Source organism: Oncorhynchus mykiss, chromosome 1, assembly GCF_013265735.2.
Source record: "Oncorhynchus mykiss isolate Arlee chromosome 1, USDA_OmykA_1.1, whole genome shotgun sequence".
Classification (NCBI taxonomy): domain Eukaryota; kingdom Metazoa; phylum Chordata; class Actinopteri; order Salmoniformes; family Salmonidae; genus Oncorhynchus; species Oncorhynchus mykiss.
In genome coordinates, this window is record NC_048565.1 from 68,484,320 (window position 1) to 68,756,330 (window position 272,011).

Sequence of the window (272,011 nt, forward strand, 5' to 3'; positions counted from 1 at the left end):
GCCTCCAGTGCTCCTCCCTTAGTCCAGTACGTCCTGTGCCTGCTCCCCGCACTCGCCCTGAGGTGCATGTCACCAGCCCGGTACCACCAGTGCCGGCACCACGCATCAGGCCTCCAGTCCGCCTCCTCAGTCCAGAGCTTCCGGCGACAGTTTTCTATATACTTTGGTTAGGTCATGGTGTGACTAGGGTGGGTACTCTAGTGTTGTTTGTCTAGGGTTTTGTATGTCTACGGTTGTTGTAGGTCTAGGGGTTTTTGTATTTCTATGTTGGCCTGATATATTTCCCAATCAGAGACAGTTGTTTATCATTGTCTCTGATTGGGGATCATATTTAGACAGCCCTGTTTCCCACTTTCTGGTGTGGGATCTTGTCTATGTGTAGTTGCCTGTCAGCACTATTTTGTATAGCTTCACGTTTCGTTATTTTGTTGGTTTATTCGGTGTTCATTCAGTTAATAAAAAGAATGTACGCATACCACGCTGCGCCTTGGTCCGATCCTTATAATGAACGTGACACATTGAATCGTGTTGGAAATCTGGAGAAATCCAGAATAGGATTCTGGGTTTGAATGGGAGTGTAGGTTTTTCTTCAAACCCTTATCTAGCACACCTAACTAACTGGTTGATCAGATGAATCACGTTAGCCTCCTGAGTGGTGCAGTGGTCTAAGGCACTGCAGTGCTAGCTGTGCCACTAGAGATTCTGGGTTTGAGTCCAGGCTCTGTCGCGGCCGACCAGGAGACCCATGGGGCGGTGCACAATTGGCCCAGCGCTGTCCGGGTTAGGGGAGAGTTTGGCTGGCAGGGATGACCTTGTCCCATCCTGCACTAGTGACTCCTGTGGTGGGCAGGGCACAATGCACGCTGACACGGTGCCAGGTGTATGGAGTTTCCTCTGATGCATTGGTGGGCTGGCTTCTGGGTTAAGTGGGCCACGACCGGGAAACCCATGGAGCGGCACACAAGTTGTCCAGGTTAGGAGGGTTTGAGAGGATTTGGCCGGCAGGGATGTTCTTGCACCTGGCTTCCGGGTTAAGCGGGCATTGTGTCAAGAAGCAGTGCGGCTCGGCTGAGTATTTACGGGAGTTGCAGCGATGAGACAAGACTGTAACTACCAATTGGATACCACAAAATTGGGGAGAGAAACAGGGTACGCATTTTTTTAAATAAAGATGAATCACGTTAGTTACTTGGAGTGGAAAAACCTACAGGATGGTAGCACTCCAGGAACAGAGGTGGTCAGCCCTCCAATAATGATTTGGGATTTGTAAAAATAAAAATAAATAAAAGTAGAGGCCAATAAATAATCAAATAATCTGAACCAATTATGCTAATCGGTTATGTTAACTATCCAAACATTGTAAGAAACCCATAAATTAAGAAGCAAAAAAGTTCACCTGGAACTAGGGCTAGCAATGTAAATCAAGCTAGCCATCAGCCAGCTGGGCCACGGGTTGCTGGAGGTCGCAGTCAAGCTAGCAAGCAGCCAGCTGGGCCAGGAGTTGCTGGAGCTCGTTCAGAGTTGACTTTTAAAACTATGTTTGAAATGTTTTTATTAATTACGGAGCTTTAAATGCAATGCTCACTTATTATTTATTAATGCACGTTACCATTTTGCTTCCTGTGGCGGGCACGAGAGGTCTGGTTGTCGCCCATGCTGTAAATGTGATCTCGTTATGTCATTGTCAATACAGTACATCAACACTATTAGAATTGCGTAAATTCGAATCTGGTATCAGGATAAATATAACAATGAGTTACCGATTGTATACTATGTATTTTTTATTAGCTAAGTAATAAATGGCAAATGCAACTTTCGTATATACGGGCTCACTGTAATACCACGCAGGGCAGAACAGAGAACTGACAAGATGTATGTAAACAGTGTTCTTATACTGTGATAGACATTGTCCCAACCCGTCTGTTGGCCTATCACAGTAGAGGCTGGGCGTGGTTTAAACTTGCCCAGCCTATCGCAGGCTCTCAGGCGGGTCCCCGCCTCTTTGCGCTTCTTGGAGTCCTCCCCCCGTCGATGTATAGATTCCTACTGTTCTGGTATCACCCCCTAGTTATAACAGTTGCTCAGTTCCTGCTATTGTGTGGTTCAGTATTTTTCCATCTCAGTTAAACCTCGTGATGACCACCCCTTCCTATCACAACTTTGTAAGATACAGCAAGTCACACCATGTGCTCAATATTGTTACATACAAACACAAGGACAAAGCATCTCCTGGGCTGTTATCTACAGTTTTGCAACATGCAGGTCACACCATGTTACTCAGTTCTTGTCACACACAAACAGGCAAGTAGCAAGCACTTGTTTAATCTCATAATGATGCTCCAGTGCACAAATGCAGACACCTTACACAACCAAACATCAGATAATATTTAATCATATATATATGGTAAGGACTATAATGTAAAATCCAGAATCCCACAACACCACGATATGAAACACTGATTTGAACCTTCTGACCAACTAGTGGAACAGGCGGCGCCCCACTGTCTGATTCATATCGCTTGATTTCTGATTATATCGACTGATTGCTGTTATGTACAGGGTGCACCATTCTACTCATGAGCACGAAAAAAATTCCGGTTAGGCTACGTTTCAAAGATAATGAAAGTGAAAGAGTATTGTCTAACGTAGGCTAGATAGGTTAACCTACACGACATATTGTTCTGCAGTCCCTATACGTTTTCTTCAAGGTAAGACCCCCTAACATTTCTCCAATAGGCCAACATCTAATCCAATATAGCATAATACATTTCTCGGCAGTGTTGTAGTACTCCTTGAGTCCGGTCTCAAGGTGTCGGATTACATTTTTACTTGGCTTTAGTGAGGATTTGTAATTTCTACCAGAGACCAGCAGAGTAAAAAAGGCTATAGGCTATACTCCGTTCTTGAAACATTTAGGGATTATCCTCTATTGAGACATGGGATTCCAACTTTAGTCATAACATTATTGTCCTTTATTTTCATTGAAAAATATCCTTAAACTTTCTCCCAGTTTCATTGACTTGCTGGCAGGGAAGTGTGGGGGGAATTGTTGGAAAGTTGCATGCTCACTATTAGTAAAGGAAAATTGTAGGGGAAATTGTAACAGTCTTTATATCTGTTGTAGACATGTTTGCGCAGTGGCGAACCTATTGTACCTAGGCCTTCAGTATGTGACAGGCTTGTGATGCTGAAAGGACAGCGACTGTAATAACAGTGCACTCATTCATGGAGGAGAGTTTTGTGAAACACAAAGGGCCGGTGGTGTAGTGTATGCCCTATGCCCACTTTTTTGTCAGCATTCCCTATACTCACTTCTTAATAATCCCTTCTGTTGTGTATCAAGTGCAGTATATGACATGTTAATTGTGTAGTACAACAGAGAAAGTACCCTACACAATTGCAAAGCATGTGAAATGTATTCACAATGCAAGGATACAGCCTAGTTTCAGTGGAATGTCATCTGCAGGCAGCAAGAGGGCGCAGCTCTATCCAACCTATCCAACCAGGAAGCTTCAGATGAAACACCGTGCACCTGGCAACCTTGGTTAGTGCGCACTGCACCCGGCCTGCCACAGGAGTCGCACGCTGGTGCGCAATGAGACAAGGATTTCCCTACCGGCCAAACCCTCCCTAACCCGGACAACGCTAGGCCAATTGTGCATCGCCCCACGGACCTCCTGGTCGGTTATGACAGAGCCTGGGTGCGAACCCAGAGTCTCTGGTGGCACAGCTGGCGCTGCAGTACAGCGCCCTTAACCACTGCGCCACCCGGGAGGCCCTATGATTTTGTTGTTATGGATGACTGATTGGGCTCATTGATTCGAGTTTTAAATAAATGCTGAGCTCATGGAATGGCATGCTTTGATCAATAATAAGTGATATCCGTATTGCCGTAGATATCACTGCTGTCATCCTTACCTCCAAGCGATTATTCATGTTGGATAATCTTTGGATAACGACAGCAGTCACACGATTGGAAGCCATAGCTTGAAAGGTAGCCTACAAAAGCCTATTCCTGTTATTTTTCCACAATCCATCAAACACATTTGGTGTGTCATCATAGTGACAGTCATAGTGGTCAGATTCGCTCAGGTGGAACAAACTTAAACTTGTGCCTTTTTTCAATGCTGATGTGAATGTCATTGAGAAAACATAGAAGTGTCAAATATTTTTTTCGCTAACATCCTTTCTGAATTTAAAAGTTATCCACAAAGTAATCAAATTAAACTTTATTTGCCACATGCGCCGAATACAACAGTGTAGACCTTACTGTGAAATGCTTACTTTTCAACATTATTTTGCCTCTTTTTCATGGTATCCAATTGGTAGTTACAGTCTTGTCCCATCGCTGCAACTCCCGTACAGACTCGGGAGAGGCAAAGGTCAAGAGCCATGCACCCCCCGAAACACAACTCAGCCAAGCCACACTGCAAGAACATCTTTGCTGGCCAAATCCCTCCCAAACCCTCCTAACCTGGACGACGCTGGGCCATTTGTGTGCCGCTCCATGGGTTTCCCGGTCTCGGCCGTCTGCGACAGAGCCAAGACTCGAACCAGGATCTCTAGTGGCATAGTTAGCACTGTGATGCAGTGCCTTAGACCACCGCACCACTCTGTAGGCCTGTGAAATGCTTACTTACAAGCCCTTAACCAACAGTGCAGTTCAAGAAAGAGTTAAGAAAATATTTACCAAATAAACAAAAGTAAAAAATTATAAAAAGTAACACAATAAAATAACAATAATGAGGCTATATACAAGGGGTACCAGTACCGAGTCAATGTGTGGGGGTACAGGTTAGTCGAGGTAAATTGTACATTAGGTAGGGGTGAAGTGACTATGCATAGATAATAAACAGCGAGTAGCAGCAGTGTACAAAACAAATGGATGGGGGGTGTCTCCTTTGGCGTTTTTCCTATTTTGTTGCATTACAATCTTTAATTTAAATAGATTTATATTTGGATTTCATGTAATAAACAGACTCCAAATTGGTGAAGTGAAATGAAAAAAAAAACGTAAAAAAAAAAAAGAAATAAACTGAAAGTGGTGCGTGCATATGTATTCACCCCCTTTGCTATGAAGCCCCTTAATCTGGCGCAAACAATTGCCTTCAGAAGTCACATAATTAGTTAAATAAAGTCCACCTGTGTGCAATCTAAGTGTCACATGATCTGTACCTTCAGAAGTCACATAATTAGTTAAATAAAGTCCACCTGTGTGCAATCTAAGTGTCACATGATCTATCTGTCACATGATCTCAGTATACAGTACATACACCTGTTCTGAAAGGCCCCAGAGTCTGCAACACCACTAAGCAAGGGGCACCATGAAGACCAAGGAGCTCTCCAAACAGGTCAGGGACAAAGTTGTGGAGAAGTACAGATCAGGTTTGGATTATAAAACAATATGAGAAACTTTGAACATCCCACTGAGCACCATTAAATCCATTATTAAAAAATTTAAAGAATATGGCACCACAACAAACCTGCCAAGAGAGTCCACCAAAACTCACGGACCAGGCAAGGAGGGCATTAATCAGAGATACAACAAAAAGACCAAAGATAACCCTGAAGGAGCTGCAAAGCTCCACAGCAGAGATTGGAGTATCTGTCCATAGGACACTCCACAGAGCTGGGCTTTACGGGAAGAGTGGCCAGAAAAAAATCCATTGCTTTCAGAGAAAAATAAGAAAACACGTTTGGTGTTCGCCAAAGGGCATGTGGGAGACTCCCCAAACATATGGAAGAAGGTACTCTGGTTTGATGAGACAAAAATGTAGCTTTTTTGCCATCAAGGGAAACGCTATGTCTGGCGCAAACCCAACACCTTTCATCACCCCGAGAACACTACACCGACAGTGAAGCATGGTGGTGACAGCATCATGCTGTGGGGATGTCTTTCATCGGCAGGGACTGGGAAACTGGTCAGAATTGAAGGAATAATGGATGGCGCTAAATACAGGGAAATTCTATTGGGAAACCTGTTAGTCTTCCAGAGATTTGAGACTGGGACAGAGGTTCACCTTCCAGCAAGACAATGACCCTAATCATACTGCTAAAGCAACACTCGAGTGGTTTAAGGGGAAACATCTAAATGTCTTGGAAAGGCCTAGTCAAAGTCCAGACTTCAATCCAATTGAGAATCTGTGGTATGACTTAGAGATTGCTGTACACCAGCGGAACACCATCCAACTTGAAGGAGCTGGAGCAGTTTTGCCTTGAAGAATGGGCAAAAATCCCAGTGGCTAGATGTGCTAAGCTTATAGAGACATGCCCCAAGAGACTTGCAGCTATTATTGCTGCAAAAGGTGCCCCCAGAAAGTATTGAATAGTGGGGGTTGAATAGTTATGTATGCTCATGTTTTCTGTTTTTTTGTCTTATTTCTTGTTTGTTTCAAAATAAAAATGATTTAACATCTCTAAAGTGGTTTTGGGCTTTCCTCTGACACCGCCTAGTATATACAGTGGGGCAAAAAAGTATTTAGTCAGCCACCAATTGTGCGTGTTCTCCCACTTAAGCAGCTTGGTTTGAAGAAATCAACTGTGGGAGCAATTATTAGGAAATAGAAGAAATGGGGGGACCTAGTGAATAACCTGCAGAGAGCTGGGACCAAAGTAACAAAGCCTACCATCAGTAACACACTACGCCGCCAGGGACTCAAATCCTGCAGTGCCAGACGTGTCCCCCTGCTTAAGCCAGTACATGTCCAGGCCCGTATGAAGTTTGCTAGAGAGCATTTGGATGATCCAGAAGAAGATTGGGAGAATGTCATATGGTCAGATGAAACCAAAATAGAACTTCTTGGTAAAAACTCAACTCGTCGTGTTTGGAGGACAAAGAATGCTGAGTTGCATCCAAAGAACACCATACCTACTGTGAAACATGGGGGTGGAAACTGTTTTTCTGCAAAGGGACCAGGACGACTGATCCGTGTAAAGGAAAGAATGAATGGGGCCATGTATCGTGAGATTTTGAGTGAAAACCTCCTTCCATCAGCAAGGGCATTGAAGATGAAACGTGGCTGGGTCTTTCAGCATGACAATGATCCCAAACACACTGCCCAGGCAACGAAGGAGTGGCTTCGTAAGAAGCATTTCAAGGTCCTGGAGTGGCCTAGCCAGTCTCCAGATCTCAACCCCATAGAAAATCTTTGGAGGGAGTTGAATGTTTGTGTTGCCCAGCAACAGCCCCAAAACATCATTGCTCTAGAGGAGATCTGCATGGAGGAATGGGCCAAAATACCAGCAACAGTGTGTGAAGACCTTGTGAAGACTTATAGAAAACGTTTGACCTCTGTCATTGCCAACAAAGGGTATATAACAAAGTATTGAGATAAACTTTTGTTATTGACCAAATACTTATTTTCCACCATAATTTGCAAATAAATTCATAAAAAATCCTACAATGTGATAGTTGAAGTGTACCTATGATGGAAATTACAGGCCTCTCTCGTCTTTTTAAGTGGGAGAACTTGCACTATTGGTGGCTGACTAAATACTTTTTTGCCCCACTGTAGGTGCTGGATGGCAGGAAGCTTGGCCCCAGTGAAGTACTGGGCCATACGCACTGCCTTCTGTAGCGCCTTACGGTCAGATGCCGAGCAGTTGCCATACCAGGTGGTGATGCAACCGGTCAGGATGCTCTTAATGGTGATGCTCTCATCTAGTTTTTCAAAAGTATCTGTAATCTGATTACAATATTATTTTGCTGGTAATGTAACATATTACAGTTCCGTTTTTTTTCGAATCAATTATATCTAATGGATTAAATTGAATCCGTTACTCCCCAACCCTGCCTACTTGTACAAATGACCTCAACTAACCTGTTGAAAAAATACAACCATTAGGCTAAGCGTTTCCCAATCAAAATGTACAACTATTATTTCCCATTGCAAAAAAACATTTCACATTTAGCACACAAAGTAACCGGTGATCTAAAGTTTAAATGCAACTTTATTTCACACACAAGTTATTTTCGAAGAGATGGCTAACAACTGCGCGTGAGTTGTAATAAAAAATCAAATACAATCACATTTTATTTGTCATATGCTCCGAATACAACAGTTCCACCTTACAGTAGAATGCTTACTTACAAGCCCTTAGCCAACAATGCTTTAAAAAAAGTTGAAAAGTGTTAAGTAAAAAATTGATAAGTAGAAAGTAAAAGTAACAAATAATTCAACAGTAGCAGTAAAATAACAAGCAAAGCTATATACAGGGGGTACCGGTACAGAGACTGTGCGGGGGGCACCGGTTAGTTGAGGTAATTGAGGTAATATGTACATGTAGGCAGAGTTAAAGTGACTATGCATAGATTATAAACAGAGAGAAGCAGCAGCGTAAAAAAGGGGTCTGATTAGCCCTTTGATTAGCTGTTCAGGAGTCTTATGGCTTGGGGGTAGAAGCTGTTAAGAAGCCTTTTGGACCTCGCCGGTAGCAGAGAGAACAGTCTATGATTTGGGTAGCTGTAGTCTTCGACAATTTGTAGGGCATTCCTCTGCCACCGCCTGATATAGAGGTCCTGGATGGCAGGAAGCTTGGCCCCAGTGATGTACTGGGCCATACGCACTACCCTATGTAGTGCCATGCGGTTGGAGGCCGAGCATTTGCCATACCAGGCAGTGATGCAACCAGTCAAGATGCTCTCGATGGTGCAGCTGTAGTACCTTTTAAGTATCTGAGGACCAATGCCAAATCTTTTCAGTCTCCTGAGGGGGAATAGGCTTTGTTGTGCCCTCTTCACGACTGTCTTGTCTTAGTGTGCTTGGACCATGATAGTTTGTTGATGATGTGGACACCAAGGAACTTGAGCCCTGGTGTTCCTTTTGTCCAGGTGAGAAAGGGCAGTGTGGTGTGCAATAGAGATTGCATCATCTGTGGATCTGTTTGGGCGGTATGCAAATTGGGTTTCTTGGATAATGGTGTTGTGAACCATGACCATCATTTCAAAACACTTCATGGCTACAGACGTGAGTGCTACAGGTCAGTAGTCATTTAGGCAGGTTACTTTAGGGCTCTTGGGCACAGGGACTATGGTGGTCTGCTTGAAACATGTTGGTATTGCAGACTCAGTCAGGGACAGATTCCAATCATATAGCAAATGTTGGTTTTATTAAGTTACATTTTTCAATTTAGTTTCTTCCCATTTCATTGACTAAACAGGAGATTCTAAAACAAACTCTCTCTCTCTCTCTCTCGTCCAGCATGGATAAATTGAGAAAGATAAGGATAGTTCTGACAGAAATATTGTCAGCGGACGCCAGTTACATCCTTCAGCATGTACACCAGGAGGACCTGGTGACTCCACGCGAATACAGGAACCTGCACAATGACAGTAAATTACATCCAGAAGGTTCCATCGTCGATCTGCTGGATTCACTCCTAACGAAAGGAGGAGATGAGAAATGCACTAGATTCTTGACCCTGTTGCAGCAGCCAGTCATCAGATCAACCTACTACAAACTGGGAGAAATCAAACACATGTATTATGCACAATATTATGCACAAATTAAGCACATTTTTATATAATGTAGCCCTGTTTTTTGTATGTAAGATGATTGGGATCTCCTAGTTAAAGCATAATAATGTTTGCTAATCTAATCTAATGACAACAGCGACATAGCTCCGGCACCCAGTAGCCCAGCACCCCCAGACGCTGTCCCAACCTCTGCCTCCTCCACAGTCCACACCCATCGCCCAACCACATCAGGTAGAACCATTTTAAAGCATACATTTCCATTATTTTTGCACAGATCGATTGAATCATGGTGTATGTATTCTATGAATGAATCCTATCTAATGATCTATATATTCACTCGTGTTCCTGGTCCAACCCCACCACCATTAGTGGAATTGTAGTTCAAATGACTGACACCAATATTCTGCGCTTGGAAGCCCCAAGATGGATACACACACCTCTAGCTTCCCATTTGAATTTGTAAAGGGTTACAGATCACCTCATTTCAGACAACCAAAACTATAAATATCACGTAATTGCATCAGATGCTTGATTAAGTTCTATTCAGTATCAGAACAAAGTTGCTTGTTAGTCGTCGCATCCCAGTCTGTCAACCTTTTATGTTATGGGCATCTGTCCACCAGAAGAGAATACACAACAAGTAAAGAATAGCCTAATGTAAACTAGAGGACTCAATGTCCCATTTAAAGTGAACCTAATATGCAGAAAAGAAACAAAAACTTTGAGGCAAAACATGCCATTTAAAACTGCTATGAGTGGAATGGAGCTAAATCATAAACTGATATGGCATCTGGGAAAAATGACATGTGTTGTTGTTTTTATTAGGTTCAAAAATTCCAACTACTCCTGTGAAAAAGAATAACCGGAGAAGGACCACTGCGTGTGGAACCATCACAGACGTTTCTGAAGTGAAGATGGGGAAGGCGGGGGGGAAATACTACCAAGCTGTTCTAAACCAAGAGGATGGGCCCATGGTCATTCTCATTTTGGATCTAGAGAAACGAAATATCTTTCTAGGAGCAGAGAAGAGAAGGTAAGTCAAACAAAGTATGCTAAGCTTGATAAGATCTGGTTTATAGTGCAGGTGTAATATTGAGTATCTCTTTGTGCGTTTTTTTTCCAGGTCTTCTGTAAAGTTGAAGAGAATCTCATTCGAGAAACTTGGAATGAACAAGTACCAAGAGGGGATAAAGTTCACAAACAAATCCGAATTGACTTACACAAGAGCCAAAAACACTATAAAGATGGAACCCACTGCTGATGAAAAAGAATAAACACATTTTTTTTTAACTAGAATGACATTTTAAGGGTGACCTACTGACCAGACCAGAGGCAATTCATTAACTACCTAAGCCTACATTATGTAAATACAGTGCCTTCAGAAAGTATTCACATTGCTTAACTTTTTCCACATTTAGTTGTATTACAAGGTGGGATTAAAATTTATTTGTCATTTTTTGTCAGTGACCTACACACAATCCTCTGTAGTGTCAAAGTGGAAGAAAAATTTGAACCTTTGTAAAAAAAAACGTGAAAAATACAACATTAATATATCTTGATTGCATAAGTATTCAACCCCCTGAATCAATACATGTTAATAACTTCTGGCAACAATTACAGCTGTGAGTTTCTGGGTAAATCTCTTAAGAGCTTTGCACACCTGGATTATACAATATTTGCACGTTATTCTTATTTTAATTCTTTAAGCTCTGTCAAGTTGGTTGTTGATCGTTGCTAGACAGCCATTTTCATGTCTGCCATAGGTTTTAAGCCAATGTAAGTCAAAACTATAACTAGGCCACTCAGGAACATTCAAGGTCGTCTTGGTAAGCAACTCCAGTGTATATTTTGCATTGTGTTTTAAGTTAGTGTCCTGCTGAAAGGTGAATTTGTCTCTGAGTCTTATGGAAAGCAGCTTTTCCTCTAGTATTTTGCCTGTGCTTAGCTCTATTCCGTTTCTTTTTATCCCAAAAAAAAACTCCTTAGTCCTTGCCCAATGACAAGCATACCCACAACATGATGCAGCCACCACCATGATTGAAAATATTGAGACTGGTACTCAATGATGTGCTGTGTTAGATTTGCTGTGAACATAACACTTTATATTTAGGACATAAAGTTAATTTATTTTCCACATTTTTTGCAGTTTTACTTTAGTGCTTTATTGCAAACAGGATGCATGTTTTAGCTTGTACAAAATAAAATATTCTTTCTTCTTTTCACTCTGTAATTTAGGTTATTATTGTGGAGTAACTACAATGTTGTTGATCCATCCTCAGTTTTCGCCTATCACGGTCATTAAACTCTGTAACTGTTTCAAAGTCACCATTGGCCTCATGGTGAAATCCCTGAGTGGTTTCCTTCCTCTCCGGCAACTGAGTTAGGAAGGATGCCTGTATCTTTGTAGTGACTGGGTGTATTGATTCACCATCCAAACTGTAATGAATAACTTTACAATACACAAAGGTATATTCAATATCTGTCTTTAGGGATATTCAATATCTGTCTTTCACATTTTTACCAATCTACCAATAGGTGTCTTTCTTTGGAAAACCTCCAACTTATTATGTGACTTGTTTACTTCTGAACTTATTTAGGCTTGCCATAACAAATACTTATTGACTCAAGACATTTCAGCTTTTCCTTTTTTATTAATTTGCAAAAATGTTGAACATTTTGAGAGAAAAAATTATTCCACTTTGACATTATGGGGTATTATGTGTCGACCAATGATACAACATCTCAATTTAATCAATTTTAAAGGCTGTAGCACAACAAAATATAGAAAAAGTCAAGGGGTGTGAATACTTTTTGAAGGCACTGTATATATTTGTGTATTTCAAGTAGCCATTAGAGTTCCACACTTCCCTTAGGGCTTAGAACTCTACAATGATGATACCAATCACCATATCAAACCACTTGCCTAATAATGTGTAGCCCACTGCAGCTCAAAGAAAATTGAGTAGTAACAGGTCAACTGTGTATTAGCATATTGTTTGTGAAATAATTGTCACAACACAGAATAACTATTCCAACACAGTAGTAGCTTACTGTTTTTACAAAATCACTATTGGACTTGTGCTGAATGCTCATAGGCAGTTTTTGAAAATGTAATTTCTTCTCTTTACCACAAGATGGTACCACAAGATGGGTGTTGAAAGTTACATTTAATGGCTGAACCACTTCACCTGCTGTGGACACTGTTCAATATTTGTTTTACTGTAACACCAGTTGGTTCAGCATTCATCTAATTTACCATTCTGAGGTACTATGAGGAGTTCTAAGTCTCTCTTTTTGTTATGGATCCTTTTTTTTACGCATTGTATTTTCTCTATGTAATGCACATTTCTGTGAACAACAGACCATAAAGTAATATATAATCTAAAGAGCTTTGTGGAGTGCATTCTGTATAAAAAATTCCCGATCTCCTGAGGTGCAGTATATACAAGGAAAATATATTAGGTTGTTGGTTATTATTGTAAATATTCCATAGTAAATGTTCATCATAGGCTATGTTCATGATACTATAACCTATTAGTAACTGAAGACATCTGAATGTAATTAATGTGTACTTTGCTTGGACAAGACATATGACCCAGTGGTTAGGACATTTGTCATTGGTGCTGGTGTCCTGGTTTTGAGACCCACTAGCGCAGTCACCATACTATCACAGTCTGAGCAAAATATGTTAATTTAATTATTTGGCAACAGTTACAACACACCTATCAGATATAATTCAAATCAGTTTCTCATTGAAAGATGGGAATATGAAGGATTTTCCCCTGAGCACGAATTATGACCACATATCCAATACCTACTTAATTATTAATATTATTATTAGTTATTAGTTCTATATAGCTGAGCATCTCAAAGATAAGTCTATTGTCTTTTTTTAAATCTATACCATAGTAGGCCGTCATTGTAAGTGTCACGGCCGTCATGGGAAGAAGGGGACCAAAGCGTGCATTTTTATTTTATGCAAAATGTCGCCAAAAAAACCCAAGAAACAACTAAAACAACCGTGAAGCTTACAAGGGCTATAGTGCCCCTAACAAAGACATATACCCACACTGAAAGGAGGGAAAAAGGACTACCTACAGTGGGGCAAAAAAGTATTTAGTCAGCCACCAATTGTGCAAGTTCTCCCACTTAAAAAGATGAGAGAGGCCTGTAATTTTCATCATAGGTACACTTCAACTATGACCGACAATGAGAGAAAAAAATCCAGAAAATCACATTGTAGGATTTTTTATGAATTTATTTGCAAATTATGGTGGAAAATAAGTATTTGGTCAATAACAAAAGTTTATGCACAGTGCGACGTCATCTCCACAGTGACCGTACATACAAACCCCAACCAGAAGCCATGGATTACAGGCAGCATCTGGACTGAGCTAAAGGCTAGAGCTGCCGCTTTAAAGGAGTGGGACTCTAACCCAGAAGCTTTTAAGAAATCCCGCTATGCCCTCTGATGAACCATCAAATAGGCAAAGCGTCAACACAGGACTAAGATCAAATCGTACTACACCGGCTCTGACGCTATTTGGATGTGGCTGGGCTTGCAAACCATTACAGACTACAAGGGGAAACACAGACAAGAGCTGCCCGGTGACACGAGCCTACCAGACGAGCTAAGCTACTTCTATGCTCGCTTTGAGGCAAATAACACTGAAACATGCAAAGCACCAGCTGTTCCGGAAGACTGTGTAATCACGCTCTCCGCAGCCGATGTGAGTAGGAACTTTAAACAGGTCAACATTCACAAGGCCGCAGGGCCAGACAGATTACCAGGACGTGTACTGCAAGCATGCGCTGACCAACTGGCAAGTGTCTTCACTGACATTTTCAAACTGTCCCTGTCCGAGTCTGTAATACTAACATGTATTAAGCAGACCACCATAGTCCCTGTGCCCAAGAACACTAAGGTAACTTGTCTAAACGACTACCGACCCATAGCACTCCCGTCTGTAGCCATGAAGTGCTTTGAAAGGCTAGTCATGGCTCACATCAACACCATCATCCCAGAAATCCTAGACCCACTTCAATTTGCATACCGCCGCAACAGATCCACAGATGACCCAATCTCCATTGCACTCCACACGGCCCTTTCCCACCTGGACAAAAGAAACACCTATGTGAGAATGCTATTCATTGACTACAGCTCAGCGTTCAACACCATAGAGCCCTCAAATCACTAAGCTAAGGACCCTGAGACTAAACACCTCCCTCTGCAACTGGATCCTGGACTTCCTGATGGGCCGCCCCTAGGTGGTAAGGATAGGTAAAAACACATCCGCCACGTTGATCCTCAACACAGGGGCCCCTCGGGGGTGCGCGCTCAGTCCCCTCCTGTACTCCCTGTTCACTCATGACTGCACAGCCAGGCATGACTCCAACATCATTATTAAACTTGCTGATGACATAACAGTGGTAGGCCTGATCACCAACAACGACAAAACAGCCTATAGGGAGGAGGTCAGAGACCTGGCCGTGTGGTGCCAGGACAACAACCTCTCCCTCAATGTGATCAAGACAAAGGAGATGATTGTGGACTACAGGAAAAAGGAGGACTGAGCACGCCCCCATTCTCATCGACCGGGCTGCAGCAGAGCAGGTTGAGAGTTTCAAGTTCCTTGGTGTCCACATCACCAACAAACTAACATAGTCCAATCACACCAAGACAGTCGTGAAGAGGGCATGACAAACATATTCCCCTCAGGAGACTGAAAAGATTTGGCATGGGTCCTGAGATCCTCAAAAGGTTCTACAGCTGCACCATTGAGAGCAACACTGGTTGCATCATTGCCTGGTATGGCAACTGCTCGTCCTCCGATGTCAAGGCACTACAGAGGGTAGTGCCAAGTTCCTGCCATCCAGGAACTCAAAACCAGGCAGTGTCAGAGGATGGCCCTAAAAATGGTCAATCTCCAGACACCCTAGTCATAGACTGTTCTCTCTGCTATCGCACGGTAATCGGTACCGGAGCACCAAGTCGAGGTCCAAGAGGTTTCTAAACAGCTTCTACCCCCAAGCCAAAAGACACCTGAACATCTAGTCAAATGGCTACCCAGACTATTTGCAGTCCCCCCCTTCACCCCCTCTTTACACCACTGCTACTCTCTGTTGTCATCTATGCATAGTCACTTTAATAACTCTACCTACATGTACATACTACCTCAAATAACCGGTGCCCCCGCACATTGACTCTGTATGTTGTGCCTTCTTCACCACACTATGGTGTGGGTGGACCATTTCAGTTTGTCAGTGATGTGTATGCCGAGGAACTTGAAGCTTTCCACCTTCTCCACTGCGGTTCCGTCGACGTGGATGGGGTGCTCCCTCTGCTTTTTCCTGAAGTCCACAATCAGCTACTTTGTTTTGTTGACGTTGGGTGAGAGGTTATTTTCCTGGCACAACACTCACAGGGCCCTCACCTCCTCCCTGTAGGCTGTCTTGTCTTTGTTGGTAATCTGGCCTACTACTGTTGTGCCATCTGCGAACTTGATGATCGAGTTGGAGGCATGCGTGGCCACGCAGTCAAGGGGGAACAGGGAGTACAGGCGGGGACTGCACACACACTTGTGGGTCCCCAATGTTGAGGATTAGCGAAGTGGAGGTGTTGTTTCCTACCTTCATCACCTGGGGGCGACCCGTCAGGAAGTCCAGGACCCAGTTGCACAGGGTGGGGTTCAGACCCAGGTCCTCAATCTTAATGATGAGCTTGGAGGGTACTATGGTGTTGAATGCTGAGCTATAGTGAATGAACAGCATTTTTCCATACATATTCCTCTTGTCCAGATGGGATAGGGCAGTGTGCGGTGCGATGGCGATTGCATTGTCTGTGGATCTATTTGGGCGGTAAGCAAATTGAAGTGGATCTAGGTGATGATCCTTGACTAGTCTCTCAAAGCACTTCATGATGACAGAAGCGAGTGCTACGGGGCAATAGTTATTTAGTTAAGTTACCTTTGCTTTCTTGGGTACAGGAACAGTGGTGGACATCTTGAAGCATGTGGGGACAACAGACTGGGATAGGAAGAGATTGAATGCTCTGTGGACGCAGCTAGGGATGCCGTCTGGGCCGGCAGCCTTGTGAGGGTTAACATGCTTAAATGTCTTACTCACGTGGCCACGGAGAAGGAGAGCCCACAGTTTTTGGTAGAGGGTCGCGTTCGTGGCACTGTGTTATCCTCAAATTGGGCGAAGAAGGTGTTTAGCTGGTCCGGAAGCAAAACGTTGGTGTACGCGATGTGGCTAGTTTTTCCTTTGTAGTCCGTGATTGTCTGTAGACCCTGCCACATATGTCTCATGTCTGAGCTGTTGATGTGCAACTCCAGTTTGTCTCTATACTGATGTTTGCCTGTTTAATTGCCTTACGGAGGGAATAACTACACTGTTTGTATTCAGTAATATTCCCAGTCACATTGCCATGGTTTAATGCGAAGGTTCATGCTTTCAGTTTTGCGGGAATGCTGCCATCTATCCAATGTTTCTGGTTAGGGTAGGTTTTAATAGTTACATTGGGTACAACATCTATATACACTTCCTTATAAACTCAATCACCGTATCAGTTTATTCGTCTTTGTTGTTCTCGGAGGCTACTTGGAACATATCCCAGGCCGCGTGACCAAAAATATCTTGAAGCATGGATTCCGATTGGTCAGACCTGCGTTGAATAGTCCTTAGCATGGGTACTTCCTATTTGAGTTTCTGCCTATAGGAAGGGAGGCTAAAAATGGAGTCGTGATCAGATTTACCAAAGGGAGGACCTTGTAGGCATCCCGGAATTTGGAGTAGGAGTGGTCGAGTGTTTTAGCAGTGCGAGTACTACAGTCAATGTGTTGATAGAACTTCGGTAACATTTTCCTCAAATTTGCTTTTGTTAGAATCCCCAGCTACAATAAATGCAGCCTCAGGATATGTCGTTTCCAGTTTGCATAAAGTCCAGTGAAGTTCTTTGAGGGCCGTCATGGTATCGGTTTGAGGGGGAATATACACGGAAGGGAATTCTCTTGGGAGGTAATACGGTCAGCATTTGTGAGGTATTCTAGTTTGGGTGATCAAAAGGACTTGATATATTATCACAATCACACCCTAATCATGAAACATACAACACCGCCCTGCTTCTTCCCAGAGAGAGATTTGTATTTTTGCATTTTTATTTTTTTTACCCCCTTTTCACCCCAATTTCGTGGTATCCAAATGTTAGTAGTTACTATCTTGTCCATCGCTACAACTCCCGTACGGGCTTGGGAGAGATGAAGGTCGAAAGCCATGCATCCTCCGAAACACAACCCAACCAAGCCACACTGCTTCTTAACACAGCGCGCATCCAACCCGGAAGCCAGCCGCACCAATGTGTCGGAGGAAACACTGTGCACCTGTCTACCTGGTTAGCGTGCACTGCGCCCGGCCCGCCACAGGAGTCGCTAGTGCGCGATGAGACAAGGATATCCCAACCTGCCAAACCCTCCCTAACGACACTAGGTCAATTATGCATCGCCCCATGGACCTCCCGGTCACAGCCGGCTGCAACAGAGCCTGGGCTAGAACCCAGAGCCTCTGGTGGCACAGCTAGCACTGCGATGCAATGCCCTAGACCACTGAGCCACCCGGGAGCCGGAGGGAGATTTATTCCTGTCTGTGCGATGAACTGAGAACCCAACTGGCTGAACGGACTCAGTAGTATTTCCCGAGAGCCATGTTTTCATGAAACAGACTATATTACAATCCCTCTCTGGAAGGAAATCCTTGCTCTGAGCTCGTCAACTTTATTATCCAGAGCATTAGCGAGTAATATACTCGGAAGCGATGGGTGGTGTGCGCGCCTCCTGAGTCGGACTAGAAGTCCACTCCGAGTACCTCTTTCCGCCGATGTGTTTTGGAACAGCCTTTGGAATCAGTTCAATTGGCCTGGAGGTGTACGAATAAAGTATTAGATTTGGTAAAGTTGTATTCCTGGTCGTAAGGCTGGTAATGCTGGTGAGTTACCGCTGCTCTGATATCCAGAAGTTCTTCTCTGCTGTATTTCCTGGGCTAATAATGTAAGAAATAACACATAAAAAAATACTGCAAAGTTTCCTAAGAGCTAGAAGCATGGAGGCCCTGTCCGTCGGCGCTATTTTCTTCTGTGGCACCATTTTCTTCTGGTGTGTTGTCAGATAGGTATGTTGTAACTGTTGCCAAATAAAGAAATAAACATATATTGCTAAGAATGTAAGTGTATTGTTATTCCACTAGTAGGTCTTGAACCCAGGATACCAGCAACAATGACAAACACTCTAACCACTCTCCCAATAAGGGATACCTCTAGGGAGTGTGATTTTGGGGCCATAAGAAACCCTAACCCCTCCTCCTAGATGTAAGTAAAAGGGTAAATGCACTTTGAAGTAAATCTCACCAATTTTAAAAGTACACTCAAGAAAAACTAATGTATTAACTGACACCTGAGACAGAGATGGTGGCGTAGCGGGAAGATTGGAGTACCGTGAACCACGAGGTTGTACAAATCCCAGGTGAGAACATGTGGAACAATGAACATGCTCAATGTAATCATGTGTGTCAAATATGTAATTTTCTTCGTTTTTGGAGAACGTTAGACAACGTTGAGTTCCTCTGTCCAGTGTCTGTGTTCTTTTGCCCATCTTAATCTTTTCTTTGCATTGGCCAGTCTGAGATATGGATTTTTCTTTGCAACTCTGCCTAGAAGGCCAGCATCCCGGAGTCACCTCTTCACTGTTGACGTTGAGACTGGTGTTTTGCAGGTACTATTTAATGAAGCTGTCAGTTGAGGACCTGTGAGGCGTCTGTTTCTCAAACTATACACTCTAATGTACTTGTCCTCTTGCTCAGTTGTGCACCGGGGACTCCCACTCCTCTTTATATTCTGGTTTTAGACAGTTTGTGCTGTTCTGTGAAGGGAGTAGTACACAGCGTTGTAAGAGATCTTCAGTTTCTTGGCAATTTCTCGCATGGAACAGCCTTCATTTCTCAGAACAAGAATAGACTGACGAGTTTCAGAAGAAAGTTATTTGTTTCTAGCCATTTTGAGCCTGTAATCGAACCCACAAATGCTGATGCTCCAGATACTCAACTAGTCTAAAGAAGGCCAGTTTTATTGCTTATTTAATCAGAACAACCGTTTTCAGCTGTGCTAACATAATTGCAAAAGGGTTTTCTAATGATCAATTAGCCTTTTAAAATGATAAACTTGGATTAGCTAACACAACGTGCCATTGGAACACAGGAGTGATGGTTGCTGATAATGGGCCTCTGTACGCCTATGTAGATATTCCATTAAAAATCAGCTTTTTCCCGCTACAATAGTCATTTACAACATTAACAATGTCTACACTGTATTTCTGATCAATTTTATGTTATTATAATGGACAAAAAATGTGCTTTCAAAAACAAGGACATTTCTAAGTGACCCCAAACTTTTGAACGGTAGTGTACATTTGCTCTTTTGCAGGTTTTACTCATTTATTCTATCCTAGCCAAATTTCCCCATCTGCCTGCATGCGCCTCCCATATATCAAGGTGTTTTGGTACATCCCTTGTGAACTATGCTTTTCCACGTGCTAACTTTTACTATACCAGAGGTCAGTTATAGTCTACCAGTCTAATGGACTATTCTGCCCTGCATCCACCATTCATAGTGACAATAGTGGTAGGTTGATTATTTTTCCAGTTCTGCAATAGGCTAACTAGCAATCATACCAAACATAAAAACATTCAAAGCTGCATCATTTTTTAAATATGAATCAACAAGAACAAATTGGAATAGCTGACAGGCAGCAGAGAGGCCAGGTGCATCATTGTGCATAAAAGAACAGTGAAGACATGAGACATACAACTCAAAAATCTCCCCTATTGATCGTGTTATCGTACAATACAATGATCCCACCGAGAATAACCTACAACACCACAATGCAATTGTTTTCAAGTGAGTACAACATTCTAGCCTACTAGGCTGCGGTGAAAATGTCATTTGAATAACGACGCAAAAGCCCTGTGATTTGAATGTTTCATTCGATTTTGATCAGTTGTGGGTTTACTCCCAACAGTTTAGAAGGCCTAAAAAGGCTGTATTTTACTTCTGATACTGAATGCACTGTCTGTTGCAGATCATCATTCTCCCAAGTCGTCCTATAATAATGTGGCCACATGTGCTCCAGGCAGGCCCAGTTATTCAGGAAAGCTTAACAGATGCCGAGTTTTCCTTAGCTAGTAATTGCCTACATTTGGACGAAAAAAATAAATTAAAAGCCAATAACTAAAATTGCAGCAGGCCAAATTGTCCAGGAGAGGCTGTCTATCATAACCTACAACCTGAATTCTTGCATCAGCACCATTCTGTCATGCCTTGCGCTCACGTGCGCCTGCTGCTGACGACAGAGAGAGCAACAGAGGAGCCTTGGCCTTGGCTACTGCCGATTGAGAAGATGGAGGCCTTTTTCATTGAAGTAAAACAAAAGTTAGAGGAAAAAGAGTATGCCTAAAGTGAAAAGCCTACAAGGGGAATTTAATATAAGTTTTAATATTGTAGTGGACTAAGATGAGAAGAATGCAGGCTACTGTGCTACTCCATATTCAGGTAGGATGCAATTTTGGATCTTACATTTATAGTCATTTGTTTTATCATTATTGTTATTATTTTATATCATTGTTATTATTGTAAGCCTACTTATTAGTCAAAACCAGTTCTTTAAATATGCAAAACCTGTTTTGTTTAATTCTGTTAAGGCATTTTCATTGGCAAAATGTATTTGTGTGCTACTTATTTATATACATGTATACAGTAAGTAGGTCTGTTATAAAATAAATAACATTATCCTACTTCTGTCATTTGTTTGGAATGGTAGGCCATTTCTGCAATATAGGCTGTTCAAAACCTTTGTGAAGATTTGAACCAGTTCGCTAGTTGTTTTGTTCAATTCTGTTGAGCCATTTTTCTTTGGCCATGTTAAGTTCCAAATGTAATGTTGCGTTTGCCACAATATAATAGTCTGCTCCTATTTTCACTATAAACAACTTACTTCTGATATTACCCTAATAAAGTTTAGAAACCTTTGTGAAGGTTTGGTGTGGCTATTATTAAGCTTTAGCCTATGATATGAAGGTAGTGTGCCCCAGCGCTCCAACTGACTCAGAAGGTATAAAAAAACATATTCATGTCTGGATTTGATTAGAGCCTTGAACGGCATGAAAATTCAAGTCTGATGCTACCTGAGCCTGATGCATTAAATACATTTTATGAGCCCTACATCAAAGACATTTTATGAGCCCAAGCCCAAAAAAGTCCAAATGATTGTGCAGTTATTCAATGCATAGCCTATGATATAAGCTACAATACATTATGCACAACAGAAAAACATAAAAGCCCATAGATGTTCAAAATGTAGCTATGTTCAAAAATAAGGTAACCCCCGAAACCAGATGGAGATGTGTAAATTAGATGTGCATTCAGTCCTTACATTACTGTAGCATATGCTGCAGCAAATGTAGGGACCAAAAAGTCCCCCGACTGTCACACCCTAATCACCTGCCTTTGTGATTGTCTCTACCCCCCTCCAGGTGTCGCCCATCTTCCCCATTATCACCTGTGTATTCATACCTGTGTTCTCTGTTTGTCTGTTGCCAGTTTGTCTTGTTTGTCAAGTCAACCAGCGTTTTTGTCTCTGCTTCTGCTTTTCCCAGTCTCTCTTTTTCTCGCCCTCCTGGTTTTGACCCTTGCCTGTCCTGACTGAGCCCGCCTGCCTGACCACTCTGCCTGACCCTGAGCCTGCCTGCCATCCGGTACCGTTGCCCCACCTCTGGTTTACTGACCCCTGCCTGCCTTGTCCTGTCTTTTGCCTGCCCCTTTTGGATTATTAAACCATTGTTAATTCAACGTTGTCTGCATCTGGGTCTTACCTTCATACCTGATACCGACTTTATTGTGCAATCCGGTTCACTTTAAAAATGATGTGTATAGTATTTTCTTAACTGACAAATAAAATCAATCAAGCAAAACAGTGCAGATGCACATTTGATGAATGGAAAGAGACATCTGTTACAAAACACCAGTTTCGTGACATTCAGAGAATGTCAAGCCAAGCCTTCAATACTGGGTAAGTCTACAAGGTAGGGAGGTATGTATTTTCTGTTTGTCGAGATTGACAGTCTATTTATTGTGGTGTTAAAAACACAAACCATGTCGGTATGTTTTGTTTATTAGTTGTGTGGTGCATTGGCACAGATACCTGTTGGTGGAAAACTCATTGCATATATTTTATATCATTGTCACTTTCGTTGGAATGAATATCGGACCAAGGCGCAGCAGCGTATGTTGAGTTCCACATAATTTTAATGAATAAAGTGAAACTTAGCAATGACCAAAAACAAATAAACAATAAACTAACAACGAACCGTGACAAACAGAGATGCTATGTGCACTAACTCAAAACACATACATTCAAACAATATCCCATAACCCACAGGTGGAAAAATGCAAGTTAAGTATGATCCCCAATTAGAGACAACGATTACCAGCTGCCTCTAATTGGGAATCATACACAAACACCAACATAGAAAATTAAACCTAGAACCCCAAATAGAAATAATAAACTAGAATAAAACCCATAGTCATGCCCTGACCTACTCTACCATAGAAACTACAGGCTTTCTATGGTCAGGACGTGACAAACATTATAAATATGGCATTAAAATGTTGAAAATCTGATTTCCCCCTAACTGATCATTGTCTGCAACCGGCTTTGATCAGTGAACTAACGAAACAGGCAAGTGGTGGTCAATGAACCCTCAGCCTTCTGGCCTATAGCCCTGTGTGGCACCGGCTCTGCCACAAAAGCAAAGTAAATATTCACGTTTATAAACACTGGGTCGCTACAGTTATTGTTATTTCTGGTCTTAACCTTATCAGTTGATTGTTCAATCACTGACCATTAGACTTCAGGTGATAGGCTACTTGACAGGGAGAACGTTTGTGGAAACTTGTAAATGGTGTAAACTAGCTGCTACTGTGTTCCTGGGTGTTGTGCCTAGGGCTTAGCTAACAATGTTGTGAAAATCTGTGGTGAAGAGGTCCTCAAGAGCAAAACTGTTTTTGTTTGAGTTTGGTATGCTGATGTTTGTACATCAGTTTCAAATGTTTCAAATGTGAAAAAGCATAGATTATCTGATATCCAAGGGAAAGAAAAGAGCATAAGGAATGGTATATTTAGTAATGTTATACAGGCTCTGCATTATTAACTGTGGTCACATTGGCCACCCCATTCAACCACAAATAGACCTTTGGTAAGATATCAGAAATGGGGTGAGTTATGCCAGTGTGGGATACGGATAAGAAATCAACTGTGAAACAATACTATAACCCCAGGATGACTTGGCAGCTTTAGACTACAATCCCCGAGCTAAAGAGCAGACCTTGGGTCAGCACGTGTAGGCTTCAAGCCCACACAAATATGCCTGGGTTATCTGTGAGGTTATCAATGAGACTCTGCTAGCTGTAAACATATGGAAACTACCCATTAACCCCATTTCCTCCATTTCATCTCCCCATCTGCTAGTTTAGCAAAAGGCTCCTCAACTATGTTTTCTTTTTGATCCTTAGTGTGGGAAGTTTTGTGCTTTATAAAGAAAAAACCTGTACATGTTCCTATACCCTTTGAGACTTTATAGAGCTACTGTTTCTCCGCTTTACTGTTAAAAATATAACCAAATGTCGTGAACACCAAGTTTCCTACAATCCGCCATGTTGCAATGACTTTCATCAAAGGCTCATTGTGCATTCATTTTGACATTGTTTTTCTCGCTGTACACTCAACCAAGAGAGCAACATGCAAGAAACGACTTGTCTGGGTCTTTGTTGTGGACACATCAAGGCCATCCCTCCTCATCATAAATCTAGAGGCTAAGAAGCAAGACTCCTCCATCACGTCAACCACAGTAAGTATAGACTTACGCACTGTCTGAGAGTCGAGCAGGCTCAAATTACAGGGGAGAGTGTTCATGTGGCGATGTGGTATTCAAGGTGTGAGGAGTAAAAACGCTGTAATCTATACATGGCAGTATTACATAGGACTCCTTGCCAGTGGCTCACTGTGTGAATCATGGGGGTTGACCTTGGTGTACCCTGGCGAATTATTACAATTGCTTCCTCAGTCACTGTTTGTTTCTCGGATGGGATATCTGCTGAAATATGTCATGTTGAAGGATTTCTCAGGTCATATCGTTCATGTCTCACAAAATCTGAATAAAACAATAGATGTATCGAAGACAGTGCTAGCTGTTAAAGCATTAAAAGCATCAAATTATTTATGCTTCTAAAGACTATAAAACCTCTTAGATGTTATGTTCCCTGTTTGGGAGACATTGAGCGGTTCTGGACCGGTTCCCGACTGACGTTCTGGTACAAAGCGCTCTGTGAACATCGTAGGGTCCCGTGTCTTATAGCACAAGAAAGCCCCATCTCGCTGCTCTCCACTCCCACTCTCCCAGCTGGGCTGACTTGAAGTGTCAAGTTTCAGAGCCCACATTTGCATAGGGAATGACAGGTCACATTTTCTGGCTTATCTAGACAAAGAAACAATTTCCTGTGTCTGTGAAACTCATGAAATGGCAGTATGTAACGGATGCAGCGATACTAGTTTCATCTCGATTTCATATTCTAGAGCTCTCAACATGACAAAATACTAATACTACATTTCATAGAATTGAACTAAGACCCACGTTCTCTTGGTCACAGACGGCCAGAGATCAAAATGTTGCCCCATCATTCATTGATAAAGCTGAGGACTTTCGTTTTTTTTGATGTGTCAGACCACCAATTATTTCCCAGTGATAATGATAATGGTAGTGACAATGATGAATTCCAACTGTCCACGTACTACATGTGGAAAACACTGCACTCTAAGTACTTTGAAAGACACAGCACAAGTCACATACGCCTTAACAAGTACAGCCATTTTCTTTGTTGACATTTGTAATCGTTATCATGTGTGCATAACCTAATCTCATAAAGGCCACGTGCAGTTCAAAATGCTGTGTAAAGTTCAAGACAAAACAGGGCTGGATCAGAACTTGAACTGGTATTTGGGCCAAATCAACACACACTTTTATCAGCGGGTATTAAATACAAAACTGTGTCCAATTCCAAGTGTGCTGTCAAAAAGAGAGACCTATTTCATTTCCACTAAAGAATATGTGGGCGCTATTAGGACCATTTCTCATTTTGTTCACATAAAATCATGAATCAAACAACACACAGTGTATTATCTGATTAAGGTTGTTGCCTTGATTGACATATGAGTCATACCACTTTAGTGATGATTTACCAATACCATTGCCCTCACAATGAATTGTCACATATTAGACTATCCTATTGCTTCAGGTTAAAGGTGCGTCACTGTCCAACAATGCACCCCAGTGCTTTTAGCCTCTAACTTTACTAGAGTTCAGGCACACCTAATACGTTTGTTTAGCTGCAAAGCCATTGCAGGCACGCAGTCAGAGTTATTAAAAGTAGTTGGAATGCCTTATGATAACAGAGACAATAATCAGATTACTGAGGTCATCCCCCCTACTCAAGAGAGCGTGATCTGGAATAAAACCAACCCTCCCTCTCCCCCAAACCCCCCCTCTTTGACCCAGTTCCGGTAAGTTTCTGCCAAACATAGTAAGTTAAGTCAACACCCCAAAAAAAGGACATCCAAGAAGGTAATCAGGGATTGACAGTAAATTCAAATAAACAGAGTTTATGTGGAAATGTTGATGGGGTGGGGGCTCGTTAAAACAACTCAATGGCCCTTCTCTTTGATCCTCTGACCACCAGAAGCAAATTACCCTAAAATGGGTCATTCTTAGGTTAGTCAGCATTCAGATCCTTTTATGTCCATCCAGTAATTGTCCAAAAGCTCTCCCAAGAAAATCAGTCTGACTCTAACAAGCAGATATGATCACAGATGATGTCTCTCCCTCGTCCTCCAAACACGAGGGTGGGAAAAACAAAATGTTAGTGACAAAGCGAAAGGCTTAGATGTGTGTGGTGAAGGCCATGTCATTGGCACACTGCAGGAGTGGAGGTAGATGAGTGTGCCCTTATGCTTTCACTTGGTGTCTGTCCCATTGATGTCTTTGTCAAAGTCTCTCAATCAAAGGAAATATAGACAAAAGCTGTGGATCAGGTGGGAGGACGGCTCTCTGCTCGTGATGAAAAGGGCAGCCGGGGAGTCTGGAACAGTGAACGTGCTGTCCACCATACGTTTCCGCAGTAGCTGTCGCTCTGACCTCATGTAGGAAAGATCTGAGGAAGAAGGGAAATTATACAATAAGAGCAACACAGTGAAACAATGGCAGGGTCTTGTGGGACTAAATGTGTACACGTTTCAACCATGCCACCTGTGAATACTCCGTATCCTCTTCATGGTGTGTGCTTCAGAGTCCTACACCAAACTCAGGGATAACACAGCAACAGATAGATTGGAAAAAAAGGTGGAGACAGGTCTAATTGAATAAATCATCCTTTTTTGATCCGACCCAGATGGGCCTGTATTATTTCATCAGCTAAAGAAGTATTAATTCAAAAGAACAGGGCACATTTAGAGACCCATGTGGTTTTATTTATCCAAGAATCTTCTCCGACTGTAATCATTTTTATAGAAACGCCAAGATATACAGCTTCCAAGTCATTTCTAAACCTTAGTGTCTCTAGAGTTTTCTCAGAAGTAGGATTCTCAGAAGTACGGATTAACTTATATTACAGAATTTGTACTACAGATATTACAGAAACTTTGCCCTGTCGTCCTCTCACGCCAACCTTAATGAAAACTATTTATTCGTGGGCTAGTGTTACCAGAGGACAGACTGTTAAAGCTGACTAGTTGGAGGAAAACAGCAAAATAAGGATAGAGATCGACAGTTTAGAGATGTCACCATTTTTGGTGGCTCATTATGAAGATCAGCACAATGGCAACATTTCTGAGAATGTGATTCGTCAAAACCCAACATTTCTTCTCCTCTTTCATTTAGATCCTCTTTCCTGGAATCACATCTCTGTTGGAACCCCTCAGATATCTGGCATCCTCTAAGACATTTCACATCCCCTCAGACATCTTCAGTTCCCGGGGATCAACACCTAATTATAGAATACCTGGCCAGACAAGCTCATGCAATTCGAAAGTAGAATGTTGTCTTCACCTTTGTACCTTGTTGCCCATCAATTCCCTGTGCCAATATAGTGAAGGAACAGATTTTCCCCTGTAAAGTCAACTCCCTTATAGCAGGTCTTTCTTCAATAGACTCTCAGTATCTACAATGTTACTCCAACTTCCATTGACCGTCAGTGTAGTTTATCAGTGGCCCACATTGTAGCTCTGACAAGCCCTTCAGATAAGTCATGTCTGGAGAGTGGCGTGCTCAATGGCTCCAACTGAGTCTGCCCAATTTGGGAAACATGTGTTTGTATTCTAATTGTATATTATTCTTCCTTACTTTCTCATGTTATTGTTTTAAAAACAGCACCAGGAATCATTTGGAAGTGTGAATCTGACAATTCTTCCCCCTTACATTTTTTAAGCAGGCCATTTCATACCGTAAAGCAAGTGTCTTGAACTTTACATAACAGTAACGGTGATAACCAAACCCACATGGTACAACATTTTGCCAAAAGTAACAGAGAGACCTGTCTGAGCTCTTCAGGATAGAACAGTCTGAGGGAATGGAGTGAGTTATATGTTTTAATGCTTGAGTCAACCTGATCCGTGTGATGTCATGGTTGGAACGAAACTGGCAGGAAGAAACAACAGTTGAATGTGTCACTGCTGAAACCTGAATATTATTGACCTCTGCTTTGGAGAATTAGTCTTCATTTCCTTTACCATGTGCCATCAGAATTCGACACGTGACTAATATAGTAACTGTAGGCTATCAAAACAATAACATGCCATGTGATTGCCTACAGATGGAGTTATTATGTGTATTATAATTGATTAACATTTTTGTAGGGGTTGATACATTTTTCATAAGGGGAAATGAAGTCTGAAATGTCAAAGTGGAAATGACAAACTTCAGAAACCTTTTGAAATCTCAAATACACTACAAGTTCTCCTGCAACAGGGTGATCAAATTAAGATCCTACATCTGTAGTAGCACACGTATCAACAGTGGTGAAATAAAAAAACAAGGTATAATATACTGTAGGTGGACTGAACATGGCCCTTGGTCTGTACTTGGCTCTGAGGTGTTAATGAGGCCCCAGATTGATGTTGTTTGTATTTTTCTTCATCTGCTGACTGAAAAGGAACCCCTGTTATGATATTTCAAAATAATGCATAAGATTGTCCAAAACAGCATGCGGTGAGCCTGTGCAAATTCTTAAAAGTCTATATTATATAACACATGGAAAGGATCAGTATCGAGCCTGCAGAGAAAGTTCCCATTCAGATCCAAGACCAACAAGACCGTTCGCAAAAGCCCAGTCGAAAAAAATCCCAAGCAAACATTTTTTTTGCTAACTCCGCATCAGTATGCATAAATAGTTTTATCTTGTGGACACCATGAACAAAATCTTATTTGTATTGGCTCCAACACTCGCTTGTACATCTCATTATCTCACTTGTGACAATGTCCCCAACAGTGAGTGGAGCGCTTTTGTTTTTCCACGTGTTAAAAAATATCACAGAGGATAGATGAGGACATGGGAAAGATGGGTATTTCCCATCACAATAATGTATGTGGGAAAGTATTCCTGTTTAGGCGCTACCAATTACACTATTACCCTGTTGCTAACAAAAAACACACAAATACAACTAAATTCCACAAATCCTATATCACACAAATACACAAATAGAATAACACACGTATAAAGAAGAGAACCTAATTATTACACCATTGCACTTCAAACAAGAAACACACAAACTAAATTGCACAACTGCCATCTAAACCCTGACCTTTCTGCCTTCCTTGATGCAAAGTCATCAATTACATCATCATAAGAAATCTGCCCAGCAACTACATGGTTTATACTGATGACAGTGTGACTTCAGAAGTTATGTAGGTGACCCCAGTGTGTAAATGCTATAAGGTCAATGAGTACTTAGCCTACTATAGGATATAGATTGCATTGCATCCCCTTCCTTAAAATCGGATGCAAATCACAGCTTCTGAGAAGGTATGCTAAAAGGTGGAAAAGGATGGGCTATCCTTATCCAGTAATACAAGCTTTATCAGTACTCACCCACTCATTTCCATCCACACCCTGGAGGGATTTCACCCCTGTGTTGTCTCTCCTCTAACCTCTCCACCTGTCCCTTACCAAAACACTGTTAATGGCCAGCACTGGAGCAAAAATGTCAAAACACAAAGGCCTAATCTGTCTCAAAAAGGAATTTGGTATATTTAGAATCTACTCAACATTTCCCTCCCAACAATCACTCAAACGCTTGGCTTATTTATCCCAACAACTACAAGGCTTTAGTTTGTTCAACCCAGAACAAAGAAAAGCTTCATGGTAAGTATCATTAGTGTCTCAACAGACAAAAAGCTAATCCACCCCCTCATCCCTCTGCAGAGAGTGAAAGAGAGAGAAAAGTTTAAAGGATAAGTCTTGTATTGTGGCCTAGCTGACTGCAGCAAGTGTATGGGTGTGTCTGAATTCCATCACCTTGTTTTGTTTTCCCGATAGAAGAAAAACAGGATAAGACTTGTTTTAATAAGGGGAGACTGGATGGTATCCAATTATGTGTCAATAATATTTCTAAGTAATATGATCATCTAATAATATCAGGAAAGGAGCAACAAACAACAAGACTGGAAATCCATCCATATATTTCTGGAATGTTTTGAAATGTCTCACTTCGGCTATCATTGATTAACAGTAGTACAGTAGCAGGCTTGAAGTGTAGTAAAATATTTACAGATCCATTGTTTTGTTGAGATGTTATATGTTAGCGGATGTTAATACAGTCTGGCTTTAACATTAACCAGCTTTCCATTCAACCTTCTTATGTGAGTAAAGTACATGTTGGATAAAAAAATGTCATGACAGGCCTGATGGAAACAGAAAACTTGTCGGTAAACCTTCCAAATGTTGATTGAACAAAATAGGATTGACAAGAGGGGGGGGGGGGGGGGGGGGGTCTTTTTGTGTCTGTAAAATTAATTATGCAATAAATGTCAGTGGAAATGCTTTTATGCCTAAATATTGATATAATAACCATCATATCAAAGTAAACTTGGAGTCACATGATGAGATGCTGTGTGGTCCTCCCACTATGACTCGTCGGGAAAGCATGCAGTTTCCCATTAGGCACACACTGCTTGAATCAACGTTGTTTCCACGTAATTTCAACGAAAGTACATCGAACCAACGTGGGATAGACATTGGGTTATTAGGCTACAAATGAAATTAATTATGATGAACTTCACAGGGAGGTGAACGTGCAAGGTGATGCTCCTTTCTAGAATTGCTGCCATTGTGCTATTTTGGGTGTTTTTTCAAATTGTTTCTAACTTCTTTTGTACATAATGTTGATGCTACCGTCTCTTATGACCAAAAAGAGCTTCTGGATAACAGAACAGTGATTACTCATCTTGAACTGGACGAAGATTTTTTCTTTAATGAGTCTGACGCGAAGGATATAATGTTGCTCCCGGACAAGGACCAAATCCCCGTCATTCGCATGAAGAAAAGAAGGAACTACAGGGGCCAAAGATCAGATTGCCTTGTGAGAATTTTTCAGCGAGTGGGTAACCCACCTCTACCATCCGTTCTATTGGTCAACGAGCAATCACTGGAAAATAATCTGGATGAGCTATGTTCGAGACTATCCTATCATTAAAAACTGGAATATCTTGTTTCACCGAGTCGTGGCTGAACGACATCACAGATAATATACAGTTGGCTGGGTTTTTTCGTGCATTGACAAGACAGAATAGCTACGTCCGATAAGATGAGGGGTGGGGGTGTGTTCCTATTTGTCAACAACAGCTAGTGCGCAATGTCTAATATTAAGGTAGTCTTGAGGACGGTGAGCAATACGTTATGATAAGCTGTAGACCACACTATCTACCAAGATCATTTTTCATAGCCCTCTATTTACCACCACAAACCGACGCTTTAAAGGCCACCTTTACTCCACACACAGAGACACGTACAAAGCTCTCACTCACCCTCCATTTGAAGTATCTGACCATAATTCTATCCTCCTGATTCCTGCTTACAAGCAAAAACTAAAGCAGGAAGTACCCGTGACTCGCTCAATACAGAAGTGGTCGGATGACGCGGATGCTACGCTACAGGACTGTTTTGCTGTCACAGACTGGAATATGTTCTGGAATTCATCCAATGGCACCTCAGTCACCTGCTTCATCAATAAGTGCATCAGTGACATCATCCACGTAGTTACCATACGTACATATCCCAAACAGAAGCCATAGGTTACAGGCAACATCCGCACCGAGCTAAAGCTTACAGCTGCCGCTTTCAAGTAGCAGGACACTGATCCCTATGCTTATACGAAATCCTGCTTTGCTCTCAGATGAACCATCAAACAGGCAAAGCATCAATACAGGACTAAGATCGAATCCTACTTCACCGGCTTTGAAGCTCGTCGGATATGGCAGGGCTTGCAAACTATTATGGACTACAAAGGGAAACAAAGCCGTGAGCTGCCCAGTGACGCAAGCTTACCAGACGGGCTAAATGCCTTTTATGCTCGCATCAATACAAGCAACACTGAAGCATGCATGAGAGCACCAGTTGTTCCAGACGACTGTGTGATCACACTCTCCTCTGATGTGAGCAAGACCTTTAAACAGGTCAACATTCACAAGACCTTTCCCTGAGCGAGTCTGTAATAACTAGATGTTTCAAGCAGACCACCATAGTCCATGTGCCCAAGAAAGTGAAGGTAACCTGCCTAAATGACTACCGCCCCGTAGCGCTCACGTCGGTAGCCATGAAGTGCTTTGAAAGGCTGGTCATGGCTCACATCAACACCATTATCCCGGAAACCCTAGACCCACTCCAATTCGCATACCACCCCAACAGATCCACAGATGACTCAATTTAAATTGCTCTCAACACTGCCTGGACAAAAGGAACATGAGACAAAAGGAACATGAGAATGCTGTTCATTGACTACAGCTCAGTGTTCAACACCATAGTGCCCACAAAGCTTATCACTAAACCTAGGACCCTGGGACTAAACACTTCCCTCTGCAACTGGATCCTGGACTTCCTGCCCCAGGTGGTAATGATAGGTAACAACACATCTGCCACGTTGATCCTCAACTCAAAGGTCCTCAGGGGGGCGTGCTTACTCGCCTCCTGTACTCCCTGTTCACCCACGATTGTGTGGCCAAGCACAACTCCAACACCATCATTAAGTTTGCTGGCGACACAACGGTGGTAGGCCTGATCACCAACAACGATGAGACAGGGAGTCTACAGTCTACAGGGAGGAGGTCAGGGACCTCTCAGTATGGTGCCATGACAAGAACCTCTCCCTCAACGTGAGCAAGACAAAGGAGATGATCGTGGACTACAGGAAAAGGAGGGCCGAACAGGCCCCCATTCACATCAATGGGGCTGTAGTGGAGCGTGTCAATAGTTTCAAGTTCCTTGGTGTCCACATCTCCAACAAATGATCATGTTCCAAACACACCAATAAAGTCGTGAAAAGGGCACAACAACGCCTTCTCCCCCTCAGGAGACTGACAAGATTTGGCATGGGTCCCCAGATCCTCAAAAACTTCTACAGCTGCACAATTGAGAGCATCCTGACCGGTTGCATCCACGCAGGTATGGCAACTTCTCGCCATCTGACCGTAAGGCGCTACAGAGGGTAGTGCGTACAGCCCAGTACATAACTATGATCAAGGTTCCTGCCATCCAGGACTTATATACTAGGCAGTGTCAGAGAAAGGTACAAAAAATTGTCAAAGACTCCATACACCCAAGTCATAGACTGTTCTCTCTGCTACTGCACAGCAAGCGGTACCGGACTGTCAAGTCTAGGTCCAACAGGCCCCTTAACAGCTTCTACCCCCAAGCCATAAGACTGCTGAACAATGAATCAAATGGCCACCTGGACTATTTGTAGTGACATTCCCCCGCCCCCCCCCCCCCCCCCCCCCCCCCCCCCCCTTTGTTTTTACACTGCTGCTACTCGCTGTTTATTATTTATGCATAGTCACTTTACCCCTACCTACAGTTCATGCACAAATTACTTCGACTAACTTGTACCCCCTCACATTGACTCGGTACCGGTACCTCCTGTATATAGCCTCCTTATTGTTATTTTATTGTGTTAATTGTTATATTTTTTATATTTATTTCTTCAGTTTACTTAGTAAATATTTTCTTAACTCTATTTTCTTAAAAACTGCATTGTTGGTTAAGGGCTTGTAAGTAAGCATTTCTATCAGGAATCAAGGTAAGACCTAGATGCAGACATGTCGAATTGACAATAGTTTAATACTCCAACAGGGGCAGGCAATAGACAGATCAAGGCAGGCAGGGGTCAGTAAACCAGAGGTGGGGCAATGGTACCAGACGGTAAGCAGGCTCAAGGTCAGGGTAGGCAAAGATCAACATTCCAGAGGAGGGGCAAAGGTGCAGGTCGGCAGGCAGGCAGGCTCAGGGTCAGGGTCAGGCAGAGTGGTCATGCAGGTGGGATCAGAGTCAGGACAGGCAAGGGTCAAAACCAGGAGGGCGAGAAAAAAAGAGACTGGTAAAAGCAGGAGCTGAGACACAAAAACGCTGATTGACAAGACAAGCAAGACGGACAAACAGAGAACACAGGTATAAATACACAAGGGATAATGGGGAAGATGGGCGACACCTGGAGGGGGGTGGATACAATCACAAGGACAGGTGAAACAGATCAGGATGTGACAATTTCATGGGAAGGTTGTATTCGGCGCATGTGACAAATACACTTGGATTTTATTTTATTACCAATAATTATCGAGGGTCTTTTTCTGGTGACATGATCATCGATGCTTGGCTGCCATTTGACAAATAAAAATGAGCTTGTTCTTTTGTCCATACTAATCTCATCATGTAGGCTATATCTGCACTGTATCTGCGAGCTGTTGTCTAAAGCACACATGCCAATACCAGAGTGGGCACACTCTCTATATAATGCAAACATTTTTGTGAGAAAACCATCAGTAAAGTTGAAAATGTGATGGAAACCCATTTAACTTGTGTTGTTTATTCGGTACATGGGAATTTAACCGCAAAATGTACTTTTATCTGCACTATGTCATCACGCACAGCCTTTCATCCGCAACAAGTCTGTCGCCAATTGGATGGAAACGTAGCTTGTGGGATAAAATGAAGAATCTTTTAGCAGATATTATTTTGCTGTCAAAGAAGGTTAGGAACTCTACTGTGAGGCAGACTGGATCATCCAATCTATATTAATTTGCTTTGGTATTTCCTGGACCATGTGAGAGTTAACAATGAAAGACAGAAAAGCACATTCTCCATTCTGTCTCTTTACCGAGAGTCAAAAGTGAAACAGACCTGTTTTATGATAAGCATAATTGACACATGATGCAGATCCCCCCCCTCCTCACTTTTCCTATGACAAAGTGGTGACAATTTTAATTGAAAACAATCACCGTAAGTTACTTAATTGTTACTCAGAAATGATTTGATATTGAGATAAAAATGGCTGCATTGGACATTTAAGAAAATCTCCATCCTTCTATATATTTCAGTGAATAATACTACATCTGCCAATCGATCTCCTCTATCCCCTCACCCTCAGGATGAATTGGAGTTCCTGGCTTCTCCATAGTCTTTTCCCATCCTCTTCCTTCTCCCATCTTCCCTCCCTTCCCCCATCCTCTTCTCTTTCTTCCCCCCTCCTCCCTCTCTTCTCTCCATCCTCTCTCTCTCCCCCCTCCTCCTACCACTCTTCCCTCCCTCCTCCCTCTGGCTGGCTGCCACTCCTCCCAGCGACTCTGTGCGTGTTGTCTGTTGAGGCCGGCCCCTCTCTCTCCTCTGATGGAGGAGTGAAGCTCACTGACACACACTCACAGACGCAACACGCCACAGGCAGGCTACCAGACAGACTGGCAGACAGGTAGGCAGCAGTCAGGCAACATGACCCAAACAGGGAACAGCCTCAGCTCTGTGACCTGTGACAACAGATGCCAACCACAGAACTGAACACTGAAGTTTACTTTGAGAGCCTCAGAGGAGCTGGAGTAAGCAGAAAATAAGACAAATAACAAGACGGGATGAGGAGTGCTTGACTGCTGTTTTTTTAGGCTGAGGAGGAGGGAGTATTTTACTAACTTTTTCTGCACTTTCTGAACCTGTGGAATTCCATTCATGAGCCAGAGGACTAAAGCCAGCATGGTATTCAGCTGGCAGAAGTCCTTTGCCATTCTGACCCCCTGGAGGAAAGGTATAGTACACTTCATGTAACCTGTCTCTATCTCTTATGCCATCATGACGTCTCATCCTACCAGCTGTCTATAGCAGCTGGATTTGCTAGCACAATTTGTAATTTGAGTGTCTGCTGGATGTGTTTTTGTGGTTGGAGACAGAGGTGTAATTTCAGCATGAAGGTAGAGGGTGTCTTTAGTTAACAGCAGTGGGCTTTTATGGTGTCTGGATTTTAGGAGACTAATTGTCTCATCACATGAACAACTCCTCATATCCAAAAGCAAACATATATTGTCTCACATCCACACAGACTTTTCTCAGTAAACTGAGGAGAGTAAAGTGGCCGTGTTACCTCTTTGGCAGTTCTATTAAGGACTAAGGATGCATGTTGTGGTAGACTTAAAAGGTTTGTGGTAGACTTAAAAGGTTGCTGACGGAAGAGAACTGGACTTGATACAGTATAAATGGTCTCTTGATTAGAATAAGCCAGAGTATGCTCTTTTATTACACAGCCTAGCATGGTTCTATTTTGAAGCCCAGACAAAACAATTACTTTGCTTTCCAATGTCAATAAATGTAATTGCTACCATTGGGGAGTGACATAAAAAAAAAAAATCCTAATTTGTGTACCATCTGTTTGTTATATACGCCCCAAGCTAAAGCGAGGCATCTTGTACAGACGTGCCATGAACAAGTAGGTTGACTTTTCAAAACTCGAGCAGTGTCATGAAATAACAAAACCTAACGGAAAAGGGACATTAAAAGTCTGTGCTGTGGATCTGTTCTAAACAGAACTGTGAAACACATTCAATCCTCATCCTCATGTCTGGAGAATATTAGATTACATATGGTAATCAGCAGACTAAAAGCTTTATGTAGTGTGTTTCAGGAAAAAAAACGTTTCAAATACCCTGACACAAAAACAAAGTGATGTTGTTTTTAGGACCTGTTGATAGTCACAGAATCTATGGGGCCCTTGTGATACAGTGTAACTCCTCATTTTTCTTCCGCTTCTCATTTCTCTGCATTCCAAGAATCCGCCTCTATCAGATAACGATCTCAGCTTATGTACAGTATGTCCTCCACACCTGTTGGGAAGGATTGTTCCCCCCCAGATCCTCAATTTGTTTTGTCCTGAGACAGAAAATTCCCAGCATTGTTGTAGATGTGAAAGAGCTTAGACCCTCCTTGGCAGGAATCACGTTGTTTGTCATGATCCTTGGATTGGAAGAAAAGGCCCATTGTAAAGATAACGCTCACATTGTGAACAGTACATAAAGACAAGGCATTTATTGGTCTATTCTTGTGATGTCCTATTGTTGTCATTTGATCACTGTTTAGTTCACAGCAAGAGGATTGTCTCAAAAACTGTTTGTGAATTACAATGACATTGTATTTCTTCTCGGGAAAAAGGAGCTAACATTGAGAAAACGTCCTTGGCTCTATCTTTGTGCATAGTTTCCCTGAGCAAATACTTAGTAATGTTTGACATTTTTTTTAACATTGTAGCATTCCACAAATGAATTGTCCCTTCTTCCTCTCCCCATATTCATCACCCTGACTCAGAGCCAGGCAGAACGGCACGTAGTGGAATTCACGGCTATATGGAATCATCCTGTTTGGAAAGGGTGACAGGAATCTTTCAGATCCTGAGTTATTTGAGAACCTGAAGGGAGTGAGAGAGTACTCTACACATTTTCTTCAACTATGTATGAACTGTGTCTTGATGCCCTATTTTTTCCAGTGTGATCCTGCCACAATAATGAATGATGATCACAACAGTGACAACACATTTATGCCTGTTAGTGGTTGGATGAAATGCCATTTCATAGGGTTATCGGTCATAAAAATCTGCATTTCGTGGATTACTTTTGAGGATGTAATGGTCAGCAAAATCATCCTTTTCTTTTTCAAGAGGTTAAAAAGCCAATGGCTGTGTCAATATAGGATTCACTCATCCAACATCCAACAAAATTGGGAATTACCTATTAAAACATATTCATGTTGATTTGCGTTCAATTAAGAGGTAAACTGAGTTGGTTGGTGAGGGGGATTGTGGGAGGATTCAAACACCAGACCTCCTGTCGGAGGAAACTGGCCCCAAGGAGACTTTACTTGCGTTAGCTCTCCTGCACATTCTTGTCTTATCCTGAGGGCGTCCGATAGTGGGGAGTGGGGAGCGGGGCCCCTGCACCTCCTAGCTCACGTTGATAAAGGGAGTCTGGGATCCCTCCTCAGGGTCGACGCCACGTCCAAGGAAGAGGTGGAAAGGGAGAAAAGATACCAGGCCTGTGTGTTGAGAGACATGCAGCTGAAAAGATACCTGGTTGGCTTCCTTGGGTTTAGGATGGGCAAGAGATGGGGGGAAGGAGTGAGATGGAAGTTGTGTGGCGGTATTTCACACCTCACCAGATAGGACATATGGCTTCTGTCACCTGAACTGCAGTGGAAATTATGTTGGAAAATGTTGTTTTCCATGGGTCAATTGAATTATAATTGTGTTGTCCTAGAATTATAAATGTGGCTCTTGAGGATTCACCTCCAGTTACCATTACTTCATAAACAACTTAAGGGTGAACCTTGCAAAAAAAGAAAATGATGATAGTGACTTAATGACTAGTAGTGGGAATGAAGGTCTATCAGCAGGCTTGTGACCACCCAAAGTGCTAACAGAGAATGGACATTCTGCTAAACCCCCCGGCTGTAAAAATTGCAGGCTTGTCACAGCCTGTTTATGACCTTTCCACTTAGAATCCAAGAAACTTACGGAATGAACAGTTTAGCCCAGGGCTTACACATGCCATCGCCCAGAGCCTGACCCACTGGGTTAATTCAACATCTATTCCACGTTGGTTTAACGTAATTTCATTGAAATGTGGTGGATAAAACGTTGATTCAACCAGTGTGTTGCCAGTGGGGAGCTCATGTGCCATGCCCTTCCATTATGAAGAGCACACTTGCTTGGGTAGATAAAGTTGTTGAGGAATACGCACTTTTCAGTGAGTGGAAAAAAAACTTCAGTTGTAGCTCTTCTTGGCCTAGTTGAAGCAATGGGAGACTTTCAGTTCAAATGTATATGCTCAGCTTAACAACAATCTGTCATGCTCTAGTAATAAATCATCTGTTTGTTGGGATTCCAGCTTCTACCCTTGAGGGAGAGAGCAGTAGTAGAATGTTGAGTCTGCACGTACACAGGTCAACACACCTCAGGGAGGAGCCGTGATATCTAATGGAGGAAACAATCACACACGCACACCCACACCGCAGAGAAGAGGGACGGATGTCACCTCTCCTTACAGCACATATTTTAGCCACTCCCAATCCCACCAGCCTCTGGCAACACAGTGGTGCTGGCTGGATGTGTTTTCCCTCTGTGAGGGAGTGACAGCCACCCAGGAGCTTAAACCTTTGTTCTCACAGCAGAGTGGAGGCTCCAGGCATTTGGGAGGGCAGCAGGGCAATCCATCTGCTTTATCGAAACTCTCCTTTAGTGAGATCATTGTAAAGTTGATTTTCAAATGACTTTTTTTGGTTGGCCAACCTGAACGACAATATTATACTACACGTCTGGAATGTTAAATTAATGTTGCGGCAAAACGTCTGACTCTGTCATTTCTGACAGAAAGGAGGCTAAATACGAGTCTAGAGGGGCGGACAGTGTGTAGCCTAATTACATGTGTGGGGTTACTCAGCCTTGCTGGAAACGGGCTGACTCCACTGAGCCTGTTCAATTACAGTGTAGGATTTCAGATCTGCTTTGTCTTTCCTATGATGACACCTGGGAGATGTTGACACCTGCTTGGGTGTAAGACCTGGTGATTTGTGGGATCAAACCAAGCAGATTGTGTCACAATGGCAGTAGTAGGATTAAGTGGTTGAATAAGCAAGGTGACTTCAGTGTGTAATTAAAGTCACTCTGGTCCCATGTTTTTGTCTGCTGCTAATTCAGAGGAACTGGCAATTACTGCATTTATAAAAAATGTATGACAACAAGGCATAGACCGAGCAGAAAACAGAAAAAAAGTTTATTCTCAAAGAAAGATTGTTATTCTCATTTCTTGAACAAAATTCTCTATTTACTTTAATCCATTACAGAATGTTTTTTATTCATCTCCATCTTTTATTAATTTCCACAGTCTTGGTTTTGAAAATAAATTCCTGGTGTGTTCAGTCACAGAAAAATGGATCCGTTTTCTCTTAATGTTGTTGATTGAGAAAAGATGGCTTGGATAAAGGGACTTCACAAATGGTTTACTCTAAGCTTATTCTGTGTAGGCAACCTGAAGCATAGCAACCTTTGCATGATTGATGTTACATTTGAGTCATTTAGCAGACGCCCTTATCCAGAGCGACTTACAGGAGCAATTCAGACCATCGCTCTTAACCACTACACTACCACTTCGGTTGGCTATTGAGTGAAAACCTATAGCCAAAACCAGTTGACCAAAACCTGGTAAACTTCTCCAACTCAGTCATTCCAACACTTCTTCTGAAAGATAAGTTCTTGAATAAAGAGTTTGTGGTCGAGGTTAAGGAAGAAAACGGAATGGAAAATAGGGTCTCTACACAACAGTATCTTGTTTGTATTTGACAAAACACATAACTCCACTATGTTCATACTCCTGGTTACTTACAATATATTGCATTATTCACATTCCAAGCTGCCTGGAGCTGGGCGAGGTGCTGTTTGATCTCTCTGAACAGAGAGCCAGGTCTCTAGGTCGTTAATTGAAAATCCAGGGGGATTTGGATGCAGATTGTTTTCTCCTCATGGCCAACAGCAAACATGTCCCTTCTTCAGCAAACCCCTGTGCTCAATTACAAGCCCAGCACTGCTTTAAAAGACTAGTGGATATCAATACCTGGGTTGTTTCACCAATTAGGTGCCTTTTGAGGTTTTATTTCACCTACATTTAATATACTATCATAAAGAGCATATGTTCACTTAATAAGAATAAGTTACATTTAAAAATGACTATAATAAGTGCCAAACAAAGTAACAGGGTTGACTTTATCTTAAATCAGCCATAAATCCCCTTGTGACAGGGAGAATGGAAGCCGTTTGTGTGCAACAGGGAGAGGCAATTGAATACAAACTTCACAAAAACATTTTTTAGCCTGTCGTTCTATTCGTAACAGGGTTAATGTGTTATGCTCGACAAAATACCAGAAAGTGGCCAAAAAGAGTAGAACCAGCTCACCTGCTTTAACTCACAACAAAATACCTAGGGCTTTACAATGGTGGTGAAAACATGGAGAAATGTTGGGGGTTAAGTGGGTTATAATCCTCCTAGAATTCACATACAGTAGGATGTACAGAGGGACATATCAAAATGCAGGATTTTGGCACGTTAGCAAGTCTTAATTCATATTCAAAATCTGATTTATTGAATTTTCCATGTGGTCTATATTAAAGGGCACTTCATTTAATATAACAGGCTTTTAAAATGTAATACTTGTGCACAACTTCTACATAAAATATCAGAAGGACGCAAAAGGCACATATTTCGTGGAACGACCCACCTAGGAGGTCAGGGAACTTTTAAGTATGACTGCTTGTGGGAGTAATATATTGGCTGCTAAACATTAAGGAAATGTGGGGGGGGGGGGGGGGGGGGGGGGGGGGCAGTTGGGGAGCTTTGTTTACAGTATAGTAAATACAAAAATGTTGTAACTTTCAACCCAAAATACAACAGCCTACATATTGTGCAGTATGTCTGTCTACAGTCTTAGAAAAAAAGGGTTCCGAAAGGGTTCTACAGCTGTCCCCATAGGAAACCCCTTTTCGGTTCCAGGTAGAACTCTTTTGGTTTCCATGTTACATGGAACTCAAGAGGGTTCTACCTGGAACCAGAAAGGGTTCTTCAAAGGATTCTCCTACTGGGACAGCCGGAGAACCCTTTAAGGTTCTACACAGCACCTTTTTTTCTGAGAGTATATAAGATGAAGTGCAGCACAGTAGTCGTTATGCAGGAGATCATTAGTGTTGCTCTTTAACTATCTACTCCTTCTTATCTCTGTTACCACTGTGTGAGATACACCAGTTCCCATTACACTCCTGTTGATAACACGACTGACTGTAGACTGACTTGATAAAGCCAATTAAGAGATAGTCAGGGCTGTGCTGCTGGAGTTACACATGGACTGCAGTCTCTCGTATCTCCCCCAAGGGACCACCACCGCCTTATCAAGGCTTAGGGAGCTGCTGTAAACGGGTATACATGTGCTATTTCTTAGTTGTTTTACAGTACAGTCATACCTTGAGGACCATCCTAGACAAACATTTACATACTTCTGATTGGACTGCTGAGGTTTCAGGAGTGGGAGCGACAGGGCTTGGTTAAATGTGTCTTTCAGTTTGTTTTTAAATTTGTTATTACTTTATTTATTTTATTCAGGGAAGCACCATATGATCCTATATGAGCTTGGTTTGGGACTTAGTGTACATGCTGGATCAAAGGCTGTATACTCCAGGGACATGTTCAAGAACGACTTACCTCAGAAATAACCCACACTGATACTAGTCTTTTATCTGATGTTGTTTGATCATCTCGGGCACAATAGGGCCTGAACAGTGTCTAAGTAGTTGTACTTTTTCTCTGACCACGGTGGAAAAAGTAATGTGCTACATTTGACGGAAACAGGAAATACGTTTCCTTGCCTACTCTGCAAGAATTTGTTTTGGGAATACGAAGTCTTGAGTTGAGCTAGTGCAATTCTTTCCACATGTAACAGTAGCACTATGGGAGTGGCATGAAGAAAATACACATCTCATTCTAATCAGGTGAGACATACCAAATGACGCATGTACAACACATGCAATTATGGGGATTAATAGGAATTCATGATATGTAGCTAAATAAACATTGGGATTTTGACTGAATGTACTTTAGTTGAGCACATAAAACTGGGGATTCGAATGAGACGACACATGTAGGCTACGCTTTACTGTATATGCAAGTATTGTCTTCTGATACTAATCTTAAAGTTAATGCCCACCTTGACAGCACTGAGCAACAGTATCATTTATGAATCTGATCTGGAAAACCCCACATAACTTTTCCACAATACCTTGATCCACTAGCTTTGGCCAATTTCGGTACATGTAAAATAATTGGGAAAACACAGACATTTTGAATGGGAAGAGACCTGAGGCAGAACCAAGTCTGATAGCATTTCAATCTTATTTGGTCCTATCATTGTTTTGGCAGAGCCACTATCCATTGCCAAAACAATATTATCACAACAGATTTATTTTTCTCATGAAAAACATGGGTGCACTTTGATTTTTGTGGATGTTATTCACAGTGAAATAAAAAAACTACGGGCTTTGTTTTGTGAGAAAAAGCTGCAAACAAACATGGTAGAGGTATCTCCACCTCATATACCCGTCTGAAATTCAAACTTAATTCCATACTAAAATCATTAAATAAAGCAATAACTCATTCATTTAACTTCTAAAGGAGGGAAACCGTATCACTGTCATGATTTATTACAATGTAATGGACTGGCTGCTTTTAAATCTGACACATCACCGTTTCCAAATAGTTTGGCAGTTGATGTTTTAATAAATCGTGGTGGTTACACCTACTTCCAATCAGTTTTGTGTACTCAGCTCAATGACTCATTTCCTGCCAAATAGGTTTCGGGTATATAACGCAGCCTGAGCTCCTGTGAATTTCATTATTTATCATCCTACCCATGTCTCTTCCCCTCCAATCACAATGTCCGCCTGCCTCATTTCCTAACAACCAGAGATGCAATTACCCTATTAGTGTTTATACTTAAATGACGCACCACAACTCCTTAAGTAGGCATCATGTTAGAAGGTTTTGTTTTGTTTCTGTGAGCGGTACTGGGATTCAACTTATATTGATACTCAAAATACTTTAGTTTTACTAGTCTTTTAGTTTTCACAAACGTGTCCTCCAACCCCCACCCCCTTAATAAAGTTCCCTCTAAAGTGGATGAAATCACTGGATTTATAACTTTTTTATTCTCAAATTTCAATGGGACAGATATTCAATTTAAACAGTGGCGATTCCCCAAACCTTCTTTATTGTTGAAGTTTGATCTAACAATCTACTATTATGTTATACCAGAAAGGTTTATGGGTTAGATTTGCAGCACAGGACTAAACCTTTTTAATTGAGTAATACTAATATTTAATTAAAACCTCTTCGCTGCTCAAGGATATGGTGGTATGTACGTTTGTTGTTCTGGAATTCAAGGTAAGTGAAAAAAATAACGTTTGATTGACAGCGATGAGTATCAGATTGCACGTGGCGAGAAAGCGGAGATGTCACATACGAGTGCCCCATAATGGTATTAACTGGACCTTAAGATCAAAGCTGGACAGCCCAGTGTGGGGCACTGACAAATAATGTGCCCTAGGGTATTTGTGTACCTCCGAGTTGAAGAATGCTGGATGGTATAAAACCAGTCCTCAGGTTTCACAGGAAGATCCTCAAAAATCTCTTGGATCTATGTTTTGACAGTACATCTGTGTCATTCATGGTCACAGGAATTGGACATGCAACTGTGAGTCTTTTGGAATAAAAACACCATAATCCCGCATACACAAGAAGAGAGATTTTTTTTCAAATGCTTGAGTCTAACCTCTCAACTTCTGTGTCTTACATTTTACTCTTTGACATCCACTCTCCTTAGGAAAGAGATATTGTAATTAGGTGTTAGGGATGTTCACAGATATTCTATGTCGTCAATAAAAGGACATTTTTTTTATCTGAAAGAGTTAACTTTGAAAGAGTTAGCATTCTGACAATGGTATTTCCGAAGCCCTTAGGGTACTGCTATGCAACACTTGAAAACTGGCATTCACTCAAGTATTTATTTTGCATTTTATTTCATTTCATTGGGGTTAACGGAGTGAAATTGAAGTGACTTGTGGGAACATTCGAAATAGGCAACTCTGGTAATGCACAAAAAAAGGCTGTTTTACTAATAATGCTTCTCATTATTCACAGGAAAGGGGGACAATGTGCTGGAAAATGAGGTTATCCTGACCAAGATGAAGCTCTTCAACAACTTCCATGAGAAGCTCCTCAACAACGCTGTTGATTCTTCATCCACTATCGCCATGTCAGTTTCTGAGCAGGACATCTCAGAGCCTGTCAAAGGCTTGGAGAGAAATGCTGACTTGGATAACATGCCTGGACAGTCCCTGATGGAGTCAAGCTCAGACTACCTGTCAAACATTTTCTCAAACTCTCAGCTTTCCAGGCTGTACAAGTTTGAGTCAGAGGACTCTGGGGTGGAACTGCCCAGTGGAACCAACTCTCCCTCCACACCCACCGGTTCGGAGCAGAGCTTCGTGGTCCACAGCCGGGAACCCTCCTATGACTCCTGTAACCTCAACACTCCTGTCCCTACCCCAGAACCACTCCTCACATTTGACCAGTGCTCTGACACCAAACAAACAGAGGATATGAGAGACACACCATGTATGACTGCAGACAGTGCTGTGCAGGAGTGTGATATGGTGGAGTCGGGGGCTGAACTCAACACAGAAGTTGAGAGGGTAGACCTTCATATAACTGAGAAGGACATAGACATGGAGAGGGCCCAGCACACAGCCTTGAGGGACCCCACTGAGGACGGTAAAGGGGGTTCAGAGCAGCTGGGTGAAAACAAGGCTGTAACTGAGGGGGTCAATTCAGAGAACACAAAGCCCAGGAGACAGTGCTCTACAGGGGCCTGTGACGATATGACAGGGGTTGACTTTGAGCAGCGGCCTCTGAGGAAAGGCACGACGAGTGACAGCCTGGAGGAGTATATGGAGGAATGCTGCAGACTGAGTGAGGTAAAGATATTCCCTGCCCACTTGTTATTTACTCACAACCTCTTGGCTTCTCCCAGGGCTGCATGTAAGCCCACAGATATTTCTAATGTTTTATATTCTGTTTTATGTGGTAACCATAAAGTGTTATTTATGGGGAAACTATTCCTGACACAGAGCGATGCCTTAGTGCTGTTGTAGCTATGCCATCTGTGTACTTTCATCTGCAACATCAGGTCTGTTGAACAGAAGCAGGTACCTTGTGCTTCCTTTTATTTATATTTAACACATTTCCTGCTGTCTTTGTGCTTACAAAGTCAGTGAGCGACGGCAATTAGCAGGGCTTGTTTTGACTTCCTCCAAATCGGCAGGGACTTGAGGAAAGGCCCCTTTTGGGTGGTGGACAACAAACATCTTTACACTCCCTGTCATTATCCCTAATTACCAACCCTTCCCAGCCTCTATGTCACCAGCTAATCACAGAACCTCTAACGACAACAAGTCTCCAGGAAGCTCTCTCTATGGGCAGGAAATTGGGGGAAATTGTGTGTATTTTTGAGAGAAATTATCAACATTGTCTTTGAGATTTCAAGAGCGTGCTAGATTAAAACTAAGGTGAATCAAACCTCTAACAGACACTAAATTAGGCAATAAAGGTGTAGACCACGTCACATTATTGCAATATGAAAATGTCATACTGTTATAAGATTAAAAGGGAACAGTAGCTCATCTTAAACCCCTCTTTATGGGTAAAAAAAAGAAATACAGTATTCTCATACTGAACCTCCATGGGGCTATGACCTCCTTAGTGAGATAGCTGAGCAACAACACGCTACTTGACCCATTCATAATGGCCAGTAGAGGCACGTTCCCATAACGAAAGCTTGCCAATGAGAGCGGTGTTTTCATTCATGTCTGGGGGAAGAAAAAAAAATAAATCTAATTTTTCATGTTCCAAATGAGAAAACAGTGTCCTCTTACGGTGCTGCACCCGACAGCTGTGGAGCTTTGCCAACCAATACTAACCTGTGTGATGTGCTGCTCAACTCATCACTATCAGCTCTCAGCACCGGCTTTCATACGGCGTCAACATGCACCTTCATCTGAATGTCTTGCTGATTTTGGTTTAGAGTGGAAATGAGAATCATGAGAGTGAAACGGTTCATCTGACTGAAACACTGATGCTGTTCCAAAAAAAAAGTGTTATTCATTTTTGAATGTTTGCATAACATTTATATTACTGTAAGAAGGCCAGTCATGGATTTAATGAGGCAATAAGTGATACTATGTGCAACAAAAGTTAACATTTTTGTTGGCTTGAGTAAGCCTGGGACAGTTTGGTGTGCCGTCTCAAGCAAGCCAAGGTGAAAGTGATGCCCATGACATCTATGACCTTTTGACAATTTCCCAGGACATAGATGGCTCTCTCTTCAGATGATATCATGGATGACACCAGAGCTAGTAGTTGATCTCAAATCCTTTACATGAAACATACCATTTTCAACAATCCAATATTAATTAATGAGCCAACTAATCAGTTACACAATTTGAGGTGGCCAAACTAGAAAAACTAGGCCCGACTTCAAACCCCACATCTCTTAACAGATACTTCCCCATCTCTCCCTCAAAGACCTTTCACAACAATGTCACGTTCAAAAGACCCAGTCAAGACAAGGTTGTATTATGGCATACAGTAGGGGAATCTAAACACAGGGCCCGGTTGCATACAGGCTGAAAGGAATAGGTGGAGAGAGCATGTGTTACAGTGCGGGGGCTTTATTCATGCTGCCACATGTCACACAGCACCTGTTCATCTGGCTGTGGGGATATTGTCCTGGATAAGCAGCCAGCTCCCCCCCATTTCTCTCTCATCTGGTTCCTGCTGCTCCCTGGAACCAGGGCCGGACGTCCTACCTAGACGCATCACACAGGTGGCAAATTGCTCCAATTACTCACATATTTACCCAGATAAAACCCTTTGATAGCCATCAGGGCCCCTTTAACGGACCAGTCGACTGGCCGGCGGGTGGCGATTATTTTGGGGGGCCCCTCCGTGCTCTACTTTAGGGGTGCATTGCTGACAGGCAGTCCGGTGGTTAAACTATTCATCATCATGGAATTTGTTAAACGCCATTGGCACTTGGATTGGAACCAGTGCTATGGTCAGATTATATGAAAGTATAACTATTTGAGCATGCACACCAGAGGTGGGTTTCGCTTCGAAGGAGGAAGGCATATGAGGAAATAACTCCGTGCCTACTGTAAAATATGATGATGGATCTTTGATGTTATGGGGCTATTTTGCGTCCACTGGTCCTGGAGCCCTTGTTAAGGTCAACAGCATCATGAACCTTAGCAAGTACCAGGGGATTTTAGCCAAAACCCTGGTTGCCTCTGACAGGAGGCTGAAACTTGGCCGCAAGTGGATCTTCCAGCAAGACAATAACTCCAAGCACACATCAACATCCACAAAGACTTGAACCTTATTGAAAACCTGCCCTTCAAATTGAGAGGGCCGTCCATAAGTGCAGACAAAGGATATCAAGGATCTCTAAAGATTCTGTGGAATGGTCTAAGATTCCTCCCTATATGCTCTCCAATCTCATAAAACGTCTTATAGAAAGGCTCAGTGCCGTTATCCTTGCAAGGTGAGGTATTGAATTGTATTGAACAAAATCTTTCTCTGAACAACTGTATTAGTATAACACAATATAATCCTATTTTTTTGCATAGAATATAGGGCAGTATTTGTAATATTTACAACTTTATCAACGGTGCCAATCATTTTGGAACTGACTGTATTTCACCATAAAGAGAAAACGTTTATCATATGTTTGTGTTTAGCTATCCGTCTGATCTCATGCGTGCAGCAGGCCTCTATCCTTAGGGGGAACCACATGACATTCAAAGCATATTTCCCCTTGCTTGGCTACCCAAACTCCTTCCTTTGACCAAACTCTATGCCACGCCCATTCGTTTATTCTCAATTTCTTCTCCGCACTGAGTTGCTTGGCTACCCAGACTCCTCCCTCCGGCCAAACTCTATGCCACGCCCATGGACGTTAGTTTATTCTCCATTTCTTCTCCGCACTGAGTCTGGATCTGAGTACTTCTCTGACCCTTCACTGAATGCGAACACATTCAGGGCTGTCTGATTGGTCCAGAAACCGATGGGTTGGGCCAGAGCCAGAACACGGAGGTTTTGAAATTCATTATTGGCTTTGATACTCTGATTGGTTAGAGACGATCCACAGCTGATGACTTTATTTTGTACAACCCCCCTAGTGCCCCTCGTCACCACAAATTACTTCAATGATGGCAGTCTCAGACCAGGGCCGGCCTGCCCAGTAGGCAGGATTAGGCAGCCGTCTATGGCGGCAGATTGACGGGGGCGGCATTTTCCGAGCTAAACTGACCAAGACACACCTTCAACAACACATAAAACCTCACATAATTCTGCCCCAAAACAATGACAATTTCTCTCAACATGTGCCATATGGGTTTTTTGAAGAGCGCTGATTCCGCCCTGTGATAAGCAGTGCCTACTTTGTCAAAGGCAGGGGCATAAATGTTTTGGCTTGTCCATTCCCAGCGTGTCTCTCCAGGATGCTGTTGGAGAGTTGCATCGCTGCAAATCAGGAATAATAAAGCCAATGCAACTGCCTGGTTTACAAAATGGTAGGCCAACTACATGGATGGACATTCATACAATTCCATTGCGGGCTGACACTGTAGGCTACACCCCAATAAGCACAGACAGATGCCAACATCTTTTGGATGTCTTTTTCTTTCATCCTGTCCGGACATCTTTTTTTTATGTGCGTTCAGGACCAGCCTCAAACCAATCATAGACATCGATGTTTGGCTCAGATTTGGTCCGGTCTGGACAGGCCTTGATTTGGTCCAAAAGTGGACGTCTATAAATGACGTCCTTCAACTTTCATTCAGAACTGAAAATGAACCTGATTTCAACATCCGGAAAATTCATATTTTAAATGTCCGGAAAATATGTATTTTCAACTTTAATTCAGAACCTAAAATGTCTGGAAAGTACTTGTTTTAGATGTCTTTTCAACAACATTTTGCTTACTGTGAATATTCTAGATATGTGGGGAATACGAGGGCAGAAAATGTCTCCCTCTCCCTTAGGGGTGGCAGAACAGCCAGGCGTTATGTTGCGAACAACAGAGCAGCGGAAATAATTTTGTTTGAGTCGTCAGGCTATATTTCCCCCCCTCTGTTGAAGGATGTGTGGAACACTGTGAAATATGATGTCATAAAAGAATGAAGACGAGGGGAAAGATGGCAAGCCCTGCTAATTGAAATGGTGGTCCTGTCGAATTCCACAGCTGCAGCAGCCCATAAGCATGCACATGATATACAGTACTAAACACACGTTCTAGGGGTTTCACATTCATTCCACTGATTCATCTATTTATGATGAACTGACCTGTGTTGATCGTGGTGCTCAAGACATCTGTAGAGTATGTGATAGGTGCTGTAAATAATATTTAAGTCCAATGTCAGGGATTGCAATGGGCCATACATGACTAATGTAGCTGCTGAATTTATGGTAGACACCCAAGTACTTCCATGGGTTATTGTTGGCAGGTAGTAAGACAAACTTAGGTAGACCAGAGTCTTAGTGAGGTGTTGTTGGTGGCTAACAGAGAGAGGTAGCTAGCATCATTGGGGTAGTTAATCTCACCACTGACCCATAATGGCACTATGCCATACATTCTGTCTCTGTAAATCCTCAAGACCCCCTTTTCCTGTCAGCACAGACACACAGTGTGTTCCCCATAGAGTGCCAATGGAGATATACAACTCTCTCCCTAGATTGTGTGTGCTGAAAACAAATGGGTCTTCTGGACAGAAAAGCAGTATACGTGTACAACACGTATCTTTCTCCCTATCTCTGTGTGCACCTCACATCTGGCACCACATTCCTTTCCAACACTGTCATGTTTAGGAAAGTATTTTTTGATGCGGCAGACACAGTGGAAATCTCCAGAACCAAGGCCTGAGGAGAGCCTCAGTTCTTCACCACAGTCTTTGATATCAGCATATCATGCTCACGTTTTCTATGTTTCGCTAGAATAATATTCAAATCCTTAAACTCAAATTGTTGTCATTGTCAAGGCAACGGTTGGTCTTGTGTATTGGCTTCGGAAAAGACCTCCCCATAGGTCTCATTTGAACAAATACACCTCTCCTATATCTCTATTTCACACTTTCACAACTTTGAAGGAAAGAGCTAAGTGAGAACTCATTCTCTAACTAGGCCAAAGCCTGGCATTTTATCTGCTAGCCAGCGATTCCCACGTTTGAAACATTGTTACCCCCTCACAACCTATGGGGCCAGAAGAAGCTCTGAAAAAGGGTGGGGGCATTCCCGGGACCCTGAGCGGTGATAAAATCAGTCCCACCCTGCGTCCATCACCGCCGTAGCCGATCTGAGTAAGACCTTTAAAAAAGGCTACGGGGCCAGATGGAATACCAGGACGCTTACTCAGAGCATGCGTTGACCAGCTGGCAAGTGTCTTCACTGACATTTTCAAACTATCCCTGACCCGGTCTGTAATACCAACTTGTTTCAAGCAGATCATCATATTACCCATGCCCAAGAATGCCAAGGTAACCTGCCTAAATGACTATCGCCCGTAGCACTCATATCTATAGCCATGAAATGCTTTGAAAGGCTCACATTTACACCATCATCCCAGACACCCTGGACCCACTCCAATTCACATACCACCACAACAGATCCACAGATGACGCAATCCCTATTGCACTCCACACTGCCCTCATCCACCTGGACGGAATATGTTGGAATGCTGTTCATTGACTACAGCTCAGCATTCAACACCATAGTCCCCTCCAAGCTCATTACCAAGCTGGGGAACCTGGGACTTAATATCTCCATCTGCAACTGGATCCTGGACTTCCTGACGGTCCGCCCCCAGGCGGAGCGTAGACAACAATCCATCTGCCATGCTGACCATCAACACCGGGGCCCCTCAGGGGTGTGTGCTCATGTCCACATCACTAAGGAATTAACATGGTCCACACACACCCATACAGTTGTAAAGAGGGCACGACAGCGCCTCCTCCCCCTCAGGAGGCTGAAAAGATTTAGCATGGGCCCACAGATCCTCCAAAAGTTCTACGGCTGCACCATTGAGAGCATCTTGACTGGCTGCATCGCTGCTTGGTACGGCAACTGCTTTGCATCAGACGTCAAGGCACTATAGAGGGTAGTGAGTACAGCTCCCTGCCATCCAGGACTTCTACCAGGCAGTGTCAGAGGAAGGCCCACAAAATTGGACCAAGTCTGGAACCAACAGGACCCTGAACAGATTCTACCCCCAAGCCATAAGACTGCTAAACAAGACTCCTAAATAGCTAATCAAATCTCTACCCGCTGGTGCTACTGTCTATTATCTATCCTGTTGCCTAGTCACTTTAACCCTACCTATATATACACATAGCTACCTCAATTACCTTGTAACCCTGCACATCGACCTGGTACTGGTACTCCCTGTATATAGCCATGTTACTTTCACTCATCATTGTTTTTCATTATTCACTGTGTATTTATTCCTCACGCCACTATTTCAATTATTTATTTTTAATCTTTAACTCTGCATTGTTAAAAAAGGACCTGTAAGTAAGCAATTCACTGTTATTCTACACCTATTGTTGACAAAGCATGTGACAAATAAAAATGGATTTGAAGACTGCTACCGGTCTCATATCCTTGGCCCATGACTTACTGTGTGTGAGGAGGAATCTCCTCCTTATCTTAATGAGCCCCCGTAAAACAGAGCTGGGAAGGCCAGGCTACAGGCTAGACTAAAGGAACAGGCACCTGATCACTGTCCACCCGACTGATCATCGCTGAGGCCCTGGTCAGACACCTGCATGTCTGGGGAGATAAGGGGAGAGCCAGGACAGTACTGGACTTCTCCATGAGTCATTGACAAATGTTTCAAAACCACTGTCTGGGAAATGAGTAGCCGGTCAAGACTGTGTGTAATGGGCAGAAGGTTCCTTTTTCTGTCAGTGGAAAGGAGTGATTTCAGTCCTGCTGACTGTTATGAATTTGTGTCCCATTATTTGGCCTGCATTTCCATTAGTGGACAGGTTCCTTACTGGAGTTTCACAGAAGTTGCACGGAAAAGCCTTCTGGGGGGGGGGGGAGAAAGGCTTCGAACTGAGCTTACTTCCTGCTTTTGTTGGGACACTGTGTGAAATGTGGACGATTGTATAAATATTTGCTCAAATTGTCCTTTTCATATTTCTGCAAATGTGAACATCTGCGCCTCTCGGGCTAACGGTCACACCATAAAACAAACATACAAACAATGGCACACAGCCATGTCTTTGTGTTCCCACACCAGTGCGGTCATAAGTTTGAACAAAATCGTCAATCACTGAACTTCTGCTCCAACCCTCTTAAAAAGGCACTACGTCTGTTTTCCCAGGCCTTTTACTTACCTATTTCCATCTGGCCTCATAAGCAATATGTTGACATCACCATGTTTAAGATGAACATCCAGCCACCACTGCCATCAATCAAACGACTACAAACGTATGCAGTGCCACTATGGTATGACGAGAGATTATGCAATACATTCAGGATGAGGCTAGACCCTAACATAAATTCATATGAGTCGCATAATCCCTTCCAGAGTCGACTCCTCCTGGTCAATGTTGACATGAAGCTAGGGAAAGACTTAGTGGCCCACGGCAGCAGGGGAATGCATTTAGTAGTAAAAAACTCAACCGATATGGTTAACATGTAACAGGTCGTAAAATATCCCATAGGAACATTCCTGTTTAGATAAAAATGTAATGAAATAAAACGTGTTGAATACCAGAGAGGATGGATACCCTCCCCAGCAGGTTACATCATCTAACATCACCCTCTTGTTAAATCCACGGATCCTTTTAGGCATGTGATGCAGCACCTTTAAGGTGATGTTATGACTGGACCCAAGAATTTCAGAGGACCTAATGTTTTTTTTAATCACACATTAACTTTTTGGTGGATTAGGGACCAGTCAATGGTTTAGCCTTTTATCAGGCATGACAAAGGAATGACAGAGCGATATAAACCACTGAAATCATTTGACCGTTTACCTCAACAATAGATTACAGCTCTCTCTCTCTCTTCCCCTCATAAAAACACTCAGTTGAATTACCTACAAGCAGTAGCCCAGTAAATCCCATTGCTTACTGGTTACCCATTGTAAAGATAAGGAACTATACAAACAACACATTCTTACAACCTTTCCTCAGAGAACATGTGGTAGTGTCTTGAAACAAAATCTGTACATTTCACATCTAGTTCTCAACCGCAAAAGTTAAATTAGCAGCCCTACAGAGACCTATGACCTCACTAAGCTCACCAAACCCTCCTCTCTTTGATTCCTCAGGTCCACCAGGCCAGCTCCAACCCCCTGGGCTCCGGACTGGGCTACCTGGAGCACATCTGTCAGCTCATCGAGAAGATTGGTCAGCTCCAGGAGCACAACCTCAGGCTGCAGAAGCAGATCTGTGGTCTGCAGAAGGATGGAAAGATGGCCAAGAACAAAGAGGTGAGTCACATACTGTACAGACAGTACTATAAACTATCATCATCAGCATACTCACACAGTCCTGTCTTTGGAGTCGAATCTCCGTTAGGTTAAAGCATCTGGATTGGGTGTATTGTCTTATTAAAAAAAAAAAAGGCTTCTTATCAAAAATAGGCTTCCGCCATATAGCTTTTACATAACATATCCAGTCTTGTCAGATCAGGGAGGGCGAAGAGAGGAAGCACTGAGATAAAGCTGGTTTATGGCCAAACCATCGCTCTCAATGAGTTAACAACGTGAATGTTCTTAACGTTAGGGTATTATGATTTATCCCATTTACGAAGCTCCTAAAACTGTTAGAAAAACGTTGTAAAAGGCCGCTGTAGGTAGTGTAGGACAGACCCACGAACATCGATCTTTGATTTGCAGTTGACTGCTGTCCAGGTGGTGCAGAGATAGCTATACATGCTTTGAAGTGAGCGATTACGACCCACAGGGACGGACTGGCCAAATTTGGTCCGTCTTTCGCCCAGCGGGCCTGTTTAAATTGGGATTTTAGTGCAGAATGATAATTATTGGGCCTATAATGGGGGCATCAAGGAAAATTAATTGGCCGACGTGGGGGCCTCGAGACAAAAATAATGGTCCGGTATGGGGGACTCAAGGGGAGAAAAAAAATTGCGGTGTGTTAGACATGCCACGGACGATTTCTGGTCTCAGTACATCCTTGCTCACTCATGCTGTCCCAGTGTACACTTAGCGGTTTCCAGAATGGCAGTAGGATGAACGTGGATGAAAGTGTATTTAATGAATAGAACAGCTTGGCCCAGCAGTCTTTAAACGTGTGAGGCACACATTTAGGAAAGTCCTTATAGCATGGCAAAGAGACACCTTTATGTTTATATCAAAGGAATTAATAACAAGCACCAGGGGCTTTTCCTGACACCTGTTTAAAGAGAGCAGAGGAGTTAGGGTCTGTGGCTGGGACAATGGTGCATCATTCCTGATGATAACTAGACTACCTGAAAAATCAACATCTGAACCCCAGCAACATCATACAAACAAGATGATTTACCGGAATTGAAAAATAAATAAGAATCATCAGTTTATATCTGAAATTATGTCCATGTTAGCTAATCATATTATGTAGCTGTAATATCACTGTCTCACAGCTATTCAAAATTAGATATAGGTAAAGGTTCAAACAAATGTGACTATGAAAATGCACAAAGGCAAGGCCAACGTCAGCATTAAAATAGGGCAATTTACGTTTTTTGTTTCTCTGTAGTAAGCACCAGTTAGAGTGGCATTCCAGTAAACTCTCATAAAATAGCTAACAATCTTCTCAGTTAACAATGTATAACCTATAAAATCCCAAGGCCAGCTCTCCTCACTCTTGCTTTCCGTTCCCACACAAGATGAATAAATTGGCTCTGAATGTAATCTTACCAACGCCAGAGAGAGAAAATACCATTGGTTATTTATGGATTTAAAAAAAAAGTTGTGCCGTTGTTTAAAAAAATCGGTATGGTAATAACATGGGAACATGGGTGAAAATGAATAAAACATGAATTAATAGAAAATTAGGAATGTATAGTTTAGAGTCCTAACACTACCTCAAGTTTATGTTTCAGTATCGGTTGAACCCAACTCAACAAGTGCTCATAGTTAGTCTTTCGGAATCAGCTCAACACAAGAAAAAAAAAACTCAACTTGGATTTGAAAAACAACAACCCAGGCACTAGATTTGGGTGACACCTTATTGCATTGTATTCAACTTTGCCCCCTCTCTTGTGACATTTGCCTGTGCTTCTAAAGAAAAGTACTTTGGCATTGTGTGGATGTCTCGCTTTCCTTTTGAGACTTTGGCACAATACCGGAGCTGCTATGTTCAGGGGGTTTCAGAGAGCTTGTTCCAAACTAGCTCTGTCAGTTTGGGCCTGGGGGCCGGAAAAGCTTTCCACTGAAGCAAAGGGTGAGCCCAGCAGGAGCCTACACTTCAAAGTCTTCAAAGAGAGCTAGAGAGACAGTGAGAGAGGGACAGTGAGAGGGACAGTGAGAAAGGGGCATTGAGAGAGGGACAGTGAGAGAGATCCCAAAAAGTGCTCTTTCAAAAACAACCACATGCTCTCTAACTAAAAACCCTCTTCAACAATCTTAGCAGGACTTACAATTCTTTAAGGTCACCAAATTCAGATATGATTTTACCTCGATAATTCTAACTTTCCATTCAAATGTAAGATACACAGACATAATGTGGGTGTCATTCTCTCTGGGCCCAATCCGGTCTTGAAAGATGTGCACACGATTTTCAGATGGTTTTGAGGACCACACCAGCTGTCCTCCCAAGCGTTTAGTAATAATTTCCCCTGCTGTGAGTGTTTCTATGTTTAGGCCACAACCTGAAACATGTAGATGACACATCAAAATGATGAGCAAGTTAGCTGGGGCACATCTAAGCCCCATGAATGGTGGTGCTGACACTTATGGTTCCCTGTACCTAGGCCCATCTACCCCACCTTTCACATCAGCACCAGGGTCACTGCTGGGCTCATTATAAACACAGAGACCCAGAAAATTGCATTAGAGCCAACCTACCACGACCAGGGTGGTTTGGGGTTTCTTTATGATCAGTCAGATGAACTGAGACGCACAAAAATATCTAGAATCAATACTAGAATGGAAGAAAACTTTAATCAAGTTTCTAATGTGAGCAATGAATGTGAGCTCACTTGTCAGGCCTCAAGCTCCCCTTTTCCTTATTCTAAAATAAGTACTACCTCAGACAAAGGAGCCGTCCGAAGGCTGTCCCTGGGTTATTGAGAAACGGGATGTGATGAAGGGAACATTCCAGAGCCGGAGTGTTCTGGACCTTCCCTTTTCCCCTGAGTGCACAGAGACATAATGCCTCCAACAGTTTAATCCTCTTCTTTTGGTCAGAGGTCAAATGCCTGGTGTGGGCGGCCCTCTGAGTCCCCAAAGGTGGGAGCTGCCTCCTTCTAAGGGCTAAGTACACACAGATGGGGTGGTCCTTGGAGAGGGCAAAGACCACCCCTTCTCAGTAGAGAGGGTGTCTTCACAGAGGGGAGAGTGTGGTTGTGGGTCCAGCGGGGATATCAGACTGTGGTCAAAGTTCAGTAAAAACCAAAACAAAGCAGTGGAGCAGGACTTCAGTAGTCATTCATCATGCCATGCTTACCCATGTTTCGGTATAAACGTCTAGTGGTTGCATAACAGGCCATTCAGAGTTCAAATAAGGATTTCCGGGAGAGAGCACTGTCCAGAGATGGTTATTTTAGTGTAGAGTTTGCACCATGTGTCCAGGATAGAGTTAACTTCAGTGCGGAGAATGAAATTATTTTGCACAAGATTAGGAAATGACTTCACCTAAATGAGTCACTTGGGTTACAGCTCTGGGTTCTGAAGTTGTGCAGGTGGCGAGTGTGTAACATTCACGTGATGAAAAATCCCCCTACTGTAAAAGTGACACTGCAAGTTTGATTGTTAACAATGAAGCAGGAAAAAATAACTCTCGTCTCCGGGCTTTCATCTTATTCAATTTATGCTACTGCTGGGCATCTGCGTGGTTTGAACTTCAACAGGGTTTTACGTTAGCGTGGATGTGACGTCCAGAGTTTCCTCAGCTGGGATAAACAGATGGGAACTTTTTCCAACTCTAAACAATGACTCGGAAAGTCTCTCTGATTTTTCTATGAACTACCACACGTGACTGCATAGCGCATATGTTGTAGGCTTATGAGAAGAAAATAGCTAGGCCTACTATGGATAAGTGGATGTAGAGTTTTGAAGTACATTTTGTTTAGGTTAGGCGGTCATAAATCCAAATCAATCTTGAAAAGAAATAAGAAAATACACACTCTATGCATGAAAACAACAAATCAGGTTATTACATTAAAGTAAGTCAAACAAACTCAGATATCACCTAACATTTTGGCAGCAGAGAAGGCCTAAAAATGCAAGATTGTGATGGCCAAAGCACATTTTCACTCCTTGTAACAGGTGGTTGCTGTCTGAGTCAAGTAAGTACTGTTGGAGGACCCTTGACCCCACGGGCGAGAAAAACAGTAAAACTAGATTCTGATTGCAAATACATTTAATATGCAGTGTTTTCTCATTGTTTTGATGCGGTGGTTTGTCCCTCCTACTCACAGTCCTGTACCCTCTCTTCCTGTCTGTCCCCCAGGACTTCTTCCTGCAGCACTGTAGCTGTGGAACGGCCGGCCTGACCTTTCAGGAACAGAAAAGACACTCCAGGAGTGAGTTCCTGACCACATCCATGAGTGGCACCCTCTCTGACCTCTCCACCATCCCTGAGGTCACACGTCACACAGGACTCACAGCCATGAGAGGTCAGTTAACTGCTTAATAACATGATAACAACCCATAATCAACATCCAGTCAACTCTCCTCACTTAAAATCCAATGAACATGCCATACATTCTCAAAAAGTGTTTTTGGCGCAGTTTGACAGTCATTTCATCAGATGTTTTCTATGCAACCTTTTCGTTTCCCTCAGAAAACCAGTGTATTATTTCATTGGCAGGTAGATTATCAGTTAATAACCTGCTCCTGCGGGCCTCATTCAGTCACACACAACGACATAAGACCGAATTAAAATACATGTTTCCCCAACGTTTTCCTGAAACAGATCTAATGGGTTTATTAGAACATTATGAGTGAATCTTAGGTTTCAAAACGTGACCGGGTGACACCCAAGGTGTGTTTTCGCCTTATCATCTCACATAACATTCCAAGGAATGCTAGTCACCCAGCAACAGAGTCATTTCGCCAAATGTTTTTACCCTCCTGTTTTCGTGCAGGTCACATTCCCGCAGGTGGGCGGGTGACAGTAACGTGGTCCAGAGGAGATCGCTAAATTTTTACTTGAGCAGGAGAGGGAAATTCCTGGCATTCTGCATATAGAAGGAACATATAACGTACCATGGATTTAGGAATTTCTTGCTCCTCCAATAGGCAGGATTCTGGAAACTGGAACTGGGAAGTAGGGGGATGGCAAATGGTCCTCCCTGTACTGCGATAACAGATTGAGGGGGTGGGGAGGTTGAGTAGGAAGTGGTGGCAGGGCGAAAACAGGGGGTCCTCTGGGACAGCTGATTCACATCACCATGTGTCATAATAGTTTCCCCCCACTATGAGTAGTGAGTGGTTCCAGCCCTCATGACACTAATTCATATCATATCTCTCTCTCCTTCACTCTATAGAGAGTGACCAAGGTAATAACCAGCCCCTGGTGCCCCTTTGTAGGAGGGGCCTGAATCGGAGGAGCTACACAGAGGGAGAGACACGCTCCTATCTCTTTGACAGTACAGAGGGTCTCTCTGCCCCACACAGACGGGTGAGTCACAAACATTCCTCCTCTGACTCACTGGGCTGTGCACAACAGCCTCAACCCCTGTTTGCGGTCCAAATATGTACATCTGCACAACACAATGTTACAGTAGATTTAAAAACACACTGTCCTGATCAAACAGTGGGGAAAGAACCTATTTGTTCATGCTGAGATATGTGTGTTTGGTTGTGTAGCTGAGTGAGAACTACACATGGGGCAGAGTGAAGGATCTGGTGAAGAAGACCAAGCTGAGAAACCAGAGCAGACTGGGACAGACATCCACCTCCCTGAAGAGATCCTGTCCACAGCTCTACTGGTGAGGACCTCTCAAAAAACTCTATACTCCAAAGTCTTTTCTAAAAAATACTGTATTTCTTACTACAGTATTTACAGTACAGTATTTCTTAATAAACACACAAAGAAAAATTATGAATACCACATTGGAAATGTCCACAAAACATAACAATCAGGACTTGGCTGTTGTCTCAACTTGTCAGCCATTTGAGATTGTCTGTTCTAGCTGAAGAAACTAAAAAAAGGTCACTAAAGATAACAGTTGGAGCTTGTTGGTCCTGCAAAGTTGTGTGAACATCTTGAACGGATCATGATACAAGAACAGAGAGGTCAAGTTGTAATTAATCACAGCTCTCTTTAGTTTCATCATCTTTTGTGGGTGTGTGCACCTACTAACTTTTAAATCCTTTAGTCTTTGTAGAAAGAGGAGTTCAGACTGTCATTGGCAGTAGGTCATAGGTTGTGTTTATAGAATGACTCAACTCCTGCTTTCTAGAAAGAAAAACACTGAAAATACTGAAAATGTCCGACCAACTGATATCATCTTACCATTTAGAGATCATTACTTAAAGCTACAATATGGGCAAAATTTGCATCGAACGTGAGGTATACAGTACCAGTCAAAAGTTTAGACACACCTACTCATTCCAGGGTTTCTTTATTTTTACTATTTTCTACATTGTAGAATAATAGTGAAGACATCAAAACTATGAAACCAAAATAAGTGCTAAACAAATCTAAATATATTTTATATTTGAGATTCTTCTAAGTAGCCACCCTTTGCCTTGATGACAGCTTTGCACACTCTTGGCATTCTCTCAACCAACTTCATGAGGTAGTCACCTGAAATGCATTTTAACTAACAGGTGTGCCTTGTTAAAAGTAAACATTTGGAATTTCTTTCCTTTTTAATTTGTTTGAGCCAATCAGTTGTGTGGTGACAAGGTACGACGGTTGGTATACAGGAGATAGCCCTATTTGGTAAAAGACCAAGTCCATATTATGGCAATAACAGCTCAAATAAGCAAAGAGAAATGACAGTCCATCATTACTTTAAGACATGAAGGTCAGTCAATACGGAAAATTTAAAGGAGTTTGAAAGTTTCTTCAAGTGCCGTCGCAAAAAACATCAAGCACTGTGATGAAACTGGCTCTCATGAGGACCGCCACAGAAAAGGAAGACCAAGAGTTACCTGCAGAGGATAAGTTCATTAGAGTTGCCAGCCTCAGAAATTGCAGCCCAAATAAATGCTTCACAGAGTTCAAGTAACAGACACATCTCAACATCAACTGTTCAGAGGAGACTGTGTGAATCAGGCCTTCATGGTCGAATTGCTGCAAAGAAACCACTACTAAAGGACACCAATATGAATAAGAGAATCTATCTAACACACAGGAATCTACGTCAACATAATGGGAGTAGATATATAAAAAAAGATGTGGATATTTTGGGTTAGAAAATGTTGGAAGCACCAACACTATATGACAGGTTCTTGGCAAATCATTTCAGATATCTTTTTTCTTTTATTAATGCGAGTCAGTGGAAGAATTGTGGTATTCTGTTGTTTGAAGGTTGTAGAACACAGGAATTTGGTGGGAGTTGCAGGGCTTGAGGAAAGAACAGCTATTTCCTTGGCCCTTCAACCTATTCCACATGCTGGATGGGGCACTCCTCAGACAGAGGGTGGGAGCTTGGCACGGACACAGACGATTAGCGGAGGGGTTGCCGTGTCAGGTTTGAGGTATGCTGGGAGGAGTTGGAGAATTCCCAATGTATTTCACAGTGGTCCAATGAGATATAGAGATGCTTTGCATAATGTATCTAAAGGGAGACCCTCTCTTGGAAATAAATGCATGTGGAAAAAAACATCCTGGTCTCAAGCATTGTGCATAGCTCATTGTAACAGCATTGGCGCACACCAATAACAATGCCCAATTTCCATACAGCCCTGACCTGGGACCAGTGGAACTGCCAGGAAGAAACAGGAACTCCATGGTCGCCTTGGGCCATTAGAACAAACTGGACTTCCAGTGGCCCCAATAACAAAGAAGGTACACAAAGTTCTGAAACAATCAACATATTGCTAACGTGTAGTGAAACATGTTGGAAGCATGCTGTGAATGTACAAGCACAACTCATTTAGCAGCTATCATATGATTAATGGCCAGCGTATCTTAAAGCTATCCATAGAGGTGAAGAGGCAACACTTTCTAAACACTGAACGTCTTTGTTTTCTACCTAGATACGAAACAGATGGCCCAAAGTGGGAAGAGACAGCCCTGAAGAGGAGGACAAAGTGAAGTTGAACAGATTCTTGACTGGACTGGGATATGATGAGTGTGAAAGGAGGGATGAGAGAAAGAACACTTGTGATGGATGACAAAATTTGAGTGAGGAGTAAAAAGAAAACAAAAAGATGGATGGTCAGAGACATCTCTCTCTCTTGCGATACAATTCTAAAATAAGGGATTTTATTGTTTCAAATAAGGGAACATTGGTATGTATATGAGAATAGAGATGCATTTACTCCACAACGTACATGAAAACGATATCAATGATTTAATCTTGTACTATACTCGTTTTCTATACAATTCATATGGTAGCTTAATGTCTTCTCTAAATGTATTTTATTCATTCAGACTGACATTTCAATACTGTGTGTTGATGGAGCAAACAATAACTCTTTGATATGGTAGTTTCATCGAAGAAATAGACAATATTCTGGGGTGGAAATAAAGACTTGGATTATGATTGACAGTGATTAGATAGAGTACATTAGAAAAGGCTGCTTGTTGAATCTTGCTTTCGTCTATGGTAAAGTCTGCTCCCAATTGAACATGGCTGCTGCATAATAACATTATTTACAAATGTCTCGTGATCCATTATGTGAGAGAGAAGTCTACAGTAAGACAAGTCATGCTCCCATGAACAAATGTGAAACATACACATATCGTACACATATCGTACATATTTCAGAATTGTACTTTCAGAATCTATACAAACATATTTAGTGTGATTTATCTTCTTGTTTTGAGTGTAGGCCTATATAGGCTAGGTGTTTGCAATATGGACCATACATGGATGACAGATTGTGGTATATATGTTGTGTGATTGTGCTGTACATAACACATGTTCATGTAGTGTGTGTACAGTCAGTATGATTGTACAGGAAGGGAGTTATGTCTGTAAATTCCTACGTCTATATGATGGAAAGTTATCATTATTGGAGAGAGAGAGGTTCAAGATCCCTAAAGATAAAAAATGAATTTAAAAAAACTGCTGTCAGATGTTACGATGACATTTGTGATGCATTTCCCTAAGGTATTTTAATGTTCCTGTCAAACATTTATTAAAAAAACAGTCAATATATACATATTTTTTTATATCAATTGATATGATTTACCAGAGTCTGCTGTTGCTTGTTCATCTTCAAGATATATATTGTTTTTGGTCGGGATATATATTGTTTTTGGTCTGGTTTGACTAGCTAACAGTGATTTAGCTTTTCTACACCACTGTTACATCACTATGAGGTTATTTGATAACAGACAGGCAAAACAAGTGCCACGGTGCTTTGGAAATCTCACTGGGCAACTAGAGAAGGTAAGTTTCACACAAAAACTTTGGAAAGGATTATTAAATTGGCTTTAAAGCCTTGACACCTACCTGAAAAACAGCAGCAGCTAATTTCAACTGCTCAAAACTGTCCATTGTGTAAATGACAGGAATGGAGTTAATCCAATTTTACAAGACACTAATCCCACAGAAAGAACACAAACAATAGTTAGTTATCCAGTATGTACTTCAGCAACGTGAACTAGATTGTAGTACAACACTAATGAGTTCTACATAATGCCATCGTGTAGTCCTATTAAAATAATAATGTACTCATTCTCTAACTGTATCATACTGAATTCATGTACCTCTAAATACTCTAATCAAGTAGAATATAAATGTGTTGCAACTGAGAGGCAGTAAAGGCTGTCAATATGTATGATACATTTGTCGGGCTGGTAACTAAAGACAAAAGATAGTGATATCTGTATATTGTATATTGTACAATTTACTGCAATGGATGAAAAATCTCAATATGCATATTGCATCATTATTCAAAGTTATTTTTCAGAATAAAGTTGACATTTCCTAAGACATGAAATGTATGCTGTGCTTCTGTGCTTTAAGTTCATTTTAAATCACTCACTGACCCCTCACAGGATATGAAGCAAATCATGTTTCTTATAGAGAGAAGGACGTAAAGAGCACCACCTCAGTAGAAACTAGCTGATCTTGCAAATAAGTGGAAAGATACACTCAACTGTGTGTGCTTAGACAGAGATTCCCCTCTCTTTATGATTCATACTAATAAGTAATGAATACTTATTCTCATCCAGGAAGAACTGCAGGAAGCGGACCAGCCTTTTCCAATTAGAGAGGACCTTCACAGCCAGTGACTCGGGAGATTCATACTTCTTTCTGTCCAGGCTGAACATTTGTTGGATAAAAGACAGAATCCGACCCTGGAAACACAGAAGGGTATCTGTCACTATGGCGAAGATGAAGGGAAACTCATTGATCGCCACATCATGGTAAAGTAGGTCTGTATCAAAGGATACTGTACACTATTAAATGACTACAACATACAGAGCAAAGCAAGCTAACTCACTCACAGCTGAGAGAAGGACAACAACAAACAGGCCTATACCAGGTATTCCCAAACTGGGGTACGCCAAATAAAAATGTGATTCACATTTTTGTTAATAAAAATTCCTTCACATTTTCACGGGGCTATACATTTGGGTGAGGTTTTTTCCCCCGCCCGAGTAGCCTCGTTTCACTGACAAAAATAAAATTAAACCATCTAGTGTTCAGCGAAATAACAACACAATGTGAAATACAGATAGTCTAATCAAATAATTAACATCCAATCACATTAAGCGTTACTGTCTCACGAGAATTCCACTGATGGTCCGTATGTAGCCAAACGTAGCTGCTGCTCATGTTGGTATCTGTACTGATGGCGCAAAAGCCATGACAGGGAGACATAGTGGAGTGGTAACGCACATGCAAGCAGTTGCTCATGATGCCACTTGGGTACACTGCAGTATCCACCGAAAGGCTTGCATGCGCCTGACCGCAAGAAAGACGTTTTGGAAACTACAGTGAAAATGGTTAACTTTGTTAAAGCAAGGCCCCTGAACGCTCGTGTATTTTCTGCACTATGCAATGATATGGACATCGACCATGTAACGCTTTTACAACATTTGCCCCTTGATAACCAGCACACATAACCAGTGCGCTGGTTATCAAGGGGCAAAGTATTTACACGTTTTTTAAATTGAGAGACGAGCTTAAAGATTTCTTTACTGACCATAATTATGACTTGTCTGACCGCGTGCATGATGACGAGTTTCTCACACGACTGGCCTATCTGGATGATGTTTTTTCTCGCCTGAATGTCTGAATCTAGGATTACAGGGACTATATTCAGTGTGCGGGACAAAATTGAGGCTATGATTAAGAAGTTGGAGCTCTTCTCTGTCTGCATTAACAAGGACAACACACAGGTCTTTCCATCATTGTATGATTTTGTGTGTGCAAATGATCTCAAGCTTACGAACAATGAAAAGTGAGACATAGCGAAGCACCTGAGTGAGTTGGGTGCACAATTACACAGGTACTTTCCCGAAACAGATGACACAAACAACGGGATTTGTTATCCCTTTCATGCCCTGCCTCCAGTCCACTTACCGATATCTGAACAAGAGAGCCTCATCGAAATTGCAACAAGCAGTTTTGTGAAAATTTTACTTAATCAGAAGCCACTGCCAGATTTCTGGATTGGGCTGCGCTCAGAGTATCTGCCTTGGAAAATCGCGCTGTTAAGACACTGATGCCCTTTGCAACCACGTATCTATGTGAGAGTGGATTCTCGGCCATCACTAGCATGAAAACTAAATACAGGCACAGACTATGTGGAAAATTATTTAAGACTGAGACTCTTTCCAATACAACCCAACATTGCAAAGTTATGTGCATCCTTTCAAGCACCCCCTTCTCATTAACCTGTGGTGAGTTAATCACAATTTTCGATGAACATATAAGGTTTTACATGTAAGATGGTTAAAAAAGAGCAAAATTATTGATTGTTATTATATTATTATTTGTGCCCTGGTCCTATAAGAGCTCTTTGTCACTTCAGATTAGCAGGGTTGTGACAAAAACTCACACTCATTCTTATGTTTAATAAATGTATCGTATAGTGTGTGTGTGGCAGGCTTACAATGATGGCAAAAAACAACATTTGAGAGTGAGCTGACCCTGGTGCTAGGGTATGCAGCTGGAGGTTGAATGTTTGAAGGGGTACGGGACTATAAAAAGTTTGGGAACCACTGTCCAATAGGGTCTCTCGGTCTTCTCAGTATTTTGTCAGTACAGGACCTTTTTTTATTCCTATACTCTTATTTTAAATGTATGTAGTTCTGTCCTTGAGCTGTTCTGATCTGTTACTGTTCTGTATTATGTCTTGTTCTGTGTGGACTCCATAGTAGCTGCTGCTTTCGCAATAGCTAATGGGGATCCTAATAAAATACCAAATGACATACCCTAAGAAGGATGTAAAATTCTTTGGTCTTGCTCTGTGGTCCATAGGCTGCCCACAGGATCACTGGGTCTGTGTAGTCAAACACCTCATACAGATGGTGGTACAGCGCATCAGGCCTCTACGGACACACATGGATACATTACATCAGAACCAAGATGACATCTCCTGGTAATATGTGGTAATGCATGTACGATAAATGAAAAATATTAATACTTGAATTTATTTTTGCCCACACCTTTCCGGTGTTGATAATAAAAATACAGACAACAGCCATACAACAGTTTTTTTTCATCCTACCATTAAACACTCCCTCTTCTTCTTAATTTGTGACCAGGCATAGAACATCACAGTCTGTGAAGACATTTTAAAACAGACAGTGACAGTAGGGGTGGGTTCACCTTATTGCATGTTGAACGTGAACATAAAGCTTTCACCTTCACACATACGGTATATCATTGTGATAGGATGTTCAAATCGTCTTTAGTAATCTCATTATAAATCAATGCTGAGTGCACGTATCATTTACAACATTTATTTGCTATTGATTGTGAGAATAAAAAAAGCGTACTGTTTTCTTAGTGCCCTCTGAGATCCACGGGGTGCGTAGAGTTGGCTTTAAGATGGCTGGAATGTACTCCTGGCATTCCAGCACCTTCAGCACAATGGACTCGTAAAATATGTCATAAAAGCCAACGGTGTGCATCTAGAGATAGCAAGCAGGGAGCAGAGCCATTGTTCAGTGAAATATGGAGGCACATTTTCTCTGGTATGGATGATGTACAGCAGGGAAAATTGTACTGTTCCCTTCACGTCTAAATCAGGTTTCCACAGACTCAACAGTACAAGTAGGTCTAATAACTTTAGTATTAGTTCACATGGTGCTGTGATGAACAATATTTAACAGAGATATACAGCCAGATGTATTGCTATGTGGGGGATGGACAACAAAATAGAACTTAACAGTAATATTAAAAAGAGAAGAATTGAAAGTGGGTATTCATGTTATAACATGATTACAATAGCATATGGTCCTATAAAAGTGAGAGCTTGGATGGTACTGATATAATGCGTCTCCATGGCAGCAGCTCACCCCTGCCTCCTGGCACTCGTCAACGATGTCTGGCCAGTTTGTTGGATTTTCAGTGAATGCCATGAGCTTTTCCCATACCAGACCAAAGCCCTCCGAGCTCTACAGAGATCAACACACAACCAAACAAACAAACACTCAGAGGCTTCTAATGGCATGATTCCAACATGGGACAGATCTGATATTCACTGTGTGGGGTTTCTGAGGAAAATAGGCTGTTTTCCAATGTCCACCTCCAGAAGAATTCAGGAACAAATGTGCGATGCATAGAGAATTATGAACAAACCCACTGAGAGACATACAGGCCTATTAAACCCACAAGGTCACATAGCTGGGAGAGTTACAACTACTGTTCAAACACTGCAGGGCTTGTCTCGATAAATGCCAAGCTCTTACAGTAGATGGCAGCTAATATAATGGATGCAAGTATTGAATACCTACTGAAGCATTTATTCTCGCGGAACATCTATACTGAACAAAAATATAAACTCCACATGTAAACACAACAAGTGTTTGTTTCATGAGCTGAAATAAAATATCCCATACATTTTAGATATTCACAAAAAGCTTCTCTCTAAACGATTGTGCACAAATGAGTTTATTTCCCTATTGGTGAGCATTTCTCCTTTGCCAAGATAATCCATCCACCTGACAGGTGTGGCATATCAAGAAGCTGATTAAACAGCATGAACATTACATAGGTGCCCCTTGTGCTAGGGACAATAAAAGGCCACTCTAAAATGTGCTGTTTTGTCACACAACACAATGACACAGATGGGTTAAGTTTTGAGGTAGCGCACAATTGGCATGCTGACTGCAGGAATGTCCACCAGAGCTGTTGCCAGAGAATTTAATGTTAATTTCTCTACCATAAACCGCCTCCAACGTCATTTTAGAGAATTTGGCAGTACGTCCAACAGGCCTCACAACCACAGACCATGTGTAACCACACTAGCCCAGGACCTCCACATCCGGCTTCTTCACCAGCGGGATCGTCTGAGACCAGTCACCCAGACAACTGATGAAACTGAGGAGTACTTCTGTCTGTAATAAAGCCTGTTTGTGGGGAAAAACTTACTCTGACTGGTTAGGCCTGGCTCCAAAGTGGGTGGGCCTATGCCCTCCCAGGCTTACCCATAGCTGCGCCCCTGCCCAGTCATGTGAAATCCAGAGATTAGGGCCCATTGAATTTATTTCAATTAACTGATTTCCTTATATGAACTGTAACTCGTTGAAATTGTTGCATTTATATTTTTGTTCAGTAAATTTCCAGAGGGTGTGGTGGATATATTACAAGCTACATACCTTCCCTGCTAAAGATAGTAGCCCTCCTATCAGGCTCTTTCCTGTCTCCTTCAGGAAGTGTTTGGCCTCCGGGTCTCTGAGAATGAGCTTGGTACAGGAAACAGACATGGATGAGCGACGCTCTGTTCAGCTCTATGTGTCTCTGGCTGACAAATGACTAGTCAGGGGATTGCTTACTTCAAATGCTTGACGGATCGCACTGAGCTTGATGTTGATGAAGGCATCCTCCTCACTTTCTGAAAGGTAGGGTCTGTGATAAAGAGTACAACGGGACGTTTCACCAAGTGTAAATGTTCTTGAGTCATGCTTGGCTTGTCAGCTTGGTTGTCAAAGAGACAAGGTAGTATATCATCTTTGGACATATTGAGCACTATTGATTCAATTCTTGGCAGAACACTCACCTCCAGGAGTTTGGGTACATTCTCACATCTGTGTCGCCCAAAGAGAAGCTTCTCTCCAAGCACCCACTGCTCTGGAGGTACAGTCGTTTAACAAGGTCACAACAGTACATCCCCTGAATAAATGCAGTATAACGTGTCTTTGGGCCAACTCTGACTCCTCGTACCTCATAGCAAGGGAAATACATCTCCTCTGAGATTGAGTCTTGCTGGGGCATCCCCTCATCTGAACCTGTATGTATTGGGAAGGACCACACTACCTGAGAATTCACATCTTCCTTACATTCCTAAAGGTATTAGGACTTGCCTTGTATACAATACCTTCTCTTTCTGAGCCAGTCAGAGTCTTGCAGAGAGCCTCAGCTCCCCTCCGGGCCATGTGCCATAGAGCTTGCACCACAGGCCTGTCTCTGGGACCCTCCAAAGCAACACAAAACAACATCAATCACGGGTCACCGTTTTTTATTTGTGGATCCCTGATTTCTCTTGCATTGTAGATGTTACAATTTTACACAGATATCTTTTCTCCCAAAGAAAGGTTGAAATCTTTATTTTTGAGTACCTGTTTAGAGGCATTGTTCTCTTGGCTCTGGACCTCTGATGGCTGCGATTCATGAAGCTGGTCAGATGAGGGTGTCATTGCTTCCCTTAAATCTTTGTAAAGTACAATTTCAGTGGTTTACAAAACAACAGATATTTCTTCAAAGCCACATTTTCAAACAATGGCAATTCAATGACGAAATTACAAGTAGTTTCCCCACCCCAAAATGACATGCAATGATATTGCTGTAAAAGGTCGTCAGTCTGTCATGCATCTGAAATATTTGTTGTTTTTTCAATTGATTATGATGTCATCGCCATGGCTATGTGACTACATCCAAGAGCAACAACAACCTGGTCAAATGTAAAGAGGTATCAGGTATTGAAAATATGTTTTATTATAAACAGAATAAATATTGGGTTCATTTTGGTAACATCTACAAAACCATATACTGCAATAGAGCTTTGCTCAATAAGTTAAGAGTGCACATTAGTTTAGGAGTTATGTAAAATACAGTCATGGCTGCATTAGTACCAACAACTGTTTAGCATGAATGGAAGGGAAATATATCCTTCCTCAGAAATTTCCTGTACATTCAATGCAATGTGACCCTAATTATTGTCTCGGTTAAATATAGGGCCCATCTTTCTGTTTTGTATCTACAGTACAATGCATTTTCATTTACAGATAATTTACAACCATAATGACTTCCATCAGTTAGTGATACAATTGTACACATGACATACTGTATTTTGTGAAATTTTACTCAACTAATTCCCTAAACTGGCCCCACCAAGCTGGATCAAACCTATTATATAACAACATAATAATGGCTGTCCTGAGGATTAGTGAGAAAAATTATATTACATCTTTTGATAAGACCACACCGGGCAGATAAGGTATGATCGAAGGACAAAGCATGTGTAGAGGTCTGATTATACATTTGATCAACATTTAGAGCACAATTTCAAAAATTAAATATAAACATACACTGCATGGACAAAAGTATGTGGACACCCCTTCAAATTAGAGGATTCAGCTAATTCGGTCACACCAGCTGCTGACGTGTATAAAAATCGAGCACACAGCCATTAAATCTCCATAAACAAACATTGGCAGTAGAATGGCCTTACTGAAAAGCTCAGTGACTTTCAATGTGGCACCATCACTTTTCCAAGTCAGTTCGTCAAATTCTGCCCTGCTAGAGCTGCCCCGGGCAACTGTAAGTGCTGTTATTGTGAAGTGGAAACATCTAGGAGCAACAACGGTTCAGCCGTGAAGTGGTAGGCCACACAAGCTCACAGAACAGGACCGACGAGTGCTGAAGCGCGTAGTGCATAAAAAAACATCTGTCCTCGGTTGCATCACTCACTATCGAGTTCCAAATTGCCTCTGGAAGCAACGTCAGCAGAAGAACTGTTCGTCGGGAGCTTCATGAAATGGGTTTCCATGGCTGAGCAGCCGCACAAAAGCCTAAGATCAGCATGCGCAATGCAAAGCGTCGGCTGGAGTGGTGTAAAGCTCGCCGCCATTGGACTCTGGAGTAGTGGAAACCCGTTCTCTGGAGTGATGAATCACGCTTCACCATCTGGCAGTCCGACGTGTGAATCTGGGTTTGGCTGATGGCAGGAGAACATTACCTGCCCCAATGCATAGTGGTCTGGGGCTGTTTTTCATTGAGTTTATTTTACTTTTACAGGAAAAGGGACAGTGCACATTAATCAATGTTTCAGTAAGTGCCAGTTTTAGCCAGCCGGCTAATTTTCAACCGCAGTCCCTGGGCAGGTTCGGGCTAGGCCCCTTAGTTCCAGTGAAGGGAACGTAGACAATTCTGTGCTTCCAACTTTGTGGCAACAGTTTGGGGAAGGCCCTTTCCGGTTTCAGCAGGACAAAGCCCCTGTGCACAAAGCGAGGTCCATACAGAAATGGTATGTTGAGATCGGAGTGGAAGAACTTGCCTGGCCTGCACAGAGACTTGACCTCAACCTCTTTGAACACCTTTGCGATGAACTGGAACACCACCTGCGAGCCAGGCTTAATCGCCCAAAATCAGTGCCCGACCTCACGAATGCTCTTGTGGCTGAATGGAAGCAAGTTCCTGCAGTAATGTTTCAACATCTAGTGGAAAGTCTTCCAAAAAGGGTGGAGGATGTTATAGCAGCAACGGAGGGACCAACTCCATATTAATGCCAATGATTTTGGAATGAGATGTTTCGATGAACAGGTGTCCACATACATTTGGCCATGTAGTGTATCTACATTTTGGAAGGCTGAGAACATCCTCGAAGGTTGTCGTTATTGTTTAGGACACAAATTAGGCACATCACTCTGTCTGAGGGAAAGAAGGGAAGGGAAGACTGCCGCTACTTCGCTCGCCAACTAAGGTGAATGAATTGAGGTGCAAACTGAAGTTGAAAGGAGATTCAGCAACTCTTGGTTGATGAAGTAAATAAAAAAGCTTTTTTATTGTCAAACCAACGTGTTTTGCCTTTTGGCCTGCTTCAGGGTTTTTTCAGAAGTATTGTGTGTGGTATGTATTGAGTGTGATATGGCAAGGACAATTGGTCTGATTTCTGCTACTCATTTAATCACATCATATTTTGTTTAGCTTTTCTCATTGTGATTGGTCCCCGAGTCCATAAGAGGCTTTTTTGAAATGTATAAAATCTCATTTTGGTTCACTTCTTTAAAAACCTTGAAGAAAGCCAAAAGCAAAAACAGAACATTAGTTTTAATTGTAACAACAAATAAGCTTTTCTATTTATTTCCATTGTCCTCCATCAGTTGCTGTCTGAGGGAAATAACCCAATGGACTGAGATGAGGGTTTTTGGCACTCAGTCTTTCAATCACTTGATGAATGTCCTTGTTGTCTCATGAGAGTTTCATGTGGCACTTCACACACACTGCTCTTCCGGCCAAAAACCTAAAACGCAATTCTTAAGGAGGCAATGTTCTCCGTCTGCAGGCAAGAAAGGCAGTAACAGGCAGGCAGTCATGATGTCAAATGTATGGCAAGTACGGCAACCACGGGGAAGAGATGGGATTACAGTATTCAGTCATGGCTGCTTCTGTGGAGTTGATTGTTTTTAAGGCAGATAGCACAGTTCACTGCACTAGCGGAACACTAGCGTCAGGTACTAGAGGTACACCACCTATATAGACAAAAGGCTTTAGGGTGTAGAGGCTCCAGGGGCACCTCAGAAGTCCTTGTCCCAGCCTGACAGCTCGTCTGGTGTCTCCTCCAGCTCTGGGGGAAAGATGTCAAAGTGGCTGTGGTCCATCGGCCCCTTCAGCTGGGAAGAGGAACATCAAAGAAAACCAGTCAGATAGTCACATCCAAGCACTTCTTTAGCAGCCATGTAGTCTTTTTTTGTGTGGTAAATGTAATATTACACATCACCTCTCTCTTCAGTGGCGATATGAGCTTCTGGCGTCTCAGCCCCTCCCAGTTAAAGCCCTGGAACCACCTGCAGGATGTCACAAAGAGGCAGCTGATCATTTTCAGAACTACAGATCCCATCATCCCCCAGTGCCCACACACTACACCAGAACCAATACAATACAGCACAGTCTGTATACTGTAGATATAGCATACATGCACAAGTTACTCCACAAAGACAGCTCTCACCCTACAGGACCCTGTTTCAAGCTGTGGGGAAAAAATACAATTCTTCTACAGGAAGCCACACACACACGAGAATGCAATCATAGCAACACCAAAAACAGAATGGCGTCAATCTGCTAATAGGGTCACTAATGTTTTCATACCATTTCTAACAAACATCATTCGCCTACACAGAACATATGTCCAAACACCAAACATAAGTCATAATGGCACTCGCTATTTTAATCATTTGCTCAGTGAGTTGAAAACAAAACCATATTCCTCCTGCTTCAAACATTAGTGCCCTGATGACTTGAGAAGAAGCCAGCTCTGCCAGTCCTATGGTCTATTAAGGCTCTACTCTGCTGAGTAGGGGGACAACTGCACCCCCCATTCTCACAGCTAATTGCTCCCAGGTTTGTTATGCAATACTGCCTGTTGTGACATGATACCGAAGAGGCGGGAGGGAAAGGTGCTCATCACACAATTATTTGCACAATGCAGAGACAATTTGACACCAATGGAAGTTTTAATACGGTTCTGATATATTTAGCCCAATGTCTCTAAGTGACTGCTAGCACATACCATTCTGAGAACCATATATGTTTCTTAGAGAGTGTGGTTGTCCTATGGTTATTTGCATACAACATTCCCACAACGTTCTGGGTATGGTGCAGGACAGTTGCTTGGCTTTGGAACATTCTCAGCAAATTCAAGGAACTTTACAACAACAAAAAAGTAATTTTCTTGGTATTTCATTAATTTATCAGAACGTTTCTAAAAGTTCAAACATGGTTACATTTAAATTAATATTTGGTAATGTTCTAGGAACGTTCTCCAACTAGTTTGACATTGGGAATGTTCTCAAATAGTTCGGAAAATGTTATTAAGAAACAACATTCTTCCTTGGGAATTTCAGTACCGAAGCATAACATTTCCTACAGGTTTCCTCCCAGTTCTATATAAAGTCATGTTCTCAAATTGTTCAAAGAACGTTTCAGTGCATCATACATTTTTAGGGATACCTGGATATTCGAAATACACTTGTTTTTTGAAACTTTGTTTTTAACCTGAGTACTGCTGCGCGCAGGAGAGGCTGGAGCTCTAGTGCCGGTAAAATGGGAGCGAGCAGACAGCGGCAGAGAGAGAGAGAGAGACGCTACTCAGCAACATCCAAGACTAGATAAAAAAAATGACAAAAAACAGTGTGGCTGCTACAAGTTATCATCCCATAGAATAGTGCCTGTATTGACTGGAGTAGCCTAGCCAGACTGGTTGATTAAGGCTACATTTTGCACTCTCTCACCAACCCCATTCATATAAAACAACAGCTAACCAGTTGGTTGCTCGTTGTAGCCTACTCCTCATTTCGCTAACTTTTAATTACGTTATTTTATTCCATCTTGCATTGCATTAGTGAACTCCGACTACATTTGCTATGCTTTGATTGGCCAACATAAACAACTAGCTACACACGTGTATGCTACCGGATGGCTACCGGTCTTTTTTATGGGGCGCATGTCATAAAAACTACATTGAAAAGTTTGTTGTTTTATTAAATTGATTATTTGAAATGTCATGATATATCCTTGTATGTAACAACGTCACATGCATATATTAATTTTCAGTGTTAAAATAGGCCTATACATGTTTGGGCCCAAAAATAAATGCTCACATGAGTATTTTATTATTCAAATAACCGTGCACATCTCTAGTTCAGAGAACATTCTAAGAATGTTATTTAAAAACAGTAATTGCGTTCTCAGAACTTTATGTAAACTTTTAATAAAAAACCACAAGAAAACAGTAACGTTCTAAAAAATTATAAGAATGCTAAAAACATATACATTCCCCTCTGGGCAAAACTCTTTATCCTCACTCTTGTTAAGGGTGTTCAGGTGTGTTGGCTGCGCCCCTAATTGGCCACAGCTGATCTTAATGAGTGCTCGTTTCCTTTGAAATGGGGTCTGTTTGAATAGACTAAAATGAACAGCTTTTAAAAAAAACATTGTATGTTAGCTCCATCCTGGTGGCACAGTGGACTCATTCCATGGATAGAAAACAGAAAATCATATGTTTGAATCTCACTGACGCTGTGTCACAATACAAAAATAAGTGTTTGCATTACAAATTAATTTCTCTCTCTGCTTGGAGTTCAAAACAGCTAAACTAAGATAGCAGTGTAATTGAAACATTCAGTGAACATATTTAAACATTTTGTTCAAAACATTCACAAAATTTTGAGAATATTCTTAAAATGTTATTTACTTACCTTCAAATAACCTACTTTTTCTGGTCTCAGAAGGTTAATAAAACATAATATCTCCCAGGAAAACTTTCAGGGAACCATAGTAAAATGTTCTCAGAACCTCCCTGCAACCTAAAACTTTTGTTCCCAGGACAAGCAACATTTTCTTCCATTCTTATAATTTTTTTTTATTGTTATTTTTTTTAACCGGTCAGGAAACACATGACTTCGTTCCGAGAACCAACAAAAACATACGTTCCCACAACTTCCAAGGAACCAAATCTGCTAGCTGGGTAGCCAACTGGTTATGAAGGCACCACTGAGCAAGCTGTTAAACCTGAGCTGGATTCGAATTGCATTGGACCAGAAATCCATCAATGGATTAATCTGTTAAAGAACACCAATGACAAATGATATATTTCAATAGTGCTTGTATCCTTGTATGGTGCATAATTAGTATCACAATAGCTGATGAGTGTCTAGGATATTGGATCTGTCTAGGTGTGGAGTGGTGTTGATGATGCTTCATTAATAAGAAGTGGACCAACTTGTGTTTCTTAATGTCGATGATGCCGTTCTTCTTATTACCAAGCCTGTCCACAGGGTTAAGCCTAGGAGAAGGAAATTATGCGCGGGTCAGTTATTGTTGACAACCATCTGGACAAACAGAATGCTGATAATGTGATTGCAGCTAATACCCTATACACATGAAAGCAGATTGATATTGTACAGTAGATATGACGCAGACTGTTTGATTCAGAGCTGGTCTGGTTTGACATGTGATTTCCTGATGACATCAATGCAGGCCACTCATGGACCAATTACTAGCAATGGTTTTTGTCTGGTCAATTACTACAGGCCCAATTGCTGTGTGACTGAGCTGGCCAAAGGGTTTGAAACATGGTGCTCACTAGCATTATCCAGTAGCCTATCGGTACAATATAAACATGTTATTTTGTCATCTGAAATGGTGATGCAAATAAGGGTTGCACTACATAGTATTGTTTTTTTGTGTTGGCTTTACCTCAAACAATGTAGACAGACAGATACACTGCTTAGTTCATTCAACTACAGCCTCTTATCATCAGAGGCACAATCCCCTACTGGGTTAATAGGCATAGCCTAAAATCTAAAATTCCCCATCTCCCCAAAAAGTGTGTGTTTGTATGTGTGTGATTAATAAAAATGACTAATAGTAAGCTGTCCCTGACAACACTTCTATTGGCAAGCAAAGCAGCAGTTTGTAATGCTACAACCACATACTTGCAGAGTCTCCTGATAAGGTCATCGGGGCGCTTGCTGATCCTCTTGGGGAAGTCAACCTTTTCAATCCCATGGAGGACCATGGTGTAGATCTTAATGGGGTCAGTTCCGGAAAAGGGTGGACTAAAATACGTACAAAACAGAAACTTAGGGTTCCTGTTAATGGTGACTATTTAAAAAAAATCATGGTTTCATGGACATGCTGGAAACACTTAGACAGCCCAATGCAGCCCAAAAAGCTATCTCAAATAATCTCTCATACACTCAACCTCGCCATGTCAAGCTGGTTACCATGGTTGCCGAATGGGGCCCTAATGCCTAATGGTTCCTCTCAAAGTGAAGTGTTCGTAGAGACAAATTCAAGAGCAGCACCATTTTTACTAGTACTGTGAGCCACATGTCAGACTGTCATAGTGACTCACCTGCCAGTCAGTAGCTCAAAGATGAGGATCCCCAGAGACCAACAGTCAGCTCCAAAGTCATGGCCCTTGTTCATGATGACCTCTGGAGCCACATACTCTGGGGTCCCACAGAACGTCCATGTCTTCTTCCCCAGGCCTATCCTCTTAGCAAAACCAAAGTCTGCCTAAGGAAACAGACAGATACTGTAACATGAACATACTGTATATGACTATGTACAAACAACTGAAAATGAGCAGTGATCAAATGAAGGTCTGTTACCATTTTGACATAGCCTTCTGCATCCAGTAGTAGGTTCTCAGGTTTCAGGTCTCTGTAGATGATTCCTCTGGCGTGGAGGTAGTCAAAGGCTTCCAGGACACAGGAAATGCAGAAGCGGGCTGTCTGCTCCTCAAAGGAACCCCTGTATCATAGTCAAGACCAACATTCAGACACATACTAGGACTTAATACTGATGATTGATTGGCATCATTGATTCCAGGCTTTTGGGTGTTTTTCGCAGATGTAAAACAACCTACACTCACATGTCCCGTAGTACACTCCACAGCTCCCCACCCAGGCAGACCTCCAGTAGCATGTACACATATTTGTCATCTCGGAATGTCCGAAACAACCTAGAACACAAAGTGACATTTAAGAGGACTTAGTGCACAAGGACCATCTGAACAATACTAACGTTACTGTTCTGGAGTTCTTAAAGACATGAGTTATTGACAGAGGTCTTCTGCTCTGCAGTATATTCCTTTGGATGATGTACTTTTAAGCAGTTAAGCTGCAATTTGTTTCGCATTGGATCTGTTTGTCAATTGAGGCCCAAAGAACAACTCTAGGAAAGCAGATGAGAGAAAGGACCATTTTGAGAGAGGGAAAAGAGAGACGTGTGAGGATGGTGATGGCCATCAAACGGAACTTTCCTTTTTTGGGTGGCAGTTGGAAGCTGTGTTTGCCCAGGACTTTTGTCCTTGAATGTCAGAGGGCAAATAAATCAAACCTCAGTCTACACTCAACGTTGAGACCCCAAACAAACTGACATTGTTTAAAGGGACTCCTTAGCAACTCCTCCCGGACCACAGAACATGCAGAGGGGCATCTCTCTCTCTCTTAAGAGGAAAAAGTTCAAACTTTTCTTTCATGAACCACTTCTTGTCTCAAGGTCAACACCCTTCACTTCCACAGTCCCCTATCAATCTGAGCGCTGACCTAAGATACAAAGGCTTGTCTGTATAGGCTATTCAGTGAAATGAGACCTTTCACTTTCAAGTCTTGGGAGTCATGGCAATGGAACCATATCGCTTGGGAAAAAATAAACGTCCCTTTGTCGAAAACTCAAGATCATGTGCATAATATTTGTAAAAAATCGTACAAATCTTAAAAATCATCAAAAGTATGTAGGGAAGACTACTGCCTCATTTATAATACACATTTGACTTTCTGTTTGAAACCGCACTCTAAACATGCATTATTCATATACTAGATGAATACAATACATGCTTTATTAATTTCCATTGTGACTAAAAACAATCACTCTCTTCTCTGTTTCATAGATCTGAACGACAATGAATTTGTCCTTCACTCAACTGTTCATTTATGCATTCAGCGGACACACGAGGTCCTCCTTTGCATAAATCGACCTACTGCGATTGCATGATATTGTATGTCCTTTTTCCTCAAACAGTACAAGAGCATCTTTCAAAAAGCAATTGGTGATAGAAAATAGAGTGCAAAACCTATGAGATGTTTTACATGGGAGGCCTTGTAAACATCAATATGGCTTGTCTCCCTCTTGCTCTTGGGGTGAACGTGATTGTCATAAGGTCCATTTCACTGTTTCATTCCAGGTGACAGCTGTCTGGATGATTGGGTATATTGGAGATCCTTCACACTGCTACAAACAGGTATCATGTAAAGTACACTGGGAAAACCATGTCAAAGCTTGAAGAAAAGCATGAGTAAAACGCTTTGAATGTTTACAATGCTTTGGGGACTCTGTAATGGGCATTGTTGTCTCAGGAGAAACCTTGAGGATCAGAGAGCAGCATGAGCACATGACGCTGACCTGACTATGAAGTGTGAGTTGGTCTGCTGAAGGATGTTCTTCTCAGAGTAGATGTGCTCCTGTTGTCTTGTGTCCACAATGTGCTTCTTTTTAATACACTTCAGAGCAAATGTGGTATCTTCATCTCTCAGTTTCACCTGCAATAAAACAATGACTCATTGTTTACATATACACTGAGTATACCAAACATTAGGAAAACCTTCCTAATATTGAGTTGCACCCCCTTTTTGCTCTCAGAACAGCCTCAATTCGTTGGGGCAAGGCCTCTAGAAGGTGTCGAAAGCGTTCCACAGGGATGCTGGCCCATGTTGGCTCCAATGCTTCCCACTGTTGTGTCAAGTTGACTGGATGTCCTTTGGGTGGTGGACCATTCTTTATACAGACGGGAAACTGTTGAGTGTGAAAAAGCCAGCAGCGTATATATATATATATATATATATCACCTTTATTTAACCAGGTAGGCCAGTTGAGAACAAGTTCTCATTTAGAACTGCGACCTGGTCAAGATAGAGAAAAGCAGTGCGACACAGACAGCAGAGTTACACATGGGATAAACAAACGTACAGTCAATAACACAAAAGAAAACTCTATATACAGTTTGTGCAAATGTAGTAAGATTAGGGAGGTAAGGCAATAAATAGGCTATAGTGCCGAAATAATTGCAATTTAGCAATTAAACACTGGAGTGAAAGATGTGCAGAAGATGAATGTGTAAGTAGGGATACTGGGGTGCAAAGGAGCAAAAAAAAATAACAACATTGGGATGAGGTAGTTGGGTGGGCTATTTACAGATGGGCTATGTACAGGTGCAATGATCGGTAAGCTGCTTTGACAGCTGATGCTTAAAGTTAGTTAGGGAGATATGAGTCTCCAGCTTCAGTGATTTTTGCAATTCGTTCCAGTCATTGGCAGCAGAGAACTGGAAGGAAAGGCAGCCAAAGGAGGAGTTGGCTTTGCAGGTGACCAGTGAAATATACCTGCTACGGGTGGGGGCTGCTATGGTGACCAGTGAGTTGAGATAAGGCTGGGCTTTACCTAGCAAAGACTTCTAGATGACCTGGAGCCAGTGGGTTTGGCGACAAATATGTAGAGAGGGCCAGCCAACGAGAGCATACAGGTCGCAGTGGTGGGTAGTATATGGGGCTTTGGTGACAAAATGGATGGCACTGTGATAGACTACATCCAATTTGCTGAGTAGAGTGTTGGAGGCTATTTTGTAAATGACATCGTCGAAGTCAAGGATTGGTAGGATAGTCAGTTTTACGAGGGTATGTTTGGCAGCATGAGTGAAGGATGCTTTGTTGCGAAATAGGAAGCCAATTCTAGATTTAATTTTGGATTGGAGATGCTTAATGTGAGTCTGGAAGGAGAGTTTACAGTCTAGCCAGACACCTAGGTATTTATAGTTGTCCACTTATTCTAAGTCAGAACCGTCCAGAGTAGTGATGCTAGACGGGTGGGCGGGTACGGGCAGCGATCGGTTGAAGAGCATGCATTTAGTTTTGCTTGCAATTTAGAGCAGTTGGAGGCCACGGAAGTAGTGCTGACTGGCACTTAAACTCGTCTAGAGGTTTGTTAACATAGTGTCTAAAGATGGGCCAGAAGTATACAGAATGGTGTCGTCTGCGTAGAGGTGGATCAGAGAATCACCAGCAGCAAGAGCGACATCATTGATGTATACAGAGAAAAGAGTCGGCCTGAGAATTGAACCCTGCTCAAAGACACTTAAATCTTTGTCTTGTCAATTCACACTCAGAATGGCACCCATACACAATCCATGTCTCAACTGTCTCAAGGCTTTAAAATCCTTCTTTAACCTGTCTCCTCCACTTTATCTACACTGATTGAAGTAGATTTAACAAGTGACATCAATAAGGGATCATTGCTTTCATGGAAAAAACAGGTGTTCTAAATGTTTTGTGTTAAATTGTTTTTATAGCAACTGAATAGCAACTGAAGGCCTATGCCCTATGCTGTCGTTTTCGACATTGCTTCGGGTGGTGCGACCCAAACATCCGGCCACTCACCAGCTCCACTCGGCCGAAGCCGCCCATGCCCAGTGTTGCTATGACCTCCAAGTCCTGGAAGGGGTCATGCGTAGGGATGACGGCGATTCTCTCCCTGAGCCGACACACCTCCTGGGCCTCTGGGGACGAGTCGATAAGGGGGGAAAGGGGCCTGTGGAAGGAAGGGGAGAAGGCAGGGGGAATCATTTGGGTTTAATGGTGCACTCCTAAATATCTGTTTCTGCACACAGTGAGGCCCCTGGGGTGGGTGGGTATTTGTAAATGTTGCTGCCATTTGTTATTTGAATTATGTATGGTAACAGTAATTTTGTGGCCTCCACTACTCACAGTGCATTTCTTCTCTCGTCGCATCGGGAGAGCTCTTCAACGTATTCCTTCAGGTACGCCTGCAGTTCCTCATAAGTGCCCACCATCTGGTTAAAGTTGCTGGAGGGGAAGCATAGTTTTTTTTCCCTCCAAATTGCTTTGGTGCAATTTTCACAAATAATGTGGTACTTTTTCACAACTCCTAGTACAAAACTCAAAATAGATCATCAAAAAAGCAGTTCTGTCAAAACTCTAAAAACATTATCAATTGACTGAGTACAACACACAAAAATCATAGTCACTTTTTCACCAAACTTAATCAGTGTTTCATCTAGAAATACATGTTTCGCATTGCAACACATGTTCATATAAAGTACTTGCCTCTCACAATTGAATTATCATATCACTTTTGCTATGACTGTCTTCTCATTTCTTAAAATAGCTTTTACTATTACTTAATCCAACTGCTCTTAATTGAGAATCACTTAACCGTTGGGTAAACCTATAGATTTTAAACTGGTTTGTCTACTATATACATATTTTAAGAACTACATAATTAAAATGTATGTTTGCAAAGTATAAACATATAAATTATGATATATACTGTAATGTACAATTATGATCATGACTAATATGATTTGACTCTACACTCATTTTAAACAAAATCTGATATTGACAAGAACAGAGATGTACTGTATGTAACAAATACATCCCCTATACAGTATACATTAAGTTGCTGGGGTCTTCTGCGGAGGTTTTTTTACACTGATTTGGTCAAATTGCATTGGCCAACAGAGTACTGTAATACATGCCATTTACACAGCAGATGCTTTTGTCCAAAGTGACAGCAGTAAGTCCCTACATTTTTGTATTTAACCCCAGTATGAATTTAACCCACAACCCTGGTGTTGCTAGTGCCATGCTCTAACCAACTAAGCCACACAGGATCCCTACAATAGATAAGTACAATACAATTCTGTAAAATGCAATACATGATTATAATAGATAATGACTACTTGTACCGTTCAAGTGCCTGGACTACGTGGGGGAAACATCTCCATTTGTGCAGCCATATCTGGAGATGGTATGGTAGGGCATGGTATGGTAGGGCATGGTATGGTAGGGCATGGTATGGTAGGCCTCTACTTGGGTCTTACAATGCTGCACACCTCATTGAGTTCCTCAATGAGATTGAGCAGGCCTGTCAAGGTGAAAGGGTCATGTATGTCATGGTGTGTGACAATGTCAGGTTCCACCATGCATAGGTGGTTCAGGCATGGTTTTGGGCCCATCCTCGACTCCTGACCCTTTACCTGCTTCCGTTTTCTCCTTTCCTCAACCCAATCGAGAAATTATGATCATAATGGAGGTGGAAACTGTATGATTGTCAGCCACATGAGCCTGCCACCCTCCTTCAGGCCATGGATGACATCAACCCTGATCAATGTCAGACTTGGATTCGCCATGCCAAAAGGTTTTTCCCCAGGTGCATGAACAATGAGGACATACACTGCAATGTGGATGAGAACCGTTGGACAAATGCTTAAGACAGGCTTGATGCAAACCAGTGCCTGCTAAACATTATGTTTCTTTCATTTGATTACATTGTTAAAGGTGTCTTCAATTATCAAACCTTTGATCACACATGGGATAGAAATTATTCAGTCAATTTGAATGGGTAGTGCAAGTATATTGCCTAATGTGAAAACAGTGTAATGTACAGCAATTTACAGTACTATAGCATATTACTTTCAGCCCTTCAAAGGGCAATTTTGAAACATGTATCTTGTATTTTTGTCCTATTGGATATAATGGTTGTTAAAACAGCTAAATTGAGACGATATCATTATGTTGTTTTGGTGATTAAACCAATGTACTGATTGTATTTCACAGTAAACAGATATTTTGGATCAGTGCTTATGTGGTGAAAGATGTCTCCAAACAAAATGAATGCACAGTGAAATGTTTTGAAAGACTGGCTGCCTTGCAAGTGTTACCAGTTTGGAGTTTTGTACTAAGAGTTTTGAAAATTCACCACGTTCTTGTGAAAATAGTACCAAAGCGATACAAATGTTTTCAACACATGACTGTTGTTTCATGTTAGTATTTGTGTATGAATGTTTGTGTGTGTGTGTGTGCATGTGTGTGTGTGTGTGTGTGTGTGTGTGTGTGTGCAATGAAGCTACTCACTCTCTGTCCACCACCAAGCACTGTGTGTCATTCTCAGTGGAGATGATGTTTGCTGAACGCACATCCTCACTGGAAAGAGACAGACACATTTAAATCAGCAGAACTACACAGAACTGAAACCAATTGAAATTCACTACAGAATCATACAATAGCTGTTTGATAATGCATGTCTTTGTCACCAGACTAACATTCCACGACCCACTACTCTACAATATTGTGAAAGAATTTGATTGAAACTGCGGTGGTAAAATGTGTGGGTTGTCAGTCAGGGGGCTAGCCTTAAGAATTGATTGATATACTGCAGAACAAATACATTTTAACATGGGAGAAAGAGGGAACCCAAAGTACTATGTTACAAGTGTTGTTTGAACTTGGTGCTCAAGACAAACCAGGCCAGAGCGATTTTTTCCCATTGAACATTTTGAGATGGTTAAAGAGATCAGCAAACAGATCATACCTTATGAGTGCTTTTTCTCCAAAGTAGTCGCCCACACCCAGAGTCTTTATCTCCTGTGGCTCAGTACAGCCCTCTGTGGTCTGGGTGACACACACCTGGGCAGAAAACACAGCATGTTAAGTGCTATCTTTTTTTTCCCCTTGATCCAAAATGGCTGACCTGTCTGCAATAAGATTGCATGATCTATCATGGTTTGATAACAGCTTTAACTTCTCTGTAATGGCAGAGAGGAATGTAACTCTTTTCAGCAACAAAGATGAACAATGACATTTGGGTCCTTTCTCTTACCTCTCCTTTAGCTATAATGAAGAAAGTGTTCCCTTCCTCGCCCTCCCGAATGATATACTCTCCTTTATCAAAATAGTCCTAGGAATGAGACAGAATATTAACTTTATACGTCAACAAATCTTCCCAAATCACCAGTTATGAAAAAGTCTGGTTAGAAAAACAGTAAAGGCTCACAATTTCCAGACAGTCAACGATTTTGGCAAGCTTCTCTTCTGGCAGGTCTCTCAGCAGAGATACACTGTACAAGATAAGTACACAGAGATAGTTATTGGGAAAAACATGCGGCTAATAATGTGGATTTAGCATTGTGACATAGTGCCAACAGCTTCAAAGATAACCTTGATAATAGGATACAGTCAGGTGGAAAACGATTGGCACCCTTGATAAAGATGAGCAAAAAATACTGAAGAAAACAAATATTACATATACTGAGCTATATCGTATACTCCCCAAAATTGGGAAACTAGATTATTTTATCCTAATACAATTGCTCAGAGAAAGAGATTTTTTTCTCAAAAAGATAGGGGTCAAAATAATTGGCACTCCTGTTATCAATGCTTTACAAAACCCACCACTGGTGTGCATGGCCAACGAGCTCTATTTTCATGTCATCCAACGAATGTAAATGCCTGGAGTTTTCTAAACGTCATTGGCACTTGGATTGGAACCAGTGCTATGGTCAGATTATATGAGAGTATAACTCTTTGGCCATGCACACCAATGGGGTTCGCTTCGAAAGAAGGATGCATACGAGGAAAGAACCCCATACCTACTGTAAAATATGGTGGTGGATCTTTGATGTTATGGGGCTATTTTGCTCCCACTGGTCCTGGGGCCCTTTTTAAGGTTAACGGTACAATGAACATTACCCAGTAAGAGGACATTTTAGCTAAAAACCTAGTTCCCTCTGCCAGGAGGCTGACACTTGGCAGCAAGTGGATCTTCCAGAAAGACAATAACCCCAAGCACACATCAAAATGTGGGTGGCAGGTAGCCTAGTGGTTAGAGCGTTGGGCCAGTAACTGAAAGGTTGCTAGATCAAATCTCTAAGCTGACAAGGTAAAAAATCTGTAGTTCTGAACAAGGCAGTTAAACCCACTGTTCCTAGGCCGTCATTGTAAATATGAATTTGTTCTTAACTGACTTGCCGAGTTAAATAAAGGTCAAATAAAAAAATCAATGGCCAACTCAGTCTTTGGACTGTGGTTTGAATTGAATAGGGCAGACAAAGGATATCAAGGTTCTGGAAATATTCTGTATGGAGGGATGGTCGAAGATCCCTTTCAATGTTTTTTCTCTAATCTCATAGAACATTTCAGAAAGAAGTGCAAATATGATGAGATATTGAAAGGTTTCGAAAACAGGGGGGCAATAACTTGTTTAACAAAATCTCTTTCTCTGAGAAATTTGATTAGAATAAAATAATATCATTTTCCAATTTCTGTGAGGACACAATATAGGTTACTATTTGCATTATTTATTTTATACAGTATGTTTTGCTCATCTTTATCAAGGGGTGCAAAAAAATGTGTTCGCAACTCAAACTGTCCCTCAAACTTCCATTTACATCAATGCCCGTTTCAGGCTTGAAGACCAAGCTCCCACATGTACCTGCGTAGGAAGCTGAAGTACTCTTCTTGCGTAGCCTGTGTAGATTTCATCATAATACTCTGGAAGGTCTGGCGGTCCAGAGCCCAGATATGAGCCTGGGATACAGCTGGGCATTGGAAATTACAAGTCCAATCAACACACCATATAAGATCAAACATTCACAGGGCCGGATACTCTTATAATGTTATAGGAGTTGGCCAAACATTCCATGAACATTTACTCATTTTAATGTCTGAAACAATTATGGTGACTAAACTGCTTGGAGCAACCCTGGATTGTAAACGTATACATCTCTCATGGCTCGAAGTGGAGGAGAGATTGACATCATCAATACTTGTTTTTGTAATAAGTGTTGACAAGCTGAATGCACCGAGGTGTCTGTTTAAACTACTAACACACAGCTCGGACACCCATTCATACCCCACAAGACATGCCACCAAAGGTCTCTTCACAATCCTCAAGTCCAGAACAGACTATGGGAGGTGCACAGTATTACGCACGCGTACACATGGATATTGTGTTGTAAATATGTGATAGTGGAGTAGTGGCCTGAGAGAACCCACTCATGTACTGGGTAAAGTGTTATGAAACATAACGTCATGTAATATTTTAAATTGTATAACTGCCTCAACGTTGATGGACCCCAGGAAGAGTAGCTGCTGCCTTGGCAACAGGCTAATGGGGATCCTTAATAAACACACAAATACTATTCTATGCAAGATTAGAGGAAGCAGCTGTTGACTAAGAGACTGTGTGATATATGGTTTGCATATTCTAAATGAGGATGCAATAGTCTCTTGGTGACTTCTCAGAAAATCATGCTGCTTTGTGTCATACATGGATACTTTTGTATGTCATATGCATGGTTTGTTGCATGATTGCACTGGAGTATGAACACTTGGTTTATGATATGTGTGGAGAAGTATTGTATCTCAAAGGGGACTCAAATCAAACCCACCTTTCACTGTTGCAGTTCTCTTACAGTTGTACAATATAGCCAACTCTCCAAAGGCGGTCCTGGGACGCATCTCTCCGAGCAATTTGCCGTTCTGCATGACCTCTAGCAGGCCATCTGAAGACAAAAAACCTAGCATGAGTGTTGACAAACAGCTAAATACGGTATGTGCTGTGTTTGTGCTACAACCCACAAACAACCCCGTTGTGAAAGAAGTTACTAAAGCTGTAATCTCCTATGGGAAGATTCTGCATGTAGACCGAAGATTCTGCCGGGACTGAATGGGATGCATGAGATAATGAGCAGCATTAGTTCCGGTTTGCGGGTTTTCGTCACGTTATTTGGAAAAGATTGGGCGAAGGAGGTTCTTAAACTGCTTTGCCTCAAAAACTTTGCATAGATCAGAAGGTGTTTTTGGGGAGGCTGAGAGTTCCCCTTTACAAGGGTGGAGACTTTTTTGCAGGAACTTTCCATTTCAAACGCACATGGACACAGAAGTCAATCATGCAGCAGACCAAATTACGCAATATTTTACTTCTGGGTTAACAGAGATTAATAAAGTTGATATGACCTGCCAGCACATAGAGGAAGTTCCCTGGTTCTCCCTCCTGGATGACCAGTTGGCCCTCAGTGTAGATCCTCTCATACATGCAGTCCACCATCTCCCTCATGTGCTGCGGATCCAACTTCTTCAGGAAGTCATTGTTCATGATGGCATCATTGATCAGCTTCTTGGTGCTGGGAGCAAGAGGAGCACAGATAAGAGGTAGAGAGAAACACCTCCAAGTAGACACTGTACTTTTAGAGGTCAAAGGTTTACTTCACCTACAAATCAATATTCATCCAACGTTTAAGTTGTACGCCAAATATCAGATATCAAATATCAGAATTGTATTTTGAATAATGTCGTTTTATTGTCTCTGGCTAACTTTTCTGAACTAAATGAGTCAATATATTGCACATGTACAGTAACAATGCATGCAGTGTCCTGGAAAACACCCTCAAAAGCAGATTTCACATTATTTCACCTTAAACAGCCCCCTAAACCGAACATACAGTAGGGGATGCTAACTGGTGGTTGAGTTTGCACCACCATGAGTAAGAGCTTAAGTTAATCACAAGAGACTTTCAATCAGGACATTACTACTGTATTTTTACTACCGCATTCATGTTTGATTTTCATAGATGGACAAAGCACTATATTTTCCCTAGTCTCTAAACCAGTCACATAGAAGGAGACAAACGGTTGATGTAGTACCATTAGGCGTGTCAGTTTCCCCCTGCATCCCTCTTAACTATAAGGCCTCTAATTATTACATCAGACAGCCGAGGGCCAGTCCATTAACCTAAAATGGACCTGGTGAATGGACTAAAGCAGGAGAGTAGGGGGCAGGCAACCGAGGTCTGCTTAATTAAAGCCATAATGACCCAGCCCATGCATATTGCATATAGATGCTCAGGCCTTTGTTTCCCCGTGTGCCTTCCTATTATCCCCAATGCTAATACAGGCTTTCAAATCTCCTTGGAGTGGCAGACACTACAAAGGCTTGGACAGAGCTCCATACCGTCTTATCCTTTCAAGAGGAGGATTGGGCCGGGATTCAATCCGATTCAATCCGATTTGGACAATGTGCCGTTTAAAGGTCATTTACGATTAAGCCGGCAGTGTTTACCCTGAATGTGTTCTCCGCAAACGCGGGGACATTGCTTTTAAAACGTGCATTGGGGACAAAGCGTGATCGGATTGAAAACTGTGCATGCACAGTAGCCTACACCAGACTCCGCTGAGCACAAATAATGATTCAAGGTAGGCTTTATTATCACAGATCCAGCTGATTGCTTTTAAACTTTGGCGAACATTTCTGCTTGCATGTCATGACATGTGTCTAATTATCACATACGTTACAATGCAACTGGGTTTATATGTGTAAAGAACAGGCCTTTGTGGGAAAACAAGAGAATAGGAACAAGTAGTCGGGGCTGTCCACCACTACATGGAACTGTTTTGGAGTTATTAACCCTCCAATAACCTCAACAACATTGTGTGGTTCTGTTGATCTCTGACACCCACCTGGAGTCCTTGCGAACACGTGCCCTCTCTATGGACACATGGTGGACTCTGAAACCCCCGCAGAAGTGCCCTGAGGTGGGCTCGGCCGACACGCCCTCCTTGGCCTTGAGCCTACGGTGGACCTCCACAGCCACCCTGTGGAAGCGGGTGGGACCCTGGTTGATGACACTGAGCAGGCGGTGGCAGTTGGGAGTCAGAGGAGAGCGTCCTAGGCTGTTGTAGCCGATGGCATCCTGAAGCTTTTCTATCTGGGAAACTTTAGCCTCCAGCTCTCTCTGTAGGCTCTGCAGCTGCAGCTCCTGGGATTTTAACTCCTGGTCCCTCTGGGCCAGCTCTCCTTCCAGGTGGGCTATCCTGAGCCTCAAGGGCTCCGTGTCACACACCTTGAGGCTGGAGGCCAGGAAGCTGTCCTCTGGCCGTGGGGCTTTGATTGAACCGTTGCCCATGGCCAGCTGTTGGCTGGCCACCATAGGAAAGCTCTTGGTCACCCTCGTCTAGTCACTGATATGTCTCCGTCTGGTGAAAAGTATTTTCTCACTGAGGAGGAATTTATGTTATGCTTTCTGCTATAATGCCTTTAGGAATACAAAGAGATGTGATGTGCAACAGAGAATCTTGAATCCACAGGAGACACATCCCTATGATCATATTTCAACAACTAAGAAGATAACAGCATAAATGGAATTCGGTTTAACCTCCAATGAATGAAACTTGGAAAAAATTGGGTACATGACTGTGAAAATAAGGGAGCCTAGATTTCTGCATTCATTGCACAGAACTGATACATTATCCTATAACATACATGCTGCCATAACTGAGATACAATGTATCAATATCGCTTGAGCATGTTATTCTATTTCTATGATATTGAAACACTGACATGCATATGCTGCAGCAACACAACAATAATGCTGAATAAAAATGACACGTGTCAATTGTTTTTGTCATTTAGCAAATGCTCTTATCCTCCAGAGCGATTTACAGTTAGTGCATTCATCTGAAGATAGCTAGGTGAGACAACCACATCACAGTCATCATATATGTAAGCCATTAGATAAGTTCACCTCACACAGTCACATCATGTTTCCTATCATAGGCTAAATGTAATTTCACCACAATATTCCAAAACAACACCATATCTATCGATTTTTAGAGAGCAAGCTGCTATTTTACTTACAATATCGTGGAATTACGTACCCGATTTCTCGAAATGTAATGCCGTAGACTTTTTCATAAAAGCTATGAACGAGCCTCTTCAGGTATTCAAACGCCTGCATAAACGAAGGTCCTCTCCTTTGAATGGACTGGAATCTGTGACATCCTCCTCAAAAGCTTTTTCTCGTCATGTTGAGTACTGACGTGGTAATAGTAGTACTTCTCTCACTCAGTCTAATGACGGCAAAAAAGCGAACATCTGTTTTGAATTTGGCTACTCCTGGTGGCTACCCCTGGTGGTTGCATGGTGTTAATCAACGTAGAACCTGTTATTAAATACTGGCCATATTCGCACTTTGCATTGATACTGTAAATTTAAATATAAGCGAATGTCTTGATTACTTCTCTCAAACTCAGTTTATTAGCCTACCTTTGACCAGGTTTATCAGAATAAATGCTTTATACCAAAAAAAAGTCTGTCTACTGGAGATTATTTCCACAAGGTTTAATTGAGAGATGCTTCTAGCGACAAGGGTTAAAATGATAATTCACTTTTTTTTTTAAATTTATTTTTATTGACAATGTTCTCAAAATGTATTGAACAGGGAAATAATGATTGGCAATCAGTGACAAAAGCTGCCATTTATGGTTTATAAAAACAGTTTCTGGAAGAAAGAAACAGCACCTTAGACAGCATAACTCTGTATTACATTTTTTTTACTGACGACTCACATTGACTCTCAAGAAACAAAATGTTGACACCTCAATTCAATGTTCAAATGTTACATTTCATTCATTTTCAAGAGTCTGTAACAGCAGAGGAAATTACAAAAGGTCACTTAACTGACATAATTCCTAATTTTGTGCAGAAAATGGCATATCAAATAAATTCCCATAAGTATTTTGCTGAAACAGAACATAAGTTTGTAAAATGTCAAGGTTGCTGTCAAATAGTAAATAACACTTACAAACAAAAATATCAGCATGCAGATGGTTTTTACATCAAATGCATTGAAATAAATGCCCTCATATCCGTTCTCAGTTAGCTACTGAAACTGATTATCACACAAACTGGTTTTATAATATTATACATCTTGATTTCTACCTAGCACACTACATAGTAGATAGTTAAGAAAACAACTCAATGAATGTCAACGGCAGGTTAACTATAACGCAGTACTATATAACGGTCTTCTAAAATGGTTTCTATGACCATAACTATCTCTCTCCTAAACTGCTTTAAATACACATAATGGTGATGACATCAAGAAGTGATACATCCACTTAATACAAAACAGAATGCATTGATCATAGACTGGCATAAACATATCTGTAATGTCGACTAAAGTGATGAATCCAATAACGTTACAGTGGATACAACACCATTCCTCAAACAAATCTGTGTACTCTTCACATGAGAAGGCATTAACTGTAAATTGGCTTTGACTAAAATCAAGAATGAATTGAAGACATAATTGAAGGGTTTTTGTGAAGTGTTTTTCAGTAGAAACACACATATTCACAAAGGACCACATGTCGTGCTCAGGTCCAGAAATAACTTCACATGACCTATCATCAGTTACGTGTTTTTTCATGAGTGACATGTTCTAAGATATTATGTGTTAAATAGTTATATTTGAAGTATGCATAATTACATGAAGAGTACACTTCATATATAAATACAGTAAAAGATGAAGACAAAGTCAACTGGGAAATGTATACCAAGAAATATAATACAAACATGTAATAATTATGTCCAGAGAAGATATTGTAAAACTAAAGAGTACTGCCATTGTGCAAAATATCAGTGAGAAAAAGCAGAAATTAAATTCACACAAACTTTCAAAGATGACCGACCCTACAGTAAATGAACTAAGGTGAAATAGTGTTTTGAATACATTCTTACAAGAGAATGAATGATTCTTTGAATATAGCTACTATCTTCATAGGAGTACTCAGCTTAATAAAGGACTGTGGGCGGTAGTGTGACACATTTACTGGGGACGATGGTTTGAAAGATTTGAGGTGAACCAAATAATCTTATAATCAAATGAAAACCTTCAAAATGGCCTAATTGCACATCCATTATGTGTCATTGCACGAAAGCGCTCCACTAAATAAACATGTTTCCAGAATGATTTACATCCTTGGGAGGAAGGCTGCTTGTTTTAGCACCTTTGTTAAAGAAAACAATAAGGCAACACTTTACATTAATTTGAATTTACAGTAATTACTTTAATACAGTAACAGCACTTGACTTGATCCACTTTTATATAAAGGTCGTGTTATAGGAGCTGTTCGTGTGTAATTACATGTTAATTCAAATTCATAATCAATAGGGGCAGTGTAAAGCCTAATTCTCAGGCAAACATTCCAAACAAATTAACTATCAAAATGGTTTTTTTTATCAGAATGTTATCTAAAATGGTTAGATCCTTTTGCCTTTAGACTACATTTCTGTTACCAATTCGTGTCAGTAATGCTAGAGTGGTCTCAATCGTCCACCCCCACTGCCTGCCTAGGTCAATGTGGCCTTTATCAAATCTAAAGAACAACCACAATAACTGACCCTGGTTTGCAACACACAATTTTGGATATGAATATGGACTTGTGTTGTATTCACCACTTTGAATATTCAAATTATTATCGTATGTGCATTTTGATTTGAGGTGTGAGGAGGGTTAGAAGACAGTTGTCAATATGACATAAGGAATGCTTCTGTTGCGTTAAAACATAGTAAAAGGCACAAGATATCGTAGTCGTTGACAAGATGGACATATTGTCAGTTCAGTCTTCGGACTTCGTTTTCACACAAGAATGCTATGAAATTGTTGCTACATTTTTGGAAGAGAAAGTAATAAAATACCTTTACCTCAACTGCTCAAATCAAAATGAGTTTCACAAGGTCAAAATGTCATAGGCGACCTAAATAAGCAATTCATTGGATTTAAAATGGTTCTAAACGTCGGTTACCAGCTGTCCAATAGCTTCAAAACTGGTCTTGTGCCTCCAGCCATGACACGTCACACAATCCTAAACAAAAGACCTTCAAAAACAGGGGTTTTCTTTCGTCAGTATGAAAGCATCATTTTTCATGACACAACATGTTTAGAGTAGCTGTATAATGTCAAAATTTGACATAAATATTTGCCCACGATAAAAATCTGCCTTCTTTATGGTTCATATTTTACTTCAAAGGTGACAAACAGTTACACCGAAGCCCACCGATTCATACAGACAGGATAAAGGTGTTGAACTTATTCCTGCTGAAATTAGCTGCCCAATTTGATTCATGATGACTTGCATTTAGTGTGGCATTCCTCAGGAATCTTATTTTAGGGTAAATTAGATTATGGTACTCTGGCTCTTACAAACTGATATGAATCAGGTTATTCCAGATTATAAACTGGGTGGTTTGAAAGCTGATTGGCTGAAAGCTGTGGTATATCAGACCGTATACCATGGGTATGACAAAACATGTATTTTTACTTCTCTAATTACATTGGTAACCATTTTATAATAGCAATAAGGCACCTTGGGGGTTTGTGGTATATGGCCAATATACCATAGCTAAGGGCTATGTCCAGGCGCTCCGCGTTGCGTGTGTGTGTGTGAGAACAGTCCTTAGCCATGGTATATTGGTCAAATACCACACCTCATCGGGCCTTATTGCTTAAATACTCATTAAAAGTTATCAGTATGACTGCAGACATGTATTATCTAAGACAGTCTAAAACAATAGAGTATCTATGTTGAGTAAAAACATTTTGGGATAAAATGAGAGGCTCCCATGTCACATCAATATAATATATATACAAGAACATGGAGTGAGCGCTTTAAAAAAATTGTGTGAACCCTCTCCTACTGTACACTACTTACTCTTACAGCATTGATATATGGTGAGTTTTACATCTCGGTACAATAATGTGAATAAATGTAATATACGTCTATTAGACATGTATAAATGTATACCAACAAAATGCTGGTAATAAAGTTCTTCCTTGGGAACAGGTCAGGCCACATAGCTACATAAACAGTATGTTATATGCCTGCAACACCCAGGATATTAGAGAAGGCAGTGAGTTTGATATCAGGAATCATCAAAAGCATTTCCCTTTGTTTTTTGGTTTGTCTTGGAAACACATGAACACAGAGAGACTACATCTGTCTGTTCTGCGAGCTGCTCTGAATTCTTGAATCACAGTTGTTGGTGTCAAATAAAAAACAGGAAATTGTACACTATAAAAAGTGAATGTCTCACTTTCACACAGTGAATAAAGATCTACATCTCAAAGAAAAGCACATATCTCAAATAAATGCGTCTCTATCGCTTTGTGGCTTTGATGGCTTGTCCAACCCGAGGAGCCTTCAGCAAAGAACTGCAAAGGAAACTGAAATCCTTTTGTTTCGGAGTCTTATTGAAGTCAGTCTGCTCACTGCTGCGACTGGAGCCCCCCCCCCCCCCAATATTACTGCCTCTGTGTTCAGCCGGCTGGAAAATCTGTGAGTAAAATGACAACCCCAGGTGGGGTCAAAACTCAACGATATCTCCAAATGCCTTCAAGTTTCCATCCTGCAGCTTTGAGCGAAACGTTGTTGAGCAGATCTCTTGAACCTCTACTACTTGGCCAGTTGGAAAGGATTTTGACCCTTTCAAAGAAAAAGAGGTTTGTGTCAAGGGATAACTCTTTCCATACTAGCAATCTATAGTATATGCTTTTTACCATTCCTGTGTCGTTTATTGTATATGCCAGTTCAAAGAACTCACCTCAAACAGCACAATTCATGCTTTTTGGCACACACACACATTCAGGTTACTACAAACCATGGCAGAGCAATGGAAATAGCAGACTTCAATGCACACTTAACACAATTCATGTGAAATGAAACATTGGCATGATACAACACTCCTAAAATGCATCCCCAGATCCCAAACTCTGCATGGTCTTCAATGAAAGGGATGCCATAAAAAAAGGTATATGTTATTTTTAAAGCACACAACTGTACTGTATGTACTATAAAAAAAATAGGTTTATTTCTGATTGTCATTTTGAACATATAAAAGTCAACAAACATTTAAATGTCAATTTGAACAGATTCTCAATGATTTCTCATGAACTTTGGGTGGAACCTATAACAAGGAGAGCAAGGCAGGGGAACATGGCACACGTTAGCATGAGGTATAATAACCTGATGAAGACTTTATTAACAGGTGGTAATCTCTTAATCTAGCTATACATTTCCAGGCAGATCAGAACACAAAGAGAGCTTCTTTTTTTTAAAAGTTTTACAATGAGCAGTGGCAATGGACCAACTCTACTCCAGTCCCCTTCATCCATCTCTTCAATACTGATTCATAAACACAGTTAGCAAGGGGGACGTAGGTCACTCCCTCTTAAAGTACAGCTGCAAATAACTAGTCTGGTATTTCTTAACAAGATCTTCATTGTCCATTAATAGCTTTCTTCATATAAATAGATGGATGCGTTACACTGGGCGTAGAGGCAATGTGGCAGCAGGATGCCTTAAAGGTCAGCAGCAATATTTCAGTCATCCAAGAGAAAGCTTGTTACATGGGTTTGTATCAATTTGATAAAGTTCTAACAAAAAAAGGCAAACAACTACAGTTAAATAGAGCCTGATAGTCAAAAAGCAGGATGATGTGGCCCCTTAGAGTTGGTTAAAAATATATATTTACAGATGACTTGGAGAAATTGAGGCCAGGTTATACGTGAAGCTATACCGTAGCTTAGAATGGTTGGCCATTCTGGCTGTGAAACTACTCAGCCAGTGAAAGAGCAGCAAATGCTAAGTATTTGTTCTCTGTTTCAAAATTGCTGTTTTGCTTAGGGGGAAACAACTAAAGCTTCAATTGGTCAGGCAATCTCAGTTGAAACCCCTTCATGAGATAAAATGTTTCCCTTTTAGAGACAACGACAAAATGTGCTAGTGTGGCATGCTGGATATTCAGGATACGTTATGGGTTTATGATAGCAGAACCCTAAACGGTTAAAAGAGGATGCGCCGAGAACCATGGGCATCTGTGCACCAGTGATTAAAATGGCTATACTGCACAGTGCAGACTAAATACAGTGCTGTCTGTCACCATGACGTGAGTTGTGTACATATTTAGACAGGAACATTTGCGGGGCTGTAGGTTTTCATCATTTTGATCTCTACAAAGAGGGTTCAACTAAGATATTTTAAAAAGCCAACACTTCATCTTTCCAGCCCCACAACTCAGTGCAGCATGGTCACAACAAAACAAAACAACAGGATACAATAAGTTAATAGGCAATATCTGTTCACATTATGCACAAATATCATGCATATGTAGCCACATTATAATTTCTTCCTTATCCAAACATGTTGACATAATGCATAGCTATTAAATCCAATACATAAACATTATTACAAGTAATACAAATAAACACTCTGTACAAAGAACCTGGCATATTTTTATGATTTTCTTTTTTTTCTCGTCAGTATAAGAGAGCACATAAAAAGTACAAAAATAAATATTCTATGTACAATCACACATGCCACCCCGAAGTTATCGTTACTGCAAAGAGAAGGCAAAAAAAAAACACACATTAGTTCATGCAACGTTCATTGAGGATACAATGAACATGAATACAACTAAGCACTTTTCTACAGTATTAATGAAGTAATGACAGATGATGTTGATTATACTGGCACGGGGATAATACAAAAGGCAGAACTACCAAGCACTTAATCAGCCCAAGATGCAGATAGTGTACATTCACAGCAGGATATCAACTCTTTCACTTACTTTATTCCAACACCCTGATACTGGTAAGCCATCATCCCCCTAAGGAAAGAAAGAGAGGGAGTGAGTCATAAACACTCTGAGGTAATGCTTTACATGAAAGGGATAGTTCACCCAAATGACAAAATTACATTTTATAGACAAAGTATGACAGCAATCCATGCTTTGGTTTAGTTTCTCCTCACACTCTTTCCACATGCTAACATGTTAGCATTTGTGGCACAAATCTCCCTTAAATCATGGGACCGATATTACAATTTTTCACACATCATATTCAAAATCTATAAGTGACTCTGTTGAGTTTCACAATCATTTTTAGATACTTTCGGAGGATTTGGACAAGATGCGCGGAAAATTACAATATTGGTCCCATGAGTTGAATGAGATTTGTGCCACAAATGCTAAAACGTTAGCATGTGGGAAGTGCCAACGCATGGATATACCAACGCATGGATTGCTGTCATACCTTCTCCATAGACCGCTGACAGGTTAAGGAAACCAATGTGTAATTTGGTCATTTGTGTGAATTATTCGTTTAAGTTGTTCTGACACAGACTAACTTAATATAAAGTGTTACTCAAACTGCTAAAACTGTAGAATGTGACTTTCTGTACAGTATAACCATGCAAACACGCAAACATGTACACAAAACACAATGCAATTTACTGTTGAATAAATACTATTGTGTGTGTATAATATTTATGCAATGTACTATGCATATTGTGTTAAAAAGCATCAACAACCAGCCAAACAACTAGTGGTACAGTAGTAGATGTGTATTTGTAAAAACATGACTCCATCGTCTGAATTAATTCAAAACTTTAGCAATAGGGTTTAAACACAGCCACTGGGCTGTTATTTTCTTTCATCTGGCATCTTCTATGAATGAATCAAACCGTCAACCTCTTTTTTTCTCTCCTTTTCAATACATAAACAAAACAGCGTAGAACTAAAATCATTGAGGAGGCCCTGTTTTTTTCCCCAAGAGAATATTTCTCAATACAGTTCTGTTGCCCAAAATGGTAAAGGATAAGGTGGAGGGAAAAGGAGCCATGCGAGTGGTAGTGGAGAAGACAGGGATACAAATAAGAAAAGTATGGCTATTAACTTTCAAAAAGTATTTAAAGTCACTTAATGGGTCCTGGGTTACTATGATCAAGAACATTTATTCTGTCGCACACCACTAATTACTGTTGGTGTTCTGCTGCCCTTGCAAGAAAAAATACAATTTTCAGCAAATAAATGATTAGTTAGTTTAGTTTATCTAAACAGTAGTACATTTGTAGTTAACAGCTTGATCAACAGCTCCAAGTGTGTGCATGTCTACTCTGTAAATAAAGGCATTGCTCTTCTCAAATCAAATCAAATATTTGTCACATGCTTTGTAAACAACAGGTGTGGACTAACAGTGAAATGCTTAATTACGGGGCCTTTCCCAACAATGCAGAGAAAGACAATAGAGAAATAAAGGAAAGTAAAACACGTAATTATATACAGTATACCAGTACTGAGTCGATGAGCAGTGAGTGGTATGAGGTAATTGAGGTAGATATGTACATATAACTACGAATAAAGTAGCAGATAGTAAACAGTATTAGTAGCAGCAAATCAAAATCAAATTACATTTAATTTTATTGGTCGTGTACACATATTTTGTAGATGTTATTGCAGGTGCAGTGAAATGCTTATGTTTCTAGCTCCAACAGTGCAGTAATACCTAACAATACACACAAATCCAACACATTAAAAGAAAGGAATTAAGAAATATCTGAATGAGCAATGTCCGAGTCCGGAATATAAATATGTATATGATGCTGTGTATAGACAGTATATGAATATAAAAGGTGTGTACAGCAGTAGTTATATAGGATGAGCCTTGACTAGAATACAGTATATACATATGAAGTGGGTAAAACAGTATGTAAACATTATTAAAGTTACCCGTGTTCAATCACTATGTACCAGAGGTCGACCGATTAATCGGAATGGCCGATTAATTAGGGCCGATTTCAAGTTTTCATAACAATCGGAAATCGGTCATTTTGGACGCCGTTTTTGCAGTTTTTTAATTATTATGTTTTTACACCTTTATTTCATCTTTACTTAACTAGGCAAGTCAGTTAAGAACGGCCTAGGAACGGTGGGTTAACTGCCTTGTTCAGGGGCAGAATGACAGATTTTTATCTTGTCAGCTCAGGGATTCAATCTTGCAACCTTACGGTTAACTAGTTCAACGCTCTAACCACCTGCCTCTCATTGCACTCCACGAGGAGCCTGCCTGTTACGCAAATGCAGTAAGAAGCCAAGGTAAGTTGCCAAGGTAAGTTGCTAGCTAGCATTAAACTTAATCAATCATAATCACTAGTTATAACTACACATGGTTGATGATATTACTAGTTTATCTAGCGTGTCCTGCGTTGCATATAATTGATGCAGTGCACATTCGCGAAAAAGGACTGTCGTTGCTCCAACGTGTACCTAACCATAAACACCAATGCCTTTCTTAAAATCAATACACAGAAGTATATATTTTTAAACCTGCATATTTAGCTTAAAGAAATCCAAGTTAGCAGGCAATATTAACCAGGTGAAATTGTGTCACTTCTCTTGCGTTCATTGCACGCAGAGTCAGGGTATATGCAACAGTTTGGGCCGCCTGGCTCATTGCGAACTAATTTGCCAGAATTTTACGTAATTATGACATCGAAGGTTGTGCAATGTAACAGGAATATTTAGACTGATGGATGCCACCCGTTAGATAAAATACGGAACGGTTCCGTATTTCACTGAAAGAATAAACGTCTTGTTTTCGAGATAATAGTTTCCAGAATCGACCATTTTAATGACCTAAGGCTCGTATTTCTGTGTGTTTTTATGTTATAATTAAGTCTATGATTTGATAGAGCAGTCTGACTGAGCGATGGTAGGCACCAGCAGGCTCATAAGCATTCATTCAAACAGCACTTAAGTAAGTTTTGCCAGCAGCTCTGCTGTTTATGACTTCAAGCCTATCAACTCCCGAGATTAGGCTGGTGTAATCAATGTTAAATGGCTTGCTAGTTAGCGGGGTGCGCGCTAATAGCGTTTCAAACGTCACTCGCTCTGAGACTTGGAGTAGTTGTTCCCCTTGCTCTGCATGGGTAATGCTGCTTTGAGGGTGGCTGTTGTCGATGTGTTCCTGGTTCGAGCCCAGGTAGGAGCGAGGAGAGGTACGGAAGCTATACTGTTACACTGGCAATACTAAAGTGCCTATAAGAACATCCAATAGTCAAAGGTTAATGAAATACAAATGGTATAGAGAGAAATAGTCCTACAATTCCTATAATAACTACAACCTAAATCTTCTTACCTGGGAATATTGAAGACTTATGTTAAAAGGAACCACCAGCTTTCATATGTTATCATGTTCTGAGCAAGGAACTTAAATGTTAGCTTTCTTACATGGCACATATTGCACTTTTACTTTCTTCTCCAACACTTTGTTTTTGCATTATTTAAACCAAATTGAACGTTTCATTATTTATTTGAGGCTAAATTGATTTATTGATGTATTATTTTAAGTTAAAATAAGTGTACATTCAGTATTGTTGTAATTGTCATTATTACAAATACATTTTAAAAAATCGGCATCTGCTTTTTTTGTCCTCCAATAATCGGCATCGGTATCGGCGTTGAAAAATCATAATCTACATAGGGCAGCAGTCTCTAAGGTGTAGGGTTGAGTACCGGGTGGTAGCCGGCTAGTAACAGTGACTAAGTTTAGGGCAGGGCGGAGGCCGGGTAGTGGTGACTATTTAACAGTCTGATGGCTTGAAGATAGAAACTGTTTTTCAGTCTCTTGGATCCAATTTTGATGCACGTGCACTGTTTCCGCCTTCTAGATGGTAACGTGGTGAACAGGCCGTGGCTAGGGTGTCTGAGGTTCTTGATGATCTTCTTGGCCTTCCTGTGACACAGGGTGCTGTAGATGTCGTGGAGGGCAGGCAGTGTGCCCCCGGTGATGCATTGGGCTGACCACCTTCTGGAGAGCCCTGCGGTTTTGGACAGTGCAATTGCTGTATCAGGCAGTGATACAGCCCGACAGGATGCTCTCAACGTTGCATCTGTAGAAGTTTGTGAGGGTCTTTAGGGGCCAAGACGAATTTCTTCAGCCTCCTGTTGTTGAAGAGGCGCTAATGGCGGCCACGGTGAAGACAGCTCACAGTCGGTGGCGGTACTGGGTTTTCCTCGAAGCAACGAAGAAGGTGTTTAGGTTGACCGGGAGCATGGCAATAGTCTCCGCTACATGGCTGGCTTTGTTTGAGTATGTGAAAAATCTAAAAAGTTTGTGCAAAAACGGTCATGCAGATAGCCCGGGTAGCTATTTGGTTAACTATTTAACTGACTATTTAGCAGTCTTATGTCTTGGGGGTAGAAGCTGTTCAAGGTTCTACCAGGATTGGTTCCAGACTTGATGCATCGGTACCGCTTGCCGTGCAGTAGGAGAGAGAACAGTCTATGGCGTGCTGGGAGTCTTTGACAATTTTTAGGGCCTTCCTCTAACAAAGCCTGGTATAGAGGTTCTGGATGTCAGGGAGCTCAGCCCCAGTGATGTACTGGGCAGTACGCACTACCCTCTGTAGCACCTTGCGGTCGGATGCCAAGCAGTTGCCATACCAAGAGGTGATGCAGCCAGTCAAGAAGCTCTCAATGGTGCAGCTGTATAACTTTTTGACGATCGGAGGACCCATGCCAACTCTTTTCAGAGTCCTAATGGGGAAGAAGCATTGTTGTGCCCTCTTTACGACTATGTCAGTGTTTTTGGACCATAATAGATCCTTAGTGATGTGGACAACGAGGAACTTGAAGCTCTCAACCCACTCCATTACAGCCCTGTCGATGTGAATGCGGCGTGCGCAGCTCTCCGTTTCACTCTCTGACGTCAACCCTATAGGCGAGGGGGTGGGCAACTCCAATCCTCGGGGGCCTGATTGGTGTCACACTTTTTCTCCATCCCTAGCAAACACAGCTGATTAATCAAATTGCATTCTAAACTGAAGATCATGATTATGTTATTATTGGAGTCAGGTGTGTTAGCTGGGGCAAAACTGTGACACCAATCAGGGCCCTGAGGACTGGAATTGCCCACCCCAGCTATAGGCTGTCTCATCGTCGTTTGTGATCAGGCCTACCACCGTGGTCGGCAAACTTAATGATGGTGTTGGAGGAGTGCGCCCCACGCAGTCGTGAGTGAACAGAGTACAGGAGGGGACTAAGCACGCACCCCTTAGGGGCCCCCGTGTTAAGGGTCAGCTTGCCGGATGTGTTGTTGCCTACCCTCACCACTTGGGGGCGTCCCGTCAGGAAATCCAGGATCTGGTTGCAGATGGAGGTGTTCAGTCCCAGGGTTCTTACCGTGGTGATGAGCTTTGAGGGCACTATGGTGTTGAACACTGAGCTGTAGTCAATGAACAGCAATCTCACGTAGGTGTTTTTCATTTGTGCAAGTGGGAAAGGGCAGTGTGGAGTGCAATAGAGATTGTGTCATCTGTTGATCTGTTGGGGCAGTACGTGAATTGGAGTGAGTCCAAGGTGTCTGGGTGTTGTTGATGTGAGCCATGACCAGCCTTTCAAATCCGTTCATGGCTATAGATAAGAGTGCTACGGGGCGATAGTCATTTAGACAGGTTACCTTGGCGTTCTCAGGCACAGGGACTATGGTGGTCTGCTTGAAACATGAAGGCATTACAGACTGAGTCAGAAAGAAGTGAACATGTCAGTGAAGACACCTGCCAGCTGGTCCGTCTAGCTCGTAATGTAGGTTGGCATCACTGGGAAGCTCATGGCTAGATTTCCCTTTGTAATCCGTGATAGTTTGCAAGCCTTGCCACATTCGACGAGCGCCAGAGCCTGTGTAGTAGGATTGATCTTAGTCCTGTATTGATGCTATGCCCGTTTGATATTTCGTCGGAGGGCGTAGTGGGATTTCTTATAATTGTCCGGGTTAGTGTCCCGCACCTTGAAAGCGGCAGCTCTAACCTTTTGCTCAGTGCAGATTTTGCCTGTAATCCATGGTTTCTGGTTGGGATATGTACATATGGTCACTGTGGGGACGATGTCGTCGATGCACTTATTAATGAAGCCTGTGACTGATGTTGTAAACTCCTGAATGCATATGAATGAATCCCAGAACATATTCCAGTCTATGCTAGAGAAACTGTCTTGTAGCTTAGCATCCCCTTCATCTGACCACTTCCGTATTTAGCGCATCACTGGTACTTCCTGTTTGAATTTTTGCTTGTAAGCACGAAGGAGGATAGAGTTATGATCAGATTTTTCAAATGGGGGGCGAGGGAGAGCTGTGTGTGGAGTAAAGGTCATCAAGAGTTTTATCACCCTGTAGTTGTAAAGGTGACTTTCTGGTAGAAATGAGGTACGACAGATTTCAGTATTCCTGCATTAAAATCACAGCCACTAGGAGTGCCACATCTGGATGAGCATTAAGGCACCATACAGCTCGTTGAGTACGGTCTTAGTGCCAGCATCGGTTTCTGGTGGTAAATAGACAGCTATGGAAAATATAGATTAAAAATATCTTGGTAAATAATAAAGTCTACAGCTTATCATGAGGTATTCTAATTCATGCGAGCAGAATCTCGAGATTTCCTTAATATTAGAGATCGAGCTTCAGCTGTCGACAACAAAGCAACAGCTGTTCTGTCCTGCCGATGCATAGAAAAACCAGCTAGATGTATATTATCCATGTCCTTGTTCGGCCAAATTTCAGAGGAACATAGGATATTACAGTTCTTCAGGTCTTGTTGATAGGATAGTCTCGAATGGAGCTTGTCCAGTTTGTCCAGTGACTGTACATTCGCCAATAGAACAGAGGTTTATTTACTCGCCGTCGTAGGTTCATTAGGTTGCCCACGCGTCGTCCTCTATATCGCCATCTCTTTCTTTTCCAAGTGTCAGGGATTAGGGCCTGGTTCGGGGTCAGCAGTATGTCCTGCGCTGCCAACTCGTTGAAGTAGAAATCTTCATCTAAATTGAGGTTAACTGTTCGGATGTCCGAAAGCTTTTTTCGGTCATAGGAGACGATGGTGGAAACATTGTGTACAAAAAAAGTTAAGATCAGCGAAAAACCCCCCCACAAAATAGCAGAATTGGTCAGTAACCCGTAAAACAGCCTTTATTTGTAAAAAATATGTTTACATAACTAACAGTACTATTGTGTTAGTTCAATGTAATGCTCAGGCAGCCCTATTATATTAGATCTTACTTATGCCTAAAGTAAAGTGAATAAGAAAATGTATGGAATTGTTAAGGGGTGGTTAGAAAAGCCAAGGCATGCTGGATAGGGAAGGGAGAGAGGAAGCATACCACAGGACAAGGGGCATCCAGCCCGTCCAGGCCAGGTAGGCCCGGTTCACCCTTTTCTCCTTTAAAGCCTCGGAAACCCTGTTTGTGAAATCAACCTTGTAAACATCTGGACATTGCCCCTCCTTTACCGGCATTATACCCTGCTGGCTGATGAGAGGACCTCCGTTCGCAGACCGAAGCCTGTAGCTACAGGCACACCTAAACATGCAGGCAGCCTGGGACTGACAGGAACAGACTCACTGGAGTAAGTGGGCCATGTTTCTGTTAGTCTTACCCTTGAAAAGAAAACCCCCCCAGATGGTTCATGGTCGCTGGTCCTGGGGTGATTATTCATTCTTAACCAATAATCATCCAGTCATTCAATGAATACCAAATCATTATCACGAATGCAGTTTGTATCTCTGGACTAATACTGTAGGAGACGCTTGGACCAAAACCACTTCAGGGTCTATTAGAGTCGGTTAAGAGGCAAAAGGAAGTCAAGATCAGAACACAGAGACTCCTGATTGTCAGTGCAGGTTATGTGGTATTCTGAGGGTCGCTCCTTCTTTTTGCCACCTGGCTTGCACATTGAACGCAGGACATACCAATGGACAGGGGGCATCTAATCCGGGTGCTCCTTGGTCCCCCTTATCCCCTTTAGTTCCCCTGTTGCCTTTCTTGCCCCTCTCTCCCTGCAAACAACAGTGCATTACAAGAGACAGTCTTTAGTTCCTCCTGGCTGGCTCGCCCACACAGTAAGCAAATATGTTTGCTTTTTGAAATCATGAAGCTTGTATTCTTACCTAAGGAATTTAGACATTTTACAGATAATTGAAGACCATAAAAGTAAGGATGATGTGCTTTTTTGGGGTTTACGAAGAAGAGTACTGAAGTTTAAGAATGTAGTGGTGGGGAAAGTAAGTGGAGGAAGTTAGGGAGTAGGGATACAGGCCAATGCTATTGGTGAGCGGGTTCCTTTAGTGCCTGAGATAACCCTCACAGACTTGTTGCAGGGATAGAAACACTTCATTGATTAATAAAAAAATATATATATATATTTTTTTTACCTTTATTTAACTAGGCAAGTCAGTTCAGAACAAATTATTATTTTGATTCATCAACTACTACAGGATATTACAAGGGTATCACTAGCCCTAACAACATAACATTCATGAGCCATACAGTGGAAAAGTATGCTGTTGTTTGTGTACACTAAAAGGTGGCTGGACTGGCTACTAGCTGGCTACAAGTAAACAAGCCATTTACAGTATCTTCAAAAGCTAATATTTTTCCTTTACTGCTGAATTTGCAGTTATATAATGGACGTGAAGGGCTACAGTACTTACACGCGGAATTGTTACATTATGCACCTACAGCCTATATCAGGTTGATCTATTGGATCGTGCCTCCATGAGAATGTGTAATTTACGATAAATTCAGAGGCTAGTACTTATTGTATTATATTTTCCAACCAAGGCAAACCTTGTCAAATATTATAGATATTATATGTGGGTATATGTATAAAACCTGACCACATTATTATTCAAACATCCGCTCACCAAGATCAAGGCCTTTGAAGGGGTTGGATTAGGGGCTAGACGAGTTTATCAAGAAGGAATTGGAATTGGAAGGATAATAAATCCTGGCCAACATATAATGCTCTCACAACGTTGCCCAAACGTTGCCCGAAAACCATCAACCTTGGCTAACGTTGTGGCAACATTGTGAGAACATTACTTGTCAGCCAAGTGAAAGGAAATTACAGGCAGGCTTGCGGGGAAGGTAAGTGGTAAGAGGAGGAGTAGGAAGAAGATTAACCCGGGACTACGACATTAGAATGCAGGAGGAGCAGGTTGCCAGGGTGTGTGAGAGGGAGAGAGAGGGCAACACGACCCGGCAAAAAGAGCCGCGGGAAATAGAGCAGGGTGGAGGGGAGGAAAAGGGGATAGGAAGACCTGCGGAAACAAAGGAAGACAGGACAAGAGTAAAAACAGCACCACGATCCCACAACTGGCCACAGCACCTCCAACTGGTGTAGCAAAATACCTCACAATATCAATCTCTTTCCCCTTCTTTACACCCCATTTGAGCAGCAAATACATTTGATCCACAGATAGGAAGTAGCCATAACTGTCAATGTCAAATATTTCCTGCTGACATGAACCCAGTTGGAAGTGCTGAGAGGGTCAATGACATGTTGTGACTTTTAAGGTGGGAGTCAGAATATTAAGTCAGATGTTAATAGGAAGGAAGGAAACATTCTCCAAGGGGAAGGGGGGACATGGGAATATGAACCAAATAATCTCTAATACATTGGTAGATTTCTTTTTTTGCAGTGGCTATTTTACAAAATGGGAGTGTAGCATTATGTGATTACTTTAAGAACAACATTTTCAGATACGACAGTACAAGGTAACCTTAGGTCGGACAATGTAAAAGAGAACACCCTTTTGACTTGTCTTCAAAGTAAACAGCATGTAATTTTCTAAGGTCTTTGATGTGTCCATTCACATGTTCCAGTCCTCTCATTATCAAGTACAAACATCTTCAATCTCTTTTGATCCCCTGTCTCAATTTATACTACCTCAGTCATATTTGCATATTTTAACTAGATGAATTGAACTCTGAGGTAAAAAGGCCACTGCAAAACAAATACATTCACCTCAGAAAGGCAAAGGACATATGAATATCATTTTTTCAAACATCACCAAAATCACAATTGAAGGACACTCATCATTGGCTATTTTGGACACATTTTTCAGAAGATGAGGTTATTGATATTTAAATAACATTTTGATTCAGATTCGCCTACTTAAGAGAGCCTTTGAATCCACCATGGTCCTGCTCATATTACCTAATACAGGCCCACCATGCTTTTAAGAATAACAAACTTGACATCCCAATGGGCTTGCAAATGATTGATTGATGATGAACTATTACCAAAAAGACAAATGAAAAATGACAATAGTCTTTTTGATTAGTACTTTTCAATGAAGAATACCTTCACTCATTTTGGTTGGGAGTATATCTAGTGTTGAGTGAAGTAGGAGCATGGAGGATCAGAAGCCATTTGAAATCCCATAGTTTATCAGAAGTACTAATTAGCAGAGAACATGTTATTGTCCTCTGGTTAGAAGCACATTGTACTCCAAGAGAGCAGTACAAGCAAATAATTATCAGCTGTTATCTTACCCGGTTCCCTTTGAATCCTTGTGGTCCTACTAAACCCTGAGAAGAGGAAGTTAAACACAATATGATTTCCTGTGCAAGCATTGAGAGACATTGCCTTGAGTAATAGCTTTGTAAGTGAAGTAAGTAGTCTTGCAGGAGCCGATCTCTCGTGAGAGGAAGCGTGATGTACAAGTACACCCCCCGGACAGAATGCTATCGCAGGGCCTTACCCCCAATCTATCTCCTTAGTGACACATTAGATCCCATTTTTACAGTATTTGGTACGACTCGCCCAGGGATCGGACTCCCAACCCTCAAATCTCAGGGCGGACACGCTAACCACAAAGCCACTGATTTGGTAATAGCTTTGTGCTGTCAATCAATTTGATCTATCGATTCCCTCAGACTTAATTAAGAGATTATTTAAGGTACTAAAGATGCTATGCTCCAAATTGCTCATTCAACGTTGATTGTAAATGCAATAATGTATTTATTTGATATTCTTGATACTTAGGTAATTGGACAAACTACTTACAGGGATGCCTTGAGGCCCAATTGGTCCTGGGACTCCTGAATCTCCCTTGTAACCCTGAATTGATAGAAAAATAACAGTATAAATCATTCATCTCAAATAGATAAATAAGCTCTGTTATGACTGATAGCTCTTATGTGGTGTGTGTGTGCTACTTTAGTGTGTGTGTTGTAAGTACTCACTCTATCTCCCTTCAGTCCTGCTGGCCCTGCCACACCAACTGGTCCTATCAGGCCCTTTAAGTTTAAGGACAAGATGACAATCAGTGAATGCAGACATTACAATGGGAGGATATCCAAAGGAAAGAGATTATTGCATTTCCGTCAATAGATCAACAAGCTTTCTGGAGCCCTTACGTGCCAAAAGAGGAGTTAACCAATTCTGTTTATGTTAGTCATGATTAAATAATAGCCTATTGATTGATTAGGTAGTGGTGTTCTCTAGGTTACCCCACTGTGCATGTTACACCAAGCTTGTTGAGCTAAAGAATGAACAGTAACAAAAAAGGAGAAAAATATGATTAGTAAAAGAGGTCAGCTGCAGCTCTCTCTCTCCCTGTGGAAGTCAGGATTCGACAGGAGGACCTTGCATCTCAGGCAGATACTACAGCATGTACAGATAGTTCAGCATGTACAGCATTTTGCATGACAGAGCCATACTGCCATACCGTCCTGTATACATATCAACATGCAGCATGAGCATCCCAGCATGCTCTCCTGGTAGGACAATCACAATGCCAGTTCAAAGCATTTCATTGCTGGCATATGATCATAGGAGATTTACAACGGTATGTTTTGAAGATTTGCAATGGCATGGACTCGGACCCTCAGTTTGTCATGACTTTATGCAAGTAGGCTGAATCTTGAGGTCTGATTTCGGAACTCAAATGTCCTTATAGATCTTCCGTTGACGTCAACACATGATTTACGCAAAAGTCTGGGTTACCCATGCACATCTCAAGTTAGGATTCAGGCTGTAATGAACAAGTGGGACTAATTCTTGCCATTTACTACTTCAAAACATATACGCACTGAGAGGAGAAACATCAAAGGGCCCATTTTAGGACCATGACACGTTCCAATGCCAGACAGACATGGGATACAGTCATGTGAACATCGTCCCTATGCCAGAGCAATCCTCAAAAAATGCCTAAAAACAGAACTGTTCTCTCTGCAGACAACCAGACAGACTGCAAGACAGGACAGACAGGACAAGCATGTAGGAAAGGCAAGCAGACAGACAGACAGACAGACAGACAAGACACCAGCGCACAGACATGCAAATAAGCCATGGGGGGAGCAGAGGAGGGGAGGTGGGGTAGGGGAGGAATGTGTGTTGGGTGGGTACAGGACTTGCGCCACTCACCACTGGACCAGGCCTGCCGTCTAAACCATGAGCCCCCTGGACAGTGTGTAAACATTTAGAGAGCAGAGATGGAGAGATGGAAGGTAGGTGACGGGGGAGAAGGGGAGGAGGAGGTGTGGAGGGGGGAGAGGGTAAGGGGTGAGTGAGTGAAGCAGTGATTCGTGACTCAAAAACACATCCAGTTGTTGATGAAGGGTGATTGTGTTGTGATGATGTGAGAAACAGTTACTCCTTTTATAGGTGCAGTTGATTATCACTGTCAAATAATTAAGTCCTGACATTTGATAAAATTGTGTTTTTCAGAAACATAAGCATGGTTCAACTTCTTTCTATGGTTGATGTCCATATAGAAAGCAGTTTGAAGTGTGAAGAGTTAAGTGTCTATGATGATTTGCAAATGTCATGTCTTGTACCAACATTGATTAGCATATACATAATATCCCTCATCATTTCCATATAAAAGGAGTTACTGAGACATTGACGATGTGACTAGAACATGTACTGAATATCAACGACCTTTGACCAATGACCTTTGACTCCCAAGAAGTAAACCAGAAGTAAGGAAGAGACCCCCAGTGATTCATATCAAACCTATTCCTTAACATGCAATTAAATATAGAACTAAAAGACTACATTTACAGAATTCCAGAGAGATTATCAGAAAACTAAACAAAAGTTGGCATAATGAAGAAAATGATTAACTCTTTCCATCTAATAATAATAATTATTGAGTTATCTAAAAAAAAAATTGACAATGGTAATGTATATTGTAAATGACATGTTTTAGTTTTCATATTAGTGATTTTATTGCCCTTATATACTGCAGCAACCATCCATCCATGCACTTTGAAAACATTAATGCAACCATTGAGCAATCAAACCATCATTGGTTAGGCCTAGTTATAACGTGACATGACAACATCAGAACAGTCATGCTGCCTGGTTCTAAGACACAAAAGCCTGAACAAAGAGTACACCCACTCTACTTTGGTTTCCAGGAGTCAAAATACAACTTATAATGGCAAAATGGTCAAAGAGATGGTCAAATTGGTGTACTTACAGGAAGCCCAAGATGACCTCTGTCCCCTTTATCGCCTTTCGAACCAGATGCTCCCTTCTCTCCCCGTATGCCTATGCCTGGCTCCCCCTAAAAGAGGCACAGAAAATACATTATTCACGTTTACTACATAGGCATTACACCAACGTACTAAAACCACTGATTTGAGAGAGTACTGACAACTACAGTATCAAAGGATTCTGGAGGTACAGTAAGACATTACAGAGGCTACCACAATCAACTCTTACCTTTGGCCCTCCTAGTCCTTCAGGTCCCTGAGGGGTAAAAGAAACAATTCCAGTTATGTCAATCACTTTATGTAAATATGGCATATTATCAGGAGGTTTAATAGATATTTCTGAGGGCTTATATTGCCTAATAGTGTACTCACCGCAGGGCCAACTGGTCCTTGGGGTCCTGGAGGACCTGGAGGCCCGTATACCTAAAGACATAGTAAGATCAGATCAGGTAACGTCATCAATGCATACACTTCCTCATTAGTGGGTTCACTCAAACATCACGTCCTCTGAATCTGACCCCTCTCAAGTTCACTCAAACACGCACGGGTCATTAAAAACAATGAGATACACAGTGGAGGGGAGCCCTTACCATGTCTGACATTCCTCCCTTATCTCCGGACTCACCCTTCTGACCCTGAAGCATCAAGTCACATGAATACAAGGTTAACATAGGCTACTCGCATGAATAAAACACAGCTGTACACCCAATCAGCACTGTACAGATGGCTAGTATTGCGAACAGTATTTCGCTGCTACCCAATGCCAGGTCAGACACTGCATACTGTATACTCAGATGCAGTCTGAGGGGCACCATTGCGTACCATTGCGCCTGGTAATCCAATGGAACCAGGAGGCCCAGAAACCCCCTTTTCACCAGTAGGGCCATCTAAACCCTACAGAACAAGGAAAGGGGTGATAGTGATTCAAATGTTGTCAGTGTGTTCAAATCAGGGATTGGTTTTGGTTAATTTCCATATCAGAGTGTAAATTAATACAAAATAGATTATTACATTTTTTAAATCAGATGTTAAAAGTTAACATTAATCTTGAATGTGCCAAAACCGTTGACCAAATATATCACATACAGTTTTTTAGTTTTGTCTGGTTACCTCCAGATTCTGGCTGTAAGGGCATGAAACTGCCGGTAATGAGAGACGCAATGCTGCCCATCCTTTCTCAGTGTCTACACACACAGACGATTGCTAGACAATCACACAATTTCTCACAAGCAGTTATTTAGTGGTTAATAAAGCCACACATAGAGTGTGTTGATATGACTAACACAAATAAACATACAAGAATGGTGAAGGAAAAGTCTCGTAGACGCTGCAGTATTTGGGATGTGTTTTGGCTATATGGTATGATGAGTGTAGCCCACTCCACTGTCAGTACTGGAGTATATTACTGAAGCCTAAAAAAGGTTTCTAATTAGATAATATGAGGGTGGTACAAAGAGCTAGCTCCAGTCCCTTTCCTCTGAGAATTATTATTTTTATTTAACCTTTATTTAACTAGGCAAGACAGTTAAGGACAAATTCTTATTTGGCCTATCCTGGCCACACCCGGACGAGGCAAGGTCAATTGTGCGCCGCCCTATGGGACTCGGATGTGATACAGCCTGGATACGAACCAGGGACTGTAGTGACAATGCACACACCTCTTTCACTGAGATGCGGTGCCTTAGACCGCTGCGCCACTCGGGAGGCCAGACGACAGTGCTACTGTAGTGTTCTGGCTTTGGTGTGGGAGTGTGTGTAGTGTCTGGGGTTCCCCAGTTACTCACAGGTGATCCAGATGGGCCCATGTCCCCCTTATCTCCTTTGGTTCCGGAGAAACCCATCGGGCCCCCCTCCCCTCTGGGGCCTTCAGGGCCGGCTGGGCCAACAGGACCTGCCTCTCCAGGCTTCCCCCGAGGACCCTGACACACAAATTAGACATCGTTGCCGTTGTTGTCCTTATTTTCTCATTATTGTCATCGCCATGTTGTGGTTGATGCTGTGTTTTATCATACATGACAGGTTAACAATGCACATTTATACTGAAGAATAGACAATAAGAGGGTGATCTGACCTTCTCTCCGTCAAGACCTGAAGGGCCTGGAAGGCCAACTTCACCCTTTGTTCCTGGTGTTCCGGGGCCCCCTTGAGGGCCAGGTAGTCCAGGTGGGCCCTGGATCGATAAAGAAACAGATCAGAATGACTTATTGAAAACATATGCTGTATGTCTAGTACTGTATTCATATTAGCAAACATTGTATTGGAATTACATTGGCAAAATACAGTCAGCCTTTAAATGGTCTGTCGGACAACATGGCTGTCTTTCTGTTACAACGACCTGCATAAAGAAGGCCTATGCACTTCTAATGCATCATTAACAGACTTCAGAGATGCCCACTCACCATCAAAGGTACATTCCGAATATCCTAAGGAGAAAAAAACCCAATGTTAGAAGTCCTGTAACAATTTATAATACTTCACGAATCAAACAATTTACATAAGGCAGTATATAATTGGTGATATACATTTTCATTGTTGATGATTTCTGATTTTCCTGGCTCCCCTGCTGCACCGGGAGGACCCTAAAGTTAGGGGGGGAAAAAATAAAATGTTTTGGTGCAAATCTCCCAAATCTTCTTTTGACATTAATACATGCGTTATGACAGAGCCGGCACTTACTCTTGGTCCAGCTGGGCCATCAGATCCTTCTTCCCCCTGGAGGGTGATGAAAGGTATGACAGTTAGCCTCTTTCCTTTCAATTATTAACCTCAACACAGTGTTCAACACTAAAAGGATGGGATCGAACGTTACTGCAGCAAATGAGAGGATCATGTTTAGTGATCATACATTTCCTGTTGTGCAAAAAAATGTCAACTGAGGTTATGGAACGTTCCCATCTCACCTTGACACCTTGGTCGCCTTTGTCACCCTGGTAAAGAGAACACATCATTTTAAGGGGGCCCCATGATATTATTAAACCAAGGTGTATTTTTATAACTATTCTACAGCCTCTATTTGGGTAGCTATAGTACCTTGAATCCTGATAGGCCTGGAAGTCCTGGTGTCCCTGGTTCTCCTTTGATGCCTGTCCCCACTGCGCTGGGTTCACCCTTGTCACCCTGCCACAGAACAGAACATGGACAGAGTTGTTATAAATGGATCATTTGTGTACCTGTTTGACATTTTACTGCATGGTTAGGAGCTAGCTAGTAACATAAGCGTTTCACTGCACCCGCTATAACATCTGCTAAACTGTGTACACAGCCAATATACTTTGATTTGATTTTGACAGTGTCATAAGTGACTGTGCAGGACAACACTTGCTCTAGTGTATAACACTGACACTGCCCCATTGACTGTGCCATTGATGGGAGTTCAATAGTGCAGCACTGGTTGGTCTCACAGAAGACACAACGGACCTACATGGATCTAAATCACAAAGTGAATGACATGAAAACATCCAACAGCACAGCCTATTGTCCACAGCTTTAGATCTCAACCCCTCAACACAGGCACAAACTCAAATCTGCAAATCAGCATTCGCCAACAAGATAATGTTTTCACACATTTGCAAACTCTCTGGAAACAGGAATGTGTGGGTCATGTTAGTTAATGACTGCTCTGAAATGTTCCACTGTCCCATGGGACATGTTATGATGACGCCACACCACTGCAGTACAAGCAGCTATAGTAAGAAAGCCATTAAAGGCCCAGATGTTTCAGTCCATAAGTAATGCAAAGATCAAAGTCATTCTACAGAAACCGATTGGGCAGACTAACAGAGGAGAAAGCTAAAGAAGCAACTCAAGACGAATCGCAGCTCTAGTGGGTCACAAAGACAAACAATGAGAAGATAATAGACAATTGACTTGATGGAGCTCTGGTTGTTATGGGAACACTCATGATTGACAGACACAGAGCACAAACACAATGCCCATTCCAGGCCTACCCTGTAGCCCCTCTTTCCAGGAATACCAGGTGTTCCAGGGGTACCAGCTTGACCCTTTACAGTGGAAGGAAGACAGAGTTTTAGTACCCAGATAAATATAGGCCTTTACACTCTGTGTTAGCCACACCATTTCAAGGAAATTACCTTTCTTCCAGGAGTGCCTGGAAAACCTGGCTCTCCCTATGGTGGCCAAGATGGCAAAAAGGTCAAAGGTGGGGGAAATGAGAGAAGACAGAAATAGGGAAAGTTGTTATTCAGTAAGGCTCTTTTAATCAGTAGCCATGCCACATCTTCCAAACAAGCATTTTTCATTCATTTTGTAATAGTCTGATACAGTATCGGGCCTGTTTACATCCATGTGTTTGTCAGTTTTCTTGGAAGAACAGAATTCCCTCAGTACAGCATGCAATGGGATCAATATTTAGAAAGGCATGTTGGAGTTGGTGCATTCTATGCTCGCATATAGCTGGTCTAGGTTTGGACATGGAACTGTCGCTGATTGTCATTCGTCAAGAGCTTCTAGCTCACCGCAAGCCAATTAACCCTAGAAATTGGTTGTTATAAATAGTAAAGGAACACATGATAGTTATTTAATTCATCTCTGTGTTTGCTCCCCTCTTCAATTGGCCAGCTTAACGAGCGGACGCACGGCGGATGATGTACGGTCACAGCTGTGACCACAGGACCCACATGGGTTTATAGCGCTTATGGAAGGTTGTGGGTGAGCCCGAAATGGCACCCTATTTCCTATGAAGTGCACCACTTTTGACCAGAGCCCAGGTCAAAAGTAGTGCACTATATAGAGAATAGGGTGCCATTTGGGACACAATCCGTCTCTCTCGCTTGCTTTTACTATATCTACTTGGCTTGCTGAGACTCAAAAGTCATGTTTTAGACAGAGAGTTACGAGGGTGACTTGTAACTCTCGTAACATTTATGCCCCATTTCAAATTACTAATCATCAATGTCAAGATATGGTTCTTAAATCCAGATGAAGAACAACTATTGGACCTGGGAGTATTATTCAGAGCCAAAAGAAACATGCACTATTCATCATTGGTTTGACATGCATTTTAGGGAACATTTGGATTAGGAAATGCTCTGTCAGGCAACAATACAATCCAACAGAAAACTGAGAAAGAAGGCTGGTAGTTCTTTAAGCATACAGTTTAGTGGCAGGTAACATACAGTTGAAGTCGGAAGATTACATACACTTTAGCCAAATACATTTAACCTTTTTGGGATAGGGGGCAGCATTTTCACTTTTGGATGAATAGCGTGCCCAGAGTGAACTGCCTCCTACTCTGTCCCAGATGCTAATATATGTATATTATTATTAGTATTGGATAGAAAACACTTTGAAGTTTCTAAAACTGTTTGAATGATGTGGCAGGCGAAAAACCGAATTCAACCAGGAAGTGGGACATCTGAGGTTTGTTTTTCAAAGCTTGGCCTACAGAATACGCATTGAGATATCGCTAAGGTTGCACTTCCTACGGCTTCCACTAGATGTCAACTGTCTTTAGAAACTTGAATAAGGATTCTACTATAAAGGAGGGGCTCATGAGACCTCTTTGAGTCAGTGGTCTGGCAGAGTGCCTTGGTATCATGACGCGCGCTCCCGACAGAGTTACCTCTCGTTCCAGTGCTTTTCTTCAGACAAAGGAATTCTCCGGTTGGAACATTATTGATGTTTTATGTTAAAAACATCCTAAAGATTGATTCCATACATCGTTTGACATGTTTCTAAAGGACTGTAACAGAACTTTTTCAGTTTTTGCCTAGACGAAGTGCCTGCGCCTCGTGAATATGGATTACTGGGCTGAACACGCTAACAACAAGTGGCTATTTGGACATAAATGATGGACTTTATGGAACTTTATGGAACAAATCCGTTTTTATTGTCCAACTGGGATTCCTTGGAGTGCTTTCTGATGAAGACCATCAAAGGTAAGTTAATATTTATGGTGTTGTTCCTAACTTTGTTGACTCCAAAATGGCGGATATTCCTCTGGCTGTTTTGGGTTCTGAGCGCAGTTCTCAGATTATGCTTTTTCCGTAAAGTAAAAAAAAAAAAATCTGACACAGCGGTTGCATTAAGGAGAAGTCTATCTTTAATTCTGTGAATAACAGTTGTATCTTTTATCAATGTTTATTATGAGTATTTCTGCAAAATCACTGGATGTTTTGGAATCAAAACATTACTGCACGTAAGGTGCCAATGTAAACTGAGATTTTTGGATATAAATATGCACATTATCGAACAAAACATACATGTATTATCTATATTTCTGCTTATTGTGACTCCTCTCTTGGGCTGGAAAAATGGCTGTGTGTTTTTTTGACTTGGCTATGACCTAACATAATCATTTGTTGTGCTTTCGCTGTAAAGCATTTTTGAAATCGGACACGATGGGTAGATTAACAAGATGTTTATCTTTCATTTGCTGTATTGGACTTTTTTATTGTGTGAAAGTTATATATTTCTAAAAAATATTTTTGAATTTCGCGCGCTGCCTCTTCAGTGGAATGTGGTCGAGGAGTTCCGCCTGCCCTAGAAAGGTTAAACTCAGTTTTTCACAATCCCTGACATTTAATCCTAGTAAAAAATCCCTGTTTTATGTCAGTTCACCACTTTATTTTAAGAATGTGAAATGTGAGAATAATGGTAGAGAGAATTATTTATTTCAGCTTTCATCACATTCCCAGTGGGTCATAAGTTTACATACACTCAATTAGTATTTGGTAGCATTGCCTTTACATTTTTTAATTGTTTAATTTCAAATGTTTTGGGTTGCCTTCCACAAGCTTCCCACAATAAATTGGGTGAATTTTGGCCCATTCCTCCTGACAGAGCTGGTGTAGCTGAGTCAGGTTTGTAGGCCTCCTTGCTTGCACATGCTTTTTCAGTTCTGCCCACACATTTTCTATAGGATTGAGGTCAGGGCTTTGTGATGGCCACTCCAATACCTTGACTTTGTTGTTCTTAAGCCATTTTGCCACAACTTTGGAAGTATGCTTGGGGTCATTGTCCATTTGGAAGACCCATTTGCAACCAATTCCTGATTGATGTCTTGAGATGTTGCTTCAATATATCCACATAATTTCCCTGCCTCATGATGCCATCTATTTTGTGAAATGCAACAGTCCCTCCTGCAGTCATTATCGCCAAACAGTTCTATTTTTGTTTCATCAGACCAGAGGACATTTCTCTAAAAAGTACGATCTTTGTCTCCATGTGTAGTTGCAAACCGTAGTGTCATGCACAAAGTAGATGTCCTAACCGACTTGCCAAAGCTATAGTTTGTTAACAAGAAATTTGTGGAGTGGTTAAAAAGCGAGTTTTAATGACTCCAACCTAAGTGTATGTAAACTTCCGACTTCAACTGTATATAAGGCATTCTCAAAAGTATTCATAGATCAACCAGTCTGGGGAGGAACAATCTGGAGGGAGGAAGATACTGGAGTGGCCCTATTATTTAATCTCAGATACACTGTATGGTTTAAGGTCAGGGGCATACACTGTATGGTCAAAGGTCAGGGGCTACTTTCACATGGTGGACTACCTTCAACACTTGTTTCCCAGGCATTCCTGGTATACCAAAGTCCCTCTAAGAGATCACATTGATTATCAATAACTACAGTCACAGCGTTCTCAAACAAGATGCGGGACAACACACATACAGTATTGCATGTTTGGGTTGACGAAACACACTGAAGCTCAAATGAAACATACTAATTGGAAGCACATCAACCAACCAAAACATACTTCTTTGTTTGCCATATCATGTTTTAAAGTAATGAAAACAAACTATCAATGTCCATGACCAAGATCCTTAAGAATAAACCCTGATTACATGAACAAATAAGAACAGAGACACAGGGAGGAGTGATAGAACGTCCCTGGCGGAGAGAGCAAAGGCGGCAGGCTGACTCCTAAGGGTCGGACAAAGGGGCAGGTGGCATCGCCCAACTTGGCAACCCCTACCCTCCTCTCCCCCTCCTGACTGACAGACACACAGCAAGTGCATTTCTGCTGGAGCCTCTGACAGGTGCTGTGGTTGGGGCTCACCATGGAGGGAGGGTGAGGGTGGTGCGTCAGTAGACTGCAGACTGTACTGGAGCCAGAGCCCGGCCCCACAGCCACAGCCTGCCCAGCTGCCCCATGAACGCTTTCACACCAACCTGTCAGGGGATCGAAACGTGGGGATAGAGTGTCCATCCGTTTCTGGGAAGATGAAAGCGCCGGGCGGGCCTCCTGTCCAGAACCCTGACCAGGGTGGGATCAGGGCAGGTGAGCGGTGATGGCTCTAATCACATGGAGGGGCCCTCAGGGGCCCCCAGCAAACACAGCACAGAAACAGGAAGCTTTGATCTCCTGCTTCTCCAATCAGCTCACACCATTCCTCCCATCTACTTAGCTATCCCTTCCCGTCACTCTCCACCCCCTAGTTCTATTTTCACACCGGTGTGTGTGTGTATGATACTCCATGGGCGTAATCTGTCGACTGACATGCCTGCTGCTTGATTTATCAATACGCTAATCTCTTCATTGAAACGACGCGGACATGGCCTTTCCAGTTCAGAGGAAATGCCCTGAGGGTAACAGGGGAATAGATTCATCATCTGTTCAAAACAAAATGTAATGATCCCTCTGATACACCAGTAAAGAGGGCGTAAACAGTGTGAGATACTGTAAGATGGCCTTAGAATGGCCATCGCAGCTACAAGCACTGTCAGAGCGGATGAGGCAAGTGAAAGGAATAATAGCACTAGGTAGGTGAATAGAGAGGCCCCTGAACAGGCCCCCTGAACAGGCAGTTATAACCCACTGTTCCTAGGCCGTCATTGAAAATAAGAATTTGTTCTTAACTGACTTGCCTGGTTAAATAAAGGTAAAATAAAAAAGTTCTAATGTGCTTTCCAGCTGTGTTGGTCTAGGGCTCTCTGATTTTGAGGGAGAGTGAGGGTAGAGGAAGGGAAGATCCCCATTCAGTCAATCAGACAGACAGTCTGTGTCTGAAACGCTAGGCTTGGCAAAGCCTTCCTCCCCACACACCTCTTCTCCCCCCCCCCCCCCCCCTGTGTTCTGAGCACCACTGTCACCTTATCCTGTCTCTGGGTCTCTGTCGTCTGCTTACCTTGACAGGAGCGTCTCAGAGTGCCCACACAGCTCTGACCCAAGGGAGAGATGAAAAGAAGGCTTTTCTAACAGTCTAACAGGCTCATTAAATCAACCGGCCCTCTAGACCGGGGGAGAGACATCCGTCATTACAGGGCTAATGGCGAACCACTGTACAGTAATGGTGAGCTAGCCATTGAAGGCGGAGCAGAGGAGAACAGAGGAGGAGGTCTATGGCTGTCCTGTCTACTTCCTCTATGTCTAGCCTGGCATCTGTAGCCTGGCGACTGTAGCCTGGCGACTGTAGCCTGGCGTCTGTAGCCTGGCGACTGTAGCCTGGAGACTGTAACGTGCTGAGTGAGGGCCTTGAGAGATATATAGCTCGGTCAGACTTGTGGTCGGCACCATGTGGACATTAACGATGATGGCCCATGCCACAAACCTTTACCTGTTCTTTTTATTACAATCTGGTTGTACAATACAGTAATCCTGATCCAACATTGTGAGTACAAATATAGAACAAAGTTCCCCTGGGCAGAGGCAAACCCCATATCCTAAGGTGAATCTAGTGCAGCTTTGAAGTGTTTGCCTGCAAAAGCACTTTCTCTTTAGTATAATTTTATTTTGAGCCATTCCTCTCACAACCCACTGTGAGAGGAATGGCTCGAACACTGTTGCTGTGGATACCGTGTCTCTGCTAAAAGCACCCTTCCTTGAAGTGTTTTTCCCTCTCTTTCCCAATCCCTCCATATGTGGAGTCTAATGGGGAAAACACACGCCGTCTGCTACTACTGTGTCGGGCATCTCGGGACGAGGGAGCGGGAATGTTCACCATGGAAACGGGTGGGACTTAAAGTACGGCAGGGAGCTGACAGATAAGAAAACAAGTGGCCGTACAGCATCAGTCGGTCACGTCACATGGAGGCCAGTGTCTATGAGAGACTGAGAAGGCCTGGGGGCCACGTGTTCAAATCCCATAGGGGAATGGGTGGATGAGAGAAGCCCAGTTTTTGTTGTCGAAGCATTGAGGTCTGCAGCGATGGGCAAAACAGACGCATTTCTTCTGGATGGCTCCTCCCACCAACATGTGGCGCCTTCTCTGACAAGGCGTTTTTCATTCCAGGATTGTTTGGTCTGTTTCTTTGATTGCACGACATGATGTATAAGATCAATCATCCGATGCACATTTGCCCACATATTGTGATGACTGAAATAAACGTTTGCCTTCTGATTTAGGAAAGCATCAACGGTAAGATCATTTAAAGACGATTTGCAATTTCAACAGCACAAACTCTATTAGGGTAAGTATCTTAAACAAGCAATAACAAACTCAAGTCAGACATCCACAGTGATCAAATTCTCTTTAAAATTCTTGCATTCGATATCTTGCCATGCGAGGTGATATTGACGAAAATAACTTCTTAAGATGCCACACTCTACATATGGCTTCCATTAGACCTTCCCTCCCATCTCCCCTATGAGACCTGTCTTCCCCTCATCTCCCTACAGTGTGGATGGAGACGACATCAGAAGGAAGACATGGGCAAAGCAATCATGCTATTTCAAATAGAGGAAATCAAAAGACAACCAATGGTACCAAGGGAAATAAGTATTCCACTCATCAGCATCTAAGCCTCTGGGCTCTGAGGCCTGTCATGGTGGTCCCTTGACTGAAGGGGGAGGTGAATATTCCACCCGACTAACCAGGAGGGAATTACACAGGACAAGGCCGTGCCACTTGGGCTTTTTGAACTGGGATGATATCTCAACCAGACTCAGGAACCAGCCCAGGATTTGTCTATGTCTACAGATAAAGACTCCCGGTTTACTTTAGATATTAACAACTTGGCTGCTGTACACCCACTACCACATGTGTTCACTGGGAGGTTCCTCTCCTATGAGGCTTTTAGTGAGATAATTCAGCCCATTCATGAAAATATATTAACGGACCAAAGCCAGTGGTGTGTGGTCTCTGGGGTGCATTTGTGCCTCAGCAGGTGTTCGGCTAAACAATAAGCTGCCAGAACTCCCACATTGTGTTTTTGACAGTCCGAGAAATTGACATTGAGCCTGTGAGACACCATTGCTCATACTACCTATCTAACCAACAACACACAGAAAGAAAGAGATATAATAAGTCTCTTACCCTCAGCCCTAGGTCTCCCTTCAGTCCCTACGGAAGGAGAGAGAGCGACACAGATAAACACAAAACAGTTACATATTATTCCTTTGATTTATTTTTCAATACATGAACATACAGCTAGTCGAAGTTGAGAGGTAGACCCTCTCCTTCTGCCTCTGTAAATGTAGTTGCACTCCTGTAGAATGCCACCAGGTGGTGCAATAGACTCTGAAAGCAGTGCACTTGTGAACAAACGTTTGTCGCAGCTACAGAAAGGTATTGGGACCTCCATAAGGAACAGGGTGCAGTGGGAACATGGGAGAGTTTGTATTTCAATGCCTTCACATTTCAGTACCTCAAACACCTCGGAACACCTAAAGTGCAATACAAACTTTCAAAGGGGTGAAATGCTGGACATGGACATGGCCTTAGTCTTGGTCGTCCTCCGGGTAACCTGCTGTAGGGTTGACCAACCTCCTCATAAACCGGGCCGAGCTTTTTGAGGCTCTGTCATGGGAAAACAGTGCGATTGAGGAAAGCTGGAGTTTACAAGGCTATAACATAACCGGGAGCTTGGAGCTGTAGGTTCTTCCAGAGTTCCCCAAAATAGGGGTCAAACATAAGTCATTAAATGGCAATTGTCATACAGAAATATCTATTTTTACAAACTCGCCCAGTTTGAATCAAACTTTCAATATATCACTTGAGGTAGTGTACTAATGACTTTGAGCATGGATCATAGAGGGGCTGTGGTTTGCTGACAGCCAAACAGTTTGACATTGCCCAGATGGCTAAGACGTTTAACCTGCTCTAGAGGCTCGTGTGGATGTGACCCCGTTCTGTTGGGGGATGTGAGAGCCATGCAGGCTGTTGCGGTCTCTCTCTCCCTCAATCCCTCTTTTTTTTTCATCCCCCCTCCTCTCTCTGTGCAGTCACACTGTGTGCTGGCTGAGCCCAGCTCAGTGAAGGGCAGAGGCTGTGAGAGTGAGCCCTCCAGAGGAAGTCCATTAAGCCACGGAAAGGTGGAGAAGGACAGGCACGTGGAGAGTTTAAGAGGCACGGCTCTCTCCGCCCCCCACAGTACTTCAAAGCCAAGGTTAGCTCCGACAGCAGCCCAGTGGGAGAGAGTGTGTATGGGTTTGTGTGAGAAGAATGCTCCCTTGACCAATGATGGTATGAGACTGTGTCCATCCCTGGATTTCCTATACAGTATAGTATAATACTAAAGGAGAATGTGAGAGCAGAGGGAGAAAGAGCCCATGTTTAGTGGGGAGAAAGGCTACAGTTGGGCCTGGGTATATAAATAGAATTAACTGTGAGTAGTTTAAGCTCTTAATACAAAACCTGGGCTATTTCAGTGAGGCAGGAAGTACACTGAGGTACAGGAATGGCTGCATGCTGATTTCTGATCCTGCTGATAGTGTGGTCAGTGGTACAGGTCAAATGAGACTGATCAACAGGTAATAATGTTCATAAAAAATACCTTGGGGCCTTCGGGACCAGCAGGGCCAACATCACCCTATGAAAGAAAGACACAGAGGTCAAACGGGGAGGCTCAGAATGAGAGAGAAGAGGGTGAAAATGAATGAATGAAAAGGTAACCGGACGCAGAACTGCAGACGACAGCAAGACAGATAGGTCACAATGATTTGTTTCAATCCAGAGTTCAGCAACTGGATTTCCTGTGACTTGTGCTAGAGAACACAGCCCATTGGCGATCGGCACATTCACTGTATGAATGTAGCCATTCTGACAAGCAGCAAACAGAGTGTTTATTAATCAAGTCGTGGGATGATTAAAGGAAATATCTTCCCTCTGGTTGTGCCTTAATCCCAGCAGGTGCTTGATAATAAATACAAAATGATTCCACTACTAAAGGAAAAATAGACCGTCCTTACTTTTCCTCTATCGTGAAATACCTATAAATCATGCAAGGCACAATTTGTGAGTTTCTAGAGACCACAAATTCCAATTGAACTATGTGTTTAAGCTTAAATTGAGATCCAGAACCTACCTTTATTCCTGGCATGCCTGGCTCACCCTAAAATGACAAAAAGGTTAATATAAAGTCACTGTAACAAACAGCACATGTATAGTAGACACGCCTCCTCTTTCATTACATGGATGGGTCAACAAAAGAGTAAGCACTACTTTAATTCAATTTGGGGAGTTCAAAGACTGGTTTCCAACCAGATGGCCATATCCTTGTTGTGAAAGCCAATCAAAATACACAGTGCACACTTCTTTCAACTTCTGGCTGTGATATGAACTTGGTTTAGTTTTTAATGGAGAAATTGGTTGGGCGAGCTGCTTTAAAAAAAAAAAAAAGCCCTTCCTGTCTGTTTCCATGCTTCACAATCTAAATTCCCCATTCTTAATAATCCATGGCAATAAACAGGAGAAATATAGTCCTCTAGTCCAATAGCAACACAGAGAACAGGAATAAACACCCTGAAGGCTTCCCAACATGAACATCAGATACAGAATGACTGGAAGCTACACGTGACAATCGAGAGATATGGGCCAATCACGGATCATTTACGTTTCAAACGTGGAGCTATAAGAAGTGGTAATACGTGTCCACTTGTATGTAGTTTATGTATAATGGTGTTGATTATGGAGAATAGAAATGACGTTTACCTTCATCCCTGGCAGGAGCTGGAGAAAATGGGAAGGGAAGATGAAGAAGTTACAAGCATGTCAATACCAAATTTCCATTAGGAAAATACATAAGTCCAGGAAATAGCAAGAGGCATAAACCAAACTCACCCTTGGATCTTTTCCTGGTTTTCCTGGTTCACCGGGTTTACCCTACATCAGATTATGAAAAAATATACATCACCGATACAATCATTCTCTGGACAAACACTCATAGAATTTCCACTTCCATGGCCATAGCCTTTGCCTCAATGCAGTCGCTGGTCCAGTCCTGATTGTGGTGGTCAGCTGGCTGAGGGGACTCACCGGTGGTCCACTTGCACCGTTCAGTCCGGGGGTCCCTGAGGGGCCGGGAGGTCCTGGTGGGCCCTGAGCTCCAGGCTCACCCTGCTGAGAGACCTACAGTTACCATCTGCTACGTGATGCTAGGCCGTGCCAACGCAACACATCAAAGCACTCCACATACTGGGAGTTTTATGGCGGGCAATATTAGCTAGAATCTAGACTTATCGGGTGTTTCTTTTCATTAAGCACCATGTTTGGAGAGAACACCACTTTGAGTTCAAATGAGGATATATTTGTGTTTTTGGTGTGCTTCAAATGGTGTATCCTGTCAAAACCAGTTTGTGTTTTCAATGATCTCGACGCGACGTGTTAACTTCAAGGCCCCAAAAGCGCCAGCTGATTTCTCTTTAGTGTCACTCTGAGGAAACTCAACTGTGAGTCTGGGGAATTAACCAGCACAAAATAGAAGACTAAACAAAATCAAGATGAACATATTTACGAGGAACAGATACGAAGAGGAAAGAGGCCTACACCTCAACTAACCATGTCTTCATATTCCAACGTCTAGCTTACGATCCCATTGACCTATGTCTCAAACATCTACTTTCTTTATTTGACCAAACTCAGAAAATACACTTTCTTAGAAATGTATTTATTGTCTTACACACTAAGACCATATCTCTCCATATCTCCAAGGTCATTTCCATTTTATACAAAGGACTGTCTAGATATGACATGAAAAGAATACTGCAAACATATTATTTATTACTGTACATGTGGTTTAACTTTAGAAACTTCATAATACACAACATTGACCTTGAATTTAAACACTTTCTAATCACTGTGGAGTGGACTGCACCGTGTTTACAAGGAGCACGTCTTTAGCTCAAGCTGAGCTTCTGTGATCAGGCCGGACATCAAGGCTCAGATAACCCAGAACACATCCATCGATAATAAATCCATATTTTATCAATTCCATGCAGGACGGATGTGTCTAGCTATGATTTATGATCCAGGTGTACTTCCATTAAATTAACACATTCCGTTATGCTGATTCCAGGGGCTCATTTTAAACAGCAGAACCAATTCCGCCTGGGTCTGAGTGGTATTTCCCCTCTACGTCTTTAGTGTTGGATCTACCACAGTGTGTAGCATTGTCTCCAAACAAGGTATTCCATCCTGGCACAGAGAGACTGCACACCGGGGGAAACAAAATGGAGGAGGGATGCCAACAGAGGTCCACCTGTGCCAGGGGCCCTCTTTCTAACAGAGCAGGCTGGACTCTGGGCACAGGAAGAGACACTGAGGTCCTTTCAGAGGATTGGAGACTCACTTCCTGCCAGAAAAATGACTTTTCTTTTCTGTTCTTTTCATATCTTTGCTAAGGTTATGGAAATAATAGAAGCTAGGCTTTTTATGTTTGCCTAAAAAAAAAACATTTTTCCCACAGAAAAGCAGGATTTGTTGGACCAAGTAACAAGCCAAGTTGGGATTTTTTTAACATTTCATTCACCTTAATGGAATTTAAATTGGCCTTGAAGCCTGGGGCATTTACATAATCCACTTCATATACCCTCTATGGTCACGAATATGCTCAAAGTAAATAGTACTGATTTGTTTATTTTTGGGATTCCAACTATATCTACCAAGTGTATCTCAGACTCTGAGACACTATCCTTGTCCTCTTATCACAGAATTCAGGTTTGAGACAACCAGGTGCCATAGAGGGTTAACAGAGGATTACGGGGGGTTTGGTGGAGGTCGACGGCGGTTGGCATCCAGAGAAAGGCAGAAAGGGGCCGGAAGGGACAGAGAGAAATGTACCTTGAGGCGCTTTAGGATTAGAGGGTTTATTTGAGGCATGTTGCGCACGGTGATGGGCAACATCTGCTGAGGTCACAAAGCACAGGTGGCCAGCGGTGTAAGAAAGTCACAGGGCAACAAGTTCACCGGGAGGCCAGGGAAAGGAAACAGGGCAGAATGAGAGGGGGGTGGGGGTTGGGAAGGGAAGAAGAAGGAGAGAAATAGAAACAAAACATGAGCGTGAACAGCAAGAAAATGTCAAGGCAGGGAGAGAGGAGAGAGGAGCTGGGAGAGAAAGAGAGAGCGAGCGAAGTAACAACAGTGCAAATTAGGGGCCAGGAGTTGGTGTCAAAAGGGAGTGTTGATGTCCCTCGATGGTCAGATTGGATACTGCTACCACGATATACACTACCTTACTTCAGGTCAAATACTGTACAACATGGTAATTGATCAGATAAAATGCTGCCAGTTTAAGCAATAAGCAGCCCCATTGGGTGTTTGTATAAAAGCAACAGTTGAGTTATTTAGACATCAATCTCCCAGATCAACTGTACTCCTGCCCCCTGTCCTGTTGTAGCTGAGTGGAGATCAGGCAGGATTCAGTCTTGCCACAAAGAGAGTACAGACTTACTGTGGCCAATCCTCCAACACAGGGCTGTACAATACGCCGCTTCTGTTGAGATTCACCAGCATTATCAAGTACAGCTTTAAAGAGGGCTACAATACGTATGGTCCCATTGCTTTCTCCATTCAAATATAGCAGAACCTGATCTGTACAACTTGACTACTTTTAACAGAGAGTATATATTTCCAACTTGATGGAAGGCATTTTTACCACATTCAGTGGCAATAGAGTAAAATACAGTATGTGCTGCATTTTCTGGTATTCAGAAATATAATGAATGAAAAGAGTTGAAAATTGAGGCCGATGTCTGTCATAATATGTCCACTCTGAATCTAGATAAACAGTGGACAGTGTGAGAACCAGGCCTGGTTTGGAGAACAGCACTACTCTACTGTGACCTGTTGACCCCACCGGTGGAGGACAGAGGCTTAGGGACGCCTGGGAGTGGAGCATTGGCTGTCTTTGCAGCACGACTGGGACACAGTTGTGGGGTCACCCACAAACCTTAAACGTCAGAAATGGAATGGAAATTACAGCAGCCAGGGTATTCACTGGAAGATCCTGTACAAAGAGGCCCTACACCCACATGGGCCACACACCCACATATAATAACTGTTGATATCTACGTCTCACTACTAAAAACACCAACCCCCCCCCCCCCAGCTCCTCCTGTAGGACAAGTGGAACCACTCGCTGGCAGGGACCTCCCATGCAGTGTGTGTGCCGGGGGCCCCCGAGACGTTTATGAAAACAATCCAATGCACGCACAGTATGGCGGGGGCACCAGCACAGGTTGAAGGTTTTAAACAACCCCAAATGCTCTGACCTTCTCCCTCTCAACTACACATTCTCTGCTATACTTGTTTATTTAGCCTAAACACATTGCAGAGTATATCAAATAAGCATTATTTCCCACATGCTTTGAGTTGTTGTCATGAGCTCTTTGATTCTTACAGTATGTTTTGCTGGGGGAAACAAGAGACTTCACAGAAGGCATTACATAATGGGAGGTTGAATTACATTGGAAATGGACTTAGCTATCTGAACAATCCCTGAGCACACAGGGGAGTATTTTTCTTGGCACCCCCACACATAGACCTTTATCACGTAGTGTGTGCTCCAGCAGGCTACCAGTAATTGCCTTGTTTTCACTCAAACAGCCAAGCCCCCGAGAGAAGGCCTGATTTGCATAATGGGGCTGCCTTTTCTCTAACAGTATGTGCTGCATGTGCTACTCATCAGACTCATTTGTCTCGCCTCTTTTTTTACACACACACTGCCATTACAGTGCAGACCCCACAATTAACTTGGTTTATGTCTGTACCTGTGAAGAGAACAATGTTATTTGTTACAGAGAACACATCACAGAGACTCCAACTCAGCATACAATTACATTTTAGCACCATCCACTGTGGTGCTACGGTAAGCGATCGCCGAGGAGCAATTTTCCCAGCAACAAAACGATCACAGTTTAGCATGGTCATCTAGAGTCACTCTATAAACATTCCAAGGTATACATTAATTAATATGAGATGATTCATTTACCCTGTGACTGTAGTCTCCACATACGCCCTAGAGAGAGAGACGGATAGCGAGTTAGAGACTCCCCATTCAAACGAAAAACCTTGTCATTTTGTAATAAACACTTGTATGTTGGCTTACAGTCGATTATACCACTAACATTATGGGTGAGTACAGCTCTCACAGCTTCAGAAAATGTCACTGAGAAACTCACCTTTTCTCCTTTCTGACCAGATTCACCCTAGTAGGTAAACAGAGGTGAAGAAGGAGAGAGGAATGAGTGGAGAGAACAGATCATTGTGAAGAGAGAGAGACACATTAATCAACTAATGTCACACAACAGAAAAGCTGTCAAAACCTGAAAGGGGGAAAAAAACTTACTGGAACTCCTTTGGGACCACGTTGACCCTAAAAAGTAATAAACAGTACATCAATCAACAGATTAAAACCATGTTAAAACATAATGTTGTCAAACTGTCAACATTTTATAAGTGCAACCTATCATTTCAATGTACAATGCATGTGACAAAAGAGGATAAATGGTTTTGTTTTAAGAGAATAAATGGACACGAGGAGAATTCAACTAGATCCAACAGGCACACCAACCAAAGGGCTGCACCAACCACTTGTCATAGCCTGCTCTGCTGCGTTTGACTACACATCAAGGCCTGGGGAGAGCTGTCTAACATCTGTCAGTGGCGCAGGACTAGTTGATAAATGAACCCAGGGAAAGTGCACAGTTGGACACATCAAGCACACTCCATGACCGTGACCCTGGCGCATAGGAGTTCCATAAAGGCATTGTGGAGACTGGAAAGACATAATTTATGCATTTAACAGACTGGCCTTCGGTACCCGTTAAAATATTGTTTGACAGTTTTTGGGAGTGTGGGAGGAGAAGAAAAGTGGCTAATTAAATTAACATTAATCAACATTGAACATTATCCACCCACTTGGACCAGGACAGGCATGCCATTTGTGTTGGCCCAGGCCGGCTCCCTGCATGTGAGCTTCTGTAGGAAGGCAGCACTTCAAACACGCTCCGAGCGAAAGACAGCCGACGTGAATAACCCCTAATAAAACAAAGCCCCCTCATGATAACTCTCCAAGTCCAACAAAGAGTAATGGCTTTCTAACAGAGACACAAAGGCCCCTAAAACCGGCAGCTGGCCTGATAAAAGCCAGACCGCTGGCCTGGAGGACCAGACGTAGAAACAGCCTTCAGGGGCACCACAACCATCGTCCAAGAAGAATATAGTCTTTAGGTGAACTGGGTTTTATCTCCATTTAAAAAGGAGATTGGAGAGAAAGGTGATCAATAAAAGTAGGATTCAACCTCCTAGAGGAGATTTGTCCAGCGGTCACAGGGCTGGAGGTGAAGGGGTACGGGACGTTCAACAGTCATTGTGTCTCATTCAGAAGCCTCACAGGATTCATGTGGGCCTATAACGATGTCAGAGTAATGGGATATATCATCTGTATCCCCTGACACCTCAGTGGAGAAATGTGTATATCTCTGAAGCCTAAATAAGTAATTTTTGAGTGATCCTTTTGGAGGGGAGATATTTATGGTTAGCCTTTTATGCAACAATTGATGCTTTCTGTGGTCTGACTGTTTTATTTGTGGTTCTTTTATACTGTATATTTAGAGGTGCATTTAAGTGTTTCCAAAGAATTTGACTCTCGAAGAATTGGAATCACCATATGCATGAAATGCACAAGTCAACCGATTGTTTGCCTTTGCTCCTTTGTGCTTTATCTGGGTCAGTTTTACCTCTGATTGAGAACCCGAGAGTGGATTACAGCTGAAAAACCCATCTAGTTAAATACGGCCAGACATTCTTCCTGTCACTTAAAACAGGCAACCCACTGCTAGCCCATTACTCCCCCCACAAAAAACATCAGGCCACAACAGTGTTTTCCCAGTGGATTTAGTGCCTACACTTAGGGCACAAGGTAAACAACCTGCTATGAGGTTCACTTGGATAACAAATGGTGCTTAAGCAGAAATGACCGACGTGCACGTTTATGGTGATCACATTTGTAAGGCATTCAAAACGCATAAAGACAGTGTTTTTAGTCCTTTGGAAGTGCAGGAGTGTATGTCTACGATGCTTACCAAGTCTCCTTTCAAGCCGTTCTGCCCCTGTGTGTGCATAAAAGAGTGAATGCATGTGGTAAAAGAATCAAAACGATTTCTACAGCTCTGTCTCTTTGAATTTCTTGGGGAAACTGTTTTGAAATATAAATTACATTATTACCTCCGTCCTATAATAACAATAATGATACTAATAGAGATTTTATTACAATCATGACCCTAATCATTATGAACTTAATTATCCTCATCATCATCATAAGGTGATAGATTCTAGGCTCTTAAAGTACTTCAATTACTCAATTATTCAACATTTGTCAGAAATGGGGCGAAACTCACGGGCTTGCCGTCCAACCCAATCGGACCCTAGGAGCAAAAAAGAGGGGAAGACATTTCAACGCAGGTTATAAGCAGTCATAACGCACATGGCTGCACAGACCATGGCACTGACATGAACCTACTTAAGGAAGGGAAGAGAGGTATTTCCAGGTCAAGAAAAAAAAATGGAGAATAGAGCATGTTTTGTTTTCAAACTTGACACAAAATTTATAACAAGCACGTTAAAACGTAGAGAGCTTGGAACTACAAGGTTCTGCATTTTTGTCAAAATAGAGTTATTGACATAGCCTTGTTCTGTTCAATATTCTCTACCTATATAGTCCTCTAAATACCCCAATTCATGTTGATATGTTCAAAATAACACAACAGAACAATTGCTGACCCCATTCAAACCAATGAGGCTTTGGAACTTTAAAGCCAATTATATCAGAACCATCTTTTTGCAAATAGAACCTTATAGTCCTGAGCTCTCGAACATAAAGAGCAAGCTTTGTTATTGGACATGGTGCTATTCCTGATTAGGAGGCATAAAGGAGACAGTAGAACGGCTGCAGATTTGAATAAAACAAGACCAATAATCAAGGCACTTATGCACTTAACCAGCCAGGGAATCTCAGTTAAGCCAAAAGTAAAATCTCAAGTAATTTGGTCAACTTCGCGTTTACGCAGAATCTGCTCACAGGAGATTACCAGCCAGGAAACATCTTATTTCTAACGTTTTCACATTTGGGAGCTTCGACTACATAATAAAGCGCCACTTGCAAAATAGTAATCAAAACATTAAAACACAGATTATAAAGACTTAAAGACTGGGGAAGCTGCAAAGTCTTACCGGGAAGCCTGGGAAGCCTCTAGTTCCTGGCTGTCCCTAAAGTGAATCAGAAATAGATGTTGAGTTAGAGGGATTCTTTTTCTGCTGGAAGATTGAGGTGAAAATCTGGTGTAAGAGGGTCAGCGTGAGAGGGTGCCATTTTTCTCTTCCATAGTAATACATTTGGGCAGAGCTGTAATTGACCTTGACAGGGCGAGTGCTACCGCAGACTACCGGGAGAGCCTGCTGTGGGAGTTGTGGAGGGGAAACCAACTGACTCTCAAGACAAAAGGAAATAAGAGGGAGAAACCCAACACTGAAAAGGCTTAGAATAATGACAGAAACAAAGGATGGCGCTTTCTGATCGAATCAAGATCGACTGCGAATGAGGAAAAAGCCAAATAAACTGAATGAGTAAATGTCAATAATGATTCATGAAAATGCTTTGGTTGAAGACATTCTGCACTAGGTGTGGATATGCTACCCGGCCTGTGGGACTAGAGGAAGCCATTCAATATCCCAGGAAAAAGAGAGGGGGGCAGTAAAGACAAACTGGGAGAAATTTACAAAGAAGAGGTGAACTTTCGTAATGAAACAGGTTATATGTCTGAGACCAGACTAGTTGTTGGAGGCTATGCATGTTTTTCCTCCGAAAGGGATTGTCTGTTTTGAAAAGACAGTTAAGGACACGGCTTATGACATGCTTTGCACATGAACCTTACAGACAATGTAGAACACTGATAAAAAAAACTATTCACAATATGGGACCATTTTCTCTCAATCTTGTTGTTGTTTTGTGCTTGAACGTGCAAAAAGTGTTGAGCTGTATGTATGGTCAACTGACTTCATCATTGGTTTCTATTATTTATTTATTTATTTTACCTTTATTTAACTAGGCAAGTCAGTTAAGAACAAATTCTTATTTTCAATGACGGCCTAGGAACAGTGGGTTAACTGCCTGTTCAGGGGCAGAACGACAGATTTGTACCTTGTCAGCTCGGGGGTTTGAACTTACAACCTTCCGGTTACTAGTCCAACGCTCTAACCACTAGGTTATAGTTATATTTATTCATCCTGGTGCTTTTCATTGACTACAGCTCAGCCTTCAACACGTATTTGGTCCCATATTCCTTGCACACAATGACTACATCCAACTTGTGACTCTACACATTTGTTGGATGCTGTTTGTTTTGGTTGTGTTTCAGATTATTTTGTGCCCGATAGAAATGCATGGTAAATAATGTGTTGTGTCATTTTGGAGTCACTTTTATTGTAAATAATAATATAATATGTTTCTAAACACTTCTACCTTAATGTGGATGCCACCATGACTAAGGATAGTCCTGAATGAATAATGATGAGTCAGAAAGTTAGACACACAAATATCATTCCCATCAAAAAAGTATGTTATTGTAATGCTGAGAGGTTAGCATGTCTTTGAGTTATGATATATGTGCGTCTGTAAGTTTCTGATTCGTCATTATTCACAATTAATTCAGGACTATCCGTAATCATGGTGGCATCCACAGTAAACTAAAATGGGGAGACAATGTACAAAAAGCACTGTAATTTGTAAACGACGCACCCGATATGGATGGAAATACCCTCAAATTAAAGCTGACAGTTTGCATTTTAACCTTATCGTCATTGCATCATTCCCAATAAAAAGTGCTGGAGTACAGAGCCAAAACGAATACAAATATGTCACTGTTCCAATACTTTGTAGCTCACTGTACATGTTGTATTCTCGACATATCCTACTCATCCTACATATCTACTGCTGTACATACCTTTTTCTTATTTATTGTCTATACACACACCACATATTTATATTCCAGACATTGCTCGTTCTGGTATTTCTTAATTTTTTGTTCCTTCTTCATTTTTTTCTTCGTTTTTACTTTCTTGGGATTATTTGTGTTTCAGTATTGTACTGTTAGACATTTCCTGCACTATTGGAGCTAGAAATGCAAGCTTTTTGCTGCGCCTTCAACATCTGCTAATCTGTGTACGCGGCAAATAAACTTTGATTGTATTTGATTTAGTAAGGATACAACTACTGAGATTACACATTTGATTCAACTTTGAGGGATAATTCCACACGTGGACCACATAATTTAACATACATTTGTCATATTGAGTGGTCTACCATAGTGTATGTATTCCATAGAGAATTAATAGAGAATGAATCTGAAACAACTGAAAGGTTCCTTTCCCTTTGTTTCCCTGTGGTCAGGTTGCAGTAGAACAAGGTCTTATCTAGTCATCTGTGAAATGACAGTGTGCAGGACACGGGCAGATAACAGGCAGCCTGGCTACCCATTCCTCATCGCTCTGGCCAACTAATGTTTCTCCTCCCCGATGAGTCTGTATTTGCGTCCCTCCCCGACGATTTCTAGAATGCGAACACATTCTGACCGTTCTGATTGGTCCCAGAAACCAATGGGTTGGGCCAGAACCGGCCTACGTGACGATGTTATCAACTTTGATACTCCTATTGGTTACAGACGATCCAAATTGCGAATGAGTTTGTTTTGTACAACGCCGCTCATTTTGAAGTCACAAAAACAACTTCTAGGATGGCAGGGTGAGTCGTCATTCAAGATAAGAGGAACCACCTGGCCAACCTAAGCTGTAATTTCCACTCTTTTCTCTCCACCTCGCCACCAAATCCACTCCCTCTCCCTTTCCTAAGGTCAAGAGTGACTCTCTCATATCGACCTCACCTGCTGTGGGAAATCACCTTTTAAGTACCCTTGCTTGACTGGTTCTCTGTGTACTCCTTCACTCTCCTGCTGTGCTTTACTTCCTTTGTAGCCTGGTGTTCATTAGAAATGCCTTATTACCGGCCAGGGTAGTGGGCACACAGGTATGTAGCTAATTGTCAATTGGGAAAACAGATGTCTGGTCCTCCTGAGTAGCCAGTTTATTGGCTCTACAACAAGGTACTGTAACCCCGCAGTCCAAAAAACCAGGGCGGAACAAGAAAACCTCAAAATAAAACATGTCCAATTCTTCACAGCATAATCAAAAAGGAAAGTGCAAAACTGAGGTCCAACACAGTAACCCTTTTGTCTGTCTACTGATAAAAAAAGAAGAGAAATTGAGAAGAAAGGAGTTGAATCAGGATAAAGTCTTATTTTATCTCACGAACATAAATTATTTAATACAACAGGGACCTTTGGGTTCTGGTGTCTGGAATACTTTATTAAGAGGTATAGGAATGTTTTCACTTCTCATGCTGAGGAAACACGGACTGATCCAGATTACAGCCAAATCGAAGCTCTGGTTTCCTCAGAAAATGCCAAAGTACTCTCAAACAACCTGTAATTATCAGTCTTCAATCTCCATTAGCTCGGTGGTGGACAAGCTCAAGAACTTGTTCTGGAAAGTCCTGACAGGCAAACGTAGAATCTCTGGTATTTGTGCTACAGTATCTGGTCATGAGTATGGGGTTCACAATATATACTCTTCATGTTGACAAATTCATGACATTACTATCATGCCTGGCTTATTCAGAGTGAAAGGTCATGAGTCATTGAACTGAAGACTTAAAGCGGAAGTGAACAGTACAGGTCATGCACAGTATTATTAGTTGTAGGAAGAAGTGATGACACTTACAGGAGATCCTCGTGGCCCAATGATGGACAGGCCTGGCTCCCCTGGCGCTCCCTATGGACAGACAGACAGACAGTGAGAAGACGCACCAACAGTGGAACAAAATAATACCTCTCTCAAAGTGTTAGTCAGCTCACCAGATGTTCTCCTTAGTAATTATGTATATAATATGTACAACACTCAAATGAATACAATGGTCAATTATTTTTAAAATACCATCTGTAACACATATAGCAAGTCTAGTTCCTACGCACATTTAATCTTTCCCACATTTTAAGCAAACAAGCCTAAGAGCAAAAGTGTTCTTATTTCTATACATTTCCAGCAAAGTCAAAAGTTCTCATTTCAGAGCCATACTTTAAACCTTGACAGCGGTGCTCAGAAGGTCAGCAGCACTGCTGTAAAAACAGGGGAAAACCCTCTGGGCTCCTTTGGCACAAAGTGGGTGATTTGCACAGTGTCAGCCCCATCCATACAGACCTACGGACCCTTCCAGCAAAATCTCAGAACCCATTGGGGCCAGACAGGGCCTGCTCGGGTTTCCAGCACTTTCCTTAATTAGCATTCTCCCCAGAAACCTTATCACTGGGACATCTTTGATAGCCCAACCAGCCATCATAAAACGCAGGTGATTTTAATGTTCCTCAACAAATGCCTACTGGGGAGGGGAGGAATTTGTTTTCACACTCAGGTTAGGTGGGTTTGTCACCTCTCAGTGGTACTGGAGAAGATGGACTGATGGTGCCTGTGCCTCACAGTGGCCAAAAGGCAAACCATTAAGAAAAATGGTTTGCTACAGTGCAGAGGTCTACAGTTACTCCCATCGTACTGAGATTCACCAAACTGGACAAATGAAGATCTACATACAGTGCATTCGGAAAGTATTTAGACCCCTTGACATTTTCCACATTTTGTTACATTACAGCATTATTATGTATGAAATACACTGCTCAAAAAAATAAAGGGAACACTTAAACAACACAATGTAACTCCAAGTCAATCACACTTCTGTGAAATCAAACTGTCCACTTAGGAAGCAACACTGATTGACAATAAATTTCACATGCTGTTGTGCAAATGGAATAGACAACAAGTGGAAATTATAGGCAATTAGCAAGACACCCCCAATAAAGGAGTGGTTCTGCAGGTGGTGACCACAGACCACTTCTCAGTTGCTATGCTTCCTGGCTGATGTTTTGGTCACTTTTGAATGCTGGCGGTGCTTTCACTCTAGTGGTAGCATGAGACGGAGTCTACAACCCACACAAGTGGCTCAGGTAGTGCAGCTCATCCAGGATGGCACATCAATGCAAGCTGTGGCAAGAAGGTTTGCTGTGTCTATCAGCGTAGTGTCCAGAGCATGAAGGCGCTACCAGGAGACAGGCCAGTACATCAGGAGACGTGGAGGAGGCCGTAGAAGGGCAACAACCCAGCAGCAGGACCGCTACCTCCGCCTTTGTGCAAGGACGAGCACTGCCAGAGCCCTGCAAAATGACCTCCAGCAGGCCACAAATGTGCATGTGTCTGCTCAAACGGTCAGAAACAGACTCCATGAGGGTGGTATGAGGGCCCGACATCCACAGGTGGAGGTTGTGCTTACAGCCCAACACCGTGCAGGACGTTTGGCATTTGCCAGAGAACACCAAGATTGGCAAATTCGCCACTGGCGCCCTGTGCTCTTCACAGATGAAAGCAGGTTCACACTGAGCACATGTGACAGACGTAACAGAGTCTGGAGACGCCAGTGGAGAACGTACTGCTGTCTGCAACATCCTCCAGCATGACCGGTTTGGCAGTGGGTCAGTCATGGTGTGGGGTGGAATTTCTTTGGGGGGGCCGCACAGCCCTCCATGTGCTCGCCACAGGTAGCCTGACTGCCATTAGGTACCGAGATGAGATTCTCAGACCCCTTGTGAGACCATATGCTGGTGCGGTTGGCCCTGGGTTCCTCCTAATGCAAGACAATGCTAGACCTCATGTGGCTCAGCAGTTCCTGCAAGAGGAAGGTATTGATGCTATGGACTGGCCCGCCCGTACCCCAGACCTGAATCCAATTGAGCACATCTGGGACATCATGTCTCGCTCCATCCACCAATGTCACGTTGCACCACAGACTGTCCAGGAGATGGCGGATGCTTTAGTCCAGGTCTGGGAGGAGATCCCTCAGGAGACCATCCACCACCTCATCAGGAGCATGCCCAGGCATTGTGGGGAGGTCATACAGGCACGTGGAGGCCACACACACTACTGAGCCTCATTTTGACTTGTTTTAAGGACATTACATCAAAGTTGGATCAGCCTGTAGTGTGGTTTTCCACTATAATTTTGAGTGTGACTCCAAATCCAGACCTCCATGGGTTGATAAATTTGATTTCCATTGATAATTTTTGTGTGATTTTGTTGTCAGCACATTCAAATATGTAAAGAAAAAGGTATTTAATAAGAATATTTAATTCATTCAGATCTAGGATGAGTTATTTTAGTGTTCCCTTTATTTTTACCCAAACATTTCTGCAGCATTGAAGGTCCCCATGAACACAGTGGCCTCCATCATTCTTAAATGGAAGAAGTTTGGAACCACCAAGACTCTTATTAGAACTGGTCTCCCGGACAAAATGAGCAATCGGGGGGAGAAGGGCCTTGGTCAAGGAGGTGAGCTTCAGTTTTCCTCTGTGGAGATGAGGGAACCTTCCAGAACGACAACCATCTCTGCAGCACTCCACCAATCAGGCCTTTATGGTAGAGTGGCCAGACGGATGCCACTCCTCAGTAAAAGACACATGACATCCCACTTGGAGTTTGCCAAATGGCACTTAAAAGGACTCTCAGATCATGAGAAAAAAATATTCTCTGGTCTGATGAAACCAGGATTGAACTCTTTGGCCTGAATGCCAAGCATCACGTCTGGAGGAAACCTGGCACTATCCCTACGGTGAAGCATGGTGGTGGCAGCATCATGCTGTGGGGAGGTTTTTCAGCTGCAGGGCCAGAGCGCACAGGACCTCAGACTGGGGGCAAAGGTTCACCTTCCAACAGGACAACGACCCTAAGCACACAGCCAAGACAACGCAGGAGTGGCTTCAGGACAAGTCTCAATGTCCTTGTGGCCCAGCCAGAGCCTGGACTTGAACCCGATCAAACATCTCTGGAGAGACCTGAAAATAGCTGTGCAGCGACGCTCCAAATCCAACCTGACAGAGCTTGAGAGGATTTACAGAGAATGGGAGAAACTCCCCAAATTCATGTGTGCCAAGCTTATAGCGTCATAGCCAAGAACACTAGAGGGTGTAATCGCTGCCAAAGGTGCTTCAACAAAGTACTGAGTAAAGGGTCTGAATACTTATGTAAAAGGAATATTTCAGTTGTTTATTTTTCCAAATTTGCTAACATTTCTAAACACCTGCTTTTGCTTTGTCATTATGGGGTATTGTGTGTTGATTGATGAGGGGAAAACACATTTAATCCTTTTTAGAATAAGGCTGTAACGTAACAAAATGTATGCCCTTCTAGAGCGGTCAGATTACTGGTGTTGGAAAGGGTCAAACTCAAGAGCCCCAAAATCACGACTAAGACCAGAAACCACCCAAAAAAATACATACATTTACAGCCAAGGCCTATGAAACACCAAGGACAGAGACTGCCTTTGAGATTTAATTTCCTCCCATATGAAATTCTCCCATACCCATAAAGTCAGCCGCAAGTGGCCAAGTGGTTCTCTCTCTACTTACCCAATTCACCATTGTTTTCCTTTTCTCTGGTATATCTGCCAGTCACTTGCCTCATACATTACGACCCACCACCAAACCCACAGAACTCGTTTGTTTTAAAGTTTTAAGAGAAGAATATAAAAGCTGCCCAGCCGGAGCTGGACTTTGCCAGTTCCCCTTGTGTTGGCTCTGTCTGTTCTGGAGAGGATGTTTTCATATTTAATGAAGATCTTCATCCAAGCCTCCCTGTCTAACCCCTGTGTTTCCTCATCCTCTCTCCTGGCACCCAGAGCTAACCACACACAGAGGGAAATGGGCCACAATATTACACTCCTAAAACAATCGGTGCAGAGAAATATGAGGAAAGCCATTGGATTGTTTTGGACCCAGATCTGTTGAGACCTCCCAAAGCCAGTGCCGTTGTCTGGTTCTCCGTTTAACGTCTTGGTGGTCACATTAGTCTACCCATAACTCCTGAGGCTCTCCGCCGGCAGGCAGACTGGCTGAGCCATATTGGAGTTGTTTGGCTAGCTTGCTACTCTCTACAGCACGACAGTTAAGAATGCGACGCATGTTTCTCCTCTAGTCACACATTCAGCTCTGCACATCACAAATCACCTCAGGTTTGATGAAAGTGAATCCACAAGTGGTTGCTTTGTGGATAAATCTGATCTCTTTTGCAAATGTGGCCATTTAGTGGACTGGAAACGTCTGCATGGTCAGATTACTACTGGCCATTCGAGGGAGTGAACACATATTGAGATCTTTGAGATGGAAATAAGATCACATGGTGATGCAATGCACCACCACCAACGCAGATTTGTCATCATTGTATATAATTCCAAGTCGTAGGGTTCTGAAACCTATAGTGGAATCTGCTGATACCATGATCTCCATAAAAGTCATAAAAGTTCTAGAGGGAGCCTTAAGTTAGAACTCTGAGACTCTTATGTGACAATTCTTTGCTATTCTGTTTCATTGAAAGAAAAAAGCACAGGTAATCCAACCAGGGTGGGAAATGCTTTTCAGAATGTGACCCAAACACCCTTTAAAAATACAGACCTAGGGCCCTTGAAATAAATCAACTATAACCTCCATACACTATTGTACAGTGAACAAGTGTGCGCTTTTAACCACCACCAGCACCACCACCCACTAAGTCTGCTGAAGCCTCTCTCCCTGCCTTGTCTCCTGCAGGCTTTGGAGGGTGGCTGTTCCTACTGACGTCCCTATAGACTTACCTTCTCCCCTGCGTATCCTTTTAACCCCTGGTCAGTCACAGCCGACACAGTCGCATGCAAAGTGTGAAGGAGGAGAGAGACACAGAGAGAGAGGAACCGGGGTTAGACAGGCACAGAGAGACACAGGGCATGCATCAGCCTCAGAAGTGGTCACAGGGAGAGGAAGGGAAGGGAATGGGGGGTGGGGAGAGGAGGCTGGGCTTGGCTGAAGTCTAGGGCCACGGGGAGCTGTCTGGTGTCGAGACGTACATTCTCACAGAAGTAGTAGTGAGTGAAGGGAGGGGAGAGGCAGTGAGCCTGGGAGCGAGGGATAGGCCAGAAAAAAGGACTTCCTTTGAGGAGGCGCTTGAGGACCAAAGTAGTTTAACTCCTCTACACTGTGTGAAATATTGCGTACTCTGCATGGGCCTCACAGTTGGAGCGACACTGTAGAACGCCCCAGGTTGGGGAAGGAGGGAGTGTTTTTAAAGCCAGAATTTCAAGCCCACAAACCGGAGTCGGATTTGTGAAAATTCACTTCCAGTACGATGACTGAGCAAAACAGAGAGAGCCGAGGTGCTGGTGTCTATCTAAATGTTGCGGTGGTAAAATTGCCTTGAAATATGGCCATATCCAAAATACACACATCTAAATAAATGAGAAAACGAAAAGTGTGCGTGCAACATGTCAGCGCAACCTGTTTTCCTCATCTTTAAAATAAACAATGTGTGCATGTAATGTCTCCAGGCAATTCCAAATCGGGTAAACAAGTATCATTTGATTTGAACATTTCCCTAAAGGCATTCAGAAAACTACAAAATACACATGGAATCACAAAAACACATGAATATATTCAGTATCAAGCCAAAAAAGAAACAGATTTGAAATATGGGGAAGTTGTGTTTCTAATATATATATATATTTTTAAATGTCTGATAAACAATTGGCCTAAAACAAAATCATTGTGTTCTAATAAATTAATGAATAAATTGAAAGCTACAAGTGTGAAAGAGGGTGGGAGGGGAGGGGCGAGTAATGGAATAGTGGATGATGTTTCTAAGACTTTTCAGTGATTTGGCATGCTTGTATGTAACTACTGTAACAAAATCAGCTCCATTAACACGATACAATGTTTGTTAAATGGCTTTATAAGCAGTCATAGGCGTTTATGACACAGCGCTTTAAAAGCAGGTCACTTCCACACACACTACAAGTGCAAATATTAGGTTATATGAGCAACTTATAAATGCCATTACTGTATACAAGAGCCTTGTTTGTGAAGTTGAATTGTCAGCATCATGCAAACATGCCAAGTTACAGTACAACTACTGTACATACAGTGCATTTGGAAAGTATTCTGACCCCTTCCCCTTTTACATATTTTGTTACCTTTAAGCTTTATCCTAAAATGGATAAAACACAAAAAAAATCCTCCTCAATATACACACAATACACCATAATGACAAAGCAAAAACAGGTTTCAGACATTTTTGGCATATTTATATATATTGTTAAACAGATATACCTTATTTACATATGTATTCAAACCCTTTGCTATGAGACCCGAAATTGAGCTTGAGCTCAAACCCTTTGCTATGAGACCCAAATTGTGCTCCGAGACAGGATTGTGTTGAGGCACAGATCTGGGGAAGGGTACCAAAAAAGTTCTGCAGCATTTAAGGTCCCCAAGAACACAGTGGCCTCCATCATTCTTAAATGGAATAAGTTTGAAACCACCAACCCTCTTCCTAGAGCTGGCCACCTGGCCAAACTGAGCAATCGGGGGAGAAGGGCCTTGGTCAGGGAGGTGAACAACAACGTCACGCTGACAGAGCTCCAAAGTTCCTCTGAGGAGATGGGAGGACAACCATTTCTACAGCACTCCACCAATCAGGCCTTTATGGTAGAGTGGTCAGACGGATGCCACTCCTCAGTAAAAGACACATGACATCCCACTTGGAGTTTGCCAAAAGGCACTTAAAGGACTCTCATATCATGAGAAAAAAAGATTCTCTGGTCTGATGAAACCAAGATTGAACTCTTTGGCCTGAATGCCAAGCGTCACGTCTGGAGGAAACCTGGCACTATCCCTACGGTGAAGCATGGTGGTGGCAGCATCATGCTGTGGGGAGGTTTTTCAGCTGCAGGGACTGGGAGACTAGTCAGGATTGAGGCAAAGATGAATGGAGCAAAGTACAGAGAGATCCTTGAATCAAAACCTGTTCCAGAGTGCTCAGGACCTCAGACTGGGGCAAAAGCCAAAACAGTGCAGGAGTGGCTTCGGGACAAGTCTCTGAATGTCCCCGAGTGGCCCAGCCAGAGCCCGGACTCAAGGCTGTAATAGCTGCCAAATGTGCTTCAACAAAGTACTGAGTAAAGGGTCTAAATACTTATGTAAATGTGAAATTTCAGTTTTGCAAAAAATTCAAAAAACCTGTTTTTCCTTTGTCATTATGGGGTATTGTGTGTAGATTGAGATGAGGGTAAAAAAATATTTTATACATTTTAGAATAAGGCTGTAACGTAACAACGTATGGAAAAGTCAAGGGGTCTGAATACTTTCTGAATGCATTGCATCTTTAGCTATGTCAAACTATACCAAACCCATTCCTCATATATCAGTTTTCATCATTTATGAAGGGGCACCAAGGGTTGCATTCTGCAATGGGCCGTACTAAACTTCACAAAAATTCCGTATGCATATATTAAACAATATATTAATTAACAAAGAATGTCAGAAAAAAAATATCTGAAAAATCTTTATCTGGTCATAACCTAAACATTGGTGCCATTTCTCTTTAAAACGTTGAAGACATGCTACTCAAGTGATTACTCAAGTGTCCTCTATTTGGTCAAAGTCCCTTTGTTTCTACACACTACTCGGTTGCACATTCTCATGTCACTCACCAATCTTCCAGGAATTCCCATTGTTCCTTTGTCACCCTAATAAGCAACGCAAAGTCAAGAAGAAAGGGGTAAACAATTACGAGATGCTCCAGCACTACTACAATCACAGCCAACAGCTTAACTTATAGTGAGCTTTCATTCTGTCATGCCATCAAAATGTAATATTATGCTGTTTCAGCAAACACAGATTACAGTATGTATTTGTGTCTAAATTGATGGCAGACGGTCGGGCTCTGTAGGTCAAGTCTGATAAAGTCAAGCCACTGTGTAGCTTTGGAACTAGGGAACTATTCCTAAACATTAATGGTAGGATGAGCAATTTTGATGCAGCCATGCCCAGAACTGTAGGTTCCCTCAAGGCCCATGGCTAGCTACAGTATGCCAGGCCTTGAAAGAAGTCAGTGCAGCAGAGAACTAATGGTGGTCAGAGAACAAGCCTCATCAGGGATGATTTGAAACAAATCAAAAAGGTAAACATTATGTCATAACTACCTAATATACTGTATTAGTTTCACTTAATACTTACACATCAGATACTTGTCAGAGATTAGATTTGCCAGGTGGCCACAACTAACAGTGACATTCCCTATGTGACAGCTATAGAACTCTCTAGTTCCTCATGTATAACTAAATAAATTGCTGGAACATATTGCCCCGTTTTCTTATTTCGCCCATAGAGGGTTACAAGACATTTGGGTGGAAGTCATAAATACTGTATCATGTCCAATTTGGGACACATAGGGTTTAACAGCTATTTGTTTTGTTTGCAACACTGTAAACATCACCAGTGGACGTGACAGTCCACAATGACCTTCCACTCCCCAGGTCATGCCCTTGTCCATTTGCCATTGCATAACCTTTGTTCACACTCTTCTAAATGACCGTAAACTCTGGACGCGCTGAAATGATTTATTATGCAAAAGGTGTTCATTCCTAAAGCCTCTTAGTAGGAGCAACTCGCCCTCTCACTCCCATGACAGGCATCCTGGAGTAGGCTGGCGATGACAGCTTTTTGACGACTCACTCCGATGACGTGTTACGGAAACAAGTTCCAGGTTGGGGCCAGCCCCATAAGTCATCACAACGCACAGCAACGCAACATGTGCTGGATACCTGAGTCTGTGAGGGGTGTTGAGTGGAGAGGCCTGGGTTGAACTTCCACTCTTGCTACACCGCCCCCCCCCCCCCCCCCCCCCCCCCCCAATATAGTATGGACCTAATTAATAACCTAACATGGGTGTACATCAATATCAAGCTGACTATCTTTCAGTGTATCTGAATATCAAGCTGACTATCTTCCACTCCTTAAAAAGGTGATGGCTATTTTGAGGAAATAAAGAGAGTTGCCTAATTACACAAAAACAAACAGCTATAGCTCGCTGTGATTAAAAACAATGATCTCCATATGGGAGCATTGCTATCAGGTCTCTGGAGATATGCTGGTTTAAGGCAGTGCTCTATATGCCCTGTCCAAGGTCCTGATTCAAGACAAGGCCGTGCAATATCATAACTGCTCAAAATTCCCCCAGATTGAGTATAATGCCTTTATAAGGAGCAGAACGAGCAAAAGTGAGACAAACCATTTCCTATGGTCACTTAACGGTGCTTTCCCTCAAACTGTTGATTTCCGAGCATCAGATGAACAGCCGGCTCTCTAACCTCTATCGCGCACAGGGCCAAGTCTGTTATTGTGCTAGGCAGCATTCCGAGAAATCTCAGACAGCAATCTGAACGCTCCCCACTCTATTACTCAATGTGTGTTCCTTCTATTGTTGAAGTCTTTTGCCCTAAAAAAAAAAGATAAGAGTTGAAGCGACCACTTTCTCTCCACACACCATCCCCTCTCTCTCCCTCTGCAGCGCCTGTCACTCCCAGTTTGGGAGATAGAGTTGCTGGGGCTGCGGCAGTCTCAAATTCAGTGGTCTCTGACCACACTGCTGACCCCCCCCTCCGAACACACTCATACACACATCTCCCCTACACCCACCCACACAGTACAGTCAGGATTCAGGACAGGAGGATTTACACAGGGCCTCAGTGGTGCAGTGTGGAGGCCTCTCAGGTGTATTAAAGGAAAAGTCCACCCAAAACTATCTTTTGGTATTTGTTTCATTAGTCCACGCAGCAGCAGATGAAGCAAAATGCATCATACGGGGATGATTTCTGTATTTTGAAAGTCATATATCTTGAAAACTTGATTGCTGACAAGCAAAACATTTTGGGACTATATCAACAATGGACTAATGAAACAAATACCAAAAGATAGTTTTTGGGTGGACTTTTCCTTTAGCAGGAGTAATGAGACTCAGCTGGACTATAGCCTAGGGACCAGCACACTCTCACTCTCCAGACTGACCGCAGTCATAACGGCTCCCCTCGCCACCGCTAGCACGGCTTCTGCTTCAACACGCACACAACTCAGACCCCTGCATTACTTTAGATGAGGCGTGACTGAAGGAGGATGTATAGGGTTTCAAAGTGTTATGAGAGTAAACACGCATCTTAATGTGATAATTATGTGACGATATTGTGAAATGTGCTAATAGATCAGGCTCGAAGTAGGAAAAAAAAGTGTAGTGTCATTGTGACAGGACTGTACGGAGCTCACGTCCTTTGATTAATCACAAAAGGAAAAAGAGTTCATACATCACACAAGGTGGTTTTGCGCTTTTGTTCAAAGCTCAAATCTGACATACAACACTCTATGGAAAAAGGGGAGAAATGACTGATTCGAATGCAGACAAGTTCCCTCTCCAAAACCACATCCTTCCCAAGAAGAGGAGAGAGCACTTCTGATATAATTACCAGTTCTTTGACAGCATCATCAATCAAAAAAACTGGAAGGGATCACATCTGAACTTTGACAAAACCTGTCAGCTAATCTCCCTTGAAAAGCTCGCCCTGTGAGCCGTCTATTCAACTTCAGACTGTTTTATGGGCCTGTTTCACCAGTGAGCCCGAAAGGACTGAGGAGGGTTCACAGGTTTGAGCTGGTAGCTGGGTCAAAGGTCAGATCTAAGATGGCCTCCTGTTGCCATTCTATGATGGAGACCATGTGTATTTGGCTGGTTGGGAGTTAGTCATGTTAGAGCTGGGTAACCAGGAAACTGACAGAGACACAGTAAGCAAAGAGCTAGGCAAAAGAGGGTCTGAGGTGATACCAAAACTACAGTACGTATGTCTGGGATGCTCTGTGGAAGTCTCTCATTTTTATACAATTGGGTTTCTAATGGGCTGCTCATGAAAAGGGGCATAACCTTTTCAATGCAAATTATATGTCCAATCTAAATGTAGTAAAAGTAAAGACAACTGCAAATCTTATTGAATGCATTGTATGTCTACAAAGGTATTCAAACTCACACAAAGGAGTGTATAAACTGTGCATATAATGCACTCAGTCCCTCTGTTGAGCAGATATCTCCGAGGTATCTTAGCTGAGAAGTTGTCAATCCCAGTAAATACAGATTCATTCATTTGAAGTCATCAAACTCCTGGGTTGATTGTCCTCCGTGTGTGTGTTTCCAATGAACATTCATTGAATTGGGATATTACCCTGGGACAAAAACAACTTCTCAGTAGAGCGATCAGAGAGATCTCAAAACACACAGACAGAACGAAAGACAGACAGTTAAAAGACAGTTACCGGAAAGCCTGATCGTCCGGGTGGACCCTGAAAAGGGGTGAGAGAAATGGATACAAAATAGAAAGTGAACTTGACATTATTACAGAAAAAGTTCACATCACACTGATCCAGGCCAGAATAAAATGGTCAAAAAAGACAATTGTTTTTGGATAGTTTTCTACAGTATTATGTCATTATTTAACTTTCTCATTGCAGAGTATTTGATCTAATTTAAAAAATGCATTTAAAAAATGTGTTTCTCAGTGCTCATTGTATTTTGGCAGGGTCAGTTATAACAAGCAACCATAAAAGAAAACAAAAAAACACACCATTCCACAACAAAAGAAGAAACAAATCAAACAATACATCATTTCATTTCATTTGATAGACCTAATTGATTTGAACCTGTTTAACTCTGAGCAGTTGTTTTGTTCAAAGCTACGTCCTTTTCGAACAGTAATTGGGGACATATTTTATGTCAAAGCTAGATTTTTCAATCTCTTATGCCCCAACATTTAACAATTGAGACTGCTATATCTCAGGCGCTGTATGAGTCACATTGTGTCGGACACCGTTTATCAGAATCCCACATTTCTTTCTAACAGTACTAAGCATGTGTTTGTAGGACTTTTTTTGAATCGAATTGTACTTTATGAGGGTAGTATACAATATTATGCATCATTTAAAAAATGCCACCAGAGGGCGTCAGAGTTGAACAGGTTAAAGAGCTGATAACATGCTTATTTAAGTTGAGGATGAATCATAAACCATAGCAGTTGAAGTTTAAGGTATTCATTATCTATAATATACTGTAGATTCTCATCAACATTAAAGAACATACCATGAATTCAATGCATTTCAATCAGCATGTAAAAGCATGCAAAGACAGGTCTTGTAAGAAGGCATGCCATGGATTCCTCTATGCAAGTTCTTTATTCATCTGGTGGCTAAGTTGAATGGAAAACAAATGTTCCCCTTAGGCTTAGCATCTTGAATAACCAACAAAGACATAAGGATGTCCGATACGGTGTTCAATATTGCCAAAGGAACATTTCCTCCAATATTGTGTGTTTTGTTTTCAGTGAGCTACGGAAACATAAATCAAGAGCCCTTATGTCTGTGTTGTTTCAGCAAAGGACACAGCACTAATTACTGGTCGGACGGAACAGGAACCCTTGACATTTCCCAAAGCCACTGGCCATTGTTTGTCCACAGAGGAGTATGTTATCTCTATGGAGGGGTTCTTGGGCTTACAGACTGACATGTTGACTCTATTCTTCCCTGAAAAGCCAACAAGAGTCATGATTGTGTCTGCTTCCTATACTGAGTGTGTGGGCCACTATTGGCCAACAGTTCCAGACAGGAAGTCATTGCATCAACAATCCATTCGAAAATCCTAAAGGGAAGATATGCTACCACACTCCCCATCTCCTCTCAGAATGTTATTTAATCTTCTTTAGTTAAGCAACATTTTATTGATCTGGGGAGTGAATCAAGTGGCTGCTGTTTGAAAGCCTAATGATTGGTGCTTCTGTGGAGCACCTTGCATGGTCCTGGAGGTCTGGGGCAGAGCTGAGGTGAGGTGCAGGGCCAGGTACTGAGTGAGAACACACTGCACATGGGTGTCTGTCTGCTTGCCTGCTACAGGGCCTCTAGGGGCCGTCTGCAGGGGTCAGGGGTGCCCTACCTCCGGAAGAAACCCCTCATTGGAATTAAGCAGTAACCTGGCACATGTGGCTCCCATTTGGGCCGGGTGCTAGTGGACGAATGAGAGGGCCTCCGCTAGGGGCTTCCGTGGCCCCTGGGGCCTCTCTGTAACCTTAGTGGTGAGGGTTGAGGTGTGGGAGAGAGGTTTGGACTTCATTACTTCCCTCAGACACTGGCAGCAGCAGGATTTACTGTCGATCTGAAGCTGATTGTTATCTACCCATAAGGCTGCCAGAAAAGGCTAAAAAAACGGGTCTGAAAAAACAGGCCTGTTAGCAATTAAATTTTAACAATATGTTATTCTCAGAGAAATGTACACTTTATAGTGGTCAACTGTGTGTGTTGAGCAATGCTGAACCTGAATCTGAGCTTGAGAACGGTGGAGCTTGATGGAGAGCGTTTAAACTGTTTAGTTTCATTTAAGTCTAAAGGTGTTTCTCATCAACTCTGAGTGTTTTAAACACACACGGCCACAGGGAGGGCAGGAGGCCAAGCCCCTGTGATGTGACCTATGAAAAATTATAGACTATTATGTTTTTAAAAGGACCAAAGCCCTCGGTTTCGGGGAACAGGAAAGCACCAATTTCATGTCGTTGTACAGTTGCAATCACATGGGTAATTGTGTTAGCATAACATCCCAATTTAAATAGAGGCAGAGATTATTTATACAAATCGTCTGTCCTCAACTCCTCACTCAATAGTCAAAGGCCACAATATGGATGAGCGTGTTAAGAAAAGCTGAGGCAATTAATCAAACACAGAGGACATTTCTTAAAATACCCTTTTCATATCTAAGTAGTGATATAAAACTTAACTTGATAAAAAAATTCACAGTGCTATTCCTTATGTGAAAGTTCCGGGGGACCTGCGCAATTCTGGATCTTGTGTATAGCGACACTATCTATACAAAAGTATGTGGACACCCCTTCAAATTAGTGGATTCGGCTAATTCGTAGCACCCGTAGCTGATAAGTGTATAAAATCGAGCACACAGCCATGCAATATCCATAAACAAACATTGGCAGTAGAATGGCCTTACTGATGAGCTCAGTTACTTTCAATGTGGCGCCGTCATAGGATGCCACCTTTCCAACAAGTCAGTTCATCACATTTCTGCCCCACTATAGCTGCGGCGGTCAAATGTAAGTGCTGATATTGTGAAGTGGAAACATCTAGGAGCAACAATGGCTCAGCCGCGAAGTGGTAGCCCACACAAACTCACAGAACGGGACCACCGAGTGCTGAAGCACGTAGTGTGTAAAAATCCTCTGTTCTCAGTTGCAACACTCCCTACCAAGTTCCAAACTGCCTCTGGAAGCAACGTCAGCACAATAACTGTTTGTCAGGAGCTTCATGAAATGGGTTTCCATGGCTGAGCAGCCACACGGCTGGAGCGGTATAAAGCACGCCGCCATTGGACTCTGGAGCTATGAAAACGAGTTCTCTGGAGTGATGAATCACGCTTCACCATCTGGCAGTCCGACGGATTAATCTGGGGTTTTTCGGATGCCCGGGGAACGCTACCTGCCCGAATGCATAGTGCCAACTGTGCATTTTGGTAGAGGAGGAATAATGGTCTGGGGCTGTGTTTCATGGTTTGGACTAGGCCAGCAGCATACCACCCTGCATCCTGATGCTTGATTTCCTCTGAAGCTAAGCAGGGTTAGTCCTGGTTGGTCACTGGATGGGAGACCAGATGCTGCTGGAAGTGGTGTTGGGGGGCCAGACAGGTGGCACTGTTCCCCAGGGCAATGATTGGGGACATTGCCCTGTGTACAGTGCCGTCTATCGGATGGGATGTTAAACGGGTGTCCAGACTCTCTGTGTTCTCTAAAAGATCCCATGGCACTTATCATGAGAGTAGGGGTGTTAACCCTGGTGTCCTGGCTAAATTCCCAGTATGGCCCTCATACCATCATGTCCACCTAATCATCCCCAGCTTCCAATTGGCTCATTCATTCCCCTTCCTCTCCCCTGTAACTATTCCCCAGGTCGTTGCTGTAAATGAGAATGTGTTCAGTCAACTTACCTGGTTAAAAAATAGACCCCCTTAGATACAATGAAGGGAAATCTTAACACTACAGCATTATAGACAATTCTGTGCTTCCAACTTTGTGGCAACAGTTTGGGGAAGGCCCGTTGCTGTTTCAGCAATAAAAATGCCCCTGTTCACAAAGTGAGGTCCATACAGAAATGGTTGGTTGAGATTGGTGTGGAAGAACTTGACTCGATTGCACAGAGCCCTAACCTCAACCCCATTGTACATCTTTGGGATGAATTGGAATTCCAACTGCGAGCCAGGCCAAATCGCCCAGCATCAGTGCCCGACCTCACAAATACTTGTAGCTGAATCAAAGCATGTCCATGCAGTAATGTCCCAACATCTAGTGGAAAGCCTTTCCAGATGAGTGGAGGCTGTTATAGCAGAAAAGGGGGAACCAACTCCATATTAATGCCCATGATTTTGGAATGAGATGTTCGACAAGCAGGTGTCCACATACTTTTGGTCATGTAGTGTCAGTGCTTCTTTGTGTAATCGTATGAATAGCTAATGCATTTCAAGTGGAAAGGTTTAACACAAAAGCACATAATGACACTTAACTTCCAAAACGATTCCAACCAGAACTCAAACTTCCACTAAATCTTTTGGAAAGGTTCCTTCCTTTGTTCACATAATAAAAGTATAAGTGACAGCAATGCCTACCCAGTGAAATGTGCATCTGTATATCCTCATGCTACCAACTTCGTCATTATGTAATAGCTAACCATTAACTTGTCATCAAGTGTGCAAGGCAGCCAACCTGATTGGAGTGTCTTCTTCCGGAACCCACAAACCCACTCCTCCCTGGCCTGCCTGGCTGTCTCTGGCTATACCTGGCCCTGGTCTGGATGTCCATCCCTGCCTGGCTGCTGCTGACTGATCAATCAGTGCCATGGCCCGAAGCTAGGCCACGACCTTCACCCTCTCTTAGCACCAGGTCGCAGCCGTGCCCAATTTTAACGCCCTGCCCAAGGTGTTCCGTACTGTCCTCCCACAGAACCAGAAGGTAAGCTCTGAGATGCTAGGCTAAGGCTGACATGGCTAAGGATCCCGGAGTATTGGCAGGATACAGGGGAGACATGTTCTCAGACATCAGAAAGCTTCTTTGAGTGTTTCAAATGGAGGCATGATGGAGGAGTTTGGGAGTGGAAAACGCCCCTGGGCTCCTGACTTCAGAAGCACCGTTAAAGACTCCTCAGTGGTCCTATGATTCATACTTTCCAAGGAGTGACTTTTAGTTAAAGGGCCTAATAAAAATCCACAATGCTATTCATAATGTCAAGTCCACTTGATATTCCACTGAGCCGAACCAGTGAAATGCTTAGCAGTCCTGATAATGTAATTATCGTGCACTAAAAGGAGAGAGACGTCACGTGTATATTTGAATAAGGAAAACTGATTCACTTACGAACGCAAAGCTTTTCCACCCCACAAACAATGCAAGGAGGAGCAACTATAATGACCATGTTAAAATAGTTGCCTTGATGTGCTCAACGATATGCTTTGAAAATCATCATGTCACCACTCTTTACAAGCTCTCTGCAAACACACCGCACAGCAACACCAAAAGGGTGCATCCATGTAAGATGTGTGTGTGTGTGTGTGTGGAGGGGGGGGGGGTGGGGGGGGGGGGTTGCTATCAAACAGAGATTTCACTGGACATTCAAGGACTTATCCATGGTACAAACACTCCCAAACACAAAAACACAGCCACTTTACCACTCTCTGCATGGTCACACAAGGCATCGGGTCTACTTACAGGAGGTCCTGCAAAAGAGAGGGAGAAAGTTTAAATTAGTCACACAGTGTAGAAAAACATTGATCAAATTGAGTTAAGTCAATGTGAATTGGAAAGTTTTTCAAGTGTTCTGAAGTTCAGTTTACAGTGGCTGTCTGCATTTGGATTTGTTCTGGAGCGGTACAATGCCTCACCCTAAACACCTTCCTGCCATTGACTGATTCATAGAACAGTAAATATCATGACTCAAACATGCCTATTTAATTATGAGACAGTGTTTTCGCCAAGTCCATCTACAAAACACAAATAGCAAAAGGTGGATGTCTCGTCCAGCCCCCGTGAAGGTAAAGAAGACTTCATCAGACCAGTGAGAAGTTCTTCCAAACTCTTTGTCTCGCTCTAACCACCTTTAAAAGGCATAGAAGGGAGTACTGTATCCACAAAGCGTCTCAGAGTAGAAGCAGAGTAGAACAATCTTATTCATTATGATCTAATATGCAAAGCTGATCCTAGATCAGCACTCCTACTCTGAGACTCTTTGTGGATACGGGACCTGTGCACATATAGGCAGGTCATATTTTCCATCAAGAAAATTGGTGCATAAATCAAAATATTCATTTATCCAAAATCTCTCTCAGCCCTCCCATAAGATGGTCATTCCTAGCCTTGAGACGTTTCCCCTCCCTGGCAGTGTTGGAAATTGTCTGCCTCCCAATTCCTGGATTGATGAGAACAGGGATGGAGAGAGGGAAACTGGTGCCAGGAAGATGCCAAATGACACTACACCGCCTGTAGCCTGAGCCCAACGCCAAACTGGCGTCGCTCCTCAAGAGCTTCCTCCACACCCAGTTAAGATTAATGCACTACTCATTGCATTGACTTTTTTCCATTGCGCAGAGACATCTCCACAGACACCCTTTCTCCTGGAATAAAAAGCACTTTCAATGGAGTTTCTCTTCTCGCCATGCTTACTCGAAATCCTGGAAACTGGTTCTTTGAAAATACTTCCCTGAATTAACATTTTATTTCACTCCTACGTTGTACTCCATGAGCCCCGTCTGAACGGTTACATAAACCTTTAAAACTCTCATCAGAAAAACATGGCAGGTACAGAGGCAATGTTCCACTAGTAATCAGAGCCTAGGAGCAGGTATATTTCTTACATTGTGACCACGCCCCCCGCTGACCTTTCGGAAGGCTAATCAGAAAGACCTCAGTCACCAGACAGAATCAATAACTGCAAAATCAAGACAGGGTCACAAAAGATGGCGTCACATCAATCACAGAACAGTGAGGAAAATCACTGTTGACAAATCCCTTCCCTTTAACGTCACATCAAATCACCAGCATTATCTTCTCAGTGGCATATTTGTCTGGTCCTAGTTAAGGATTGTATGAGTAAAATAAATGACTGAACTGGAAGGAAAAAAATTGGATAATGAGGGTTTTCCAGACTGTTTGCATTAAAAACAGTGTGAAAAATGGGAATGGAAGTAGGCACATGATGGTTTGTCTGTTAAATGGTCTGGAGCCCGACAAGTATTCTGTTCAGTGAGGAGGAGACAGAATCCTGGGGCTCAGGATCCCGAGAACCCCGACATGGAGCCACACTGTAATGAAGGAGGCCAGAGTCTAAAGGTCACTCTTAAACCTGACTTATTTTACTGCAAGTAGCTGTCACAGACGTAAGACAAACAGCCCTAAAAGAGGTAGCCGCCCTTACCCAAATGACTCTCCAAACGGACAGAGGGAGTGCAGACTGTCTGGCCTCTCCTACAGGCCTGAGATCAGTCTGACATGAGCAATAACATCCAGGAATAACAGATGATCTGGTCAGGGGTGACAAAACGTTCCCTTTGGGGGCTGCATTACTCTTTCCTTTCCTGTTTTTTTGTGAGGCTTTGTTTCTAGTATTTGAGGAGGATTCTGTCTCAACTTCTGCTGAATATTTTGGACGTTACCCTCGGCTATAGTCAACCTAGGTGCAAGGAATTTCAAACCTGAATGGGTAAAACCCACAGGAGATGTTTGGTACACCAGAATGGGCGGTGATCTCGTTCCTGGCTGACACGTTTTGCTTTCACTGCATCACAATGCAGAATCAAAACACTAAACTCAATCTGGTGGAACATTCACCAATATCCTCGCCACAATATATTCCTAAAAAAAACACATACACACACTTATTATATTGCCTTCGCCAACAAGGTCATTGTCAGCGTAACGTGTGAGAAGAGATTGCTGTTTTCACTGGATTTAGTGTGCTTATGACGTTTCTTCACCTGTTTTGTGTTACAGGCCTATAGGTGTCTAATGGACAGTGGAGGGCAGGTACAGTACTGTAAACCTACCTGGATCACCATTGCGACCTCTCTTTCCCCTCGACCCAGGACGCCCTGGTTGAGAAACAACCGGCAGTTAGTCACCGGTTACACTCCACACCCACTAAAGCAATATCCCTTTACCCAGGCTGGGCCTACTCATACCAAGCCAACATCTTCACATATTGCACAGTCATTCTAGATCTGTACTGACTGTGTATATGCAGCTCGGAATGTCCTGGAAAGGGATATTGGCAGCTTATGAAACTAGAAACTAGAGAAACTGTGCTGAACTGTGTGTGGAAGTGCTGGCCAGTCTTCAATATGCAGGCAAAAAAAGGAATAATTCAATTATTGAAAAAGACAGAAATGAAGCATTGCGTTGCAAGCTCGTGCACAATGCTAAAAGACGGGATGCTCGCCAAAGCACGCCCATCCAGCAAAGGCGGAGTTACTGATGGGCGGAGCAAACATTTTGGGGTGCTCCGATAATTATTGTGGGGGTGAGCAGCCCCAGACGCAAAAGCCTAAACCCTCAGCATGTAAGCATGGGGAAGCAAGCATGGACTCTGATTCAAGCAGCATTCTGGGCTCACCATCACATCCTGTTGGCCAGGTCGGCAGGCCGCTCTGGGACATCTACAGACAACATTGGTACAAAGGCATGGCACTGCAAATATAGCCCATGTGATGGCGCCCACACAAGTCCAGTAATACAATGCAGGGGTGCTGAGGCCAAAGCTTTACACGCTACGGGCCAAAGGCGACACATGCAACACAGACAGACACACACATAAAAGAGGAAGTTGTTTCGATGCAATGATATCGAGCAAGCCAAGCACCAAGCTTCTCTTCAGTCAAGCTAAATGCTGTCAAACTACGACTGACACCTGTTGTCCTGCTTATGTAAGGAGCTGGTTGCGGTCGGAAATGGATGTATAATGTTGCATGTCTACATGCAATCTCTTGGGCGTGTCCCCGTCCCTCACCACTTATAATAAATAGTTCAGAGGGCAAGTATCTACCCAACACTGGGCAGTGGAGGCTCCTCGGAGGAGGAATGGGAGGACCATCCTCCTCAGTGAATTTCATAAAAATAAGAATAGTAAAACATTTTAAAAGTTATCCTTTTTTAGATAAAACTATACTAAATATATTCAAATGGCACCAAATAATTGATTAAAAAACACTTTTTGCAATGAAGGTCTACAGTACTCTGTAGGGTAGCACCATGGTGCAGCCGGAGGACAGCTAGCTTCCGTTCTGCTCTGCGTACATTGACTTCAATACAAAACCTAGGAGGATTATGGTTCCCACCCCCTTACAAACTTCCGGAGGACATCCTCCAACCTATCAGATCTTTTGAGGAATTAACTGAAATTATGTCCACCGAATCACAGAAGGAATCTAGCACTGAAAGCATAAGCTACAGCTAGCTAGCACCGTAGCACATAAAATGTGGTGAGTTGTTCATTCAAAAAGAGAGAAAGACAATAATTGAACAGTTTTGAGCAAATTAATTTCTTCCAAAATGAAGGAGAAGCAAGAGAGAGATAGAGAGATTGTCCCTTTTGTTCACTTTCAGTTTCACTTACTTAGCTAGCAAATGCAGCTAGCTAGTTTAGCCTACTCAAACACCCTGCTCAAACATAGCTGGCTATGACTATCAGACAACACTGGAACACTTCCAAGTCACGGTAAGCTTTTGGTTTTACTAATTTATTGTCACTCCTTACTGACTGTACACTGTAACGTTACTGCATGATTGTAGCGGGTTTACTAATATGTTAATTCTATTAACTATGATGACTATGACGTTACTTTAGCGAATATGGTGACGACGATGTAGGCTGTGTGTAGCGGTTGTGATATGGTTTGGCTTGGAAAGTTTATTTTGCCTGCTCAAAAAAAAGTGGATGTATTGTGCATTAAAGTCCACAAGCGAAGGGAAAAGGTGAGAGGAGGAGAGCGCACAGATGCGAGAAGGAATACACCGCGGCTGCTATGAAAGTGAACTGTGTTTACGTGTGATCACGGGTGAATTCATTCCGCCAATTCAATTGAAAAACGTTTCTTAAATGGAAGCAAATGGAACGAAACAGGGATAAACATACCTGAATTTGTCCAATAGAAACTCTTGTTTGCAACTTTTGGAATAATGATTACATCCTATATCAGCTAGATGCAGGCAAAAGTGTGCAAGGCGGAATTGAATGTGTCACTGTCTGTCTCGACCTGTGTGCACCTACGTTGCAAACTTTCATTCATAGGCTAGGTTGTAGCAACCTCATGATGGGTATAGGGAAAATTTGAGTATCATGTAGTAGCCTAAACCTATCGCTGTTACGTTGAACTGGGTGAATGGAATGTGAATGACAGCCATCCAATATGCTGTAATAGAAATAAGGCCATGCAAATTAAATAATAAATGTCCTCCCTCATCTTAAACAGCACCGACCGCCAGTGACAATGAGCTTTGGTTTGAGTGATAGTTGTGTCTGTCTTCAACTCCACAACAGACACAAAGCTTGTTCTCTCTGCACAATGAGAGTTTCAGCGTCACCTCCTCCTACAAAACTAATAACCAAAACACATACTTTTTTTTAGGGGTGGGGGACATTTTCATATCCATCCACAGTAACTCAAAACTTCAAAAAGGCTGTCATATCCCTAGCTTGAGGCTAAATTCACATGACCTTTCGTGTCGGTTGAGTACACTAGATCAGAGGCCTATGGGCAGGTGGGTTACCATCTTGAGATGATCCGTGTCCTGCGATATATATCCAGGAATAACCCACAGAATTCCGGTGCTGAAAATACCCTCCCAACCCCCTCTTCCTGAGCCAATCTCCTGGATTCCCTGCTTCTCCAATTGCCCTTGTAAACAAGTGGCCGGCACAAATGTGAAATGTACTGTAAGGGTAGTAGAAAGTTTCCAATACACTAGACCAGACAGGAGAAACCACGGGGTGATATGGAACAGGCTGCAGTGTAAGGACACTGTCTGTTTTAGCCTTATGTAAGATATAGCCAATACCCAGGGGGTCAGTCTCATTGGACATTTTTAGGGTGAGAACCTTGCAGCTTTGTGCTGTGGAAAGTCTGGAGCCATTCTATTGAATGGACCATGGTAGTGCTAATGCTGAAAAAGAACACCCTTGCGCTCATCCTGTTGCATCTTAAAGCAGGGCTGGGTATGGTTGTTCGGCACTTTTATTAAAGATCATCCAGGACAGGTTGATGCTGGAAGTGGTGTCGGAGGGACCAGTAGGGGGCACTGCTTTCAATAGCCAAAAGTACAACAGGGTGTGTGCCACAGCCAGGTGATAATTTAACGAGGCTATTTTAGGCAGAAAAAGGGTCAAATTTCATTATCAACAGAACTTGCTCTACCACACACACCGAAGGGCTATCCTAAATCGCATAATGCTCAAGACACGAAACATTCACATTTCCTGATTTTTGAGGGGAAACTAATACTTTGCAGTAACAGTCAATAAATTTTGCTCTCTGTAAATGTACTTGTACACTTTTTCAGTTGCAATTATGCAAGCAGAGGACAGGATTTACTCAGGGGGTTGTAACTGTTGAAGAATAAAAAGGGTCTGAACTTTTGCACCTCTGTCAATGAGAGAAAAACGTACACCTCTTATTGAAATCTGGAAAAATCATTCTGCAAAATTCATGCCTCTCCACTATGGTTATATATAACCTTGTCATATATGACAACTTTCTCGGCTTCCCCAAAAAAATATGGATATGCGGCTGGTCCTAAAGGCGAGGGAGATTAGTTGACTTCTTTTAAAGAATGAGATTGGCCTCTCCCTGCACCTCTGCCGTCCTGCCATCCACAGGGAACCAGTAAACGCTAACAACGGCCCTATCAGGTTCCCAGTGCTCCACAAAAATATCACGTTTAGACAAATCAACAGTTCATCACAAATCCCTTCCTCTGCTCATTTCAGCTGGTCCTGGGGAGAGAGTCCATGTGAAAAGACAGCATGTCTAGAACAGTAGACAGCAAGCCAGAGGGAGCCAATGTGAAGCAGAGAGATCCAATACAGACAGAGGTCCCGCCCTCCACTCAGTGTATCCAAAGGTGACAGTTCACAGACCCGTTCACAAGGAGCCCTTGTAGGTTTGTTGCCTTGTTAAACACTGCTCATAGTTTTAAAGGCGCGAGCGATTTTTTTTGGCTCATGCTTCGCTGACGTCATGTTATGAGAAAATGTCACAGTGAAAAGAGGGGAGGCCAATGTTCATGAAAAGATGCTCTATACTACTACTGAGAAATGACTTTTAAACCCCACGAGTGATATTGCTTTGGCCGTCCAACAAAAGCAGAATATTGTGTACACGTTTCAATGGAACACAAACATACACATCCAGACACATTTCCTATGCGCCGTTTAGTGTATAAGCTTGTTCATGGCGAAGAGGTGGGTGTAGATGCATGGGGGACTCTGGCTCCATTAGTTACCATGGAACATGGAAGCCATTGGAAAATAACTTTAGATAAAGAGTCAATAAGCTAAGGGGGAGTGGGGGAACCAAATGGTATACCCCATTTAAATGCCCCACCCCCTCCAATGGTTTACATACTGTACAGTGTGCAGAGAGAAGTGTGTCTGTGCAGAGAGAAGTGACCAGATTGATGGATACATGTAAAAGCACTGCAATATCAGACCATGAGAAAATCTTCAAATGCTGCGAAGTAAATTATCAATGTAATAAGAATGACTTTCTGTTGTTGGTTGTCAAAGCAGGGTAACACCGATCACAGTACGCCTGTCTAAATTACCACTGGCCATCTAAGTGGATGGAAAAACAGTTTCAGTGTCAACTTAAACGTCCAGATGGAAAGCATGCAGAAAAGATATTGAACTATAAATATATATACACGTTAAATAATACCATCTTTGAGAAGTAACAATCGAATAAAAGCTAGACAGTCAGGTAGAATTAAACATAAAAAAGGCCATTCAGGACACATGACCATTGATTTTGTGTTTGAGCAGAGGAACACATTAGCCATGGCAAAATTTATAGAATTTCAATAAATTTGCTTTAAAACTGCAAAATTGTCTCTCAGCTCCATGCCAAACTGTGTAGAATTGCTGGAAATTAGCTTTACAACAGCAAAAAATGTCTCTACACCGCCAAGATAGCATATTAGCTAGAAAGCTATGTTTACACATCATTTTCCAATTAAATGTAGAGGTCAAAGTAATGAAACTGTCTAACAAATCTATTGATTTTAAAATGTTGATTACTTCTCTTTGCAATTATTATTCACCTCATGACAAGACAAAATGTGACTTCATTTTTTTTACTAACATATGATGGGAGTCCCTGGTTGGAAGTTTGAAAAGTTTGAAAGGACCTGCCTTTTACTTTCTACACACAAATAAAACATCTTGATTCAGTCCATCACCATTCCTGGAATGTCTGAAAGAGAGGAAATGGGAGCACACCTATGCCGATTGGCTTGGTTGAGACTGAAATATTTTCCCAAACAACTGTTGGACCAGAGAACGTCACTAAGCCTGAGATTAAATAATTACACAGTGCCTCTTAAAGCAGATCACCACAAAGACGCCATTGTGTTTGTGCCAGAAAAGCCACCATTAATCTGACTTTACCATTATTCTCCCAAATTGCTCTCGGGAGGGAGAGCAATACATTTAAAAGTTGAACAGCCCTCCAGACTGGGCAGAAAGGCTTCCTCCACTCCATTGAAGTGAGTGGTTTATTGGAGAGGTGCAGAAATCTCCCTTTGTTTCTACAACCGCCATATTTTCCTCTATTTAAATCATGGACTTGAAACAGCAACAAATGAATTGTGGCTCCAGTGGAATCTAGTTCCAATTACAGGTTCTGGTTAAATTCCAAGAGCAGGATCTGTTTCAGTGGTGTCAAACTCATTCCATGGAGGGTCTAGTGTTTGTGGGTTTTAGGTTTATCCTTCCAATTAAGACCTAGACAACCAAGTGAGGAGAGTTCTTTACTAATTAGTGACCTTAATTCATCAATCAAGTACGAGGGAGGAGCGAAAACCCACAGACACTCAGCCCTATGTGGAATCAGTTTGACATATGTAATCTATTTGAATACCCTCGGATAGCTGTACCCGTCCGCCTTTGACTTGTGAGTACTGTATGTACTTGCAGTATATTAATGGTTTTGCATGTCTAGTGATGAAAGATACTATAAATGTAGGCTGCTGTACATTAGTATTTTGGTGTTCCTATGAATGCCCTCACCAGCACCACAAGCCATGTAGTCAGCCTGGAACGCACCCACTGGCTTGAAAATGATGCAGGCACAGCTGACTTCAATAGGCTCATTAAGGGTGTGGCTGGCTACTCAATCAGCCACCACACTTATCAGCTGCTGGGTTCCCTCACTAAAGAGAGAGAGAGAGGCCTCAGAGCATGGGTAGCTCTGTTTGCTGAACATTTAGGTTGTAACCTTCTTGGCAATAAAAGTGCTTTTGTTTTGAATTTACCCTCTATTTGAAACCTAGCCTAGTTCTGGTTAGTGGCACCACACCTCCCCACTGGCTTCCACATTCAGTGGAAAATGCTGGCAGAGCTCTACCGGATGACCTTGAGCTAGGTTGTGTTTCTGGTACATTGCTCCTTGGAGGCATGGTGAGTTGTTTTGGGGTTTAGATGGCAAAGACAAGATAACTGCAAGTATGGTGCCTGTACCTAGGGGTGTATGAGTGGCTGGAAGAAAATGGTGCAAGGTTCCTTCTGGACTTCATGTAAGATGAACCAAAAAAAAAAAGTGGAATTACATACAGCAAGCACTATCTGAAAAGGTCACTAAAGGCAGTTGTCATGCGCTTCTCCCTTTAGGAGAAGAATTGGTGGGCTGAAGATGAACAGTGGAGCACTTTTGATCTCCCTCTGTTCCCAATAAGTCTACTAGTGTCCCTGAAGACCTCCCTGGTCTGTATGAATGGTGTGGAGAAACCACACGCCATTTGACTCTGTGCCCTTGCTGTCGTGATGACTGGTGTGGCAGCTGTGAAATGGATTAACAGTGAAAATGATGCCCACGTCCCATGAATCCTGATGCCCATGCGGTCTTACTGAAGATGATTGACTCAGTTACAATAGTTGCGACCACACCAAACCACCGTTAAGGACGTGGCACAGGTTCTATCAGACTCACTCTGCAGAAGAAGACTTTCCTTCCATGATGGTCTGCTGGAGCTGACTTGCTGCTGGCCTGTTCAGTGTCAACCAGAAGAGCCTGCACAGTCACTGCCCTCATGCCCTAAAGAAGTACTGTGCCACTGGGGCTGCCACAGAAGAAATCCTCTACCCTACTACTGGGGTGCCACTACAAGCCATGTGGTCAGCCTGGAATGCGCCCATCCGCTTGAAGCCTTGGGATGGGTGATCTACGAGCCTTCCTCATGAGAAGGAAGTGTGGCGCCGTGAGGGGCACCAGCACCACAAGCCATTTAGTCAGCCTGGTATGCACCCACTGGCATGAGAACACAGGCACAGCTGACTTCAAAAGACTCATTACGGGTGTGGCTGGCTACTCGATCAGCCACCACTTATCAGCTGCTGGTTTAGCACGAGAGCGAGGCCTGAGCGAGCAGGTAGCTCTGTTTCCAAGTTATTTGCTGAACATTTTAATTTAATTTAGGTTGTAACCTTTTTATAGGGTAAATTCAAAAGAGCTTTTATTGCCTATCATGAGCCGCCTATCAGAAACCTTGCTCTGAGTCCAATCCCACAAACCAGGTTTGAGAAGTTAGCGAGGTGACTTTGGTCAACTGAGTTCACGGTACCACGAAAGTGGCTCACCTTTTAGCCAGGCACATTTTATATGGCAATGAATCCTTCAGAACTAACCTGCTCTGGGCTAGGTTAATACATTTATCCTGAATGAAGTTTCTAGACCATGAGTTGGGGACCAATGTAATCAGATACCCTCCCTCACGCAAAGAATGTCAACATCTCCTTCATTTGAGCAAGATGATTTATTAAATAATTAATTAAGAGTATGACTTGGGTGGCTGGAGTCTTTGACCATTTTTAGAACCTTCCTGACACCGCCTGGTATAGAGGTCCTGGATGGCAGGGAGCTCAGCCCCAGTGACGTAGTGGGCCATACACACTACCTACTGTAGCGTCAAGCAACCAACCATAGTAGAAACATAATCCTTAGATGGCAGTTCCCATTCAAATCAAGACTGGCAGCCATTGTTAGTATACCCATGAGTTTAACAGTCAAATTGCCAGGGTAAGAGGTTCCAAAGCCATTTTATTGATTAAACTGTATGGCCACAACGCAACAAGCTGTTCCACAGAAGGTGCGATAGGAGTGTGATAAGCACACCAATGACGGCACTTCTAAAAGCCTATTTCACACCATTCAGAAGGCAATTTGCAAGATAACCTTTCTTTCATTCCCCGAAAATTAAAATGTGGCAGTGACTCGCCCATGGATTTATGTTTCAGCATTGTCTCAATTAAGAGGGGGCCATTCGATTAGCCATGTGCGACATTGCAAGCCTGCTAGAGTTGGCAGCAAGAGGGCGAGCAATATCCATCACCGTAGTATGGCTGAAGCCTGACCTGGAATGTGAAGCTAGCTTTATAAAAGCCTGAGTAGATCTAGCTTGCTTCGTAGTATACCACTCTAGTCAGTGGCAGTACAACTCCCCACTGGCTGCCACACTATGTAACTAACACTGTACCCAGAGCATTTGAAACATACATTTAAAGCATAAACTATGTCATTAGACAATTAGGTTAAACAGCAGTGCTGCAGGATACTAGGTTACATTTCCCTGACTTGCTAATTCACATAATCATTGGAAATACACCATCAGGCTTTTGCAACTGAGCATTGGTCTTAATGAGGGTTCACCCTGTCTCCTCTTTCATTGACTTAATAGCGGGTTTGCATTCAAATTGTACTGAAGTTTCATTCAAGCCGACTTGATTTTCTTTTGTACAGACGGAGCTGTTGTTGGACCTTAAGGCCATGAATTAACAGGACACCAAAGTGGCACAGTGGGGTGGGGCCAGAGGAGTGGGGCCAGAGGAGGCCTTTGAAAAGACAGGAATGTGAAATGGAGGGCAACCTCACCTTTCTTAAAACACCACAGCTACTGGTCTGCGGTTCAGGCTCACACAAATAAAGCTATGATCAACAAAAAGGGCTAGGATTGTACTAACACCTGCATTATCCGGCAGATGCTAAAGAAATGAGGCTCTTACTTACTTTAAAACAGGGAGGGACCGCGGGAAACGTGGAAAGTCCACCGAGCAAACACGTGCTGTGTTTCAGGAGCTTTTACCAGCGAACTCCGGAAAAGCCTCCTCCAACGCCTTCTCGAGGATGCTCCCACTGTAACCCTAGAAGGCCTTAATGTAGCTGTTAAATAACCTTCACAAGTCCACGGGCCTGTCATGAAAACCCATATGTCATGCACTGCGCACTTCCTAAAGCTGTTTGTTATCAGCCAAATGAAACAACTCGGAGGGATTTGAATGCATGGCTGGGAGAGCACGTGGCAGCTACATTTCATTTGCTTATGTTTAAAAACATCAGGAGTTATTTGGACATTATCCTGTAGTTTTTGGACCGGGGCCCAAAGTGGGTGAGTTTAGTTTTGTCAGAGGTGGAGAGGTTTAAGGGCAGACCCAGTGCTCTGTTTGCTAGGGTTTATTGGGAGGGATTTGGTATAGTACTGTAGAGCTAAATACAATGCTTAGTAAAGAATTACTGGAGCAAAAAGCCTATGATAGGGAAACTGTTAGGGCTCTCGTGATTTCCTCTCATCTGATTGCGTAATTGCGATTATTTACCATGCCTACTTCCCCAAATAAAATGCTTAGGACTTGATATTATCTCGGGAAAGCTTGTCAATCTGTCCAAATAGTTTGCCGCCTAAAGGTTACCTCAATGCCAGTACCTACATTTGGATTAGGAACAATAACATGAATTTACAGTACTTCCTCTCTTACAGCTTTTTAATAATAGGCCTGGCACATCTGCATGGTGGGCCATGGAGCATACGACTGTTAGCTACAGTACATAGCTAGCGGCAACAAGGCGCCATGCTCTTCCTCTTGTCCACACAGGCAGGAGGCGTCAATGAGAGGAAACCCCAGCACTCCTTGACCCACAAACATTATTTACCCAAGAAAAATGGCAATGTGGGTCAAGTTAAAACAACGTCTCTACAACGGGGGACAAAACATTTGAGCACTTTGGAATGTTTTATGCTTACAGCAGTAAATGCATTATGCAAGCTAGCATTCCTCCATTCATCCTTTCAGGGCTAATGTGTATGCATATCCACTGACGGCTTTGCTGAGAGATGGATTTGAGACGTGATCTAGGTGTGTGTTATTGTTTTCAAAATCTGATGAATGAATCAACAGTTGACCCCTGTAAAAACAGACCTACAAAAACAAACAAGGTAAGGTACGGTACATAAACCATATCAACAGGTCGCCAAGACATATCTATGGAATATTTTGTCATGTCTGCAAATGACTGTTATGCATACAATTCTAGTGTTTCAAGATTAATGAATACGTAAGACCTTGCAGTTGATGTTTACTCTTATAATCCTTCGTTTTTTCAAGCTGACATTATGGATTTACTGCTAAGAACCTTTTCTTGGCTGTGACCACCAAGGGTTGCTGCAGTTAGCATATTATATATGACATCAGTGCTCCATATATCTCAGTGTGCTGCTGACATATTTCATAATTTGGTCCAAATCACAGCTTGACTTCTACATGGCAATTAGTCATATTCATAATCTCTCCAGCTCTTAAAACAACCAAAACAAGCTTGTTAGGTTCCCTGAGGTTCCACTTCCATAACGACTTCTCTCATCTTTCAGTGCCGAGTTAGACAAATGCATCCACCCAGCTAAGACACACTGGTGACATAGCACAGACATCAGAACTCTCCTAGGACCACCGGGTTGGAGGCTCAATCCCCACTTCAATTCATAACCAACGACTCTGCTGCCAAGAGCAAAAATGAGGTGCAATGTGGATTTTAGGAGCAAATGCCTCTTCCTATAGGGTTACAAGAGAAAGAAGGGGGGGGGGGTTGCCGTGCTTGAAGTTATTAAAACAGAAGCTCCGAGAGCAGACATTGGTTGCATTGCTGAAATAAATGGGGAAGAACTCAATGTCTTTGCCATGTGTGCCATGTGCGTCTTTACCAAGGGTTGGCATTTGGCCAGCTTTACACTACACACCAAGCAGTGTCAAAAGGGGCTTTAAATGAGTATTGGCTGTTGGATAATTAGAAAAACAGAGCCAGCAGTGGTATAAACAACTCAAATCTTACTTGCTTAAAGGGACCCATAGAGACACGGCCTGAGTTTGATTATAAGAGGAACAACCCCGAATTGTAGGCCTACAAATCTAGAAAGGAAAAACAGTGTACGAGCAAAAATATTTTACCCTGTCTTAAAAGATTTGTATCTCTATGTGTTTGATATTTGAGCAGTAAAGACTGTCAAAGGTAATAAAGCTAACTGCCAGTGCCTGGGGTTATCTCCATGTACACCAGAATGTATCCAGCCCCGATGCTAGAGTTATTACCAGTTGGACACCAATGTGCACCGAGTCCTTGAAGTGTTCCTGCAGCTCGGAGAACAGTAAGATGAGCTTCTGATTCTATCTAAGCTCCTGCCGGGCCTATTTTGCCTCACAGAAGAATTGCTGCAAAGCTTGGCCTTCGGATACTCTGAAATAATACCCTGTCTACAAACTGCCCCGTCCCTCTCCCTCCCTAATGGTCCCTCATGTCCCCTTACCTCACTCTATCAGAGGACCCTGAAAGTCAGAAAAGAGCTAGAATTAGGAAAGCATCCAGTGTTCCAACCACAGGTATGCAGCCACATCTACAGTATGTTACAATGTCAGTAGTGAGAAAAGGTCCATTGCACTAAGTCTGCTGTTTGTCATTAGCGTGGACACCGCAATGTCACAAGTTGAGGCTCATGTGTTGGAAATGTGTTGGAAACTGTCATCGGGCTCATTAGTCAAAGCAGTGGATCCTGTGGCCAAACAAATTAATCAAACACACAGCTGTGATGGCTGTAAACAATCTACTAACATTTCAAAACAATGCAGCAACACTTAACTTAATCGCTTAAAAGGAAATTTCCACCCCAAAACAATGTTTTGCTATTTGTTTCATTAGTCCATTGTTGACATATTCCCAATCAAGTTTTCAAGACATGTAACTTTCAAAATACGGAAATCCTCCCCATATGATGCATTTTGCATTATATGATACAAAACGCAGCATCATATGATGCAGAATACATCATACAGGGATGATTTCTGTATTTTGAAAGTTACATACTGTATCTTGAAAACTTGATTGCTGACAAGCAAAACATTTTGGGACTATGTCAACAATGGACTAATAGTTTTTGGGTGGAGATTTTCCATTAATGAATACGTTTTCAATGAATCCCGTTGTGAAGTGATGCTGAGTTTGAGACATACCTGTGAGGGAATGAAAATAAGAACTGCGCAAAGAAAAGTGGTCTAGTGTGGCTTCTGAGAAATAAAGAATGATGTCCCGTCTGTCTACGAAGCTCGGGCCAGTCACTCTGTATTTTCCCATAAATAATGTTTATTGGTGCTGCTATATAATTTCCACAAATTATGACCAAGCACATTCAGACCAAGATGGAGGACTTCAGACCACAGGATATCACTGCACTTCCCCTGAGAAATATCAAGACTGTGCCCAATCAATTGTCTATTTCTGTCACCCCCCCCCAAACAGAATATCAAAATAAACACAGGCCTGATGAAGGATGACATGTCCACAGCAAAGACAAACAAAGTTAAAAACCCAAATCACACGAAGCATCAGGTTTCGTCCTCGAGAAGGTGGAAGCCTAAATGGGAAAAACAGACTTGGCCGCAAACACAAGCGTACGTCCAGCAGAGTGGAGTTATGACTGACAAGACATTCTTACATTCCTTCAACCACAACCCCCCTGAACCCCATCTCCCCCTTCTCACTACTCCCTCCTCCCTTTCAGCTGGAACAGAGGTTCTGAGATTTGTCTCATAAAACTGAGCAAAAACAAAAAAATATCAAACATGAACCATGCCTAATGCTGTTTGTAAATTGTTACCGCTATTAGCACCGATCCCTATTGCTTAGTTAAGGACTGTTGCCAGGGTCATGATAACATTTTCTTCACGCATCTCTAAATTAAATCCTGTACAACCACACTGGAGTAAAGGACCACAATAAAGATAAGCTCTGAGCTGTGTGGCACCAAAGACAACTTAACGTTTTCAGTGAGTAATATGGTTGGTGACCTGGTCTACTTGAAGGTGTGTATGTGTGTGTTTGGGTGGGTGGGTCGGTGGGGGTATTATCAGGTTATTATTGGATTCAATATTTGAGGTTAAAAAAAGGTTTGATAAAGGTTTCATAATCAAAATGGGACGGTGGCATGTTCATATTTCTGAGAACGGCAGAATCTTTTTGAGTATCTCTGGCTTGGTTCTATATTTGCGTCACGTCGTCATGGGGATGTCAAAGGGGAGGCGCCATTCATTCTAAATCTGTAGAGATTTTAAAAAGCTGAATTTCTCATCTCAGTCTCATCTGTCCCTGTCTGGCCGTAACTACAGACAACACTGACCAGAGTCAGTTCCCAGAACCTGCTCTGTCAATACAAACATCCACCGCTCTCTCTCTCTCTCTCTTTCCAGATGTCTTCCGCTGCTACACAGAAGACAGACCTGCTGTGATCTTCATCTGCCTCTCATATCCACTGAATGCTCAGGCATTTACCTCTGCAAACCTCAACTCCCCCCTATACCCTGCACATGCCACCCCAGCTGTGAACCCCTGAAACCCAAACTTCCAAGGGTCCCCCCTGAGACTGGATCTCTCCCATAGACCAAACAAGTCCTAAATCTGCCTACTGGTCTCTCTCAAAAACACTGCTGGCGCTGGTCTCAGACTGGCAGGTAGGGCTGCTATGGGCCTCTGGGCCTGCCCTGCCAACAGCAGTTGTTCTCCATGGATACGGGTGACATGGACAAAGAGGTGGATAGGTTTGAATCAGATTTTGCATTCCAGGAGAGTCAATCAAGGTGCATAGATTCCAGCTCCCCCTCCCTTTGGGAGACAGGACTGAGATCTGTTTCCACCTGGGAACCTATTCCACTGTAGGATGCATGCAATGTGGGAAAAAAGGCCAGAGAATGAGAAAGGGACTGAAACGGCTCTGTTTAAACACACACACACACACACCAAAGTTCACGGCTCCACAAAGCATACATTATTTGTGTATTGATTCAACCAAAAGAGTGTTGTGATGTTCTAAAGTGGATCTCTGAAATGGATGTCAAAACACTGTCTAACTAATAGGTTTGAATGGCTGCGTAAAGCACATACACAACAGTCTGAAGAGACCCGTCACGTTACACACACAATAATAAACCTCTGTGGCGTAGTGACCCCCTCCATGTACACACGCACACTCAAAAAACATTATACAACATCAATAAACAGGGAACAGGCCTTGTTTGTCTCCATATCCCATTTAACTGGAGCATATGGACTCTCTCACAGTCCACAGCAGAAATTAGGCATGTCTCATTTCAGAGAACTCCCATAAGGAACACTTGCTCCAGGGCATTCCAAAACACGGGGAAGTCAGCTCTTCAGAGAAAACATGTCCAGCCTCCATCTTACACTCTAATATAGGGGCTCAACAGGCTCCACTCACAGGCCAAATGAGAAAACTTCAGGTAGGTACAGCCTCAGGTTTTCTGAAAAGAGGAGGAAAAGCTCAGGGAATTTCTGAATTGATCAGTCAGAAAATGATTTGCGCTGAGAACATCTAGATGAGAGGTTGAGTTTTTTCAACAATATTACCTATTGTATATTATGAGGACAATGAGGATGATTTAATTCTCTGCTTAACATCAAAATGCATGAGTGTTTGATTACACTCAAGAACAGCCTTCCCACGATCGAGACATGTTATAGAAGTATTACATCATTCATGTGCCTCAAGCCCGTCCAATCAGTCTCCAACTACTTCTCCCTACTTCACCAGATCCAATTATGACGATTGTCTGGCGGATCATCTGGCCACAGTCATCATCCATGACTGTGTAAAATAAGGCCTTTTAATGTAAAACCTCCCAATATGAAAGGAGTGGGGGTATATGACATTGGGGTGATCTCTGGTCATGCACCAGGAATTATAGACTTCAAAACATGAAATATGGACCCCAGGCCAGAAATGGACTCTAATAAAACAATACCGAATTGCACCGGATTCCTTGGGGTGATAATTCAAATCTTTACATTTCCGGACAAAGGAAGCTCCAGGATATAGAAGTGGGCCTTTCTCTGATAATGCTGGAGCTGGCGACCACATGGGCTCACAAACCATATGCTGTTTGATTATTATCTCCAGAACACAACGGGTTCCCCTGTGCAACGCCTGCCATTCTTCAGCTCTGCATCTCAGATTGGCCAAGCAGAACCCCTGACCAAACTCCCCCATCACTACTGCAGTCCCCCATCACAACAACCACATAGATATGGTGCTGCAAGCTAGGGAGTCATGGAATCCATTTTGGCTCGCTGGAGTGAGACCAATCCACCATGGCTACACAGTGGTGTCCAAAACAGCTCTCTGTTAGCCTTCATAATCTGGGATATCCATGTCACCACACATCAGTAATCACAGGAGGCTCAAGCGTGACGGCAAATACTGATAAAGGGGCCTATCTTTAAGCTTCCAATTCACTGAGGTTGTACCCAAGCCTACTGAAATAACTAGCCTTTTGAAGTTCTCTCATAGAGTCAGTATTATGATGGTAGTGTAGGCCTGTTTCACAAAAGGAAACAAACTTTGGTAACTAGGTCAGAACTGACACACATCACAAGCTGGGCCAGGGAGATTCAACCTGTTGCCAAACACAGGTGTTTGCATCTCCTGAGTCCATTCCATATCAGAGGCATGGACACCCATGACCCACAGCCAAACATTTCCGACAGGCTGCATATTACCCAGGCTTCCTAGGACAAAGGCTGCGTCCAGTGTTCTCTGATGAAATATTCCACATGGCTCATTGCTGAGGGCCGCGTTTGGTCTTCAAGGCCGCACTGAAAATTGGCTATATTTCCCTGCCGTCAAAACGAGCTAAAATAGTCTATCCAGGACTAGCTGAGGCTGCAGATCCAACTTTTCTGGACCCCTCATCCCAACAACTAAAGGTCCCGAAGCTTCTGCGTGTGTGCGGGATTCTCTACTTTACACACGTCTCTGCTCTACTCGTAGAGAACAGGCTACACTGGCAAAAGGTGCTTGTTTTACGCACACATTTTTGTGGTCACCCTCCCACATTTCTCACAGAATAATTTTTGGGGGTTTTGTTTCCTGGTGAAATGTCTATGCAGCATCTGCATCGTAACCATTTGATCTCAGTCAGTTTCATCTGGATATGCATTTAGATCTTCTTGAGTTATACAGTGTTGTTTCAAAGTACCCTACAGTGTTGTTTCGAGGTAGCCTACAGTGTTGTTTCGAGGTAGCCTACAGTGTGGTTTCGAAGTAGTCTACAGTGTTGTTTCAAAGTAGCCTACAGTATTGTTTTGAATATGTACAGCAAGCAAATTTTTAAAGTAGATGGTGTTAACAAATTGTAGCATAGCCTGACTGTGTGTAGTTTCAATCGAAGCACATACAGTTGAAGTCGGAAGTTTACATACACCTTAGCCAAATACATTTAAACTCAGTTTTTCACAATTCCTGACATTTAATCCTAGTGAAAATTCTCTGTCTTAGGTCAGTTAGGATCACACCTTTATTTTAAGAATGTGAAATGTCAGAATAATAGTAGAGAGAATGATTTATTTCAGCTTTTATTTCTTTCATCACATTCCCAGTGGGTCAGAAGTTACATACACTCAATTAGTATTTGGTAGCATTGCCTTTCAATTGTTTAACTTGGGTCAAACTTTTCGGGTAGCCTTCCACAAGCTTCCCACAATAAGTTGGGTGAATTTTGGCCCATTCCTCCTGACAGAGCTGGTGTAACTGAGTCAGGTTTGTAGGCATCCTTGCTCGCACACGCTTTTTCAGTTCTGCCCACAAATATTCTATAGGATTGAGGTCAGGGCTTTGTGATGGCCACTCCAATACCTTGACTTTGTTGTCCTAAGCCATTTTGCCACAACTTTGGAAGTATGCTTGGGGTCATTGTCCATTTGGAAGACCCATTTGCGACCAAGCTTTAACTTCTTGACTGATGTCTTGAGATGTTGCTTCCAAATATCCACATAATTTTCCATCCTCATGATGCCATCTATTTTTGAAGTGCACCAGTCCCTCTTGCAGCAAAGCACCCCACAACATGATGTTGCCACCCCCGTGCTTCACGGTTGGGATGGTGTTCTTCGGCTTGCAAGCCTCCCCCTTTTTCCTCCAAACATAACGATGGTCATTATGGCCAAACAGTTCTATTTTTGTTTCATCAGACCAGAGGACATTTCTCCAAGAAGTACGATCTTTGTCCCCATGTGCAGTTGCAAATCATAGTCTGGCTTTTTTATGGCGGTTTTGGAGCAGTGGCTTCTTTCTTTGCTGAGAGGCCTTTCAGGTTACGTCGATATATGATTTGTTTTTACTGTGGATATAGATAATTTTGTACCTGTTTCCTCCAGCATCTTCACAAGGTCCTTTGCTGTTGTTCTGGGATTGATTTGCACATTTCACACCAAAGTACGTTCATCTCTAGGAGACAGAACGCGTCTCCTTCCTGAGCGGTATGACAGCTGCGTGGTCCCATGGTGTTTATACTTGCGTACTATTGTTTGTACAGATGAACATGGTACCTTCAGGCATTTGGAAATTGTTCCCAATGATGAACCAGACTTGTAGAGGTCTACAATTTTTTTCTGAGGTCTTGGCTGATTTCTTTTGATTTCCCCATGATGTCAAGCAAAGATACACTGAGTTTGAATGTAGGCCTTGAAATACATCCACAGGTACACCTCCAATTGACTCAAATTATGTCAAAGCCTGAAGCCTATCAGAAGCTTCTAAAGCCATGACATTTTCTGGAATTTTCCAATCTGTTTAAAGGCACAGTCAACTTAGTGTATGTAAACCTCTGACACACTGGAATTGTGATACAGTGAATTATAAGTGAAATAATCTGTCTGTAAACAATTGTTGGAAAAATTACACTCCTTTACAGTTGTGTGTATAAAGTAGTTGTTGTGAAATTGTTAGGTTTGATTACTTGTTAGATATTACTGCATGGTCGGAACTAGAAGCACAAGCATTTCGCTACACTCCCATTAACATCTGCTAACCGTATGTACAGTGCCTTGCGAAAGTATTCGGCCCCCTTGAACTTTGCGACCTTTTGCCACATTTCAGGCTTCAAACATAAAGATGGCGCTACAAAGTATTAACTTAAGGGGGCTGAATAATTTTGCACACCCAATTTTTCAGTTTTTGATTTGTTAAAAAAGTTTGAAATATCCAATAAATGTCGTTCCACTTCATGATTGTGTCCCACTTGTTGTTGATTCTTCACAAAAAAATACAGTTTTCTATCTTTATGTTTGAAGCCTGAAATGTGGCAAAAGGTCGCAAAGTTCAAGGGGGCCGAATACTTTCGCAAGGCACTGTATGTGACAAATAAAATTGGATTTGATTTGTGTCATGCACAAAGTAGATGTCCTAACCGACTTGCCAAAACTATAGTTTGTTAACAAGAAATTTGTGGAGTGATAGAAAAACTAATTTTAATGACTCCAACCTGAGTGTATGTAAACTTCTGACTTCAACTGTATTTTGCATAGTGGCGCACACTGTTGAGTTTTGGCCACATGACTAAACAATTTGACCATTTGCACAATCACCCTGAAATCGAATAAGAAAATAGGTGGTATTTTTTTGTCTTACAGTAACGTTGTACTATGCTGTTATAGTCGGTTCTGTTATGTAGAATACTATCATTATGTGACCTTGCAGACATTGATTCAGCGTTGTTCAAACTTTATTAAACAAACATAATTTGCCAGAGTAGCCTGTTCTCAACAAGTAGAGCAGAGAATGTGCGTAAAGTAGAGAATCCCACACATGCACAGAAGCTTCGGGACCTTTAGCTGTCGGGAAGAGGGGTCCAGACAAGTCAGATCCACAGCTTTCCTTTCTATCATTTATGGATAGTTCACAATTTCTAACACAAAACTTAACACAGTATGTCTGTCTTTGGCACGTCTCTACCATCTAAGCATCTTCGGTAATTGAATGACCCATACATTGTTGGCTGTATTATAGATGGCCACTGTTACCATGGGGGAGAGAAACGCATCTGCCCTCTTCGACCAACCCCCAGTGGATTAGACTCTAACATAAGTTCCCTGTCGAGCTGATATTGATGACGGGTAAACAGGGGGGGATGCAACCCACACAAACAAAACCTCCACACACACACAGCGGGGGATCTAATCCTGGATTACTATGAAGGGCCTTGACAGGCTGAGAACACTACTTGCCCCCCTACCCCGCAGCCCCCATCACCACCTCAACCTGGCTGTGAAAGCATGTCTGCCCCCCTGGCCTGGCTCTGAGCTGGGGGATGTAGTGAACTACAGTAAATTATGATATCAAGTTTGGTGGGTCTGTGCCTGGGAGAGCAGAGGGGGTGCTTTATCCGGAGGGTGTTTTACATTTCACTGTGAGGCCCTGCTCTTGGCACCAAAACATGGAGGGGGAAACCACCGACCATATCAACAAGCTAGCCGTCACGCTGGCACTTCCGTGTCAGAAAAATTCCCACAAAGAGAGAGGAGGCCCAAGGTGGACCTTAAACAAGCAAAACAGGTCTTTGAAGAATTTTAATAGAGTTTATATTCATAACACTATCTGCCTTGGTTCATTATGTAACAGCAAAACAGACTTCCGCTCTCAAAATACATTTAAAATGCTATGACTGAGTATGCTTTGAAGTAACGTTGTTGCTTTTATTCCCCCTACTCACAGGTTCCTTTTAGGCAATTAAAAGGTCTCCATCTGAAAAGAGATTCAAACCTCCAGAAATGTCTTTATCACTCTGATTAAAAGGGACTTCTAACAAATAAAGCAGCTAGCTACCATCTTATTCATTACTGTGAACGTGGTGTGGGAGAGTGGCCAGTTTGAAGTACAGTGGAACAGAGGCTCCTGAGGTCAAAAGGGCAGACTCGGGTCACAGCAGTTGTGGGACACTAATGTACACAGCGTATGTGACATGTACACTAACCCTCAGATCTGAAGACACACCATGGCCGAGAACACCAACTCTCCTTTTGTCTCGCGGGCACACACACACACACACACACACACACAGCTAACACAAACATTTAAACAAACATCTGCCAGACAACCCATCGAGGGGCTGTTCTGTAAAGAGGGGCCACCGATGCTGGCTCGTCACAGGTCTCCAGCACTGTAAATATCCTTGTTTATCTTGGGGACATCAAATGGCTGTTTAACGGATAGATGAGCAAACCAACTGTCTGGACGGGGGCCTTTTTCTCCCAACGACTGGCAAGCCTCTGTTAGGTCGCCCTTCTCACCCCTCTCTCACCCTCCTCCCCGCTTTCGGTGCACAGGCTCTCTCATTTCACAGCTGGGGAAGTCATTGTGACGGATTGGTGTCATCATCTCCCCTCTCTCACAGCCCCAGGGGACACAGCAGCAGCGATGACCTCTGACCCCTAGATAAGGGCCTCCAGGTACCAGAGATACAGAGCCAGATAACCTCTATTCACAACAACTGACAATGCCCTCTGATATCTGAGGGAATGTGTCATTATAACTGCTAGGAACTAGGGCCCTATTTCCACTATGAGAGATGAAAGGAGCAGAATGCCGAAAGACATTTCTACTTTCAATTCACATGACATTTCGTTGTGGCTGGCAAGGCATCATTTTTGGTCCGCAGCTCAAATTGACCATAAGTATAGCCAGTAAGCACAAGCTATTTAACAATCTGAGCAAATTTTCTTCTAAAACATGTAAAAAATATTGAATAATGCAACAATCCACAAGCATGTGCAGACAATTCTAGTGTTTATTTTCTCATCTGTACATATTACATTAGCTGAAAATACACAGCTAACTCCGGCTATCTAGCTAGCTAGCTAGATAACTAACATTAACAACATGCTTCATGATCAAGTAACATTCGCATATCAACAATGAACCTTTACCCCTCCAATAATAATATAAAAGTGCACTAGATGGTAAGTTTACAAGTAAAGTTGGTGGGGCTAGCTAAAGCTCTTTAAACGTTTGAAGTAGTGAAAGAAGTGTTAAAATGTCATTTTTAATTCTCATCGAGAGTCAGTAGATTTTTGTCAGAAGTTGTGGTAGTATTGGTCAGTAGTTATGTGGTTCAGTAGTTGTGGTCAAAAGTTGTTTGGATATGGTTAGTAGTTAAATGTATGATTAGAAGTTGTGTGGTCAGAAGTTGTGTTGTTGTGGTATGTAATTGTGTGGTTGAGGTCAGGAGTTGTATGGTTGTGGACACTAGATGTGGTCAGAATTTGTTTGATTGCGGTCAGAAGTTATGTGGTTGAGGTATGTCATTGTGTGGTTGTGGTCACTAGATGTGGTCAGAAGTTGTGCGGTTGAGGTCAGAAGTTGTGTGGTTGAGGTCAGAAGTTGTGTTCAGTAGTTATTTGGTTCAGTAGTTGTGTGGTTGTGGTAAAAAGTTGTATGGATATGGTAAGTAGTTAGATGTGTGGTCAAAAGTTTTGTGGTCAGAAGTTATGTGGTTGAGGTATGTAATTGTGCAGTTGAGGTCAGAAGTTATGTGGTGGCTGTCAGAAATTGTGCAGTTGTGGTATGTAATTGTGTGGTTGTTGTCACTAGATATGGCAAGCAGTTGTGTAATTGCTGTCATAAGTTGTAAAGTTGTGTTATGTAATAGTGTTAGCGGTCAAAACGGCAGCTGTTTGAGAAAGTTTGAAAAACACGTGGCAATTCAGTTACAAAAACAGCTGTACCGTAAGTTCCGTATGGAATATTTTGATTCCCGCCAACAGCTATGAATAGCAGAGAAGTAGACGAATATCCCATACGCTCTAACTTTTTGACTAACTTGTTGTGGTATTGGTCAAAACAAAAGTTGTTTGCCAAAATGTTACAGAAAATGGCGTTGATGCGGTTACTTAAACTGCTGTAACTTTTAATGTGAATATAATTATTTGTCCAAACTCCAGATTTGAGTAGCAGAGAAGTAGGCGAAGCTGGTAAGCTTACCCACCAATTAACATTATCATACCGTGTCATTCATATTATAATATAGGCTACACAGCTAGCTATCTAGCTAGCTAAACAAAATCATTTCTGAATTCTCATATAAATGTACTGGCTGTAGCTGAATGCTGATGTTTAGCTGAACTATAAGCTAGATACAGTAATAGATCTTAAAGCCAAGACACACCAGTAGGATTGTCAAACATTTGCCTGCCGACAGAACTTTATCACCTCTGAACAGAATGTTCACACAGCAAAGACCTTGGAAGTCATCAGCCTTATTAAAATACTCCTAACCAGAAGGTGGCAGTGAATGTTTTGTTTGGCAACACATCTGTGCATATTGCTTACGGTCTAGATTTGAAGCTGTCTGCACTAAAGTTTCTATTTTGTAGAAAGCCCTTGTTGATACTACCCAGATGGCCACAGCTAGATAACTAGCTAGCAAGAAAAAACACCATTGGTCAAATGCAAAACATACAGAATGCTGCAGCACGGGTACTGACCAAGACCAGACAAAGAGCACACATTACAACAATTTTAAGGTATCTGCACTGGCTGCCTGTGAGCTTTAGAATTCATTTTAAGATTATTCTATTGGTTTTTAAATCTATCCACAATTGTGCACCCCAATACATGTCAGACATGCTTTTGGGTTATGTACCCAGTAGGTCCCTCAAGTTTTGTGCAACTGGCCTTTTAACTATCCCAAAGTCTAGGACCAAGAGGCATGGAGAGTCCGTCTTTAGTTATTATGCCCCCAGCCACTGGAATAGCCTGCCAGAGAACCTGAGGGGGGCCGAAACTGTGGACATACATACAGTACTAGTCAAACGTTTGGACACACCTACACATTGAAGGGTTTTTCTTTATTTTTACTATTTTCTACATTGTAAAATAATAGTGAAGACATCAAAACTATGAAATAACTCGTAGGGAATCATGAAGTAAACAAAAAAGTGTCAAACAAAACTACTTCTACTTCATGAAGCGGGTTGAGAGAATGCCAAGAGTGTGCAAAGCTGTCATCAAGGCAAAGGGTGGCTACTTTGAAGAATCTCAAATATAAAACATATTTTGATTTGTTTAACACTTTTGTTTACAAATGATTCCACATTTTATTTCATAGTTTTGATGTCTTCACTATTATTCTACAATGTAGAAAATAGTACAAAATAAAGAAAAACCCTTGAATGAGTAGGTGTGTCCAAGCTTTTGACTGGTACTGTACTTAAAAGAGATCTTAAAACACACCTTTCAGCTTTGCTTTTCCTTTGGATGCTTTTTAGTAGTTTCATTTTTATTGTTATTCTTTCGTTTTTTTATCCTCTTATGTTTGTTGTGTAGAAAGTATTTCAGTTTTTTTGAAGATGACAAAAAAAACAATTGAATTTATGCTCCATAATCCCATACTGCCAATGTAGCTGTTTCATGGAAATGAGCTAATACATTGTGATTTAATCAATCACTAGCTACAGTGGTTAACTAATTTGAAGAAAGTATGTTGTGTTGTGTGCATTGCGTCTGTGCACTTAGCTAGCTACCATCCCATCCCACAATGCATATGAATTGTGACTGGCTCATCCGTGGATATACTGTATGCAGAAAACACCCTGTTTTTTCCTTATTTTAGACATATTGGGACTCATCCATAAAGTTGACTCAAGTTTGCCAAAAAGCACCTGGAAGCACCTGGATGATCATCAAGACTCTTGGAAGAATGTTCCATGAACAGATGATTCAAAAGTTTAACCTCCATTCGGTTTCTTTTTTATCCTTTAACTATTAAAAGCAAACCCACTATGCTTGAAAAGATGGACTTTGTATTTCAGGATGAAAAGTGAATTGCGTTGCCACATTTTTCAAAGTGTTACTTTAGTGCCCTGTTGCAAACAGGATGCATGTTTTGGAATATTTGTATTCTGTACAAGCTTCCTTCTTTTCACGCTGTCAATTAGGTTAGTATTGCAACTACAATGTTGTTGATCCATTCTCAGCTCTCCATTAAACTCTGTAACTGTTTTAAAGTCACCATTGGCCTCAGTCACAATTTCTTCCTCTCTGGCAACTGATTTAGGAAGGACGCCTGTATCTTTGTAGTGACTGGGTATATTGATACAACATCCAAAGTGTAAGTAATAACTTCACCATGTGCAAAGGGATATTAAAATGTCTGCTTTTTTAATTTTACCCATCTATCAATAGAGGCACTGTGGTGGAATCTGGTTTAAATTCACCACTCGACTGAGGGACCTTACAGATAATTGTGTGTGTGTGTGTGGGGTACAGAGATGAGGTAGTCATGGTGAACACTATTATTGCACAGAGTGAGTCCATGCAACTTATGTGACACATTTCTACTCCTGAACTTATTTACAGTGTATTCGGAAAGTATTCAGACCCATTGACGTTTTCCACATTACAGCCTTATTCTAAAATGGAATGTAAAAAATATCCCCTCATCAATCTACAGACAATATCCCATAATGACAAAGCAGGTAAAAACTGAAATATCACATTTACATACAAATTCAGAACCTTTACTCAGTACTTTGTTGAAACACCTTTGGCAGCGATTACAGCCTCAAGTCTTCTTGGATATGATGCTACAAGCTTGGCACACCTGTATTTGGGGAGCTTCTCTCGTTGTTCTCTGCAGATTTTCTCAAGCTTTGTCAGGTTGGGTGGGGAGCGTCGCTGCACAGCTATTTTCAGGCCTTTCCAGAGATGTCCGATCTGGTTCAATTCTGTGCTCTGGCTGTGCCACTCACGGACATTCAGAGACTTGTCCCGAAGTCACTCCTGCGTTGTTTTGGCTGTGTGCTTTGGGTCGTTGTCCTGTTGGAAGGTGAGCCTTCGCTCCCGTCTGAGGTCCTGAACGCTTTTCATCAAGGATCCCTCTGTACGTTGCTCTGTTCATCTTTGCCTCAATCCTGACTACTCTTCCATTCCCTGCCGCTGAAAAACATCCCCACAGCATAATGCTGCCACCACCATGCTTCACCATAGAGGTGGTACCAGGTTTCCTCCAGATATGACGCTTGGCATTCAGGCCAAAGAGTTCCATCTTGGTTTCATCAGACCAGAGAATCTTGTTTCTCATCATCCGAGAGTCTTTAGGTGCCTTTTGGTAAACTCCAAGCGAGCTGTCATGTGCTTTTTACTGAGGAGTGGCTTCCGTCTGGCCACTACCATAAAGGCCTGATTGGTGGAGTGCTGCAGAGAGGGTTGTCCTTCTGGAAGGTTCTCCCATCTCCACAGAGGAACTCTGGAGCTCTGTCAGATGGACCATTGGGTTCTTGGTCACCACCCTGACCAAGGCCCTTCTCCCCCGATTGCTCAGTTTGACCGGGTGGAGAGTCTTTGTGGTTCCAAACTTCTTCCATTTAAGAATGATGGAGGCCTCTGTGTTCTTGGTGACCTTCAATGCTGCAAAAAAATGTTGAACCCTTCCCCAGATATGTGCCTCGACACAATACTGGCTCGAAGCTCTTCGGACAATTCCTTCGACCTCAGGGCTTGGTTTTTGCTCAGACATGCACTGTTAACTGTGGGACCTTATATAGACAGGTGTATGCCTTTCCAAATCATGTCCAATCAATTGAATGTACCACAGGTGGACTCCAATCAAGATATAGAAACATCTCAAGGATGATCAATGGAAACAAGATGCACCTGAGCTCAATTGAGTCTCATAGCAAAGGGTCTGAATAGTAATCTAAAAAGGTATTTCTTATTTACATTAAAATCTAAAACCTGTTTTCACTGTGTCATTATGTGGTATTGTGTGTAGATTGATGAGGAAAAAAATAAATGTAATCCATTTTAGAATAAAGCTGTAACGTAACAAAATGTGGAAAAAGTCAAGTTGTCTGAATACTTTCCGAATGCACTGTAGACTTGCCATAACAAAGAGGTTGAATACTTATTGACTCAAGACAGCTTTTAATTTGTAATACATTTTCTTTATTTTTTGAAAAACATAATTCCACTTTGACATTATGGGGTATTGTGTGTAGCCCAGTGGCAAAAAATATATATAAATGTAATCAATTTTAAATGCGGGCTGTGACACAACAAAATGTGGTAAAATTCAAGGGGTCTGAATACATACTGAAGGTACTGGATGTGTAGCTGAGGGTATTTTTGAAAAAAGTCCCTCTAGGAAGTGAATTTGTCTCTTTGTCGTTGTTGTCTCGTTCCACCTTTCCATACCCATTTATCTAAGCAAGGGGTGTAACGCTCGCCGTTGGAATGAGGTGAGGACCAAAGGGCAGCGTGGTGAGTGTTCATCATATTATTTATTAAAACAGAGAACACTAAACAAAATAACAAAGGAGAACAAAACAAAACAGTTCTGTAAGGTGACAGACACATAACAGAAAATAATCACCCACGCCACACAGGTGGGAAAAGGCTACCTCAGTATGATTCTCAATCAGAGACAACGAACGACACCTGCCTCTGATTGAGAACCATACCAGGCCAAACACAAAACCACAACATAGAAAAAAGAACATAGATTACCCACCCAACTCACGCCCTGACCATACTAAAACAAAGACATAACAAAAGAACTAAGGTCAGAACGTGACAAGGGGAGGTTTCATACACAATAAAAAAACATAAGTAGCAAGATGTCAAAATGTACATATTGCAGTTATAAAATACTACTGCCATGCTAAAAAGCAGGCCAATGTCTATCCAATTACTTTGAATTGGGAAATTGACAAATTATATGAGATCAGTCAACATAACTATTGAGTTGCTTTTTCTGGAATCGCCAAGTCAATTATGACCTCCCGATCTCACAAATTGTTTCATGTAATTTCCCAACAAGGAGCATGGAGCCTTTAACAGTCAAACCAGGTCCTTTAACAGTCGAACCAGGCATTTTCTCCGTCTTTTGATGTGGGTTTGATGGCAGGTATCTGGGAAGCCTTAGCTCTGTTAACAGGCCTGCAGCCCTGACAGAACAACCCTTTCCCTGGTTAGGGCTTCTTGGCCCTGTAATTGATAAGAGCCCCGTTATATGTTCTGCTGTGTGTGAGAGGGACTGGGGAAATGATTAACCTCGCTTTACGTTTCTGACCTCTACCCTCATCTCCCGCGCTACGCTTTCCCAGACCTCCGCCACATAGCCTGTCCTGTCCTGTTTCCAAATAGTTCCCTTTTGAGTTTGTTAGCAGACCAGGTGTGTAGTGCTGGGGGAGCGCGAGAGAGCGGCGCTACCTCCCTTTTTTCAATTTGAAAAAACACAGAAAATGTATTCTCATCCATTTTAAATTCATTTTTATTTAATTACCACAAAAATTCCATGAAAAAAAGATAGAATGACAAACCAATCCAATATATAGGCTACAGCAGCCTGGAGATAGGTAAATTGTGGTTTCGTCCCTGTCTTCTCCCTGGCGGTGGCGAGAATGATGAAGAACTGTAGGTTTTGTGTACAATGCGGAGGCCTGTTAGAGGCTTATGCTTGACAGCTTTGGCCAATCAGAACGTTGAAAGAAAATGTTTATTCACCGTGTCTGCCTTGATGTTCATAAAACTCCACCAACCCCCTCTCGCGCAGTGGAACCCTGAACAATATGTGACCACTTGGTTAAGGCGACGCCGTTCTACCGAGGACACCCAAACCAGTGGTCACCGCAAAGGCCAAGTTGCTGTAGCCCTGTTTTGATTATTTAGCCAACTGTATATTGACTATTGGTTGAGATGGGAAGGTTGAGGTGGGAAATTGGAAATGTGAATTGGGCCAAGTTGGAAGTAATAATGCCTTTAAGTTATAGTTCTTTGCAATGCATTAATACACCACACCAAAAGCTTGATTTGATGGCTGTTTTAAACAAATTTCCTGCCATTCTACATATTCATAATTTATGTTCTCTACTTGTCAATTGATTTGATGACTTAATCCATGTAAATAAATTACATGAATTGATAGTTCACCTATCTTTTTAATTGTATTTTGTAAATAAGGTATATTGTACACATGGGTTCAAGCTAATCAAATCAAAGTTTATTTAGCACTCCAATAAATAGCCAACAGATCTTGATGTGTTTATTAATAATAGTCCTTCTCATCCCTTATTATTATTATTATTACAAATAGAATATTTCTCACAATCGTGTGTCCATCCACGTCTGAGCAATGCCTGAGGACGTCGGGAGATGGCGTGGAAACTGGCCACTAGGGGCAACAGTAAGCGCTGTTACCTTCAAGTAGGTTTCGGTTATGCTACTGTGTTGCTAGGGTATCTGCCTCCGATTCCAAAGGTTGCAAGTTCGAATCCAGCGATAGAAAGTTGTTTGAGAGTATTGTTTTAAGCCTATCCCAAGCCTTACCCCTTACCTTAACCATTCGGAGTTAATGCCTAACCTTAAGATTCTGCAGTTAATGCCTAAACTTAACCTTAGAAATGTCTAAATTTGACGTTTGAGAAACATGGATAAATGTCTAGTTCTCATAACAGAACAGGATATAATAGCATAGCATAGTAGCCCTAAAACATTTTTACACCAAAAACACCTCATTTCTAATGAGATTATAGGATAGTTAGCTGAAGATGAATCGTCAAAATATTCTCATGCACTAAAACTCAACAGAGCCACTAGACATGATTTAAACAAAGAAAGGCTAATTGCTTGTGAACACCATCTGCTCTAATCTGCTCACAAAACAGTCATTCAAGTAGATCGAAATGAATAGGCTATTCCCATGAAACTGATGGAGATCAATCAGGTGATTGACATGCAGACGCAGTTTCACGTGAAGAATTATCATTCACGATGGACATTGATGGTGTCCTATTTTAAAAGTAGGTATACCTAACTTGGTGTTTGAGGGTGTTAAAAATAGAACATGTTCTTGAGACAATATGTGTGGACATAGGCAGATGTTGCAATTGGAGGATGCATTTTATGCATATTCTATAACAGGGCCCTCCAACCCTGTTCCTGGATAGCTACCAGCCTGTAGGTTGGAGTGAAACCCTACAGGATGGTAGCGCTCCAGGAACAGGGTTGGAGGGCCCTGTAAAGATAGGCTACATCTGTCGGTACAAACTTTGATTGAGGAAATGATCGTCAACATGTTTTTTTGCGCTCCCACATCAACAACAAAAAAAATGCACTACACCACTATAAGACAAACGGATGGATGGACGGATGGATACCGAGACCCCGCTAGGGATGGCCTTAACAGGTCCTCTGATAATGCAGTCACAATGATAGTCTATACTCCAAATGTGAGGCCTGGATACACTTTTTGTCTCCAATAGTGCCTGAGCAGAATTCTGAGGTAACTGGTATCTCATGTAACAATGGAATCCCAGCAATGCAATAGCGTTTCTCAGTTGACCCTGTTAGTCAACCAGGGTCCCTGCTATGTGCTTGTGGTGGATCAACCAGTGTCCCTGTTAAACGCATAAAGCTCTTCCACATTTTTCTCCTCACCTCAGAGATTTGAGGCTCTAATGTATTTGCAAGACAAAAGGGGAGAAGTAGCTCATACGTGGGAGCAGGAGCATTCTTTGACCTGAGAGGAATCCAAAGCACTCTGGACTTACTTCCAAGTCAAAACAGCAACAAAGCTTCCATTGAAGGTGGAGAGATGATTGTTTCCTTAAGGAACCAAAATAATAGCTGGATGAGAAACGGATGTATTAAAACGGATTGAGATGAATTCCTTGGTCTTTTTTGTATACGAACCTTCCGATATTTACCTTTTGAAGATAATTGAGTGTTGTGAATAAAACCAATGAACTTACAATCATTTATTTGAATTGAAGTTGTCACACAAACCTGACCTCTCTACTGAGAGTACTCCAATAAGTGCACTTCAGTTGGATCCAGTATGACACCTCATAGGTGTAACTTAGAATGAAACCAACATTATTTTATTATGATTGCGGAGAAATGTAAAATATGTTCTATTCCTTCCACTGATTCAGCAATAAGGAACTCCGAAAAGGCTAGAATGTCAAGAGCAAGGGTGACAGTCCTGCAGAGTAAATTAAATTTGAGAGAAATATGAAGACCTGACCTTTTCCTTCAATCTCCTTGACTCCAAAGAGGAAACGTTAATAGTGTGCCTCTCGGAAGTCCATGGATAGGCCAACTGATAGCTACCGTTCACCCAAAGCATTTTTCTGAATTTAGATAAATGTGAACACTTTACACAAAACAGCTCGAACACAGTAACAAGTTGTATCGACTTCACACGCAATTCAGATCACCAACAAAACAAAGCTACTTGACTGAATTCTGTAGTTATTTTTTGTACTTGTAGTTACTAACATCCATTAGGTACACGTACAAAAGCATCATAATTTGCAGACAACAGATCCACTGTTGTCCAGATCAGATTTGAGTTATTTTATTGACATATTATTTTCTTCAGACCAAGTGTTCTTATGAGGGGATAAGACACCAACAGTAGATTAATGATGAGAGTTGTGTGAGTGAGTGAGTGAGTGAGTCAATGAGTGAGTGAGTGAGTAAACAGAACCACTATCTGATATCTGTCTGATTCAAACATTTTGTAATATACACTGCATACTGTAGACACGTAGATAGACATGATTCGAGGGAGAGAGAGTATGAGAATGTGATTGTACTCTGCCCTTCACAGGGCTCCAGTATACATTCCCAAAAGGGTTGTGGGTCATTCTAGGCAACTGGGGGTGGGCAGAGGTCAAAGCGACCCGTAAGAGTTTCTTGGGCATGAAATGGATCCCGCTCCCCTGGACTGGAGGCAGCCCTTTGTCTGTTTGTGATGCAACTTAACTCCTCCCTGTAGCAGGGCCCTGCAAGCTAGTTACTATGTAACTAGAGGACCACTGCTATGACTGTGATAGGCAGACCACTAAAACTCTCAGGAGAGACACTCTTTATTTCTCACTGGTATTCCTTTTTTTGGTTTTTTTTTGTTGTTGAATTTTTACCCCTTTTTCTCCCAAATTTCGTGGTGTCCAATTGTTGTAGTAGTACTATCTTGTCTCATCGCTACAACTCCCGTACGGGCTCGGGAGAGACGAAGGTTGAAAGTCATGCATCCTCCGATACACAACCCAACCAGCCGTACTGCTTCTTAACACAGCGCGCCTCCAACCCGGAAGCCAACCGCACCAATGTGTCGGAGGAAACACCGTGCACCTGGCAACCTTGGTTAGCGCGCACTGCGCCCGGCCCGCCACAGGAGTCGCTGGTGCGCGATGAGACAAGGACATCCCTACCGACCAAGCCCTCCCTAACCACGCTAGGCCAATTGTGCATCGCCCCACGGACCTCCCGGTCGCGGGCGGTTACGACAGAGCCTGGGCGCGAACCCAGGGACTCTGATGGCACAGCTGGCGCTGCAGTACAGCGCCCTTAATCACTGCGCCACCCGGGAGGCTACACTGGTATTCCTGACACAATGTGTCACTGTGATTATATAGGTATAGTATACGAGAGATATGAGTCACCTTCTCTACCCCATTACTGGCCTCTACAAAGATTGGGACTGAGTTGTAGTAAGTGAGTCATACTCATTCAAGTCAAATCAGGTAACATTGACAATAGTTTCCCTAACTTGTCTAAGCTTACAGTCCTGCAATTAAAAGCAGAAGAAGAAGGCCACATTTTTACCAGGCAATATCACTTTTTAAAAAAGTCACCCATATAAAGTGGATGTGTGGGTTATGGTTTCATATCAGAAGGCAATTGAACATAAGGGGAAATAGCATAAGCCAAGCACCAAGGATGCCAAAGCAGCAGCTACTCTTCCTGGGGTCCAGCAAAATGAAGACAGTCTATACAATTTTAAAAACATTACAATTCACAGATTTCACAACACACTGTGTGCCCTCAGGCTCCTACTCTACCACTACCACATATCTACAGTAGTAAATCCATGTGTATGTGTAGTGCGTATGTTATCGTGTGTGTGTGTGTGTGCACGCGCGCATGTGTGTCTGTGCCAATGTTTGTGTTGTCATTGATTTGACCTTACTTTGAAACGCCTGAAATTTCAGAAACGTAAATAGCTCTCTCTGATGTGACCACCAATATCCATACTTTTAGCCATTTATATATTTCGAAAACCATTTGCCTGTATGCTTAAATGCAGCCCCAGGCACTGGAGTAAGTCAGTCAAAAGAAACATAATCCTAAAATTAGAGGGATCACTCCGATTCGGATGCCTTTAATATGCAGTCGATCATTCAAATCCTATTTTCAACACAGGGTATCAGTGTGTCACGCCACATTCATTGAAGAGCTACATTTCCACAGAGCTCCACAACTAACATAAGAGCAAGCTCCTCCCGAAAGCCTTATTCTTCGGGATAAGGAAATAAAGAACTCCCAGTGCTGCTAGCTCTCTGAGGCCCTCCTGTTCCATGGGCTGAAAAGTGGAGAGTACACAAAGTCTGTTCGTATTGACTGCATGGCGCAACTTAGCAACCATTACATCTCTTGTTTGTTTGAGGGGAAAGCAGTACAGACAACAGTGTACTTTTGGCCCAGAACTAGCATCATATCCTGTACATTATATCCAGTACTCCAGAAGTTGTGTTTCAACATTCCACAGGTTTTCCAGAACTCAAGGCACAGCACTTTTGGTTTGAGGTGAATGGGTAATGAACGATAGGCCTACGCATGTCAACAGAACCTAATACGGTAACAACCACTGAAATAAATTCACCGACACAGCCTTATCATCCTGTATATTATACTATCATCATTACCAAGACGTGTCAGACAAGAGAGTGTAAAACAGAAAGTCTTATGTGAAACTTCTCCAGGCCTCAGGAGAAGGGCAACATCCATCATAGTCAAAATGGTAAATAAACCACCCTCTTCCCCCTATTGGATGTTGATGTTTCAGCTGAAGGGATACTGGCAAACAGAGGTATTGGAGGATAGTTCTAGAGAGACTTTTCAGAGTGTGATGGGAAGCAGATGTCCCACTTCTTCAGCCCCATTAGACAAGAGGAAGACTCATCCACGCTCCTAATATCCCTTATTAACCATCAACACTCATTTGGCCAATCTGCTGTCCGAGTTAAAGACGTCAATTCACGCGATCCATCTGCAGGAGGTGGCAGGAAGCCATTCTGAGCGGCGCCAGTGTACGGTGTCCCCTCTTGCCCAAACTTTCAACTCCCTAATTATGCCTGAACTCCTAAAGGTAATACATGACCTTTAGCAAATGAGCTACTGCAATTCCAACTACCGTTGCCCTCCGTAGCCGACGAGAGAAATAGGGAAATACAGTTTTCCCTAAATTTCAATGAAATATGTTGCTGTTGGCAGGCGTCCCAGCTCTGTTAACATAAGACCGTGCTCCCTGTGGTACTCTGGCTGTGGTCTGCTCTGATACCCACAGGATGTCTGGAGCGAGCAAAGGGGCCACTGTGAACGGTGCCAACATACAGAGCCCCTTAGGGCCTGGGGCCACACACTCACATTACACATGGTATCACGTTTTGGCCCATTATTGAATAAAGTATCTTCATAAAAATGAGGTAGGTATAATCAACCTCTCTGCACAGCCACAAGGGGCATATTTTGTTGTTATTGTTGAAAAATATATGTTGAAGTAGCTCATTGTTGAGGTGGTTAGTTGATATTTTCCATTCATGACACAGCAAATTCTCAGAAGCATTAAAACGGTCAAATGCAACAGGCAGCAAGAACTCTGTAAATCTAGATAAATGTGGATAATCTCCATCGTACAGGGAGAGTACAATTACTTGACAAATATGTCTCATTATGACTGAAAACGCAGTGTTGTTTTAACAACCAATAACTTTTCATTGATACTTACCACACCTAAAGGGTCCGGCCGTGACGCCAATTAGGACATGATTAGCTTTCCAAGACCGCAGCCTTTCTGTATTCTAAACTGTTCTCAGGCTCTATTATATTTCATGCATAACTCAAAATGATGAAGTTATGAAATTCTCTGCATATACAGATGATAGAAGAGATATGGTCCCCTAAAACTCCTTTCCGAGCAGAGCCTGACTTTAGAAGTACTGTATTGTCATATCGAATGTGGCTTCCATTTTATAGATTTTCTGTTGCTAGAATAGTTACATTGAAACAAGTTTGACACACAGGGACTAAAAATCGGTGGCAAATGTCTGAGGTTTGTGGTTGGGACCAATGTGTCAGCAGAAACTCAGATACACACACACACACACACACACACTGTAGTTTGAGTGACTCGTTCAGTGAGCCAAAAATATTTTATAAGTTCAGCTCAGACCAGTGCCAGCTATATTGCGATATTGGCATTCAAACATGGCTGAGATGTCTGCTTCAAAATCAATGGAAGTAATGTTGGAGCGTTTCTATCGGATATCTCTGCTTTGTTCAGACTGGAGTCCCATTGTATTGGGAGTTCTGCCTAACTTCTGTACCATCTGGAGAACTACTGAACCCGCTCCAAATCCCATAACTGAATTTGAAATTGAAGTGTAGATGTTTGTGTTGGTTGGTCTCCATCCAGAGAAAATGATCAAATTCTTTGCTCTTGCTAAGTTTGACATTTTTAGATCTTCACATGCATAAGCACATGAATGTTCATAGGCCAAACTTCTGTAATGTTCTCCGGAACACTGGAAAATAGCCCTGGTATTCCAGTATTCCTCTGAGAATGCAGGACAGGAGTTTGAAAATTGTATGGTCAAGGATAATTGAAACTGTGAGAGGGGAGATTTATTTAGGTATACTGCTAGGTCTTTTGCATATCTAATGGCACCTCCATTTCTTTGTTTATTTGTCAAAGTCAATGCAAAATATGCACGCTGCAGAGTTGGCTATCAAGCCCAGTTACATTTACAGTCTACAGCCCTTGGCACGTTCCAACAAAACAAACCATACAGAGATACATTCATGTAAAAAATTCCTTAATGAATGAATCATATTGGGTTTTCTACCCACAATTAAACTTCTCCATGCTAAGACGGTGCATTTCTGTTTTCCTAACCAACTAGAATTGTCCTGGAGGCTCAGTGTACTACATCTAATTTCACCTCTATGTGTTTCCTGTCATGTTTTTATTTGTAGCAGCACAATTGGTGCTTCATGGTGGCCAACCCGAGCTGAATGACCATGCATTTCTTAAAGCCTACTCACACAACATACAGACCGAAAGCCAATGTGAAATTGGATACATACAGTGTAGCCCTATATGTACATAGCACCAGTCCTAATTCAGAGTCTGATTCACTGGTATTTATATCAGCAAAACAATCTTCAGATATTGCAGAGAGCATACTCTCTCTATTTGCTCAACCGTTCCTCAAATTCAATACGGAAATAACTGGTAGGAAGGCAAAGAGCCATAAAGGCGTTTCCACCTGATTGGAGCATTGGGTTGGCTGTGAAAGTTCTACGAACAAGATACTAACAAGTTTAGGATGTGACTGTTCAGTTGGAGTTGGAGTAGTGGGAGGGGGATCGAGTGGCAGCAAGCTCTTTGGTCAGGACCAGACTTATGTAGAAACCAGATGGTCAGCTAGCTCTACTGTGCTCTGACTGCTCTCTGTCCACCTTTCTCCCTCATCTAGTCTCTGTCTGTAGCAGGCGACAGCCCTCCCCAAGTATGGCCACACACTGGCAGCTGCGCTGAAAACTAATCACAGGCGAAGAAAGTGGATCCGCCAACCCCTCTTCCTGTCAGCAGGGATATCAAGGTGAACTTGGGGACTCCTTAAATAACCAGCCCCACGACCTCTTCACCCCCACCCCAGCGCAAAGATTAGAGGAAACCTCTTGTTTGTAAGGGCAAACAGGGGTCTTGTTGAACTACATTATCATCTACAGGGAGAGTAAAAAAAATGTTTTTTAAAAGTGACTCTGGATTCACTGGCTTTACTGCACCGGGTTAATTTAGGTGCCATGTGTGTGCTCACTCCCAGCGTCTCGCTCTTTCGCCTTCTCTCTCTTCCTTTCTGCTGCTCTCTTTCTCACTTGCTCACTCTCGCTCTAAAACTCACTTGTTATGGCCATCACATGGTTGGAGAGGTACTTATCCAATAGAACTCAAAGTATTCTTAAATGGAACAGTGCAGTATCCCTCAGGGCAGTTGTCTTGGGCAGCTAATCTTGATAGTCTTTCATGGTTGAGGGTTGAGAAGGAATGTAAAACTTCTCTTCTTGTCTTTTTAAGAAACATTTTTGTGTTGAAAATGCCTAACCATTTGTATAATCTATTTGCATACACTTCAAACAGATATACATACCCCACCAGACGCGCCACTATGGGTTTCGTCACTGTACCCAAACCAAAAACAGACTTAATGAGTCGCGCAGTTATGTATAGAGCCATGTCATTGTGGAATGCACTGCCACCAGAGGTTACACAGGCAAAAAGCAAGTTTAAAAAAACATTAAAAACATATTGCATCTCTCTGCTGCTCTCTCTCTCTCTCCCGTTCTGCTGAACACTCTCTGCTGATCTCTCTCTCTTACACACACTCTCTGCTGCTCTCTCTCTCCCGTTCTGCTGAACACTCTCTGCTGATCTCGCCCTCTTACACACACTCTCTGCTGCTCTCCGTCTCCCGTTCTGCTGATCTCTCCCTCACACACACACACACAGGAGCTGCATTGGTCTGTCAGCGAGCGTGCTATAGGCATGCGCTGAGTGCCCAGCATGCCAGTTAGTCAATGAGCGCCACTACCCTGAAGAGAAACTGGCACTGGAGCAACACTGACAAGTGTTTGTACCTTGGGCAATAAAAAAGTCACAATGTTTGTACATAGCGTTATCTCCCCAAGTGGTCCTTCACCTCCTCTAAACAAGTCCAATTTAGATTCATGGACAAGCATGCTAATGTAGACTCAATAGGAATGGACTGTCTTTCCAGAACGCTGACACATTTTGATACACAGGATGTGCATTTAACATCTGCATTTAAAACTGTACTTTAAACATCTGAAAAATAACAACTAAAATAACAACAATATAAATACAAATAAACTATCTTAATATCATAAACAAAATAATAAAAGGAAATAAAGAATATGCATTATGCTAATGTATCACATGGGGGTAGTGTTGGAGAGAGCTCTGTCGGTGTCCTGGAGAGAGCTCTGTCGGTGTCATGGAGAGATTTCTGTCAGTGTCCTGGAGAGAGTTCTGTGTGTGTCGTGCAGTGCTGTACGTTTGTCTTCATGCCCGGCCTCAGGCCAGATAGGGGCTGTGTGAAGGACAGTGGGTGGCAGCGCCTGCCTGGCTGGCTCCCTCATTGCCCTGGACTCTGTGGGTGGCGTGGGTGGTGAATGGGTAGAGCAGGGGTCAGCTAAGCCAACCATGCCAGGCTGCCAGCCCTGTGGCAAGGGGTTCTGATTACACCCTCTTCTGTCTCTGGATATGGATTCCCCTCAGACCCCGGCCAGGTAAACTGTCAAAGCCCGCTTCCTCCCTCTCGGGATGCAGACTTTAAAGGCCTTTATCCTCTGCCGCCTTCCTGCTATCCCCCATTCCCCTTTTTCCCCTGGATTAATCCTCCCAGATGGATGGGACAAGAGCTTGCGCCCTGCTCTTTTCCAAAGCAATGTGGAGATGATAGATCCACTCTGGCCTGCCTGTCCCAGGATGTTGTCCAACCAGTGGCAGTGACATGCTCTTCCAAAGATAGAATCCCCCCCTTTACCCTTACATACACCCTCCCATCCCTCCTAGCTCAATGTTGGTCACTGTTGTGATTTCAAGCCACAAACCAGCTAAATCCAGGGAGTTAGCTTCTTTGGTGAAGCGGAAATGCAAATGACAAGAGGGGGAGGGGTGTGCTCGCTGGCTCTCTTTTCTCTGTTTGCGGACGTTAGATCCAAGAAAGTGCCAACAATGTGTTGATTCAAGTCAGCTCTGGAGTCAACTCTTGGAACAAGGGCCTGGATCAATCTCCCTGTCACAGACATTTTCCTACACTTTGACAGATTATTAGTTACTTGTATTCATTCGGTACAAAATATGAATATATATATATACACAATATAGTTATAATGATTGAAATATTGATATATATGTATACATGAATGTTATTAATTTGCTACAAACGTGCACAAAGTCACCATATCGCCATGTGCAACTCCTCTGACGGCATAGACATCGATGTCAACACCGTTGACGGCAGAGCCGATAGATACTCACGCACACATTTTTACACCCATAAATAAGAGGGCTAACATACACACGCTGTATCGTCCGCGCATGAAACAACACAAATGCTTCACTCCCTTTGTCTCTCTGTTGATCTGACTGTGACATGAAACTCCCTGCTGTCCCTGTTACCAAGATCATCTCACATTAGCATTATGCTGATGAGCATTTCTCCTTGAATTACCTGTACATTTACATACATTTGAGAATGTTTTATTTTCATGAAATCATATTAATGCAACTGGGGGACTTCACTGTGATAATCAATTCACCACAGTTATGTGAAATAGTTCAGCTAACACATTTCCAAAAATCCAGAATAAACACCACAAACACATCCAAGCCATTACAAATAACAATTTGTGAATGTCCAGCCAACCAAAACAACAGTCTCCGAGCCGAAGGCTTTGTGAAATACGTTAATCCATGCTGCTAAGAATACGACTATTGCTCTATTTGGCGTTGGTCAATATGTGACCATTAACATGAGGTAATGAGAAGGTGACACATAGGTCTTACTGACCCCCTCGCCATGTTTCCCTATGGCAGCATGTGATGCTTATTAGACACTCAGGGATGTACAGTACACATCTCCGCATACCCAGACGATTCATGGGCACAATTCAGCCATTGGCCATGTCTGACTTTTTATATCCAGGAACTTGGTGTTAGACAACATTAGAGAGTCGTCAGTGTTATAACGGCAATGAGGAGTCGAGTCACAAATTGTTATAAAATAAAATCGTAATCATGATACTTAGCGTAAATGAAAAGTGAAATGTTTAAAGCATGCTAACTACCCAGCTCCGTTTAGCATGTCCCACGAGAGGATCTTTTTTTTTTCAACTTCTCACAAACATGTCAAGCCGTAATTAATGCCTCGTGTCCTTCGAGTGAAGTACTCACTCTGACCACAGTTCAAAAGATTCCACTCAACAGCACTCCGTACATACATCATTTACCACCTTTGCACCAAAGGGACAACTATGCATACTTTACAATGATAAGTTCCTTTCAGTCAAGTGAAGCTGACAACAAGGTCACAATCAATCAAATACAACATCTGTTGACGTTTGAGGGACAATTGGAGAGCTCTTCAGGACGAAAGCGTTCCTCTTCAGTCAACATAGCAACCACTACTTAAATAAACAAAAGAATTGGAGCCATGTGGACACTGTGTGCCACCCTGATTGACAGGGCCAGGATGGACACTGGGAGCACTGTATAGCCATATTTTCACTGTCTTCAGGAAGTATTCACACCCCTTGTTCCACAGTTTGTTGTGCTACAGCCTGAGTTTTAAATTGATTAAATTTCGATTTTTCTTATCACTGACCTACACACAATACCCCATAATGTCAAAGTAGAATCGTGTTTTCAGACATTTTTACAAGTTGATTTAAAAATGAAAAGCTGAAATATCTGTATTCAACCCCTTTATTGTGGTAAGCCTAAATAAGTTCAGGAGTAAAAATGTGCTTAACAAGTCACATAATAAGTTCCATGGACTCACTCTGTGTGCAATAATAGTGTATAACATGATTTTTGAACAACTACCTAATCTCTGTACCCCAGACATACAATTATATGTAAGGTCCCTCAGTTGAGCAGTGCATTTCAAACACCGATTTAACCACAAAGACCAGGGAGGTTTTCCAATGCCTCGCAAAGGGCACCTATTGGTAGCAGACATTGAATATCCCTTTGAGCATGGTGAAGTCATTAATTACACTTTGAATGGTGTATAAATATACCCAGACTACAAAGATACAGGCGTCCTTCCTAACTCAGTTGCCGGAGAGGAAGGAAACAACTCAAGGATTTCACCATAAGGCCAATGGACTTTAAAACAGTTACAGAGTTTAATGGCCGTGATAGGAGAAAACTGAGGATGGATAAACAACATTGTAGTTACTCCACAATACTAACCTAATTGGCAGAGTGAAAAGAAGGAAGCCTGTGTAACAGTATAACTTTAGACCGTCCCCTCGCCCATACCCAGGTGCGAACCAGGGACCCTCTGCACACATCAACAACAGTCACCCATGAAGCATCGTTACCCATCGCTCCACAAAACTACTACTTCAAGGTCTCAGAGCAAGTGACGTCACCGATTGAAACGCTATTTAGCGCGCACCACCGCTAACCGTTTCACATCCGTTACACTCACCCCCCTTTTGACCTCCTCCTTTTCCGCAGCAACCAGTGATACGGGTCAATAGCATCAATGTAACAGTATAACTTTATACCGTCCCCTCGCCCATACCCGGGCGCGAACCAGGGACCCTCTGCACACATCAACAACAGTCACCCACGAACCATGGTTACCCATCGCTCCACAAAAGCCACGGCCCTTGCAGAGCAAGGGGAACTACTACTTCAAGGTCTCAGAGCAAGTGACGTCACCGATTGAAAAGCTATTTAGCGCGCACCACCGCTAACTAAGCTAGCCGTTTCACATCCGTTACACCTGTACAAAATATCCCAAAACATGCATCCTGTTGCAACAAGGAATAAAAGCAATACTGCAAAAGATGTGGCAAAGCAATTAACTTTTTGTCCTGAATACAAAGTGTTATGTTTGGAGGAAAATCCAATACAACACATTACTGAGTACCACTCTATATTTTCAAGCACAGTGGTGGCTGCTTCATGTTGACAGAGCTTGAAGAACTTTGAAAAGAATAATGTGCAAATGTTGCACAATTCAGGTGTGGAAAGCTCTTAGAGACTTACCCAGAAATACTCACAGGTATAATCGCTGCCAAAGGGAATTCTACAAAGAATTGACTCAGGGGTGTGAATACTTAATGTGAATTAGATATTTCTGTATGTAATTTTCCATAAATTTATTTTTTGAATTCAGGCTGTAGCGCAACAAAATGTGGAATAATTTAAGGGTTATGAATACTTTCAGAAGGCACTGTACATACACATATCCCACAATGCATTGCTTCAGAATCCTGGTGGCAGGCTGCAAAGGGACAACAGCCACACTGTCCTGATGAACCGAACCGGGGTATCTGTCATTGTTAAAGGGCGACTGCACTTCCTGATTTGGCCTTGTTTTTCCTCAATGACCATTAAGAATTGCTAGCAGCCATTACTGAAGGCAAACAAGAGTGGTCTTGGAGGTGTGGTTTGATGTGGGTGTTTCTTGGGTGTGCCTTTGCCATTCAAGTTGAGGACTTCTCCCCTCCTGACTGACTCACCATCTCGAGATAGTCAGCTAATTCAGTTCCATGTGTAGGCTAAAACCTGCGCTGACCTTGTGTTTAGCCAAGCTGACAGCAGCTAGCTAGCATAGCTTGGTGATAGCTACAGCTGGCTATCCTATATCGCGTATATTTCTCTGTCAATTGCGTTATGGCAAGACAGCGAGAGTCAGTGTCTGGAATGCGTTTCATAAGACACGCGTTCTACAACGCATTGCTACTAAAGTAGCTTGCAACTTGTTTTCAACGTTTCGTCATGTAAATAAATACATGTTAGTGCGAAAACGATATAAACTACAGCGAGTGGAATGCCTGCGGTCCTCGGTCAGCTCAGCTGTCCTACAACACAATATGCTGGCTAGTTTTGTCTAGTCTCATCTCTCCTTATGTCCACTGTTAGGTCTTTCCCATAACTAATATCCCTATAGGAGTAGGCTACATGTGGACATTACACAAACATTGTCCAGCTTGACTGTAGATACATTAACAACAACAAAAATGTATGGATGTGTTCATGTTACAAAGACAAAACATTTTCTGATGAAAATATCATATTGATGTGCTTATAAAGACTGATTTCCTACACTTAACCTAACAAATCAAAATATGTTGTGTGTAGATTACAACTTCAGTTGTCTAACCAGAACTAGAATGGCATTTCCATCATTATGGTCTATTTTCCCAAATCTAAGGATTTGTCTGTGTAACACCCTGACACGCACAGCTCTCTGGGTGAGGTTCTGTCTTCAACTCTCCAGTAGGTGATGAAGTCCCTTCCATCTACGTAATGTATTACAGGTTATGGACTTCTGCACTCAGGTGGCAGGAGGGGTGGAGTGGTTGACACTTCATCCTGGATATGAAAGAATTTGCCTCACGGTTCCAGCAGAACTGCAATGACATTCAGTCTCATGGGATGGGTGGCCAAAAATAACTAAAAGCCAAACCCCCAATATGACCATATTGAGGCATATGTTACAGTGCTTGTAATATGCTACATTTTTAAATGTAACCTTTATTTAACTAGGAAAGTCAGTTAATAACAAATACTTATTTCCAATGACAGCCTAGAAACAGCGGGTTAACTGCAGAACGACAGATTCTTACCTTGTCAGCTCAGAGATTCGATCTAGCAACCTTTCGGTTACAGGCCCAACGCTCTAACCACTAGGCTACCTGCCGCCCCAAAGTTTAGTTCCCTGACCGGGAATCGAACCCGGGCCATGAGAGAGCCGAATCCTAACCACTAGACATGCCACTGCCTACTTCATTTGTTCATTTATTAAACAAGACAGCTCATGGTCCAGTGCCTTTATCACAGTCAACACACCTATAATTGAACTTTAATTAGCTTTATTTTGTTATAATTTTTGGGAGGGGCAGCCAAATCTCTGCAGGCCCACCCACCAACAAATGTCTGGCTATGCTACTGTTTGGAACTGTTGTCTTCATACACTGACAGCTTAGGTCAGCAAACCAAAAGTACATTTTCACATTAAGTATATTCAGGAATGGTTAGCCTAATGTACTTAGAAAACATACATATTATATTTTGAGAAAATGTTGAAACACTTCCAAAATAAAAATGGAAACAAGGCCTCAGATGTACATTTGACAGCAGTTTTTGAAATGAGTGACCAGAAACTGCCAAACAGTCTGCCCAGGCCATAAAACACAAGCCATCTGGGATGGCTCCAGTTAAAAGGCTCTCACACCTGAAAAGAAAGGGTTGCTCTCAGAAGCTCTGACAGCACGTCCACCTTAACTGGTTTTCACGGAACCTCCGAAGACACTTACCGGTCAGTTAAGACTCTGACATCCTATTGACAAGACCAATTAGCACTAATGTGTGTACGCTCTCACCTCCGCTGGTTCTCACAGGCCTGTTCCGCATAGGCCCACTCATTCACAAACACACACACACACTTTACTACTTAATGACTGACACCTGGGGGTTTGAGCAGAGAAACAGCAGGTGGGCTTAGTGACAGAAGAACCTTTACCAAATCAAGTGTTCCATCTGCTCCTGCCACACCCTCTACTGCTCATCCTGTGTCTCCTTGACCTGCTGCCACTCCCCCAGTACTCTCTCCCTCTCTCTGTGTGTGGGCGGTGAGAGGTGTGCTGGAGTCAGAGCAGATCCCCACCAGCTGCAACCTGTTCCATAATCAAGACCTCTACAAATACTCAGCTCTGCCACTTCCACACTGCCAGATCGTAATCTCTGCTCAGTCAGTCTACGATTCTATCTGTTTGTTACTATTTAGATCCTGTTATCCTGTTGCACCTGTTTTCCTTGCCTCACGCTGTTTTCCTCTCCGCTACAGTTCCGCCCGCTCTGACTCTGGTCCCTGTCTCCAGTTCCACGTATCATCATCCTGCTACTCTGTCCTGGATTCCCCACTCTACTGCTCCCTTGGATTCCCATCCGGACCTGCTTACCCTGTTCCAACCCCTCTTGTTCCAGCCTCAGCCTCTGCACCTGGTTCCCTGCAACCCACCCAAGCTTCCCCTGACAGGCACTCCATCTTCCCCCTGTGTTTCAATAAATACCTTGGTTACTTCATCCCAGTTTCCTCTTCTGAGTGTACTCTTGCGTTCCCCTGTTCCACTCCGCGTAACAACAAGTTTTCCTTGTCAGACACGATGCTTCATGTTTGCTAACAATCCCAATTAAGATGTTCCAGAATGTTTGGTACTAATGGAATATATGCCGTAGGTGCACAACTCTCTGTGGCATAGGTTTCCAAAGGAAGAAATGTGAATGCTTTTTCTTGACAGTCATTGCTGTTCCGTTCAGTCCACCCATACTATAACTACAGGGTTAGTTGTGTAGCGGATGTGGCTAGTTATCAGTGGGCTGCCGTGCCCTGTCGTGCAGCCAAGGAATGCCCTCGTCACACCAGCTTGCATCATGACCCAACGGGACACAAAATGCCTACGCCGCCAACCACTGCCAACTGTGCCCAAAATACACCTACACCTGTCGTCATAATGAAGCTAGCCTGAGGGCACGTGCAAAAGGATAGCAAGATTTGGCATGTACAGTATCAAGTGTACACATAGTATATACCAGTAAAACCTGTTGGATCCTTGCATCTGTCGCCCCTCCTAAAACTCAGACAATGAATCCTGCATTGTGCGGCAGTGCCATAGCTGCTGCATCAATAAAATCCTCCCTTACTTGCTTTGATCTTGTCTGTCTTTTCACCCTCCAACCTTGCTGTGACGTTTTTAGTGTTTGCATGGTTTGCTTCATATCTCTAATGGCTGTCAGTTACACACGTTCAACAACAGAAGCATGCACAAACATGCACACAAGGTATCAGTATCCAACATCAATCAGCAGTGAATCATAAAAGTGTCCTTACGCGCACAGCGTGCTATTAGGCAACTGAGATAACCTCATTTAAACTCCTTCTCTCATCGTCCACGTATGGTATGAGTATTGTACCCTGTTCCCATTGACAACCTAAGTGCAGTGAATGACCACCATCAAATATATAACACTAATAAAGAAAATTGTTGAATGAAATGTTGCTACAGCAATACCATTATACAAAAAAAATACATGCTATTAGAGATGTTTAAAGATCCTTGTGTGGTAGCCTGAACCCAGATCTGTTTGTGCTTTTGCCTACTCCATTGTCATTGTCTACAATTCCATAAGAAGTTGGTAAGAGAGCAGAAGCAGACTGGCACCAGGCCACACAGATCTCACCATCCCTACTCAACCCTCCAGCCTACAGCAGCAGTTTGCCAAATGTAAACGCCCCTTCCACGCTTACATATTCAGGGTAGTGACCCATTTAAGCAGTGCAAACTGAGCTCGCCCAGAGGGGTGAAACCAAAGCGGGATTTGAACAGCACAGATTAGTCGCGGTGGATAAAACCCTTGATTACGCCTGAGCACAGCTGTAGAGGTGTGCTCGAATCAGTCAAGTGTGAGGGATCGGAGATGAGAGTTGGCGGGACAGAGGCTTAGGCTTACCTGGTGGACAGACGCAGCTATGGGGTGCTTCTCTGGCCTCTCGGGTTTTGGGAAGTCGAGCCGCCAATTTCTGCACGCGGGGAAAAAAACGGAAGAGAATGTTAGTCTGTGGATGGTGATGAATCACAGTTCAAAAGCACATCAACCTAATTATCAAATGACAAAGACCCCTCTCATCTTTAATCAAGGTATCAAAGTTTGACAATTGACCTCATTAGATAAACAAACACAGTTTGCTTTTCAACCCTAATCTAACACAGAACTTCCAGTACTGTCCCACTGCATAGCAGTCAGGGACATTCATAGTACTTACTATCAGAGGCATGCCACGTGTGCTGTTTAGAGGCCTCAAACAGGTGCTGGAGTTGACATGTTATAGTTATGAGTGTTCTGTAATTCTAAGCATTGGGTACAGTAAATGTACTGTGTATGTTACCTCAATGTTCCTATCCGGCCTCTAACCAAGATACTGCACTAGAGACTCTGGAATGGAGCAAACTGGCCATGGAAAAGGGAATCCATTCTTGGTATCAACTTAAAATTTATGAATGTGTTATAGCTCTTCCGTACATATCACTGACTCAGGTCAGCATGGGAATACGCGGTTACGGTCATGTCAAGCCAGCCAGACATACTCCTAAAATGTGGCTGGCTGGCTGGCTGGCTCCAGATAGCATAGGGTTGGAAGTAAAGCGCTCCGTCATTCAAAACTCTCATGCGAAATCCATCTCAAACTGGCTTTTGACATATTTCTCTAAACCGACTTTAAATGAATCATGAATGGGTCCAGGAATGTATTTCGTTGATACTGGCAAGCCTTTCTCTCAGACTCAGCTGGAGATCTCTTTAAAAAAAGACCAGCCACAATGAGAGATACATGTTCTCCAGGCATTTTCTCTACTGATCTCTGAAATGCCAAGTTAAACTTTAAATAAACGAAATACCAACACTTCTAAAGAATTCTCCCACCTGGATAATGGAAAGAAAATAAGACAATACGTAGTGCTGATGGTCCTGAATCTCATCTGTCACGTGACACTAAAAGCTTCCGAAACCACATCAAAGGTCACAGTTGACAACCACAGCCACTTTAAATCTCAATGAATAGTGAAGTCTGCTGGGACAAGAAAAATATGTGATTACAGGACTTCAAACGACCAATATTAACCAAATTTACAGGCATATCTTTATTTAGATTAAGAATGAATAGGGTGGTCTCTTTACTAGCAGACTGACTTGACGGTGATAACAGGCATCATGATGTGGATAGACGGATGGTGAGGTGTTATGGTGCAGACATGGCAGCTGAGGCTCTCGCTCCTTTTGGGTTAAGGGGAGAGAGAAAGGGAGGGTAAAGAGGAAGGTACATTCTCCGCCTCTCTGCCTCCCCACTTTAATGGTAACCCGACGCCAGAGTTTTTGATCTGGTTTTAATATTCTATTTTAAAAAGGATGACAAAACATTTTACAATCCCAAAGTCAGATTAATATTAAGACCCTCTGACTTTGCTGCCCAGGGGCCCTGCTATGGAGGCACTATACTGAGCGCTGTCCTCCTGTCCTGTGGCTACATCTCTGTTACTGGAATGAGGGACTTTGGGGCGTATTCTCCATAGCTCTGCTGTGAAACCTATACCCCACTTGACTCTCACTGATTTCTCTAACAGACGTGCCATTAACACATTGGTATCATCAGTCACATGGTCTTAAATCATTTAACACCAGGACATAAAGTACATTACTGATCATTTTGTTCTAATCAACAATCTTTGCGTTGTTTCCATGTGTCATAAAGAGATGAATCTCCACACTCGTTTGCCCTCTATAAATTCTGCTCCCTACGGACCCAACGGACACGCCAAAAGATCCACAGGTGTAGATTGTTAAATGAGCTGTAAAAGGAACTTCTCTGCTTGCTGAAGGACCCTAACTCTACCATACACACTTAGAAAAAAGGGTTCCAAAAGGGTTATGCAACTGTCCCCATACGAGAACCCTTTTAGGTTCCAGGTAGAACTCTTTTGGGTTCCATGTCGAACCCTCTGTGTTCGGGTTCTCCTATGGGGACAGCTGAATCACCCTTTTTGGTTCTATATAGCACCTTTTTTCCCCTAAGAGTACACATCTACAATACACAACATTTTCCTTCGAGCCTGTGGTTGTTTGGAAATGGCTCGGTATCCAGAATATTGATATACAAGAAGAGAATTGTAAAGTGATTCCATAATGCAGAAAGTTAGAGAGTTCATTCTTATCCACTTCTGCAGAAGTCTCAAGACCTTCACTTAGACCTGAACCCTCTTACTGCTAAATCCCCGTGAGAGGTTGAGCTCCGGTCTCGGCCTCAGCCCTACAGTATATGCAACTTTACTCTGAGAAAGCACAGAGGCGTCCCCTAGAGTGTGTTGTTTTTATTACCTTGTCTTATTAGTGCATGGAGCATTTATCCCCACTACTCTGCTGGCGCATTCTGCTCTATCGGACTGCAGCAGTAGATTACATGCAGAGAGATGGCAGGTGGCTGTGTGCTCAGTGCTCAGCAATGGTCTGGCTGCCCAGAGCACCTCAACACCACATCTAGTTTACACACTGTGGGGTGACAGACCAGCAGGGACCAGAGCAAGGAAACCCTGGGCAAGGGGAGACGTATTTCTCACTTTTCTACACCTCGGAATCTGGACTGAAACTCACACGAGCTTGAAGAGGGAGAAATGTGCGCTAGGCCTCTGTCAAGCCTACGGAGAACACTTTGTGGTCAATTTTAATGTTGAACAGGCCAGTTTTAGGGTGATGTGTTCAGGGGGTGTCAGAGCATTTTTGGAATGAGTGTCTCTCAAGACTATTGATTTGTGTTTCAATCAGTGGAATAAATGTTATATTTCTACAGGAGTGGCTTAAACTGCATAGAAAGGAAGCTCACAAGTCATTTTTACCATACAGCTGGGCTTTTTCAGAGCAATACAGAGATACAGAGCAGGAAATATGTATAATATTTGAGCAACAAAAATTAGAGTACAAAAACATGAACCACGTACATTATCCAATAATGTATGCGATATTACCTCAAAAATCTGAATGTGAATAGTGAGTAATAATTTAGGCCTGTGCAGCTACATTTTCCAGAGGATTTCAACGTGTACTAGATTATTATTATTTGTATTAAACTGTTGGAGGCTCTGGAATGTGTTGTGTGAAACGGGCAAAAGCTGTCAGCAAAAAGCGGTCACATCTGCTGTTCCGTCACATTAATAATGTGAATTTATATAAACAGATCCAAACAGCGAGACTGGAGGAAGATTATGGTTATGATTATGGGCCCCACCAGCTCATTGCTACATAGCAGATATTCACTAACTACAAGAATGATAAGCAATGTATCAAACCTATAAGATCATTGGGTATTTGTGACATGCACAATGTCAAGTCGGCAAATTCCAAAAGCTGATATTCACTTTCACTTGTAGGCTCTCTTTTCTAACGCACCGTGAGAGGTTTCGCTCTTATTCACCTTGGATTTCAAGGATACAATCTGTGTTGTTCATTTTCTATAGGAACACATACATTTGTATCCTAAAAATAGAGTGTGGTGACCATGATTGCAGTGGGTAAAAAGAGTCTTCTTATGCACTGCAGTCTCTACAATAAGTGCATTTACAATGATGTCCCGAGTAAAAGTGGAGGGGAACATAACAAACAAAGGTAGGCTAAAGTAAACAAGGGAAGTGAAAACAGGGGCACTGCGGGACTTCAATCACAAGATAAGGGCTTGTTGGTATAGCTGTGGAAGTGGTTAATTAAAGGCCAGCACAAGGGCGCGTTGAAAAGCAGATTTTAAAACAACAGACGGGATCCCAGGGTCATTCACAGTTCTGTTATCTAAACTATGGTGATGTCCCAAAGACGTACGCAAATTCTCCTCCCATTCGGTTTCAATTTAGGGATAAACTAGACGTTGAACTAAAGCCAGCGTGCTATGGATGTGACGCGCTTTTCCATGCATGTGCTATTCCATCGGAATCTAGAGGTAGACAATGAGAGTGCATGTGATTAAATGCAATATTAAATGTATGTATCCGCAAATGAATATATTTCTTGCTAAAAAGTATTATAAACAAACTTATTTGTACTTTGGACATTATATTCTCGTGCATGTTAACATGAGCAGCTGGTCTAATACCAATCGGAACTGCCGCGGCTTCAACCACTTATGGAATGAGTGAGAGACATCGATATGCGGGGTAAGCTACACATCCTATTCATGCCCTTTAAAATAAGATATGTAAACAAAATACACTATGATTTTTAGAAAGTAGGCTCATCAATACTTTCAGTAGCATGACCAAAGGAATGAATAAATAGTCATTTAAAATGTTTCCCCACAGGTGTGAAAAACATTTTCATAACCTATAGCCTAATCATTTGATCAATGCTACAGTAAGTAAGCCTACAAAAGTAAGAATATGGATAAATACATGTTTAATGTGGAATCATTTGGCCATAACCCTTACCTCTTCCAGAATCTGATCTATTCGGCCAAAGATAACTGGTTCCACCTGCTCGAGTGAGATCCACGCGGAGAGCTGCGTATCTCTCTGTTTTTCCAAGTTTAGGATCCTGGACTGAAGCTCCGAGGTTCTCAGGTAAACGAGAATGCAAAATCCAAGAGACAATGCAGAGAATAAGATGCCGACAGTTATACCTGACAAATCTTTCCAATTCCTCCAAAAGCGTTTTTTGCACGGGTGCTCACTGCAAGTCCTGCCTACACTTCTACCAGCAACTCCCCACTTTTGATCTTCTTCCATGTTTGTTGTGTTTATTAGATTTTTATCCACAACGAAATTCCAACATTCATCGGGAGAAAGGTGAAAATCGAATTGTAAGGGATATATATCCTTGCGACCTAACTTTTGACAGGGGAGTTGCCTTGGGCAAGTTGCAGCTGTCCTCTTCTCCAACCACCTTACTATATTCAGATGAGTGTCTATATCAAAGTATTATGAGACATTCTGTAGATTTGGATCAATCAATCAGTCATGTCCGATTTGAAAGGGAGCTTTATTCATTTGCCTTGTGGTTCAGCGTTGCCATTTGACGTGATCTTCAAAGCGGTCCTGCTGTGTCCCAGACGACAGTCTCTATCTAGCCTTCTATCTCTGCAAGATCACCAGAGCGCTCTCTGAACAGCTGAAACCCGACCCACTCACTCGCCTCTGCTCTAAAGTGGTTATCGTGGGCCTTTTGCGCCACTGTAGAGTTAGTTGCCTACATGCTCCTCCTATTAGTTGATTTAGGCTAAATGTCGGGGCGGGATTCACGTCGGTGTTGCTGCCCCAGTTGATCCAGCACTAGCGGAGGATATTTTTAGGTCTGCACAGTCTAGATGCGAAGGGAACACGCTAACCCCTTGCTCACCGAAGTGCACGTTATAGACTCTTCCTCATGAGTAGTCCGTTTCTGTCTAATGTCGAAGAGTAGGAAATCAAGCACTCAAGTTCTCTTAAATAGGCCTATATGGTTAATCGAATTGCCTACGGATTTTGTTGGCCTATGTTGAGCCCTATGTTTGATTAAAATGAAGGGGAATTCCAACACCAACCTGCAACCCCGTCACTGTTCAAAGGTATTCTCCTTCTCAAGTGTGTTCCAACTGTCATGTTTCTTTACACATTCAAGTAACTATTGTAACAATAAGGCCCTACCTGTGCCTACCTGAAACACTTCCTTATACACCATATATACAAAACTATGTGGACACCCCTTTAAATGACGTCGCTGACAGGTGTATAGAATCGAGCACACCGCCATGCAATCTCCATAGACAAACATTGGCAGTAGATTGGCCTTACTGAAGAGCTCAGTGACTTTCAATGTGGCACCATCATAGGATGCCACCTTTTCAACAAGTCAGTTTGTCAAATTTCTGCCCTGCTAGAGCTGCCCCGGTCAACTGTAGGTGCTGTTATTGTGAAGCGGAAATGTCTAGGAGCAACAACGGCTGAGCCGCGAACTGCAATGCCAAGCGCCGGCTTGAGTGGTGTAAAGCTCACTGCCATTGAACTCTGGAGCAGTAGAAACACATTCTCTGGAGTGATGAATTACGCTTCACCATCTAGCAGTCCGATGGATGACACTAGGTTTGGCAGATGCCAGGAGAACGCTACCTGCCACAATGCATAGTGCCACATGTGCAGTTTGGTGGAAGAGGAATAATGGTCTGGGGCTGTTTTTCATGGTTTAGGCTAGGCCCCTCAGTTCCAGTGAAGGGAAATCTTAACGCTACAGCATACAATGGCATTCTAGACAATTCTGTGCTTCCAACTTTATGGCAACAGTTTGGGGAAGGCCCTTTCCTGTTTCAGCATGACAATGCCCCCATGCACAAAGCAAGGTCCATACAGAAATGGTTTGCCAAGATCGGTGTGGAAGAACTTGACTGGCCTGCACAGAGCCCTGACCTCAACCCCATTGAACACCTTTGGGAATGAATTGGAACGCAGACTGCGGGCCAGGCCTAAACGTTCAACATCAGTGCCCGACCTCCCTAATGCTCTTGTAGCTGTATGGAAGCAAGTCCCTGCAGCAATGTTCCAACATCTAGTGGAAAGCTTTACCAGAAGAGTGGAGGCTGTTACAGCAGCAAAGGGGGGACCAACTCTATATTAATGGCCATCATTTTGGAATGATATCTTCGAATAGCAGGTGTCTACAAACCTTTGGTCACGTAGTGTATCTGTTTTGGTATTAATCTTAAAGCTGCTGGGTCCTAATATCCCACCACTACACTAGTCTGGGTGTAGAGTCATTTATATAGCGTTTGATTATTTCTCAAGTTCATTCTAGTTGCTTTCATGCCTGCTCTGGTCAAAGAAATCAAAGGTTGGCACTCCCACTTCAAATTACTTCAAACTATGTAACGCAATGTTGAAGCTCACTCTCCCTTTCATTGGAGATAAGGGAACAAGCTCTCTTAGGACTTTCTGTGTCAAGGGTCAGGACATGTAAAGATGGAAGAGGAACATTATTCTCAGACACACTGGAAAGGGACTTTGAGTTGTGTTGTCCAGTCTTTCGCCAGCATCAACCCCAATTTACTGGACTCCAATGGCATTATGGGCATTGGCCGAGAGTGAGCATTTTCTCACATGCGATAGTTTTTTTTTTAGGTTGATTCTTTCTTACATAGTAGGTATGAATACCTCATTTATCTGGTTGCCCTGTCAGGAGAAGGTATAGCCCGGTCAGGGAAAGACAAACATCCCTCCCTCTTTGATTAGTTTGCAGTCATTGTTTCACCCACAGTCAAATAACAGTGTTTAGTTCAGTCTCCGGGCTCTTTGAAGTACAGCACTCCCACCCAATTAAAATCACTATCCAGCCAGAGGCACAATAAAGCTGCTGAGCTGGGTTCTGTTTGTACCACTTTGTTTGATCAGGTAGTGTATGGCATGTGCTATTGTTGTGTGTGTGTGTGTGTGTGTTGGGGAAGTCCTTACTCCCTACTGTTTATCACAATGGTGCTACATTTAAGGTTACATGCATTGATACAACATGATACAACAGTAGCTACTGTAGCCACAAGAGGAAATAAAATGGGGACCTGACCCTATGCACCCATTTTCAATATTTTCAGTATCTTTAACAGGGCACAGAGAGTAGCAGTGCTCCCTGCTAGCCTAAGGACAAAAGGACACTTCTCCCCTTGACACAGCGTTCATGTGAGAGCTGGCACAGAGGACAGTATTTCACACAGCCTAGGAGCAGAAATGAACGGGAGAGAGAGCATGGAAGTGCATGTGGGCGTATGTGCGTGTCTGTGGTAAGGGCATTTGTGGGGTGTGTTAGCACTTTCTGATGCCTGCCAGGCATTGTAGTCAGTCGTACATAGCCACGCCACTCGAACCATGCATAGGCTGATAGGTGAGGTCCTTAGTGAGGTCCTTCGGATTACTCTAGAAATGTTGGTCCCATCCTTGTTCCATATTTGAAAAATGTGTTTTGTCTAAGTTATGGCATTCTAATAAACGCAACGTGTTTAAGGTCATGTGTTGTCAAAATATTTGCCAGATTAGCATAACCAGATAGAATGTTTAGTAGGTAATCAGTCTCTCAGAAGTACATGTATAAATTAGTATCCACTCTTTTGTGAGACTGGTAAACATATATAAAGATATCCCCTTAAATTTGGCAGTCTCTAATTATATCCTTTTCACAGGATATTGATTAATCCTTCTAATTGCAGGGCACGATAGTTTTAATAACGGGAGCATTTGTTTGCTGTTGAGCTGTAGAAACTGTCTGTAGCAACTACCACTGTGGGTTGGAGTGCAGATGACTCGTCGGCCACCAGAATCAAGATGTCCGACCTCAACCGGTGGCTGTCTAATTGCGTTTACAAAACCACACGGGTGGTTTCGCTTATGGTCACATTTCCACGGCACCACAGAAAGAGTTTTCAACTTATTTGTTGTCAGTCCAAGAGATGTCCACTCTGTCAACCACATCTTATGGTTCTTCGGTTATATACCAGGGTTTATGACTTATAGTGACTTGGGTCCATCCAGAGCATGTAATTAACCCATGCTGCTATAAACCCTTGTAATTACAACATTGACATGGCCAGCTGGCTTTGTGATTCAGGGAGCTAAAAACCTACTTAGAAATGAGCCTCGTAAAAAAATACACATTTATTGCAATCGTAAGATTAGATCCAATTAAATTAGTAAATTGCGACCAGAACACCCTACCGGCATCCCAGCTGTGATACAAATTGTATCAATTAGTGTTTTAGAATGATGACCAAGTGAATTTAAACACTGGGTTGTAAAATAAATCAAACTGAGTGATGTATGCTTCCTAAAGTATTAAATATTAGGCTGGAGCATCTCTTCCTAAACTCGGTCCTCGGGACCCCAAGGGGTGCAGGTTTTTCTTTTCTTCCTAACACTACACAGCTGATTCAAATGATCAGAGCTGGAGGATTAGTTGATTATTTGAATCATCTGTGTGGTGCTAGGGTAAAAAACAAACAAATGTACACCCCTTGGGGTGCCGAGGACTGAGTCTGGGAAACCCTGGGTTAGAGTGAAACGGTGAATTGGATATTTATTTCTCTCTGCCTCTCATGTTCAGAAAAAAACATTCAGTGAAATTAGAATGGTGTTACCGCTTCAAGAGAGCGCTCTGCAATGTGGGCACCATATAAACTACCAGTAAGCCTGTCTTCACATCTGGTCAATACCAAAAGCATCATTACAAATGCATTGTTATATGAATTTCATAGTTTTAACTTGTGTCACTTGTTATGAATGTCCGGATGCCTGACAGGTGTTGACTCCTTGAGGGAAAACTGAAAATCATTCATCTGATGCGTCTTCTGAACACGGTTGCAAAATCAAAATATTATGTTCAACTGCTTAGTAAAAAAATAATAATCTAAAAATCCAATCTCATTTTATTTGTCACACACAAGCAAAAGGTGTAGACTAACAGTGAAATGCTTTACTTGACGGGTCCTTCCCGACAATGCAGAGAGAAAATATAGAAAAAAACCCACAAGGAATAAATACACAATGAGTAACGATAGCTTGGCTACATAAATGGCTAAAGGCCCAAGCCTGTGCAGTGAGGAATCTATATGCTCTCTACAATTAACGTAAGGCTCACTGAAGCTGCATGTCACTCATAACCAATTGAGGACTGCAATTAGCCATGTTCACCATCAGATAAATACGTGCTTGTATTTGCCATGAAAGCACGTTTCTGAAGGGATGATATCTGTCATTCCTTAGAGGCATGGGGAGGTACCAGCCCTCTTCAGAAAGACAGTCATGTATATTTAGAGAGGTAAGGTTGACCTCTCTCTTGTAGGCAAATTTTTTTTTTTTTAAAGCTGCTGCACTCACAGACCATCCACAAAAATCAGAAAGAAACGTATAAACTTATGAGCAGGAATTTAGACTTTCTTTTTTACATCAGATTTCTTCCTCTCTCTCTCTCTCTCTCTCTCTCTCTCTCTCTCTCTCTCTCTCTCTCTCTCTCTCTCGTGGGAACCCATTTAACCTCAGTAGCAGGATGCAGCTCCTTTAAATTGCATAAAGCATTTCTTTTTTACAATAGTTCATGCTTAATTACTCTGCATGGGATCTGCAGATCTGACACAAGTGAAGGTGGAAGTGAGTCATGTGTCCTCCAGACGCCATTTGTCTGTTCACAGTTGTTTACACCTCCATTACTCTATTTCCAGAGCAAAGAGGGTAGAATGGGGCAATATGTCTTCATTGGTTCACTGGTTATTTTCTCCCCCGGACTGGTCATTCTCCGTTAACGGCCAGTGTTTGAACGGGAGAGAGATTTAAGCTCCTTTAAATGGATGTGTCTGCAAATCCAAGCCCTGTGTGGCAACAGGCAACATCAAAGCCTTGCTAAATCATAGAGAAATCAGAGCATTGATTACAGTACGTCATATTGTGCCGAACTGTGGGCATTAGTAAAAAAAAAAACACTTTTGTGAATGGGGTCCTCTGCTGTGGAGGCACTAAGGCATTGCTTTGTTTAGTTATCAACTTCCTCTCCTTCCACATCAGTGGGGTATTGTTAGTGGGTAGTTACATAATGCTTGTGTTAGTTTGGTTGTTGAAAATGTATGTTGCGTAACCTTTGACAAGACCAATTGGGTTAGATTGACTACAGGCCCTCTTTTTGGCATGTGAGTACATTTGAGGAAAATCTCTGGACTTTATAAGTCACTGTTAAGGTAATGTGTCCCATTGTGTGTATTACTCTATAAGTGGCTCTGTACATGATCCACGACCTGAACAAGCTAATGGCCTGTATAGCAGTCTAGCACTTTTAAAGATTCGTAGCGGAACAGTTTGGCTGTGTAACAACATAGAACCAGGCCAGGATGAAGGAGGGGACTTCCCTCTCACGCTGTTGAGAGTTTTTTTTTATTTTTTATAAATGAGGCAATCACCCTAAATGGATGGGCAAGGCCTTTCCTGTGATGTGGGGACAATTGCTGTGATCCATCTTGAACCATCGCTGTGACCCTCTCTTGTGATGCTGAGGGTACCTCTCTGGGTTCAGGAGGATGTTCACAGTCCCTAAGGTTAATTATTACAAATTACCTGCAGGTGTGTCCGGAGAAGGACCTTGTCCTGTTAGCTAGTGAGGACCTGTCCATAGCAGCATTCAACTCCATTAAGAACCAGAGAGAGAACACATCACTTCCCCATGTCTGCGATTGGACCACCATGCATGCCCAAATACAAATAACAGAACAAAATGTGTGCGTACTCTTGATGCAAGGATTCTGAGGAAAATCATTTCTATTCAAATCGAAGCTTGCCGGAACACAGTACACCTTCCAGAGAGCTTAAAAGATGTTTCATATTTTCTGGTTTACCACATTATCAAACATCTGTGGCTTTTTTAATATGAACATGACAACCTTTCTGCTCTCCCATGCATTATTTTATGGTGGTACAGTCACAGGGCTGCGCTCGTTTAAAGACCTGCTCAATCTTACATGGACTCTAATGAGCTAGAGCTGGCCTCCGTCTCCCCATGCCAGTGTCCCAGTCTCTCTGTCTCTCGTCTCTGTCCTTTACGGTGTAGGGAGGCCAAAACACAGAGCTGCTCCATTTTAAACAACACGATGTGAGGTAGATTACTGCGTCTGGTCCTTTGTGGTAGTAGCCCACGCCTCGAGCCTTCTGGCGGTCTGTGTGGTTTTCTCACACTTCTATAATTAGCCAAGCACTCCACCCTCAATGTTATTTTATTTTTGGATATTAAAATATGGCTGACATCCATGTCAAATAAATTATAGGCCCTCTGTGCACTTATGGTCAGGTCATTTCGCTTTGGGGAGAGTGAGCGCTTGCCCCTTCAGCTCGACATCCGCTAAAGAATGAGGAAAGGCACCTGCCAGGCCATGGGCATCTCAGCCAGAACATAAACCCCAAACCAAGGCATATGTCTGCGCTGAATCGACACAGCTCACCCCCAGGACTTGGTATGGATTTTCATCACGTATATGTACTGTATTTACAGTGCCTTGCGAAAGTATTCGGCCCCCTTGAACTTTGCGACCTTTTGCCACATTTCAGGCTTCAACCATAAAGATATAAAACTGTATTTTTTTGTGAAGAATCAACAACAAGTGGGACACAATCATGAAGTGGAACGACATTTATTGGATATTTCAAACTTTTTTAACAAATCAAAAACTGAAAAATTGGGCGTGCAAAATTATTCAGCCCCCTTAAGTTAATACTTTGTAGCTCCACCTTTTGCTGCGATTACAGCTGTAAGTCGCTTGGGGTATGTCTCTATCAGTTTTGCACATCGAGAGACTGACATTTTTTCCCATTCCTCCTTGCAAAACAGCTCGAGCTCAGTGAGGTTGGATGGAGAGCATTTGTGAACAGCAGTTTTCAGTTCTTTCCACAGATTCTCGATTGGATTCAGGTCTGGACTTTGACTTGGCCATTCTAACACCTGGATATGTTTATTTTTGAACCATTCCATTGTAGATTTTGCTTTATGTTTTGGATCATTGTCTTGTTGGAAGACAAATCTCTGTCCCAGTCTCAGGTCTTTTGCAGACTCCATCAGGTTTTCTTCCAGAATGGTCCTGTATTTGGCTCCATCCATCTTCCCATCAATTTTAACCATCTTCCCTGTCCCTGCTGAAGAAAAGCTGGCCCAAACCATGATGCTGCCACCACCATCTTTGACAGTGGGGATGGTGTGTTGCTTTTACGCCAAACATAACGTTTTGCATTGTTGCCAAAAAGTTCAATTTTGGTTTCATCTGACCAGAGCACCTTCTTCCACGTTTGTGTCTCCCAGGTGGCTTGTGGCAAACTTTAAACAACACTTTTTATGGATATCTTTAAGAAATGGCTTTCTTCTTGCCACTCTTCCATAAAGGCCAGATTTGTGCAATATACGACTAATTGATGTCCTATGGACAGAGTCTCCCACCTCAGCTGTAAATCTCTGCAGTTCATCCAGAGTGATCATGGGCCTCTTGGCTGCATCTCTGATCAGTCTTCTCCTTGTATGAGCTGAAAGTTTAGAGGGACGGCCAGGTCTTGGTAGATTTGCAGTGGTCTGATACTCCTTCCATTTCAATATTATCGCTTGCACAGTGCTCCTTGGGATGTTTAAAGCTTGGGAAATCTTTTTGTATCCAAATCCGGCTTTAAACTTCTTCACAACAGTATCTCGGACCTGCCTGGTGTGTTCCTTGTTCTTCATGATGCTCTCTGCGCTTTTAACGGACCTCTGAGACTATCACAGTGCAGGTGCATTTATACGGAGACTTGATTACACACAGGTGGATTGTATTTATCATCATTAGTCATTTAGGTCAACATTGGATCATTCAGAAATCCTCACTGAACTTCTGGAGAGAGTTTGCTGCACTGAAAGTAAAGGGGCTGAATAATTTTGCACGCCCAATTTTCAGTTTTTGATTTGTTAAAAAAGTTTGAAATATCCAATAAATGTCATTCCACTTCATGATTGTGTCCCACTTGTTGTTGATTCTTCACAAAAAAAACAGTTTTATATATTTATGTTTGAAGCCTGAAATGTGGCAAAAGGTCGCAAAGTTCAAGGGGGCCGAAGGCACTGTACATTGCCAATGGCCAAGGGCTTGAATTGCACAACTAATGGAATGGGACTTGCAGGGTTTTAGACAGCCGTTTGTAGCATTCCCACGTGTGTGTTAAGACATTAAAGCTCAGGGCTTGAAATATTAGTGAACAGCAAGTGATTAGCATCAACTGCAACATTCAACAAACATGTTACATCTGATTTATTCCTTATGTTATTCAATTGCCACATGCCCCCTTTGTTTGATTGATATTGATGAATCAAAACTCCAACACATCCTATAAGACCACTTGTTTGTGTCTGAAAAGGCATTGCAGTGAGCAGGGGGATGAGTCAATAAACATCTGGACTCGTCTCTCTGCAGCCTTCTCACTGAAGAGTCCCACAAGCATGAAGAAATGCACAGGGTGCTTATTACCGTCTTTGGGGTCCTCCTCCACCCCGCGCCCAATCCACCCTCCTTATCCCCCATTCACTTTGAGCCTATTGGTGAAGTTTAATCATGTGTAAGGAACTGGAAATTAGAAACAGCTACGCTGAGGTTTTCGAAGGCATGGAGTCGTTCAGCACAGATGTGGAGCAACAGTCACTTTAATGAAGAAAGAAAAACTATCAGTGGAGGAAAATCATTTGGTCTTGATCTATGAGCTTCATTTGTGCCGAGTGCTGAAATTGAACTCTCTGTGTATCATTTATTTTCTGTCAAAGTGTGTCATTGAATTGCACAGCTTATTTGCTTAGTTGCATTTGATATATTACCGATGTCCACAGCTAGTTTTCTTGTCTAAACGTTTCTGTGTCCCACTACATAATTGGACCCATGGCTCTCACCTTAGCTTCAGCTGGGTCCGATTGCTGAGCGTCAAAAGTTAATTTGCCAATTAGTTCACCACAAAAGCACTTTTAAATGCTGTGATTTTAAGTTTTTTTGAAATACATATATTTTACAAATGAAATCTTCTCACTATTAAGGGTTTCTTCTTCTATAATTTATGTCAATGTGAGCGACATTTTTCCTTCTAATCTTTTTTAATTAAGTATGTTAAAAAGCATGTTTTCTGTGTTGGAGTTTTGGAGCGTACCCCAACAACAGAATGGTGTGGGATATACTGGTCATAAAAAATATTAATGCGAGTAGACTGCTGATTGGCCAGCTCATCCTCCTCCTAAGAGGAAATATTTAGCATTTTTTAAATGGAGATACAAATTTGAGGTGTTTTTTACATTTTTAAACATGTTTTTTCTTCAATTTATGCTTTGACCACAAATACGAGTATAGGATGATTCAATAACATTATTTGGGTATGAGTTAACAGAATATGAACTTGTAAAAGTTATTTTCACTGGACAGTTACTTTAAGGGTAAACATTTGAAGAGTATTTGGAAAGTATTCAGACCCCTTCCACATTTTGTTACGTTACAGCTTTATTCTAAAATTGATTCAAATGTTTTTTCCCTCATCAATCTACACCCAATACCCCATAATTACAGAGCAAAAACAGGTTTTTAGATATTTTTGCCAATTAATTAATAATAAATAACTGAAATATCACATGTACAAACAATAACAGTCAAAGGTTTGGACACATCTACTCATTACAGGTTTTTACTTTATTTTTTACTATTTTCTACATTGTAGAATAATAGTGAAGACATCAAAACTATGAAATAACACATATATTAATCAAAAAAGTGTTAAACAAATCAAAATATATTTTATATTTGAGATTCTTCAAAGTAGCCACCCTTTATCTTGACAGTTATGCACACTCAGCTATGCACACTCTTGACATTCTCTCAACCTCCTTCATGAGGTAGTCACCTGGAATGCATCTGGTTCTCATGAGAACCGCCACAGGAAAGGAAGACCCAGAGTTACCTCTGCTGCAGAGGATAAAATTATTAGAGTTACCAGCCTCAGAAATTGCAGCCCAAGTAAATGCTTCACAGAGTGCAAGTAATAGACCCATCTCAACATCAACTGTTCAGAGGAGACTGCCTGAATTAGGCCTTCGTGGTCGAATTGCTGCAAAGAAACCACTACTAAAGGACACCAATAATAAGAAGAGACTTGCTTGGGCCAAGAAACACGAGCAATGAACATTAGACCGGTGGAAATCTGTCCTTTGGTCTGTTGAGTCCAAATTGTTGGTTTCAACCGTGGTGTCTTTGTGAGACGCAGAGTAGGTGAGCGGATGATCTCCGCATGTGTGGTTCCCACCATGAAGCATAGAGGAGGAGGTGTGATGGTGTGCTTTCCTGGTGACACTGTCTGTGATGTATTTAGAATTCAAGGCACATTTACCCAGCATGGCTACTAAAGCATTCTGCAGCAATACGCCATACCATCTGGTTTACGCTTAGTGGGACTATAATTTCTTTTTCAACAGGACAATGACCCAACACACCTCCAGGCTGTGTAAGGGCTATTTGACCAAGAAGGAGAGTGATGGAGTGCTGCATCAGATGACCTGGCCTCCACAATCACCCGACCTCAACCCAATTGAGATGGTTTGGGATGAGTCGGACCGCAGAGTGAAGGAAAAGCAGCCAACAAGTGCTCAGAATATGTGGGAACTCCTTCAAGACTGTTGAAAAAGCATTCCAGGTGAAGCTGGTTGAGAGAATGTTGAGAGTGTGCAAAGCTGTCATCAAGGCAAAGGGTGGCTACTTTGAAGAATTTTAAAATCTTAAATATATTTTTATATGTTTTATGATTTTTTGGTTACTACATGATTCCATATGTGCTATTTCATAAGTTTTGATGTCTTCACTATAAAAATAAAGAAAAACCCTTGAATGAGTAAGTGTGTCCAAACTTTTGACTGGTACGGTAAGTGTTCTGACCCTTTACTCAGTACTTTGTTGAAGCACCTTTGGCAGCGATTAAAGCCTTGAGTGTTCTAGGGTATGATGTTACTGTACAAGCTTGGCACACCTGTATTTGGGGAGTTTCTCCCATTCTCTGAAGATCCTCTCAAGCTCTATCAGGTTGGATGGGGAGCGTCAGTGCACAGCTATTTTCAGGTTTCCTCAGAGATGTTCAATCGGGTTCAAGTCAGTGCTTTGACTGGGCCACTCGGGGACATTCAGAGACTTGTCCCGAAGCCACTCCTGCGTTGTCTTCGCTGTGTGCTTTGGGTCGTTGTCCTGATGGAAGGTGAACCTTCACCCCAGTATGAGGACCTGAGTTCTCTGGAACAGGTTTTCGTCAAGGATCTCTCTTTACTTTGCTCGGTTCATCTTTCCCTCGATCCTGACTAGTAACCCAGTCCCTGAAAAACATCCCTACAGCATGATGCTGCCACCACCATGCTTCACCGTAGGTTTCCTACAGACGTTGGCATTCAGGACAAATAGTTCAATCTTGGTTTCATCAGACCAGAGAATCTTAAAAAAGTGCCTTTTGGCAAACTGCAAGTGGGCTGTCATGTGCCTTTTACTGGAATGGCTTCCGTCTGGCCACCATAAAGGCCTGATTGGTGGAGTGCTACAGAGATGGTTGTCCTTCTGGAAGGTTCTCCCACCTCCACAGAGGAACTTTGGAGCTCTGTCAGAGTTACCATTGGGTTCTTGGTCACCTCCCTGACCAAGGCCCTTCTCCCCCGATTGCTCAGTTTGGCCAGGTGGCCAACTCTAGGAAGAGTCTTGGTTGTTCCAGACTTCTTCCATTTAAGTATTATGGAGGCCACAGTGTTGTTGGAGACCTTCAATGCTGCAGAAATGTTTTGTTACCCTTCTCCAGATCTGTGCCTCGACACAATCCTGTCTCTGAGCTCTTCGGACAATTACTTCGACTTCATGGCTTGGTTTTTACTCAAACATGCACTGTCAACTGTGGGACCTGGTATAGACAGATGTGTGCCTTTCCAAATAATTTCTAATCAATTTAATTTACCACAGGTGGACTCCAGTCAAGTTGTAGAAAAATCTCAAGGATGATCAGAGGAAACAAGACGCACCTGAGCTCAATTTTGACTCTCATAGCTAAGGGTAGGAATACTTTTGTAAATAAGGTATTTCTGTTTTCACTTTGTCGTTATGGTGTTTTGTGTGTAGATTTATGAGGATTTATTTTTTATTTAATCAATTTTAGAACAAGGCTGTAACGTAACAAAATGTGGGAAAGGGGAAGGGGTCTGAATACTTTCCGAATGCACTGTACACAGGTGTATAAACTTCATCTAGCCTCATCTCCTGTTGGACGTCGATATGTTCCCTCGTGTTATTACTGTAGGATTGTACATTGTAATCTGTGTGACCAGTTGCCTATAGATAGCTATTTCGGTCCGTCCCAAAGAGGCCAACCAAGCTTTAATCTAACCCAGCCAATCAAGATTTATGAAACAAACCCTGAGGGAAAATGAAATGAAAACATACCCTACCACTTATCATATATCATTACCATCATTAATGAGAACTTAGATGACATATCTAAAGAACAGAGCCGAATGATTCAATTACACTAAGTGAGATCATTGGACAAGGTTTATTTTGAGAACCGCAGTCTGATGAGAAGTGCTGTTTCAGCACCAGATCCTGGTTTCATGGTTTGGTCATGCCCTTTGGCTTTTGTTTGGTCATGCCCTTTGGCTACAGACTGCACTGTGTGCCCAGACCCCAGTTGACTAATTTAGATCTTGGTTTGGCCCGCTTGGATTGTGAGCCGTCACCAATAGCACTGTGGATGGTCAAGATGTGCCTTGCTAAATTAAAGCCATCTGTAAGAGTTGATTTTTACTGGTAAGACTCTTTGATTGCACTTAACATTGTGCCCTTCTGCCTTATAGTTTCTCCATAAACTTTGATAACCAGAATGTAACTACACAGTTGGTAACTGGAAAATAAAGGAAAGTTGCCATTTTCTGTTCAAATTACTTACTCACATATTAACCCTTCAGTGACATGCAGTTACACCATATGTCAAATGCCAAGTGTGCAAATTGATGGGAAGTTTGATGTTGTTGTGCTTTCTTCTGCTGTGTGCTTCAGTGTTTCATTTAGTCTGTGAATGAGTCTCATAAAGCCAATGAAATATTTGTCTATAAGCAGGTCATCTCTCCGTCAACACATGGTAATGGCCAGGTGAAAAACATATCAGCCTAAAGGAGCTGAAGAACTGTAGAGTAAAAGAGACAATAAACAGAGCAGTCTGAGAATCTCTGCGTCCAGTTAATCAGTCTGTTGGCTGCTATCTCTCACTGTTCACAGCAGTGTGTGTGTGTGTGTGTGTGTGTGTGTGTGTGTGGGGGGGGGGGTGGGGGGGGTTCACTAGGGACATTTTGTTAGTCCCCACAAGGTCAAATGCTATTTCTAGGGGTTTATGGATTAAGGTTAGAATTAGTGTTAGTGTTAGGGTTAGAATTAGGGTTAGAATTAGTGTTAGTGTTAGTGTTAGGGTTAGAATTAGGGTTAGGGTTAGAATTAGTGTTAGTGTTAGGGTTAGAATTAGGGTTAGGGTTAGGGTTAGAATTAGTGTTAGAATTAGGGTTAGGGTTAGGGAAAATAGGATTTTGAGTGGAACTGATTTGTGTGTCCCCACAATGTTAGTTATACGAAACATTGTGTTTCTGTGTGTGTGTGTGTTCTGTTTTCTATCAGTCTGATGCAGCTCTAATTGACTCGGTTCAGTCGAAGCAGGCAGAACAGGTGGGAGGAATGGAAGCACCCGGCACTTCCGACACTAAACTCTATCATCTATGACACCTGCAGCCCCCTCCCTATCCCCTCCCTGCCCCCACCCTTCCCTGCCCCCTCCCGCCAACTACCCTCCCTGTCCCTCCCCTCCCTGCCCCCTCCCCTTCCTCCACCTCCCTGCTCCCTCCCTGCCCCCACCCCTCTCTCCACCTCCCCTCCCTGCCCCCTACCCCTGTGATGAGCCTTTGGCCAGGCGAGGCCAATAAAACAGAGGAGGAAGCTGAGCGTAGGAGCCGAGTTCCTTTATTGACCTGGCCTTCGGCTCAAATGGCTAGCACGGTCACGCAGACCTGCTACAATAGGTTTGACTGTAAGCTGGTCTACTGTCTCCTGCCTCGGGTCCAGCCAGCCAGAAAACCTTGCATGTTAGCCGGCACGTCACAACAGTGAGCTGGAGGCAGTTCAGACAGTCTGGGAATACGAGAGCAGAGGAACACTATGCTTCCTTGAGGTGCAGCCAAAAGACATAAACCAGAGAGCCCCAGGGCATTGGTCGTGTAGCACCTGCCCCTAAACCAGCCAGTGGGCTCTTTTACAGATTGACCTCCTAGAGGTGCCACTGCCTCACCACAAGAAAAAAAAAAAACAGGCTGAAACTCCTCATCTCCTGTGTCTCACCAAGCATGCAGCTCGGTAGTTCACAGAAAGAATCTGGATACTCCCGAACAGAGTCTGCTTTTTTTGTGTGTTTTTCTCTCACTGTCTGCATGGAGGCTTAGCCCTAGTGCAAGCTGTGAAAGTACTTTTGGGTATGATGCAATGCATCTCCTCCAGGTTTTTCCAAGTTTTTGTTTCATTTCTGGTTCCAAACACCTTGAAGATCTATCACTGAATATTTTGAATGGATCTCTAATCATTTAAGTGCAGGTCATTGAGTTCCTATGAAGATGCAGCTTGCCAAATGGATTGGAGTCTAATTGCATGTTCACAATTACAAGTTGTAAAATTGGCAGACATGATGTGGCAACTACTGTATGTTAATTCCTGCCAGGTCAGTGAGACATAGGTGCCTTTGCTCCATTAAAGCAAACATTTGCTCCATTAAAGCAAACATACACAATAAGTAACTGCTAAGGCTGGATAGAACACTCCTAGATGTGCTGTAGACAACATTGGGGGAAAAGTACTGGCCAGAGCGTTTTCCAGCGTAGTAATAGCAGCTATTTGGCAGGACAGTATGACAATAACAAAGAGGCCTTTGGGTGGGATTTGTTTTCATCAAAGCTCCTATACATCCGAGTTAGGACCAGACATCCAGTAGAGTTTAGGGTCCTCTGAGAGAGGATGAGACAGTAATCTTAGTGGAACAAATGCCTTCCCAACATTTATGAATAGAGGAAAACAATGTTTATGAGATTACATAAGTGATACGTGTACACAGTAGGTTGTGGACAGAATTTTATTTGGAAATATACGGTAGGTATCTTAACCTAGGTCTCCTGAAAGTTTCCATGACTTTCCTTAGAGCTATTACTCTGTTCATGTTGTTGACGTCCGCCTTCAGATATCCTCCGTGTGCTGTGAGAGAAAGAGAGGCTCTTTAATATTGGATGCATTAGCGTACTTGCAAGAAAAGCTGAAAAGAAAAGCTGAAAAGATACTGACTGTCTCTGAAAAGATACTGAAAAGATACTGTCTCTGAAAAGATACTGAAAAGATACTGTCTCTGACAAAGTTACAAGATCCTTCCCTAGAGCAACCCCAAGACAGCGTCTGCTAGCGTGAGGATCTGGGCTAAGTTATGGAACATGGCAATCGATGTTCCACCCCAGCCATCACTCAGGAGCTGTAATGACTGAGCAGGAAGCGGGCCTGTCAGGGCTCCGTGGTGTGATGGCTACCTCCCTCGGGTACACAAGTGCAGTGACCTCAAGGAAAAAAGGAGGAACCGCTTTGATGCCCCTCTGGACAGTTTCTACCCCATCACTCTCTCTCTCTCACTTCTCTCTCTCACTTCTCTCTCTCACTTTTCTCTCTCACTTCTCTCTCTCACTTCTCTCTCTCACTTCTCTCCCTCACTTCTCTCCCTCACTTCTCTCTCTCACTTCTCTCTCTCACTTCTCTCTCTCTCACTTCTCTCTCTCACTTCTCTCTCTCACACTTCTCTCCCTCACTTCTCTCTCTCTCACACTTCTCTCCCTCACTTCTCTCTTCTCTCTCTCACTTCTCTCCCTCACTTCTCTCTCTCACTTCTCTCTATCACTTCTCTCTCTCACTTCTCTCCCTCACTTCTCTCTCTCGCTTCTCTCTCTCACTTCTCTCTCTCGCTTCTCTCTTCTCTCTCACTTCTCTCTTCTCTCTCACTTCTCTCTTCTCTCTCACTTCTCTCCCTCCCTCACTTCTCTCTCTCACTTCTCTCTCTCACTTCTCTCCCTCTCTCTCACTTCTCTCTCTCACTTCTCTCTTCTCTCTCACTTCTCTCCCTCACTTCTCTCTCTCACTTCTCTCTCTCACTTCTCTCCCTCACTTCTCTCCCTCACTTCTCTCTCTCACTTCTCTCTCTCACTTCTCTCCCTCACTTCTCGCTCTCACTTCTCGCTCTCACTTCTCTCTCTCACTTCTCTCCCTCACTTCTCTCCCTCACTTCTCTCTCTCACTTCTCTCTCTCACTTCTCTCTCTCACTTCTCTCTCTCACTTCTCTCTCTCACTTCTCTCTCTCACTTCTCTCTCTCACTTCTCTCTCACTTCTCTCTTCTCTCTCACTTCTCTCTTCTCTCTTTCACTTCTCTCTTCTCTCTCACTTCACTCCCTCACTTCTCTCTCTCTCACTTCTCTCCCTCACTTCTCTCCCTCACTTCTCTCCCTCACTTCTCTCCCTCACTTCTCTCCCTCACTTCTCTCCCTCACTTCTCTCTCTCACTTCTCTCTCTCACTTCTCTCCCTCACTTCTCTCTCTCACTTCTCTCTCTCACTTCTCTCTCTCACTTCTCTCTCTCACTTCTCTCTCTCACTTCTCTCTCTCACTTCTCTCTCTCACTTCTCTCCCTCACTTCTCTCCCTCACTTATCTCCCTCACTTATCTCCCTCACTTATCTCCCTCACTTATCTCCCTCACTTCTCTCCCTCACTTCTCTCCCTCACTTATCTCCCTCACTTCTCTCCCTCACTTCTCTCCCTCACTTCTCTCCCTCACTTCTCTCCCTCACTTCTCTCCCTCTCACTTCTCTCCCTCATTTCTCTCCCTCATTTCTCTCCCTCACTTCTCTCCCTCACTTCTCTCCCTCACTTCTCTCCCTCACTTCTCTCCCTCACTTCTCTCTCTCTCACTTCTCTCTCTCACTTCTCTCCCTCACTTCTCTCTCTCACACACTTCTCTCTCTCTCTCTCTCTCTCTCTCTCTCACTTCTCTCCCTCTCTCTCTCTATCCAACTCCTGACATGGGTCTTATGAAAGGCCTGTCCAGTCAGTCCACACTAAAGTGACCCTCAAGGCCGCTGAAGATGCAATAGAGGTGCAATATGGAGCAGGAGGAGACAGATTGATTTCTGGGTCGTGGTGGTTAGGTGACCTTGGCATTGTTCAAGAGTGACTAACTTGATAGGCCTCTGCAAGATTTTTTGAAAAGCATGATTAAATTGAGGCAATATCTCCCTTAAAGATGGACAATGCAGAACTCACATTTTTATGTGAATTTGGTCGGTCGCCCAAAAAGTGACATATTGCAGCTTTAAGACTATACTAAGGCACTATGATCATTAGCTCAGTCGTAATGGGAATTGTGTATCGCATATTGTTATTTTTGTCGACACGAGATAATACAAGGCACCACGCTATGTTACGTGAAATGGTTGGGATGGTGCTGATGATCAAACTTGCAAATAATGGTAATACAACTATAGCAAGCTCAAAAACATTCCAAAACAAACAGAGTGGTATATACCTTTTGGCTCCTGCGAACATCAGATTTTTGTCCTCTCCTTGGTGCATGCTTAGCCAAATTCAGTAGGAGAAGGTGAAGAAAGACTAGTGGAGCATACATGCCTGTCTGAGCCTTTACTAATGCTGAGATCTTAAGAGTTGTTGTTCACTAGTTTGCTCCAATTAGAGGAGGGGTGGTAGGTTGGAGGGTAATAAAGGATATATATATATTTTTAAAGACATGTATTTATATGTATGTATGTATGTATGTATGTATGTATGTATGTATGTATGTATGTATGTATGTATGTATGTATGTATGTATGTGTATTGATGTATATGTGTATATGTATATATTTATGTATATATACACTACCGTTCAAAAGTTTGGGGTCACTTAGAAATGTCCTTGTTTTTGAAAGAAAAACACATTTTTTGTCCATTAATTAAAATAACATTGAATTGATCAGTTGAAAACTGTTGTTCTGATAAAGAAGCAATAAAACTGGCCTTTTTTTTAGACTAGTTGAGTATCTGGAACATCAGCATTTGTGGGTTCGATTACAGGCTCAAAATGGCCAGAAACAAAGTACTTTCTTCTGAAACTCATCAGTCTATTCTTGTTCTAAGAAATGAACGCTACTCCATGCGAGAAATTGCCAAGAAACTGAAGATTTCATACAGCGCTGTGTACTACTCCCTTCACAGAACAGTGCAAACTGGCTCTAACCAGAATAGAAAGAGGAGTGGCTTCTTTAATCAGCACAACAGTTTTCAGCTGTGCTAACATAATTGCAAAAGGGTTTTCTAATGATCAATTAGCCTTTTAAAATTATAAACTTGGATAAGCTAACACAACGTGCCATTGGGACACAGGAGTGATGGTTGCTGATAATGGGCCTCTGTACGCCTATGTAGATATTACATAAAAAATCTGCCGTTTCCAGCTACAATAGTCATTTACAACATGAACAATGTCCACACTGTATTTCTGATCAATTTGATGTTATTTTAATGGACAAAAAAAATAGCTTTTCTTTCAAAAACAAGGACATTTCTAAGTGACCCCAAACTTTTGAATGGTAGTGTGTATATATTTGCAAAAATATATATGGGGGATTGGAAGTGATGCAGCCAATTACATTGATGGAAGCTACAGTATATCTGCAATATTAAAGCTGATCTATCCCCTAAGAAATAAGAAAAAAATATGTATATAAAAAATATTTTAAAAAATGCTGAGAGTCTACAACTGTTTTGGGACATCTTAGATGAAAGGAGATTTCCTTCTGCTGTTAAAATAAGAACTTTCATGGCAATTTTCTTCACCATTTGTATCAGCGCAAAGTACTGACGGCTTTGAAATCCCTGCACCCTCTCGGCCTTTGTGTCTGTTGAAAGCCTGTTATGACGACAATCTGTCAGCTGCTTGTTGGGGGTCGAGTAATACCTTCAACGTGACGAAACAGGGAGAACCACATTGGGATAAACATAAGAGCTAGTGACTAAATGTCGTATTTTTTCAGGTTATTAAACAACTAATTGATCACATCGGTTCAATTACTTGAATTCCATTGTTATTTTTCTTTTTTTAGATTAACATGTGTTTCTCTAGAGAAATCAAATCATTCATGAGAAATCAAGTCAAGAATTATCCTACATGACCAAAAGTATATGGACACCTGCTCGTCGAACATCTCATTCCAAAATCATGGCCGTTAATATTGTTGATCCACCTTTGCTGTTATAACAGCCTCCACTCTTCTGGGAAGGCTTTCCACTAGATGTTGGAACATTGTTGCGGTGACTTGATTTCCATTCAGCCACAAGAGCATTAGTGAGGTCAGGCACTGATGCTGGCCGATTAGGCCTGGCTCGCAGTCGGCATTCCAATTAATCCCAAAGTTATTCAATGGGGTTGAGGTCAGGGCTCTGTTCAGGCCAGTCATGGTTGTCCACACCAATTTTGACAAACCATTTCTGTATGGACCTCACTTTGTGCACAGGGGGATTGTCATGCTGAAACTGGAAAGGCCCTTCCCCAAACTGTTGCCACAAAGGTGGAGGCACAGAATCGTCTAGAATGTCATTGTATGCTGTAGCTTTAAGATTTCCTTTCAGTGGAACTAGGGGGCCAAGCCCAAACCATGAAAAACAGACCCAGACCAGTATTCCTCCTCCACCAAACTTTACAGTTGGCACTATGCATTGTGGCAGGTAGTGTTCTCTTTGCATCCGTCCAAACCAGATTTGTCCATCGGACTGCCAGATCGTGAACTGTGATTCATCACTCCTGAGAATGCATTTTCACTGCTACAGAGTCCAATGGCGGCGAGCTGTACACCACTCCAGCCGACTCTTGGCATTGCGCATGGTGATGTTAGGCTTGTGTGCAGCTGCTCGGCCATGCAAACTCATTTCATGGAGCTCCCAACGAACAATTATTGTGCTGACGTTGCTTCCATAGGCACTTTGGAACTCGGTAGTGAGTGTTGCAAATGAGGACAGACGATTTGTACGTGCTACGCGCTTTAGCACTCTGTGGTCCAGTTCTGTGAGCTTGTGTGGCCTACCACTTTGCGGCTGAGCCGTTGTTGCTCCTAGACATTTTCACTTCACAATAACAGCACTTACAGTTGACCGGGTCAGCTCTAGCAGGGCGGAAATTTGATGAACTGACATGTTGGAAAGGTGGTGTCTTATGTTGGTGCCACATCGAATGCCACTGAAACAGCCAAATCCACTAATTTGAAGGGGTGTCCACATACTTTTGTACATGTAGTGTACACTGGGCCTCCCGGGTGGCGCAGTGGTCTAAGGCACTGCATCGCAGTGCTAGCTGTGCCACCAGAGATTCTGGGTTCGAGCCCAGGCTCTGTCGCAGCCGGCCGCGACCGGGAGGCCCATGGGGCAGCGCACAATAGACCCAGCGTCGTCCGGGTTAGGGAGGGTTTGGCCGGCAGGGATATCCTTGTCTAATCGCGCACTAGCAACACCTGTGGCAGGCTGGGCGCAGTGCATGCTGACCAGGTCGCCAGGTGTACAGTGTTTCCTCCGACACATTGGTGTGGCTGGCTTCCGGGTTGGATGTGCATTGTGCCAAGAAGCAGTGGTTGGGTTGTGTTTCAGGGGGACGCATGGCTCTCGACCTTCACCTTTTCCATAGTCCTTACGGGAGTTGCAGCGATGAGACAAGACTGTAACTACTACCAATTGGATGCCACGAAATTGGGGTAAAAAAGAAAATTGTTGTAGTAGTTGGTATTAAGCAGTCTTGAAAGTATGCCTTATCTACGTTGAACTAACCTAGCTAAATAGGAACTAGTAAATACATTTTGTCAAACAGCTCTGCTGCATACTTAGGCAGCTTCTAGCTAGCTACTAGCCTAGAATTAAGTTATATACGCAACTGAAATAAATAAAAAATTCTTAGTAATTTCCTCTTTTTCTGTTGATGCCTGCCCAATGTGGACCTGACAGAAACAATGGAATGTTTTAAATGTTTTGGCAATTTAATGTTCACTATTTATGGCTTTGGAATTTCTATTAAAAAGCTCAAAATAATTTTAATGTCATTATTTCATAATGCAAAAATAATCGAAACCGAAATCCGTGATTCTTTTTTAATAATCTAACCAAAACCGAACCGACCTCAAAAACCATTAACCGCTCAGCGTTATAAGAGCATAAAAAGGAAGGTTCCAGTGACAACCGACAACTAATTCAGTCAGTCATACTTAACCAATGTCCCAGATACATTCTTCTCTTCGTTACCTCGATTACCAGATATCATCTCAGGATAGTGGATAAACATATCCCTTCCTGGACCCAGTAACGCCCGTATCTACTATCTATAGATGCCAGTCCATACTTTGTCTATTAGAAGCAAACAGACCTAATTGCTTGCCTGCAGCAGAGTGCCTCGGCTGTCAGCTGAGAAAACATGAGAGCACCTCTGGTAATTGCTGCAATTCAAGGGCTAATCAGACGCCCAGAGAAACAAATTAGACTGGCAGGGATCGCTGAAATACCAGCCCCAAGCTCCCCTCCCCTGTCTTAGTGGAGGCATCCACTCCATCACTTCATACACACTTACATCCCAAACTCTATTACGTCTCTGTCCTTCCAAAAGCAGGAATATTGATCTGTATGTACATGTGCCTTCCAAAACCCCAAGACCTGGTAGTTTGGTCTCTTTCCAACCACAGGGAGTTTTCCAAGTGCCATTTTGTATTTCCTACACAAGATCACAACAACTAAGTAAAGGAAGGATGCAGGTTTCAGAAAGTGCTTTTTTCATGTTGCACAGCAGGCTCCGAGAGTCACAGTATTTGGCGTAAATCAGAACTTTAACCCCAGGAAGCATTTGATCTTGCCCACCTTAGCTGTCCATGTCTATATTTAGTGTTGGGAAAAATAAGATAGTGGTGCTGTACATTTTCAGTGAAACCCAACCGGCATGTGTGTTTGACGGTCCAAGCAGTTGTTATGCCCCCACAGTCCCCACACGAGTGCTTTTGGAGACACTGTGCACTTTCTGTTCCTTTCTGTCTGACATAAAACGCAGGGTGGCTAACTTTGCAGTAAAGTCTGCACCTGTAATCTGCATGATAATTCCTAAACCCTGTCTGTCATATCATCGCTATGGTGACTGCAGAAATTCCAGGTTCCTACCACTGGTTACCACTGGTCGCAAGCAAACCCTACTCCTCCGGGCCCAGGGACGTGCACCAGTAATACTTTGAGATTACTAGTCCACGTCTCTTTGACACATGGCATACATGTCACATTTTTCTCATTGCTTGATGCCTATTGTAACACCATGGATTAATAGTTCAACACTGCAAATCTGAATGCACACAATGCTTTTAATGTTGTAAGACTGTGCATCATAAGCATTATAAACAAATGCATGTAATTAACAGCTAATAACACCAGTATTACAGTTAAGAGACATCAGCCTTGGCATCAACATACTGTTTCTCTCTCTCTCTCTCTCTCTCTCTCTCTCTCTCTCTCTCTCTCTCTCTCTCTCTCTCGTCACTGAGCCACAGCACAGCTCCTCTGTATAGACAGGGGGTGGAGGGGACCACCTCTGTGTGAATGGAGGGTGAAGGGGTTTCATCCTCCCTGGGTCAGCACGAGGGTTAAGTGTTTTCAAGGCAGTAAATCGAGAATGTACACTTTCATCCAGCATGGGGCTCTGTTGTTATTGGTCCTCCATCACTCCCCTGAGTGGATAGTGGGGGGGGGGGGGGGGGGGGGGGGGGGGTAGCTTTTGCCTAGTGATCCCCTAAACAATGGCAGATTACAAATCATTGTTGGCCAGAATTGCTAGATGGCCACGCTTCCAAGCTTATTGGCTACTCCAAAACAATGTGTGTCAAACTGTGTGTTGTGAGAACTACAAGCGGGTATGGTTGGAAATTAACAGGTTGTGGAGTTGTACATATTTTTAGGCCGCCATTGTAAATAAGAATTTGTTTTTAACTGACTTGCCTAGTTAAATAAAGGTTAAGTGAACATTGATACAGGTGAGGATGTCCTGAACTACAGCGTAAAGCCCTGGCCTCGATAATGTATTACAGTGCCAATAATATACTGCAGCCTAATATGAAGCCATCATTGAAATATGTTTATCTGAGGATGTAAATACAGTATAGCCTGTCTCCAAAATATCTATATAGATTGCAGGTTGGCATGTAACACGACATGTAATTACATGCTTCAATTAATGAGCCTCCTTAGCTTGACACCTTCATGCAAGTCTTGTACAGTATGACATTAGCCAACTGTAAAATACTGGCTATCAGTAGCCCTTCAGGACCATGCTAACAGGAGCTCCGAAATAACATTAGCACTGGTCTTGGCCCGTACAATCCTTCTGTACTAATAGATCACATCGGCTGAAGTTTCTAGTTATTGCTGATGGCTAGAGAGCCTGTTCCTACAGACGCTCGCAACTGCTCTGAGGGGAGCGGACTGTTCCTTTCCGTTAGATGAATGTCAGTGAGGAGTAATTGCAGCCATGTCACAGTTGACTAGAATCTGACTGGACTAAACCCCTCTCATTACACCAGTGGCTTGCTCTGTTGACTCAGGTGTGGGACATCCCATTAATGACCATTGCAGAAGTTAGTGAGTGGTAATTTTGTCCAGAGCAGTTGATTCAATTTCTATTTTTGAATGACAGCCTAAGTGCATCTTACACTGATTTAGTACATTTTTAAGGTCAAGCTATTGGAGCCAAAAGTAAGAGCCACATGAACAAATGAATCAATTGTGGATGTTTCATCAGTTGCAGTTGACTGATTTTGAATACTTCTATTTATTGCATGGTCATCATGCTAATTTAATAGGTTTGGATTTGTCCTTATTATTGGACCTCCCTTTTCCCGACCAGGGTATGTTCTGAGAAATTGGACATGTCTTCTGGTGGAGGGGAGTCATTCCTTTCACGCATACGCCTCAGGGCAAAGCACCGACAGGTCATTTCCAAATGAGTTCAACGCGAACAGTTCCATTGTGTTGTTTTCAATGCGAGCAAATCTTAAGAGGCACACAATTTGGTGTGTCCTGTTGATGACCCAGCAAATTATATTTCCAGCAACGGCTGTCTGTCAGTCTCCCAGAAAATACCATGGGAAAGTTGTACATAAGAGCCAAGACGGTTGAAAAAAATGTGAAACTCAATATCATGCCAACAGATCTGGGGTACGTTACAGTAAAACGGGCTATTTTATAAAGCGACTATGCATTGCTTGAAACATTATAGATAACGCAGCGTGGTTTATGAACAAAAAATAATGAATACTTTCCAGTCTCCCTTTTCACTAAGAACCAAAGGCCCATTCATCACAACTTCAAGGGATTCTAAGCAACTTTTGTAAACATTTAGGGCGATTCATCCATTTTCAATTGAGACTAATAGCAGATAACAGTTCACAGGCACAGAAAGTAGCAATGATGAGGCACTCCTAATATCAGAGGGGTAAGTGAGTAGAATTGAGGCCAGGTAAACATTCTGCTGTCGCAGCATTGTCCATAATTGCTCATGGTCTGACAGCTACAAGTTTCATACCATGTTTTCATTAAAGAGATGAAAGGGTTGTCTTAAATTAACATCTATCAATTTCATCAGGTTAAGTTCAAAGTATGTTTTTGTTCTCCTCAAAGAGATGTACCCTCAGAAAAGTAGCTAAATGTAAGGAGAATTAGGGTGATTTCTCTCCTTCAGTTTAATGTATAGCCTACAATCTAGACACACACAACACACATACATGCACACACACACACACACACACACAGGTTGGGGAGCCGGGCACTCTTTGAACCATCGGAGATAAGTGTTTTATAAATCAGTTAGGAAATAGCCTCCAATTGCGCCCTTGGAATGAAAATGTAAGTAATCATGTTATTGTCCTGAAATAGAAAAGTGCTTACCGCCTTTTGTGCTTAAAAGAAGTGTTTGACGTTGGTTCATTGCAACAATATCAATTTTGGAGTGAGCATAAGGACAAAAGGCCAAGGAGACCTCGCAGAAACTGGGCATGACGCACAATAAGACAATATAATTCTCAGTATTACAAAAGCAGTGTACAAACAACGGGTTTCCGTAGCACTTGTGTTGATAATGGGGATATCCTGCTGCTATAGATGCGTCAAACTCTTTGAAAGAAGGGCCATATCGCCTTCTATTTAAGTCCACTGTTAGACACGGTCTGTATCTAGCACCAGGTTGTAAAACCACATCGAACTGCACCAGATCAACCCGAAGAGTCAACATCTCTACCGTACATCCAACCATTTCCAGCTGCTTTACGTCATTTCCGTCCAGAAAACATTGACCTTTGCCCTTTTCTATCTCTTACCATTTCCTAATGATAAAGTTAAACGCTGCCTTCAAATAGTCCTCGGAATCTGGTATTTCTCCGTTGGTGAAGTTGTAAATAAGGCATTATTACGTTCAAGTGCTTTTGAAGTTGGATAATAATTCTAAAACTCTTGAGATTTTAGCTAGCCAGGTGAGCTAGCTAATGTTGCTAATACTAAAGTAAGCTAGCTTACAAACGTTGTCAAACTAGCAATATTATCCACATTATCCAAATTAAGTTTTCCATTTGAAAACAGCGTATTTGGCATTGGTAGTAGTCATATACATCAATTATATACCCAAAAGTCTACACATTATAATTTGGCATAATAACAGTATTTTCCAAAATGGGAAAGTGAAATTATTATCAGTCCTTTTTGAGAGTGGTTATTTTTCTCAAGCCTCATCCCTCAGCTGTTTACCAAAACAAGTGAAAGCTCTGTTATTGTTTTGAATTCCGTATTGGCCTTTAATGAGGAGGAGAAAAAACAAGTTGAAATCAGCCAGTAAAGCCCCTCTTTGACAATTTGTAATTCTGACTTGAAGCACCTTTGAAGTGGTTATTTCCGAGTAGGAAACTTGTATTTCCAGATTTCCGACAGAACTTGAAGGCAGCAATATATTTAGGTGCATCGATATTATGCACTTAATTCGACGTTATATATCCATAAAATACCACTTTGACTTCTCATCGATATGCCACAAAAACCTTGACTGGATTTAAAAGGGTGTGGGCGTTGCACAGTCACTCTCTGATGTGTAGCAGCTGGATTTACTGTCTCCTCTTAAGAAGTGGCTGTAGGGTGGCAAATGGTCTCTTTTGAAGTTGTAGCCTTATTTCCAAAATATGCTCTCTTGACTTCTGGCAAAGTTGCACGGCGTCTTCCAAAGGGCCGATTGACCAGTTGTATTAAAACAGATGGATACTCCATCCTTTTACTACTTTCGACCCCTTACCAGAACAATTGAAAGTTGTTAGTGTAATTGAAGCTGCCTGCTTTTTGTCTCAGTTTCACTCTCAGATCTACTGATTTTTTTTTTTGTCCGGGCATTTAGTTTTTCTGAAATATTATTTTCTGGAGAAAAAATAACTTTTCAGCCATTTCATCATAGCAGGAGCTTGCATACTATACGCATATGTTCGTAATCTTATAATTTAATGATTGGATGAACTGGCTTGTTAATAAAGCAAACAATATACCTGCTGTCCTGCCTGTATGACTGGTCTGAAGAGCACCTGGTCAGTAGATAATACATCTTTTAGGGATAAATGGTTAAAAGCAATGACATTAATAACATATTCAAGGGAAAGTCTTAATTGAATTCCATGTATCTTACAGTTAGCCCCAAGCACATGGGGAAAACATTACTTGTAATGCACACTTTAATGATGACATAGGCCCGTGTTCCTGCTCTTGTTCTTCTCCTGTGTTTCAGGTCCAAGTCTTCATAATGGCACTGAAACTTTTTCTAAAATGTTTTATGAGATTGGGAGGGATCTTTCAGTTTCAGTCTCCTGGCAGAGGCAGCAAGATTTTTGGCAAAAATATTGTGGTACTGGGTAAAGTTCATGATGCCTTTGACCTTAACAAGGGCCCCAGGACCAGTGGAAGCAAAATAATCCCATATCATCAAAGATCCACCACCATATTTTACAGTAGGTATGGGGTTCTTTTCTGCTTATGCATCCTTATTTCGACGCCAAACCCACCACTGGTGGGCGTGGCCAAAGAGCTCTATTTTCATGTCTTCCAACAAATGTAAACGCCTGGAGTTTGCTAAACAGCATAGGGACTTGGATTGGAACCAGTTCTATGGTCAGATGACATGAAAAATAAGGATGCCAAAAATATGACTTGTTAAACAAAATCTCTTTAGCTGAGCAAGTGTATTAGTAAAAAAAGTTTTTTATTAAAAGATAATGATAACAAATCCTTCTTTAACCTGTCTCGTCCCCTTCATCTACACTGACATCTACACTGATTGAAGTGGATTTAACAAGTGACATCAATAAAGGATCATAGCTTTTACCTGGATTCACCTGGTCAGTCTACGTCATTAAAAGAGCAGTTCCTAATGTTTTGTACACTCAGTGTATATCAGGAGTCTCCACTTGGATGACAATGTCAAAGAGAGTGAATTACAAGGCCATAGTGGTTTCATTTAGTTAGATCATTTAACAAAGTGAGTATAGATGGTGAAACACCAGTAGCATAAACTTTTGGCGATGAAGCAAGGAGACTGTAATGGTGTCTCTACTGGGCATTTGAGTCTTCAGTATTATCCAGGGGTCATGCATGTATAGTACCAGTCAAAAGTTTGGACACACCTACTCATTCAAGGGTTTTTCTTTATTTTACTATTTTCTACATTGCAGAATAACAGTGAAGACATCAAAACTACGAAATAACACATATGGAATCATGTAGTAACCAAAAAAATGATTAAACAGCTTTGCACAATTGGTATTCTCTCTACCAGTTTCATGAGGTAGTCACCTGGACGCATTTCAATTAACAGGTGTGCCTTGTTAAAAGTTCATTTGTGGAATTTCTTTCCTTCTTACTGCGTTTGAGCCAATCAGTTGTTTTATGACAAAGATAGGGGTGGTATACAGAAGATAGCCCTATTTGGTAAAAGATCAAATCCATATTATGTCAAGAACAGCTCAAATAAGGAAAGCGAAATGACAGTCCATCATTACTTTACGACATGAAGGTCAGTCAATACGGAACATTTTAAGAACTTTGAACATTTCTTCAAAAACCATCAAGCGCTATGACGAAACATTTCTCTCATGAGGACCGCCACAGGAAAGGAAGACCCAGAGTTACCTCTGCTGCAGAGGATAAGTTCATTATAGTTAACTGCACCTCAGGTTGCAGCCCAAATAAATGCTTCACAGAGTTCACGTAACAGACACATCTAAAACATCAACTGTTCAGAGGAGACTGCCTGAATCAGGCCTTCATGGTCGATTTGCTGCAGAGAAACCACTACTAAAGGATACCAATAAGAAGAGGAGACTTTCTTGGGCCAAGAAACACGAGCAATAGACATTAGACCGGTGGAAATCTGTCCTTTGGTCTATTGAGTCAAAATGTTTGGTTCCAACCGTCGTGTCTTTGTGAGATGCAGAATAGGTGAACAGATGATCTCCGCATGTGTGGTTCCCACCATGAAGCATGGAGGAGGAGGTTTGATGGTGTGGGGGTTCATTGCTGGTGACACTGTCTGTGATTTATTTAGAATTCAAGGCACAATTAACCAGCATGGCTGCCACAGAATTCTGCAGCAATACGCCATCCCATCTGGTTTGCGCTTAGTGGGACTATCATTTATTTTTCAACAGGACATTGACCCAACATACCTCCAGGCTGTGAAAGGGATATTTGACCAAGAAGGAGAGTGATGGAGTGCTGCATCAGATGACTTGGCCTCACCCAACCTCAACCCAATTGAGATGGTTTGGAATGAGTTGGACCGCAGAGTGAAGGAAAAGCAGCCAACAAGTGCTCAGCATATGTGGGAACTCCTTCAAGAATGTTGGAGAAGCATTCCAGGTGAAGCTGTTTGAGAGAATGCCGAGAGTGTGCAAAGCTGTCATCAAGGCAAAGCGGGGCTACTTTGAAGAATCTCAAATATCTATGTCTTCACTATTGTTCTAGAATGTAGAAAATATATATATTTTTTTTTAATTTTAATAAAAAAAAAACTTTTGACTGGTAATCTGGATCCTTAACTCATTCACCTGTGTGTTTAGAGCTGCAGTCTATACAATCTGTTCTGTTTTTGTTTATGTCTCCTTAACCATGCGTGTGGTTAACTCTGGAGAGTTGCTGGTTGTGAATGTACTGTATGCACATACTTTACAGACAGGCAATACTTTCTCTCCAAAAATGGAAGGAAATGTCATTCAACACTACAATCATGAGATGAAATGGTCACTTATCATTCAACAACATCTAGCCTTCAGGAAGAAGGCCAAACATTCCAGTTTCTACAATATTTTTAAGGGCTCTGAGGACTGGGATGTGCCTGCAGTTTCCAAGAGAGAGTCAAAGTCTGAAAGACAAAAATGGATTGGACTAAGATAGATGATAGGTACAGATAAGTTGTTCCAATAATACTCTCTAGTGTTGTTTTCTTTATGTATTTTTAAGCAGATGTCCTAGAGTGACGGCTTCTCTGAGCTTCGGCGTTCCAGGCTTCAAGTGGACTAAGTTCAGTGAAAAACAACCTGAGGCCATTGAGAAATGGGAACTCATATTATTAATGAATGTTGTCTGATAAACAACACCTTGGGAATGCACTTCAGTTTATTATAATAAAACTCAGACTTGAATATCGAAATACAGTAATGAAAAATAATGGAAGCATGACGATTCTGAGTAAATAAACCCGGAATCTTTAGCATTTCCAGACTGAAGATCCCAAAGTCATACCATCGAGGGTATGCTTATACCGTTTTTGGAGACGATCCAAAATAAGCAATCTGTAACAGGCTCTTATGTTATTCCATATCCTCTGCAATACAGGGCTTTGTAATTATTATGCCTGTTAACCTTGCAGTGGTTCCCCTACAAGGTGCAGTAAAACTTACTTGATGAAGCGTTTAATGTTCTAGGCTGTCAGTGTCCGTCACCAGTGTAACGTGGCCTTGCCCTATGTAGTGTCCTGATCTTCACGGCGGACGACTGGATCAGTGGAGGAGTCTCCCTGTGGAGGTGAGCAGAACGGAAATATTTGCATCACTGCCTGTTGACAGCTAAAATTCACTCTTTAGACTGAGCAGAGTCTTCCTCAATAGTCCTAGTTCTAGAAACAGCATTGCAGACATTTTACTTTTAAAGTGTGTCACTGAGAAGGTTTGGTGGGGTTAGGGATTTGTTAACAAATTAACATCATTCATGCTGTTATTACCATTGTATAAATGTGTAATAAAATGATAATACACTGTACGTGTGGTATGTGGATACCCCTTCAAATTTGTGGATTCGGCTATTTCAGCCACACCGTTGCGGACAAGTGTATAAAATCAAGCACACAGCCATGCAATCTCCATAGAAAAACATTGGCAGTAGAATGGCCTTACTAAAGAGCTTAGTGCCTTTCAACGGGGCACCGTCATAGGATTCCACCTTTCCAACAAGTCAGTTCATCAAATTTCTTCAGCTAGAGCTGACCCAGTCAACTGTAAGGGCTGTAAGTGCTGTTATTGTAAAGTGGAAACGTCAAGGAGAAACAAAGGATCAGCCGCAAAGTGGTAGGCCATACAAGCTCACAGAACAGGACCGCCGAGTCCTGAAGTGCGTAGCGCTGATGTTTGGCTTAGCGCGCCAAGCATCAGCTGGTGTAAAGCTCGCTGCCATTGGACTCTGGAGCAGTGGAAACAAGTTCTCTAGAGTGATGAAACATGCTTCACCATCTGGCACTCTGACGGACGAATCTGGGTTTGGCGGATGCCAGGAGAACACCTGCCCGAATGCATAGTGCAAACTGTAAAGTTTGGTGGAGGAGGAATAATGGTCTGGGGCTGTTTTTCATGGTTCGGCCTATGCCCTTCGTACCAGTGAAGGGAAATCTTAACGCTACAGCATACAATGACATTCTAGATGACTACGTGCTTCCAACTTTGTGACAACAGTTTGGGGAAGGCCCTTTCCTGTTTCAGCATGACAATGCACAAAGTAAGGTCCATACAGAAATGGCTTGTCGTGATCGGTGTCGACCTCAACCCCATGGGATGAATTGGAACGCCAAATGTGAGCCAGGCCGAATTGCCCAACATCAGTGCCCGACCTCACTAATGCTCTTGTGGCTGAATGGAAGCAAGTCTTTGTGGGCTATACTCAGCCTTGTCTCAGGATGGTAAGTTGGTGGTTGAAGATATCCCTCTAGTGGTGTGGGGGCTGTGCTTTGGCAAAGTGGGTGGGGTTATATCCTTCCTGTTTGGCCCTGTCCGGGGGTGTCCTCGGAGTGGGCCACAGTGTCTCCTGACCCCTCCTGTCTCAGCCTCCAGTATTTATGCTGCAGTAGTTTATGTGTCGGGGGGCTAGGGTCAGTTTGTTATATCTGGAGTACTTCTCCTGTCCTATTCGGTGTCCTGTGTGAATCTAAGTGTGCGTTCTCTAATTCTCTCCTTCTCTCTTTCTCTCTCTCGGAGGACCTGAGCCCTAGGACCATGCCCCAGGACTACCTGACATGATGACTCCTTGCTGTCCCCAGTCCACCTGGCTGTGCTGCTGCTCCAGTTTCAACTGTTCTGCCTTATTATTATTCGACCATGCTGATCATTTATGAACATTTGAACATCTTGGCCATGTTCTGTTATAATCTCCACCCGGCACAGCCAGAAGAGGACTGGCCATCCCACATATGCTCTCTCTAATTCTCTCTTTCTTTCTCTCTCTCGGAGGACCTGAGCCCTAGGACCATGCCCCAGGAATACCTGACATGATGACTCCTTGCTGTCCCCAGTCCACCTGACTGTGCTGCTGCTCCAGTTTCAACTATTCTGCCTTATTATTATTCGACCATGCTGGTCATTTATGAACATTTGAACATCTTGACCATGTTTTGTTATAATCTCCACCCGGCACAGCCAGAAGAGGACTGGCCACCCCACATAGCCTGGTTCCTCTCTAGGTTTCTTCCTAGGTTTTGGCCTTTCTAGGGAGTTTTTCCTAGCCACCGTGCTTCTTCACCTGCATTGCTTGCTGTTTGGGGTTTTAGGCTGGGTTTCTGTACAGCACTTTGAGATATCAGCTGATGTACGAAGGGCTATATAAAATAAATTTGATTGATTGATTGAAGTCCCTACAGCAATGTTCCAACATCTAGTAGAAAGCCTTCCCAGAAGAGTGGAGGATGTTTTAGCAGCAAAGGGAGGACCAACTCCATATTAATGCCCGTCATTTTGGAATGATATGGTCGACGAGCAGGTGTCCACATACTTTTGTTCATGTAGTGTATTTTACCTTCATCTATAAGTGCATATGTGATACTTTTAGCCACAATGAAATTTATGGATGGTGAATATTCAATGGGAAATACCAGAGCCCTTGGCTTTGCCTTTCACGGCTTGGAAACATTTAACTCCCCATACCTGTCTATACAGCCCGTGCAGTTTAACGGGGCGGTTAAATATAGTGTCTCCATCTCTCCAGTTTAAAGAAGACAGGAAAACTTCATTGCACGAAACACGCTGACCTTCACCCCTGAGAAAGGGGTAAGTGGAAATAGCTGCTGTGTTGACCTGCAGACATCTCGTCTTCTTCAGACTTCCCAGGCCTGCCTAACAAATTGCTTCCTGGTCATGGTTTCACATAATCATTCAGACAGTGGGTGGAAGCTGCATGGGGGTCATTCATGTGGAAAATCAGATATGCGTTCATCATTTAATGGTCTTTGACCGATACAGTCACTTTGGGGTGATGATGGTCAAGGTTGTTAGAGTCAGACGCTCAAATCTGGTATTGGCTACAAATAGAGCTTATCGGACATAAAGTACCAGTAGGTCCATTGATTGTACCTGGAATGTGTTTCAACTGAAAAGTTCTATGTGAGAATGTATGTGAGAATGTATGTGAGAATGTGTTCTTATTCCGTTTTTCAGGTGTTGTAATCAAAAAACATTTGATTACATCAATTCACACATATTGACTACTAACTGAATCTAAGGCCATGTCTGGTCATTTGATGTTCAGTGAGCGTACTTCTGCTCACGAAAACCGTGAAATTAACATTTGGACTAAATACCAGTGAAGAGGCTCATTGCTGATTACAAAATGTCCATGCTGCATCTCCTAGTCCTTGCATCTCAGAGAGAGAGTGGAGCAGAGGTGCAGAGTCTAATTGTCTGTCTAGCTGGAGGACATACGTGGTGAGACACAGCATCTTCATGACTTATAGAAACTCACAGCCCCTCAATCACACACAGAGCTCTGCTGATGCCTAACGAGCAGTCATTTAAATTAAGATCGCATCAGACTGTGGGCTGATATAAGATAAACAGATGTAATAGCCATAGAGCGTAAAGGATAGGCCAAATTACTAAGTGCATGTTGACATTATGGTCATGGCGTGCTCAAGACCGGTAGCGTATGCTACTTGAAAGCTTAGACAGCAGCTGTGCCTTGACAGACAGCCAGCATCCTGGGTTTCAACAAGGTGATCCTCTCTGAATCTAGGAGGGGAAGCACTGTAACTCATCAAAGAGGTAGTGCTCAAGTGTTCTCTATTCACGCTGTCCCTGGATACTATACCTAAGATAATTTGATCCAGTTGATCTTCAAATGTGTCTGTGCTCTGAGTCCAGGTTGCAGTGTTTGGATCAACTGAACAATAAGCACAGAAAGATGCTTGCTGACACAAATTATGAGTATCTACTTAACCAAGGAACCAGGAAATCAAAATGACATAGGCTTAGGCATTCCAGGCATACACTGATTGTACCAAACATTAGGAACACCTTCCTAATATTGTTGCAACCTCCCCCACAGAATAGCCTCAATTCGTCGAGGCATGGACTCTCTCTACAAGGTGTCGAAAGCTTTCCACAGGGATGATGGCCCACGTTGAAAAACCCAGCTGCGTTGCCGTTCTTGACATAAACCGGTGCGCCTGGCACCTACTACAGTACCATACCCCGTTCAAAGGCACTAAATCTTTAGTCTTACCTATTCACCCTCTGAATAGCGCATGTACACAATCCATGTCTCAATTTTACTGCAGCTCTTTAATTATCTGTATTTCTATTTTTTACTTAGCACTTATTTTTCTTAACTGCATTGTTGGTTAAGGGCTTATGAGTAATCATTTCACTGTTGTATTCGGAGCACGTGACAAATAAAATTTCATTTGATTTGATTTGGAATTGTATCAAGGCTTAAAAATCCTTCTTTAACCCGTCTCCTCCCCTTCATCTACACTGATTGAAGTGGATTTAACAAGTGACATCAATAATGGATCATAGCTTTCACTTGGATTCACTTTATATCAAAATGACTAAATATTGGTAGCCAAACTTAAGGAAGCCGTTACTTCACTGTACTCACATATCTGTGGTAAAATTTTGGGCCAAGTGGCGAGTGTGCGGCTTAACTACAGCTGAGATAATTTTCCTGAAATTGTATTTAATAGTGTTACCTTTGCTACCACAGTATGCTTCCAATCCTTTGCAAAATAAGCAAGTGGTTGGCCTGTTGAATAGTTTCTGCTATACAGAAATAATTTTCCTAAATAGTATTTTCTAGCAAGAAAACATTATGCAGTAAACAAACAACAATTATTTGTTTTTGTCTGTTTCTAAGCAGCACACATTCTGTACAGTAGGTTACTTCCTGTTAGGTTACTTCCTGAGTGTGCAGTATGTGATACACAGGGATGACAGATTGTGGTGTATATGTCATCAAATGAACTGACATTATGATGATTTTGTGACCGTTGGTTTACCTTTCAACTTCCCTCCATGGTTCTGCTTTGACTCTGACTCTGAATGGCACAGTAGAGGCTCGAGATGTAGAAGAGCAGGTGACTCAGATAACTCCCATGACACAGGAAGTGGAGTCGTCTTGCCAGGAACTGCTCTCTAGGAGCCCCGGCTTCCCCCTCTCCCACTTTAGCAGACTGACCCCTTCCTGTCCCCTCCACCACCAGCAGCACCAGAGCAGCATTAGAAGAGCCCGTAGGCTTTGGCCCTGGCCTCATCATCTGGCAGTTATCAAGGCAAATTAGAAGAACACATGCTCTGAGCTCCCAGACTCTCTGTGCAGCCCCTGTTCTCACAACAGCAGAACAAAGGCTGGCCGGAGCAGGAAGCTCGAGTAGCACTTAAAGGGGGCAGTGGAACTCCTGCCCTCAGGGGTACGCCTTTACCCTGAGGAGAGGGACAAGGAGAAGGCCTTCATTCAACAACCTCCTCCACCCACACTCGCTCACCTTTGTCTTATGTGACCCGGTTTGAGAGCATGAGAAAGGCAGTGCTATCGACAAGAATTAGTGGAACAGATAATGGGTGCAATGTGAGCAAAGCAAAATAAGGAAGAATGCTCTAGAACTTCCGGTTCAGGAACAACATATGTCCGTAATGAGCCATGAGCCATTACACAGAGAAAAAGACTCCACTGAAAGTGAAACAAACAACATGAACTGAGCCTTGATCACGGCCGGACCTCATAGATAAACATTATTACAACATTGGCGTTACATTTGAAGCTGGAGGGCTTTGCCATTTAGGCAGGGTGTAAGCACTTTTAACTCCAAAATGACACATTTTTATCATGTTTACCTCAACAGAGCATGGAAACTCCAGTAGACTCCTTGTACAAAGTGACTACCGCTTATGTCAACATCCAACATCCAATGAATCAATCATGAAAATGTGTTGTGCCTGTTTCCCAGCACTTGGATCTGTACTGTGCCCTACATATTTCTAAGACAAATAACAAATGGCATAATAAAAAGAGTGATGATTTAGCTGTGCGTAATGGCAGTTTGAGTCTATACCACTGTCTTTGACTGAAGGATATTACACCTGGACTGCCCACTCAATCCCACTCTGCTATTCATCACCCTCCCAGATCACCAGAGTTTATTCATAACCAATTGGTGTTTGACAGCTTTATTCGCTGGAATCAGGCACGCAGATCCACTTACGGATACGGCAATCCACACTGGCTGCCCACCTCACATCTCCTATCCATTCTTATACCAGGGCCTTTGTACTGGGACTTGGGGACAGAGGGACAGAGGGACAAAATTGGACAAGCAGGAAAGTATTAGGATGAGAGCGATATATATATATATATCAATATATATATATATCAATATATATGCAGTGCCTTGCGAAAGTATTCGGCCCCCTTGAACTTTGCAACCTTTTGCCACATTTCAGGCTTCAAACATAAAGATATAAAACTGTCTTTTTTTGTGAAGAATCAACAACAAGTGGGACACAATCATGAAGTGGAACGACATTTATTGGATATTTCAAACTTTTTTAACAAATCAAAAACTGAAAAATTGGGCGTGCAAAATTATTCAGCCCCCTTAAGTTAATACTTTGTAGCGCCACCTTTTGCTGCGATTACAGCTGTAAGTCGCTTGGGGTATGTCTCTATCAGTTTTGCACATCGAGAGACTGACATTTTTTCCCATTCCTCCTTGCAAAACAGCTCGAGCTCAGTGAGGTTGGATGGAGAGCATTTGTGAACAGCAGTTTTCAGTTCTTTCCACAGATTCTTGATTGGATTCAGGTCTGGACTTTGACTTGGCCATTCTAACACCTGGATATGTTTATTTTTGAACCATTCCATTGTAGATTATGCTTTATGTTTTGGATCATTGTCTTGTTGGAAGACAAATCTCTGTCCCAGTCTCAGGTCTTTTGCAGACTCCATCAGGTTTTCTTCCAGAATGGTCCTGTATTTGGCTCCATCCATCTTCCCATCAATTTTAACCATCTTCCCTGTCCCTGCTGAAGAAAAGCAGGCCCAAACCATGATGCTGCCGCCACCATGTTTGACAGTGGGGATGGTGTGTTCAGCTGTGTTGCTTTTACGCCAAACATAACGTTTTGCATTGTTGCCAAAAAGTTCAATTTTGGTTTCATCTGACCAGAGCACCTTCTTCCACATGTTTGGTGTGTCTCCCAGGTGGCTTGTGGCAAACTTTAAATGACACTTTTTATGGATATCTTTAAGAAATGGCTTTCTTCTTGCCACTCTTCCATAAAGGCCAGATTTGTGCAATATACGACTGATTGTTGTCCTATGGACAGAGTCTCCCACCTCAGCTGTAGATCTCTGCAGTTCATCCAGAGTGATCATGGGCCTCTTGGCTGCATCTCTGATCAGTCGTCTCCTTGTATGAGCTGAAAGTTTAGAGGGACGGCCAGGTCTTGGTAGATTTGCAGTGGTCTGATACTCCTTCCATTTCAATATTATCGCTTGCACAGTGCTCCTTGGGATGTTTAAAGCTTGGGAAATCTTTCTGTATCCAAATCCGGCTTTAAACTTCTTCACAACAGCATCTCGGACCTGCCTGGTGTGTTTCTTGTTCTTCATGATGCTCTCTGCGCTTTTAACTGACCTCTGAGACTATCACAGTGCAGGTGCATTTATACGGAGACTTGATTACACACAGGTGGATTGTATTTATCATCATTAGTCATTTAGGTCAACATTGGATCATTCAGAGATCCTCACTGAACTTCTGGAGAGAGTTTGCTGCACTGAAATTAAAGGGGCTGAATAATTTTGCACGCCCAATTTTTCAGTTTTTGATTTGTTAAAAAAGTTTGAAATATCCAATAAATGTCGTTCCACTTCATGATTGTGTCCCACTTGTTGTTGATTCTTCACAAAAAAATACAGTTTTATATCTTTATGTTTGAAGCCTGAAATGTGGCAAAAGGTCGCAAAGTTCAATGGGGCCGAATACTTTCGCAAGGCACTGTATATATATATATCAATATATATATCTCTCTATATATATCTATCTATATATATATATATATATATATATATATATATATATATATATATATATATATATATATATATATATGCCCCACTGTATGTATATATATATATATACCAATTGTATACCAATTATGTGTATATATATATATATATATATATATATAGATATATAGATATATATAGAGATATAGATATATATAGAGATATAGATATATATATAGAGATATTGATAGATATATAGATATATATATCTATATATAGATATATATATCTATAGATATATATATCTATATATAGATATATATATCTATATATCTATATATATATATATATATATATATATACATACATAATTGGTATACAATTGGTATATATATATATATATATATACATACAGTGGGGCAAAAAAGTATTTAGTCAGCCACCAATTGTGCAAGTTCTGCCACTTAAAAAGATGAGAGAGGCCTGTAATTTTCATCATAGGTACACTTCAACTATGACAGACAAAATGAGAAAAACAAATCCAGAAAATCACATTGTAGGATTTTTTATGAATTTATTTGCAAATTATGGTGGAAAATAAGTATTTGGTCACCTACAAACAAGCAAGATTTCTGGCTCTCACAGAACTGTAACTTCTTCGTTAAGAGGCTCCTCTGTCCTCCACTCGTTACCGGTATTAATGGCACCTGTTTAAAGTTGTTATCAGTATAAAAGACACCTGTCCACAACCTCAAACAGTCACACTCCAAACTCCACTATGGCCAAGACCAAAGAGCTGTCAAAGGACACCAGATACAAAATTGTAGACCTGCACCAGGCTGGGAAGACTGAATCTGCAATAGGTAAGCAGCTTGGTTTGAAGAAATCAACTGTGGGAGCAATTATTAGGAAATGGAAGACATACAAGACCACTGATAATCGCCCTCGATCTGGGGCTCCACGCAAGATCTCACCCCGTGGGGTCAAAATGATCACAAGAACGGTGAGCAAAAATCCCAGAACCACACGGGGGGACCAAGTGAATGACCTGCAGAGAGCTGGGACCAAAGTAACAAAGCCTACCATTAGTAACACACTACACCTCCAGGGACTCAAATCCTGCAGTGCCAGACGTGTCCCCCTGCTTAAGCCAGTACATGTCCAGGCCCGTCTGAAGTTTGCTAGAGAGCATTTGGATGATCCAGAAGAAGATTGGGAGAATGTCATGTGGTCAGATGAAACCAAAATAGAACTTTTTGGTAAAAACTCAACTCGTCGTGTGTGGAGGACAAAGAATGCTGAGTTGTATCCAAAGAACATCATACCTACTGTGAAGCATGGGGGTGGAAACATCATGCTTTGGGGCTGTTTTTCTGCAAAGGGACCAGGACGACTGATCCGTGTAAAGGAAAGAATGAATGGGGCCATGTATCGTGAGATTTTGAGTGAAAACCTCCTTCCATCAGTAAGGGTATTGAAAATGAAACGTGGCTGGGTCTTTCAGCATGACGATGATCCCAAACACACCGCCCGGCCAACGAAGGAGTGGCTTCGTAAGAAGCATTTCAAGGTCCTGGAGTGGCCTAGCCAGTCTCCAGATCTCAACCCCATAGAAAATCTTTGGAGGGAGTTGAAAGTCCGTGTTGCCCAGCAACAGCCCCAAAACATCACTGCTCTAGAGGAGATCTGCATGGAGGAATGGGCCAAAATACCAGCAACAGTGTGTGAAAACCTTGTGAAGACTTACAGAAAACATTTGACCTCTGTCATTGCCAACAAAGGGTATATAACAAAGTATTGAGATAAACTTTTGTTATTGACCAAATACTTATTTTCCACCATAATTTGCAAATAAATTCATAAAAAATCCTACAATGTGATTTTCTTGATTTTTTTGTGTACCTATGAGGAAAATTACAGGCCTCTCTCATCTTTTTAAGTGGGAGAACTTGCACAATTGGTGGCTGACTAAATACTTTTTTGCCCCACTGTATGTATGTATGTATGTATGTATGTATGTATGTATATAGATATATATATATATATATATATATATATATATATATATATATATATAGAGAGAGAGAGAGAGAGAGAGAGAGAGAGAGAGAGAGATTCACTGCATGGAAAGGAAGAGACAGTTCCCTTACTTCTCCTATCAAGTGTCCAGATAACTTTTCCAGTCGCTGTGTCCTGCCCCCGTCTCCCCTCTCTCTCTCTCTCCCTTTTTTTCAATCACCAACTTCTCTCCTGATTCCCAAACCTGCAAAGTCCATCAGGACCAGAGGGGAGGGAACATCCCGCATTCTTCAGCCTGAAGCTCTCGCTGCTGAAAAATAATCTACCTTAACAAGGAGAGAGCTTCTCAGGAAAGGGATAACCTAATCTTTAAACCTGGGCTGTTGTCTTTAAAAAGGCCTGGTGAGGTATACTGTCTCCCTCTGCTGTGGTTTCATAAGAAAGGACTTCCTGCCTATATTACAAGCTAACGTTGAATGAGTGTCCCTCTTTATCCACCTGCCAATTAACAGGAAGTAATAACCTATCCTTCTTTTGGTGATGTATTTAAAACGTGGTCCCTAATATGAGGAATAGTCTCCCCAGTTCCCCTTTGACCTCAACCAACAGCTCCGTTCCTCACATTATTGCCAAGCTTGCATGTCACAAACCTACTCAGTATTTTGCAAGGTAGAGTTGACCCCTTCACACTGATTGGGTTAAGGGTTCCTCAGTAAGAATTACCCACACAGAGAGAGAGAGAGACTGACGCGTTTTACAGCTGCCTGCTGCTAGGCGGCTCTGTTGATGCTGCAGTCCGTTTCATCTGCTAGATAGTCGTACGTTCCTGTCTCCAGAATGTATTTATTTATTTCATCCTTACTTCACCAGATAAATTCACTGGGAACACCTTCACAGCAATGACCTGGGAAAAGGGTGGCAAGGGAAAGGGATGGAATGAGACTGAAATAATGTTGAGATATAGAGACACAATATTAGAAACAAAACTCCAATATCCTCAGACCATACTCAAATAGCTTATGGGGGTGGTTACTCAGCGCCAGAATACTGTGTTTCCTTGAACTGCTGTTCAGATGTCATCTAAGTAGAAACATCAATCATGCCAGTTGTTCCTGTGAGTCCGGCGTCAGTCCCTGACCCTACTGAGTCACTGGTCTTTGCCACTCCTTGACATTTCCTCTGGTGCACATGTGAGGTTACACAAAGCCTAGGCCGAGGCAACACTCTCTCTCCCATTTTAGGATGCCATGGTCAACATGGTTAATGTGCAGCTAATAGCGTCTGAACAGATGCAGGTATGATCATGTACTTCCTGTCCTGGGCTGAACAGTTGAGAAAGGAATTGTAAACACTCTGGCTCTTATCAAGAGTCTTTGTTTAACATTACATTTCACCAATGTAAACTGATGTCTCGCCACATGAACTGCAACAGACTCTTTTCCAGACACGCATTTCATGCTTACATAAGTAGTTGTGCTAGTCTAACCTCTGTTTGAAACGTGCACCTGTTTCTAAATGCAATCCTAGTTAAAATACTCCTTGTGTGTGCAATATCGCTGGCTGCATGCTGCCTAATTATCTGTCTTGCCATGAGCGCTTATTCATGGGGAACATTGTGTATGATGAAGAACAGTTTGTTTGAAGGGGCTGAGGCACCCCATCACCTATCCTGAGGTAAGCACCAGACTGCTGCTAGAACTATGTTGCTATGGTTGGTGTCAGCTGTGCATCACATTGGTGCACTGCTGAGGCACTCCATGAGCAAATGCTATTGTAACTCACAACAAGGCCTTTTGAAGGATTTGGAAACTTTCCATCACTTGCTTGAGAGATCACAGCTTAAAAGGCAAATGTCAGAGCATTAAAAAATGACACTTTTAAAGGAAAGTGAAAACAGCTTGCAAGTGTGGTGGATGTCAAGTTATAGTTAAGCTCGGGTGAAGAAATATGTTCTCACGCTGTTGTACAAACTGGTCAGTCCTTTTCCAGTCAACACTTTGACCTTACACATTAGGCATCTTTATTTTTTTGGACTAGATGATTCAACAAAGTAACAGATTAACGAAACGATTAAATCTCAAACTTCTACATTACTACTGTACCAGGGAGGTTACAGATAGCATTTTTTATGTTGAATATACTGCATGTAAGGTTACATATACAGTGCCTTGCAAAAGTATTCATCCCACTTGGTGTTTTTCCTACTTTGTTGCATTACAACCTGTAATTTAAATTGATTTTTATTTGGATTTCATGTGATGGACATACACAAAATAGTCCAAATTCGTGAAGTGAAATGAAAAAAAGTAACTCGTTTAAAAAAATAAAATAAAAATTTAAAACAGAAAAGTGGTGCGTGCATATGTATTCACCCCTTTTGCTACGAAGCCCCTAAATAGATCTGGTGCAACCAATTACCTTCAGAAGTCACATAAATAGTTAAATAAAGTCCACCTGTGTGCAATCTAAGTGTCACATGATCTCAGTATATATACACCTGTTCTGAAAGGCCCCAGAGTCTACAACACCACTAAACAAAGGGCACCACCAAGCAAGTGGCACCATGAAGAGCAAGAAGGTCCCCAAACAGGTCAGGGACAAAGTTGTGGAGAAGTACAGATCAGGGTTGGGTTAGAAAAATTATCCAAAACTTTAAACATCCCACTGAGCACCATTAAATCCATTATAAATAAATGGAAAGAATATGGCACCACAACAAACCTGCCAAGAGAGGGCCACCCACCAAAACTCACGGACCAGGGAAGAAGGGCATTATTAATCAGAGAGGCAACAAAGAAACCAAAGATAACCCTGAAGGAGCTGCAAAGCTCCACAGCGGAGATTGGATTATCTGTCTATATGACCACTTTAAGCCGTACACTCCACAGAGCTGGGCTTTACGGAAAATTGGTCAGACAAAAACCCATTGCTTAAAGAAAAGAATAAGCAAACACCTTTGGTGTTCGTCAAATGTCATGTGGGAGACTCCCCAAACATATGGAAGAAGGTACTCTGGTCAGAGGAGACTGAAATTGAGCTTTTTGGCCATCAAGGAAAATGCTATGTCTGGCACAAACCCATCACCCCGAGAACACCATCCCTGTTTTTCATCGGCAGGGACTGGGAAACTGGTCAGAATTGAAGGAATGATGGTGCTAAATGCAGGGAAATTCTTGAAGGAAACCTGTCTTCCAGAGATTTGAGACAGGGGCGGAGGTTCACCTTCCAGCAGGACAATGACCCTAAGCATACTGCTCAAGTGGTTTAAGGGGAAATATTTAAATGTCTTGGAATGGCCTAGTCAAAGCTCAGACCTCAATCCAATTGAGAATCTGTGGTGTGACTTATTAAAGATTGTTGTACACCAGCGGAACCCATCTGACTTGAAGGAGCTGTAGCTGTTTGCCTTGAAGAATGGACAAAAATCCCAATGGCTACATATGAAAGGCTTATAGCAACATACCCCAAGAGACTTGCAGCTGTAATTGCTGCAAAAGGTGGCTCTAAAAAGTATTGACTTTGGGGGGGTGAATAGTTATGCACGCTGAAGTTTTCTGTTTTTTTTGTGTTATTTCTTGTTTGTTTCACAATAAAACATATTTTGCATCTTCAAAGTGGTAGACATGTTGTGTAAATAAAATTATACAAACCCTCCCAAAAATCTATTTTAATTCCAGGTTGTAAGACAACAAAATAGGAAAAATTTCAAGGGGTATGAATACTTTCGCAAGCCACTGTACATCCCACTTTGAACCTTGTCCCACTTGCGTTCAGCTAACCAAAGGGAAGCTATTTCAGTCTGGTCCCTCTGTGACTTGCCTTAATATATTAGACCACATGACAGAGTCAGTATGGACGCATAGTACTGACTGTAAGAGTGGGCCATATTGGAGGTCCCATGTCTTTCCTTTGTTTTCCTAAATATGCCAATCTTTCATGGCAAAAAGGAACTAATATTATGACAGAGTTTGACAGGCCCTAGGTCATGCTCCAACTCGTGATTATAGAAGGACCTTTTCTTATGATGCTGTGCCAGATTACTGAGGAGTATTGAGGACATGTTGTGATATTCATCAGATCATGCTCAAGACTAAAATACTGATTCTAAAATGGTCATGGTCCCTCAGCTCTCAACAGCAATATTAATGCATGAGTAACACACATGGTTATTTTTGCCATACGTTCAGTGGTTCTTTTGTTTCCTTATGCGTTCCCTTAGTTCTGTATGTTGTTTGGGGAGACCCACTGTTAATAAAACATGTACTATTACAGTTTGGCTGCATTGAAATATCTATCAAAACATTTACTCTTTATCCTAGCCTAAAATACTATGTTAGGAAAGAATCTTGATACTGTATGTCGGTTTCTTCTTTAAAAATACTGAACAATAATATAAAAGTAACATGCAACAATTTCAACGATTTGACTGAGTTACAGTTCACATCAGGAAATCAGTCAATTGAAATAAATGAATTAGGCCCTAATCTATGAATTTCACTTGACTGGGCAGGGGCGCAGCGGTGGGTGGGCCTAGGAGGGCACAGACCCAACCACTGGGGGGGCCAGGCCCAACCACTGGGGAGCCAGGCTCAGCCAATCAGAATGAGTTTTTCCCCACAAAAGGGCTTTATTACAGAGAGTAATACTCCTCAGTGTCATCAGCTGTCCGGGTGGGTGGTCTCAGACGATCCCGCAGGTGAAGAAGCGGGATGTGGAGGTCCTGGCCTGGCGTGGTTACACGTGATCTGCATGGTTACACGTGGTTGGACGAATTGCCAAATACTCTAAAATGAGGTTGGAGGCGGCTTATGGTAGAGAAATGTACATTCAATTATCTGGCAACAGCTCTGGTGGACATTCCTGCAGTCATCATGTCAATTGCACACTCCCTCAAAACTTGCAACATCTGTGGCATTGTGTTGTGTGGCAAAAATGCACCTCTTATTGTCCTCAGCACAAGGTTCACTTGTGTAATGATCATGCTGTTTAATCAGCTTCTTGATATGCCACACCTGTCAGGTGGATGGAATATCTTGGCAAAGGAGAAATGCTCACAAACAGGGATGTAAACAAATTTGTTCACACATTTTTTTGGAACATTTCTGGGATCTTTTATTTCTGCTCATGAAACACGGGACCAACACTTTACATGTTGCGTTTATATTGTTTTTCAGTATAATTTTCACCATTTGTTGTAGAATAATGGTGTGGCATGAACAACCCACTGACGTCAACCTTTTACCCATCTTCAATAAAATAGATAAACACTATTCCAGAGGTGACTGAATAAAGTGACTGAATGAAGTGAACTGTAAAAGAAATATTCGTTTTTGAGTTACAGTGACTCACAGGTCACAGATCTGCAACTGTCACCTAATGAAAACGTTCCCTTTCACAATGTAATAATCTTTTTTTATGATATAGCCTCATTCGATGGATGTCTGAACAGGACGTTACAGCTCAATATACCATTAACAACCCTGCATATGGCTCTCTCACGTCAAGAAGCACTCAAGCCCACATTGTCAAACTCATGCGTGATTCAACAACCACAAAGAAATACGGAGTATCGATCAAAAGAGGACATTACGCAGTCTGACCTGTGCCATTAAAGAGCCTCTGCATTTTACACCTGCATTACACTCTAATGTTACATTAATTATGTGTTAACACATCTGCCACCTGAGGAGAGCCGCGGTTGACCCTCACATGTGGGACAGATGTTGGAATCCAACATGCTCTTTTTATGGGAGATATAGAATATTTGTATTAAAGCTGTGTTTTATGAGACTGTGCCGTAAGCTCCTACCCTTACTTGGCCAACCCATGCTTTGGTGTTGCCAGCACCTGTGGAAAGAGAAAATGGGAGCAGATGGGACTTCAAACACTCCTGCGTGGGATCGGCTGGTTGTGTTAACGGCGGTCGCGGTAGCTGCTGCGGAGAGGGCACCAGAGGACAATACAGAGAAATCAATGTTCAATGTTTGGATGGGAGCTGATACATTTCCAGTTCCCTTGCACTGTGACTGATCACTAAGAATGTGGACATACTGTATGAACTACAGTATAAAGGCATTTCATCCATTGTCTGAACCATTATCGACTAAACTGTACAGACGATTTATTTGTGATAAGTGTACAGAAACATATGAATGTGTAAGCCTGCTATCTATGACCTAGCTCCTAATGTTGATAGCCTAGTTGCATACTAATTCTTAATGTACAGGCATGTGTAGTACATTGTAAGGACAGTTACTACACTCGCAAATACAAGAACCCAGGGATGCATGAAAAGACCTCCCAAAACCCAAACCGGTTGAGGAAATATCATAGTATCCCTCCATGGCCTTAAAGACAAGCGCAGACCCATGGCAGGTTGGCCTGAAGGGGAATACACTCCCGTGGCCTGGCCCTGGAAAGTTGCCTGGCGATCTAGCCGGAGGATCCAACACTGTCTGCATCATCTATCATCCCTCCACTGCCAAGGGCTGCATATTAGGGAGCTGGTTTTACTGCCGATTCATCATGCTACTGGAAGAGAATCAAGAGGCCGTCTTGGGGATGACATCACAACTTCTGTAAACCATTGGTTGTCTTCCATTACCTCCCAGATGATGCAGATTTGATTCTAATTATGAACAGGGATAGAAAATGTATCTGCTGTACATTTACTGGACAGACTTTTTTTTGCCCAGTGGGTTAGAAATGGATGTACTGTTTATTATTTTATTTTTTTAGCCCTTAATGTCTTAGCAGGAGGCTAACCTAATGTAAGACTTCACAAAAGGTACAATACTACTGTACAGTGACACAAAACAAAACACCCGAAACAAACAGCCTCCTTTTTAAAAAAGGAAAGGGTGGAGGTACAATGGGAAGAGGTGCCTCGACATTTCTCACAGTCCTCAATCAGGGGATTGGGGTGGTGGTGTGGGGCGAAGGTGGGGGGCAGCTGCAGTGGTAGAACAAATGACACGCTGCTCCACACACCAAAGTGGATGTTTAGGGGACAGCATTGCCGGAGACATACAGCAGATAGCTCGGCCCCCCTTACCTGCTGATGTCTGGTATTGCACAGTGATTTATCTGACTTTCGCAGCTCCAGGCCAGGCTGAGGCGGCCCTCCGAGAGGACACACACCGTCTGTATGGAAGAGAGATGGTGGAGCATGGAGGTTGGTGTTGGAGGGAAGCTGATGTGCTGGATGTGATTGAAAGGGGGTCCATATATAGCTTAGCCAAGACGCAATTTGATGCATGATGCTAAATACATTTTGGTTACCATTATACTACCTTGTTTGTGGAGTGTAGGCTACTGTGAATTGTGAAGAGAAACACATGTTTATAGCGTGTATGGTTCAATGCCTCTCAGTTGTGTAGGTGGTTAGGTATGAACCTAAATTGTTTATTTAAAACTTTATGCCAAAATGGCGTGACAGTATAAATACAACATAACTACATGTTATTCCTAATCCTGGGTAATAAGTAGCCTCTTCCACCACCACTACATCTATATGATATATGTGAAACTATAAGGATGAAGGAATCTGCTATACCACTGATAGTTTACATTGTCCATAGGGAATGATTCACTGCCCTTAACCTGAAATAAGCAGGTTCTAAGGGGAAAATCAGGAAACACTTGTCCAGAAAAGGGACAGTCAACACAAACATCCTTTTCCAAAGGGGGTGCGGTGCACAACAGGCCCCCAGAGTCCTGAGGCACTGTGATGGATGGTTCCCATGCAGGCAGTATAAGGCTTTAAGCTGAACTACTCTTGTCTGAAGAAAGACTTGGACCCAAATTTATGCCATGTAAGATGAACATTCATAGCCTTTGATTTTTCATGAAGTTCAAGAACCATAACAACATTAGAGCAAACTTTTAAGTGTTCAAACAGTTGTTAACCCTTTCCATTATGTTCTGGGTCAATTTGAGTTTGAAATCACTAAAATACTATTTTTAGTAATTGTTCCAACATGATCCTTCATCTACTTTGTAAAACACGTAATAAAAATGAATAAAACATAGACCTGAATAGGGACATCCATTATGTTCTGGGTCAATTTGACCCACAATTTGACCCTCTCAACTGAAACAAGCTGCGTTCTGCACATGAATGGTGCAACCATGCTGATCACATAGATATAAGTATGATTTCCCTATGATTCTCAGAGGCTGAGCATTGACTCTCCATTTGACCCCCGCAATTTGACCTTGGTCTATATAACTTTTGGACGGTGTGTCCTAGAAACAACCTGCTTTCTGCACAGGAATGGCGCAACCATGCTGATCACAAAGATATAAGTATGAGGCTGAGCAACACTGATCTGAAGACAATTTGAACTTGACTTTGGACCTTGACCTTCGTGCTTGAAAAGGTTATAAGTACACTACCGTTCAAAAGTTTGGGGCCACAGAAAAATAGACATTGTTAATGTTGTAAATGACTATTGTAGCTGGAAATGGCATATTTTCTATGGAATATCTACATAGCTGTACAGAGGCCCATTATCAGCAACCATCACTCCTGTTTTCCAATGGCACGTTGTGTTAGCTAATCCAAGTTTATCATTTTAAAAGGCTAATTGATCATTAGAAAACTCTTTTGCAATTATGTTAGCACAGTTGAAAAGTGTTGTTCTTATTAAAGAAGTAATAAAACTGGCCTTCTTTAGACTAGTTGAGTATCTGGAGCATCAGCATTTGTGGATTCGATTACAGGCTCAAAATTGCCAGAAACAATGCCCTTTCTTCTGAAACTCGTCAGTCTATTCTTGTTCTGAGAAATTAAGGCTATTCCATGCAAGAAATTGCCAAGAATCTAAAGATCTCTTACCATGGTGTGTACTACTACCTTCACAGAACAGCGAAAACTGGCTCTAACCAGAATAGAAAGAGTGGGAGGCCCCGGTGCACAACTGAGCAAGAGGACAAGTACATTAGAGTGTCTAGTTTGAGAAACAGACGCCTCACAGGTCCTCAACTGGCAGCTTCATTAAATACCAGTCTCAACGTCAACAGTGAAGAGGCGACTCCGGGATAATGGCCTCCTAGGTAGAGTTGCAAAGAAAAAGCCATTGATTTATGACTGGTACAGCAATCAAACATTTGGCTCTACTGTACATTTTGAACAGTTGGATCCATCAACTCAGGAGGGAAAAGCGTATGAAAGAGGACAATCCCAGCTACTGGAAAATACATGTTGGGAGGTTAGATATTTTTATGATCTTGATGTACTTACTGTACACAAACAGTGTCGGCTGAATCGAACATGAGGGAAAGATTTAATTATCTAAGGTACAATACCTCCAGGAATAATGATCAGTCAATGTTCTAGAATTACAGTAAGAAAGAACATTATAGGGAGGAACTTCAGAGTCAATAAATGTGTTTACTCAACCCATCAATCTGCACCTACGCCATTATTAACGTCAGTGACAGGGTGCTGTACAGAATTAATCAGGCTGCTGTGTTTAGGGTAATGGATTGTCCCTGGAGCCAAGTCCTACCACAGGCATATCCAATGGAAAATCCATAATCGTGGCTCTCTCCTCAAGATCGACATCCCTGCTACCCAGATACAAAACGACCAGATAATGCAAAGCATCCTCAGCCAAAAGGAAATTCCTCCATGTTTCTTTTCTCTTTCAATCGCAGGTCTGCGATTTTTAAGCGTTTATAAAACACGTCATGGAATTTCAGCACATACGTGCATATAGTTTTAGTGCATGATTTATTTCCCTATATCTGTTTTGGGTATCATATTTGGGGCATAGTGGTCAGTGTCTCATAGAACGTTTTCTCAATTTAACCACGTAAAATGGCTTCAGGAGTCAGACATTTGTTTTATTGGAATACATTTTCTTCAAAGTTTACTGTACATATTACTCAGAAGAGAAAGACATGTTAAACCATCTACAGTAAGAAGAAAATGTTGTACACTGGTTGAGATACATGCTTTTGCCAAGGAAACCTGTTTTGTTTTCATGTTTATAGCAAAAGAGAAAAGTTCTGGCCATTGATTTAAGGCGTACACTCCCATGCTACATTGAGGGATTACTTTGATGGAGGAGTGGAGTTTCGGTCAGTCTATCTCACATCAAATTCTCTGACAGCAAATAACATGAAAATACTATCTAATGTACTTAATAATATTATGTTACAAAAGGTGTAGGTTCTCATTTGATATCAAAAGTGCAGTATCCAACTAAACTGGCTAAGACGGCATCTGCCCTAACAGTGGCTGCTCCTGCTCCAGTCTAAGACGTGTATGAAGGACATCTGCCACATTACCTATCATTTTCCCCTCAGTTCCTAGAAGCCTGCTCACCTTCCAGTGACTGGCCAAGTTCAACTAATGAACTTGCATAGATAAAAATGGTTTTAATCCATTTTCAAAACCGCAGAACCCTTCAAATACTATATCTGATACCGGTAGAAGTTCATCGTCAGTACAACGGGATGTTTAAGTTTTCAGATGTCATGGTAATGTGTTTCAGTCCATTTTCCTCATTCAAAGTATAGCTGAAACTCATGTTTCCTTAAACATGCTGTTTGCTCAACCCACTAGCGGAAGAGAATTAGTAAAGGGGAACCTGTTGGCAAGATAACATTACTCATTCCGTCAGGGGCGATATAAGGGTAACTCCCAAAAACAGATGGCAGCCTATCTTTGCAAGATACCTTTTTGATTCAGTGATAGAGAGCCAACCAAAACGTGGAGAAGCATCTTCATGTCATTTGTCAGCTGGGGAAGGGAAAACATCGTAATACTTTTACTGGAGGATACTAAAAAAAGTGCAGTCATGTTACATTGATGTTATGTCTTGTAATGTACATAACATTACGGGGAGTAAAAGTTGTTGGCCACATTTTGGGATATTCTTAAGCAAGACCCATACCTTTGTTTTGCCATTGGTTACCTTCACAAGTAGATTCCAGCCCAAAGCAGTGACAGAATGCACTTACAGTATATTTTTACTCACATAAGGTCGCTTTCTTTTCAAATACAGTCTTCAGGCCTCTTTGGGTACAAATTGCCATGAAGCACAACGCTGACCAACAATTACAAGAACATGTAATGGTGTTGCCTGTGTTGCTTGCCACTCATCTTGTGCATGTATCTTCTGCAGAAACAGTGCCAAGAAGTTACCAAACCCATTAAGATCACTTTCAGAAATGTCACAGGGATTATAGTGTACATCAGTTAAAAAAAATATATATATTTTTTTAAAGGCCTTTTAAAACGAGGATGCCAGGAGCCCTGTATAGAAGCTGGTTCTCACCATCAGAACCTATTGTGGTAAAACAATACTATAGCAATACAATAGCATGCAACTATATGCAAGAAAGGAGTCAAACCTTGACAGACCAGGCTGCTTTTCTCATCTCTTCATCGGACGAGTTATTCACACCTTCTCCAAGGACTTGTCTTCAATGTGAGGCATGCGAGACACGCACAGTCTTCAAAGTGGAGAGGCAGAGCCAAACGTCCAGCCCTCCCTCAGCGGACCATCATCTGCAAGCCACTGGCTCTTTCCCTCTGGGGTTAGCTTACACCCCATGCACCCATAAAAGCAGCATGGCATGCCACCTCTTCTCCTGTATACACAACATCATTTTGCCCTTTTGTTGCGCAGTGCATTTTCTTTGTGTTGTTTGTGGACAGGCCTACGTATGAACAGTATTTCAGGGATTTCAAGATCCACTAATGGACGCATTTTGAATGCCACTTGTTGTTAAAAGACTAACAAGACCACACATATTTTACAAATGAACATTTATGTAAATACCTGTCAGGAAAGCTGATACCATTTGACATTATGGCAAAACAAAATGTAATTTCCTAAACCGGTTTCAAACATTCTCACATCCAATGGTTTCAGCCAGGTAAAGGTACCGCCCATCTGAGTCGGTAAAACTCCTGAATAATGTCACAGCTACTTAGCCAGGGCTCCCCTCTGACAATAAGCCCATTCTTAGCTTCCACCTTTCATGTCCCTCTTAGCTCTGAGAGCCACAAGACAGACCGTATATCGTTTCAAAAAGAAGAGTCAAAGCTTTCAAGTGAGCACGTCTCTTGAAACGTTACCCAGCCATAATTACAGTGTGGGGAAGATGGGGTGCTTTGGCATGTGCAGTGGGTCACTGTGGTGGTTGGGATGTTTAGAGCTCTGGGGAGGGAGAGCAGAGATGGGGACAAATCACACATGCACAACAGCCGGGAAAAGGGGATATGGTGAGTACGGTTTTCATGGCAGGTCTGGTCTTTTCCATACAGGGAGGTTGAGGGGAAAGATGTGAAAATCTAAGTGGCATGATCTAATGACCATTTATTGAGTAGATTGAATAGGATATCATATGTTCATGGCGGAAGCTGCTGTAAAGGTTATAGCTTTATTATAGTTGAGCGTTGTGACAAACGCTGGAGGCACTGCTGCAGGAGGGTTCAATACTGTCAGTCTAATCGGATTTCATAACAGTGGCTCAAATTAGTCATCCACAGACTTGAATCAGAAACCTTTTTAACATGTGTGACCAGAATACTTTTTTTTTTCATACGATGTGCGGTTTTCAAGGCCTGGGTGTCTGGAGGAGTCATCTCAGGAGTGCCGAGGGACACACAAATTGAAACAAATAAACTTAATGTAAACCAGATTGATCAGTCAGCGCAGCCATATCTGAAAAACAGTGAATCCCACAGAGCTCTTTTTTCCCAAAAAAGTATTATAGTAATTGCAGAGAAAATCGTCTCTTTTCAGAAGTACTTTGGACAATTTCACTCTGTCAACAATACCAATGTGCAGTAGAAGACGGTCGTCATGGAAACCAGGTCAGTGAACCTGGTGCAATTAATCGCTCCCTTGTCGTGGGTATCAATTTGGTTCTCTATCACTAACACATCATCGGCATTCGACTATAATCTCAAATGATACATTTTATTCTTTCAGTTGTAAAGAATGTAGATACATTCTATCCATGTGCTCCAGACAGATGCATGGCTTGTTATATTAAAAATGAAGGGCTCTGTGAAAGGTTTAGCTATTTGACAGAGAGGATACAATTTTCCCAAGCAGAGTAGAACTACGGTAGATGGAAACCAGATCGGTCGACATAGCAGGTTCCCCCAAACTGCTCCTTTTGTTAAATGATGATCTATTTATTGGGTCTAATGAATTCAAAACCGTTAGATAATGTTGGGCTGGGGTCAGGAGCAAAGAGGGACATCCTGTGACCAGGTTACACAAACTCAATAGATTTAGGCCCGGCAGGCTCTTTAATGACAGGGATATGATTATAGAAAGAACTCAACATTCCAAGGCCATCCTAATATGTTGGATCTTTCCCCGATCCTAAATGGGAAGCAGCTTAGTTCACGTGTGCTCTTGTATTTGTTTTACAGCTTTATGGTGAGTTCTAGAATAAAAGCTACATTGATCAATTTGTAATAATCAATCATGGATTATATAACGACCTCTTGACTGTCATGTTCTCTTATAGCACTGTACTATACTTCTTCCATACAAATTTGAGCTTAAGTACAGCAAACCATACTGTTTTCATACTATGCCATTCTTTGATAACCTGCATTGTGCCAGTCAAAGGCTACATTGGTCAGCAGCACATCCTGCTAGTGTTATTTTAGAGACTGATGATCCCTCCAGTAAGTGATTCAAATAACGACGTGCTTGCAGTGACAAAGATCTGTCTTTGCAATGAAATAGCTGTGGTAGCGGCCAGGGTGGCGATGTGTCATGTTATAGCCCCATGGTGACACAGGTAAGAAGGTATGCCAGTGTGTCTCACCCATTTAGACCACCCAGGCATTTGGAGAAGGCCGTGCCATAACACAATCTGCTCTTCCAGGGTGGCAGAGGGCCATAACCTTACCTACCTGGAAGAACCACATATCAGTCACATGTCAGCTACAGTACGTTCAAATTCTGTGGGTCTGTTGGGGTGACCGTATTGAATACCCATTGACCTATTGGTTCGTACCCTAATCCAACATATGGTTAATTAAGGAGAACAAATGGACAATTGCACATCTGACTCAAGATCTCTGCATCTCCTCCATACTGTTAGACAACAACAAATAGTCTGGTTCAATCACAAATCATCACATTGTTCCCTAAAGTTGCCATTCCTCAGTAAAAGTTAATGCTGCAGGTTTGAGGACATTGGCACATTGTTCAGGGGAACAGACTTGGGGGAACAAGGTCGTACACTCTTTGAAAAAAGGGTTCTATCTAGAACTTAAAAGGGTTCTTCGGCTGTCCCCATAGGAGAACCCTTTAAAAAAACATTTTGGGTTCCAGGTAGAACCATTTTGATTACAGGTAGAACCCTTTTGAGTTCCATGTAGAACCCTTTACACAAAGGGTTCTACATGGAACCCAAAACAGTTCTACCTGTAACCAAAAACGGTTCTCCTATGGAGACAACCCGAAGAACCCTTTTGGAACTCTTCTCTCTAAGAGTGTAGTGAGTAGGGCTGTCAATAGGACATGGTCCCTTTGACCTCTGGGGGTCGGCGAGGTGACATTCCAGCCCAGGTTAGCACAGGGCTCCTCAGTGTGGGAATGTCTAGTGATGGAGGGTCGGACAGGTGTCTTTATCGCTAATCCACAGCTGTAACCATAAATCAGTGTTGCTAAGGCCCAGCAGTCAGAAGCTGCAACACTACAGGGGGACTGTTTTAGGACCAGGGCTTAGGAGTTGGGGGAGCTTATGACGTGTTGCACCATGATATGCAAAACCACAAAACCAGCCTCTCTATCATGATAGTGGGGCACTGGTTAACATGATACCGATGAGGACAGTAGGCTTATATTGTGAGCAGGCAGCGGCCGAGATTAGATCAACCCTTTCCAGTTTCAGTCTGTGATGATATCAGGCACTGTCAAAGACAAAGTAGTGTTGGCTGATAACATTTGAGCTGAAGCGACAGTATGTTGCAGTGATCTAAAAATATGTTGTCCAGCAGAACTGGACAGAGGTTTCTGTACACCAATACACCAACTTGCCATGTCAGATATCTAGCTGAGGACATAAAGTTGTGTTCCTTCTCAGCAACTCAGCCTGCAACATTTAGATGCATTCACAGGGGGATATTCTAGATTAGATAGCTCGACGAGTGTCTATATAACAAACCTTTATTTTGTGCTAGGTGGCAGGTGCTTAGTTTCCACACGGATAGGGTTTTTGTGAGCTAAATAAGGACCCAGCATAAGACCTTTCATTGCCTCCAAGCAGGCCTTTAAAGGCGAGGTGACACACCTGATGCCTGGACTGGTGACTGGAGTGGCTGTACTGTTGAAGTGACGACCCTGGCACGTATATAAACCCCCCCCCCCCCCCCCCCCCCCGTCAAGGACTATGCATATATTACATTGCTTCTGTACCATGGCAAAGACCTAGGCTTCTAGTAGGCCTCCTGTCGAGCTTAAAGAGACAGGGGCGGAACTCAAACAGATAAAGAGACTGATAGGGAGAGAAAAATAAACAGTGAGTAGGAGAGAGAGAGAGAAGACAGAGAGAGAGAGCGAGAGAGAGAGACAGAGAGAGAGAAGAGAGAGATCCGGTTGTGGCCTTTGTCTCATGGACCAGGATACATTCACAGTGGCTCTGTGCTGATGGAAGAATGACACCTACTGGCCCAGGGACAATGGCTGACACAAACACTCAGACTTATTTCTCTTGAAAACATTGTGACCTTTGGAAAGTGTGTACAACCTATATTCTAATGTCCTAAATCATTAATATTTTCCAATAATTGATCACGTTTGTTGATTGGGTGAATATGGTGTTTTGCAGATTGGTGTATGTGGTTAAATGTAAAGTCATTTCAGATCAGTGCTATATAGATTTAACTCATCATAACCCATTATTATTATAAGGATCAATGCATTTGACTTCATAGCTTACCTATTGTAATTTCTAATATGAGTGAATAGATCAAACTAAATATTTTCATGCATGTTATTCGCATGACATTTCACTGCATATACTACTAGTAATTACATATATATGTTTGATACCCTCAATCTTCTACTTAGAGTGAAGCAGTGGTGATTCCTGCTCGGGGTCCAGTTTTTCAAAAGTATTCTGGATTTTGCTTATCAGATAAGATTAAATCCATAGAAATAGAATGAATAGAAGGAATGCGGACTCCCGCTTTATTCATTCTAATGCATTGCATTTAATCCTATCTGAAAAGCTGGGCCCTGGTTTCAGCCTAATACCTGATCCTGTGGGCTCTATGTTTACCTGGTATTGTTTTTGCATCCGAAACCAGAGATGAGCTTCAAAGGGATGCACACGTGACAGTTTTGCGTGCCAATGGGCCTTTGAAATCCAACACTGTTATGGGATGTTGTTGGGGTGACTGTCCATCAAAGTGACGTGCCAATAAACAAGAGCCCTAAATAGGGTAATGCAGACATGTCAAGAGGTAGTTAGGAATCCTTTTTAAATGTGCTTGCGCTCCATCACATTACCATATGAACATGTGAAATAAATTAGATCGCTGATGTCATTGATATAAGCAATGTGTACTGATGTGTACTAGCTCATGAGGACACCTGCTGTTGAATTTAATATATTATATGGAATATCATACTGACTACGTGGTTGGAGTTACTTCTGCGAATTCTGTCTAGCAGGTTGTGATGAAGATGTGTGTGTGTGTGTGTGTGTGTGTGTGTAGATGTGAGTACAGTGTCTTTGGAAAGTATTCAGACCCCTTGACTTTTTCCACATTTTGTTACGTTACAGCCTTATTCTAAAATGGATTACATTGTTTTCCCCCCTTCATCAATCTACACACAATACCCCATAATGACAAAGCAAAAACAGGACTTCAGAAATGTTTGCTAATTTATTAAAAATTAAAAAAACGGAAAAACATTTACATAAGTACTCAGACCCTTTACTCAGTACTTCGTTGAAGCACCTTCGGCAGTGATTTGGTATTTGGTAGCCTGCATATCAATACCAATACATACACACAAGTGGAGGCTCCTCAGAGGAGGGAAGACCATACTCAGTGAAATTTCATAAAAATAATTAAACATAAAAAAAGTTATACTTTTTAGATAAAACTATACTAAATATATTCATGTCACCAAATAATTGATTAAAATACACTGTTTTGCAATGAATGTCTGCAGTAACATCAACAGCACTGTCTGGGGTCGCACCATGGTGTAGCCGGAGGACAGCTAGCTTCCGTCCTCTTCTGGCTACATTGACACCAATACAAAACCTAGGAGGCTCATAGGCCTCACCCCCTTTCATAGACATACATGGCAGTTATGACCACTTCTGGAGGCCGTCCTTCAACCAATCTTAGCTTTTGCAGTATGACATGACATGTTGTCCATCCAATCATAAAATTAGGATCAGAGAACAAACCTAGTGAGTTGTAATGAGATTGTGCCACAGAGCATTATGGGGGTTCTATGTGTTAAGAACCCCTTTAATTCTCTGGGGTATACGGAAAAGTTGCGAATTAAAAATTAAGGCTGACTTCTGCCTGAGATCAGTTTTATGAAGACGGCTGAAAAGGTGAGGGCGTTCAATACTAACTTGAATCAAAAGTATAGCTGGTTAACAAGGAGCCTTTCATCAGGCCTCCTGTATTGTTGGGCTTACCTGCTTTTTGGAAGGTCTAAGCCTTGGTCGAAAGGTTGGTGCAGTGACCTGAAGAACATTGATCGTTCAGCTAAACGAAAAAACAAAAGCAGGAGACAAGGGCACAAGAGTAACTACAAGGAGCTGGTAATTGCACGTTATGACGCTTTACTTGCTGAACATCTGGAACTTTCAACTGTCTTTTCTGGGATGTTGAAAACAATTAAAAGTTATGAGGGTTTCCACTTTCCTCCGGTATTTATTTAGCAAAGATAACACATAATCACTCAGGACAGACGCAAGCAAAAACTCATGACAAATGTTGCAGCAGCCTAGATTACACCTAAACATTAGAAATCTGACATGCTGTATCGGATGAAAACGAGATGATTTTTTTCAGTCTGATCAAATCGTTAAAAATTGCCCCACTGCTCTGTCTGCTTACAGTTGTACGTTATTGTCAGGTATGTGGATGATCAGGGCTTTATTCAGGAACGTTTCTTGGGATACGTTAATGTGTCAAGTGGGTGAGATGCGCAGTCTGTGTTTGACTTGATGAATTTTGAGATGTCTGAGTTTAAGTACATAGAGAAACTCGTTGTCCAAACCGACGAAGGCGCAGCTGTAATGGAATGTATCTGCTATTTGTATTTACAGCTAAGTCCCTTCCTGTTCCCTGATTAAGAGGTGATGACTACTCCACTCCACTACCTTTGTAAACTTTCCCCTGACATGAACTGAAGCCATTTCTCATGTGCCCGCTCATCCACTGGCACATTGAATGTTTCCACTCCAAGCACTGTGAGTACCCCTATCAATTTTCTCTCATTACTGTATGTAGAGTCAATCACTTACAGAATCATATTGTTACTCACCAATGATTTCACTCGTTGCTTGGACTAACTCATTCTTAGCTCTTTTGTCTAACTGTGTAGAGTGTCATCTTATAGTTTTGTCTTCCCAGTCAAATTCTGTCCTGGTCAAGCCTCTGAACACCTTAACTCATGTCTCATACTCTCATTCAATCACTGCTGTGATCCCTTTCCAACACGGTGTAAGTATCCCTCTCATTCCCCATCATATTGTACTTTAATTGTCTTTATTAAATGCTTTAGGTTAAAATAATTCGTCTTTGACGATTTTTGAAATTAACCCTGTGCATTCCACGCCTGTACTGTGGGTCTCCCAACTGCCTGTAGCTCAGGACCTGAAGCAAGGATATGCATATTCTTGATACCATTTGAAAGGAAACACTTTGAAGTTTGTGGAACTGTTAAATGAAAGTAGGATAATAACACATTCGATCTGGTAAAAGATAATACAAAGAAAAAAACATTTTTTTTTGTACCCTCTTTGAAATGCATGAGAAAGGCCATAATGTATTATTCCAGCCCAGGCACAATTTAGATTTTGGCCACTAGAATGCAGCAGTGTATGTGCAAAGTTTTAGACTGATCCAATGAACCATTGCATTTCTTTAAAAAAATGTGTCGCAAGGCTGGCCAAATGTGCCTAATTGGTTTATTAATAGATTTTGAAGTTCATTACTGTGCACTCTCCTCAAACAATAGCATGGTATTATTTCACTGTAATAGCTACTGTAAATTGGACAGTGCAGTTAGATTAACAAGAATTTAAGCTCTCTGCCGGTTTTTGCTTTGACATGCACTCTCAACTGTGCAAATCCAAATCATATCCAATCAATTGAATTTACCACAGGTGGACTCCAATCAAGATGTAGAAACATCTCAAGGATGATCAATGTAAACAGGATGCACCTAAGCTCAATTGAGTGTCATAGCAAAGGGTCTGAATACTTACGTAAAAGGTATGTTTTAAAAAATGTATATATATTTGCAAAGTCAAGGGGTCTGAATACTTTCCGAAGGCACTGTATGTGTATGCATGTTTACCTATACTTGTGGGAACCAGAAGTCCCCACAAGAATAGTAAACTAACAAAAAGTTGACCAACTGAGGACATTTTGTTTGTCCCCACAAGGTAAAAATGCTATTTCTAGGTTGTTTAGGGTTAAGGTTAGAATTAGTGTTAGGGCTAGAATTAGCTTTAGGGTTAGGAGCTAGGGTTAGGTTTAGGGTAAAGGTTAAGTTTTGAGGTTAAGGTTAGGGCAAGGGTTAAAGTTAGGGAAAACAGGATTTTAAATGGGACTGAATTGTATGTCCCCATAAGACTGTGTGTGTGTGTGTCCTATGCATGCACGAGTCTGTGTGTGAATGCACAGTTGGTGCACTGCGTTGGGGATAGCATATTTAGGAAAATCTTTATAAGTCTTATAATCTATTTTTCATTTACAGGAACTCCTACTATCAGGTCAATTCCATAGAGCTGAATATGGTACTGTAGGCTAAGCATTTCTACAGGTGGCACTACCCTGCTGGGAAAGGAACTCCTGTACTTTGAGAAACATCTGTATTTGTAAGAGAGCAATTCTACTGTATGTGTCATTGAACAGTAAATTCATTTTTTACAATAGATTTTTTTTTTACAAGATAATTTTTTTTTTACAATAGACACATTTTCCAGATGGATGCACAGCAACTGTTGGTCCAGCCCAGCCTTAGCTGTAGATGCTTAATACACAAACTTACTGAGTCACTCAGGTATCAAGTGTTTGTCACGAAAGTGAATCCACCTTTTGCTGTCAAGTAGCAGAGTGGCGCAGAGGGAAACTCTCTGCAGATTTAGGTAGGTGGGTAGGTGTTTAATGTATTCTCTCATAAGCAGATGTTTCAGCAAACACAAAAACAGTAATGCAGAGAGGATTAAAAGCCTATAAACCATGTTACGCACCAATGCAACAGTAGTAAGTAGTCAACATTAAATCACCACCCTGTGCTGCTATACAAAGCAGCATGTTGACTTCTCCTTGTGGATTGAGTATTTTAAGAGAGTCAAAGTTCACATTTGCATTTCCACTTGTTTTCAGGTATTAGGCAATGGAAAATCCACCTTTACTTTGAACTCAAACCTCCATTTGACGTCCCAGCTTCGTAATGGGGATTTTAATGATGAATATAACCCTTTTTTAATGGGGAAAATATGGAAAGCTGCCTCGATCTAGCCCGGGGCCATAAAATGAGATCCGCTTGTGGCAACCCTTGTTCAGGCTTTCATCGGTAATTAGTCTGTGTCATGGAAAACAGTGTCTTTAAGAAACGCCCTGTCAACACCTCTGCACAATCCACAGGTTGAAAATCAGGCACCTATTAAATAATCTGACATTTTGGAGGTGGTCTCAGTAACACTTTCCCTTGTTCGCGTGGAAACATTCTTATGCGTTCTACATATTTCAAGGCATTCATGCTGTCTGGCAGCACTGATCTTTCAGAGTCCCAGGGTGTGCTTTTAATACAGCGGCACCAACATCAATGTGAGTGATAAGTGACAGTGTAGACAGAATTGATCCACTGTTCTGCGCTCTCTGATGAATATGTCTGTGATGAAAACAGAAACTCCAACTGGGACTCCATGGTTCACATTCTGTTGAGAGTACAAAGCAGAAACTAGACGGCCATTAGAAGCTACTGTACAACATTTATACAGATTTTTTTTCTCTCCATTACAAATCATCTGACCATTAGCTAGCTAGTGTGGTCATGTGGTGTCCAATGCTATTTAAAAAGCATTAGCTCAACTTCCACAAATATTGTTCTGTCCGCGATAAGTCTAAATGTTTTGTCCTCATAGGAGTGATTATTTGAGCACCCGAGCAATACCCCAAGTGATCCTACAGCACAGCAATGGTTCACAGCCCATTTTTCAGTCCTTAGCAAATACAGACGTTAGCAACAGATGTGTTGAGGACAAAACACGGATGACAGACGCAATCTTCTCATGCTAGCCTATCATTCAGTAACTCCACAGTTATGTTGTGATTTATGAATTGCTTTAAGACAGAGCAGGCTGGATTTCATCCACCCAGCTGTCTGTCCGTCCCTGTCCTCCCTCCACTCGTCTTCAATCTTGTTTTGGTCTACACAGGCAATGAAGTGAAAGTACCACACAAACAAAGGCCTTGCCACCATGACCGGGTATCAAATGGAGAGAAATTCTCTTTTCACCCCCCAAAGTTCTCCCTTCAAGATCTGAAGGGTGAGGTTACTGGACAGGGCACTATTTAGTCCACTCTTCGTTTTGAACTCCGCATCAGATTACATTCATGAAATGGCTGACATATCGTGATGTCCGTTCGTTTGGGTGTCCTAGCATTCCATGTATGTGTAGCACATAAATAACGTGCCTCGGCGAGCGTCAAAGTATGGAAGATAAAAATTGTTGTTGAAAAGTATTACGGACGACATTAAGATGATGAGACAAAATTTGAAGTTAGACAGATGAAAAGCTTGTATTTTTAGACATGGCCTGTCTTGGTGGCTGTTTGTGTCCTCAGACCTCCATCTTCCACAGGAACAGGAAATACTGAAGATTGCCTGGGAGATGACGCTCTGCCAAGTTTAAATGCCACCGCTAAAAATACTTGTGTGGAATGCGGGGCTTGGCAGTGGGGTTAACTCGGTGGCCTGGGCCTTGTCGCCACTCTGCGGGCCTTTTCTGACACGACAGCGCCGTCTGAACGAAACCTGAAGCCGGCTCCTCTGTTCAGCTCCTTCACTTTAAAGCCTTATTTGTGTTCGGAGACTCTTTTTGGGACGACTTGCCGGGTTCCAAGGGCGGATGAGGGGGATTTGAGTGCTATTTCTGGGGCCCTTGGGGGGTGTCCTATTTGCCTGTCTTGAGGGCCCCGGGTTTTGGGAGAGGCACTATCGCCCTCTTGTCTGAGTCCTATAAATACCTGCCATCGGTGCCCATGCTGAGACGGCATGATAGGTCTATTTTTTAGCATGTTTTTATCGTTACACTGGCGGGACAGCCTGTCCCTGTCCCCCAACTATGCCCACCCCATCCTGCTTCCTCCAGCTCTGGTGACCCGTGTCACGAATGTGCAATGGCGTCTAGCATGATTAGACACTTTTCGAAAGCCATTTTGGGGATTGTGGACTAGAGGCATTTCTTACGGACCTTTTATTTTATTTAGAATTTCATGGAGTGGACTTTAAATGTATTATATTGCTCTGCCCCTCCTTTTAAATAATAGCATCAGGTAAAAAAGCTAATTCGTCTAAATGTCTGAGCACTTGTAAAAACATGTTTTATACATTTCAAATTCAAGCCCTTCAGCAGTTCCTCTCCCATCCTCCCCAAGGCTCTCATTCTGAATGTTGCTCGACGACATACTGAACTTCAGAGGAAGTTCTAACAGTGTCAAGACCTGATGAATGGCATATAAAGCAATCAGGCATCGACTGATTCCAGCTGAAATAAATGTGGATCCACGACACTGTGCCTCCAATTCAGTGGGGTATATCACAGACCCTCAGCACACTGGTGGGTTTCCCTCCAGTCTTAATCTCTATCCCATTCTCTATTAGGCCATTCCCCTCAGGCCTTCACCCCCCCCCCCCCCCCTCTCCCTCTCCCTCAGGTACTATTTCATTGTAGCCTCATTTAGGATGTTTCTCATTCTCTAACGGAAGAGCTGTGCGTGTATTTCTGGAGGAACGATCTGGTCTAGACTGAGTTAAGTTTGAGCTATTAAAGCTATTAAGTCCTAATTACTGAAGACAGGGTTTTATAGGAATCATAGCGTGGCATGTGAGGGATATTGTATATACCTTTTTCATCCTAGTAATGATACCTGCATACTATATCTCCTACTGTCACGCCATTAGGACCTTTGTGAGCCCTATGAGAATGGAATTGAATGGATGGATGGAAGTGACATTAACTTTAACAGTCTCAATAGAGGAAGGGGCTGCTATTTGGGCCTTCTTTTTGTGACTGAGGCCACCAATGGCATTCACAGTACGTCTAATTTGTATGTAATTTCCGACCACAAGAAGGGTGAAGGTTATGGCATTTGGAATGATTTGGAAAGGTAGAGCTTCAGTCCTCTTCTTATATGGCCTTAACTGACAGAAAAGAAGACCGTGTAGTTTACTAGGCGAGACATCTCACAGTAACGGTGCAGTAAATTGGCCACACATTCACTTCACCATTGTTGAAAGACATCACTAACGCATCTCTATTTACGAGACAAAAGCAGATTTGACTACTTCCCACAGATGGTCATGACCTAACCGGCATTACAGTACCAACTAAATATTCTCCTGAAACAAATCCTAATTTACGGGGCATTATTACTTAACATGGGTCTTAAATGCATGGGGAAAGCAGCTAAACAGCCGTAGAGTAAACACACATGGGATTTTCTTTCCAGCTGGCTCTTTACGGTGCCACCTGAGTGCGGTTTTGGAGGCTCTTTTATGGTGGTTGCTGGGAAATAACTTGAATCCCCTTCCATCCATGTGCTGTTGATGTGTTTGTCACAGGTCTGAATCATCCGAGACGAGATTATGAAAATGGACTCCATATGATTTTCAGCAGCGCAGACAAAACCCCAGGATGTTAGAAGGATTAAACATGAAACCATTGTATTACCATGTGTCTCTGCTGGCTACTTATCCAAGGAATAACAGAACCTGTCAAGTAATGCAGAAACACAATAGGAATTGTACTTTGACTTATAAGACCGTATTGGAAATGATACGTCTGCTGTCCAAAACCTTACCTGTTAACTTATCCAGGGAACGATTCCATGGTTTAGTCCGACTGCAGACAGCAGACAAACACAGGGGGGGATAAAAAAACAAGTGCTCAAATGTTTAGGCTCCTTTGATTTACAGGGAGTCAGCTGTGGTCAGATTTTGTGATTAAAAAGTTAGACCAGTCGGGTAATAAGAACCACTGAGTGTCTGACCATGATATGTACGTCTCTCTCTCCACCACAGGAGGGCTAAACTAAGCAGAGCCTTGATGAGGACAGAGAGGATAAGCAGAAGTGGAAACACATGAGTTATGCACAACAAGTGGTTCAAGGAATGGGGCAGCAGCAACCACAAAGGGACGTCAATCAGAACTCATTTAAATCAACCCAAGTCCTGTTGTTGATCAAAAACCTTCCAAGTCTTCCAGTTACAAAGTATCTTTAAAGCCTTTCTGACATCAGCAGAAGCAGGAACTGACCAATTCTCCATCACACTCTTCCTGCACCTTACAGCAGGTCATATGGGGGAAAAAGTACATAGCCACTGGAGTAAACATCTCCCCCACCCTTACATGACAGATAAAGACTTGGGGGGGGGGTAAATTCTGTTGTTTTGTGTTCAAACTCCACCTGACCCTGACAGTAAAATCTAAGTGACAGAAAGTAACAGTGGTCGCACTATATAGTCTCCACCAATGTTTCTCGTGTGAATATTCTTCAAAACTCCTGTAATCAGCACAGGTCCTCCAATGGATGTGACCGACAAGACCACAGGCAGGAATGCTCAATTAATAACCCCTTCCACACGTCAACAGACAAGTCTCTGAGCAGTTGTGTACTGCTTGGAATTGAACCAAAATCAAACAGGTGAAAAGGTCATCTACATGCTAATTGGTTGGCCAGATACCCAAGTGAGTTTATAGGACCTCCAGTAAATAAACTTGTTGACACTTCATTTTCTACCTCTCGGTATTCTCAGTAGGCACTAATATGTCAAGCCTGATTAGGTGTGTTCATGTTCTGTGTCAATGCGGTTTAATGAACTCATTGTGATCCAATTTGGAAAATGTGAATTTTGGACATGAAAGCGATCATCATTATCTCATCCGATGACATGTGGCAGTGTCACCATTGATTTATGACAACAATGTCTTAAAATAAATGAATATTATTTAGAAAGAATAGCTGTCAAATAATTTGCATACAGGTAGGAATCAGGAAATCTGGTCACAATGTGGACACAGTGGACGTTTACGCATACATCCCAATTCTATCTTTTTTCCACTAATTGCTTTTTTTTGACCAACCACATCACTTCACATAAGATATTTTTCAGAGCTGATCTGATTGGTCAAAAGACCAATTAGTGAAAAAATATTTGAATTGTGTAAACGCATTTCTGAAAATGTGGGCACGGCGAGGCCACAGGCACAGGGAAGACACTTTTTACAGGAATCACTATACTGTTTGACCAAATCATGGTTTTAGCCACCCAACATATAGGAC

At 42.3% G+C, this 272,011-nt stretch overlaps 4 protein-coding genes and 2 long non-coding RNA genes across 34 annotated transcripts; 3 read left to right on the forward strand and 3 right to left on the reverse strand.

The window, feature by feature from the left end:
* Positions 1-2,594: 2,594 nt before the first annotated feature.
* Positions 2,595-10,771, forward strand: LOC118965305. The gene is made up of 5 exons (XM_036983666.1): positions 2,595-2,708; positions 9,201-9,479; positions 9,612-9,706; positions 10,301-10,508; positions 10,599-10,771. The coding sequence occupies exons 2-5, from the start codon at positions 9,202-9,204 to the stop codon at positions 10,747-10,749; spliced, it is 732 nt and encodes a 243-aa protein (XP_036839561.1). The 5' UTR covers positions 2,595-2,708; position 9,201; the 3' UTR covers positions 10,750-10,771.
* A 24,703-nt stretch (positions 10,772-35,474) lies between these two features.
* LOC110527930 lies at positions 35,475-64,078 on the forward strand. The gene is made up of 8 exons (XM_021609567.2): positions 35,475-35,901; positions 44,870-45,705; positions 54,123-54,284; positions 58,468-58,633; positions 59,507-59,640; positions 59,829-59,950; positions 61,876-61,980; positions 62,172-64,078. Exons 1-7 carry the CDS (start codon positions 35,826-35,828, stop codon positions 61,940-61,942), a joined length of 1,563 nt encoding a protein of 520 aa, XP_021465242.2. The 5' UTR covers positions 35,475-35,825; the 3' UTR covers positions 61,943-61,980; positions 62,172-64,078.
* A 7,600-nt stretch (positions 64,079-71,678) lies between these two features.
* LOC110527939 (cGMP-dependent protein kinase 2) lies at positions 71,679-90,803 on the reverse strand. 3 transcript variants are annotated; one of them, XM_021609585.2, is made up of 19 exons: positions 90,556-90,803; positions 89,359-89,895; positions 87,859-88,025; positions 87,291-87,404; positions 86,333-86,438; positions 84,896-84,959; positions 84,722-84,799; positions 84,434-84,528; positions 83,977-84,045; positions 81,808-81,906; positions 81,481-81,631; positions 79,454-79,590; positions 77,922-78,011; positions 77,659-77,800; positions 77,400-77,563; positions 76,978-77,100; positions 76,263-76,325; positions 73,263-73,329; positions 71,679-73,155 (listed from the first exon to the last, which is right to left on the reverse strand). In XM_021609585.2, the coding sequence occupies exons 2-19, from the start codon at positions 89,826-89,828 to the stop codon at positions 73,060-73,062; spliced, it is 2,295 nt and encodes a 764-aa protein (XP_021465260.1). In that variant the 5' UTR covers positions 89,829-89,895; positions 90,556-90,803; the 3' UTR covers positions 71,679-73,059. The 3 variants fall into 3 exon arrangements, with proteins under 3 accessions (XP_021465260.1, XP_036839572.1, XP_021465253.1); XM_036983677.1 differs by lacking the exons at positions 71,679-73,155; positions 73,263-73,329 and having other exon boundaries at positions 74,304-76,325; positions 90,536-90,803; XM_021609578.2 differs by lacking the exons at positions 71,679-73,155; positions 73,263-73,329 and having other exon boundaries at positions 74,305-76,325.
* Positions 90,804-91,059: 256 nt separating this feature from the next.
* LOC110527951 (collagen alpha-1(XIII) chain) lies at positions 91,060-206,024 on the reverse strand. 27 transcript variants are annotated; one of them, XM_021609614.2, is made up of 42 exons: positions 205,207-206,023; positions 200,699-200,768; positions 155,031-155,075; positions 152,701-152,708; positions 147,215-147,241; positions 143,572-143,607; positions 140,686-140,712; positions 135,741-135,791; positions 132,141-132,176; positions 131,309-131,335; positions 130,994-131,020; positions 129,256-129,282; positions 129,089-129,115; positions 128,899-128,925; positions 126,750-126,815; positions 124,947-125,027; positions 124,752-124,793; positions 124,623-124,640; positions 123,997-124,023; positions 123,466-123,501; positions 122,007-122,033; positions 114,883-114,918; positions 114,739-114,792; positions 113,822-113,908; positions 113,692-113,718; positions 113,468-113,503; positions 113,314-113,370; positions 113,191-113,214; positions 112,863-112,961; positions 112,576-112,710; positions 111,614-111,685; positions 111,382-111,426; positions 111,164-111,214; positions 111,021-111,047; positions 110,776-110,862; positions 109,716-109,751; positions 108,533-108,586; positions 108,354-108,407; positions 107,840-107,875; positions 105,253-105,339; positions 97,307-97,345; positions 91,060-95,163 (listed from the first exon to the last, which is right to left on the reverse strand). In XM_021609614.2, the coding sequence occupies exons 1-42, from the start codon at positions 205,501-205,503 to the stop codon at positions 95,134-95,136; spliced, it is 2,202 nt and encodes a 733-aa protein (XP_021465289.2). In that variant the 5' UTR covers positions 205,504-206,023; the 3' UTR covers positions 91,060-95,133. The 27 variants fall into 27 exon arrangements, with proteins under 27 accessions (XP_021465289.2, XP_021465305.2, XP_021465295.2 ...); XM_021609630.2 differs by lacking the exon at positions 105,253-105,339 and adding an exon at positions 104,666-104,743 and having other exon boundaries at positions 124,947-125,030; XM_021609620.2 differs by having other exon boundaries at positions 126,750-126,812; positions 205,207-206,022.
* LOC110528033 lies at positions 161,453-163,237 on the forward strand. Its single transcript, XR_002474182.2, has 2 exons — positions 161,453-161,769; positions 161,864-163,237. It is a non-coding gene; the product is annotated as an uncharacterized LOC110528033 (long non-coding RNA).
* A 15,349-nt stretch (positions 206,025-221,373) lies between the features above and the next one.
* On the reverse strand, positions 221,374-257,752 carry LOC118964446. The gene is made up of 4 exons (XR_005051486.1): positions 257,608-257,752; positions 257,232-257,372; positions 236,361-236,476; positions 221,374-221,543 (listed from the first exon to the last, which is right to left on the reverse strand). It is a non-coding gene; the product is annotated as an uncharacterized LOC118964446 (long non-coding RNA).
* Between the last annotated feature and the right edge of the window lie 14,259 nt (positions 257,753-272,011).

Excerpts from the sequence above, each read along its gene's own strand:
- LOC118965305 (XM_036983666.1), top strand. The coding sequence starts at position 9,202 with ATGGATAAATTGAGAAAGATAAGGATAGTTCTGACAGAAATATTGTCA. Across the intron at positions 9,707-10,300 it reads CCATCGCCCAACCACATCAG|GTTCAAAAATTCCAACTACT; the intron begins GTAGAACCATTT and ends TGTTTTTATTAG. Across the intron at positions 10,509-10,598 it reads CTAGGAGCAGAGAAGAGAAG|GTCTTCTGTAAAGTTGAAGA; the intron begins GTAAGTCAAACA and ends TTTTTTTTCCAG.
- LOC110527930 (XM_021609567.2), top strand. The coding sequence starts at position 35,826 with ATGAGCCAGAGGACTAAAGCCAGCATGGTATTCAGCTGGCAGAAGTCC. Across the intron at positions 45,706-54,122 it reads AATGCTGCAGACTGAGTGAG|GTCCACCAGGCCAGCTCCAA; the intron begins GTAAAGATATTC and ends TTGATTCCTCAG. Across the intron at positions 54,285-58,467 it reads AGATGGCCAAGAACAAAGAG|GACTTCTTCCTGCAGCACTG; the intron begins GTGAGTCACATA and ends TCTGTCCCCCAG.
- LOC110527939 (XM_036983677.1), bottom strand. The coding sequence starts at position 89,828 with ATGGTGGCCAGCCAACAGCTGGCCATGGGCAACGGTTCAATCAAAGCC. Across the intron at positions 81,632-81,807 it reads GACGAGAGAAGAAATGCACT|GCCCCTTTCCCCCCTTATCG; the intron begins GTGAGTAGTGGA and ends TTCCTTCCACAG. Across the intron at positions 78,012-79,453 it reads AACTCACACTTCATAGTCAG|GTTGTTTCGGACATTCCGAG; the intron begins GTCAGCGTCATG and ends TTTGTGTTCTAG.
- LOC110527951 (XM_021609598.2), bottom strand. The coding sequence starts at position 205,503 with ATGGAAGAAGATCAAAAGTGGGGAGTTGCTGGTAGAAGTGTAGGCAGG. Across the intron at positions 108,587-109,715 it reads ACGGCAGGCCTGGTCCAGTG|GGCCTGATAGGACCAGTTGG; the intron begins GTGAGTGGCGCA and ends TTAAACTTAAAG. Across the intron at positions 105,340-107,839 it reads AAGGATTCAAAGGGAACCGG|GGAGAGAGGGGCAAGAAAGG; the intron begins GTAAGATAACAG and ends TGTTGTTTGCAG.